Here is a 228,811-nt window from a genome sequence, read left to right as displayed (position 1 = left end):
TAATAAGACAGTAAATATCATAATGCCACTACATAAAGCCCTGGTATGCCCACACCTTGAATACTGCATGCAGTTCAGGGGCGGCTCCAGGCACCAGCACTCCAAGCATGTGCCTGGGGTGGCAAGCTGCGGGGGGGAGGGGCGCTCTGCCGGTCGCCGTGAGGGCGGCAGGCAGGCTCCCTTCTGCGGCTTGTCTGCGGAGGGTCTGCTGATCCCGCGGCTTCGGTGGACCTCCTGCAGGCATTCCTGCGAAGGGTCCGCCAAAGCCACAGGACCAGCAGATCCTCCGCAGGCACACCTGCGGGAGGTCCACTGAAGCCACAGGACCAGCGGACCCTCCGTGCCTGTGGCGGCAAAATGTCTAGAGCTGCCCCGATGCAGTTCTGGTTGCCCTATCTCAAAAAAGATATATTAGAATTGGAAAAGGTATATAGAAGGGCAACAAAAATGATTAAGGGTATGGAACAGCTTCCATATGGGGAGAGATTAAATAAGACCTGGACTTTTCAGCTTGGAAAAGAAATCACTAAGGGGGATATGAAGAGGTCTATAAAATCTGTGGAGAAAATGAATAAGGAAGTGTTATTTTCTTCTTCACATAACACAAGGACCAGGGGTCATCCAATGAAAACTCTAGGCAACAGATTAAAACGAACAATAGGAAGTACTTTTTTACACAACACACAGTCAACCTGGGGAACCTGTTGCCAGGGGATGTCATACGACCAAAACTAGAACAGGATTCAAAAAAAGAGTTAGATAAATTCAAGGAGGATAGTCTTCAATGGCTATTAGCCAAGATGATCAGGGATACAGCCTCATGCTCTGGGTGTCCCTAACCTCTGACTGCCAGAAGTTGGGATTGGCCAATAGGGGATGGCTCACTCGATGACTGCCTGTTCTGTTCATTCCCTCTGAAGAATCTGGCATTGGTGACTGTCTGAAGGCAGGATACTGGGCTAGATGCACCACTGGTCTGATCCAATATGGCCAGTCTTATGTGGGATTGTGCTGTGTCTCTGGAAAAAAATAAACAAAAAAAGTTTAATAAAAATAGACACTGAATTTTGGATAGAAGTTACAGCTTTCTTTCATCTTCATTAACTATGTTCACTTCCTCTGTTCATCAAAAGAAACTGTCGTATCTAGGAGTAAAGAAATGAAAGATGTAGACACATGAATAATGAATTTTGCATCACTGTACAGCATGAAATTATTTTCTAAAATATTATGATGTGCCAATAGATGTAGAGCATGCAAGTGTTTTTTATTCATGTAAAGAAGGAAGTGACAGTGCCATGTGTTTTGGAAGTATTTCCCGCTACTTATCCTACTGTCTTGTGTAAACTTCCTTTATTTTACTTTCAATTGTTTCTTAACTTCTTTGTGTAATCTTTAGAATTCTCAGTACTTATATGAGGAATGTGAGGACTGAAATATTCAAAAGTGACCAGAAATTTTGGGTGCCCCACTTGAAATGCTTTAAAGGGATAGTGTGCAGCATTTTCTAAAAACCAAGCTCTTTAAAGCATCTCAAGTTGGACAACCAAAAATGGAACCACCCAAAATCACTCAGTCACTTTTGAAAATGAATGTTAATGTTTAGATCTCCTTTGTTCCATTTAACTTACCTTTGACTAATTTTCCTACCTTTGTCATGACTTTGTCAACTTTTAAAAATTTTAATGTAAAAGTTATTTAAGAAAGTGGCATCTATAGAACTTTGTGGGGAAGAAGAAAGACTTTCTAAACAGAGGATCCTTAATTGCAATTTTCTTCTACTGGCGATATGGTTAAACCCAGTTTTACCACCATCTGAGCAAACAAGCCTCATCTCTTTGAGCAGGCCTTCTGCAGTGTGAGTTATGGAATCATATGGGCCACATGCTCCTAGATGGCCACTTCCTGTGAGCAGCTTGTTCTGCCTGAGGGAGGTGAGGAGATAGTATAGCTCCCTTTGGTCTTGATTCTACAAAACATTGTATTTGATGGGTGCCGGGACAAGATACTCATGGGTATGCATGTAAGGAAAAGTTGTAGCCTTGGTACTTACATTGAGCAGTGTCCAGTCCCACAAGCTACAGCTCAGAAGTGTAGAGAGTAAAAAGGGGAGAGGCTTGGGCAGAAAATGGATGTGTCTCAGAAGATATGGGCATTGAGGCAACCTATTTTCTTTATTTTGCATAGTGCACCTATCTATCCTCATAGTGTCTAGGAGTAGATTCTTATGATAATGAAACATTTAACTATGTGTTCTCCTTTTGGGCCTTACGTCTGTCACTAATCAGGAGCACAGATGGTCTCACTGAAGAATTCTCAAACAGGACTGAGTTCCTGTACATTCCTTGTTCTGCATGTTACCTTCTATCTTGTATTTCTACAGGCAATGCTCTACACTTGAGCTGTTCAGAATCAACCCCCACAGTGGGAATCTGATGTATCATTCATCAGATACACTAGATAACAAAATAACAGGTACTTTAGAAATGCATGCAATATCTAGTACTTTGGTATATTTGTTGTTTTCGGAAAACTAATACAAAATTATAAATATATATAAAAAAGAAAAGCATGCAATTAGCTGTGGTGTATACCACTGGGCAATTGTTCTGATGTTGCTTCCTGACTAATTTCCTTTACACTTCTAGGAACCTGATTGTTGTGGGAAGCAGCTGCCATTTTGTGTTCAGTTCAGTTGCAGTTTGCTATAGAAGAGACATACTCTGTGTTCTCTCAAGGAGAATTTACACGTTTTCATTCTTTCATTGTTTTTAAATTTGATTCATGTGAATTTAGTGAAAAGTGACCCAAAACTGTGCTGGTGTCTATGTGGTATAGTCTCCATCACTGGAAAGTCTAAAGTCAAGATTGGATGTTTATGTAAAAGATATGCTCTAGTTCAAATAGGAATTAATCTAATCTGAGCTCCTGTATGACACAGGCCATACAACTTCTCTGAATTATCAAACTCTTCCCTTCTGATCTTATGGATCTATGAATCTATACATCTATTTGCTTTCCCTTTTGGCCTGACAGACCCCCAATGCTCAAACCTGCAAACTTCACTCATTTAAATGTCCTTACTAAAGTAATAAGAAGTCTCACTGAGTTTCTGAGTCAACGGAACTACTCAGGTGAATATGGTTTGCAGAACTGAGCCTCAAATTGTTGACTTTCCGGACACAGAGTAAGGCCAATCTGTCTACTCAGATTTTTCTCTTTGTGGGAGCTAGCTGTGATGAAGGCAAATAATTTAATGATCAAGTTGGAGTCTATTTAATTTGACATTTGTTATTAAATTGTGCCTATTGCTTTAAATATTAAATATACACTCAGAGCCTACATGATGAGTGATGGAAAGTAAATAAATAAAATGAAGTGAGAGAACCTGGGGATACTACACAGTTCACTTCTTTGCTAAGCAAAGATTTTGGTGAAAATACTTCTCCCCATTTTAATATGATGACAGATAATTTTATCTGCTCTCTCTGTTTATTGGTCTCTGATATTTATATGGTACCAACCACTAGTATCTAGGCAAAGAACACAGAATTAGGATAAGAAAACTGAATAATAACGCTTTCTGATATCTTGATGTTCAGCTGCTTAAGCTTGATTTTAAAAAATGAACTTTTTATGATCAGTATATATTTGGACACCTCTGTGCAAAAGGGGAGTGCCTGCTTTCAGAAATCTTGACACACATTAGTGTGATAGATCAAATGATTTGTAAAGGTGAACCAGACAAGAATAATTTACTTGGCTAGACTTTGCTAATGCATATGCCTATATCCCTCGTACTTTAATAAACCTCGCACTGAGCATGTATCAAGTTTCTGAAAGGATTCAATAACTCATCAGAAAGTGTTATTGTTCTTTTTATGTATCCAGAAGTGAGATTAGAAAAGGCATTAGAAAGGTATTATAAGGAGGTGTTGATGTATCTGAAATAATATTTATATTCATTGAATCAGCTAGTTAAATCAGCTGAAAAAGGACTGCAGAAGGCCAGTAATGAAAGGGGGGTGTCAGTCAACTAGTCAGCTATCCCACAGAGCACCAAGTACAGCATCTTGAAGAAGTAAGCATTCTGCAGTCAAGGGATTGGTGGAGTGCGAAAGTACAATATAGTGCCTGATTCTTCTCGCTTACGCCCTCTCACAGTTACCTTGATTTCACTGGTTTGATTTCATTGGCACTACTCGTGGTTTGTGAGAGAAGAATCAGGCTTGTAATCTCCATGATTGGGCCTCTTAAAAGGGGCATTAACTCTACCAAACTCTAGTCTAGTGAATTCTAGTCACTTATCCTATCAGGTAAATCAGTAAAGTGCCTGAGCAAGTGGTGCTATATTTTCTTCGGGAATGCCAGAATTTTTCTTTCTTTCTAACAGCAATAAACCCTACATACAGAAATATTCTGTCATGATTCTGGAACAAACAGGCCTGCTCAAAAGTTGTACAACCAAAATAGCAAAAAAAGGGAGTGAGGAAAGAGCTACATATGAATAAAGTAATTCCCTTGTGCATACAGATGCTGTGAGGATAAATTCCTTAATTATTCTGAGGTGCTCAGATACTATAGTAATTGGGACTGTATCCCCATATATTCTTCTTTCATATAGACAGGCAGGCTTAAACTAGGAGTAACTCCACTGATTTCAAAGCTGTTAAATCAGCATAAAACTGGTGTAAGTAAAGGGAGACTCAGGCATCTACAGAGTTTTAAAATCAATATGAATTTTTTTAAAGACATGCTCAGCCCCTAGTTCAAAAGGAATTGTATCAAGGAAGCTCTATGGCCTGGATTATACAGGAAGTCAGACAAGATGATCACCATGGTCCCTTCTAGCCTTGGAATCGATGTAGATGTATAAATGCAGATTATTCATGAATCAGATTTCTGTAAAAATACCTGGAAGACCAAGGTTTGTGTGCTGAACTATCATTTGCATTTGGATTGTCTGTGTAAGATTACCAACCTGTACAACATTAGCACAGCAGGAATATGTGGCATTTAGTGTTTAACTAACGGATAGATTCACCTTTTTGCTATGTGCATAACTGGTACTGAGTCCCCTAAAATTCAGACTGCTTAAGCTGGATGAGTATGTGTAACCCACACACCTTCTGGGTATGGTGTTCTGTCCCATCTAATGGCACTGAGACGATTCAAGAGAGAGAAAATGAGTCTGCTCTACAGCCTTAGCTAAGCGGCAGTTGGCTTTTAGCTCATGCAGTAGAGGTTCATGTACTAAGCTCCAGAGGTCCCTGGTTCAATCCTTCCCGCCCACAGCTAGGGTCTGTCAGTGTTACATATGCAAATCCAAAGAGCCTCAAGCACATTAATATGGCTAGGCTTCCTGCATAGTATGGAAACTCTGTAAATGGCTGGATGACTAATGGCTTGTTTAATTAATAGTTTAAAAATCATCTTGTAAATGGCTCTGCATATTTATACATGCATCACTGGGAAATGTCTCTTTAAAAAACAAATCTTGATATTTTTATACTACCACCAATACAGTTTATGCAGGCACAACATATGTCTCATTTATAAGCGCACACACACACACACACACACACACACACACACACACACACACACACACACACACAGTCAAAAAGCTCAAACAATACATTTAAACAATGTTGTAATCCTTAGTTTACACAAAGAATGCCCATTTTGACATGTTTCTGGCACAAACCAAACTGTGGAGTAATTGTTGCCATTTTTAATGGGTCTTTTATATCCAGATATCTTATGTTCTGACAAAGACTAGGGAGTACTCTTAATTTTATTTTCACCAATGGAGCGAAGCCCAGGTGGAATAAATGTAATCAGCCCCTGAGGTGTTACACTCGCAACTACAAATACTCTTCACATGATGCTACCTGTACAAATTCATGGTTTTTGACCAGAACCAGTAAAAATTTAAATAGTAGCTACATTTCTGATTAAAATGATGGTACAGTGATAATTCTGCATGGATGGATTTCATGGATCTCATTCTCTGTTGCCTTGGAACATTTGAATCACTTACATCATTGTGAAGTGAAAGTAAAATGCTACCATTCTGAGTTGGTAGTGTTTTACACCCACTTTGCACAGGATTAATTGACTATACCAAGTGCGAGGCTGTGGAGAATCTGGTCCACTGTTTCCAGTTTTACTTGCAATATAACATAAATGTTCTAGTTAATCCCTCCTCCCATCATCATCTCCTCATCAATAACCCCCACACCCTTATTCTCGTTAACTCGTGATGTGTTTAGACTAGTAGAGCAGGAATTATGCCTTATTTATGGCCACACAGCCAAAACTCTATGCCAGCACAGAACCAAATGCAGGATCAGTACTTATGTTTGGAAAGCTGCACATGCAACTCTGTGGTGCTATAAATGCATTTTGTTACTGATATAACGATGATGGTTGTATCTACAAACTTAGAACAATTGGCTACTGTTAATATGGTGGCCTTTATTTCATCACTTTTATTCTAAAAGTCTTAAATGTCTTGAATCATATATTGTTACACCTGAAGCTGAACTGAGTAATGTCAGCAATTTACATTTCTAAGAGCCCAGATGTCAACAGTTCTTGCAGGCTGAGAGAGAGAATTTCATTAAAGGTTACAGAATAAAGGATGATCACCTCTTCTACAGTATGGTAATAGGTCAGAACACATTCTCAGATATGAATGTAGAACAGTGTTGGTTTGAATGCTTTCCCTGGAGCTTTGAATGACAAGGAGATTGAAAGAGAATCTATGAGAGATGTATAACTTGAACCACAAGCCGCAACTGATAAGGAAACCGGGGGCGTGGGGGGGGGGAATGACTCACTTGGATGTGACACTGTCGAAGATCCACATGGGGCCTTGGAAATGTTCATACATGCCAGCGATAATGCGCCAACCACACAGATGATTATGACAGTCCCAGAAATTGTAAGAGTGGTAATGAAAAATATCCAACTCAATGAACCAGTGAGAACTTAGCTGTCAAAGGTCACTATGAAAATAAAAACATGAAAAGGGAGCAAGGTGATCACTGGTCTAAAGGTTTCTCTCTTCTGGATTTATATCTCGTAGGCAAAGTCCTAAAACATGAGGTACATATCCACTCACTTAAAAAGAGCAAATCACATGTCAAATAAGAGAGGCCTTCCAAAGTAATCATATAAAGTAACTATAAAATTGTAAATATATATAAGTGTGAGAGAGACTTACATATTTTTAAATTAAATATAATCAAAATATAATCAAACCAAGAAAATTATAATGGTAATGGGTGATGAATACAACAGATTAGAGTAGACTGAATATATATTTTCAATTGTTATTCCTTTGGGAATGTCGAATGTCATATTTAAGGCCTTATCCACTCTAGAAAAATTAGGATCCAATATTCAGCACTACCGCATCCTCATCAGTGTTAGCTGCAGTGGAGTCTGTAGTGTAGATAGGGCACAGTGCTTTTGCCCCCAGTCATCTGACCCTCCTTATGGTAGGTGTGGGGAGCTGATGTAAAGAGCTTTGCAAAGGAAACCATTTGTAGTGTACGACAACAAGCTTTGAGTCCTACAACACCCAGGAACTGTGCTGCATGTTCTTGAGTGCCAGCAACTGCCACCTTATCGAGTCACTTTTGTCATATATACAGATATTAGAGCACTCTTATAACAGCAGGGTGACACAACATGGTGATAAAAATGTTTGAGTCCTGTCGACACTGCAGTTTCCATTGTTGTTATCACTGGTGGAGCTGCAATGGTGCTGAATTACAAGTCCTAAATTTTCCAGTGCAGTTGCAGCCTAGAAAGTAGAAGAGCTGGTATTTCAGAGACAGGACATGTTCAGTATCAGTATCCACTGCTTTCTCTGTGTCAATGGCAGGTTAGATTATCCAAGGGACTTTAAACTGTTTTTGCTGCAATATGTCTAACACTGTGTTTCTCAAACTGTGTATTGGGACCCCAAAGTGGGCTGCAACCCCATTTTAATGGAGTCACCAGGGCTAGCATTAGATTTGCTGGGGCCTGGGGCTGAAGCTCAGGCTCCATCCTTGCCCTGATCACTGCCCAATTTTTGTTGTCAGAAGGGGGTCATGGTGCAATGAAGTTTGAGAACCTCTGGAAGCCCTAGTCCTAGGAGGTGCTTAGTGTCTCTTTCAAGATGGTGCATGAGCACTGACCTCCTAGTGATTGAAATGGGAGTTGAAGAAGCTCAGTGTAACAGTAGCATCTATTACACTCAGAATTGCACAGGGTCAGGCATTTAGTTAGGGATTACACTGCCAGTGTAGGCATATCCTAAATGGCCCCCATTACGGTAGTATCTGAGCCCCTCACAACTGTTTACAGTATTTACCTCACAATAATCCCTGTGAGGTAGAGAGTACTATTATCCGCATTTCACAGGTGGGGCACTGGGACAGAGAGAGACTAACAGCTAGTTTTTCAAAGGTATTTAGGGTCTACGGAAGCAGATAGATATGTTGGGATTTTCAAACGTGTCTAAGGGGTTCAATTATGTTACCTGGCTGGCAGTGGTTGCCTCTTAAGTCAAGGGCTTCTACGTTGCAGCTGTTGAGAAATGAACCTGTTTCACTACTGTTGCTGATTCCCAATTAACATTCATCTGGGAATTGCCAGTTCTCAAGCATTCATTGTACCATCCTTACATGCATAGTCCCAGTGAAATTAATGAGGCAGATTAAGTTAATGCTCAATGTGTGCAGCAACATAGAAAACATGTGTGGGATCAGACATCCTTCAGATCTGGAGAATAGAGATGTAAAGTCCCAACTAGCTGTTAAGGCAACAAAATTCACCTCCTGCTTAGGGCAAGACTAATGCCACACACAGGCTTAATTTCTCCAGCATCCTTCTGATGCATATATCTCTGATGGGAAATCATAGTTGGCTCAATGCAGGTGTGTGGGAGGTGGATGAAGGTGCAGGGAGCACTTTCCTCTATCCTTTAATGCACCCGTGCAAGTATCAAGCAATATTTGGCTGCAGGGTGCTGGGAAGAACAGGAGATTAAGACCAGATAACATAATTGTCTCTAGGCAGTAGGCCTTCTCCTAGCATTCTGTAGGAGGCAGAATTTTGCCTATTGTAGTTTTTTGTTTTATTGATTATTTATTTATTGTTGAGGCAGTGTAGAGAGGTCTTTAGTCAGGAATGGGTTTGAGGCTCTTAGTCTGGAAGAAATTTCAAGGCTTTTTTCCTCATTAATCTCATTCACATTCTTATCAAGAAGTTTGCAATATTATCTGTTCCTTCTTTGTTGTACTAAAGTGAATATATAGATCATAAAGACCAGTAAATTGATAATGTCCAAGTGCTTTAAATACCTGCTATTAACATTTTTACCTTCAAAATACCTTTGGCAAAAGGAAAGAGTGAGTAGCTGAGTTAAATTGACCATGTAAATCCTGTATTTGCCTAGTCAGACTGCATTTTAAGAGGATTTTTTTTTATTAGTTTAGTAGCTTCGAAAATACATAAAATGTAGAGAAAAACCACTCAGATCTTTGTTACACAGACTTCTGGGTTACTGCATCAGTATTTCTAACACCACATATGTGTAACAAATAACATAACTGATAAACAGCTACAACAACACTGCAAATAACCAATAAAAACAGAGAACTACATTCTTTCTTGGCTTACATCCTCAGCAGCAGCTGAGTATCTGGCCAATGTACTTAAATATTTTCCAAGTGGCAGTGATGTTATTTAGATTTGTATTTTGGTGCAGATATAAAATGGAATGAGTTCAAAAGATCTAGGTGCCAGGAAGATTTTCCAGCATGAATATGAGAACTCTGGCTTTTGAAGCAGCCTCTTATGAGCCAGTATCCATGGTTTTAAAGGACTTCATAGTGTTACTGGGAACCAACTAATGTGTGTGTTAAAAACGGTTTAATAGGGGATTAAGGGAGATGCAGATACTGTAGCATAATGTCTTTTTATAGTGAGTTTTTATTGAGATAGGAAAAAAATCCCTGCAAATTACAGTAGGACTGGCATATTGAAAAGGTAATTTACACTAACATATTTGCTTGTCTCCCATTAACTATGAAGATTGCCAGCTTCAAGAGGAACAATAAGTAGAGACAGGCTTGAGAAATTCAAGTACTAATTATTACATTTATTTTGTTTTTAATGTTCATTAAGGGCAGTGTACTGAGTAGTGCTGAGTTCTGGTTTAAAGGATGAAATTACATGTACTGTGAGGTGCATCCATTTAAAATTTTTAAATAAATCTTTTTGCAGCCATTGCATCAGAATTTGAACATGTCTTTTTGTTCTTTAAAAAGAAGACAAACTTTCAGTTCTTGAACCCTCTTTGATAAATATTTGTCTAGCTTTTATACTAACTAGGTTACTTATGGGAAGAAAGACACCACTATTTGTGACTATTTGTTTATATTAAGGTAGCACTTAGAGACCCCAACTAGAGCTTAAAGGGCGCCAGGTCAAAATGGGTTGCATGCCCAGGAAATATAATTTCTAGGAGACAAACTGGGTTGCTGAGGAGTGTATAGTTTTCCTTCCCTCTCACTGGTTGCTTTCCCCACTTGCCTGCCTCCTAGGGTAGAGCAGCCGTTCAGGCCTGCTGCAGGAATCCATCAGCAACCCTTCCCACCCTCCCACCCCCCGCAATCCAACACCATTCTCACAGGAGGGAAGAGGGATGAAGGAGCTGAAAGAGCCCAGCAGCTCAGACTGGCTCCATTCCCTTCCTTCCTTGCTCCAGCAACACTTGGCTGGGGAAAGAAGAGAGGGGACCCCATTGCAGCCTGCTCCAGCCTGGGAGAGGGGGTGAAGAACTCCAGGAGCTACAGGACAAGGAGAGGGGAGGCTAGGCAGAGGGTACAGAACAGATGTGGGAGTAGAACTGATGTGAGGACAGGGGGACAGGACTGATTTGGTGTTGGGGCAGAATTAATTGCCAGGCGGGGGGGGGAGGCAGATGTGAAGGTGATGTGACTCCCATCCATTTTTTTCAGACCACTTTAAACACCTGAGATTAGAGCCCTCTTGTACCATACAAACACACAGCAAGAGGCTGGCTAAGCCCTAAGAGTTTATAAACCAAAGAAAAAAAAAGACAGACCAAAAGTGGGAGAAATGGAAAATGATTAGCCCCATTTTATAGATGGGGAACTGAAGCACAGAGAGAACAAGCAACTCCAGTGGCAGACCCAGGAAATGAACCCTGAGGCCTAATCCAGTGTTTTACCCAGAGGACCATCCTTCCTCCCACTCCCACGGCTTCATAGTTAAAATATTTGGGCTCGTTCCATCTGTGCCGTTACGTTGTTTTAGGTTATCATTTCACTATTCATTTCTGTTGCAGGCAAAGGTGGACTTTCCTTCAATTTTTGTTTCAAACCTTATTTGAAAAACAGGCAGCAAACCTTCAGTTGTTTAGATGGTCCAAGCAGGAAAAGTATCTGGCTTTTTAACCCTCAGACACTGGTGGGGGGTGTAAACAAACTTTGAAAACGCTGATGAGAATAGAGATGTCTGAATCTGCTTTGAATCAGTCAGCTCCCTGCATCCCCTTTGTTCCCATTGTGTTGGCAACTTGGCTTGGCTTCTTTCCTTTCCTCATGATTAGACTTCAGCTGACTGACACAAGTAAAACATCAGTCTGAGAACTCTACAGCCTGATTGCCACCCCCCACAGGGATCAAGCCACGCTCGTTAAGAAAAAGGGAAGAAGAAAACAGAAAACTGAGCTGTTTGCTGGGAGTGAGTCACCAATGCTGAGGGTATTTTCTTCTATTATTAATGTTCATTATTTCTATCTAAAAGTGGAAGGCCCAGCCTGAGATATTACTGGAAGAGTTTGGGTTAGGTAATATTTTATTTCTGGGGTGTTTTCTTTTGTGTTTTGTTTTTGCCACGCTAGCTGTGTCGGGGAGTGTCTTGTTTTATTAATGCCCAGCGTCTCCAGCACTTGCTGTGGTTTTATGATCAGTTAGTCATCCGCTGCTGCTGCTGCGCTTGCTACAAGTGGCTGAAGAGCCCAGAGCCAGAGCAGTGCATACGGGCCCCCTTCTATTCCAAGGCCAGCAGGGAAGGAAAAGGCTGGAAAGAGAAAGGGATAATACAGGTGGGGGTGAGTGGGGGGAGATACAGTCCTACTGGTTTTCCCTAAGTGCCTGGTGAGAGGGGGGATGTTGTATGAGTGCTTTTAGGGGAGGGGAGACTCTCTAGTTATGCATGAGGGGGAAGAGACCCCTGAATACTAGTGAGAGGCTGTGCAACTCTCCTTGAATATTAGTGATTGGAGTTTGGAGGAAGAAACCCTCCCTGAGTACCAGTGAGGTGTGTGTGTGGGGGGGAGGGGTATGTGTGTGTGAGATTCTCCCTGAGCACCAAAAGAGCAGGTGGGGGTGAAAGAGATGCTCCCTGTGTAGCAGGGAGAGTGTGTGAGTTTCTCTCTGTCCCCCAGATTATGAATGAGAAGCCGGTGTGCGACTCTTTCCCTGAGTATTAGGAGTATGTGTGTCCCTGAGTACTCTTCCTGTATTACAGTTCTTTCTTTCTTCCTTTCTCTAGGATGAGGGGGTCCTGGCAGATGTTTCCCCCTCTAGTCTTCTCCGTGCTCCTTCTCATGCTTCCTCTGAAGGACATCTCAACCTCACCTCTCTCTGGTAGAGCCCAATCAACTCTGGTCTCTGGTGGGAGTGACAATGGACACACCTGTCTTGGTATGTATTCAGGTTTTGTTTGCTTGCTTTGTTCATCCATTTGTTATTACACTGGTAAACAGAGGCTAGCAGTGCACATAATAAATCATCCTTTATCTGTTTCAACAGCTGCCGCTGCTGCAAAACACCAGTAATCTTAGCCCAAATAATAACTGTTTTAAGACTCTCAAAGCTAACATGGGGTTTGGAGCTGCTGTTTTATAGAATTATGGAGCTGCTGTTTGATAGAATTCATACCCTTGATCTGCAGGAAATATTAGCGATACTGGTTTTCACACTTGGTAGCTAAAGAACTGAAAACAGGACGTGATTGTTTAATATTTATGTGGCTGTTTTGAATGTATGTTACTCTGTTTCATTTTATTGTACAGATGAGCATCCCTTCCCCTCCCACAAGACACCCTCAAAAAACAGAAGTTTCATCTCAGTTGGTTTTGCCTGGCAAAATCTTCTTAAGAAATACATCTAGGTTTGGGACACAGAATTTTGTGAGTGCTTCTTTGGATTTGACAATACAGTATGTTCCCAGTGTTCAGGGTGAAATTCATCTGATGTGAAGGGCCTGTACAAGGCTTTTTGCACCACTTAAGCATTTGCCTGCTTTGGAGGATGTGTCTGTTCTGGTCTGAAAGGCCAGCACAGGGGGAAGCATTGAGAACTGTTAGGGAAGAAGCCTTGAGATACATGGATTCAGTGGTCCTAACTACCTACACAAGCGGCATGGAGGTTTGCAGCTCCTCTTCCAACTTGCATGCTGAACTAGTAGCCATGGAGGTTGAGATGTGGTTTAAATGGACACACCCAGGATCCATGCACTTAACCAAATATGAGTTGATTTAGGCTTTATGAGGGTGGAATGATGTTCACCCATCTGAGTTTTGACAAACACGCGCACTAGCAAACATGTCCATGGTGCTCTCCACAACATGGACTTGATCAATTTATTCCCAAGATGTAGTGAATCTCATAAAAGTACTAATGTCAGAGTCAGCATGGAGCATTTCTGGCATCTGTGGTTAAAATGCAGTAGGCTGGAGAATCAACGAAGGTACGGAGTGCAGCTTTTATTTATTCATTTATTTATAATTGACATATATTTACAAAACAAACATCAATCTGCTTTATGACCAAACAGATTTTGTTTGACTCCTTTTTGTCCCTCTCTAGATAATTCAGTTTTCACTGAATTAGTTCCCATAGGATTCACATATCCGTTTTCACACTGTTTATACAAGTTTTTTAATGTTTCTGTGTGTACAAAGAAAAATCTTTTATTTTGAGTCTAAAATTACTTTTATGATTAGGAAAGGGAGAATAATTGTAGGCTTTGTAAAACAAAGCTTTTTTAAAACGTTAGATGAGTAGAAAACTTTTCCATTAATTAAAAATGTCTAATAGAAACATTTGTTTTCCAACAAATAAATGTTACCCAGCAGTGTCTGCAACCCACTCACTGAAACATGGGGAACCTGAAAGAGGAACAAACTGTAATTAAAGCAAAATGGAATTAACTGATATTTATTGTCCAAGGAGACAGCAGTGAAAATGGTAAACAAACAATACAAACAGTGAAAAGTAAATTGTATTTTTTAAATTCCTTCAGTTTTAATAATTGAAGTTGTTAACACAGGTAAGGGATTTAGTTTGCTTACAATGTGATTTTTTTTAAAGCTTGTGTCCCTTTAATTTTTGCACAAGGCCATTATCTATCTTATCTATCTTTGAATACCACGCCCTCACCTGAATCCTAGCTGGCTGCTTAAGGCACTGATATACAAGGGAGGTAAATTCTTCCCTCATCCGATCCCCAACATCATTGACCCTCCATTTAATATCTATTCCCTCTTGGAAGAGACCCTCAAAACTCTGACCCTACACTTTGTGTATAGAGGGATAAAATCCAGAGCACTCTTCTTGATGTAGAGAAAATCATTAATTGTGCTGAAACCATCTATGTGATGCCAGAATTTGACTCATGACCAAACAAGATTGTCATGCCTCTGAAAACTCTGCGAGCTAAATTGGTGCTGTTCAGATAATTAAAAATGCATGCGCAGAGGGCCAGCAAGAGAGGCTTTGTAATTTCATACACACACAACGATTCATTATCCCGAGTGCAGTGCCTGTGGTTTAACTTCTTATTACTCGCTTTCTGTATTAATTTTGAAAAGAATGACAAGCATTTGTGTTTCTTCCCTTTAATCAACAAAAGTCTGAGGATCTGATTTTTTACACTTACACTGGTGTAAAACAGGAATAACTTCACAGAAGTGCCTGGAGTTAAACTGGTGTGAGCGAAGATTCAGTCCCTAAGTCAATAAAACTAACCTTCTTAAAAGCAAGGGAAAATAGGATTTTTTTTCTTTTTTAAGGGAAGTGTGGACATCATTTCTGTCTCCTCTTCAACAGCTGCCTCAAGCCACAGACTTATTAACTGCATCCTTTGTTTCGGACAGAAGCGAGAGAGATTGAAGAATCATCCAGGACTCCCCTTTTCATATATATCATATGCTGATATAAGATGAAGCAGTATTTTTAACAGGAAATGGCAAACTCTCTAGTGAAAATGCCCACTATAAAATATATAGGGAGATTTTCTTTCAGGAGCAGACTTTCAGGCAGGTTAGGTGTCCAACTGGTGGCTAACTTTCAAAGACCGTTACGTCCTTTGCATAAATGAATTGCGCAACTGCTCATGTGAATGGACAGTTCAGTGCACCTGTGTATGCAATTTGCCTGATTTACATGTATAATCATGGTAATAACTCGAGTTGGTTGGAAAATGAGCTTTGTGAAAAATTTCAGTGGAAACTGGGGAAAAAATAATTGTTGAAATTTTCCACTAAACAGTTTGATTTTTCAGTGAAACTGAAAATCAAAATATTTTGTTTCAGGAATGCTCCTATGGTACCCCATGGGAGTTGTAATTCAGATGTTTTATGTGTCTGGTCTGCTTTGTAGTCCAGGCTCTGAGGTCAGACTGTGTCTCCCATGATGCACTGTACTCTTCCCTCATGTTGAGGGGATGTGGTTGCATCATGGGACTCCTTGGCCACAATGCATCATGGGAGATGTAGTTTGCCTTAGAAGCCCATGGAGGAGGTCAGAGGTAGAGGAAACCAAGATGAAACTCCCATGAGGAACCAAGGCAGGATATTAAAATCAATATTTTGAGTTTCAGTCAAAATATTTGTTTTCAAATATCTGGTTTTTCAATAAAAAATCAAAATGTTCTGCAGTGTGCAGGCATTTTTCTCAAAACAATTAATTATGTTGAAAACTGAATTTTCCATCCACAATCAGTTCTGACAGTTAACTTTCATCCAGTCCTAATAATAGCACAAAAATAATGCATATCATTGTGTGTGCATTTTGCACACATAAGCACATGCCAGACTAGTTTGAAAAATTCTATTCCTCAATCTGCAGAAGGCTTTTTCGGAACAGACTTATGAAAATGAAAACTATCTTCACTATTTCAATGTAGACCTATGTAAAAGGGAACTTTATGATGCTGTCTTTTAAAATAAAGACACTACAAACAATTTAGGGATTCCCTCTGCTCTTCTTTGTGTTGTGATATTCTCCTCCATCATTTTTATAATGATAGATAAACTGCTGCCATTTTATGTATTTAAATTAAAACTGTAGGGAAACAGCTGCGTTTCCCTGTAGAGGTCCAGATCTAGGGCTCTACATGCAGGATAGGTGAGTTAGGAGCCCCTGAGTTCTGAGTCTGGCTTTGCCACTAACTTGCTGTGTGGCCTTAAAAGCCAATTAGGACGATTTGTAAACCCTTATTAACATTCATTGTACCTTTTGACAAGAGTAGCCCTTTGCTTTCACTGAGGCAACTTGTCAAGCAAGTTACTACACACACAACTTCTCTGAAAAAGGTATGAGAGTGTGGCCTTTAACCTCTTATGTCTCCGTTTCCCCATCTGCTAAAACAAGCAAAATAATGCCCATTTCACAAGGCTGTGGTGGGAAATAGTTAATATTTGCTAAATACAGTTTGAATGTCAGGTATTATTGTTGGCCATGTCTACCATCACATTCTCTCTCTCTCCTCATTTCTTCTTTTGCATCTCTGTTGAATATTTTTACATTGCTATTGATTTTTAAAATAAGCTTCTGTTCTCTCCTCAGTTGCCAGCGAGTGCTGTAGGGGATCTGTGCAAATGATCAGTGGAGTCTCTCATAATGATGTGACTGTGTGTTGCAGTTGCAGGGCACTTCTTGCTAATTGCACATTTTATTTTTTTAAAAACTTCAGACTGCACAGCCCCCTTTGCAGCTCCACTTTGGCTGCCCTTTGGAATGAGGCTATTAATCAGAGAGAGCACAATATGTTTGGGCAGCAGCTCATTTAATCTTCTCTAGCTGACTGATATTGCATGGGTCAGCAGCCACACAGGCCAATTTCAGCTTTACCAGGGCCAATGTAATTCTCCTTCATTCTTCTCATCAACTTCCCTGGACCACCTCTTGCATTCATCTGTGAGAACCTAACTTCAGGGATGTGGGGGCATGCAGTAGGCACCATATTAAAACCATGTATATTTTTAATAATAATAACAACAACTTCAGAAAAGCAGGGAAAAAACCTAACCCATAATTCCAGGCTCTCCTGTGTCATAAAGTGTTAATTTGCAGCCCTAATTTGTATGATATCCAACTTTTAAAACTGTCTAGCTGTGCTTTTTATGGCATGGATGCAGGACTGAATAATTTACTGTAGAGTATGCCGTGTAATTGTAGCCGTGTCGGTCCCAGCATATTAAAGAGATTACCTCACCCACCCTGTCTCTTACTGTTGGGTAATAAATTCCAAATCTCAGATCAATGTTGTTTGCAGTTCCTGATAATTTAATACAGTGGCACATACCTAACACAGTGAGAGGCTTTTAATAATAATGCTGAAACAAAATGGCTGTGTAGATATTGTCTAGGGAAGCAGTGTGCTATAAACATAATGTATAGACCAATGAGTGCTGTAAAATGCCATACTTTCGCATCTGTGTAAAACCACAATTCGTTTTAGGCTGACAGTCTAGGCTAGATTCTGATCTCATCTCACATAAACCAGTGTAAATGCAGAGTGAAGCCATTCACTTCATTGAAGTTACTCTTGATTTTCACAGATGAAAGTGAGCAGGATTTGGCCCATACTCAGTAGTAAATGTCAAGTGTTTGGTATATTATTGTTTTTTCCTTTGGTTGAGATATGTATATATGAATCCCAGGCATATATAGCTCTGTGGTAGTATACCATACCAGCAGTTGAATAGATATTTTCATTCTAAGCCTCTATTTTCAGAGAAATTTCAAGAAATATAAGATAACATTTTCAAAAGCACTTAAGTCTCATTTTAAAAAGTGACTTAGGCACTTAGGAATCTCCTTGAAAGACAGTGGCCATAAAGCATACACATAACAATGAGTGCTGTGAAGAAAGTATGTAGCATACTTACACACATTATGGTGCATTTTGAACATTTTACCCATCACCCTTTGGGTTGAAATTCCTTGTACTTGTTCTTAGCCCAAAGGCTAAACTTTTTTTTCCCTTGCACCTTTAGTAACATTCTTTTTTGGTACGTTTGAATGATATGATGATTAAAAGTTGTTTATGATTCCCATAATAGCTGTAACTCAGCCACCAAATGCTTATATATATATATATATATATATATATATATATATATATATATATATTTTCTCCTTATAGGGTTATTGAAAGTATTGCACATACTCAATGAACACCTTTCAGTGGTTTGGGAAGTCCTACATTTTAATCTCTTTACTTTTGTGCATATAAAATGTTAAGATTGTAAGCTCTTTGGGGAAAGGATCGTCTTTTTGGTATGTGTTTGTATATATACGGTACCTAGCACAACTGGGGCTTCTAGGTGTTACTTCATGAATAACTACTGTGGTCATTTTTTTGCATTAGACTGAGGACAAACTGGAAGTAAAGATGTGAGTAAACCATTCTGACCTCAGTTCAGGCTTCAGTGGGATTTAAGCACATGTTAAAGTTAAGCATACACTTAAGCACCTTTCTGAAGAGGGAAGCTTTCCTGAATTGGGGTGTCAGAGAAGAGAGGAATAGAGAACATCACTTCTTAGATTACACACACACGCGCACACACACAAACATTTTTATGTTAAACAATATCAAAGAGGCAAATCTATTGGAAATGCTTGTGTTATATATTTTGCTAAATGATTATCTTTCAGATACACCTTGTGTAGCACCAGGCATCTATTTTGCCAATGTGGATAGGTACCACTGACCTCTACTGGGTGGAGTCAGAACTTTCCACATCTATACCATGGTCCCTGTATGGTGTCTAGAGGAGAGAATAATAAAGAGACGTTTGTTGTTTGAGCAGTAGGATCAGAGTTCTGTCCTTGCTATTGCATGATGCTCAGAGTGACTGTGGTAAACAAGAAAAGTGACATGTGATGTTCCTAGGTTTTTGTGCCATGCCAACTACTGAGATGCAATACACTTAAAATATTAATATATTGATATTAATATTTTAAATATATGGTAATAAACTACATTATATTATGCTGCATAGCTCAAATATAATGCAAATTGAAAAATTTGGTAATATTCTAAATAAAATTTGTGTATTGCCACATATGTATTTAATATGCAAAATATGTTGCATAACACAGCAAATTTAGGGGAAAATGTATAGTCTATGCCAACATTTTTAAAAGTGAGTACTTAAAATTAGTCACATCAGTGTCTCTATCCAATGTATTTACATATTATACATATGATATGGAAAACTAAAATCTGAATTTTGTCCTTCAAAACCTCCCAAACTCAGGTCTCTTTTTACTTTTTCTTCAAAAGCCATAGGTCCTCTGGGTAGCCTGGTAGGAGAGGTTTTTGAGATGCAAGGCCCATATAAATCCATTTTACAGTGAGTGATGCAGAGTTGGAGGAATTGGGGGGGAAAATGCACATTTGGCCACTTGGAAATTCAGATGCACTGTCTTCTATAGAATAGCATGCATCTGCACGTGTGCTTATCAGGGAGCATGTATGGGGGAAAGTGAACAAGCCCTATAGAATAATAATTTATAATTGCCTTCAAGGATTTTATTGCACTCTATAAACACTGAGCCTGTTTACAGACGGTGAAACTGAGGCCTTCGGAACTGGCTTGTCCAAAGTCACACAGGAAGTCTCCGATGGAATAGACTCCAAGACTCCCAACTCCATGGGCAGATCCTCCACTGGTGTAAACTGTCACATCTCCATTGACTTCACTTTCACCTGAGGATCTATTGAGGTGCCTTAACCATTAGATCACATTTCCTCTCTTTTTTTTTGGCTTCAGGGATGATTTTAGACCAATATGTTGAAGCAAGTCAAAATACAACAAATTCTCTGCAGAAGTACAGTTCCAGAAATGTCTCAGAGCCCTCTCTGGCTATACACTCTATGTTGTATTAATCATTCCTAAGGACTCCAACTGAGATAGCCAAGACATTTTTTTATTAACTCTGTTTCCTGATTTTCCTCCATATCCTAAGGCTCCTTTTGTAATAGAGTTTTCTGAAACTTGGACAAGTATTGTATTAACTGTGAAATACAATAGATTAAGGGATATTGACTTAGAACAATGTTGTGCCTGTTGAAACCATATATTATCAGCCCCAGCTCTTAGCTAATTTACCAATCTATTCAGCTGAAGCAGATAAAAATATGTAAACATATGAGAGGTCAAGACAACCAGACTCTTCGTCCAAATGCAGGTGTATGGGAAGGCAAAGTGATAGGGGCAAGACAACTGCATGAAATGGGAGAAGTGCTAAGTGTGCTTCAGAAAATCCTCATTCTTGATATCAATAGGAAACATTTAAGATATGTACAACATTTGGGAATGGATATTCATTTTTATAAGGGTCATTCTTTCACAGACAGAAATCAGGAGGTTTTTCTGTATATTTAGATCTGTTTTTATTTTCCATTGAACTTGAACTCATTTTATGGAGGATGTTCTTTAATAACTAGGATCAGATGCTGTCTTATGTTGCAAGCAGCAAAAACAATCCTTACCCAAAGCAGAAAGCAGGAAGAATGGACTGCTACAAGCTCATGCCCACTGGAGATTGGGGATGCTGCTCCACAGGAGCTCTGCAGGGCTAGACTTAGGATCTTTGGAAGTGGAGTGGAGAAAGCAAGAAATGGAGCCAGCAATTGGTTGTTCTCTGCAGGGTGCTTCGCTCCTGACCCCATCAATTACTGAGCAAAAAATCTATCCCTTAGAGAAGAAATAGCCCTTCCCTCTGCAGCTGATTCTGAGCAACTGTGAGGGGAGTCAGCCAATGTTAGCTTGGCTCCTGAAAATTTAGTGCACCTGGATAGAAAATGGTACCTCCACACCTCAGCAGTTTAGCTTTTACAATATTAATATGGGGTTTCCTGACTCCTTCTGCAATAGCGAATGTCTTATTTAAACACAATGGAAAGAGACAACTTACTAACAAAACTGCTTTATTCCAGCTGCCTGTGTAGCAGAGACTCTCACATATAGTAAGTCTTCCTATTTGGATTTTCTCGGTAGAGTGGGAAGACAATATGTAAATGAAGTAATGAAATCCATACAAGTAGACACATGCAGTGCACACAGCAGTAGTACACACTGTTACACCTTGTACTTCTTCTAGAGGAGGGAGGACTAGGAATGATTACTCATGTTCAAGTGAAAAGGGGAAGAGTGAGAGGAGCTCATCCCATTCTCCAAACACTGCTCTATAGTCCAAGTTTCAAAAAGATACCGCTGAAGATCAAATATTGTGCCTTTCCACCAAATAGTGTTCATTATTTAGGTACTCTTCTGCACAGACTGCCCCACCCACACACACACACACAACTCAGCGGTGCTTTAGAGAGAATGCCTCCTTGTGCATCCCAGTAGCACAAGGAGCAGAGAATAATTTGCAACACCCCTTTAGGGGTACAACATTCTCTCTGCTGCACAACTGGCTGGCTCCATGGGGCTGGGAAAGCAGAGCCATAGCTTCTTCCACATCCAGCTGCCTTTTCAGCGAGTTGCTCCTAGCGGAAACAAATTAGTCACAGCCCTGATGCTCCTCTGAGCACAGGGACTTCCATTCTGGGTAGTTCCTCCATCTACACCACAGCTCGGAGCAAGCCTCCCAGCCCAAGTACAGAGACTTCTGCTAGCTCAGATCGGATGAGCTGCGTAACAGGGGAAGCATCGTTAGCTGCCTAAAAGGGGAAGATCGTTGTTTCCTCACCACTGTGTGTGTGTTTGTGAAAGGGCTAGCCACAATCTCGCCCTCAGAGTTTACGCAATGGTGGAAGCAATTTGCCTGGAAAGCCCCTCAGCCTTTCTCTCATTTCATGTCTGAACTGCACTTTTCAGAGGGGCAGTTTGCCTAACTAGGAGTTCAGTAAGGTGAATAGAGGGATGAGGAAAAACTCCATTGTCTAGAACCTAGATCAAAGTAAAGGATGGCAAGCTATTCTCATCCAGTAACATGAAGGTCTGTGGGTTCATGTAGAGTGCCAGAGAATCCATTTAATAAAGTCTTGGATTTACACAAACTTATCTGCAATCAGAAACTTGAAAACTAAAGAGGCAACTCTGTGTGCCTTGACACTTTCACAGCAGCCATAGATATAATTCTAATGATAGTTTCTTTTGTATGTTGCTGCAGAAGTGGATTAAGTTAAACAGTCTGCTCAGATTGCTAGAGGCTGCATGGCCAAGAAATGAATCTCTCTTGCTCTGGTTTTATTATAAGGATATGATTTTTTTCTAGTCCATTGGTAATGTCATTTTATTATTATACACTATTTTCAAATAGATGGGGAGAAGTGCTCCTTGCCATGTGAATTTTCAGATTACTGCTGCTGAGTAAAATGGTTATGGTTTCCTCTTATCTCCTCATAAATTAATAGCAAATGGGGCAAACTATCTCCGAAAGAGACAGGTATTTTATTAATACCAGAGTCTAGTTTCTAATGGCTAGTAGGCATTATAATACCAATGCATTTCTTCTAGAGAAAACATTCTTCAACCTGTCAAGACATTGAAACCTATTATCAAGTACCATGGAACAGTCAATTTCTCAAATCTTGTTTATAAAGAAAATCCCACACGCTACAAAATAAATGCAAGTTTTCAACTTCAATGAGGAACCAATTTAACTTGCTTCAGATGCGCCTCACACAATATGAAAAATAAATCAAATATCAGTTTGCTGAGTTAAAAACAGCTATAAACGGATATTTCTAGATCTGAAATTGGGTAACTTGCTTTTTTACTGAGCCCACGGTATTAAAAAGCTTATATACTCTCTGAAAATATTCTCTGACATCAGCAGAAATGATTAAAGCGGTGAGATTTCACCAGGTCTTCAAAGGCAGTTGACTTTTCTTTTTTTCCCCCCTCATTTCCTTTTTATCTACCTAGTGATTTTCCATTTTTAGCCAACAGAGTACAGATCATAAAAGTCTTATGAAGATTTGCTAATATTTCTGTGTGAGGAGCTGATGATTTGTCTGCTTACTGTGGAGGTTTTTTTTTGTTTTTTTTAAAAAGGCTGTAGCAAAAGTAAGCTCTGCTGATGTTGAAGTAGCAAAGAATCCTGTGGAACCTTATAGACTAACCCAGAGGTTTTGGAGCATGAGCTTTCATGAGTGAATACCCACTTCGTCGGATGCATGTAATGGAAATTTCCAGGGGCAGGTATATATATGCAGGCAAGAAGCAAGATAGAGGTAAAGAGGTTAGTTCAATCAGGGAGGATGAGGCCCTGTTCTAGCAGTTGAGGTGTGAAAACCAACTGCTAAAACAGGGCCTCATCCTCCCTGATTGAACTAACCTCGTTATCTCTAGCTTGCTTCTTGCTTGCATATATATACACCTGCCCCTGGAAATTTCCACTATGTGCATCCGACGAAGTGGGTATTCACTCATGAAAGCTCATGCTCCAAAACCTCTGGGTTAGTCTATAAGGTGCCACAGGATTCTTTGCCACTTTTACAGATCCAGACTAACACGGCTACCCCTCTGATACTCTGCTGATGTTGTTAGTATATGCCTGGAGAAAAATTGAACCTATAAATGGTGTATGATTATGATATGATCAGTGTGCACTATGGCACAGTCCCTGCCTTGAATATCTTATAATTTAAAGAGAGAATTCCAGCCTAAACTTCCCAAAAATCCACTTGGTATATATTTATAACTTTACCATATGTCATTCTCTTCTAGGGCATTGGGAAGAAAAGGATGAATTGTTATGTTGATTTGTTTTCTATCAGACTTAGTTTTACACTGAAATAAAATCTGTCTGTAATACATCGGAATGCAATCTGAACATGCATCCATCTAACAGTGTAATTAACATTCTGGCATCCATCTTATTGACATGCTGCTGCAGCTGAAATATGAAGTGAATATGATACTTAGTTCGGTTTTTGGATACTATAATACAACTATGAAGACCACAAAAGAAGTGACATGACAGAGGATGTACATCCTCCCCTTTCTGCTTGACTGCAAACATGCTATGATTACATCATATAATCACATCATCAATGGGAGTATGGTATCACACTGACTGGTTACATTAAATGGCAGCTATATGGAGCCCTAACCACAACAGCACATAGTTCCTTCCTGCCCGATAGAGTGCAAGAAGAAAGGTAGGAAGAAGAATTCCACAAGGACTGACAGGATTGTAACTATGGCTATGACTGAAACTTCTTCCCCGCTATAAATGGCTACAGTACAGGGCGTTGAAAGAAAAGCAGATGTGCGCTTTATTGCTTTGTTAACTGAGAAATGGATATATCATGAACAGGAGATACAGAGGGAATGCTATCAGGGGCTTAGGTGGTGAAACATCAGTGAAAATGCTGAGTTCTCTGTTATATAACAATGACAAATGGAACATTATTTTTCTGCCCTGCAGTCTCTGTCACCTTCAGCTGCTCAAAGTGACAGGTTGCTCAGCTTGAGGAAGTAGATGTTCAAAATCTAAATGAAAATCTCTGTAAATTTGACTTACATTATTGGTAGGGGGAGAGAACATGTCTTTTCTCTGTGAATGTGACCATGCTTGGAATTTGCCGATAGATCCTCTCACTCCCTTGTTTGAACCACTCCATCAGGTTCTCCTTGCCAGGGCATCAATTTGAACATTTTGCCCTGGATTCCAGGCTGTGCTCAGTTCTACCTGAGCCTACATTCAGCTCTTGTCTCCTCTCACATTCTCCCCTTGTGCCTTTTGCTCTGCCAACAGTGTTGACCTTGATGCCCCTAGAGTTTTCTTCTCCTGCTCCCATCTTTGCACTTTTTCCAGGCTGCCATGAATGCAATGCATAACGTTCCAAACCCACTTCTCCCAGCCAGTGTCCTGTCTTCATTCAGATCTTCCCTGAAGAGTCACTTCTTCAGTGAGGCCCACACACAACAAAAATGAAAAATAATAACTACTACTATTTAGAACTGTCAAAGCCAACTCCTGCCTCTCGTTTGGCTAGTGCATCTCATGTTTTTACTCCTGTCTTCAAGACTGTAAACTATTTAGACCAAGGGTTGTGAAAGGAAGGGTAGTCTTTTGGTTAAAGCACTGGACTGGTACTCAAGAGGCAAGTTTACTTCTTAGCATTGGCACGTATTTCCTATGTAAGCTTGAGCAAGTCATTTAATCTCTGTAAAATAGAGGCAGTAATAAGGGTTGGGAAGGTAAATTTGCTAATATTTGTAAAGTGCTCAGACATTACAGTGGTGGGGGCCCTAGGTATACAGAATAGAAGTCCCTCCTGGATATGTTCCTAGCAGGGTTTCCATGGTGGGTATAGGGATGTACAGTATGTCTGCTCTGGGCACTGATGTTGGGTCTCTGATTTTGTTTCTAACGTCTTTATTATTTGGGATATTTTCTTCATGGTGAATTTTTTTTTTGATTAAGTGCTAGTTCCTTGAAATGTGCTGCTGTCTTTCTTCCTTGGTGTCTCTTTCAATTTATTCTCTGTTTTATGTAAGTATCCATTCTAATAATTAGCATGCCTTCTAAATTACATCTCTTAAGGAGTCCTGTTGAGGGTTTTGTTTAATGAGGTTAAGTATAGTGAAGCAGGGTTTTTTTATGTCTACCATGAGATGGTGAGCTGCCTGCTATTCCCATTCGTGTCCTTGAATTACTTCCTATAAAATATAAGGTTTGCTTTTCTCTATATAGAATTATATTACCTTTTAATAAAAACTCTCCATAAAGAGACTGGGCCTAATAATTTCCAATGGTGGTATATTTTCTCCACCACTTTCCAACTCATAACCAGGTCCATGAAGAATATCGCAGCCTTATATGGGAAAATAACACCTTGTTTGGTTTATTAGCACATTGTGGCAGGGTCATCAATAGAGAATTTAACTGCCCCTTACTAGATATAGGTCTGACCAAAACCCTGAATGTTAATATCGCTGAGCTTTGGGAAAGCTTGGATCTATATCAGTATTTGAATTTTGCATCTCTGTTTTGTGTCAAACCAAAACCTGAGATCAGAATCTCCTCAGTAGTCCCTGGTGGGAGAAAAGAGTCAGGACTCAGCTGTATTGAATACAAAGGGAATTCCTTATTTGGGCTGCTGGAAACAAATAGATCTTAAAAAGAACAGGAGTACTTGTGGCACCTTAGAGTCTAACAAATTTATTTGAGCATATGCTTTCGTTGGCTACAGCCCACTTCATCGGATGCATAGAATGGAACATATAAGAAGAGTATATACATATACATACAGAGAAGATGCCATACCAGTTCCAAGAGGCTAATTAATTAATTATCAGCAGGAAAAAAACTTTTGTAGTGATAATCAAGATGGTCAGTTACAGACAGTTGACAAAAGGTGTAAGGATAGTTATCATAAGGAAACAGATTCAAGTAGTGTAATGACTCAGCCATTCCCAGTCTCTATTCAAGCCAGCGTTATGGGTATCTAATTTGCAAATCAATTCAAGCTCAGCAGTTTCTCATTGGAGTCTGTTTTTGAAGTCTTTCTGTTGCAAAATTGACACCTTGAGGTCTGTTACTGAGTGGCCAGAGAGGTTGAAGTGTTCTCCTACTGGTTTTTGAATGTTATGATTCCTGATGTCAGATTAGTGTCCGTTTATTCTTTTGCGTAGAGACTGTCTGGTTTGGCCAATGTACAGTTCTGCCCCTTGCACACAAGGAGAATGAACTGTGCTCTGTTAGGATTAAATAGAACCTCTTCCCTCATTCTCTGTCATTTCCCCTGGTGCACCAGCCTTGCTCTACTGTCTGGTTCAGTAGAGGCAAGGCTGTGTTCCCGCTTGCTCAGGGCTGGAGCAGCAATGAGCAGTCCCTGTGCTTACCAGAGCTCAGAAAATGACCCATGTATAACCACATAACGGGAGCATGGTGAATTTAGGAAATATTTCGGCCTTAGCAAATGTTTATTTTGCTGTCTCGGGGCCTTCTCTTGCAAGTCCTTTGTGTGTAGAACCTCCATTGACTCGCATGGAGATCCTGTGCAGGACTAGGCCATGTTGTCACTGGAGTGTTTTGTTTGATGTGTTATATTTGCAGTTGGTGATTTCTAATCTACAGTCATGCAGGAGTTTTTTGTCCTTCAGTTTTTGCCTATTTCTGTCCAGATGCATGCTGTGAAGATGTAACAGTTATGTGACTGTGAATCAACCATGGGCATGTGATTGCCAGCTATGTGCAGAGTGTCAAGATGCTGATTATTATACTGGCTGTTGGAATAGTGTTGGATCTCTAGAATATTTTTTTTCCTTCCTCAGTTTGTTTCTTAGGTGCAGGTGGATTCACATTAGGAACAGGAATCAAACCTAGAAAATTGTATGTTTGTATGGTGTTTCTCACCAGTGTGGCTACAGCTAGTTAAAAATTTCTAACAAAATATTTTTCTATTGGAAAATACCGTTTTGTAGAAATCTTAACTTTCTGCTGGAACATGTAGATTTTGACAAAATTTAATTCACATTTTTTTAATAAAAAAGCATTTCTACATTATCAGAATGAAACATTTTAATGTTTTATTTCATCATGTTTTTTTATAAATTTATTGTATATGCTGTTATGATATAACATACAAAAATCAAAGTTTGGAACAAAACATCTTGATTTTATTACACTGAGTTTTGTTTTCAGAAAGTTTTTGTTCCAGGAAATGTATGGTTTTCTTCTGATTCAGAATTAAAACAAATTTTGAAATGTCAGATTTGATGAGAGTCTTGACCAGATCTAAATATGGCTGTATAAAATTCAGGTTGTTTTGTGCATTCATCTACCAATTGCATCCAACCTCTGGCTTGATAAGTAGCTCTGTTTTAATAAAAGTTAGAAATATAGTGGAGTTGGGGTTTTTTCAGAAATATTATCAGCCATGGAACATCTCAAAAAACAATACACCTAATGGTTCATGTCCACTTGGCTATATAGACACTCTATTTAATCTTGTCATATGTATGAGATAGTGATCTCTTTGTTTTGCTTGTTTGCAGGATGTGTGCTTGTGGTATCAGTAATTGAACAGCTTGCAATGGTTCACAACTGTACAGCAAAAGAAGCAATAGAGAGACTCTGCAACTATCTACCTGGTAAATATCAAATACACCATATGTAATGCTGGTACCACTGTATTTCACTGTTAATTAAAAATTCACTTGAATCTGAAAATGTTTTACCCACTACTGGCATCAAGTATCAGAGGGGTAGCCGTGTTAGTCTGGACATGCGTCTGAGGAAGTGGATATTCACCCACAAAAAGTTTATGCTCCAATACATTGGTTAGTCTATAAGGTGCCACAGGACTTTTTGTTGCTTTTTACTCACTACTGTTACACCATCTACGAATAGTGTATGTGAAAGATATCAAGGGTGAAATTGTGGCTCATTAAAGTCAGTGACAACTCCCACTGACTTTAGTGGAGCCAGAATTTCACCCCAAAGATACTTGCATATAATACCCCCAGTTTGTTTACTTTGTAGATTTGTCAGCACTTAAAGAATAGTCAGTTTCACTGTATATTCAGTCAGTTTCCCTTACATTTGTGCAAGTCTTTACATAGCAACTGGGAAGATGAAAACATTTTCAGAAATAAGAAACTGTTGTAAAGTCACAGAAACTGGCAGAGGGACTGAAGGGCAGGCGTAAGACATTCACTTACTTTAAAGTAACTTTTCAAAATTGACTAGACGTATCCCATGGTGCTCGTAGGGAACAGTACCTCACTCCCTCATACAAAACATAATCCAGGGGCTGCATTGGTGCAACAGTAACACAATCTGCAGCATGCTGATGGCATATCTAGCCCTGCAAATCTGCTGCCTCGCATTGGCAGCCAAGGCCTGAATGAGATCAGGCAGGTACTGTGCTGCTGAGGGGAGAAGGGGAAGAGGTACTGTTCACAAAAGGCAGGCCGGAGAGCTACCCCTCAAGGGTCATGACAGAGTCTCCATCACTGACAATTGTTAAATCAAGATTGAATGTTTTTCTAAAAGATCTGTACCGAAGGGCAGATCAGAGGATCACAATGGTCCCCTCTGGCCTTGGAACTGATGAATCTAAAGTTGATGCTGTCTCTAACTTCATTAATTTAAAAAGGCAGTTTAGGATTTTTCATTAAAGAATTTTTTATACAGTATTTTAGTAATTCCATCTCTGAAAAACTAATGTCTTGCTCTTTAGTCCCTAGTGTCATGGAGGATGCATGTAGAATAATAATTCTATCCTTTCTAAGGTGTGGAGAAGGGTTTGCTAGAGGTCATTCACTGAGTCAAATGATGGTCAGTCAGTTCCTGTTCCATGAGACATATTTTCATTTTTGACATCGCAGGCAGATAACGATAGAGCTTCAATTATAAACCCTAATACTGCTGTTAAAGTAGGGTTTTCTTCTAAAAAAAAACAAAACCAAAAAGGCTCTGTAAAGATGACACACTATGGTTCTGGGTTTATTTTCACACGGTGAATCTATTTCAAATTTGTTCAGTATACAAGTGATGAAATTTATTTTTAACTGCCAGACCTGTAAACCTGCCCTCCACTCTGAAGGTCAAGTTGCCTTCTTTCTCGTTTATGCATCACTGCAAGTGTAAAAAATTCTACAGGCAAAATTCTGCCCTCCTCTGTATGTATATAACCCCCTCATCCCTTCAAGTTACATCTGTGAAAACTCGTTATCTTCAGTTAGACATGTGAAAGCTATTGCTATTCCTTGAGGGAAAAGTTTGACCCGGGTCTAGAAATCAGTTAAGAATTCTGTGGATGATGCATGAGCCAGAATGCAATCCAGCCCTCACTCTTCTAGATGTATAGGCTCTGCAGAGCAAACAAGAGTAAAAAGTGGTAACAACTTACTTTTATCACTCAGATCAATAGATATTTTTTTGAATGCACACAGGGAGCAGAGCTTTTGAGGAAAAAGGTACCATTTAAGCTGAAGGAGCAATTCTATTATTATATATATATATATATATATATATGCCTGAAGAGCCTCGTGTGAATAACAAAAACAAAACTAATGTACAACAATTAGGTTTTTAGAGGAACTAAAAGGAGCTTGTGGTTTCTGTTGGCCTAATCTAACTTCCTTTAAGGTCAATATTCTTCACTCTCTTAAAATACACATTTTTTTACTTGAACCTCTTTCCCCTAGCAAGGCTTGTTTCGATAAAAGAAGACTTCTGTGTATTCTTCTCTTTGTATCTGTGTGCATACAGCAAAGCAGGAGATGTGTGTAAGTACAAATACTGACTGACTCTGAGGACATAAATATAAAATATTGGTCAGAGGTTGTGGTATATTGCCTGAAGCCAAATGCTGAATGTAATACGTACAATCCAAGAAGACTATATTTACCCTAGGGCAGTTTTATGTTATTCCTATTCTCCCTGGAGCCAGCCATTATTTTTATTATGCCACTGGATATTTATATGCTGAGATTCTTACGCTCAGAAGGAATTTTGTGCATAGAAATGGCTCTAGCTAGCCATCTCCTCAATGTCTACTTTCTAGAGTTGATGGCAAGCCAAACCAACCCCTCCTCCTAGCTGCTAGCGAGGTTGAGCAAACCAGTTATCTCTTCTTGGGCAAGAGACATTGTACAAACCTGCTGGCTTGTCTCCGCAATGGGAAACATTAGAGGATGCTGTCAGCTTTTGTCCAGCATGGGAGATGTTGGGGAAGCCAGCTATTTTCTCTTATAGGACACTTCAAAGAGCCAGCTGGCTTGCTGGCTAGTTTTACCAAGGGTATTTTAATCAGTGATGAGAGCAGACACGGGACTGTTGCCATACACTGCATGTGCCATTTCAGGAGGGTAATAGCAAAATCTAATTCTGGTCAGGAGACCCATTTTAAACCAGTAGATTGATTATAAAAATCCAATCAAAAGAAATTATGTGGCAAAGGAGGCAAATAAATGAGGCTAATAACTTGATTGAAATAAAATATTTAAGCTACAGTAGCTCCTACAGCTATCAGCAACACCTTATCATGAAGAGATAGTTGGGTATTTAATTTTTGCACTCACAGCTACATTGTTAAACCTTTGGGGCCTGGTTCTCCCTGCACTTATGCAGGTTTTACACTGGTGTCACTCCGTTCACATCAATGGAGTTATTCCTGATTTACTCTGGTGGGAGTGAGAGGAGAGTCAGATCCGCTGCTGTCTTAAAACCTAGCAGTGTTTTGGAAGGAAATACTTTTTGTCTGGGGAAGAACCTCAGAATAGACCACTCCAGCTGGATGTTGGTTCTGATTAATCTGATTGGGTGAGGAAGGATAGCTACTTTGATTGGTGGATCCTAAGCCTACGTCCACACTACAGCTTTAAATCGATATTAGTAAAATCGATTTTATAAAACAGGTTTTATAAAATCGATTTTACGCGTCCACACTAGGGCACATTACTTCGGTGGTGTGCGTCCATGGTCCCAGGGTACCATCGATTTCCGGAGCAGTGCACTCTGGGTAGCTCAGTAAAAGAATAGGACCAATAACTTCGATATCCGTCCACACTAACCCTAAATCGATTTAGTAATATCGATTTTAGGGTTACTCCTTTCGTTTAGCTGGAGTACAGAAATCGATTTTAAGACCCCTTAAAATCGATTTTAAGTGCCTTGTAGTGTGGACGGTTACAGCTTTAAATCGATTTAAAGCTATTTAAATCGATTTAAAGCTCTAGTCTGGACCTGCCCTAAGTGTTTATTTGGACACATTAAGACCGACAGGAGAGAGATACATAGGCGTTTGGGGAACAGTGTTTACGGGGGAGGTAACTGGAGACTTGGACATAGCTACTTTCTGGAGTCCTAGGAGTTGTGGGCTTTATTCTTGCTTCTGTATTTTGCCACATTTACCATATAGATACCTGTGTAAATGCACCTTGATTTTAATGTCTGTCTATGAGTCATGCTTCACTGCTTATTAATAAGCAAAAACTGATATCCAGTTGTTGATTACAAGATACAGGAGACTGGTTGGCATAACAGCCCCAATTGAGTAGTACATCCCCTGTTCAGCTCTTAAGCATGTGGTTAAAATTAGGCACATGTTTAAGTGCTGTACTGAACAGAGACACATTTAACAATATGTTCAAGTGCTTTGCTGAATCAGACCTGAGTCCAATTATATGCAGGAAATACTCCCATTCCTCCACAGAACTACAAGATCGGACTCTAGTATTAGATTGTAACTGGATTCAGGGCCGGTGCAAGTAAGTTTCGCGCCCTATGCGAAAATTCCACCTTGCACCACCCCCCAGCTAACCCCGCCCCCCCATGGCAGCTAACTCAGCCCCCCACCTGGGGAGCCCCTCCCCCCCGCAGCAGCTAACCCCCTCACTGTGACAGCTAACCCCTCTCCCCCACTGCCCCAAGTCCCCCCGTGGCAGCTAACCCTGCCTGGGGAGACTTCCCACCTTCCCCCCCGCCATGGCAGCTAACTCTGCCTGGGGACACTTCCCCCCCAGCAGGTAACCCTGCCTGGGGAGACCTCCTGCAGAAGCTAATCCTGCCTGGGTAGCCCGCCTCAACTCACCCCGGCTCCGCCTCCTCCACTGAGCACGTCAGCGGTGCTCTAATTCTCCTCCCCCCCCAGGCTTGTGTCGCTGATTGGAGGAGACTTAGAGCTGGGCTGTGTGCTCAGCGGAGGAGGCAGAGTGGAGGTGATCTGGGGTGGGGAGTGGTTCCCCTGTGTGCCCCTCCCTTGTTATTGCGGGCAGCCCTCATCGTGCGCCCCCCCACCCAGCTTACCTCCATCTCCTCACCTGAGGGGGCTTTTAGGCACCCCCAACCACTAGGCGCCCTAGGCGGCCGCCTAGTTTGCCTAAATGGTTGCACCGGCCCTGACTGGATTCAAACTCAGGTTTCTCTCACAGCAGTGCGCCGGTTTTCCCTCAAGGCTAATAAGATAGTGCAACACTTGTCTTTTTCAGTAAATATGTTGCTGAAGTTTTCTTTATAAACTGTATTTCGATGTGTATCCTTATTCATTCAACTTAAAAGAATGAGGTTTTAGTCAGTATTTAGAAAGGCCATAGTAATGTAAAAGATGAAAGGAAAAAGGAACACGATAGCTATTTGCCAAAGTATAATTACTCCTTCTGTTATTCATTGTAAAATTATTTCTGTACTGAAGAGATGAGTTTTTTTGCCTGCATAAACACTTGAAGGCACTAAGTAATTGCAGCAGTAATATGAAGTCATACATCATTTTCTGCACATTGATTTATCTGTTTTGCTTTCTTTTTGAGCTACAATATAAGATAACAAGTGCTTTGTCCTTAAACTGCTTAGAAAATGCTCTATAATAAATATTATGTTAATTCTTAGCACTTACATTATGCTGTTCATCATCAATGCACTTAAACATTAATTCTCACAGTAGTTCTGTATGACTCACCTACTGACACACAAGGAGACAGAGCTTTGGTTAGAAGAATTTTCTGGTTCAGAGTCATGTGCTCAAACCACTGACTGAGCATATGCCTTTCTCTAAAATAACCTGAGATTTACCTTGATAAAGCAAATCCTGCTTTGTTTCATGAGTTTGTAAAGCTAGCTTTAATTAAGTTCCATTGTTTCAAAAATGTGTGTTTTCCAGAAATACTGAACTTGCAAGGCATCTGTTATTTGGTAGCTGAGCTTTATGGACCAGAACTAATTAAACTGTAAGTACTAATTTTTCATCTAAAGTTTGCTTGTTTTGAAGGATTGTTTTTGGTTTTTAATGTACTGATGTATTGTCAGTGTGAAGTGCAGGGGGTTCACTCTTCAAGTCCCATTAGTATGAGTGAGTATAATTCTTTTATATACATGGTGTTCCAGAGAGACACTTGCTTAGGTAGTTTTGGTAGTGTTGTAAGGACCCAGGGACTAAAATCGAGTCTGCAGAGACTGGGATGGCTGATAGTCCCACAGCACCTCTGGAGGCCAGGCAGAGGCACAGCCAGGTAGCACAATGAAGAATAGGCTCCACCGGAAGTGCCACCGAAAAAATTCAGAGTGACGATACCCTGAGGAACCTCTGATTAGCCAAGCAGTCTATTTAACCCCAGGAAAGTTGTCTGGACAACCATACAGACTTTGGCCTGCTGCAACACCAGATTTTGCTTGATCTCCTGTCTCCTAGTCTAGTCTGACTCTGACCCTGACTCTTGCTTATGGAACCTGTTTGCTTGTGCTTCCTCCAGCTCCTGCCTGGCAATTGCTGTTCCTGGTGAGCAGACCTCAGCCTGGCTGGGCCCACCAGGCCAGACCACCTATGCTCAGGTCCCATGCAGCTGTACCTGAATGAATTAATAAATGCTATTGCCAGCTGCTACTACTAAACCTTTTTATAGACCTTTACATCTGTAAATCTCAAATCAGGTCCACCTGTCTTTGTTACCTTTTGAAATTCAGTCCATTTGGGTGTGGAAGAAATTTCTTGAACCAATGGTGTGTGGAGAGGATCATAATCTCATAAGGGTCATGATATTTTAATCTCTTGCTCCCTAACTTTCTTTTTTTACCTTAGTGGGCTTTCTAACTGTCATCCTCTACTTGGTTCCAGCCCCTGACCTTGATTTGAGCACTTGGGAGACCCACAAACTAATTTAAATTCCTTTAAAAATAAAAGTAGATCATTTATTCTGCTTTGCAAATTCTCAGATTAATTAAATGAATGTTTGCTTTACTTTCTACTTCCTTAGGGTTTTTTTTTTTAATCTAGCCTGGAAACCATGCTACAGAGCTAAGTAGTTCAGTAATCAAACATCTTGATTTAATTCTCTATAAACCTGGAGGTTTGTCCCAAAAGAAGGAAACAATCTTGGTACTTGTATCTGATTAGAGGTTTGAAGGATTTCTGGTTATTTTGTTAAGTCGGGGACTGAAAATTTGTACTAGCCAAATTGCATCTGGATTAACTTTATCCTTTAAGTCTTTTTCACATGTATGGTTGCTTGAAAAGGAGTACAGTTATAATATAATTGATTGTGGGGCAGTATGTAAAGCTCAGAGCTTCTTCACCCTGGAATCTGGTTTTAAATGCTGAGTAAAATGCAGGTTTCAGAGTAGCAGCCGTGTTAGTCTGTATCTGCAAAAAGAACAGGAGTACTTGTGGCACCTTAGAGACTAACACATTTATTTCAGCATGAGCTTTCGTGAGCTATAGCTCACTTCTTCGGATGCATATAATGGAACACACAGACAGGAGATATTTATACATACAGAGAACATGAAAAGGTGGAAGTATGCATACCAACAGGAAGAGTCTAATCAATTGAGATGAGCTATCGTCAGCAGGAGAAAAAAAACTTTTGAAGTGATAACTAAGATGACCCATAGAAGGTGTGAGGAGAACAGGGATATAGATTCAATTAGTGTAATGACTCAACCATTTCCAGTCTCTGTGTAGGCCTGAGTTAATTGTGTCTAATTTGCATATTAATTCAAGTTCAGCAGTCTCTCTTTGGAGTCTGTTTTTGAAGTTTTTTTGTTGCAAAATTGCCACCTTCAAGACTGTCACTGAGTGGTTAGAGAGGTTGAAGTGTTCTCCCACTGGTTTTTGAATGTTACGATTCCTGATGTCAGATTTGTGTCCATTTATTCTTCTGCGAAGAGATTGTCCGGTTTGGCCAATGTACATGGCAGAGGGGCATTGCTGGCACATGATGGCATATATCATGTTGGTAAATGTGCAGGTGAACGAGCCCCTGATGGCGTGGCTGATGTGATTAGGTCCTATGATGGTGTCACTTGAATAGATATGTGGACAGAACTGGCATCGGGCTTTGTTGCAAGGATAGGTTCCTGGGTTAGTGTTTATGTTGTATGGTGTGCGTCTGCTGGTGAGTATTTGCTTCAGGTTGGGAGGCTGTCTATAAGCGAGGACTGGCCTATCTCCCAAGATCTGTGAGAGTGAGGGATCATCTTTAAGGATAGGTTGTAGATATTTGATATAAAATGCAATGGCAGAAAATAATGATGTTCAGGCAGCTACACTGAGCTGAGCTTAAAGACCATTATAAAATGAGTTAAGGGTCTTAGTATTCTGGATACTCACCCTTTCACTGAAGTAGTTTTTATTTCCTAATACCCAGGAGAACTTAATGATCTTTGTTGTGCACTATTTCCCTTTAGGTTAATGTATAAATTGAATGCTGATGTGGTATGCCATTCCATTAAGCTGTGTAAACAGAATGCAGGACAACCATTTTGTCATTTGTACCCTCCTCCAAAGGTAAGTTATGCTTGGATTTCTGTGCAGAGGTCTGTTAAACTTGAATTGTACAATAGAAAGAAAGAAGTTTGCAATCTTGATGCACTGAATTGCAGGCAGAAATACTTTAAATGTGGACAGTTCCAGAAAGCTTTCAGTAGAATAAAGGATATATATGTCCGATGTGTGATCCTGCTGTATGATATATACCAGATATATGGTTATCAGTCTCCATTTATCACAGTGGGAATCTTCGAGATAAATTCTCCTGCACCATTGTGTGTGAGTGCATTTGCCCTAGAATGAGTAAAATTCCTGGGTTCCATGTTATATATAAGTAAACATCCAGTTTTTCAAGTAAAAAACTAATACACGCATACACAAACCCAAACTTTCAAACTTAGATGCCCAAAGTTAGGTACTTACATGCATATTTAAGCACCTAAACAGGAATGGCTTGATTTTTCAAAGGTGCTAAGCATGCCCGTGTTCCATTGTTATCTGTGAGATATATTGGGTTGCTCAGCACATTTGAAAATCAATCCATATATTTAGGCACCTGTTTTTGAAAAAATATAGAATCTTGGACAGAATTCAGAAATCTAAATCTGAGTAAAATGTTGTGCGTGGTCTCTGATCCAATGCCCACTGAAGTCAGTCGCAGCCTTTCTATTGGCTTCAGTGGGCTTTGAATCAAATCCATAAGAAGCAAGCTGGCTATAATTCTGTTGCTGTTTAGAAGGGGGAAAATAACTGACTTCCCAATTCTCTGACTTCATTATTGCCAACCACTGAGCTCTACAATAAATTTTGCTTTATACCATGTCTGCATTGCATACATTTACTAACTTCCCCCCACCAACACATAGCAGCTACAGCAATGGCAATTCTACTAGGTGGTGTGAGAGACAGTAAACACAATAGAGGAGAGGTGGAAACCTCACTCAGCTCCGGTGCTGTGCTGCCAAGACTTTAACAAAGTGGTTCCCTCAATAATATTCTGACTCCACTGGCAACTTGTTCTTTGGGTAAAATACCCCTTCCACCTTTCCACAAACTGCATCAATCCTATACTCCTCCTGCCTTCCTCCAAAAAATCCACCAGTCCCATCCTCTTCTCCACAAATAAATCCACCATTGCTTCCACCCTGGCACCTGCCCCAGTATCTCCTGGATCACTGGGCTTTCCCCTCCCCAACGCTCACAGCAGCAATGGTGGTGTCAATAGCTGCAGGGTTAGTAATAGTGCTGCAGCAGCAGTTTGGCCCTGCTTCTTTCTTTCTTGTGTTGTCCAGGAGCAGTGGGTAGGGAGGGACTATGTGGTGCATCCTCTTTGTGCTCCGAGCAACATTGGTGGGCAGGCAGAAGGGCAGTTCCCTTTCAGAAGGCGCTGGGGCAATAGTTGATGCACTGGTAGTGGTCTAGATTTTTATCTGGATTGTGTGCCTGTACAGGGGAGGAAAGAGGAGCAAGAACTTCCATCGGACCTCTGCATGCGCAAGACTACCTTGGACCTAGGACAGCAGCAAACACCTACCCTCTGGAACAAGGGGAAAGCAGGAGTGAACTGTGCCTAAAGAGAGCTGAGAAGTGTCTCTGAAAGCACAGTGCTTCCTGGGCTAGTGCACCGTGTACCCGAGGGCTGTACCTAAAGACTGTACCTACCCCTGAGCCAGAAGCAGTTGGGTTAGTTCCAGCCTCAGGGAAGGCTAAAAATGTTCACAAACCAAGATAGCCACACTATATTTTGCCACTCCCTCCACCTAAAATAATTTATTCCTCTCCACCATTTTCACACTACTATGCAGAGTCAGCCTAAGAACTCTGGGAGTGGTTTGTGAGGTGATTTTGGGATACACCCAAATTTAACTGACTTTTTGTATAAATAAGTGTGTGGGGATGAAATCTGACCCATTGAAATCAATGACTATTGAAATCATTGACTTCAATAAGGCCAAGACTTCATCCTGTGTGTCTGCATATTTGATATTTGGTTCACCCCCACCAGTCTCCCAGCAGAAGTGGAACCCTTCTGCCTGCCTCTTCCAACCCTAGAGAGCTGTTTACATAGATTACATTTTTCAGAATAAATCATCAAACAAAATGGCTGGAAACTTTTCTCAAAAGTCAAGATGTGGCCCAACCCAGTGTTATTTTGGGGGTCATGCAAATCCTCTCCAGCTCATCATAAGTGTTTGCTTATTACTCTTTCTGACAGGCTTCATTTGTCTCTCATCCAGCCAGGCAGATCCATTAACAAAGAGGATTTTCCTCCCGAACTTTTCCCCTGAATCTTTAACTATTTGGATGCCCCAAGAAACTACCGAATGGAGGAGGGGAAGGTGTTTCATTTAGAAACCATGCTGTAATGGCTGGTAAATTGCCCCCGGTAATTCTGTGACAAGTAACACTGCTTAAAGAGGAATTGTGGGTGAAAACTTTAATATGCAGTCAGGGATCCAGATGCATAAAATCCAGTTTACCTCACATTTGCCTCTTCAGTTTGCAGTTTGATTGATCATTTCAGTTATATGAGTGTGCAAATGTTGGCTAATAAATCCACCATTGCTTCCACCCTGGCACCTGCCCCACCTAAGTGAGGTGGAGTGGAAATGAGTTACACCTGATGACTGTTTCGTTCAACTTTACTGACTTTCAGGTACATCATTTATGCATTTGGATGCACGCTTCCCCAGGGTTAATGCAATATTTGTACTGACAAAGTGAATGCAATAAATATGTACTTGCTTTTCTTTATAGGACAGCATAATTTTCTTTTTTAGTTATCTTAGTGACAACAAATATTCATGGCACTTTGATGTTTAACAGTTTTTTCAATCAGTAATTTTCATTTTTGGTCATGTTGTTTATAAATGAACATGTTGCTGTACCAAGGGCAAATGTGCTCTGCAAATAAGACTCACTGTTCTAACAAATTAACATAAATTGAATTTTGTGCTAACCTTTCTGTAGCCATTAATGCTCCCTGATTATTATAGGAGACTCAGATAATTATGATTAAAAATACAGCTCTCTTCATGAAGCGTGAAATTCACTTAGCAGAGCAGGAGCTGTAGAATGTCCCAGAACAGTGGAACCAGCTCTGTGTGGGTGGATGGCCATGGAGTGATTGTGCAGGGGGACTACCCATTCACTCTATGTAGTGGAACTAGGGGAGAGGGAAGGGGAAGGTGGCATGCTTCTCAAAGCTGCTCAAGGGATTTTGACACTGAGTGCCTATTAAAATAGGAAATGACTGTCTAAAGCCCCGTGCTGGCTTTTGGAAATCTCAGCCTATCTCCTTTTCTTAATTATATATCAGGGGTCAGCAACCTTTCAGAAGTGGTGTGCCAAGTCTTCATTTATTCACTCTAATTAAAGGTTTCGCATGCCGATAATACATTTTAACATTTTTAGAAGGTCTCTTTCTATAAGTCTTTAATATATAACTAAACTATGTTGTATGTAAAGTAAATAAGGTTTTTAAAATGTTTAAGAAGCTTCATTTAAAATTAAATAAAAATGCAGAGCCCCCCAAACTGATGGCCAGGACCTGGCCTGTGTGAGTGCCACTGAAAATCATCTTGCATGCCGCCTTTGGCACCTGTGCCATAGGTTGCCTACACCTGTTATATACTGTAAATACAAGAGGATTCCATGCCCATGCATTCATTATTGTACACTTCAGAGAATACTTTAGCAGCCCTGTAGCAAATCTGTATTGCGAGGCCTGTGAGGAGAATGGACTCTTAGGATCTGGTATCCATTATTCTCTTTTGACTTGGTGAAAGCAATGTGGATCAAAGTCGGAGGAAATACGCAAGCTGTGGTATAGACTTGTCTATACCCACTTACTGATGGGTTAGCCATTCTAAGTTCATACAACTTACATACATACCAGTTGATGGTGTAAATTAAAGCTTAGCAGTATGTTGTGAGGGACTCTTTGTCTGCTTTCCAGCACTGCTTTTAAAATGTTCCATGTCTGCATCCACTGCAGCTCAGTGTCTTTATCCAGCATAGCTTGTCAGGGTTCTTGGTCTTCGAGAATTAAGTATAAGCAATACTAGAAAAGGTTTGCCAGTTTAGCTGTACCAGAAACCTTCCTCTTGTAGATGCAGCTTATACTAGCATAAAAGTGCTCTTGATGATATAGCTAGTACCAATTCCCCCAGTGAAATAAGCTATTCTATCAAAAGCACTTTTATGCCTGTACAGTAGTATTTACACTAGGACTTTTGCCACTATAGAAACGTTGCAAAAAAAAATCACACCCCTAATTGACATTATTGTACCAACAAAAGTTTCTAGAGTAGACCTGGCCTCACACTTCTGATCTGAATACTATAATTATTACTCCTTCTCTAAGTGACACAGACTGATTTGCCAGAAATCTCAATAATATTGAAGGGAGTTAAGTGATTCTGGCTTAACAGAATTTTTTGGCAGGTGAATGAGACCAACAACATAGCCTGTCATTTGTATTGGAACGGAAACTCTGTGGCCCATTGGCATGTTGAGATGTAAGTGAAACAGGGACCTGATGCAAAGGATAGATAAGAACAAAGAAATGAATGGAAACAGGTTACTCTGCAAGCTGTAGTGTTTGATTGTTTCAGGCAACCTCAGACACTTGTGTGCACCCTGCTTCTATCTGCCAGAGAAATTCTGGATTGTACCTGATTCAGTTATCCAGACTACCCAAATCACTAGGAATACAAATCACTCACGTGGAGAGAGAACTTTTATGTGGGTATCCTAGCTTCTGGTGAGGACATTCTCACTCAGTTTGTGGCTAGTTCTCAGAGTTTCAGACTTGACATGCTAAGAGGAAATCAAATGTATATGAAAGAAACAAATATTAAACAGAGCAAAACACAAAAATGCCCCACAAAAATCTTCTTTATTCTCATCTGTCTTTGAGAACTACACTATCTCCTCAGGTGTAAGTGTAAATTGTTATAGTTAGGGGTGGGACTGATCCAAGCCCCTTGATCTCAATGTCTTTGAACTCTGAGTGAAGCCTAACAGAGAGTGCACAGTTTGAGCAGTAACTCATTTCCACTCCACCTCACTTGGCTACAACTTGTTGGAAATAAATGAAATGCAAAAACCACAAAGAACAAAGTAGTTCAGTCCCCAGGTGGTTCTCCATTTTTGTTGATACCTGTCATTACTACCATAAGTGTGGCGTTAGCAAAGAGCGCACATGAGCGCGCACACACACACACATATATGTATACATGTGTGTATATATAAATGTGTGTGTGTGTGTGTATAATATGTACACAGCAGCTTCCCTCAAGCAGAATCCCAAAGCACTTCACAAATATTGGACATCCAGTCACACTGAAGTGCAGACTCTTCTCGGGTGAGAGGGAGGTACGGAGGTACTTAGGAAGGCGACTTGCATACGGCATGCTACATAATACGGCAAAAGTGCATAGGCAAGAAAAGAAAAGGACACCATGGCAAACCTCTGCTCTTACAAAAAAGTGGCACATAACCTTTAATCCAGAGAACACAAAACCACAGTCTCCTCCAAAAGAAACTCTTGCCACCTTCATAAACATGGAGCCTATCCTCGACTCCCCCTGCTTCCCCAGCACACACAAAGCTGCAGTAACTTTCATAATCAGAGTAGACAGAGGACAACTGGATTTAGCATTTTGAGGAAAGACAGTTTTTCCCATATAAAATGAGGGTTAGGGGATTAACAGGCCGAAATCTGCTGGAAAAAATTGGGTGCATTCTAGTGGCAATATTTATTCAAGATAACTGTTGCAAATAGGACAGGCAGAATTTGGCCAATGGGAAGAAACTGGGCAACATTATCTTGGCTCCTTATTGGCACCTTTTGTGTACTTGTTATATGCTACAAACCAATATTTTTTACAGATTGTCTTAGAGTAAAAGCACCAGAGTGCTCAAGCTGTAGGCAGAATAATGTTGCATATAAAAATCTACACAAAGAACAACCTTTGCTTTGAGAGAGACTCTTCTGATAGTTATTCTTATACTTTATTATTCCTCATATAGTTTGCCTTTTATTTTTGACCCTTACATTTCTGAGTTAATTAATTTTGCTTTGATCAGTATCTACATCAAGTATAATGACAAGCTGAATTTTATCTCCACAAAAATGTTGATGGTGGTTTCTTGAAATGCAAATGTATGCTGCTTAAAAATCCAATCTGGCATTCCAGCCACTCAGTATGGCAACATCACTTGTTTTTTCTAATGTTTTAAATCTGCTGCTTGGCAAAGGATGCTTTTCCCCACACTGGATTTCTATAACTTCATTCAGATAAATATAAACTTGCATTGAACTTTTCTACTGAGCCTTCAAGCCTAGTGGATTTAAAGCTAGCAATTATGTTCTTATGGTGTATTGTAAGAGGGATTGATAGGTCATAGTCAAAAGGAGCAGTTTGTCCTGACTAACCATTATGATCAGCAGCAAAGCACTCACACAGTTGTGATCTGATAGTATAATTTTCCTTTCAGTTTGAAAACTGTTCAACATGAATTGATTTCTTAGTTCACTGATTCTTACAATTCACAGAAAGAAGGAAGGGATTCCTTCCATGGCAAGGTTAGTGGGGCATATTCTCAGCTCTTTCATTCCAAACGTGAATGACAAAGGCTGAGGGAATCAAGAGAATGTGCCCCTAACTGATATGACTGGTTATCAAAGATAGCCTAATAAAAGCAGAACAACACATGGGATTCATTGTAACTCTTGTGGAAGAGTATTATTTAAAAAGTAAGTTGTATAAAGGGTGGGTATTAAGATGTTGCTCTCATGAAAGTTCACAAATGTGTCTTAAATTCTGGGCCCTGTCCTGCAAGCAATCTGCAGAGTCAATCTCCAGAGGCACTCAGCACCTTACAAAACTGAACCCCAATTACAGAGGTCTCTGACTTCAGTGAAATGTAAACTTGGAAGATCTTTCTCACATCAATACAACTACCCTTTTCCCCTTACTGAAACTTTTTAATGTATTGACATTTTAATGGGTAAAAAAATAATATTTTCATACATAAAGGAAAGAGAGTATAAATATGTCCCAGAGTACACTGCCATTCGCTAATGGAGATACCATCTCCTCGGTATCCTCCATAAATTGGATTTATATTGTTTACAATAGAGGGGAGAACAGTTCCCCAACTGTGACATAGATTCTATTCTCAATTACATCCCAGTCAACACAATTAGTAGGGATATCCAAGTGTAACGGATTCCGCACCTCCTTGACAGTGAAGGGTCCTTTGGCAAAGGAACCAGTGTGGTTCTTCTGTACAAGGTTTGGAAAAGAATTCCCAAGGGTTGTGGAGGGCTTCACACCACAGTATGGTGCAGAGGTCTACTCCATAGTGGCTTTCTGTGCTTCAGCATTCATGCAAGGGCTGGGGACGGGGCTGAAAGATCTACTGTCTGAGGCCAGAGTATTTTTGTGCAGTGAGAGTGGCTTCTCAGCTGCTCCACTACCCACTTCCTTCTGCACTTTTCTCAGGCCAGTCTGTCTGGACTGAAGATTTTGGCGCAATGTAACCAAAATAAGAAAACGCATCTGGACAAATTCTATAAGGGAGGCACAAAATAAGTGTAAAATGAAACCGCAGGTGTAAATTAGTTGTGGTCAATAGGGCACATCAGATTTTGGAGTCTGCAAGGCTGAACAAGCAAAACAAGGGCCTGATCCAAAGATGCAATGAGCTCCCGGTGACTTTCAGTATCAAGCCCTAATATTAGGTGTAGTCTCAAGTGTACCGTCAGAGTGCAGGTTTGACAAGCCAGCTTTGCTTCACAATGTATCTTGCGGATGGCTAGTCACAGATTTCTGTGACACGCTACACACAGCAGGTGTTACAGATTAGTGAAGCTGCTGCTAAGAACCTAGACATTGATAAAAACAAGTCCCCTTGCTGTTTCCTTTTGTATCCAGACTGCCCGCTGTGTCCTAATAGTATTGCTTGAATATTTGGCAGATCCTGGCTGTGAGAGCCAGTGGTTAATGTGGATTTGACCTTCAGAGAGCATGGCACAGATTACCTCCTACTGCCATATGAGCAGGTCTCTGTATTACTGCTGTCATTCATGTTCATGGTGCCTGATGCATGTGAATTCCCTTGTGAATGGGACTGGTTGGATAGATGGCCTAGTAATATTTCTTGTTCCAAAGAGTGATACTTCCACTGCAATTGGGGTTGGCAATGTGGGTTTTGTGTGCTGCTGCCAAGTGTCAGGGATATTAGTGTACTTGAATATGACCCACTTGTACAAATGCAGAAGAGGCTTTTCTCCTTGACACGACCTCTTTTTGGCCAGTCTGTCCCTCTGCTCTGCTATACCTCCCTGTGTAAGTAAATTGACTGCCTTTTGGACACCCACAGAACATATGCAAGTGGATTGTGTCACAGGGTGACACTGGGCCTTTACAGGGACCAGGGCCGATGTACCTGTACTTTATCAGCACGTTCCAATTTGGCCAATTAAGAGGGATTTGAAGAAGGCACTTGGGCCCAGAGTAGGAAGGGCGGGGCAAGAGACCCAGAGAAGGAGAGTCTGGGTGAATCAGGCCTAAGGACGAGAGAAAGAGAGAGAGAGCAGATCTGAGACCTGAGACTCTCCCCACCTGTTCCCTGAGAATAAGAGGAGAAGTGGGAAGTTCTCTGGGAGGGGGAGGCAGAGGGAAAGGGAGGGAGACTTGGTGGAAGAGAGATCCCGTGAGCTGGAACCACAGGCTCCTGTGGAAAGCCCTGAGCCAGGGTCTGTAAGGAAAAGGGGAGAGCCAGGGGAGCCAGCCCGGGGACCCAGAGCTCTATACCAGAGTCAGGAAGGACACGGGGCATTGAGCCTAGAAACAGGTTGGGAACAGGGCCCCACGGATGTGCTAAAGAGAATCCCCAAAGGGCAGAGGGAGCTTTTTGTTTGGTGGAGACTTTTAGTCTTTTTAGAGGGGATTGTGTTTGTTGTGATTTGGCCAGAGGGCTAAGTAGGGTGACCAGATGTCCTGATTTTATAGGGACAGTCCCAATTTCGGGGGCTTTTTCAAACTTGCCCTCTGGTCACCCTAGGGCTAAGCCACATCTCCAGCACAAATTAGTGTGTGGAGAGCTGGAGAGATTGACCTCTGGGAGGGATACTGAGGCAAAGAGTACTGGCTGTGCCACATTCAACCAGAGAACAGTACAGAGCTATGACAGACGGCAAATCTGAACTGAAGTTAACCTCTTGTTTTCTGGAGACTGGGTTGTTCTTGCATCTTTACATCCTATTTCTGGCAGTCTTGAATCCAACAAATAGATTGCACTTCTGTATTAGTTGTTGAATTTTGTCCACTGTCACTAAGACAGCGTAGCTAAGATATGAATCCCAAATCTTAAACTGAGCTGGACTTCATTTAAGAAAATAAATGGTGCCCTGGAGCAAAATAAATGAACTCTTGCAACTGGAGTTTCATACGTGGTGATTAGATCATTGATTATTAGTCCAATAAAAAGTAGTGAATGATTTATTTGTAGATCCATCCTTCATTTTTGTGCCATGACTAATGACAGAAAGAGAGAAAATATTTGGGGAAAAATATGTAGGTAATGCAAAATTGATATATTTTATTTTTCTCTTGCTGTTTTAGATGGGGCTGAATAAGTCTGTAAGGAAAGCAAACAGGATTGTCAGGAATTCCAAAGTTCTGGTAAGAAATAAGGGTCAAAAGGTATTTTATGGTGTGACTGCATTTATTAGGGATAGGTGGCCTCAATTTGCATAATTTCAAAACTGTTTGAACCTCATAAATTTGAAATGCTGACTCAGACTTTAGTATTAATTGGTTCTGCACTGTGGTTAGGTGAGACTGAATACAGGAATAAAGGAGCAAAGAGAACATCTAGTGTAAAAATAGGTGGAAAATACAGCAGAATGCAAAACAAATGCAGAGAGAGAGTACTAGAAAATAAAAGATAGAACTGGCAAGACCAAAGCTGTAATGAAAAGTAAGAGTCTAGATCCTCTCAAGCTGTAAATAGGTATAGCAGATTTACACATCAGCTCTGGTGCAGTACCATACTGGCACACCGCTGGTGCTTGATTAACTCTTTGATGATTCATCCATCCTTAATACATAGCATTTTTTAAAAAAGAGGAGAGGGGGAAATAAAAAAGCTAGAATTATATGAATAAAAGCCTGCTGAGCTCTAATTAGTTTTATTAAGCCTGCCAACCTGATAATGGCCCAAAAAGCTCCCTGGACTCAGAAGCTCCCTGAACTCAGACTCAGTGCCCATATTCAGATCAGATCCTCATCTGAGTGTTTGCTGCAGCATTATGCCTCATTTTTATTTATTACTATGTTGGTTGTGTTTGTTTATGCACAACCCTGTGCTGCCAGCATCACTCGTGTTGAATAGTGCTCACTCACACAGGTAACCTTATTGAACCCTATAGGGCCTCCGTGTGTGTAAGGGTGGCAGGAATCCAGGTAATCAACACAAAACACCACGATGCTGCAATGCTTAGAAGTCATAGAATCATAGAATATCAGGGTTGGAAGGGACCTCAGGAGGTCCTCTAGTCCAACCTCCTGCTCAAAGCAGGACCAATTCCCAACTAAATCATCCCAGCCAGGGCAGGGCTTTGTCAAACCTGACCTTAAAAACCTCTAAGGAAGGAGATTCCACCACCTCCCCAGGTAACCCGTTCCAGTTCTTCACCACCGTCCTAGCAAAATTTTTTTACTAATATCCAACCTAAGCCTCCCCCACTGCAACTTGAGACCATTACTCGTTGTTGTGTCAAGTCTGCTTCAGTAGCCAGATGTCAGATGTTTTGGTTCAAATCCTATTTAGATTCTTTACAGAAGCAGAAGTTTCCAGAGCCCTTCAGTTCTGTCCAGGGCTCTTCCTCCAGCTGGGTCTCCAGATCTGCGGCTGCTCCAGCCCTGCCTAGTATCAGGGGGTAGCTGTGTTAGTCTGTATCCACAAAATCAACAAGGAGTCCAGTGGCACTTTAAAGACTAACAGATTTATTTGGGCATAAGCTTTTGTGGGTAAAACACCTCACTTCTTCAGATGCATAGAGTGAAAGTTACAGATGCAGGCATTATATAATGACACATGAAGAGAAGGAAGTTACCTCACAAGTGGAGAATCATTGTTGACAGAGCCAATTCAATCAGGATGGCTGTAGTCCACTCCCAATAATAGATGAGGAGGTCTTAATTCCAGGAGAGGCAAAGCTGCTTTTGTAATGAGCCAGCCCCTCCCAGTCCCTATTCAAGCCCAAATTAATGGTGGCAAGTTTGCAAATGAATTGTAGTTTTGCTGTTTCTCTTTGAAGTCTGTTTCTGAAGTTGTTTTGTTCAAGAATAGTTACTTTTAAATCTGTTATAGAATGTCCAGGGAGATTTGTTCACCTACTGGCTTTTGTATGTTACCATTCCTGATGTCTGATTTGTGTCCATTTATCCTTTTACGTAGGTATTGTCTGGTTTGGTCAATGTGCGTTTCAGTTACATTTTTCTTCCTAACCCACCATCACTCCAACCTTTTCTGCATGTGCAGACCTCTGGCTAGTAGAGATAGGCCTGAACCAAATCCCTGGATCTGAACACCCGTGTGTTTTGGGGTTCTTTGAGATCCAAACATGTTTATGGTGGGTTGAACCAAACAAAAGGACTGGCTCCAACCAGCCTTGAACACTGGAGTTTGAAACCTCACATTATGAGCCTTGCACCCATCTCTAATTGGTAGCCCCGAAATGAAGTGCAGCTTTTTTGCTGGTAGCTAGCTATGCCTTCAATTTTATGAGTCAAGTAAGCCATGGAGTTTACTTCCAATTTTCTTCAGGCATTTGATTACTGAACAAAAATTTTTTGCTCTTTGCAAAGAAATTATTGATTTTGTTTCTTCCTGAATCCTCACTGTGATGCTGCTCACAGGAATGAAAATTGAGATTCCTAATTAGCCATTGGGCTACTGCCAAGCTGCGATGCCAAGGAAATAAACAATACACTGTAAATAAGGGTTTCAGCTCATGTGGAGCAGCAACAACAGGGCCATGCTCATTATACTTTCAATTGAATATCATGTTATTGATGGTCAAATATTTCCTCCCAAATTGCATGAAGTTTCTATTTTTTCCCATCACTAGAGAAATATAAAACTGTATAAGGTTTGGGGTTCAGTAATGCAGAGGCCTCAGCCTGCTTAGTGTCCTGGGGAAAAAATATTTTAACCTTATATTAAAGACACAGGAGAAAAGAGTTAAAGCATTCGAAATGTAAAGTGCTAAGCAAGGCTTTCGCTTTAAGAACATCCCTTGCTCACATTCCCTTTAGCTGGAGAGAATTTTTTGACAGTCTTTTACATGATGTTAAAGAGGATGATAACTGTCCTTGCGAGGGAGATCAGGTGAAAGAGAAAATGTTAGTTTCTCTGGAACCATTGTTGCTGCAGCTGCTGTTAAAGTCCAATCCCATTGCCTATAAAACAAAACAAGACACATACACAAGAGGGGAGAGAAAAGAACAGCAATCATAGAAAACACAGTTTCTGTCTCTGGTGTTGACTCTCTCTTGCAATCTCACTGCTCGAGAAACACATGCATGGAACACAGTCGTATTAGCCACTCCAAAACCTGGCCACTTGGGCCAGGATTGGGCTGTGTAGGGCATTGTTTTTATCTGCCTCTCTGGTAACAGGCTTACAATAGCATTGTGGAATATGCAATCTTGGCAGGCTAAGCCAGACTCTTATTAGATGGAAGGATCCAGGAGAGGGATAGGAATGAGAAGAAATAAGATGAGGAAGGAAAAGGACACACTGAGGAGAAAGGGAGTGAAAAAGTCTCACCTCCCAGGTGGTTGTCAGGATTTAGCTGCAGCCAGTGGAGGTGGTGATGTCATCTGGGTCCCTCTCTCGGGCCTAGTCTGGTCAGGACTTGTCTCAGGATTAGGAAGAAGACAGCTGAGTGGTGACTGGGTCCCAGGAGACAGTGGTGTGGTGGCGGCAGCCATGATGGTAAAGCTTGCTCCTGTTGGTTCGCCCATCTCTCAGTCAGTAGCTGTTAATGGACAAATTCTTCTTCCTTTCCCCACAAAATTGACTTTTCTTTTAAGGGTGCCAAGAGGGAATGAGGGGCAGAACAGTTCACCCTCTCATTTTGTTCACCAATTAAGCCTAATTTCTGACACACCAATTTTGGTCCACTGATTTTTCGGCCCCATGTCTCTTTGTTTCCATGAGTTATACTAGTTGACCTTTTTGTTCGAATTCATTCATTCTTTCTGTCTCCTGTTTGGACCTTTTCCCATCAACATTTTGGTGTTATAGGTTATTGTGACCTTTTATGAATTTTCACTCACTTTTCACAGTTGAGCTCACAATTAGGGTAAATTTATAGGCTCATTTATCACAACAGGGCTAGGCAGATGATGGCCCTGAGACAGGATGAACAATCTTTCAGTTATTTCTCAAAATACTAGTTCTCTCATTCACTGCTTAATGAGTAATGAGCATGAATTGTTTAACACAGACAACTACATGATCCCATATAAAAATTGCATTAACATAATTTTTTTAATAAATTGGTTAGGCCCATCCTATAGTTAATCCTAGCACACTTCTAGCAATTACCTCACAGCTATCCTTATTGAAACATATTTTAAAGCTACAAATTAATTAAAATTAATATAATTTCCAAGCGTTTAATTATCTTTTTTGACTTTCCATGCAAAAAAATGCAACCATACACTTTCAGTCTGATCAAGTTTTATTTTAAATTAAGGGTAACAACAAAGAAGAAAGCAAAAGGTAAGATCACTCTTCAGAGAGCACAGTGTGTGTGTGTGGTCTCTGTAAAATGCTGCATCCAGTGTGCTTCCCAAAATGGCAGCTGACCCAGCAGACAGGCAGATTTGTCAGAAAATTGCCTGAGCAACTAAAAAAATGTCTGAATAGAAGATCATTTTCAAATCATACCCTGTTTCTTTAAGCACAGCCTTGTATAGAGAGCAGGGGGAGCCGCATTTCCCCAAAGGGAGCCAGAGAGAGTGCCCTTGTGTGCACGGGGTGTGCGTGGGCTCTAGGATGGTGCAGTCTGCTCCCCTCAATTCACCAACCCTGTACTGTGGGCCGGTGTGTGTATGTTGGGGGTGGGATTGTGGGGGTGTAGCCATCTCCTTCTACCCGCTAGGGACACAGAGATGAAAATATCCCTGTAGTCCCCTGAGTGAAAGTACTTCAGTTGTTAGCTGGCCTGCTCATGGACTATGCAAGGGGAGGATACATATTGTGTATACATAGAAGAACTAGCTATAATCTCTTTTTTGTGTCTTCAAAGTCTTCACCTCAGCTGCTTCTGCCCAAGGTGGGATGTCTGCTGTGTATGTGAAATCTTTGAAGTTAATGTGGCCTCAGTTTGAAGCTGTTTTAAAATGACAAACCAAAGGGAGGGGAGAAAAGTTTCTGTTCTACTTACAGCTAAGTTTGGACTTAAATTTGACTGTAATTTATTTAAAGCACCAGATTGTCTTTCCAAAGAGGCTTCAGATGTGGCCGTGTTAACATCAAAGGCTTTTGCACACTGCAGAACATTGTGACTTGTTTATGCTGGCACTTTACAGCACTGCAACTTTCTCACTCAGGGATGTGAAAAAACACCCCCTGAGCTCAGCAAGTTTCAGCGCTGTAAAGCGCCAGTGTAGACAGTGCACCAGCGCTGGGAGCCGCGCTCCCAGTGCTGGTAGCTACACCCCTTATGGAGGTGAGTTTAATGTTGTCCTTAGGCTGAAACTGAAAAGCTGACAGCTTGAGTGAAGCTTAAGGTGCTAAAAAATATTTTACAATCTCTGTTGCTTTTATATTCCTCATTTGGATTAGATTTACGTGATGGGGGGAGTCATTTAAAAAGTCAGATATATTTGTGCAAATTTTTTTTACAAAACTAAGTACAGTATATCCACACCTCCGCAGTTGTTTAAAAAAATTACACAAGTTAGTTGGGATGTGTGTTGTGTGTGTGTATGTAAACCTCAGCTTTGTAAGTGGTATAATGTTAAAGTATCCCTTTTTTGTGCAATATTTACACCTATTCATAGATTCCAAGCCCACAAAGGACTATTTTTGATAAGCTAGTCTGACCTCCTGCATAACACACGCAAGAGAACTTCTCCCAAATAATTCCTTGAGCATAGCTTTTAGAAAAACATCCAATCTTGATTTAAAAATTGTCAGTGAGGGAGAATCTACCATGACCCTTGGTAAATTGTTCCAATGGTTAATTATCCTCACTGTTAAAATTTTATGCCCTATGTCCATTCTGAATTTATCTAGCTTCAATTTCCTGACATTTGATTGTGCTGAAGAGCATATTATTAAATATTTATTCTTCATGTGGATACTTACAGACTATGATCAAGTCACCCCTTAATCTTCTCTTTGTTAAATAAGAACATAAGAATGGTCCTACTGGGTCAGACCAAAGGTCCATCTAGCCCAGTATCCTGTCTTCTGACAGTGGCCAGTACCAGGTGCCCCAGAGGGAATGAACAGAACAGGGAATCATCAAGTGATCCATCCCCTGTTGCTCGTTCCCAGCTACTGGCAAACAGAGGCTAGGGACACCATTCCTGCCCATCCTGGCTAATAGCCATTTATGGACTTATCCTCCATGAATTTATCTAGTTCTTTTTTGAACCCTGTTATGGTCTTGGCCTTCAGAACATCCTTTGACAAGGAGTTCCACGGGTTGACTGTGAAGAAATACTTCCCTTTATTTGTTTTAAACCTACTGCCTATTAATTTCATTTGGTGACCTCTAGTTCTTATGTTATGAGAAATAATAAACAACACTTCCTTATCTATTTTCTCTATACCAGTCATGATTTTATAGACTTCAATCATATCTCCCCTTAGCCGTCTCCTTTCCAAGCTGAAAAGTCCCAGTCTTATTAATCTCTCCTCATACAGAAGCCGTTCCGTACCCCTAATAATTTTTGTTGCCCTTTTCTGAACCTTTTCCAATTCCAATATATCTTTTTTGAGATGGGGTGACCACATCCACACACAATATTCAAGATGTGGGTGTACCATGGATTTATGTAGAGGCAACATGATATTTTCAGTCCTATTATCTATCCCTGTCTTTCTAGATGAGCTCTTCGAGTCTATCACTATAAGGCCTGTTTTCTAATACTTTAATCATTTTTGTGGCTCTTCTCTGAACCCTCTCCAATTAGCGCCTTGAAATGTTGGCACCAGAACTGGACATAGTATTCCAGCAGCTGTCACACCAGTGCCAAAAACAGAGGTTCCTACTCGAGATTCCCCTGTTTATGCATCCCAGGATTGCATTAGCTCTTATGGCCACAGCATCACAATGGGAGCTCATATTAAGCTGATTATCCACCACAACTCCTGAGTCATTACTTTCTAAGATAGAGTCCTCCATTCTGTAAATATAGGCTACATTCTTTGTTCTTGGATACATATATTTACATTTAGCCATAAAATGCATATTCATAGATTCATAGACTCTAGGACTGGAAGGGACCTCGAGAGGTCATCGAGTCCAGTCCCCTGCCCTCATGGCAGGACCAAATATTGTCTAGACAATCCCTAATAGACATTTATCTAACCTACTCTTAAATATCTCCAGAGATGGAGATTCCACAACTTCCCTAGGCAATCTATTCCAGTGTTTAACTACCCTGACAGTTAGAAACTTTTTCCTAATGTCCAACCTAAATCTCCCTTGCTGCAGTTTAAGCCCATTGCTTCTTGTTCTATCATTGGAGGCTAAGGTGAACAAGTTTTCTCCCTCCTCCTGATGACACCCTTTTAGATACCTGAAAACTGCTATCATGTCCCCTCTCAGTCTTCTCTTTTCCAAACTAAACAAACCCAATTCCTTCAGCCTTCCTTCACAGGTCATGTTCTCAAGACCTTTAATCATTCTTGTTGCTCTTCTCTGGACCCTCTCCAATTTCTCCACATCTTTCTTGAAATGCGGTGCCCAGAACTGGACACAATACTCCAGCTGAGGCCTGACCAGCGCAGAGTAAAGCGGAAGAATGACTTCTCGTGTCTTGTTTACAACACACCTGTTAATGCATCCCAGAATCACGTTTGCTTTTTTTGCAACAGTATCACACTGTTGACTCATATTAAGCTTGTGGTCTACTATGACCCCTAGATCTCTTGCTGCCATACTCCTTCCTAGACAGTCTCCTCCCATTCTGTATGCGTGAAACTGATTGTTCCTTCCTAAGTGGAGCACTTTGCATTTATCTTTATTGAACTTCATCCTGTTTACCTCAGACCATTTCTCCAATTTGTCCAGATCATTTTGAATTTTGACCCTGTCCTCCAAAGGAGTTGCAATCCCTCCCAGTTTGGTATCATCCGCAAACATAATAAGCGTACTTTCTATGCCAACATCTAAATCGTTGATGAAGATATTGAACAGAACCGGTCCCAAAGCAGACCCCATGCGGAACCCCACTGGTTATACCTTTCCAGCAGGATTGGGAGCCATTAATAACTACTCTCTGAGTACGGTTATCCAGCCAGTTATGCACCCACCTTATAGTAGCCCCATCTAAATTGTACTTTCCTAGTTTATCTATAAGAATATCATGCGAGACCATATCAAATGCCTTACTAAAGTCTAGGTATATCACATCCACTGCTTCTCCCTTATCCACAAGGCTCGTTATCCTATCAAATAACGCTATCAGTTTAGTTTGACACGATTTGTTCTTTACAAATCCATGCTGGCTATTCCTTATCACCTTACCACCTTCCAAGTGTTTGCAGATGATTTCTTTAATTACCTGCTCCATTATCTTCCCTGGCACAGAAGTTAAACTAACTGGTCTGTAGTTTCCTGAGTTGTTTTTATTTCCCTTTTTATAGATGGGCACTATATTTGCCCCCTTCCAGTCTTCTGGAATATCCTCCGTCTCCCATGATTTCCCAAAGATAATAGCTAGAGGCTCAGATACCTCTTCTATTAACTCCTTGAGTATTCTAGGATGCATTTCATCAGGCCCTGGTGACTTGCAGGCATCTAACTTTTCTAAGTGATTTTTTACGTGCTCTTTTTTTATTTTATCGTCTAAACCTACCCTCTTCCCGTAAGCATTCACTATATTAGACATTCCTTCAGACTTCTCAGTGAAGACTGAAACAAAGAAGTCATTAAGCATCTCTGCCATTTCCAAGTCTCCTGTTACTGTTTCCCCCTCCTCACTGAGCAGTGGGCCTACCCTGTCCTTGGTCTTCCTCTTGCTTCTAATGTATTGATAAAAAGTCTTCTTGTTTCCCTTTATTCCCATAGCTAGTTTGAGTTCATTTTGTGCCTTTGCCTTTCTAATCTTGCCTCTGCATTCCTGTGTTATTTGCCTGTATTCGTCCTTTGTAATCTGACCTAGTTTCCATTTTTTATATGACGCCTTTTTATTTTGTAGGTCACGCAAGATCTCGTGGTTAAGCCAAGGTGGTCTTTTGCCACATTTTCTATCTTTCCTAACCATCGGAATAGCTTGCTTTTGGGCCCTTAATAGTGTCCCTTTGAAAAACTGCCAACTCTCCTCAGTTGTTTTTCCCCTCAGTCTTGATTCCCATGGGACCTTACCTATCAGCTCTCTGAGCTTACCAAAATCTGCCTTCCTGAAATCCATTGTCTCTATTCTGCTGTACTCCCTTCTACCCTTCCTTAGAATTGCAAACTCTATGATTTCATGATCACTTTCACCCAAGCTTCCTTCTACTTTCAAATTCTCAACAAGTTCCTCCCTATTTGTTAAAATCAAGTCTAGAACAGCTTCCCCCCTAGTAGCTTTTTCAACTTTCTGAAATAAAAAGGTGTCTGCAATGCAGTCCAGGAACTTATTGGAGAGTCTGTGCCCCGCAGTGTTATTTTCCCAACATATATCTGGATAGTTGAAGTCCCCCATCACCACCAAATCTTGGTCTTTGGATGATTTTGTTAGTTGTTTGAAAAAAGCCTCATCCACCTCTTCCACCTGATTAGGTGGCCTGTAGTAGACTCCCAGCATGACATCACCCGTGCTTTTTACTCCTTTTAGCCTAACCCAGAGACTCTCAACACTTCCGTCTCCTATGTCCATCTCCACCTCAGTCCAAGTGTATACATTTTTAATATATAAGGCAACACCTCCTCCCTTTTTCCCCTGTCTATCCTTCCTGAGCAAGCTATACCCATCCACACCAACATTCCAGTCGTGTGTATTATCCCACCAAGTTTCAGTAATGCCAACAATGTCATAGTTGTATTTATTTATTAGCACTTCCAGTTCTTCCTGCTTATTACCCATACTTCTTGCATTTGTATAAAGGCATCTAAGATACTGGTTTGATCTTGCCTCCCAGGTTTGCCCTGACCCTCCTTCCTCACTGCCATTATAGCCCGTGCTCCCTCCTGTTTCCGACCCATCTCCCAGGTCTTGTTCCCCACTTAGCTGTGGGGTTTGCTCACCTGTCCCCGTCGAACCTAGTTTAAAGACCTCCTTACTAGGTTAGCCAGTCTGGGCGCAAATAAGGCCTTTCCCCTCTTCGAAAGGTGAACGCCATCTGTGCCTAGCAGTCCTTCCTCGAATAGCATCCCGTGGTCAAGGAAGCCAAAGCCCTCCTGGCGACACCATCTTCGCAGCCAGGCATTCACCTCCACAATGCATCTGTCTCTGCCCGGGCCCATACCTTCAACAGGAAGAATTGAAGAGAATACCACCTGTGCTCCAAACTCCTTAACCCGTACTCCCAGAGCCCGGTAGTCACTCTTGATCTGCTCAGTCTCACACCTCACAGTATCATTTGTGCCCACATGGATGAGTAGCATGGGGTAGTAGTCAGAAGGCCGGATAATCCTCGACAATGCCTCTGTAACATCTCGGATACGGGCCCCTGGCAGGCAGCATACCTCCCGGGATGAATGGTCAGGGCGACAGGTGGGTGTCTCCGTCCACATTGCTTGCACCCAGTTTGTCAAGTAATCCAGATCACTCTGAATCAGTGACCTGCCCTCTTCATTATTTGGCATTCCCCCAATTTTGCCATCTGCAAACTTTATCAGTGATGATTATATGTTTTCTTCCAGATCATTGATAAAAATATTAAATAGCATAGGGCACCCCCTTGGAAGGACACCCACTTGATGATGATTCCCTATTTACAATTACATTTTGAGACTTATCAGTTAGCTAGTTTTTAATCCACTTAACGTGTGCCATGTTCATTTTATATTGTTCTAGTTTTTAATCAAAATGTTGTGCAGTACCAAGTCAAATGCCTTATAGAAGTCTAAGTAAATTATGTCAATACTATTTCCTTAATCAACCAAACTTGTAATCTAATCAGAAAAAGATATCGAGTTAGTTTGACAGGACCTATTTTCCATAAACCCATGTTGATTTGCATTAATTACATTACTGTCCTCTAGTTCTTTATTAATCGAGTCTCCTATCAGCAGCTCCCATTATGTTGCTGGAATTGATGTCAGACTTAACAGGCTATAATTACCCACGTCATCCTGTTTAGCCTGTTTAAAAATTGGCATATTAGCTTTCTTCCAGCCTTCTGGAACTTCGCCAGTGCTGCAAAACTTATTGAAAAACACCATTAACAGTTCGGTGAGTTCCTCAGTCAACTCTATTAAAACTCTTGCATCCAAGTTATCTGGACTTACTGATTTAAAAATGTCTGACTTTAGCAGCTTCTGTTGAACATCCCACAGAGATACTTGTGGGATGGAAAAAGTGCTATCACCGCCTGATGAGACCATATCAGTTTTTTCTCCAAATATAGAACAGAAATATTTTATGAACACTTCTGCTTTTTCTGCATTATTATTGATAATTCTACCATTTCCATCTAGTAATGGACCAATACCATTGTCAGGATTTCTTTTTATTTCTCATATATTTAAAAAACTCCTTATTGTCCTTAACTCTGCTGGCCATAGATTTCTCCTTGTGTCCCTTATCAATTTTCTACAATTCCTAATTTCTGGTTTATATTCATTACTATCAACTTCCCATTTCTTCCATTTGATATATATACATATACATATACGTATACATATACATATACATATACATATACATATACATATACATATACTAGATGCCCCAAAAGCCATAGTCCCACATTTGAGGAAGAAGGCTGTGCTGGTAAAAAAAAAAATTGGTATAGAGGGAAAGTGAAGGCAGCTACTTATCTATCTATCTATCTATCTATATATGTATATGTATAGATATTGTGATGGGGCAAGGCCAGATGGCTACAATAAAGTAGTAAGGAACAGGTATGTTAGCCCCAGGCTAACCAAATCCCTAGTACCATGGTAACCAAATGGCAGTTGCTCCAGGTTAATCAAGACACCTGGGGCCAATTGAGATCTTTCTAGAAGGCAGTGGAGATAGCTACATTGATTGGGCCACCTGAAGCCAATCAAGGACTGGCTGGAACTAGTTAAAAGTCTCCCAGTTAGTCAGTGAGTTTGGGGTGTGAGGAGCTGGGAGCAAGAGGTGCAAGGAGCGGAGAGGGAGAGGGAGAGGGAGAGGGAGAGGGAGAGGGAGAGGGAGAGGGAGAGGGAGTGGGAGTGCTGCTGGAGGACTAAGGAGTACAAGCATTATCAGACACCAGGAGGAAGGTCCTGTGGTGAGGATAAAGAAGGTGTTTGGAGGAGGCCATGGGGAAGTAGCCCAGGGAGTTAGTTGTAGCTGTCATGCAGCTGGTACAGGAGGCACTATAGACAGCTGTAATCCACAGGGCCCTGGGCTGGAACCCAGAGTAGAGGGCGAACCTGGGTTCCCCCAAAACCTCTCAACTCCTGATCAGACACAGGAGGAGTTGACCCAGACTGTGGGTTCTGTTATATCCTTGAGGGCAGCCGGTTTAGGAAGAAATCACTTGAGGCCAGAGAGCAGATAGCTAACAAAGCTACCATTTATTTACGGACACAGAGCTCGCCTGACCAGCTGAAGCAGGCTGGGCTATCCCCTAATAATCTAATTTAGTTGCCATAGGAACAAAAACCATGACAACCAAATACACAACAGGTTTCACCAGAGGGGGAGATCACTGAGATGAGCAAATCCGCCAATAAGCGCAAGACTCACCAAGGTAGAGGAGGAACTTTGTCACAATATATAAATAGCTGCCTTCACTTCCCCTTTATACCTTTTTTTTTTTTTTTTAACCAGCACATTCTTCTTCCTCAAATGTGGGATCGTGGCTTTTGGGGCATCTAGTAAAGTATTCTTAAACAATTCCCAATCCAGTTATCTTCCTCCTACCTGATTTGGCTCATAATTGTTTTCAGCTTTGTGAAATTAGTCCTATTAAAGCATCAAGTATATATATATTACTGATCTGAACTTTATTCTGCGTGCACATTATAAATGTAACCAAGTCATGATAACTTGTACCTAAGCTATCATTAATTTTTAGGCCTGTGATCAGTTTTTCTTTAACTGCTAGGACAGATCTAATAAAGCATTCCCCTGTGTTGGCTGCAACACTTTTTGAGTTAGGAAATTGTCATCTATAATGTTCAGAAATTACAAGGATGTTTTAGTTCTGGCAGCATATGTCATTCAAATTGAAATCCACCATGATCACACAGCTTTTTTTCCTAGACATTATAGATTAAGTGTGTAAGAAGGTAGTCATCCTGTTCTCCTGTGTGATTTGATGGTGTGTAGCAGACATGAACTAATACCCAATCTTGTGCTTTATCTGTTAGGACATTGATCCACAAGCATTCAAGATCATTTTCTTCCAAGTTGTCAGTGACTTGGAAACAAGTAATACCATTTTTGACATAGAGTGTCACTCCCCCTCCCTTTTTGCCTACTTAATTTTTCTTAAATAGGTTATAACCATTGATTTTTACAGTCCAATAGTGCGAATCACCCCACAAGGTTTCAGTAATAACAGTTAGATTTAATTATCATCGTAAATAAGCAATTCCAATTTATCTCGTTTGTAACCCAGGCTCCTAGCATTGATGTATAGGCAATTCAAGAATGTATTGAATATCAGATGCTGACGGTAGTTGACCACTCTCTGTGCACCCAATACATGTGTTTATCTTCCAATCATGTGTTATTGCTTGAGCAAATCTGTTTCCTTCCATCCTAATCCCTGCCAGCAGGGTCATGTTGAGTCCTAAACACAGCAGAACTGGTGCACTGCTACAGTATTGGGAGTCAGGATGCAGGGAGCCCACACAGGAGATCTGAGTCCTCTTGTATGCTGCAGAGCACAGCCCCATGGGAACTAAGTTAGGGGTTAAAGTAGGGTGGGACTGGTGGATCTGTGACTGTGATTGCCATGCTGACCAATATTGTTTCCTTATACTCCCTCATCTGTCTGTCTGTCCATCTGTTGTCTCTTGTTTTATGCTTAGATTGTAAGTTCTTTGGGGAAGGGACAGTCTCTTTGTTCTGTACAGCACCTAGCACAAGGAGGTCCTAGTCCATGACTAGGGCTCCTAGGTACTATAGTATTGAAAATAATAATAATAATAATCATCCTCCACGGCCTGAGGAAAAGATGTTGTTCAAGCTGTTCATGCTTACACCCTACAAACCTCCTCAGCCCACAGCCAGTTACTCAGGCTGGGCACTGACAAAAGAATTTAGCCCTTCATATTTATAGTCCATTTGAATATATGGTAGGTCATACTAGCAACATGTGCATTAAATTAATGCCCCATTTACATTATGTGAGCATTTCTTTGATGTAAGCATGTACCAGTAAGTGCTACTTCGTTCTGGGATATTAGGATTACTCATTATCCTCCACATTTGGTTTGTCTCCAATGAAGGTCATGTATTGTAAAATGGATTTACCTTGGAGCATAATTTTCTACAGGTGGTGAACATGACCCTGCCCTTGGTTTTCTATGTAAGAATCCCATTAAAAACCAATGGATGTACTATGTACACATCCATCCCCTTAAATTATCCTCCTTTTGAGCCTGACCCTGCATCCCTTGCTCACCCAGAACTCACGCTCAGCATTCAGGAACAAGATTTATGTTCAATGAACACTTCTGCAATTCCTGGTAAGTATCATTGTCACTTGTTCTATTCTCATGCAAGATGCAGATGGTTTATAAAACACTGATTTTAATAAAGTGAATAATCCTGGTAAATGACTATTTTCCCCCAGGAAATTGTTCATCCCCTTTAATTTTGTGATAACCATTACACAAGCAGCTGGAAAGTACGTGAGCTATATGAACTAATGCACTGTTCTCTTTTCCTAGAAAAACACAGCCGGCTATTCAAGTATATGTGCACTTCCCATTCTGGTCAAGCTGTGTGAGAAGATTAAATAGTATGTATGATATTTCCAGTCCTAAATGGCCAACTTCATAATATTTGGGGCACTTGTTCCTTTTAATAACTAAAACAAAACAAAAAAAACCCTTCAGCTTTAAAAGGGCTTTGTTCTCCTGTAGAAGACAACATTGTTTTCCATCAGAAACATTCTTTAGAAAGTACAGCAGTTAAGGTACATATCACTCCTAGAAGAAGATGCTGGAAATGAATTTGAGTATTTTTAGTATTGAAAACAAAAGCATAATGACAGTGGTGGTAAGAGGACATGCAGGCCCTGTCACAAACTGGGGGTATCCTGGCATCTTCCCACCCAGATTCCATGTCCACAAGCCAGGTTATCATCTAGTACCACTTTTCCTCTCTGATTTCCTGTCTCCATCCAGTTGTTGTGCTTCCTGTCCCACTAGAGAGAAACATGCTCTCCTTTGATCACAGCAAGCAGCATCTATATAATTCTAAAAGGCACAAGATAAGAAGTGGACAGGGAAAATGCTCAATTACACATACATTAAAGCTAGAGTCTCAGTAAAGGAACGTAGGACTGGGCATCAACTGGGCTACTATTTTCAGAGAGCATCTGTTGGAGCAGAGAATTTATGGGTTGGAGGAGGAACACTTGAAGCATATCTAGTAAGGGATAGGAACACATGAAGTATTTTTAGGATGACCCTATTCCCCAGCCCAATTTGTTCAGTAAAATTCCACTCTTGTGAGTGAACCTCAAATATCAATAGTAGGAGTTGGGGTGATCTGTGTAGAAGATTTCTAAAGAGTCTGTAAAATCCATTAAGTCAAGGCCAGAAGTATTATGAGCAGGGAGAATAGAAGATTTAGCTCAGTGAGTCAGACAGAGATAGTTGGAGCCAAAATGTACATACACACTGTAAAATATATGCCAGATCAATGATGTTCGGTTCCCTCCCCCGACCAATATGTGGTAGAACGTTTTCCTCTTTGCACTTGTTCTGGATCTATGCCATTTCCTTTCAACTGACACTAGTCAGAGACTGAACTAGCCTAAAGCAGGCAGTACTTTCAAAGTACAGGGTGCACAGAGAACCAGGATGACAAGTCCAAATAAAAATGTGCATAACCTATCTCCATTGGTTCTCGGTGTCTGATGCTAATGTAATTTGAAACCACCTAGCCTAGGAGCAGCAGCTTAGTTTTTTTACCCTGATTCAGAAGCTCTCATGCGTCCAAGAGGTTGGAAACTCTTTGAAGGTCATATGCTTAGCCTCCCAAGGAGAGGATTCTTAGCATGTCATTCCAAGAACACCACCTGCTAAGCAATACATAAGAATGCTTGTTTCGCCACTGAAGACAGATGCTGATCTGCTTTCTCTAGCCAAGGACAGATGTCATAATGTTTGGAACTACAGGATCCATGGGGTCCAGTATGCTGTCACTTTACATAATTCAGAAAGTATTAGGCTAATTTTACTACTGATTTGATTTGCTACTTTATTTTAGGAATTTAGTGCTAGATTCTACTGTTATCCATGTGTAACTCCATTTAACTGAGAACAAAGTGACTGAAATCAATACCCTGAAATGTGGAATCAATACCCTGAAATGCAGATACTTGTGCTTGAACATGGAGTGAGAAATTAATAATATATTAACGAACAGCGTGTATATTTGCATCTCTTTACTGTATTTTTGTTTCTGACACAAAGTATTGTGGTTTTTTTTTACAGTGCCATAAGAAATAACTTACCATATGAAGACTTTGATGGAGATAAATTTAGTGCTTTCCCAGTAAGTAAAGCTTCTCTTTTGGTGGGATAATCCTCTATTGACAAGAATCTCTCTGAAGTTCCTTCTAGCTTCTACAAAACCTTTTTCTTTCATGGGAGAGCATAGGAATCGAGTGAGAGCAGTTTTTATTATAGAAGATAATTTTCTTTTGAGGGAAAGGGGAAGAAATCATTCATTTATGCCATTTTTGGCGATAGCTGCATTGTCTGCAGTAGCAAACTGCTCTGCCACTGAGTAGTATGTTTATTGACTTAATAGATGGTGAAGCAAACCCATTTAAAAATATTAAAATTGGCAGCATGTCTTATTTCTGCATCAAAATTAGCACAATGTCATTTATTAAAGCTTAGTGTTGGTAATTTGGAATGAAACCCATGTACCAGGCTTTATTCCTGCACCTTGAGTTACTCTCATTTTAGATATTTGAAATAAAAAAAAAAAGAATAAGAAGAACATCCTATTTGTGCTTCTCTTGGCTTTTAGACTTTGAGGGGCTATCACTGGAGAGGCAGAGACTGCAATGAAGGAAAAGCAACAGTGTACCCTGGTAGACGGTAATTTTGTTAATTACTTTTAGATACTCATGTTAAAAAGAAATATTTTACAATTTTTGGTCAAATCTTGAAAGAATACGCATTATTATTATTATCTATTAATTTGTATTCTGATAGAGCCTAGATGACCCAATCAAGATGGGACCCAGTGGTAGTAGGTGCTGTATAGACACACAGAGCTTCTGGTCTAAATAGAAAAGACAGACAGAGGCTGAGAGGGGAGGACAAAGAGAAGCACAGAGAGGTGAACTGATCTTAGTCAGCGTCACATGGCAAGTCAGTGGCAGAGCCAGGAATAGATCCCAGTTTCTTAAGTGCTAATCCAGTAGACCACACAGTTTCTCATCACTTCCTCCTAGACTTCACTGGTGATTGCAGGTGCTCTGCACCTCTGCAGACTAGGCCCTTTTGACCCTTTATGATCTTCAAAGCTAGCTCCAATTTACTGATTATTCACTAGAAACTGGATATACTTATATGCTGGTACAGTAAGTATTACAGAAGAGCAATTGAAACTACACAGAGTAGGGCATATTAATATCTTGATGCAAGGAGGAAACACATACACACACTGTGCAATGTTCTGCCCTCAGATGCACATGCAAGGTTCCCACTGAAATCAGTGGGAGCTGTGCAGAAGCAAAAATGGACCTACTGAAAGAAGAAACGGTCTAAGTATGAATATCATGTGTATTTGGGGATCATATTCAGCCCTCAGTCCACATGGCTGCTACTGAAGTGGGTGGAAATTCTACGTATGGATGACTGGTTAGATACAGTGCCAGATTCTAGTCTCACTGACATTGCCATACATTCAATGTAAGTGATATTTTCCCCTATATTAGGTAAATAACTCCCAGTAACATCAGTGGGACTTACATGCACATGCTGAGTGGAGAACTGTGTGTCTGTGATTAAGGCCCTCTTTGCCCCTTATCTTACCCCATGCTACAAAATCATTTAAAAAAAAAAAGGTTTCTGCTCACATGATTGCGCCACCAAGCATCAACAGGGCATAGTTCAGAACTATTTTTAAATCTTGGTAGCAGCCAAGTGCTGAATAGTTTAAAAATACAGGCTTAGCAGAATTATGTTCCACTCACACTGGGCAGCACAACTGTGTTAGGAGAAACAATTTTCTAAGCCCACAGTGAACACTGGAGGGCCACAATGTAAAGTGAGCATGAGCCAGTTGTAGGACATGATGGGCCTGATCCAAAGCTTACTGAAGTCAATGGGAGTCTTTTCATTGACTTCAATGGGGCTTTGAATCAGGCCCGCAGTGATATTTGATGAGATTTGAAATAGTGGTGAACTAGGGGTAAAAGGGGTAGGTCCAGTTAACTTCTGTGGTAGTGGGGACTGCAAACACTTGTGCTATGTCTACACTAGAGCTGAAGGGGTAATTTTCAGCTCAAGTAGACTTGTCATATCTCTGATCAAGATAACCACACTAAAAATAGCAGTGTAGCCGCGTGCCCAGAATGGGCTAGTTACTCCAAATATGTATCTGCAGTTTCAGATGGGATTGTACTTGGGGCAGCTAGAAGCACTGGAATAAATTGCCAAGGGAGGTTGTGAAATCTCCATCATTGGAGATTTTTAAGAGCAGGTTGGACAAACACCTGGTCTAGATAATTCTTAGTCCTGTCATAGGTGCAGGGGAATGGACTAGATGAGGTCCCTTCCAGTCCTATGTTTCTATGAACTTGATGCCCATGAAGTTGCAGCTACACTGCTATTTTTACCATACTACTGTGGGTATGTCTACCCAAGCTGGAGATGACCTCTCCAGTTCCAGGTAGACGTACCCTGGGTTAGCATTACTCAGCATCTTGTAGAATTGAGTTCTAAATTGTCAATGTGTTTTGGGGGGAATTTCACTTCTCTTAAATTCTGAAAAGAAAAACATATGCAAGTTGAAATTTCTAATTATTTCCTTTAAAATGCTGACTGTTTGATGACCTCCAAGGAGCACAAAGTCTGACATTATGCTCTTATAGAAAATGGACCAAGGAGGCTGGTTTCCTTGAAAAGCACAAAGCATTTTATCGTTAAACCTATTTTATCATTTTTTAATGCTATATCTCTTTTTGTAATTCTATATTAGCTCAGATAACTGGGATGTGGAAAGGGATTCTAACTGTAATGGTATATGGGTAAGTAAATTATGTTAAATCTTGAAATTTCTTCCTGATTCCCACTCCCTTCTCTTCTTCTTCTCTTCCACCCCTCTATTTTAGAATTAGTCTGTAAGCATTTAGACTAATTTCATTTGCATACCAGATTGTGATATCGCAAGTAATACCACTGAAGTCACTTGGTCTACTTGCAGAATATCCTTGTGAATAAAGGACACTACTGTGGGTGGGTGAGTGGTTGAAGAGACACATCCAGAACATTCTGAAACATGACCGTTAGGCAGGAAACCTTGCCATACTTCAGGTTTGTAACAATAAAACCCAAATATGCAAGTGTTTCCTGGTCTGGTGTTTTGTTTTGAGTTGTTGAGGGGGTATTTGTTTTGCCAAAGTTTCAGGCACCTTATGGAGGTCTGTGAGTGCAACATCCAAAAGAGAATTCACTGAAGTAATAATAGTGCTTCCACAGGCATAGCTGGAGACCATTGGGAAATTAAATTATCTACTGGTGAATATGGAAAAAAACAGTTTTTATGAGCGCAGCATTTGCAAGAGACATCAAATCCAATGTAAATCAAAACAGCATGATATTTGAGATCTCTCAAACATTATGCTATTTAGAACAGGAGTACTTGTGGCACCTTAGAGACTAACAAATGTATTTGAGCATAAGCTTTCGTGGGTTACAGCCCACTTCATCAGATGCATAGAATGGAACATAAGAAGAGTGTATATATATACACATACAGAGAAGATGCTACACGAGCTCTAAGAGGCTAAGTAATTAAGATGACCTGTTATCAGCAGGAAAAAACTTTTGTAGTGATAATCAAGATGGTCAATTACACACAGTTGATGAGGTGTAAAGATAGTTATCATAAGGAAACAGATTCAAGTAGTGTAATGACTCAGCCTGAGTCATTGACCATCTTGATTATCACTACAAAAGTTTTCCTGCTGATAACAGGTCATCTTAATTAATTAGCCTCTTAGAGCTGGTATGGCATCTTCTGTGTGTGTGTGTATATATATACACACACACGCACACACACACGCGCACACACACACACACACACGTTCCATTCTATGCATCTGATGAAGTGGGCTATAGTTCACGAAAGCTTATGCTCAAATAAATTTGTTAGTCTCTAAGGTGCCACAAGTACTCCTGTTCTTTTTATGGATACAGACTAACATGGCTGCTACTCTGAAACCTATGCTATTTAGATTTACATTGGATTTAACACAAAACTCCAGTGACATAGCAAGAACTTTAAACTTCCTTGTGATCACTGTTTAAAAAAAAGGGGCAATTCCCAGACAAAAAACTTAGTTATCAGAGAATTAAAGTCATGAATAAACATCCACTGAATTAAATCAACATTATTATGATGTGACAGTTCTGAAAAGTCAATAATCCAAATGATAGCCCTACTATTTGATTTGTGCTGCCACTTTGCAGGTATCAAATAGACTTCTTTTTCCTTTTATCCTCTAACAGGGTGTAGATCCAAAAGATGGAATTCCATATGAGAAAAAATTCTGTAAAGGTAAATCATTAAATGTAATACATGGCTAATACAATACTTATGTTACATATGTTTTTATACAAACAGTCATGATCATTGTAAATCCCGAGAAAAGATGACAGATTTCACAGCTTCTTTATAATGACAAAAATGGCAAATTCACTCTTTGCTTTAATGTGAGGAGAAAACTCACAGGACACGTACTGTTATAATATCAATTTCAGTTTAGAAAAATGATTTTAAAAGTGACTTTAGAGCTGAAAGATACCGAGCTGAGAGCATTGGAATTTGATTTTTTTATTCATAGACCAGGTCCAGTGAGGGCAGCAGCAGAAGAGACTCTTCTTCATCCTGCCAATGTGCCTCAAGCTGAACTTGTAGGCACTTCCTCTAGGAGTGAGAGGACAGTTTAGTTTCTATGCACATCCAGTCCATCGCTCTGCTGGAAATGTCAATAATGGTGCCAGTTGTAGTGATGATATTTTTCCTGGCATGGCTATCTATCCACTAGGAAATGGACTGACACTAACGACTCAGGCCATATATAGATATAGATTCACTAGTATTATAATATACTAATATTAAAAAACCATAATAACAACTTTCAAACCTACATTGACTCGCATTAAATTAGTGACTGAAAGGTGAAAAGCTTCTCTGCAAAGCTCTGTCATTTTAGACAGAAAGTACCACTCAAGTGCTAAGTAACATTAATTATTAGAAAGCCAGATTGTTCCAATGAAATTACCTTGAGAGCCCCTGACTCACAAATCTACTCTTAACATGAGTCATTACCAATTCCCTGAGTATTCTGATTTCCCTAAATGTTTGATTTTAAGTAGTTTTAGTAAATATTCCATAGGTAGAAAAAATGAATGTTAGCTTCACAGCAGAGCCTGTGTTAAAATAACAATTTGAATAAAATCTTATGGGAATCTCTCATTAAGCAAGAAGTTCTCTCTCTTATTCATACAGCATGCCTATTTGTTTTTCTTAGATTGTTGGCACATCTGTTTAGGCAGGCTTTTGATGCAGATGGAGTGAAAATCTCCCATTCTAGGATCTGAAATGAACACATTTCAAACACAAACAGTGGCCAATGCCGTATTTCCATTTTACACACTGAATCTACCAGAGCCGTGTCTTTTTATCTTAATCTTGTTGTATAAAAAACAAGATTCACTTTACAGTGTGACAAAGGCCAAGGGAATTTTAAAACTATTAATGAAATGTACTTATTAGATGCAGAGTCCAAGGGGATCATTCTGTTGGGAGATTCAGCTGGAGCTCACTTTCACATCCCTCCTGAATGGATGACAGCAGCACAGATGTCTCTGGTAAGGAATTCTGTTCTGATCCTTGAAGCAGTGCCAGCCTTGGATTGCTATTTGCTTTCTCTCTTATTATAGAGGTGCCAAGAGAGAACAGGTGCAAAATGCCCTTTGTTTTGGAAATCCATCACATTTTTGGAGGAAATCTCCATTGGAATGAATTCTGGAGCGTCTTAGGAAGGAGAAACATCCCAATCTATATCAAAACACTGCCAAGGGGTTCTTTTAAAAAAAAACATAAAAAGACACCAAATTTATGTGATAAAGGTGAAAATTCTTTGCTGCCATGACTCCTTTGACATGAGTAGAGTTAGGTCAGCAAAGAATTTGGCCCCAAAACTCCACTATTGCACAGGAGATAGAACCCTGGACATTTGGCTTTATAAACACACGCCTTGAACAAAAGGAAAATATTGTTTTGCTATCAGTGGGCCCAGTTCTGGAATCCTTTCCTACATTAAATACTATTTACTTAAGCAGACTCAACGAAGTCAGTAGGACTCGTATTCATTACACTAGTCTTAAAGGAAAGGATTGTACAGGGTACTCTATCAATACCATAATGATGGCTCTTCATTTGGAGCATATCTCAGCATGATCTCCAAGTTTTTCAAATGGAAAAAAAGCCCGAATGTACATTATGTTTAGGATGCAGATATTGCAATGCCATTCACTGAGGTGGAATAAAAAGGCCAGAGGAGTAAGTCACTTTACAAAAATTTCTGCTTGTTGGTGAAGGGGAATCCTCCAAGATGCCCCACACCTCCTCTTTATTCTTCCCTGAACAAGTTCCCTTGTGTTGCACAGATTTGACCCTCTACTTGAGAAGAGCTGTATATTAATCCCTCTGGAGTATATTGGCACTGCACTTGGGTCAGCAGCAGAGGGATTGCTCAGAAGTGACACAAGTTAGCCAAAGAGACTGAATTTTTCTGTAGCATGCTAAACTCACACTTGCCCTAGAGGAAGAGGAACATGGAAAATGTGCCATTTTTAAAGAAAATATTCAGTCCCAGTAATTACAGCATTACTGGAGGCTTGCAAATTTCAATCAGAATTGTATGTATTTTCCATCTTTCATTTGCAAAGCCAAACTGATTTAAATATTCTAGATTAGCAGTTGTTTTTCTTCGTTATGTGACAAGGTTCCTCCTCTACCTTGGCGGGTCCTGCACTTATTGGCAGATTTTCTCACCTCAGTGATCTTCCCCGCAGTCTGGATCAACTCCTCCTGTGTCTGATCAGGAGTTGGGAGGTTTGGGGGGAACCTGGGCCCGCCCTGTACTCCCGGTTCCAGCCCATGGCCCTGTGGATTGCAGCTGTCTATAGTGCCTCTTGTAACAGCTGCATGACAGCTACAACTCCCTGGGCTACTTCCCCATGGCCTCCTCCAAACACTTTCTTTAGCCTCACCACAGGACCTTCCTCCTGGTGTCTGATAACGCTTGTACTCCGTAGTCCTTCAGCAGTACACCCTCTTACTCTCAGCTCCTTGTGCCTCTTGCTCCCAGCTCCTCACACGCACTTCCTCTCCTCTGGCTCCTCCTCGCCTGACTGGAATGAGCTCCTGATTAGCCTGCCTTGATTGGCTGCAGGTGATCTAATCAGCCTGTCTGCCTTAATTGGTTCTAGCAGGTTCCTGATTACTCTAATGCAGCCCCTGCTCTGGTCACTCAGGGAACAGAAAACTACTCATCCAGTGACCAGTATATTTGCCCTCTATCAGACTCCTGTACCCCACTGGTTTGGGTCTGTCACAATTAGTAGTCTGGGAGATGATTATAGGAATTACATTGATGACAGAGCTGATGAAGAAACATAATGAATTAGTGGTAATGATAATTAAGATTATCTTCTCTAATAAATATGGTGATGATGATGATGTTGACGATGACAGTAACAATACAATAATAAAGTGATGTATTCAAGCTACAGTTTTATACTGCCAGCATTTCTATTACAAATCACTGATGTTCAGATTTTAGAATTTTTCTATAAACAGTTTCTCTAGGCTGAAACTTGGCCCATAACCTTTCATATTCAGAGCATGTTTTCTGTATGAAATGCAACAAAAATTGGTTAACAGCATCCAGGGATTTCGCAACAGCCACCCGAATTTCCCCAAAACCCCTCCCCTCCATTTTGTGAACTAGTTATATGCAATGTTGCCAATTTAGTGATTGTTTGGAAATTTGAATTGAAATTTAAACATTAATACACACTTTAAGAGCATATAAAGTGTATAATAAAATACATGTATCTGAAAAAGTATAATAGATTTGAAAAGTATGAACATAGACTAGCTTCCTTATACAGCTTTTATTTTTATGACAATAAAACATTCATTCCAGTGATGTTGGCCAACCAAATAATTTCAAATTATGATTTTTAAGCAAAGTCTAAATGAGCTCTCCCTGACAGCTAGTGATCAGCTGGGGAATGGGGGGCAAGGCTTCAGGACCAGATTGAATTTACATTCACACCTAATCTACCTAAGTATCCAACAAACAGAGCTGTGTTGCCCAAGTGATAGATTTTTGGCCTGGGTTGTATTACAAATCACTTGAATGCAGGGGGGTACTGAAATGTTGTTATTGTATGAGTAAACAGCAGTAGACCTGTATGTAGCCTGTGCTGATTGAGGGCGTCAAGAGAAAGGGTGGGAACAGGTGTTTTGCTTGATGGTCTGCCTGAGTCACCAGTACTATTTGACCTGCCCGTCTCCACTGTTTAAAGACAGAGCTGATTAGGCTCCATAGAGAGTCTTTTGTTTTGTTAAGTGGCCACTACAGCTGAAATCACTGATAATCAGGTCTAAGTGCTTAGACCTGCTATGGGACAGTGTTTCTGTGAAAGAAGCAGCCCAGTCTGTACTAGCAGCAAGGTTCCCTACTGAGAGCTCAGCTGAAATCACTGAGAGCCAGGTTGAACCTCAAGAGACCAACTTGCAGAGGTCATAGTGGCAGGTGGCAGCAGAAGGTGATGGTGCAGGGCCATTGGCAACAGAATGATGGAGTGAATGGTGGCACAATGAACAACAATGGGTAGAGCAAACAGTGAGCAGCTGGAGGAACGAGCAAGGTGCCTTCTTGCCCCCCACCTGGGAGGTGAGCTCATGTGAAAGCACCTCTGAACTCTGAGTCTCCACTGACCAAGGACAACACTGGTGAGGGTTAATGAGGCTGTTAAGAATGCTGGAGCACAACACAGTTCATACAAACAAACATGACTGTGGCATCATGCTTTCTATTTAAGCAAGAGATACCACACACTTCAAACTGGAGGCCAATGGTAAGTGCATTGTCACTTGTTCATCCTGAAGTTGCAGCAAAGAGTCCTGTGGCACCTTATAGACTAAGACGTTTTGGAGCATGAGCTTTCATGGGTGAATACCCACTTCGTCAGATGCATGTAGTGGAAATTTCCAGGGGCAGGTATATATATGCAGGCAAGCTAGAGATAATGAGGTAGTTCAATCAGGGAGGATGAAGCCCTGTTCTAGCAGTTGAGGTGTGAAAACCAAGGGAGGAGAAACTGGTTCTGTAATTGGCAAGCCATTCACAGTCTTTGTTTAATCCTGAGCTGATGGTGTCAAATTTGCAGATGAACTGAAGCTCAGCAGTTTCTCTTTGAAGTCTGGTCCTGAAGTTTTTTTGCTGCAGGATGGCCACCTTAAGGTCTGCTATAGTGTGGCCAGGGAGGTTGAAGTGTTCTCCTACAGGTTTTTGTATATTGCTACTCCTAATATCTGATTTGTGTCCTTTTATCCTTTTCCGTAGCGACTGTCCAGTTTGGCCGATGTACATAGCAGAGGGGCATTGCTGGCATATGGCGGCATATATTACATTGGTGGACAAGCAGGTGAATGAACCGGTGATGGTGTGGCTGATCTGGTTAGGTCCTGTGATGGTGTTGCTGGTGTAGATATGTGGGCAGAGTTGGCATCGAGGTTTATTGCATGAATTGGTTCCTGAGCTAGAGTTACTATGGTGCGGTGTGCAGTTACTGGTGAGAATATGTTTCAGGTTGGCAGGTTGCCTGTGGGCGAGGACTGACCTGCCACCCAAGACGTGTGAAAGTGTGGGATCATTGTCCAGGATGGGTTGTAGGTCCCTGATGATGCGTTGGAGAGGTTTTAGCTGGGGACTGTATGTGATGGCCAGTGGAGTCCTGTTGGTTTCTTTCTTGGGTTTGTCTTGCAGTAGGAGGCTTCTGGGTACACATCTGGCTCTGTTGATCTGTTTCCTTATTTCCTCATGCGGGTATTGTAGTTTTGAGAATGCTTGATGGAGATTTTGTAGGTGTTGGACTCTGTCTGAGGGGTTAGAGCAGATGCGGTTGTACCTCAGTGCTTTGCTGTAGACAATGGATTGTGTGATGTGCCCGGGATGGAAGCTGGAGGCATGAAGGTAGGCATAGAGGTCGGTAGGTTTTCGGTATAGGGTGGTGGTAATGTGACCATCACTTATTTGCACCGTGGTGTCTAGGAAGTGGACCTCCCATGTAGATTGGTCCAGGCTGAGGTTGATGGTGGGGTGGAAGCTGTTGAAATCATGGTGGAATTTTTCCAGATTAACATGGCTGCCCCTCTGATACTTGACTTCCTGAAGTTGAACACTGGTTCCAAACAAGACCAGCAAATGCTCACTATCTTTCTGCAAGAAACTCAACTGACTGGCTAGAAGCATGTGGTGCAACAGTGAAAAAAGGCTCAACAAATGAAAAAGTGAAGAACTCTCTCACATTCAAAAAATTTGCATACATGGCTGATGAATGCACCATGCAAATGGGTATCAAGTATTAAGTCATTGTGTATGTTATCTTGATGTGAGTGGTAGGCCAGGAGATGCATTTCTAGATGTTCAAGTTATAAAAGATACATTGGCTGCATCTTAGAAAAGTTAAATGCTTATCAACTGGACCCCAAACAGATGGCTGCTTGTGCATTTAATTGAGCTACAAACTTCTTTGAAAGACATGATGGAGTACAAGCTTTACTCAGAGAAAAGAGTAACCCTAATCTCTCCTATACACACTGCAGAGACATCTACTCCAACTAGCGCTAGTACAAGCTGCAGATTCTTCAAAAGACATTTAAAAAACTATAAATTTAATGTCTTCATTATGTTCTTTTTTCATCAAGAGCCCAAAAAGACTGAATATCTTGGAAAATATAGAAGATATGCTGGGACTGAAGTTCAAATTAGTCCAACCTGAGAAAATGCTCTGGCTTTTCATGAGTGATCCTTGCCTGTTGTCTTAAAATTACTCCAGCCATTATTACTGACTTTGGAAAGTATCTACCAGATGGGATGGATCTAAGTAGTGAGGCTGGTGGATTACTTTTGCTACTGCATTCAGAGAAGACTATTGCTATTCTCTCTTGTAACTCTACTGTTGAAACCACTTGGGTCATTAAACAATGCCATCCAGGCATCTGCTACAACAGTAGTAGATCTTTGTCCAGCAATAGAAGCTACATTTGGCTCAATCAGAGCTATCCATTGGAAAAGTACCGGAAGAAGTAAAGACTTCAGTACAGAAGTTGACTGATGAAGGCATTAATATTGAATCCTTAAGTGAAGCGGACAAGAAGTGTTTGTTAAGACAACTAAAAAAGTACACAGACTTGATTCTTAAAAATCTACAACTGCGACTTCTAGATTCTACTCAACCTCTACGTAGCTTTTACAGATCCCTGTCCTATAAAACACCGACAGTTGAATGGAGTGAGGCACTGCCAGCAATGGGGCTGCTGTTTGCTCAGGACAAAACAAAGAATTTGAACACAGAGTGGACTATCATATGATGAATGAAGATTTGACTTCAACTTCTTTTTTATCATCACAAGTGGCTTGACCAGATCTTTATGCTGTTTCCTGGGATGAAAGAAGTAGGAATTCATCTCTTGCTACTCCCAGTCACAACAACTACAATGATGAAAAAGAACACTCAACGGAATAGAATTTTGTATTCTGAAAGAAGCTGCCTGATCATGTGAATGAACTAATGCACATATCAGTTGAAGGAATGGAAATACTAGACACACGATGTACATGTTTAAATGAAATTCTAGTTGAATATGAATTTGTACAGGAAAACTGTTAATTTTTCTTTTATTTAAAGAAACTAGTTTTTAGTTAGGGAGAGAGTGTAGATTAAAGCCAATGAGCAACATATCCCTTATCACTTGATCACTTTGTTTGTGAAAAGATTTAAAAATTTTATTAAAGTTAATGTTTAAAATTAAATATACACGCTACATGTGAGCTTTTTCTGACAGCATAAATGAGTGGCTAAATTGGGGTAAATTTTGGTGCATATGAAAAGGAACGGCTAATAGCATTAACTTGAGCCAATGCCAATAAATTCAAGTAGTGCACATCTTTACCTACTGGGCTTTGTCGGCCAGCCTAAAATTTAACCTAAAAGTTCTCTGCTCTTCCAGTTCTTAGCCTTTCTTGAGCAGGAATTGCTAATCGCATGCGGTTTTGGGTTGTGAACACAAAGAGAGTAGGCTAGTCACATCCTAATGCTACCAAAATCATCTTTAATTGAGACCATAACAAGAACATGAATTTAGGCCTCCAGTGGGAAAAAGATTAGTGTGTTAACCTACTGCACCACTTAGCTCCTCATGTCACATAGCTACTGTTAATTTCTTACAATACACTTTGCTTTGATTCCTCCAACCCTACTGTGAATAAATACTTGGAAAAGTGAATTACTGACCAGTTTTTCCCAACATTCATTGCCTCCCAAAATGACTCAAAGACGGAAGTTCACAAAAGCAATGTTTTTCCTGGAGTATTTAAATCTTGGGGGGCATGGGAAATGAATATGCTGCCTTTTCAGATTTATTAAAGGGTGAAGTTTACAGTCTACAGCAATTCCATGCACCCTTCCGTTCATCAACACCACACCACGGGAGACTATTAAGTGATGTTTTAAAGCTAATTAGATTAGGGAAGAATTTTCCAGGAGAGACTTTGGGAGTTTAGTTAAGAGACTCTGAGGAATGTCTGTTGGGCCTTGTTATGCTGGCTGTTCCTGCTCTGCCATGCAGTGGAAGTCAGGTTGAACCAGAGGAGAATTATAGAATAAATGATCAAATCTCCTTACTTAAGAAGTTTCAGATTATCATGTTGGATAATTTAACAATCAGCAGCATAAATGAGTCCCAGACTTTCAAACGTGGGTGACTAACTTTAGGTAGATAAATCTATATTTAGGCACTTACAGAAGAGATCTGATTTTTTCCCAGAGGTTTTGAGCATCCACAGCCTCACTGAGTTCAATGCAAACGGCAGATTACTCTGCACTTCTGAAAAATCAGCCCATAGATTTCTAAATATGGATTTTAGAGACCTACAATTAGGCATCCCATTTTCAAAATTTTGACCTAGTAATATGAAAGTCAGGACAGACACTTAAACTCTCTGGCCCATATCATGCCTTTCCACAGGAAAATTCCTGGGAGAACTGAGTGCAGGTGGCAAAAAAAATCTGCAGGGATTCCAGTGTATCATGTGACAGGAAGGGACAATGGTTTGAAAACTAGAGGCAGAAGGGAGTATGACCTCTTCTCCTCCAGTCCTCCAAATGTCCACAGGTGTGATGTTGTCTAAAATATAATCATGCAAATCATTATTGCTACCACTGCTATATAATTGCGGCAAATCTTATACAAAATATAATTCATGGCCAGAAAGGGTTAAGCAGCTTGCAGGCTGGATGACCTAGAGCCAATCTTGAAAGTCATGTTAGAAAGCTATGCAGATGGTAATTAGGGCCATTCATGGTTGATAGGCTAGAACTTTGAAATGCAAACCCATATTGTTAGAAGTGATACTATATGTGTGTGTCTTAAATGCTAGCCATATAAACAGACAGTTCCTGTCTGTCACTTTAGCTACCAATTCAGAGATCAAAGGGGAATATTAACATTTAGATGAATCTTGGGTGAAATAATGTCATTGTCTATATGTCTCTTTAAAGTTTGTGATAAACTGCCAAATGGATAAATTGCCCTATGTTAATTTGTGTAACTAATTACTGGTGGTGTTCAGGAAACAGAAGGTTACATCAATAGCCTATTGTTTACCCAGGACTTTATGGTCAAGTGGAGGCTAGAAAACTGTGTAAAAGATTGTTGGGTCCTGATCCTGATATCTCAGATCTGCTTAAGCTTCATCAGGGAAAGCTTAAGCCACATGACAAGATCCCAGTAAAGCTGGTACAACCTGGATATGATATTGGACATTGGGCTATAACCTAGGAACTAAATTCTAAAGGAACTCTTTGCAACTACAAAGCTCACCATCTCTACTATGAATCTGAACCTCAGAAACTGAACTCATGTCTATATGTATATTAATCTTTTAACCATACTGTCTCCCTTTTCATTTTTAAGAATTTTTAGTTTAGATAAGAATTGGCTGTAGATGTATTTGGGTAAGATCTTGAATATTCATTAACCTGGGAGGTAATTTGTCCAATCCTTTGAGATTGGTAGAACCTTTTCTTTTAAATGATGAAATAAGATTTTCAGAAATCATCATCATATTTGGCTTGGGTACCTGGATGAAGGCCTGAGGCTAGGTTTTTTCAAGGAAACTCTGTTGTTGGCTTCTGGGCAACCACTGAGGTAATAAAAAAGCTGTTTTATGCTGGCTTGGTAAATCTAAGTCTTGGAATATCTACCAGCTTTTGGGGGCATTGTCTGCCTCATTCTTTGCAGTTCACCTTAATTGAGTAACCTCAACTGGCCCCTACTGGGGTCCTGGTCACAACAGGTAAAACCTGTCTATCCTGAGACAGTCATGGAGGATTAAGGCTTCCACTGTTCTTCCTTGATCCATTGACCTAAAACCCCCTTTCCAGCCCCCAATTCCTAATCCATGCTCTGCGGGATTTGAATACAAGGAGCAACAATATATAAGAATTGATGCTAAGAGTATTAGTGAGAAAGTCTTCATGTGTTTTACTGCAGATGAGTGGCTCTGTCCCTTATCACAACCATGAAAAACACGTCACAGACCATGAAATCTAGTCTCCCCCCCCCCGTGAAATTTGATCTTTTGTGTGCTTTTGCCCTATACTATACAGATTTCATGGGGGAGACTAGTGTTTCTCAAATTGGGGAGCCTGACCCAAAAGGGAGTTTCAGGGGGTCACAAGGTTATTTTAGGGGGTCCCAGTATTGCCACCTTTATTTCTGTGCTGCCTTCAGAGCTGGGCAGCCGGAGAGCAGTGGCTGTTGGCTGGGCATCCAGCTCTGAAGGCAGCACCCCACCAGCAGCAACGTAGAAGTAAGGGTGGCAATATCATACAATGCCATCTTTACTTCTGCACAAAGGCAGAGCTCTCGCTCTCCAGCTACCTACCTCCGAAGGCAGCACCGCTGCCAGAAACAGTGCAGAAGTAAGGGTATCAGTACCGCAATCCACACCTAAAATAACCTTTCAATATTTTACAAAGGTTCCTCCCCCACCACACACAACTCCTTTTTGAGTCAGGACCTCTACAATTACATTTCAAATTTAAATAGCTGAAATCATGAAATTTATGATTTTTAAAATCCTGTGACAGTGAAATTGACCAAAATGGACCATGAACTTGGTAGGCCCTAATTATCAGTTCAGATACACTACCCTTAAATCACCAGAGCCTCAAATATACAGAGGTCACATGGAAGATCTTTGACAGGGCAAGGAAGGTTGATACAACTCAGGTTCAGCTTCACTTCCATCAGTGTATCTTGGGTCTAGCATGTTTTGTGCTGTATTAATTCCTCTTCCCACATAAACATTCAGCATGGGTGATCTGTCTCTTTGACACTGAAATACAAAATTTATAGCATAGAGATATATGTTTTTATAGGGGTTAACCGAAGTGGAAAAGTACTGTAGATTTTTTTTTACGTGGAGGGCTTTTCTGAACAACTCATGTTTAAAAACAGACTCTCATGTCTAGCAAAGGATATTGTCCTCCTGCTGCTCTGGCTGTCTGCTTAGAATTGACTTACAAAATGCAGCACTTTCCTATTATAATGTGTCTAGGATAGGAGACTACCTCTAAATCTCGTTTGAAAGGTGATTCTTTTGAAGATAAAGGGCCTATGCCGTCCTGGTCTGAAATGCTGGTGACACTTCTTCTAGGAAGTTGAATTTTAGATAAACGTTCCTGAACTCAGTACGTTTTGATTTCATGCTGTAGCAAGAGCAAAATAAATCCTTAATCTAGCTGTGATGCAATAAATATCTGTTTACCCAAGAGCAGAGTGGCTCTGGTCTTTCAATGAAATAATTGGTTCACATTCATGTCTCACATCCCTTCTTGCAAGAATTATTTTCCTCACTTTTTAGATGCCTAGCTCATGATGAAAGCATAGTCTGAAAACTGCACTACAGGCTTGCTCCTGCATCATTGAAGTTAATGGGATCTGGCCATTTCAATGGGAGCTGGATCAGGCGCTATGTTTGCTCAAATTAAATATTGTTGGTACAGAACCATCCATGCTCTAGCTTCAGTCTCATGCCCTGCAAAGTTCTTGCTATTTTCTATAAGCAAACGTTTTGGTCCTCAGGATACTGTTTTGCTGAGAAATTGGATTTTTATTTTGCTAATTTTAAATCTGCAATGTTGCAAATTAGGACTGTCAAACAGGTAAAGAAACAGGGTCTGCAGTTTTAATAATTACTTATTTATGCTGTTAGCACAGAAACACAGGCTGAGATTTTCAAAGCTGCCAGGGGGACTTGGACACCTAGTTCCCATTAAAATCAAGCAAGCAATTCCCATTAAACTGAATGGGAACTGTGTATCCCAGACCAAATCCCTTAGTTAGCTTTGGAAATCTCAGCCATCATGTTTAGTATGGATGGGGGAAATTTTCATAGGCTCAGATGAGGATTAGGTGCCGAACTCCCCTTTGTAAAATATTCCTCCACAGCGAGGGGAGGTTCCTTGGTTTAGGTTCACTTGATTTCAGCATAGCTTGGTAACTGTGCCCACGTCCACACTACAGGTTAAAATTGGGGGTTTCAAAATCGATTTTATAAAGCAGGGTTTATAAAATCGATTTTGTGCATCCACACTACGGCTACTTACATCGATCTTGAGTGTCCATGTTCCCTGGCGTCCATCTTAACCTGGAGCGTTGCACTCTGGGTACCTATCCCACAGTTCCTGCAGGGGTCCCTGCCCATTGGAATTATGGGTTACTGCCCCAGTGCATGATGGGGCCAAAACTCCTGTCGTGGGTGGTTCTGGGTACAGCCTCACCCCCTCCCTTCCTGAAAGCGGCAGACAGTCACTTCGCGCGTTTTTTACTGGCTGCGTTTAGAAAACGCCATTTTGCATCAAGCATGGATCCTGGTCAGCTCTTTTCTTTGATCGCGGATGCTGTGAACAGTTCACGCATTCTCGTGCTATCTATGCTGCACCATGAGACAGAAATGCAAGAGAGAATGCTTCAGTGCGGGGACGACAGTGATGAGGACTTGGAGAGCGAGTTTTCTGACACTGCGGGCCCCTGCGCTTTGGAGCTCCTGACGGTTATGGGGGAGGTTCTACCCATTCCTCGCCGATTTTGAGCACGGGAAACAAGCACTGACTGGTGGGACCGCATAGTCCTGCAAGTGTGGGACGATTCACAGTGGCTGCGGAACTTTCGCATGCGTAAGAGCACTTTCCTTGAACTTTGTGACTTGCTTTCCCCTGTCCTGAAACGCCATAATACCAGGATGAGACCAGCACTCACAGTGGAGAAGCGAGTTGCAATAGCCATCTGGAAGCTTGCAATGCCAGACAGCTACCGGTCAGTCGGTAATCAATTTGGAGTGGGCAAATCCACTGTGGGGGCTGCTGTGCTGGAAGTAGCTAAGGCAATCATTAAGCTGCTGCTACGAAAGGTTGTGACTCTGGGAAACGTGCAGGTCATAGTGGATGGCTTTTCTGCAATGGGATTCCCTAACTGTGGGGGGGCCATAGATGGAACCCATATCCCTATCTTGGCACCGGAGCACCAGGGCACCCAGTACATAAACCGCAAGGGGTACTTTTCGATGGTGCTGCAAGCCCTGGTGGATCACAAGAGACGTTTCACCAACATCCACGTGGGATGGCCAAGAAGGATTCATGACGCTCGTGTCTTCAGAAGCACTACTCTGTTTAAACGGCTGCAGCAAGGGACTTACTTCCCGGACCAGAGAATAACAGTTGGAAATGTTGAAATGCCTATAGTTATCCTGGGGGACCCAGCCTACCCCTTGATGCCCTGGCTGATGAAACCATACACAGGCAGCCTGGACAGGGGTCAGGAGTTGTTTAATTACAGGCTAAGCAAGTGCAGAATGATTGTAGAATGTGCATTTGGCCGTTTGAAGGGGCGCTGGAGAACGCTACTTACTCGCTCAGATCTCAGCCAAACCAATATCCCCTATGTTATTGCTGCTTGCTGTGTGCTCCACAATCTCTGTGAGAGTAAGGGGGAGACCTTTATAGCGGGGTGGGAGGCTGAGGCAAACCACCTGGCCGCTGATTATGCGCAGCCAGACACCAGGGCGATTAGAAGATCACACCAGGATGCTGTGCACATCAGAGAAGCCCTGAAAAGTAGCTTCCTCATGGGCCAGGGTACAGTTTGAATGCTGAGTTTCTTTTCCATTTATTACCACCCTCCCCATGTATTCAGTCCTGCTGATGCAAGATAGCTTCCCTGCACCCTTCAAGAACTGCTTGCTTACGGAAAGTAAAGTTGCTGTATGTAGAAAACATTGAATTTTTTATTAAAAGACAGTCCCTGTAAGCAACGCACCCTCCCTCTTGCATTTACAAGCCTTGGAATAGAATTACATAAGTAGAGTTTTTTTGGGGGGGAGAATAATGAAGGGTTAGGGTAAGGGAGGGAGGGAGGGAGGAAGAGAAGACAAAGGCAGTTAAGGGAGCCCTGAAGGGCATCATGCACCAGGTGTGACTGCTATGTTTATGTCCCTTTTATTACCCACCTCCCCATATCTTGACTCCTGCTGCTGCAAGCGAGCTTCCATGCACCCTTCCTTAACTGCTTGCTTATTGAAAATAAATAAAGTTACTCTGATATGTTTAAAAAATTGTGTTTTTTATTAAAAATCAGTCCCTTTCAGCAACCAACCCTCATGCTTGACTTTACAAGCCTGTGAATGAAATTTCATACCTCTGGGTTATCCGGGAAAGGGAGGGAGGGAGGGAGGGAGGAAGGTAAGAAAAAGGCGCATCAGAGAAGCCCTGAGAACAGGATTTATCATGGTCCATGGTAAGGTGTGACTGCTGTGCTTATTTCCCCTTTCTTACCCACCCACCCATGTGCTGTCTCCTGATGCTGCAAGCTAGCTTCCCTGCAGCCTTCCAGAACTGCTTGCTTACTATCATTAACAACCCACCCTCACACTGCCTTCGAATACCATGTCCTGAGATTAAAAAATAAAGAAAAAATACCAAGGGAGAGGTTTGGGAGGAGTTCAGGAGAGAAGAAACATGACATAAATGGCATTTCAATCTAATGACAGCCTTCCGGTCGGACTGCCCAGGGGAGTGGAGTGGGCAGGGGCAGAAAGCCTTCCCCCACGCGTTCTTACACGCCTGGTTCTGGAAGGTGTGGGACAGGGTGAGTACCGAGGGAGGTTATACATGGGCTGCAGTGGCACTCTGTGACCCCGCAGCTCTTCCAGCATACTGCGGAGGATGTCAGTCTGATCACGAAGAAGCTCCAGCGTTGCTTCCCGCCAACGCTGATCTTCCTGCCGCCACAAATCATTTTTAGCGTCCCTCCTGTCTTCACGTTGGTCCCTCCTGTCTTCACGTTGACTGGCAGCCTCCTTGTACTTTGCGACCAAATGTTTCCAGTCGCCTTGATTAGCTCTCTCAGTACGGGTTACTGCCATTATTTCTGTGAACATATCCTCACGCGTCCGCTTTTTCCTTAGCCTTCTTATCTGACCTCCTCGTCGGACAGGAGAAGGGAGGCTGGAGAAATGTGCAGCTGTGTGGCGGGTGGCGGGGGAAAGAGTGATAGAAGAATCATAAGAGACACGTTTCACAGAACACTGGTTACATTCTTTCTCAGTGAACTGCACTATTCACCGTACCTTTCACATGTAACTGGACTACAAGGTCGCCTTAGGATTCTTTTAATAGTTATTGCTTGCAGCTGTGGACTGAGATATCAGCTCAGACGCAGGTCAAGAGAGTACAGAAACCGTGTCTGGAGAAAATGGTAAGTAATTTGGTAGTGAACCGTTCCATGTCTTTTAATTCCCTGCACCCCCTGCTATAACCAGGTATCATTCACGCTTTGGGGGCAAAGTGCTTTAAGGAAAAACACTGGATTCTTTTCTTAAGCCATGGAAAAAGTTCAGCAGAGGGCAATAGTGAATGCCCCACCCCCCACAATCTGCATCTCTGCTGTGCTGGGAGGTTGCTTTAACGCCATCGACCTCACCCCTTCCCCCCTCTGCCATGGCAATTACTAGCGATGATTCATGCTGCCCAAAGTGCTTGGAGACACCGCCCAGTAGGACTGTTTAGCATTCTACCTACCATCCCCCACAGGGCTACATGTTAAGGTTTTGCATTTACTGGGGCAATACAGCATAAACAAATGGATGGTCATCTCTGTTCCCTTACTAAACTACATTAATCTCTGACAGGTGACCATGAACTATATCAGTCTCCTAAGGATAACAGACAGAGAAAAAGAAATTATGCTTCTTGAATGCCAGCAGTCCCCAGGTCCATTTGCTGCTAGGCTGTGTCATGCAATGATACCTGTTTACGTGATCCAGGCATGGCGTGGTAAAGTTTCGTTTCATGGCGAACGGAACAAGGCAGCCCTGCCCAGAATCCTTCTGCAAAGGCTTTTGGGGTACTTCCAGGAGTGCTTCATAGAACTGTCCTTGGAGGATTTTCGCTCCATCCCCAGACATGTAAACAGACTGTTCCAGTAACTCTAATTCCAGCTACTGCATGCAAGCACTCATGGCAAATCACTCAGTAAAAAACGCTTGCTTTCCTGCTATGCTTTTAATTAAAAAACTTGTACTCACCAGAGGACGGTTCAACAGCTTCATTTTCTGGGCTACTGGCTTGAGAGAGCTGGCAGGGTACTTCTGTCAGGGTTAGGAAAAGATCCTGGCTATTAGGGGGAATGGAATGCTCGGTGATCTCTCCTGTCTCGTCGTCCTCCTGTTCCTCATCAACATCTTCGAAGTCTTCTGCAGTGGCAGAGATCACTACCCCCACCTCTGAATCTACAGACAAGGGGGGGGGTTGTCGTTGCACAGTTCCCTAATATTGCGTTCAGCTCCTCAAAGAAGCGGCATGTTTTGGGGCCAGATCCTGACCTGCCCTTTGCTGCTTTGGTCTTCTGGTACGCTTGTCTGAGCTCCTTCACTTTAACTCTGCACTGCAATGAGTCTCTTTTATGTCCTCTCTGCCGCATGGCATTAGAAATCTTTTCAAAGATTTTCTCATTTCGCCTACTGGAGCGCAGTTCTGAAAGCACTGATTCTTCTCCCCATACAGCTATCAGATCCAATAACTCATGTGTGTTCCATGCTGGAGCTCTTTTCCTATTCTCAGGAGACTGCATTGTTATCTCTGCTGCTGAGAGCTCCATGCTGGGCAAACAGGAACTGAAATTTAAAAGTTCCCGGGGCTTTTCCTGTGTACCTGGCCAGCAGTAGAGTTCCTTTCCCTGTGCAAAGCAGCCACTGGTGCACTGTGGGATACGTCCCGGAGGCCATTAACTTCGGTTTCCGTCCACACTAGCATAAAATCGATTTTACAAAATCGATTTTACAAAATCGATTTTAGGGTTACTCCTGTCGTTTAGCTGAAGTACAGAAATCGATTTTAGGGCCCCTTAAAATCGATTTTCTGTACTCTGTAGTGTGGACGGTTACAGCTTTAAATCGATTTAAAGCTGTTTAAATCGATTTAAAGCTCTAGTCTGGACCTGGCCTGTGGCACAATCACCCATTGTTTTGACTGCCCTAGATGTAACTCTTCAAGCTAGCACGTGATTTCCAAACCAGGCGAGGCTATACTACCATCCTAGGCTAAGACACTGCCAGAAAATGATTCCTAGGCTAGAATACTGCTTCATAACTAGACTTACCTGAAATAGCATTTGAGGCTAGAATACAGTTTCAAAACTAGGCTGGAACACCTTACTAATCATTTTCTGCTAAAGTCTGGTTCCTAGGATGTATCGTCATTTCTAAACCAGGCTAGTCTAGAATATGGTGTTTAAATTAGGCCATACTTGAATACCATTCTAATGTAGAATCCCTGTAGTCCAGGGCCCCCTTCTAGACTAGGACATGTTTGCATGTTAGGTTAAGCTAGAATGTATCTTTTTAGGTGAAAACATGCTTTCTAAACGACATCCCTATAGAGCTTGAGGTCCAGATTTTTAAAGGCATTTAGGCATCTAAAGATGCAGATAGGCCCTAGGTACTTTTGAGAATCCCGCTAGGCACCTGTCTGCATCTTCTGGAGCTGAAATATCGTTAAAAGTCTGACCTTAAGTACTTTGATGGATCAGGGTCTGTGCTAAACTGGAATACAGTTTTAGGTTGGAACATAGTTCTAAGCTACTACATGGTTTCCAAAGTCAGTTTTAATATGCCTAGGTACCGGCTATACTATACAGGTATTTAACCTAAATTAGCCTGAGAAGCAGTTTAAAATCATACTATAAAACTTGTTCAGTGACAATAGTTTCCAGCCCAGTGTTGGCAGGTCCTAAAGAAAGAAGTGGTTTTAGATGCTTTTGTTTTAAAATACATTTCATCATCTTTTTTAGACCTTACATGTGTATTCTGTAATTGATAAGGGATCTTAAACTTTATTTTATATTTACTGATTTTATTTTATGCATTTCACTTCCTCTTTTATAAAAAACATATTTTGGGCCAAAATTTCAAAAGTGACCAGCCAAATTGTGTGCTTAAACTCCTTCACTTGTGCAGAGTTCCCAAGTACTTGAGCATCTTCAGTAAGCGCCTCTTGCACACACAAATATAGAATTGGAAGCTGACAGATTTGAAAATTGTCCCCAGTGTTTTTCTTGAGAGTGAAATGAAGGGTTATCAAGCCAGAAATGTATTCACCTTGGTAGCTAAAGCAGATTTACTGTAAGTAGGTCAAATATGTGACTTGCAACTTCCCCTGCCCCCATCCCTGCTTCTAAGAATCAAAACCTGTAAAGATTGCAGGATTTAGCTCTTCTGTTGTTCACCTCTGGAAAGAATTATCCACATGCTGGCTGTGTATAGTTTTGAGGGTATTTAGAAAAACACAATTGCTTAAAAAGAAAATGAAGTTAATAAATTAAATGGATTACAGCAGCATGTTGGTTTCCTTACTTTATGCTTTGACCTTCCTTTGTTAACAGTTTTTCAGCATGAGCACAAAGGACTTGTGCATTTGTCTTTGAATGTGTACTTCAGATTGGTAAAAGCTGAAAATTTACTCTGTCTTCTCACAAGGATGAGATGGGGTGATTTCTCGAGGTCATTATTCTTCCCTTTTGTGATTTTTTTTAACACTTTCACAAATCGAAATGGAAAAGAATAGAGTTCCATATATTGAACGTACAATAGAGCTTTCATCTGCATAGTGTCTTTCATAGAAACTGTATCCTAAAATGCATTACAAAGATAAATAAGAACAGAGGCTAGGAACACATAAAGGCTGTATCTGTTTTCATGAAAGTTCTGTACTAGCAGCGCTTCCTGCTGCTAGGAGGGTTTATATCCTGCTCCCCACTCTCCTTCTATGCATGTGCCCTCCCTTGACTCCTTTCCCCATCAATGGAGTCTCCCCTGTAGGAGAGGGATCCCCAGTCACATCTGTCTTGCCACCGGGATGATTCCTTCCAAACTCTGTGAATAAAAAAATTAAAAATAAAAACGTTGTCTGTGGTAAAACCTGGAGGAGATTAACTGAGGCCCAGGAAACCCAGATTCACCTTGTGAAGTTTCTAAAATGGCATGTGTTTGAACCCTACCCTTCCCACAGATCCTAGGGATCAGGGAGGAAGGAAGGCTTCAGCCCTGAGCTACATGATCCCTTAGGTAGTTGTGCCTGGCCTCCCATCTCCCACATAGCATGGGCCCTTAGAAACCATGCAGCCATTGGCTACGTTGCCCACAGACATCTTGCTTTGGAAGGGTCCATGAGATGAGTGCAGAAGTTAATGCTGCAAGCTGATATCTACCATTCCATGGTGCTGTAAGTATTGTATATGCTGTAGTTTGTGAAGCACTGTGGGGCCTTCAGAATCAGAGGTGATATTACAATATATGCATTTAAACTGTTTCTACTAGTATGAAAGTGTTTATGGTTCTACTCTTCTTCTCCATGTTAGGGATAAGAAATATCTCAGAAATAAGTAGCAACTTTTTAAGTGTAACCACTGTATAAATGTACGGTATTATCACTAACTGGCTGATGCTCCAAATTGAAAATGTTTGACTCTGTGAATGGGATTTGATTTGGGAAAGCAAAACCATCTCAATTGCTTTTAAATTTCCTTTCAGAAATCATTTTCTGATCTCCCAGTGGCTCTTACCAATGAGCTTGACTGGCCCCATTTCTCAGGGACCACCGGATTTCTGAACTCCACAATTGGGTAAGCTCATAGAAGGACTAAGCCGAGTTTTAGCAAGCTTTGATGACAAAAAAATAAGAAGAAAAAGAAGAAAGATGTGGAAAGGAGAAACCAAGCAAAGATCATCGGAGAAAAATCCAGTGTTTGAATGGAAAAATAAAAGTGCCAGCATGCTCTGCCTCTGCTTTTCCTAAAATCATGATTGTCTCAAAGATTTTTCCCCACATTCTCTCTCCTCTCAAACATTTTCACTAACGTGTGTTCTCACAGATCAGCCTCACCTGCTCCTTCAACTTTGCTTGCCCTCCATGCATTCTCTAGACATATTCAATATAAATTATTTGAAAAAAAAAAGATTACATCTTCCTTTTTTCAAAACCAAAAACTTTAACATAAAGCTCTTGGTACACCGCCCCCCGCAAATTTAATTCCAAAAATTTAAAATGTGGATTTTTTTGGATTTCTACTTTTTCCTCGTCCTGTTTCCTCTTTGCCACTGAATGAATGATGTCTGTATTTTTGAAAAGTTTTTCACCATCTCATTTTTCTTTTCCCCCTTTTTTCCACTCTGCAACTTTTGCAAGTCCTCACCTTTGGAAAAGTTACAGTGAAAAGGAGACACTCACGCTGCCACTCTGTAACTTTTTCAAAGTTGGAGATGTTTGGAAAAGCAGAGTACTAAAAGAGAAAATGAAAAAATGGGGATTTGGGGGAGGGAAGCCCTTGACCTCATTCACTTTATTGCACTGAACGACAAAAAGTTAAGGACTGGGGCAACAAGAGGAAGAAAAGAAGGAAAATTCAAATGATTTAGAAAAAGTATTTCACAAAAAATTAATAAATGCAAATGAAAAAATGTTCCATTTTGATCCCTGTGAAATGGAAACAACTTCAAATCATCAACATTTTTCCTGAAATTGTTTTTCCATTTTTTTGACCAGCTCTAATAGGCTTCTATATGTGGTAATGGAGTGTATAGGGGATGGTGTAATGGACACACAGCAGCTCCACTACTGCTTCATGCCCTAGAGCAGTGGTGGGCAACCTGCGTCCCATCAGGCTAACCTACTGGCGGCCACGAGACAGTTCGTTTACATTGACCATCCACAGGCACGACTGCCCCCAGCTCCTATTGGCTGCAGTTCGCTGTTCCCAGCCAATGGGAGCTGCAGGAAGCAGCGCAGGCCGCAGGTTGCCCACTACTGCCCTAGAGCATTGGCTCTCAACCTTTCCAGACTTCTGTACCCCCAAGTTTAACTTCACTTAAAATCTACTTGCTTACAAAATCAGACAAAAATACATGTGTCCCAGCACACTATTACTGACAATGGCTTACTTTCTCATTTTCCCCATATAATTATAAAATAAATCAATTGGAATATAAATATTGTACTTACAGTACAACGTACAGTATATAGAGAACTATAAACAAGTCGTTGTCTGTATGAAATTTTAGTTTGTACTGATTTTGATAGTGCTTTTTATGCAGCCTGTGTAAAACTAGGCAAATATCTAGATGACCTGGAAGACCTCTGTATACCCCCCGCCAGGGGTACACGTATCCCTGGTTGAGAACCACTGCCCTAAAGCGGCTGCTCAGTGCGTGTGTAGTAAAGTGGTCATGATAGGGTTAATAATGCCTTAATTATTATGGGATGGAATCCTGCTCCACTCCCACACCCTCTTATTTCCTGTTTAGTCAGTATGAGGTTTTTTTTGCCACCACTTTGCTGTGGTGTAGTTAAATAAATACCAAGGTCACAGCCTGCAGTCTTGTGAGTAGAGTTATTTTTGTTGCACCGAGTGGTACCTTTACAAAACTAGGGACTTGGAGAAAAGACATAGGCCTAGGGGTTAGCATATATACGTTTGGATTCTGTGTGTCATGGTTTACTCGCATGTTTTTAATTTACATATCGACTTTAAAATAATTGGGCTAATATATATCTGGAATATGTAAAAGCAGGACTGAAGCAAAGCTAGCTAAAATCCTATGTAAACTGGGGTAGTATGCTGTTTTCTAGGAAGCATTTATGATTTATATTGATTAACTAAATACTGCATTCTTTGCTTTGCTTTCCACCTCATGCTGAAGGCTGTAGAAATTTAATGTGTTACTTGTATAGCCTCTTCCATGGTTAATGATCAGCATTATCACATTTCAAAGTAGGTAATATTTTATTTTTCATTCTTGGTTTCAAGACTTGTCATGGCTTTACATTTATCTGCATTGTGTTTGCCATCCTTTAGCCCAAATTCCTCTACATCTGAGTTCAAACACAGCTTCCACGGCCCCAGTAGGGATCAACAGATATCAAAAGGGTTCTAGAGGGTGATCTTTTTATCAGCTTTCCTTAAAGCTATTCTCCTTTATAGGGTTTTTACATTTTTCTCTGCAGTCCAAAGGAAAGGGGAAAATTAATCAAATACGATCTGTCTTTCAAATCAGTCAGTACAAGATGTAAAACACTAGGAAATGAATGTTCTGCCAATACTTCTTCACTCTTATTTACTGTTCCACAACTATAACAAGAAGCCAAAATCCCTGTATGTCAGTAGTGTTGCTTTGGTAAATGGCATCCAGCATAAAGGTTGGTGAAGCAATTATCTGAAGCATCAGTATAAACACAACTAGAAATATGGACAATTTGAAAGCTACTGTCAGCCTAGAGAAAGCTTTTGGGGGGATATCTAGATTTCCACTTAAATCGTTATATTTAAAAGAAAATTATTAACTGTAAAAAGGGGAAGCAGAAAAACAAGGGAATGTCAGGTTTGGATCTAAAATTGATTTCTGACTTTTCAAAACCATTGAGGCTCCCTGCTCTTCAGAGAATTAAATCTAAAGGATGCTAATGTCTTGTTCAGCAGTTTCAGGCTTGGGACCCTGCTGTGCCACACAGCAAAGCTTTCCTAGTCATTTATGTCAGAGAAGAGTTTAAATGAAAATCCTCAGAAATAGTCAGTGCAATTTAAACATGATAAAGGCGGTTTTACCTTTTTCTTATCTATGGGCTGCTTCCTCTGGCTACTTGGTTTTTCCTTACCCTCGTTAACCTGCCAATTGCCTTATCCTGCCTTTCTGTCCATCTTTTTAAATTGTTGTATGCATCCAGATTGCTATAGTCTGACAAATCTTCCCCAAAATGTTAATTTGAATCTCTTCCTAGAATTTTAATCAGGGCCACTCAGAGGATTCAGGGGGGCTGGGTCTTCGGCGGCAGGGGGCCCCACTTTGGCAGCAATTTGGTGGCGGGGCATCCTTCCACTCCACGACCCACTGCCGAAGTGCTCCGAAGACCCACGGTGCCCCCCCCCCCCCCGCCATCAAATTGCTGCTGAAGACCCGGAGTGGAAGAAGCTCGGGCCCCGCAAGAGTTTTCTGGGGCCCCTAGAGTGAGCGAAGGACCTCACTCCAGGGGCCCTGAAAAACTCTTGTGGGGGCCCCTATGGGGACCAGGGCCTGGGGCAAATTGCCCAACTTGCCCCGCCCTTTGGGCGGCCCTGATTTTAATAATCAAATTGTCAAAATTACCATATTTCATTGGCTTAAATTATGCCAAAATTCCAAAATTAAACTATAAGGGATGTGCTTAATGGCATGGCAAACAAAACATGCCAAATAATGCAAAATACCAGTTCAATCCAGCAAACACTTCGTAGTCCCATTGCCTTCAGTGGGACTACTTTTGATAAAAAGTACTATACTTAGTAGTAAATACTAAGCCCAGTAGTTAGTGTATACAGAATTGGGATCTAAAACTGTTCAGAGAACATACTGTATATTTTAATGTATTTTTAATATGTAATCTGCCAGCCCTTTTCTTTAACACTTTCTTTAAAGCAAAGGTTTCATTTGTACCATATGAGTTGAATGGCTTTTGTTAATGTGTTTCAGAGGCTGGACAGACTCTCTCTATCTACGTTTACGCAGAAGAAACCGCTGCAATCACAGAGACTTCCAGAATATTTCCAAAAATGGTACTATAACCTCATTTTTGCCACAGATGAAAGTTTGATTTTGATGTTGAATTAATGGGTACAGCTCAGGAACACCATTCAGAATAATGCTACATAACTGCATGCATGAATTGTGGAGAAGTAGAGAACAGGATCTGTTTAACACAATGTCATTTCTCTTTGGTTCAGTCTCTCTATTGATTCTGAATAAGAACTTATTTATGCTTGATCTCTTTCATCCACTCTATGACTAATGAATGACTTCTGCCTGACTAATAACTGATGTGTTTCACTGTAACTCTAACCTGGAATTCATTTTTCTCTGTCTAAATATTTTTTCTAAAATTAAAAAAGTTTAGCTCTTAACACTGAAGTTTGCATTGAGGTTCTGAGCCTCTAGAATTACAAACTTTAGAAATTGTGCTTGATTGGAAGTTCAAGTATTTCCTCCCTCATCTCCCATGGCCATTCTACATCAGTGATAGAATTAAAAGCCATACAAGATCAAAACTGCTTTTGTGATACAGAAAGCCGCCATATTAGGAGTCCTGGTTACAGAATGGGTAGTGCCTGACATGGTTGGAATACCATTTGGTCCTGCAGTGGAGACAGAAATGAATCATTCCTGAATTGTGCTATGACCTATGATTAGGTCCACAGTCATCCTGCCTTCTCAAGGCAGGTTGGTTCATGCATCTTATTCCTGCTCTGAAAAGAAGCAACATGCCTTCCTCCCCTATCCCTGAATGTGTGCTGCATCCCCATCATGGCATTCAGGTATGTGCTAGGAGGTATTCCTGCCCCATTGTACAGGGATGTTCAGAAGAATATATGTTCTATATGCTATACAACCCTTTATTCATGGAAGGCTGTTGTAGAGTACAGGTCAGACTTTTGTATAGTGTATACATAATAAAGCCAATTAAAGTGTCCTGGTGGCCTAGGGGATTGGCACTCACAGGTTCAGAGGGCCCAGGTTCATATTCCATTGATCCCCTGGGGCAATGAAAATTGTCAGACAAGATGATTACAATGGTCCCTTTTGGTTTTATAATCTGTGCATGTAACATCACCTCTCTATAGCAGCTTTATGTTCAATTTCCCTCTCTTTCTCTGGCCTCGCTTCTTTTTTTATACATCTTGATGATCTCTCCATCTCTCTCTCTCTTTTCATTTCACATAGATATTTTACACTCATATTGCAGAAACCTGCAGGGTATAAAATAAGGTGAGATTTTGCCAGGGTAAATTCTCTCAAGAAAACTGAGAGAAAAATTTAGGAAGACAAAACTTACAAGTGATAGAAAAGTCCCATGATGACTTCCCTTACTGTCTTCTCTTGATCATCCTCCTGACAGAGAACTGTAAAGTATTTCCTCATATGATGTAATATTTTCCCCAAACAGGAAAATTTAAATGGACACTGTCAACATTGGTAAGGCTAAAAACTGATCACTGATCTGACAGGGGTCCCGTCTGGGAGAAAATAACCTATCTGCCTAAAATAATGCTTCCTACTACTTGAAACATGAAAAGAAAGAAGATGCAAAGAAATTCAGAGTGCAGAAATCCATTTCCTCTATCATAGGACCAGTCCTGCAATGTACTGAGCTTCCTCAGCTCCCAGTGAAGCCACTGGGAAATGAAAGCACTTAGCATCTCCAGGAACCATGTGGCATTGTGCGGAATCAAACCCATAATACTTAGACAAGAGTTTTCTTATCATATACCTCATAGAAAGCTGTGTGTCATCTTTTCCTCATATTCCTAGTGTCAGTATGAAAACAAATAGAAGGAAGGGCTGCTCCAGATAAGAGCTTTCAGATGGGCCCAGACTCAGTCAATGGGAAATTAATTTTTTGACTTACTGACTTTGATGGATTTTCCTTTAAAATTCAGACTTTGGAAATTAAAAGTGAAGCAGAGAGACAAACAAAAAAAATCAGCCATTTAAAAATATGTCTATCAAAATTCAGCTGAGGAATTGTTGCATATGTGAAGTTTTAGGTGCTTAAAGGAGACTTTATTTTCTTGGTGTTGGTAGGGCTAGTGGAAAGTTTGAGGTTTTGTTTCCTATGTTTGTTCATTTTACAACACAGGAACGCCGATCACTGCAGGTTGGCAAAATCCTGTGCCCCATCTGCATAGGTGGGTGCATTGTGAGTGCCGTGGTTTTGCTGTATGGGGGTGGAAAACTGTGAGGCATCTGCAGTGCGGCACATCTCTGTGCATTCCACATGTCTGTGCACAGTGGAGAAATGTTCCACAGCAGCATCCTGGGCCACAATGCAAAGGGAGCCAGGAAAGACTGAGGATATGGCCCGTAACAGCTTTCTGAAACATTCCTATGTCCAATATCCTATAAAGCTAAAAATGGGATTTCAGTGCCATTGAGAACTGGAGGGTCCCAATTTCCCAAGGTGACCTAGTAAACATTTATATCTATGGAGAGGTCTGAGGTGATAACTGTTACATTTGTGGCAGTCTTAAGGGACAGAAAAACCCTTGTATGTTATTTGTGAAAATTTTTGTGGCTCCATCTGAGCCCTGCATGGTTGGACTCCTGGTCTCTAAGGCACTTGCTTTACAGATGGAGAGATACAAAAATAGTCACACTAGAAACTATAAAAATTCTCCAGAATACTCCTAAAATAGTTTATCTGTAACGTATGTGGTATATACAGAATACATGATGGTATGGTATAAAGGCTTTCTCCACACTCATTTGAAATGATACACATGCTCATGAGTGGCTTTCCAACATGTTTAATACATGAGCTAAGTTAATAATTCCTAACTAATCATTTTCTCTAGCAATTTCACTTCTTTCTTCAGTTTGCGAGTGATCTGTAAACAGTTTACCAATCTAATTAATTTGCTCTTCAAAATTATTTGTTGAATAACTTCTGGAAATACTTTTTGGAGCATAGCTTATTCACAATCAGTTTATCACACTTAGTCAATATCTGAAGTCCTAAACTCAAGCTGTTTTAAGTGGATTGGTAGGTCGCATGGCATATTTTTGTTTTCTGGTTGGATTAATGCAACTCTCAGGATCAGGTTTCCAGTACAGATACTCACAATTATGTGTTGGAAACTTACTTTTTGTGTATGTTCCACAATATGTGCTTAAAATCTATTGTTTTGATGAACATTTCTGCTAGTGAATTTATTTTACTAGAATATTCATAAAGATGAACATGAGAGGGACATAAACACAGTCAAAGTGGATTCCTTTAAAAATCATCTAATAGTTACAGGATTTTGATTTGCAGTATTCACCCACCTCTTTTTCACACACAGACATCATTGTGTGTGTATATTGGGGCTGTCAAGCAATTAAAAAGTTAATCACAATTAATCGCATGATTAATCATACTGTTAATAATAGAATACCATTTATTTAAATATTTTTGAGTGTTTTCTACATTGTCAAATTTATTGATTTCAGTTACAACACAGAATACAAAGTGTACAGTGCTCACTTTATATTTATTTTTGGTTACAAGTATTTGCACTGTAAAAAGAAATAGTATTTTTCAATTCACCTAATACAAGCACTGTAGTGAAATCTCTTTATCATGAAAGTTGAACTTACAAATGTAGAATTATGTACAAAAAAAACTGCATTCAAAAATAAAACAACGTAAAATTTTAGAGCCTGCAAGTTCACTCAGTCCTACATCTTGTTCAGCCAATCACTCAGACAAACAAGTTTGGTTACATTTGCAGGAGATAACACTCCCCGCTTCTTGTTTACAATATCACCTGAAAGTGAAAACAGGTTTTCTTATGATACTGTTGTAGCCGATATCACAAGATATTTATGTGCCAGATGCGCTAAAGATTCATATGTCCCTTCATGCTTCAACCACCATTCCAAGGGACATGCATCCATGCTCTTTTTAAGACTTCTGAAAGCATGCTCCACACCTCGTCCCTCTCAGGTTTTGGAAGGCACTTCAGATTCTGAAACCTTGGGTCAAGTGCTGTAGCTATCTTTAGAAATCTCACATTGGTACCTTCTTTGCATTTTGTCAAATCTACAGTGAAAGTGTTCTTAAAATGAACATGTGCTGGGTCATCATCTGAGACAGCTATAACATTGTCCTAACCTATTCCCAGATTTGGACCTTAGCGTCCAAAATATGGGGGTTAGCATGAAAACCTCCAAGCTTAGTTACCAGCTTGGACCTGGTAAAGCTGCCACCACCCAAAAAATTAGAGTGTTTTGGGGCACTCTGGTCCCCCCAAAAACCTTCCCTGGGGACCCCAAGACCCAAATCCCTTGAGTCTCACAACAAAGGGAAATAAACCTTTTCCCTTCCCCCCTCCAGGTGTTCCTGGAGAGATACACAGAAGCAAGCTCCGTGAATCTAAACAGAGGGATTCCACCCTCTCTATTTCCAGTCCTGGAAACAGAAGTACTTCCCTCTTCACCCAGAGGGTATGCAAAGTCAGGCTAGTAAATCTAACACACACAGATTTCCCCCTGACTTCTTCCTCCCACCAATTCCCTGGTGAGCACAGACTCAATTCCCTGGAGTTCCCCACTAAAGAAAAACTCCAACAGGTCTTAAAAAGAAAGCTTTATGTAAAAAGAAAAAAAAATACATAAAAATGGTCTCTCTGTATTAAGGTGACAAATACAGGGTCAATTGCTTAAAAGAAATATTGAATAAACAGCCTTATTCAAAAAGAACACAATTCAAAGCACTCCAGCAACTACACACATGTAAATACAAAATAAAAAAACATATAAATCACTGTCTTATCTTTTTTGTACTTACAACTGGGAAACAGAAGATTAGAAAGCAAGAGACAGAAATCCTCTCATAGCCGAGAGAGAGACAGGCACAAGAACAGAACAAAGGACTCAGACACAAACTTCCCTCCACCCAGATTTGAAAAAGTCTTGTTTCCTGATTGGTCCTCTGGTCAGGTGTTTCAGGTTATTTCTTACCAGGTGTAAGAGACATTAACCCTTAGCTATCTGTTTATGACAAACATGAATTTTTTTTAACAAGCATCATCACCATGGAATCATATCCTCTGGAATGGTGACCGAAGCATGGCCATGCTTAGCATATATGGCACTTAAATCCCTTGCAGTGCCGACTACAAAAGTGCCATGCAAATACCTGTTCTCACTTCCTGGTGACATTGCAAATAAGAAAAAGGGCAGCATTATCTCCTGTAAATATCAACAAACTTGTTTGTCTTAGCGATTGCTGAAGAAGAAGTAGGACTGAGTGGACTTGTAGACTCTGAAATTTTACATTGTTTTGTTTTTGAGTGCAGTACTTGTATGAAGTGAATTGAAAAATGTAAATATTTATAATCAAAAATAATATGCACTTTGATTTCAATTACAACACAGAATACAATATATATGAAAATGTAGAAAAACATCCAAAATATTTAATAAAATTTCAATTGATATTCTATTATTTAACAGTGCGATTAAAACTGCAATTAATCATGATTAATTTTTTTAATCGCAATTAATTTTTTGAGTTAATTGCATGAGTTAACTACAATTAATTGACAGCCCTAGTGTATATACATGCATTTTATAATGTATTGAGTGTAATTATGCTATAATTGTACTTTTTGTTATCAGTAATTACCACTAGAGTCATATAACTGAAAGATTAATTGCATGGCTGAGTGATTATAGTGTAAATACAATATAATTAATGTATCTGAGTTCTAAAAATACATGAACCAAGTATGAAATCAAAGGGGTGATAATAGGCAGTTTAGTAATGTAATTAAATTTCCAGAATGGGCTGATCCAAAGCCCACTTAAATCAATGGAAAGACTCCCACTGATTTCAGCGGATTTTGAATCAGGCCCTATATGAACAGGTAATACTTAGCAGTTAAAAACATAATCATGGTGTAATTACACTGTATTTGCTGTGTAACCACAGTATAATAGTCACTATGTTGTAAAGCATATATGTGTGTATACATATATATTCCGTGTAGCTTAATAACTTCACTATCTGCATACAAAAAAGACTATTTGCTTCTGAAGACATTACCCCTATATCCCTAATTGTTGTTAAGAGTTCTGAACCTGCCCTTCTTTATTAATGCTGTAATTGTTTCAGTTTTGCAAATCACCATTTATCATATATTTCATAATTATTTTGTGCTATGATTTGGTGTATTGGTTTTTTTTTGCCTTTGACCTGAAAAGCTCAAGTACTATGCCTGTTAACTTATACTCTGGCCAACTGAACATTAAAGCACCAGATATTTCACTGCAGCCTGGAATACAGTTAGAAGTTTAAAATGTTATCTTCATCTCAGTTGTCTGGGGAATATTAGTTCAACTGGATGTATTTGAAGAAACCTGGAATCTTTTTCTTTGCACCCTAACATTTTAAATTGCTTTATTGTCTTGAGGGAGCAAAAAGTTCATTAAGCAATAAGACATTTACAGCCAAGCAGCCCAGTGCTGAATGTTGGCACAACTTGGAACCTGACTCTTCCAGCACATTTCAGCAGCGTCCCTTTTCATTTCCCACATAATCTGGTGTGTACCAATCAAAATACCTATCTAATGGGTAGCCATTAGTGACCTAATTGCAATACATAAAACTAGTATACAGCAAGTTAAAAATACCCACCTCTGATATTAAAAAGAAAGCAAAGAAAATGTCACTTTATATTAAGGTTACATTTATAATTGCTTATATAGGTTTAATACATGATTAATAGAGTTTTTTAATAAATCATCAATCAATTATAGATTGTTATAGAGTCCAGCCAGTTAAAGAGAACACACAACTGAGGATACCTTTCTGAAGTGCAGGCTTTTATACATTAAATTAAAGAAAGATTTTAATGTTATTAGCTTGCTGCCATTATTGTTCTTTACCTCCAAAATAGCTGCAGTGACCATCTTGCTGTCACTACTTATGCTTTCTCCTATTGGCCATAGAGAGACAGAAATGACTTTGTCAATATGGAGTGACAGGATTGTGGACATGAGTAAGGCCTTGATTCAGTAAAGTATTTAAACACAAGCTTAGTTTTTAAGCACTTGCTTAAAGTTATTGCATGTGCTTAAGTACTTTTCAGAACAGGGATATTTTCCTGATTTAAAGTCTTAGTGAAGTCTTCACTGCAGAATGCCACAGGATGGGTCTGCTGGTTTCCCTCCCACCAGGGCAGAGGTCTGCTGCTTACCAGTTGGATGAAATGCTACTGAAATTCACAGCTGCACCGTATGTTGTGAAAGGTGCTTTTGGCATAGTCCCGTTTTTCATATGCTTGTCACTTATAAGGTTATCAAGACGTGGGCTATTCATTTTTATTAAATTGTGAGAATGAGTCACTTCTCAATTTACAGGGAAAGTTAGAAGCAGTTTGACTGTTCACAAACAAGGATGGTTGGTTTACTGGAGATGACTGTGTGGACAAAGCAGTCAAATCTAGATTCAAATCCAAATTCAAATTTACCCAAAAGTTCAGAAGTATTTTAATCTGGAGTTTTGAATCAGATCCTTCACTATTATATAAAATACCAGTGGAAGCATGTTTATAGCGTTGGTCAGTTGCTGGCACTGTTTTGTGCAGGTGGAGGAAAGGAGGTCCATGAAAAGATTTTTATTCAATAAACAGAACCCAAAAGAAAGGGCATGGAGATTGTGTGCTACATCCCTAAAAAAACCAAATTCACTCTAGAGATCTGTAATTTTAATGGTGTTACCCTATATCTCTTTCTCTCACTGTGTTTGATCATGTAGGTGGTTCTTCAAAAAATCTTCTGGAGTTAATGAAAAGGTAAGCACTAAATGGGATTTGTACTCTGGGTGCAGGTACAGTAGTTTAGTTAGAATTCTACCTTCCAAAAACCAAACCAAAACAAAAATATACTGGCTAAGATAGATTCCAAATCTAAACCATAGATTTAATGACCTCCCATTATCTGGAAAGCTGCCTATTTCTTCTGCATCATGAAGAATAAGTAATTGAAATAAAAACATTTTTGATTGAATTGCCTCATACTTAGTGTCTGGATGAAAGCTGGAAGTCAATGGGAGTCTTTCCAATGACTTCAAAGAGGTCTGGATCAGGCCCATACACCAGGTTTACACTGATGTAACTCCATTGACTTCAATTGAGTTACTCTTGATTTACATCAGCATAAATTAATTATTAAACCGGCCCTTTGCCTTACTCTGTGAATGTAATTTCTGAAGTTTAGACTGATAAAGCTGAGTGGCTGAGGATGAACAAGCAACAACCCCAAGTCTGAGCTGAATTTAGATGAGTGGTAGGTTTGGTTTGAGTTGCCACACTCAGAGTTAATAGATGGAGGTACACTGTGGCTCCCACTCCCCAGGTCAATCAAAACTGATCCTTAGGATTTTCCTGTAATAGATCCTCACTCTTTGCTCTTGTGTCTGTAATGCACAACTGGAGGAAGTGCTGAGTCACTGAAGAAACAAGTGTTTCTGAGCGGTTGGGCCACTTCACCAGCAAGAGAGACATGTCTGTCTCCTTGAGCATCCCCAGCCACCAGTGACTCAATTCCTTTCCCTCCATGAATGCGCTTAGCAGTTCCTCTTGGCTGTGGCTACTTGTCAGCACTCCTGTGTGCCTGGCAGCTGCTTTCAAGTGTAGCTTTGTCTTCTCATTGCTGATTGTAAATATTTTTTCACCTTTCTCCTTTTCTTTGGCAACTTGTTTTTAAAGAGGAAAAGGTTTGACTGTAGTAAATGAGGCTTAACCCATGCTGTGAAGTTTTGATGTATCACTTATTTCTGTGACAATCTTTCAATAGGTGCAATGCCGGTTTCTTTGCACCTAGCCTGCTCTGCCATGGGCTGGCCCGTTGCCACCCCTTTCCGGAAGGCAGAAACCTAGCAAACAGCAATGGCTCTGATTCCTAGCCACATGTGGCTGGCCCCTACACAGTTCCCCATATTTCTGCATCCAGGCAAGGCCAGCCCAGTTTAGCTTTTACTGAATAGATGGGCCTTACACTGTACCCTGAAGATGAATGAACTGTGCCTGTGTTGGATCAACAGGAAGAGGAAGTCCCAGAGTTGAGGGCCTTAAGCAACCACATTCTGCTTTCAGCTCCCAGCCGCTTCAAATATAGGGGTGATGAGCAAGAGCATTCCAGCTGATCTCGGCTATCAGTGCAGTACATAGGAAGATAAGCAGTGTCTTCTTGAACTAGGACTTAAACCATATACTTTATAGATCAATGAAAACAGAACAAGAGACTTTTGAACTGATCTTCTAATACAATGGGACATTCGTGGAAAAATGTGAATTAATGAAATGCCAAGGTTTCAGGTCCTGGGCATTGGCTAAATGCACCAATGGGGACATGTATGTTCAGTCTGAAATGACCCCTTGCTAATTAGTCACTGGAATCTGATCCTCTCTGAATTTGGGGGTGAGGTGGTTTCCAATTCAAATTCCTGGATCTGAACTTACCTCTATGGATTTCCAGGTCAGCTCCAAAGCCAGAAGGGGCCTATTTTCCAGCTCCACTTAAATTTGTGTAAGATTTTCTTCCACCCTGAATGTTGGAAATTTTTTGATAATCATGAAATTAACTGATTTAATGAGATTTCCTCCATCTTGGGTAATAGTCTTGAGAGTTTAGCTCTCAACAGATCAGCAATGTTGCTGTAGGGTGACCAGATGTTCCGATTTTATAAGGACAGTCCCGATTTTGGGGTCTTTTTCTTATATAGGCTTCTATTACCCTCCCACCCCCGTCATGATTTTTCACATTTGCTGTCTGGTCACCCTACGTTGCTGCCAAAACCATATCCTGATTCGACCTTGAACCCAAAGCCTTAGTGTAAACGTAATCATGAGTGAGACATGTCCTCCTTGTCCAATTTCTAATTAAAATGCTTTGGTCATGGTTTTACCTGAAAGGAGTGTGCTTGATTTAGATTCTGACTGATGCAAAGAAGATGGAATAACAGCTTGTAAAGAAGTGAAAATAAATATATCAGGGGAAAGGGGAATTATGAAAAAAATGAAATTACCAAAATATAAGACTGTAATAAAAACAGATTTAGAATGATTCTAACATAGCCTAAATCTAAAAGAAATACTTCACAATGTGCGTATGCTCGCACAAGCAGTGTGTGTAATTCAAATTACTATATGACAATGATCTTCAACATTAATATTGCTACTTATTTATTTTTTATATTTTTTAGCTTGGCTAGGAATCAACTGTTGGACAATGCAGCCATAGTTATCTATGCTTCAATTGGGAATGATGTCTGCAATGGGTAAGGCGTCAAGAAACTAAAATACCATTTATATTACCATATATATGGCTTGGAGGTCTTTTCACTAGCGAGACATTTCAATCTTCTTATTTTATTCAATTAAAATGTGCTTTTGTTGTTAGCAGTGCTCTTTTTTATCTGTGTGGAAAAATATTAGTCACAGTTACAGGGCTAGCTGCTACTGTGCTCCCTTTCGCATCTCTCAGAGTGCATCACCTCACAGATAGGCCTCTTGCCCTTACATATGTCTAGGTGAAATCACGAGATTCTTCCACTCTTAACCCAGACCTGGGGACACTACGCTGTGTTGTTCAATCATTAGCACTTTTCAGCTCCAACTGGACGCTTGCGTTTCTTCCTTTCAGGAGCCTCTGAACAGCATTCTTAAAACAAAGTGTTATTTAGCAGTAGGAACAAAGCATGAATGAAAATCAGATTTTAAAACAACAAGCAGTGTACAGGCATCTTACCTAAAGTCAGTACATGCTGTATTCTGAACGTATTATTCTGAAAAATCAGGTCCCAGGTATCTCAAATTCAGTGCCCAAATTACTGTATACTTTGGATCTTAATCTCTCTGTGTCTCAGTTCCACATATGTAAAATGAGGACAATAATATCTATTCATTTCACAGGGCTGTTGCGCAAATAAATTCATTAATGTCTGTGACGCACATGTAGTGTAGTGATGTGCACCATAAGGAAGCCATGAGGAAATCAATAGAGCAGGGTTTGAATAGTGTGCAATAAATAAGGCTACAGACCACAGGCTGGACACTGAAAAAAAATATTGAATAGCTGCTTATTAAGTCAACACTGCTCAACCTGTGCATTCAAAAAATGAGGCAAGAATCTGCTATATAACAGTAGAACCTAGTACTGAGCTATTAATAAGAAAATAAAGCCATTACATTACCCAGTGGCTCAGTAATATGTCTAAAGCCGTGGAACAGAAGCAGGCTATAATGAAGTTGACAGTAATAGACAAGACATGACAATGACAAATACATGCTACCTATACATGGTAATATGTAATCATAATATCATCACACAAATGAAATATCAGGGTTTATGCATCTTCATGCAACAGCTTAGACATCTATCTAATCCTGGAAATGTACAAATGCTAGTATCTGTGATGCAGATCAGACCATATGATCATACTGGTCCCTTCTGGCCTTTGAATCTATGAATTTCCTTTACTCTTCAATATTTCTTTCTCTAATTCAGGTAACCCCTCTGGTTTCCTCTGTCTCTAACATAATTTTTTATTATTTTACAAAATTATTTGTCCTCCCCAATGCAAAACTATTCTTTGCCTCCTCCATTTGTGTAGATTTTTTAAAATGCTATTTATTATTATTATTTTTAAAAAATATTTATTCCCCCCTTTGTCACATGACAGTGGTACCTTTGTGTAGTGAAATATTCTGTGCTCTCTGTTTCCCACCAAAAAAATTACTGGGATCAAAAGCACAGGGTTATAAGAATACAGTCATTCTTGTTACTCTTTCTGTGAAGGGAAGATGCTGCTGCCTTATACAGAAATTCACTGCTCCCACAAATTGAACTGAGCGGAAAGGAAACCATGGATTGGTTTCAAGAAGATGTCTCTATATACAGGGAAACTTGTTTTGAGGCATCCACAGAGGTTCTACTGAATGCAGAGCATCTACTGGGTATGACTTTAAACAAAAGTCTAGACATATAAAAATGTCTTTTAAGGCAGCTTTAAATTGCAGTAATAAAGACCTTCCAGCCTAATCCTATATTTCTCTCTTCAAAAGAGATAAATGCTGCTGTATACACTGCAGAAACAATCCTTAGCCAAAGCATGACTAAAATGCCAATATTTCCTCCCATGTGGGGAGCTGGGCAGTGAGTAATATAGGCATTTGTAGAAGAGAAAGATAACAAATTGGCAGCACATGCACTACTTTCCCTCTAGTACCCACATTGTAGTGTCCAATCATGGGGTTAGAAAAATAAAGACAGATGGAGATTATATCTCTCTGCCTGCTGAGGCGCAAAAGTGGGACACAATGAGGCTCAAAGACCCAAAATGAAAAAAAAAAGAGAAAATAAGTAGTACAAGAAGCTTAAAATGCTGTGGAATTATTAAATGTACTCATTCCGTTTTATATAACAAACCATTTCTACAACCTCTTTCACGATTCTGTATTTATGGTCTAAAGACATTACAACTGAAATGATAGCAAACTAGTGTGAAATGGAGGTAATCCACTGTCTAAAATGAAGGACAGCTGAGATGTATGATGGGAATAGATTAACATTTCATTATTACAGTGCTACCATTACTGGTTCCACTACCTTCTATCCCCAGTTCTGAAAATGCTTTATGCTCATGAGCACTCCCATAAACTTCTATGGGACTAGTCATGTGTAAATGTATTCACTTATGTAAGTGTTTACAGGACCGGGGCATCTCAGGACCAAGGGTGAAATTTACCCTGTATACAGGGCCAACCCAAGGCCTGTGAGCTGTTGACATCCCACTGAAATCTGTTTCGAGTATTTAAGTGGTACATAGGCCTTGATCTGGCCTTCTGCAGAAGGCCCAATCCTGTAGTACTCTGATGAATAAGGGCTAAAGGACCACACCCCCAGCAAGGAATTCCTTCCTGTCAGTTATCAGACAAAAACATGTTAGTATGCAAACTTTTAAACAGGGTGGGTGGGTGTGTTAGTGTTAAGATAACAATGAGAAATCTGTGTGTAGCTCCAAGGGTAATATATGGCCTTAATAATGTAAGAGACCCTTAAAATAGATTGACACGAAGTAGCATTTTATCAAACATCCACAAATTAACATTTGGATGGTCTGAATTGATACAATGTGCTGTGACAGAAATCAGTTTCTGAATATCTTAGTGTTATGGATTGCCATGATATGTAACTATTGCAGAGTACTGTATCCAAGAACTGTGATGATGTCCTTTGACGATGTGTTGACAGTGCACCCATACTTAGTGTTCTCTGACAAGCCTTGAAGCAACTGTTGCAAAGACTAAAATGGAAATGCCTGTCAGACATCTTTTTGGTTTGTTTTTGTTTCAAACATGATCATGGAAAGGAAATTACAAAAAGATACATTAAAATAGCAGCCGCCTAATATAAATGGACAAAGGTAGGCAAACTTGGAGTTAAGAATGTCACTTTATCTTCAGTTCAACCCATTGTATTTACATATTGCACAGGCCTTAGATCAGAATGGTGGTTTTGAACTGTAAGTGCTGCAATACCTGTGGGCTAAACAAGGTGACTTAAGGGCAGACCAGCAAATCTGATTGCTAAATGTCACTACTTATGTTACTTTAGTAGGTTCAAGCCTGAATGTTGTTTTTGATTTCCAGCTCACTGGATTTTTAAACACTTCAGAAACATATACCAAACAAAGATTAAGTGCAGACCAAGGAATCTTGTCTAATAATTAATTTGCATACAAAATACAGCACATGACATTATCCTAAATCCTTGCTTAAGCATATAGTTCTGTCCCGCAGGATTCCTTCCCTCCCTACGAATGCACATTTCTAATACTCCAAAACTAAAACTAGAGCCTTTTCAAAGACTCCACCTATGCAACATTCAGCTGTAAAAGAGATTGCACCTGTTTTCCACAGAGTTTGTTGTTCTTTGCAAACATTAAGGTTAGCTTTGCACTAACCTCTTGAGGTAGGGAAGTAGTATTGTCCTTACTTTACAGATGAAGAAACTGAGGCATGGAGATTTAGGGTATGTCTACGCAGCAAAGAAAAACCCACATCTGGCCCCTGCTAGCTGACTTGGGCTTGTGGGGCTCTGGCTGCAAGGCTGTTACATTGCTGTGTAGACTTCTGGGCTCAGGGGCCCTCTCACCTTGCTGGGTCCTAGAACCAGCGCTCCAGCCCAAGCCTGGAAATCTACATCACAGTGAAACAGCCCCACAGCCCAAGCCGCATGAGCCCAAGTCAGCTGGCACAGGCCAGCCATAGGTTTTTCTTTGCTATATAGGCATACCCTTAGTGACTTGCCCAAGAAGTAAGTCTGGATGGAATCCAGGTCTCCTGACTGCTAATAGTGTAACCTGCCCCCAAGCCCACAAGTTGAAAAAAGAGTACAGGAGTAATAATAATAACAGATATAGCAATACACAATGTGAGTTAGATCCCCGGGTGCTGTTAATATCTGTATAGTTGCACTTACTTCAGTGAAGCCACACCAGTTAACATCATTTAAGAACCTGACACAATATTTTTAACACTAAGGCTAAATTATAAATAGTTCTCTGCAGGTATTCAATCTTCAAGCTGTGTTTTGTTGTGATTGGTCAAACAAGTCTCATGGGATTGTGTCTGCTTCATGGCTTGAGCACTTCCAGTATGAATACTCAGGGGTACACAAAGCTCAAATTTGCTTTCCATGAATTCTTGTGCATGTGACTTTAGAATCACTTTCTGCAGACACTGATTGCATGAACGTTTGTGGAGAGCAAAAGCAAAAAGGGCACATGCATGACTGAAGTACATTCATTTTAAACTGAGAGTGAATATGAGAGGGAACTGTTTTACAGCATTAGTCAGCACTAATAGAAAGCAATAGTATTAGACTCTCATGAATGACTTTAAGACAATTTAACTCCAAATTGAGGGCAGCAGTGTAAACCTAAACTCATTCACCCCATACCAGGGCATGGCCCATTTAGTACGATTTCCCAGTAGTTTGCATTCAATAAGATTTTGTTCCATACTGTGCATGGCAGCATACACACATACACATTCTGAATTTTAACCACAGAATCTTAAATGTCCATTTCGAAAGCACTTTTGAGAGCCAAATTGCAAACACAATACTTCGTTTTTTACACTAAAAATAGGTGTATATGGTAATGTCCTCTACACAGCATCCACCTCAGATAGCCAGATCGAGTACTGGGGAGCTGAGGAGGGACTCAATGAGGCCACTCGATGGCATCTGTTTCAGCCCCATGGATACTTAAACATAAACATACTATGGGATGGGGAGATAGAGCTGAAGTGTCCATGCAGGAGGCTTCTTCCACAGATTGTTTATGACCTGTCCCCTGTGCATTTCCATGCAGGGAGCCCCACAGAGCTGGGCTCCAAGCCCTGTGGCAGGTGCATGGGTAGCCCTCTCTTGCACTGCAGAACACCACCAGTTGCACAATTTGGGGACATCTTAGCCACAGAGATGAGGACTGGATTTGCTCTGCAGAGCCATGTTCTTAAAACTGGCCTGTTATCTCTAGAGTCAGTGGAGTGTAAGTAACAGGACTGTGTACAGTAAGTGTGTGTGTGTATATCAGAAAGTTTTGTATATAATAAAACAGCTGTTTGAATAATATAAAAAAGAGGGATATTCTCCAGGCAGCCCATTTTTTAATTCAAATTTATTTTGCCATCAGGATTTTTTCTAAGCTGTTTACTGCTGAATGTAATAGGGGAAAGGTAAATCTGCTCTCACTAGCGACTGAAACTCCCGATCAATGAAAACCTAAGTCTTTGTTGCTGTGTCTCACTGACAATCCCAGTATTTTAACAATGTTCCTGTGCAATTATTCTGTGGAAGATGAAATGTCTGCTGCTCCTGCGTCTAATTTGCTACATCAGCAGTATTCCACTCTCCCTCGTAGCACTGGTAAAAGACATACAAGATTTGAAAGCCTCAACTATAGATGATGTCTGTCTGTTATACCCAGATAACAATGTATTGAATGTGAGATTTACACGGTAGTTTGGAAAATATCTGCTGTTATCCAATGCAACTGTCATAACAATATCTTAAATTTACACCACATCTTTCATCCTAAAGCTATTTATAGACTCGAAAATCATTTCATCCACTTCTGGGGTCAAACAAAGCAGCTATTTAACAAAATACAGCAAAACAGTGCAACAATTTAGAACAGTAAGTGAAGAATACTCTCTCCAAATGAAACTTCAGGGGTAACTTTAGCACAGTTGTGTGTAGAAACCCAAACTGGAATTTGACAAGTACATCACTGTACTTACTATCGCCGATTTCTTGGAAAGTGACATGGAATCTTTAATGACTACAATAGACAGGACCTTGGTTTTGTGTCTAAGACAAAAAAAATGTACATTAAGGCAGAATATTAGTGTCCGTCTCGCCATGTCTGAGTACTGGTTCAGTACTGATTTAGAGGATAAAATGCCAGGCTGAATCACAAATACCATTTCCTACAGCACTTTGATGTTCCTTGATGTTCCCCAGGAAAATTATAATCCCACTAGCATCAAGGTACTGGATGATATGATATAGATTCGTGGATTTTAAGGTCGGAAGGGTTCACTTACAATAATCTAGTCTGCCCTATAATCTTACATAAAAATTAACTCAGTTGAAATCAGTAGAGTTACCTCACAATAAAATGAATGTAAGAGAGAAGAGAATCAGGCCTGGGGTTCTTTTATATAGGGAGGCCACTCTCTGTGCTTATTAGAAAGCCTGCACTTGCTTGTATTTTATTTGTTGAGGTTTTTTTTACATGACTTGTGACTGTGGAAATAAGTGATACCAAACCAAAGAACATTGTTTTCATTCAATTTTAATCAACTATTACAAAATGGCGAAGCACTGACTAATAACACTGCTGTTTCATGCTAAACACTGTCTTTTTTTGTGTGTCCGCACATTAATCAGTAAACTATCTGACTTTTTTTCCTATTCTTTCATATATAGGAGACCTGACACAGTGGCTCACATGACTACGCCCAGCCAAATGCACTCCAATGTCATGCAGACGCTGCAGTATCTAAACTCTCAACTTCCTAAAGGCAGCCATGTGATTTTAACCGGCTTGGCAGATGGTCACTTTCTGTGGGATCAATTACATAGCAGATACCATCCTCTTGGTAAATATCTGACCTTGTCTTTAATTTCCTAGGCGTGAATCTTGAACTCTACTGATGTACATTACAAGATGGTTTTAGGAATGGTGAGCCCCTGAACTCAGTGGCATTACACCAGGGTTGGATTTGTCCTGGTCTGTCCAAAACTGCTCTCTGACTGGTCGATCATTGTTTTGGGGCGGTTGTTCATGGAGCTAAACAGAGTCATTTACGTGAACATCTATCCGCTCCCAAATTTTAGACGTTTAGATAACATTGGACCCAGATTTGAACAAGCCCATGTCTAGGTTTTGCCAAACAAACCCCAACCGATGAAATTTTGCAAAAACAAAGTCATGCCCAATAGCGCCCAGTGAAAGTGGAGCTGTGCAGCCCCAAAGTTCACAACATTAACAAGAATGTGCTTGGCTTTTTTTTAAGCATGGAATTGTAATAAGGCACTTTGGGACAGTACTCTCATTTCAGAACACATGTGAGGCTGCACCCATGACCACAGGAAGCTCTTTGGGGCCTGTATTTTTGTTCTATGTTTGTACAATGCCTAGCACAGTAGGGTCCTGGACCATGCCTGGGGCTCCTACACACTATGGTAATATTACTATTATTACTACCACTAATAATAATAATAAATGCATGCCCTGTTTATTGGCTTAATATTATGCCAAGCAAAGAAGGGGGACATTGCCATGAAGGGCTGCACATGTATGGGCTGGTAGGAAACTCCCTGGAATTCACAATTCTTTGTATGTGCAGACGAGTTATGTTGCTTGGGATGTGCTTTTTGGGGTTCACCCAAGAATACCCCCAAATACACACCTACCCAAAGTTAATAAGAAATGTAAAGGTTTTGTACAAAGAAAGAGAGTGAGACTGCAAAACTGTTTAGCATACTCTCCTCTGATGCCTGTGTAAGGAACTGTGTATGCACACAATCAGTCATCCAGGGATCAAATCTGGGACTATTTGCACCATAGGCTTAAGGCACACATGCCATCCCTGTCACTAGACCTAAAGAAATAATTGCCTTAGCTCTGAGTATAAGTGGAAGGCTGTTGTAGTCACTGGGTCCAGTCAATAGCAGAAGAATTGATCATACTACTAAACCAGTGTAATATACCTGCAACTGATTTTGACAATCTATGGGTATTAGAGCTCTTCAAAGCATCTATGATTTATCTCTCTACTGGCTTAATATTGCATTTGACGAAGTGGGTATTCACCCATGAAAGCTCATGCTCCAATACGTCTGTTAATCTATAAGGTGCCACAGGACTCTCTGCTGCTTTTACAGATCCAGACTGACACGGCTACCCCTCTGATACTCTCTCTTCTGGGTTCATCCTGTTAGCTATTGGCAATGTCATTACAGCCTGAGAAGGTTGCCCTATATAGCATGTCCTACTCTAACCTTAAAAAGAACATTTTTTCCTACCCTACCACAGAGTGAACAATCTCCTTTTCTATTCCACTTTGCCAGTATCCTAATATGCTTTCTTAAAGGGGAAATATGCTCTTTCTTAAAAAAAAAAAATTAATGCTCTCCCTTTAAGACAGAGGTGCCTGTAACATTTATCTTTTTTACTAACGTGAATGTGTTGCTTTGCCAAATGCATATTGATCCCAAAGGTGTTTGCTTGTAGCAGAGAGCTGATTGTCCGGTGTCAGGTTTAGCATTTTGGTATCAGTTTAATTAGTGAGTGGCTACCAGAGAAGTAAACAGCCAAAAAAAGCCTACAGTTCACAGAGCAAGAAGCGCCATTGTGTGACATGATGAATGTCAGAGGAAGTCTGCCTGGCGTTTAAGTTAGTGTTTGAATTCACTCACCCACACAGAGGTATACATTTCCTTCTACGACAGGCAAATTATTTCTACCTTTTAAAGATAACCTTTCTACGGTAAACGTGAAAACAGTGCGTACCCAGTCGCCTTCAATCTTCCTTTTGGGTTTGGAATGGCTAAATTGGTTTGGAGAGCGAAAGAAGCGGTAATGAATAAAGCATCAGTCATTCACCCTGGAGATTTGAACAGGCTATTATATGACTAAGCTTGCATGGAGGTTGAATTGCCTATGGAAGGAGGGAGAGGTGTAGGTATGTGGGAGAATAAAAACAGTTCCTGAACAATGCGGTTGAGATAACTGGCACTACAGAAAGTTCATGCTGCTGCTGCTGTCACTGTACCTGGGGCAAAATCCTGGGTCTTGCAGGATATGAGTAACTCTCATAGACTTTAGTGGGAATTACTTGAATCCTGAGGTGGAAAATAAGCTTCTATTCCCCTTACCAATGTTAAAGTAGTTCTACTAAGTAAGATTATTCATGCAAGTAAAGTGAGCAGGATTTGATGCCTGATCTACAAACTTTCAGTTCCTCTTAGCCTACATGGTACAAAGATTTGGTAACCGGGTAGAGTAGTGGGTTTTAAACAAGAAACATTGGACTTAAAATATGAAAAGCTAAACACTTTTTTTTTTCTTCAGGTCAGCTAAATAAAGATATCACATATGAACAAATGTATTCATTCCTAGGTTGTCTTCAGGTAAACTTACCTCTTTAAGTTTTCCTCTTTAAATATCTCTTTTTTTCCTATCTTATCTATCACTGAAACAGTATTTTGTTTGATCACACAGATCAGTCCCTGCAATGGGTGGATGTCTTCAAACGAAACCCTCCGGAACCTCACCTCAGAGGTGTGTCTAAAGAAGACAGTTTAATAATCTCTTTGGGCTTCCTCTTTTTAAAGGGGGTGGTTTTGGCTTGTGCTCCTGGTTTTCTTTGAAGATAGGGTCCCAACTGAAAGATATTAGTATTTTTATTTTCATAGAGATGGAGGCAAGCCCAGAAAATGCATATCTGAATTTCAAACCCCTCTAATGTTCAGGGCTCTTCAAACCTGGGATCTGGGATTAAATTATGGAATTCAGATTTGGATTCTAGTTCTGATCATGCCCCAGATTTATTCACATGAGACATGATTTACCATTGCACTATGACACAAATATACATATTGTAACCTTTTGTTCTTTAAGAAGAGAGCTTATTTAATAAAAAGAAAAAATGCCTGCTTGGAATCCATGTAAGTGAATGGGGCAAAGAGGACAAGTAATTGTGACTACAAAATCCAACCACATTTATTTCAGTGGGAGCAGGAGCAGGACCTAAAGGGCCAAAGTGTAAGGTCTTTACTCAGGCAAATCACACTGACTTAAGTGCCAATTTATCTGAGCAAGGAGTGCCTGAAAACTGGATTTAACCCAAAGAACCTTAATGGGCAGGGCTAGACAATGTTGCCAATGCAGGTTTCTCTATAAACTATCCTAGAAATCTGACCCTACAACTGGCAAATGAATCACCTGAGGGCCACAAAATGTTAGCCACTTTCTTTCTCTAAATGTACAAATATATTTGAGGTTGTCTCCCCTGCAGTCACGCAAAAAAAATCAATGGCTTGTCCAGAATGGCAGCTGTGGATGTATTTGTGGTAATGTTTCTATTCAGTAGACAATAATTATGGCCCCAATTTTGCAAAGACTTACACACATGCTTACCTTTATGTGCTGTGAGTAGTACCATTGACCATCAATGCATTTAGTTAAGAATACATAGAAGTCTTGGCAGAATCAAAGCCTATGCCTTTTTATAAGATAATACAAACTCTCAGTACATATCTGTTGTCCAGGAACTATACATGTGTTTCCAGGTCAACATGTTGAGCTCTTGTCTAAAAATAACTTTGTACATTCTTACCTAAACTGTGCACATTAAGTGATGAGAGTCTGATCTTCATTATGGTGGTCAAAATCACACTGGAGATACATGAGTTAGTTGGAGTCCACTGAAGTCCATGGAGTTACTCTGGATTTACTCTGCAGTAAGGGAGATCAGAATTTGGCCAGGGATATGGCATGTAGATACTGCACCAGCAGCATGGGAATGGGCAATGTACAGGGAAGGAGAGAACTTTGCCTATATAAGGAATTTCAATTCTCTGCAAACTGTAGGAGGGATGGAAAGGGCCTCCAAAATGAGGGTTCTAAAGCCATGGTCTACACTACAGAGTTAAGTCAACGTAAGGCAGCTTCTGTCACCCTATGTCAATGGACACACTATTGCCTTGCTCCCGCCAATGTAAGAGTTCCGCTACAGCGACATCATAACTCCACCTCCACGAGAGGTGTAGGGCTTATGTTGATGTAATTAGGGCGACACAGTGTTCATGTAGACACTGTGTTACTTACATCGGCTCTTGGCTGTCATTCTTGTCAATTTCACAGCTCCAAAATTGACAAGAAAGCTCAGAGCTGGTGGTGGGCTCCACCTAGAGCCCATCTGCCTCCCATCCCAGCTCCCTGCTCCAGAAGCTGAGAAGGCCGGACAACTGCTCCCCCCACATTGGTTACAAAAGCTGAACCCAAGTGAAGTGGTGTCAATGGCAGTGAAAATCTCATTAATTCCTTGTTTTTTTTCCAGAGAGCTTTACAACTTTCCAATGTCCTGAAAGAAATAGCAAGATCTGAGATGTTTGCCAATTTTGATATTTTCTACATGGATTTTCCACTGGGGAAAAGTAAGTTGCATTTTGTACTATTTAACAAGCATATAGATAAGAACGGGACAAATAGTTTTAATATGCTTCTGATTTTTAGTGCTGTACAGTGAAAATAGCAGCACAGTTATTCAACCAACATGGACCTAGTGATAGGGCTGAGCGTCACGTGAGGAGATTCTTCTTAGTTCCTCATTTCAGTTCTACTGTCTCTGTGTGATGTGTGTGTTGCACGGGTATAAAATATGAGGGCATTATGAAACTCTCAGAGGAACCTGAGAGGTCCCACACAGGGGAAATAACATTCAGCCTGCAGCATTCTAAACAGCTAGAATTACACTTAGAGTAAGCAGCACTTTTCATCCAAACATCTCAAAGTGATTTACATACAATAATAAATTAAGCCTTACAACACATCTGTGAGGTACAGCAGGCAAACAGAGGCTACTAACCATTAACTGGGTGATGAGAGAGCATTCTCTGTGAGGATCCCTCAGTCCAGGAGCAGGCTTCTACCCCAGGTCTGAAGTATTCCAAGTCTATTGACCTGCAGGCCATGCTGCAGGACACATCTGTTTTTGCAGGCTGCCACAGAGAGGAATCAAATGTGTGGAGGAGAGGGAAGTTTGGTTTTTTATAAGTGATCAAATTTTGTTATGTATGGCATTTGCATCGCAACCCTTGGATAGATGCCCATTTTTCATTTTTGTACATATCTAATAGTAATGACAGAGGTTCTTCAAGCTGAGTCTCTGCATATTTGTTGTAATAATGGAGAAACTAAGGCTCAGAGAAAGTAAGCATTTACCCAAGCTCCCAAAAGCTGTTGGAGGCCTGGACATAAATACAGGATGGAGGGAGGGAAGGAAGGAGGCATTCCTCTTCTGTTGGGATCAGGGAGAACTCGAGGGGAGCACTTAGGGTGACCAGACAACAAGTGTGAAAAATTGGGATGGGGTGGGGGTAATAGGAGCCTATATAATAAAAAGACCTAAAAATCGGGATTGTCCCTTTAAAATCAGGACATCCGGTCACCCTAGGAGCACCAGAGGGGCAAGAGGGGCAGCAGCAGCGACAAGCGTGTGTACAATTTGCTGCTTGTCCCCCTCAACTTTAAGGCCAAAATTCCTGCAGTGATTAGAGGTACTGTAAGGCTGGCAAGGAAACTGAAGTTTTCCAGCTTTCCAATCCTCTGCCCTCTCCACTGACTTTCCTTAGTTTAATATTTCTTCGCTATTGTGGTTACATATTGTAGAAATAGCATTTCTGTTTTAAAAATATCCTGATGTAATGCTTTATTAAAAACCTACACAATCATTTTTAACAAAACAAAACAAAAAAAACCTCCATGGAGTTGGCTGCTGGGCCAGATGATTCTAATAAAAAAAATTGCTGTTTATACTGTGGTACATCAGATTTTCTAGGCTGGAGTTTATCATTGTCTCTGTATGCCTGAGATTGCACAGATGGCCATCATGAATTATAAAATATTATATTGCTTGACAGGTTTTTCATTGCATTCTCTGGGATGAACAACTCAACAAAATTGTCTTTTTCAACCAGCGTTCTTCTCCTAAATAACACCGACTATACTCTCCAAAGTTAAGTGTTTTAACAAAAAGAACAGGAGTAGTTGTGGCACCTTAGAGACTAACAAATTTATTTCAGCTTAAGCTTTCGTGGGCTACAGCCCACTTCATCGGATGCATAGAATGGAACACACAGACAGGAGATATTTATACATACAGAGAACATGAAAAGGTGGAAGTACGCATACCAACTGGAAGAGTCCAATCAATTGAGATGAGCTATCATCAGCAAGAGAAAAAAAGCCTTTGAAGTGACAATCCTCTGACTCTACCATCTCCTCAGCCTGCAGGCCTCTATTTCGTGCCACCCTGCAAAGGAGGTCCTGGTGGAGGGTGGTCCAGAGTTGGGGGTGCCTGCAACCACCTGGTCAAGGGAGGACAATAAGGAGGGTAATGGGAGAACAGGGTTCTCCTGGCTTTCTTGGTTCCCAGGGGCCTCCTGTCCCAGCTCAATTTTGGGGCCAACCACACCTGTATCAGGCTTAGGAACTGGGGTTGGTTCTAGGGGAGGTAGTGCGACCGATACCTTGTCAACACCCCTAGGTTCAGATGTTGCCGAATGGGAACCTTTGGATTGGTGCCCTTCATCTGGTGGTATGCCCACGAGATCCAAAATGGCCATTGCTTTTGTCTCTGCCACTGCACAGGCTAAGGCCCTGCCCACACATCAGACCTTCCACGGCCCAACCCCGCTCTGAGTATCTAGACCCCGTCTCTGAGTTCATAGATGGGGACCACGGTGGCCAGGGTGGTGTGGGGAGCTGGGCTGGGGAGCAGTGGCATGAGGCTTGGAAGCAATGCCATGACCTGGAGTGGTACCATGAGTGGGACACGGACCAGTGCTGGGCGTGAGGATCAGTGTCGTGATCAAAAGTGCCGGTGCGACCTGGAGCAGTACCATGACTCTGAGTGGCACCGCGAGTCTGAGCAGCACCGGGACTCTGCTGGCGGGTGCTGAGGGAAGAAGCATCACTAGTTTGCCTTGCGACGGTGCCACACTTTGCGGTACTGGAGGCTTGACGCCAAGCACTGGGGATCACGGCGCCATCATAGCGATGAGGTCCCTCGTGGCCTCAAAGTATCTGGGGAGGATGGTAGTTACACCTTCTCAATGACCTGGCTCAGGGAGTCCAATGGCACCGTTCTCGGTCCCCCTTGTGGGGCCGAAGTCAACGGTGCTGGCTCCAAAGTTTTTGGCACTGGGTGCTCCTCGCTGGGATGTGCCCCATTGGCCTGCTCCAAAGGGGTGGGTCTCTGGGTTGGAGATCCACTCCTCCCCTTCTTCCAGTGCCACTTCTGTGTCTGTTAATGGGACTGGTGCCAGGTCGATCCTGTCAGTTTTGGCACCGGGGAGCGGCAGCGCTGCGGGTCTCTCCCAGAGTCCTTCCACAGTGCTGCTTCTCCCACTGCTGCTGGGGCACTGTGCACCAATGAGCTCAGTGTCAGGTCTTGCCACACCGATGTGGGTTGCGGTCTAAGTGCCGCCTCCATAAGGAGCTGCTTTAGGTGGAAGTCCTGCTCCTTTTTGGTCCTGGGGCGAAACCCTTTAAAAATCCTGCACTTGTCTGCTTGGTAAGCTTCCACCAGACACTTTAAGCAAATGTCGTGGGTGTTGCCCATTGGCATCGGCTTCTTGCAGGACTTGCAGAGTTTGAATCCTTGGGACTTAGACATACCCCAAGTCCCCAAGGGGGAATGTGGTCAGGATGGAGGGGAAACCCCCCACTCCCAACAGCTATCTGCTGTAACAACAGAAAACCACTTAAACTGAATTTAGCTAGACTAGAAATAACTGTAAACTACACTGAACTGAAAGGCGAGGGAAAAATGAGGAGAGCTTACTAAGCGAGTCACTGCAGTTCCAGCGACCATCACTGGCAGTAAGAAGGAACTGAGGTCATGCCCGGTCGGCAGGGTCATATATTGAGTGCCATGGAGGCACAACTCCAGCAGGCTACAAGGCCGACCCAATGGGTGCTGCTAAGGGAAAAACTTTCCAACGACTGTGCACGTAGCATGCACACGCCTAATTGGAATGGATATGAACAATCACTTGAAGAAGTTAAATTACTCACTGTGTAATTTATTTGGTTTAATGAAAGGAAAGATTAAAACAAAATGAACTGTACTTTATAATACTACATCAAATAAACTAGGTAAACAAAATCAGCCACAGCACATACCAATTTTATCTTGGAAATACATTTTACAAAGTGTTCTACACCCTATATGTGTACATAGTAGTATTGGCTTCCACTTGGTAAAACTGTCAATTCCCGAGTTCCCTTAAGCAGCCTGCTTCATAACAGTGATGGGCACTGACCTACTTTTTGCTTTCACTGAAGTGAGTGTGTATCCCTCCTAGAATCTTGAGACATTCAATATTTAACAATGGTTGTATAATTGTGTTGAGAACAGCCTATAACTACATAGATGGTAATGCCCAGTGTTGTTTGCTCAGCATGAAATTTGGGTGCTATTGGTTTTTCCATATTTTAATCCCCACAGTGCTACTTAAGTGGGCATGCATGTTAACTTTGGCTGAAGAATTTATTAATCTAATGCAGAGAACCATATAATTTTTTTAAAAGTGCATATAAATTGGCGCTAGCTCTTAGAAAGGCAATAGACACCCACAGATGAGACGTCTGCGTTCATCGAGCCTTTGGGCATACTCAGACAAGGCCTAGTCTATGACAGTTTTTAAAGTTAAATACATTGGACCAAATTCAGCCCTGGTGTAAATGGGTTCAAACTGTCACTGTTTCTTAATTAAGAACAGTATTATGTCTACAAAGTAAAACAAACCACACACATACACACACAAATCCTAACCTACTAAGTAGTGTGGTTGGGCCAAATTCAGGCATAAAACTAAGTCCCAGTGTTGATGATAAAACAGCATTAAAGTGTGTTAGTATTGTGACAATGTGTGGGCATGGCTACATGGCAATCACAGGGTATGGTTGCAGTACACATAGATAGACCCATGCTAACTTTAATCAAACTAGCACTGCCCCAGGAGCAGTGAAGCCGTGGCAGAGAGCACTTCCACACAGGCTACACAACCCTGGGTAATGACTCACGTGGCTAGCCTGTGCGGAAGTGCATGCTTCCACAGCTTCGTTGCCCCATTACACAAGGTAGCTGGATTTAGTCTAGCTCGAGTATGTCTAGATGAGCTACAGTCACATCTGAGGACTGCCATGTAGTCATGCCTTCAGGCCCCTTTCTCAGTCCCGGGCCACCAGTCTGAGCCATGAGGCAAGAACTGGGATTCAGGATCCACTTTTGGGTCAGATGCCAGAGGTTTTGAAACAATGAGATGGCCCTCTGTGACCGCAGAGCCAGGATATCATGGCACCTGTGGCTTAGGGGCTGTGCACGGGTTGTGAAATAGACAGATAGTGAAGTACAGCTTCCAGACACTATTGTCACTGTGGCTTTTCTGGTAGGGGCAACTATCAGTCAGAAATTGGTCTATAGGCTTATTTAAAGTAGGAGTAGAAAAAAAGTGAAGTGAAAATTATTAAGGGCTGGATTATCCTGTGGAGAGAGGCCAGACAAAATTGCCAGGAAACTCTGTGGGATGAAACTCACAGAGCTTCTCAGCTTCACAGGTCCTGGGAGTTTATGGAGGGAGCTCTGAAGGTCTGGACACACATTAATGGCATTTGTCTGAGATGCTTGTGGGGTGTGTGGCACCAACACTCCCCTGCACCATGCTAGTGCAATTCTATTTGCTCCATGAACTAATGTGCAAGGGCTCCCTGCATCCTCTCTCCCTGCTGTGCAACCTGGCAAGAGTCTGCCACTTAAACACTAGTGTAGCCTACAAAGCTTGTCCCACAGCCAGTGGTCTGTGTGTGATACAGCTGTGTGATACAGCCATGTAGCACTGCCGGGGGAGGGCAGGTGTGTGTGTGTGTGTGTGTGTGTGTGTGTGTGTGTGTGAGAGAGTGATGGTCGAACGAGTTACAAAGCCTATTGCTGCATCATTGGCTAGAGATGCTAAATGTAGCCATTAAATATATCAGAGCAGATCCTCAACTGGTGTAAATCAGCACAGCTCCATGGAGATTAGTGGCACAGCACCGGTTTATACCAGTTGAGAACCTGTCCAATAGCTTCTGAAGACATTTAAGAACACGGGATACGTGGCTGAAGCCCAATCTGTCCCCTACCCTCTTTGATGTAACTATAGATTAACTCACATCCTTGTCAAGGAAAAGAATAAAACATGTTTCTGCTCAAACACTAACTTGAATCCCAAAATTAAATGGTACCTTCAATCGAAAATCCTCACAGTATTACACTTCCTAGAATTGGTCCATGCTTATGCCTCCCAAAGGCATTTTATTAAATATCCTTAATGCATAAAAAAAGATACCAAACGGGAATACAAAGCAAAAGGCATCATCTCTTTGCATCCTTGAATTATGACCTTGCCTACTCTTTCTTGCCTATGTGAAAACCTAAAATATTGTAATTGTGACAGCTCAGTGTTGTCTTACTTTAGATCAGGGGTCGGCAATCTTTCAGAAGTGGTGTGCTGAATCTTCATTTATTCACTCTAATTTAAGGTTTCGCGTGCCAGTAATACATTTTAACATTTTTAGAAAGTCTCTCTCTGTAAGTCTATAAACTATTGTTGTATGTAAAGTAAACAAGTTTTTAAAAATGTTTAAGAAGCTTCATTTAAAATTAAATTAAAATGCAGATCTTATCAGTTTAGTGCAGTGGTTCTTAACCTGGGGTGCATGCAGCCCCTGGGGCAGGGCCAGTGCAAGGATATTTTGTGCCCTAGGCAAAACTTCCACCTTGTCCCCCTTCCCCCAATGGCACATCGGTTCATTGAGGGGCAAATCCCAACAAGCCTTTATGGACCACAGGGGCCAGCATGCCCAGGGGCCAGCAATGCCCAGGGGCTGCTCCCCAGGCCAGGTTCCCCCCTCCCTGCCCCCTGAACTCCCCTGGAGGGTGCACAGCCTCCCCAACAAGCCTCCCCCAGCCCACTCAGGTGGTCCCCGCCCTGAGTCCACTCGCTGGCTTTGCCAGGCTTGGGTCGCTACAGCAGCTCGGCAGGGAGGAGCAGGGCTGGGGCTTCCATTTATGTGACCTAGGCGGTCGCCTAGGGCTCCAGGTTTTTTAGGGGGTGGCATTTTGCCACACTCGGCGGAAATTCAGCGGCGGGGGGTCCTTCCACGCTCTGAGTCTTCGGCGGCAATTCTGCGACAGGTCCTTCACTCGCTCCAGGACCCTCCGCCAAAGTGCCCTGAAGACTGGGAGCCATAGAAGGACACCCTCGACGCAGAATTGCCGCCAACGACCAGGAGCGCGGAAGGACCCCTGCCTCGGGCACCAAAAACCCTGGTGCCGCTCCTGGGGAGGAGCCGCCTTCCGGAGACACCGGAGAGCGAGAGCATCCCGCTTGCGGCAGCAGCGAGCCCCAGCCATAGAGGAGCCGGTGCAGTGCAGGGGGGCAGCAGCCCTGCAAAGGCAACGGCGCAGCTAGCGGGGAGCAGCTATGCCCCCCCTGCCCCTCCTACCCAGGCTGCGGCCTGGCACTCCCCCCCGGGGGGCTCCTTCAGGCTGCAGTAGATGTATGCAGGTGCCAGAACCCATGCACCCTGAGGCTCCCATCTCACCTAGGGTTATCATATTTCAATAATCAAAAAAGAGGGGACAGCCCTGCCCTAGCCCCGCCCTCATCCACTTCCTCCCACTTCCCATTCTGATTGCCCTGGTCAGAGAATCGCCCTCCCCCGCTCCTTGTCCCCTGACTGCCCCCTCCTGAGACCCCCCAACCCTAACTGCCCCTCTAGGACCCTACCTCCTACCTCTCCCCTGACTGCCCCAACCCTTATCCACACCCCCACCCCCAGACAGACCCCTGGGACTCCCATGCCTCATCCAACCACTCCCTGTCCCCCAGCAGGACCCCCAGAACTCCTGACCCATCCAACTCTCCCCCTGCTTCCTGACTGCACCCTGGGACTCCCTTTACCAGGCCCATGCTGGTCAGACGCTTGCTCCACATGGAGGCAAACTTTCACATGGAGTGCTGAGGCAGTGGGAGGGGGAGCTGGGGGTGCGCCTGCCCGAGCTGCGGCCCAGTGTGCCCCCCCCCGGGGCTCCTGCAGCAGATGCATGCGGGTGGCGGTCCCCGTGCACCCCCCGGCTCCCCTCTCGCTGCACTCGGGCTCTGCGGCTCCCGGGAGTGTGAGCCACCGCCGCCGCCCCTCCCGCAGGAGGATCAGGGTCCTGCGCCCAGCAGCTCACACTCCCAGGAGCTGCAGAACCCGAGCGCAGGGAGGGAGGAACCAGGGGGTGCGCCTGCCATCGGTCTGGGGTCCTGGCCGCTGGCCCCGCTCAGCCTTCTGCCGGCCTGGGGGTCCGTTCACTCAGTCGGCTGCGGGCGCCAGGCAAAATTGTCTCAAGTGCCAAAGGTGGCACGCATGCCGTAGGTTGCCAACCCCTGCTTTAGATCAAGTGTCCTGGATTAAAGTATATAGAACTGAGGTATGTCTGAGTAATATTGTATTGCTGCTGCATCCCAGATCCCTTATGAAAATGCAGTATGTATCTCATGAGCAAATTTGTTTAAATAATATAATCGCCTAATTTAAGAAGGACTTTGAGTGCCATGATTTGTTTTATTTTTTTTGGTGTAATATATAAGGAAGATCCAGAATGAATGATGTGTTACAAATAAGCAATAGTTTTTAAAAATCTGTTTTGAATCACTTATTCTTTGTCTGTTTAAATCAATATTGTAGGTCTGATTCTACAGATAAATCAGTGTTTGAAAAATCCAAATTGGGCCCTGGGTGCAACAGCAGTGATTCTAGGGCAGATTGTTTAGCCGAAATGCTGTTTTCAAAAGGAAATGGAGCAAGAGAGCATGTTCTCTCATGATGGAATACGTACATAACAACATTAAGAATTCTCAATCCATCATTATAAAATAAATTATTGAATTAGGAGTCAGCTAAGGCCATTTGAACTGGTCCGATGCATGCTTGCCATTCAACCCTTTTCAAGAAAAGAAGCGTTTTATTCCTTTTTATTCCTTCCATGACTCTGGGGCTTACTGAACAGCATCATTTGCCTTGAATGAAATGCTTATATAATTCAGAAAGGTTATTTGTCAGAGTTGAAAAGGGCCACTCACTAGAAAAGTAACTGAAAATGACATTCTGTTCCTGAAGACATCACCCCAACTGTCTACTGGGACAATCTCTTTTTCCAGTCAGAAGTGTTTTTATTTCTGGCTTTGCTGAAGATGCTACTGAAATGTAAAATGAGGGAGTATTATATCAGTGTTTAATATTTCATAGTGTCACTCACTGCAGCAACATTCTTAGTTAGAAGGCAAAGTTAATTGTTTTACAATCATTTATGTTCAAAGAACTTCCCCGTATAAATACACTGGATAAAAAAATAAAGGCTTAAATACTACCCTACGGAAAGGGGATTGAATGCAGTATTGGCTCTGGCACTATTTCATAAATTAGCATAATCTTTATGCACGGCAGTTGTCTGCTAAAAATACTCTCTCTGATGCGGCATGAAGGGTGTGTGTGTGTTTAATCCTTTGTGATTATGTGATTTACAGTTGTTGATGAGTGGCACAAACTAGGAGGAGAAAGCTGGCAGCTGATAGAACCTGCTGATGGATTCCATCCTAGTCAGGTAAAAAAAATGTGGGAAAAGAGGGGCGAAGTTGTTTAGGTTTTCAAAGACTCATGCTTCAAATCTCAGGAGGGGCTGTCAGCCCTTCATCCTTCTAAAATGAGTACATTTGTGTTCCCTTCTGTTTGGAGGACAGATTACAAACAGGTTGGTTCTGCATTAAAGATAGCCAAAGTTTCCCTGCTTTCCTATGTAGTTCAGAGTGCCATGTGCCTGCATGATGCCCTTTAGCCCCCGAAGAGTTCCATTTCAGTTGTATGCTGTAGTTGGAAACCTTCACTGTCAATTTGCTGCTTTCCTTCACTTGTTCATCTGTATGTTGTTCATTGAGGCCCTGATCCCGCAAAGACTCGGTCTGCATACACAGCAGCTGGGAGGTGTAGAACTAGCACACTAAAAATGTGTATGGCACCACAGGCAGAGGCTCAAATTAGCCACCTGAGTACTGCTGGGTACGTACTCCGGCACCTAGCCTGAGCCATCGCCCATGCTACCGTGGCCACTGATATTTTAGTGCACTAGTTCAAGCACAGCTCATGGGTGTATGTCTACCCAAGCTAGGAATTACATCTCCCAGCTACAGTGAAGACATACCTTTACACGTCTACTTCACTACTACACACAGGCTTAAACTTAAGCACGTGCATGAGTTTTTGCAGGATCAGGCCCTAGTATGTTAAGCTACTTAGTTAGAGCCAATTTGCGCTCCACTGCCACATGGATGCACAATGTGGAGGGGGCACAAGAAGCCTTCCACCTCATTTCGTATTTGACATCCAGGGAGCTGGCCACATGGAATTGTGTTATTCCATATCCGTGAAGTGCTCCGAGAGAATGTAGTTTGGCATTTTAAAAAAATGATTTATAGCGACTTTCTCTTTGCTGATTTCTTGGCTTTCAAAAATCCACAAGAAGTAAAATATCAGCAAATATTTGCAGCATTGCCCCCAAGTAGGGCTAGCTGCCACAGTGCACAAACGCTTCCAGCGTTGCAGCTGCAACAGGCCATGGCAGGTCTCCCAGCAGTCACTACCTGGCATGAATATTAACTGTTAGCAGCCATCTCCTCTGGTTTTGGTGAATAGTTCTGAATTGCCATTTGTCAGTGGCAAGACTCCCGTTCTGTGCAGTGGCCTTAGGGTCCTTCCCTGTATGGGGCCAAGTTCTGTGGTCTTTACTTAGTTTATATTTGATCCAAATACCTCATGTCTCTATAGCAGGGGTGGGCAAACTTTTTGGCCTGAGGGCCACATCGGGGTTCCGAAACTGTATGGAGGTCTGGGTAGGGAAGGCTGTGCCTCCCCAAACAGCCTGGCCCCTGCCCCCTGTCCACTGTCTCCCACTACTCGCCCCTTGACTGCCCCCCCTCAGAACCCCTGATCCATCTAACTCCCCCCACTCCTTGTCTCCTGACTGCCCTGACCCCTATCCACACCCCCACTGCCTGACTGCCCACCAGAACCCCTTTCCCCTTAGCTACCCCCACCCCCCGCTCCCCATCCTCTTACCATGCCGCTCAGAGCACCAGAACTGGCAGCCACGCTGCCTAGCCGGAGCCAGCCATGTCAACACACAGTCTAGAGCACCAGGGAAAGCTGATGGCTCTCACATCCGTGCTGCCCAACAGGAGCTCGCAGCCCCACTGCCTACAGCCCTGGCGGCATGGCGAGCTGAGGCTGCGGGGGGGGCGGGGAGAGCAGGGGAGAGTCCAGGGGCTAGGCTGCCCAGTCGGGAGCTCAAGGACCAGACAGGAGAGTCCCACTGGCTGCAGTTTGCCCACCCCTGCTCTATAGGAATTTACTTAAATAAGGACCAACTGCCAGATTTTTAAAGGTATTTAGGTGCCTATCTTCCATGGCTTTGAATGGGAGTTAGGCACCTACTAGGAGTATTGCATAGCTACCTTTAAAAATCCGGCCCCAGGTGCAAACTGAGTAAAGGCCTCTGGATTCGTCCCATAGGTTTTGTAAAGGGATTTGGGACCCTTAAGGATGAAAGGCCATATAGATGTAAAATATTATTGTGATTATTTTATTAGACGGAATTAGGTGAAATCAAGCCATATTCCCAAGGTCCTAATGTCATCATAAAGGGGGGATTGTTTTGAGCAGTACTTTTGTCATGAGGCTCTGCTGGCTAATTACACTGTGGGCTACCACAAAGGGAGATTCAAAAACTGAACTTTGTAGGTCAGCTTATCCATTAAATCCCAGTACAAGCCCAGGCCATGACTCAGCTCAGGAGTGGATCATGCTGGAGTTATTGCCTTAGTGCATTTTAGCAGTTGGCATGGTTCAATTTCCCATGTTTTTAAAGCTTAGCTCATCTCAAATAGTGGAGCAAAAGATTATATACTTGGTTATAATTACAAGACATAAAAATGCACAGAACAAGTGAAAAGTTTATTGGGCTTCACATTAAAAATGGAATCAGCCTAGCAATTTTTTTGTCATTTAGTTTTGTGCTGAAACTCTCATATAGGTGAGGTGTGCAAGACAGCAGTAAAAGCAGTGGCTGCTATTAATCATCACATACTTTAGAGATGGATTTACAGGTTTAGAAACATTTGCACTCCTTCCTATATTAGAAACACATGCCCTTGAACTACAGGCAGATCAGCTATTGGAATGTCTGACCTATCCTCCAGACAGGTTGTGGCAGCATGTCAAATTTTGGTCACTGCCTGAAGGTTATTTTCCATGGCAGTGTTTCTGGGCCAGATAAAGTTGACTTGACACTATGGCAAAGCCACTGCTAGGAGTATGGCTTTCAAGGGCATTACTGCCTACTGTGGTGGCATTCAGTATGGTGGCCCTGGTTAACCAGAGAATATATGTGAGGTACCCTACAGGGGGTAGGGGATTTGAACACCAGTCCATCCTAGTTGTAATACAGCCCAATATTCTCAAATGTTGCCATTGGCCATGCAGTGAGGGCTGTGAGAGTGTTAAAGTAATATTAGGTATCACAGGCCTCATCTATTTTTTATAACTGTAATAGACAGCTGAGGCAATAGACAAGCATCTCTCTTTCCAAGTTAAAACCGACTCCTGCTAGACGTGAGTCTCCTTTGCAGCAGACATTCTTGCTTGGCTAACAGTACAAATAAATAGCTAGTCACATAAAAGTACCATCTCAGATCCTACTGTAGTGGGGAAAGCTTGGAATGGGCTCAGTTTTCACTGCAGGACTTTTTGAATGAAACATTTGCAAAGCTTGGTGAACTATCTGAGGTTAATAGGCCTGTTGTTTTTTAGTTGGCAACGGCACTGAAATAACGAACTACAGTCCAAATCCTTGGATCTGATTGAGCTGTGCAAAGAGCAGAACCTGGGACTTCGGGGCAGAGCAAAGGTGATATTACATCACCTTTATGCCTTCTTATCCTGAGGCTCAGCAGAGGCTGCGCCAATTTACAGATAACTTCAATGGCCGCCAAAGGGCCAATAGTAGCATCCATGGATTGCATCAGTGCTCCAGAGAGGCCCCTTTTCTCCTGCCCACACTCCATATGCTGTGGGGGAAGGAAGATGACACAGAGTGAGCTACAGGAGCTGCATACCATCAGGTGATTCTCATCTGCAAGGGGAGTTGTCAGCTGGCCACTTAGGGGACAGCTGTAAATTTGCTTTGTGCCACTGGGATGTTAGAAAGTAGATATTAATGAGGACCAGGATCTGGCCATGTGAGTTTAGACTTCTGTTTGGATTATTTCTCTCACCTCCACCATTAGCCTTTTGCAGTTCTTAAAGACTAGTGCTCCTGCTGTTAGCGTGGTGAGGAGGCGCGGCAGTGATGGAGAGTCCACAACCTCGATAGGTAACTTATTTCAGTGCTTAACCACCCTGACAGTTAGGAAGTTTTTCCTAATGTCCAATCTAAACCTCCCTTGCTGCATTTTAAGCCCATTGCTTCTTGTCCTATCCTCAGAGGTTAAGAAAAACAATTTTTTTCCTCGTCCTCCTTGTAGCAATCTTTTACATACTTGAAAACTGTTATCATGTCCCCTTTCAGTCTTCTCTTCTCCAGACTAAACAAACCCAATCTTCCCTCATAGGTCATGTTTTCTAGACCTTTAATCATTTTTGTTGCTCTTCTCTGGACTTTCTCCAATTTGTCCACATCTTTTCTGAAATGTGGCACCCAGAACAGGACAATACTCTAGTTGAGGCCTAATCAGAGCAGAATTACTTCTCATGTCTTGATTACAACACTCCTGCTAATACATCCCATAATGATGTTCGCTTTTTTTTTTTTTGCAACAGTATTACACTGTTGACTCATATTTAGGTTGTGGTCCACTACAACCTCCAGATCCCTTTCTGCAGTTCTCCTTCCTAGGCAGTCATTTCTCATTTTGTATGCGTGCAACTGATTGTTCCTTCCTAAGTGGAGTACTTTGCATTTGTCCTTATTGAATTTCATCCTAGTTACTTCAGACCATTTCTCCAGATCCTTTTGCATTTTAATCCTATCCTCCAAAGCACTTGCAACCCCTCCCAGCCTGATATTGTTCTCAAACTTCATAAGTGTACTCTGAAAACCATTATCTAAATTACTGATGAAGATATTGAACAAAATCAGACCCAGAACTGATCCCTACAGGACTCCACTTATTATGCTCTTCTAGCATGACTGTGAACTGATGCTAACTACTCTCTGGGAATGGTTTTCCAACCAGTTTTGCACCCACCTAGGTTGCATTTCCCTAGTTTGTTTATGAGAAGGTCATGCGAGACACTACCAAAACCTTTACTAAAGTTAAGATATACAATGTCTACCACTTCCCCTCATCCACAAGGCTTGTTATCCTGTCAAACAAAGCTATGAGGTTGATTTGACACAATTTGTTTTTGACGAATCCATGCAGATTGTTACTTATCACCTTATTATCTTCTAGATCAGCAGTCCCCAATCTTTTCATCTGGCGGGCACCAGATGAAGGACCGTGGCAGCAGTTGAGCATCCGCTGAAATGCCGCCAAATTTTGGCAGCATTTCGGCAGCGACGCCTCTCGATGACGCCGCTTGTCAGTGGCAAGCGGTGTCATCGAGAGGAGTCGCCGCCGAAATGCCACTGAATTTCGGCAGCATTTTGGCGGATGCTCAACCGCCGTCCAGGACGCGGGCGCATTTAGATGCCCCCGTGGGCGCCATGGCGTCCGTGGAACAGCGTTGGGGACCACTGTTCTAGATGTTTGCAAATTGCTTGCTTAATTATTTGCTCCATTATCTTTCTGGGTACAGCAGTTAAGCTGACTAGTCTGTAATTTCCTGGGTGGTGGTTATTTCCCTTTTTATAGCTGGGCACTATATTTGCCCCTTTCCAGTCTTCTGGAATCTCTCCTGTCTTCCATGACTTCTCAAAGATAATTGCTAATGGCTTGGATATTTCCTCAGTCAGCTCCTTGAGTATTCTAGGATGCATTTCATCATGCCTGGGTGACTTGAAGACATCTAATTTGTCCAAGTAATTTTTAACTTGTTCCTTCCCTATTTTAGTGTCTTTTGAGCCTACCTCATTTTTACTGGCATTCAGTACGTTAGATGTCCAATCACCCCCAACCTTCTTGGTGAAAACCAAAAGAAATCATTAAGCACCTCTCCCATGTCCACATTTTCTGTTATTCCACCCCCAACACACATACATCAATGGGTAACAGGCCTAGCCTGTCCTTGGTCTTCCTCTTGCTTCTAATGTATTTGTAGAATGTTTTCTTGTTACCCTTTATGTCACTGGCTAGTTTGAGCTTGTTTTGTCTCTACATACTTGTGTTATTTGTTTATATTCATCCTTTGCAATTTGACCTAGTTTCCAGCTTTTGTAGAATGGACCCAAGGGTCACAGTGGGGTTACAGAGAAACTGGATATGAATTGACAGTGTTCCCTTGTGGCCAAGAAGGCTAACGGCATTTTGGGCTGTGTAAGTAGGGGCATTGCCAGCAGATCGAGAGATGTGATCATTGCCCTCTATTCGACATTGGTGAGATCTCAGCTTGAGTACTGTGTCCAGTTCTGCGCCCCTCACTACAAGAAGGATGTGGAAAAATTGGAAAGAGTCCAGCGGAGGGCAACAAAAATGATTAGGGGGCTGGAGCACATGATTTATGAGGAGAGGCTGAGGGAACTGGGATTGTTTAGTCTGCAGAAGAGAAGAATGAGGGGGGATTTGATAGCTACTTTCAACTACCTGAAAGGGGTTCCAAAGAGGATGGGTCTAGATTGTTCTCAGTGATTGACAGAACAAGTAGTAATGGTTTCAAGTTGCAGTGCGGGAAGTTTAGGTTGGATAATAGGAAAAACTTTCACTACGGGGGTGGTGAAGCTCTGGAGTGGGTTACCTAGGGAGGTGGTGGAATCTCTTTCCTTAGAGGTTTTTTTGGTCAGGCTTGACAAAGCTGGAGCTGGGATGATTTAGTTGGGGAGTAGTCCTGCTTTGAGTAGGGGTTGGACTAGCTGACCTCCTGAAGTCCCTTCTAACCCTGATATTCTATGATTTTTAGGTCACTGAAGATCTCATGGCCTAACCTTGTAGGTGTCTAAATCCCCTAGGTGCCTACATTTCTGCTGGTGAAGGCCCCTAAATATCAGCCAATGGGCATGCATGAAGCCTCCTCAGCTATGATAGTACCAAGCAGCTCACCACATAACTCATGCCTAAGCTCCAGTGGCTCCCTCTAACTAGACATTCTCCCACCTCTCATGCCTGCACAGCCCAGTCTGGTAGATGTGCTCCAAGGCCACCCAATGCAAAGGAAAAAGAGGACATGGATCAGAAATAGGGCTCCCAATACTGTATGTCCTTATAATCATCATCTTTTAAACATGCCTGGCTCACTCCCCTTCAGCACTGGTGTAGCTCATGTGTCGTCTTAGGATATGGCTACTCTTGCAGCTGTACAGCCCTGGGAGTTACAGCTGTCTTCATACAGCTGTGTAGGGAAAGCGCTGCAGTGTGGCCACACTTGCAGCGTTTGCAGCGCTGTTGGGAGTGGCTGAACAGGCATTCTGATACCTCCGAATACCTCTGGAGACCAATTACAGCGCTTTTGGTGGCCACACTGGCGGAGCAGCACTGCATCACCAGCGCTGCAATCGTTATACCCCAGGCAGAGCAGGAGTACAGCCAGTGCTGCAGCCAGGGAGATGCAGCGCTGTATGTGCCTTGCAAGTGTGGATGATGAGTAAGTTGCAGCGCTGTAAACCCACCACCAGCACTGTAACTCTCCCGTGTAGCCAAGCCCTTAGACGATAAGCGCTTTGGAGCCAGAATGCTGTCTTCGTACAGCACCTAGAACAAATCAGCTGTTTAGGCAAAAGCATTCCAACCAGCTCTAACGCAAAGTCTGAAGCAGAGCTGTGGAGGGGGGAGTCACCCAGAGTTCTTAGCTCTTGGTTCTGTGTGATAGCCCCACAGTCATCCTTCTCCCACCAACCCATCCTTTCCCATAAACAACCTGGGCCCAATTTTCAAATGCAGGCACTTTAGGTCCCAATCCTGAAAACAGTTACGCATGTGTTTAGCACAGACAGTGGGTAGCTATGGCTACTGTCACACACCCTTCACCCTCCTGCATATGAGCCACTCCACCAGTCATGTACACTGCCCAGCTTGGCAGATAAAGTACCACCTCCAGTGCTGAGGTGGCTGAATCCCCAGCAGCAGGATGAGCTGGGACAATCCCCAGACCCTGGTAGCAGGAAGTGAGATGAGCCCCCGGAACCCAGGTGACCATGGCGAGTCCATCCCTCCCCAGCATCTCCAAGCAGAACCGTAATCTCTTGTACTGCTCAAGGACCCCTTGGACAGTGCAAACATTAAAAAGTTCATCACTTGTTGATGTGCACCAGCCTTTGTAATTTGAGCTGAGATTCCCCTAGTACTTCAACCAAAACCAAACAGGTTTTAGGTAAAATGTAAAACAGATTTATTAATTACCGAAAGATAGATTTAAGTGATTATAAGTAACAGGCATAGAGATCGGAGTTGGTTACCTAGGAAATAAAAAAATTCTTAGACTAAGCAAGATTTGAACCAAACTGTCTCTCATCCTAACAGCTGGTACAAGCAAGTTACAGTGCCTCAATACATCCTTCCAGCCTGCGCCCAATCTCCCTAAGTCAGTCTGTGTCTTCCAGACGATCTTCCAGATGTTGAGATGGGGGGAGGGGAGAGAGAGGCCAAGTGATGATGTCACTGCCACTTTTCTTCCAGCAACTAGAAAGAGCCCTACTGTGGCATGGGTTAGTCTGCCCACCCTCATGAACTATGTGCCTTCTCTCAAAAGTCTCAGGGATAGAGGCGTCTTCTTGATAGGCCATGAACAATGTCTGGGCCCTTCTTTGTTGCAGTCGAAAGGCTGGCTGTTGGCATTTCCCAACCTCACAACATATTTCAGTAGCACTTATAGCAATACTTCCTAACCTCACATACAATGATAGTACATACAATCCAACAGGCTATTAAGGTTCAGCAGATCAAGCCTTTAAAATGATACCTCACAAGACATGCGTTGTACCAAACATACCGTAATCAGATCATATTGGTGACTATGCGGGTTCCAGGGTGCTACTTTGAGGTACAGAGAGTTACACCCTGAAAGGGCCTAAGTGCCACTTTGAACCAAGTGTGACAATGCACACCCTAATTCAAGTGCCCAAGGTTTTGATTTGGGATCCACCTAGTATGTAAAGGCTTTATACGAGTGATTAAGTTGCTAATATATTTTCCAAATGTAAGTGGGAGCTCTAGAGGGTGAGATTGTGAGACGCACTCAGCTGGGGCCTAGCTCTGCTCCTAGTGCAGTGGGCACAGAGTCAGGCCAAGGTTAACTGGTTTTTGAAAGCCTCAACCTTAATGTTGTCCCGTAATTCATTCCTTCAGGGAAGTAACAGCAGATTGTATTTATACTGTAATTTTTTTTTTTAAACAGACAGTAAATACAATTTTCTTTTAAGCTCCTAGAATCCTCTTTTACTACAAAAATCCCACTACGAGTTATTGCAAGGCCTATGTAGCTTTAAGGGCAATGCTTGTTTTAAAAGCAGCTGATTACTTTGTACATATGACACAACCATGCATTTCAACAAGCTTCTATAAAAACAAAACCATTATTTGATTCATGCCCCTACAAAAAAAAAAAAAAAAAAATCTAAGCCCTGAGTCACAATCAGAACCTGTATGAGATGCTCTAGAGGATTCCTAATGATTATGCACAAGCAGGAAAACACAGCTTTAGGGTGATTAGAGTCTCCCTTAAGTCATGACAAAATGCATTTGTACTAGAAAGACAAAGCTGCAGTGACATGTGGACAAGTTATGTAATTAAAATTAAAGGGAAATGTACCCTGTCCCAGCTAAGAGATGCTCAACAAAAATAAGCATGCAAGGCCAGCTCCCCACTGGTGTAAACTGGCATAGCCCCCATTGAAATCAGTGTACTTTTCTAAAAAAAACACAGAGTAATGGTCTGCAAAAAGTTAGTAGCAGGTCACTGCAGTTGTAGATTCCTGCCTGACATCTGACCCTGCTGGGTCTCTGCTCATATGGCAGGTACAGGGTAGCATATGCTAAATGCAATTAGTGATCTTTTTACCCATTTAGGTACAGATGACTGCCACAAACTCCTGTAGAACTGATGATGGTGTTGGCTTTGCAGAAAGCCAAGAATGACCCAGTGCTGGAAATTCTCATCCCCAAAGTGGCCTTTTTGGTCAAAGTCGAAGCTCATTGCTACTACGATGTCAGATCAGTTGAGTGCCGCATCTTGGCCACTCACCAGACTGCAGTGAGGGGACTCACACACTCGATCCCACAAAGTCCAGTCACTGCCAGGAGTTCCCTAGGCACACTCGTGAGGTGTAGATCTTCTATCTGACATACCCTGCTGGGAGCTTAGACCACAAGGCCCACTGCCTAATCTCTGGCACCAGTTTACAGCCCTCAGACTACTACCCACCTTGACAGCTGAAACACAGCCTCACCCAAAACTCCGCCTTTAGTTGTGAACGTTCTGGTTTTACCTGCTCCAGGGGCATGGGATAAGGTAGAATCCTGTGCAAAGTCTTTATATGGCATAAGTTTAACACAATGGTTCGCAAACTTCTGTACTGGTGACCCCTTTCACATAACAAGTCTCTGAGTGTGAGCCCCTACTTAAATATAAGAAAGTGTTTTTAATGTACATCATCATAAATGCTGAAGGCAAAGCAGGGCTCAGGGTGGAGGCCGACAGCTCGCAACCCTCATTTAACCCTCAACCCCCAGTTTGAGACCCCCAGCTTTAATACACTTTTGCTCTCCTTTTAATAGCGCAAGACACCAACATTCACACAAAAATAACCTACCCTCATTGCTCTGTCTCAGTTTCCTCACCACCCCAAACCATTCAGGAGTCAGGGCCACCATCATCTGTGTTCTGAATAACTGAGCCTTCTTTTCCCAGTTTGTCTCCTTTGATCTCATCTGCTCCATCTCCTTCTCCAGCCCAAACTTCCCATGGCTCTTTAGGTGACTCAAGGAGCAGCCTTGACAGGTGATCACAAACCGCTAGCAGAGACCAAGTGTCCTTTCCCTTGATAAATCAGTGTCCTCAGTGGGAGCCAAACTGTTGCCCAGGATGGTGGATGTAGAACAGAGGACCAGCCGGGGTTCATAACCCTCTGTTGTCAGTCCTTGTACCTCTCTGAATTTCAGTCCACCGTGGAGGTGAAGAGGCAACAGTGAAAGCAACTAGCCTCTGCAGTCAAAATGAAGTTTGCAGCTTGGTAAAAACACGTAGACAGAGTTCAGTTTCACTCAGAATTCATAAATTGTACAGATTTCCCCCGGTCACTGGGCAAAGCAACATAGAGACACCCATGCTAGCCTCTGTTCACCTGATCTGTGAAAAATGGACTTCAGTCTTTTGGGCCATCATTAAAAGTACCTTTCACACATACAGAATTTTTTTCAAAAATCCTTTGGAGACTTTTGTTTTAAAAAGTTGGGATTTTGAGCATATTCTGAAACATCTGTGGTGGACAAGCACTTTGGTCCCATCATCTCACCATCATCTTTAATGCAATGGCTCTGTTAGTCCTATTTTAGTCTTGTAATTATAATCAATGCAACAGTGAGTCTTCTGAGATGACAGTAAAGCAACCATATAATCAAAATGAAGAGGTAGAAGTGTAGCTCAGAAATTACAGTTAAAAAAAAAGCATTAACTTTTGTTACAGAAGATTCAGACTGAGATAGAGCTGTTTGGGTTTTTTTGAAGTAGGTTTTTGGTTTTTTTTTTTTTGCTCTGAAGTTATACTGTTTGTCAATCACCCTCTTGCCCTTCTACAGTGTTTAAGAAGCCACTGTGGGAAGGCAGTAGCTCTGCTAATGATGGGACTAATTAAGATTATGTAACCAAGCAATGCTGTCTTCATGCAAAAGGGACTGGCTATCAACCAGCACCACTTGTGAACTAGCACTTGCAGGTTTGATTTGAACCTAGAACTAATGGGTCTCATTTTCAGAGGGGCTGAGCCCCTGCACTTCCCATTAACTTCGATGGGAGTAAGAGGGATTTGCATGAGCACCTGACAGATTCAGGCACATGAAGTTCTTTGACTTTCAACAGATTTTTGCTTTAAATCCTGGAGGTACTTTTGAAAAGCTCCTCTGAAAGTGTTCACTACCTCTGAAAAATCAGGCCGTTTGTTGGTTTGCTTTCTTGAAATAGCAGCTCATTAAGAGGCAGCAGCCCTACGAGGCTGTAGACTGCAATAGAATATGCTGCCTTGAATGCAGCAGAGTGGACTACGTAACCTAGTGAGGTCCCTTCCAGTCCTACACGTCTGCGATTCTCTGCTTGAGATTTACAGCCAATTTATCCATTTTTTCCTACCTTATAATAATCAAAGCACATCTGAAAATGAATTTTAAGTAGCTGCTGCATAGAGCTGACTGCCTGTACAAGCAGCCCAGATTACTTTCCTTCCCTGATGAGTGGCCTGAACAAAACAGTTTCATTCAAGTGTTTGTTTAATCTAAACTTACAAAAACCTGCAAAAAGAAAAGGCTACCAGCTAAATATGCTGCCAGCTTGCTTCCAATTACAAGGACCAATCACTTTCCTCAGGTCAATTGCATCTTAGATCTCATACGAGGAACAAACACTTCCATCCAGCTCCTTGCTCTGCCTAGGAGTTGGACTGAATGACCCTGCCCCAGCAGTACCATCTCTTCTGTTCTACTCCAGGTTTGCTTTACGTCCTCACAAAGAGAAAAATATTGCACCTGCTCACTAAGTGGAACTGACGCGCAAGTGTAAGGAAAGCAGGACTCTGCCCATCAAAGTGAATGCTCTTGGGGGCAGGGACTGTCTTTTTGTGCTGTTTGTACAGCACCTTGCACAATGAAGTACTGCTCCACGCTGAGTGCTCCTAGGCACTAGGGTAATACAAATAAAACCACTAAGAAACTGACCATATTTGTCTAAACTGTTTGCAGATTACTTCAGCCCTGGGGGCACACATTATCTGGCAGAAGGCACTAAGCGAATGGCCCCGTGTGCTTGGAAAGGAGAATCCCTTCAATAAACAGATTGAAGATGTTTTCAAAGATCAAGGGGGACACTGAGTTCACAGTGCCAGAGCCGTGCAGCACTGTTTATTCTTACAAGTGTCTTCCAGGCTGCAAAGAAAAGAAACAAAGCCAGCCTCTTTTGGCCAGTGCGGCAGTATAAAGCGCCAGCACCTTTATAGATGATGTAAAAGCCTCCTTTCAAAAAAGTGCTGTATCTCATCCGCAAAGCCACACACGAGTAACCTAGGTTTTAGCTTTGGTTATGTAGAGAGAGCCATGAAAATGAATCAATGGATGTTTGCCGACAAGACTATTTAACCACCTCAATTTGCAAATCCACAACAGGGCTTTCTCTGCCTCTAGTAAATTGAAGAAGCCTACCTCAGATTTCTTTGGTGATCTCCCTGTGGATGACTTCAACGAGTTTTGTTTAATCAGATTAACCATTTGATGTTGCCAATTGTATGTAATGGTTGGTGTGGTTGTGTCAATCTATTATTAAAACTGCTATTTGCTTATTCAAAATGTGCCATGGATGATTAGGAAACAGAATTTTGATTTGCCTGGCAGCACTAAGGCAATCTGATTGGGCAGAGGTGTTTCCCCTGCCTCCATTGATAGTAAGTAGGGTCCACCATGACAACCCTTTATGCATTTGGAAAAAAGATACTACTTTAAGTGTTTATTATTTACACTGTTTGTGAGTTGTCATTGGCAGTCAAGTAACACAAAAATACTGGGGCCAGCCTGCAGCCTTTACTCACATGAGAAGGCTTTTGAAGCTAAGAAGGGGTCAACTCAGGTTAGGACTCTATATATAAAGTGATGGAGGATTGGATCCATTGGTAGCAGTGACATCACTGTTACATTTACCTGCTTGCTAGCACCTGGCTTTTTAAACAAACACAGTTACAAAGTTAGACTTTGCATAAAACAGCCCTAATGATGAAGAGTTCATGCCCATTATTCCTTTCTTTATACCAATCTACACATGAGCAGTGCTAGCCAGTAGGAAAAATCTGTTAACCAAGCGGAACTATGTCCATATTATTTAGTGAAAGAGTTAAAGAATACAGCCTGTGTTCAGATTGTAAACTCTCTGGGGCAGGGACTGTCTTTTTGTTCTCTGTGTTGTACAGTGCTTGGCACAATGGGGTCCTAGTTCATAACTGAAGATCCCAGATGCTACCGCAATACAAATAGTTGGCAACATGGCCTTAGCCTGCAAGCTTCTGAGTGCACTTAACTCATATTGAAGTCAGCGTGAGGTGAGGCTGCTCAGTACTGCAGGTAAGCTGGGGGTGAGTTGTAACTACTGTGGCAGCTGCTGTTAACTGAGCTGCTAAGGCACAGAGCCCAAATTAGCTGTGGGCTCTGCACTTAGATTTCACCAAACCAAGTATCTAGTGTAAACGCCTCAGACACTAAACAGCCTAATGCAGGAGTCACAGACAGGCCCTTATCTAGCTTATCACCTAGGCAAGCCTGTCTTTATGATGGATGGTCCCTGACACCAAAAATCACCACAATATTACTTCCAGTCGCAAAGGACCAGTCACTTACCCCAGGTCAATTGCATCTTAAAACACTCGTAGCCAATCCTTGAAAACACTAGCTAAAGAGTTATTGGCTAGGAGAAGGAAATAGTTATTTACAAGGTTAAACATCTACCAGTGATTCGCAACCTATTTACCAGTGTGGGCCACAGGTTGAGACCTGCACCAGACACACTGGCCCGCCCAGCCCTGCACTGCCAGCATGCCCCTCTCTCTCAGGGGCAGGCCTGCACCACACACACACACCGACCTCCAGCACAACACCCCCACCCCGATTCCCTATGCCCAGTGCCCCCTCTACAGACCCTCCCACCACAACTGCACAGCACCCTGCACCCCATCCAGCCCTCCCATGGCCCAGAGCCCCAACACAGTGACCCCCCTCCTTGCCAACCCCACTCTCCCACACCCCACTGGAAGGTGATTGTCTGCTGGGGATCACACCAGCCCCTCAGGAAAGATGTGATCAGCCAGGTTGGTGCAGAAGCAGGGCTTGCCCAGGCCAGGCTCCCTCAGGACCCACTTACCCAGCAGGGCCCCCTACCTTGGGCTACTCAGCTCTTCCCCTGCCACAGGGGGCTGCTTCACCTTCGCTGCTGGCAGGAAAGCTCCAACAGACTGCATGCATTGGTGGATTAGCTGACAGGGCCCATGCCCAGCCCCCCTGGAAAAATGTGTGACCTAACCCACTCCCCGGCAGCAGTGCTGGGGGAAGCCCAGCACCCAAACTGCGGCTGCGGCCCTAGGACTGGATGAGCTGTCTCACTCCCGCTGCAGCCCCGGTGCCATGGCAGGGGGTGGAAACAGAGCTTCTCCGGTCTCGGGGCTGCAGCGGGGGGGTGGGGGCAGAAAGGTGCAAACAGATGGGAGGAGTGGAACAGGTCAGCACAGTGAGTGGAACAGAGGCAGGGGCCACAGGAGAAGGGGCAGAGTGAGTGGAGCCACGGACAGGGCTGTCGGCAGAAGGGGTGAGGAGCCCTCTCTCTCCCCATTTGCTGTGGCCCAGGGCCCCACAAAACCTTAATCCGCCTCTGGCTGCATGGTGCTGTCTCCCTCCCGCCCACCAGACCAGAGTGGGAAACACTGAATTTTTTGAGCACACAGCTGGGACCCCAGCAGCATGCTAATTTTCCCCCCAGTCCTCGTTACACCCACTGAGGTGCTACAGTCAGCAGTCCAGATTCAAAGTACGTGGGAACAGATTTAATTAAAATACAATAATTCTTTTTTTTTTTTTAAATTGTCACTTTCAAGTCCCTCAAATAAGCTTTTTAACCAAAAAAAACCTTATAGTTCACATTTAAGAGGATTAAAAAGACACTGAAATATAACTACTGAAAATTTAAACACCTGCTCACTGATAAACTAATGAAACATGTTTCTGCTCACTGCAATCCTACAAGACTCAATCGCTCCATCCAGGTCAGCCTGTAATACTAAAATAAATTAATGTGAGTAGAAAGGCAAAACTGCATGTTACAATTCACACACACACAAAAAGTACACATGAGAATAAGTGTTTTATCACCCAGGTTTATTGACTAATACCCTCGAGTGAGTTAGGCAGGACATTGAAACTCTGAGAAGACATTTCTCACATCAGCTTGTCATGGGATCTGAACAGACCAAGTATTTACAGACTAAAATTTAGAAATGCACTATTCTTTTATCCTTCCACTTATAAAGCTACGATCCCTTTGTACAATAAGACCTACTCTATAGATCTCAGTTTTACAAAGTTTTAAAAACACTTCCATACACATAAAATTTTGGATCCAATCTCTTGGAGTTTTACTAGAACTGGAAACTAGCTACTAGAAGGATGGGAGTCCCTGGCTTTCTGTTGGGACAAGGCATTTCCCCTGACACATGGAGAAGAAGGTTCTAGCTTTGGAGTTACAAGGTATCAAATATACCCATCGCTGTGCAGGAATTATGTTGGCAACAGAAGCTTTTTAAGCTGCTCAGGAGTTTGGACTGCTTTCAGTTCAAAATGAGATTGATCATGAACAGCATGCAAATTAAATAGTCAGAAGTTCAAAATAGAGTCCAAAGTTTTCATTTCAATAAAATTTAAATTCACGTAGACAGGCCTGATAAAAAAAAGCAGGGAGGGCAGTTTTCTGTAACTCGCATCGAATTCTGAAGTACCTACATTTCATATGTCATCAGCTCCATTACCCTCAACTTGAGAGGTCTCCCTTGACTCTGCTTTGAGCGTTGCTTATGTTTTGAGTGTGTCCATTACTGGTGGCCCAGAGACTTTCTTTGCAGTTTTCCTGGAAGCTGTTCACTTGTCAAGGAAGATAGGTGCATAAACTTGGAGACTAAAGTCCTCTATCCAGATAGAGCATAGACAGTGGAAGTACAAGCTTTATGCTGCCCTGTCAACATGCTTCAGTCCTGACCAGGTTGGACCACCACTAGGCCCCATACCCAACACTTGGTCTCTGATGAAGTTGCCAAGAGGGTAGAGGTTTGTAGCTTGATTACTTGACCACTGAACTGGAGTGAATATATCAAACAGACCAGACAATTGTCAGATCACTACAGACTTAGCACAATATGGGCCAGACCTCAACAATATACGAGTCAGTCTTCCCCACCACTGAGCACAACCCAATCCACCATCTTATATGGACTAGAAGCCCTGAAATGTTATACACTTCCTTCACAGCCACTCTTCTCCCCTCCAATCCAAAGTTTACTTCTATGACTGCAAATAACCCATTTCTGAGAAGCTTACTCAGTGTTTTTATTCTTTACATAAAGGAAATAAAATAAATCTTAATACATGAATCTGAAATATTTAAAGATCCCCCCTTCCAAAAAAACAAAAAGCTAGATTCAAGAGCGATAGTACAAAATGACAGGATGAAAAAGGTATAGGTGACAGAATTTAGTGTTTCAAGTGTGAAAATTTAACAGCCTATAGCAATTTAAAATGCTGTAGTACTTTATACTAAGCGCGGTGGAAAGCTTGTGAACATTTCATATTTGGACTTCAACTGAGTAGTTCTGCCATTTTACTGATGGCTTGAAGTAAAGAGAGTTTTACCTACACTTACAGCCAACTCTATGGTATTACTTATGGCCAGAAAAGTATTAGTTGGTATATAGCAGCTTTGTTGAGTTTTATAAAAAAACGAAACAATTTTACAATATATTTTCCTGGTGCTCAAATGCGGAATAGTGAGAATTACAGTCTGTACAAATCATGAGATTCAGGAACCATAATTAGGGCAGTTTGAAACTAAATTTATAAAACCCTAGTAAAATATTCAAGACATTTTATTTCTATGAAAATGTGCAACATACCGCATACATAATTCAACTCCTGTAAACCACATAGCGTGTGCCATGCATTTGTCCATAAGAAATGGCAGACAAGATTAAGAATGTAAGAAACAGTTATGCATGTATCTGTACATTTTTTGTTCTGACCACAAGTAGTTTCCACAAGTGAAAGTTTATACTGCGCTCTGAAAAGTGCACAAAACTGGCAACTTTTCTGCCTAAGGAAGAATTACTAACAACCTCAAAGCACTGAAGTTCTGTCCTGCTTCAGCACCCTACCTAGTAAACTGTGTGTACTCTGATGAGTCGCTGTTCCCTTAAGGAAAATGCAGTTAACTAGTAACACTTGTGGTTTACAAGAAATTTCTGATTTCCTGTGAAGTCCTGATTTAGCTGTTTCAGAATAAACTGGTATTTTAAGAGAACATACTAAGCTGTATAGATTTCCAAAAAGTGGAAGTTTATATTAATATTTAGCACAAAGAACTTAATTGCTTCCTATCACACTCATTAATGCTAGGAAAAAAAGATCAGTTAAAATTCTAACAGAGAAATACTGCATAATATAGTCCTGTATAATGAATGGCACATACTCTTCCAGATTTAAAGCATGAAGTATAATAAGTAACCCAGAGGACCTTAGACAATCCTATATATATATATATAAGGATTTATAATGTAGTTTGTGTTTGTTTTCTTGTACATAAAATCTCATGGCAATTTTCCTCATAGTTTCAAGGCTTTCCAATAGGTTTATAGCATGCGTCAGGCTGCCACATACGAAGGTCAACAAGAACTTGGTTGAGTTTTTGCATCCAAAGGTTACGCTCTTCTTTAGTATCAGCAGATAACCAGTTCCTTTAAAAAAAAAAATTAAAAAATAAATAAAGTCTGTTGCTACATCCTTCCCACTCTCCATCCAAGTCACTAAAGCCAACCACCCTTCTGAAAAAGTCCTGCTAATCCTCCAACCAATCAAGATGCAAGGCTCAGAAAAAAAACCAAACAAACAAAAAAAAAAACCTTCAGTCTGCCACATAAAACACAGCTATGCAAAGTGCTGCCAGACAAACTATAGGACACTAGTACTGCTCTCAAAATGAGAGCTGCAGTTCCTCAATCTCACAACACTGGATGTGAGCAGAATAGCAAAACAGAACTAAACAAAATGGCTCAAGATTAACCCACTCAGTGTCTTAACATAGCAGTTGATGATGGTCCTATTCAAATTCTGAAGACCAACAGCATCACAGCCTGTTAATATCAATCCTAATACTCTGCAGAAAGGTTACAGCACTTTAAAGCACAAGAAAGTCATATGTATTCACTCACTTGGTAACACAGAGAGTGTCTTTACATTGGCTGACTAGAGTCTCTTTATCATCTTCCCTCTGAGGTCGGACAGTGATTAGCTCAAAAGTGTTGGGTCGGGCACAGAACTCTCTGTTGGCTGGTTCAATCTGACGATTAGTGCAGTTAGCCAAGTTTATCCGGCCCATAGGATGCTGAAAGTTAGTGGAAGAGTCAGGTTATAGCAAACAGGATTTGTAATGCTACATAGCACTGTTAGCCAAAAAGTATCCTATTACGTGCACCCAGAACAGATTTTCCACTCATGCATGAACAGGGTTCAGTTCACCCAAAAAGTTGAAACAGCCACATCTGGAGTGGGAGACTGCAGATATTACAGTGGAATAAGCAAGACCTACCCTGCCATGTACTCCATGGCTGCAGAATTCAACACTTGCTATAGAACTATGCTCCAGCATCTATTTAAATTTTCAGAGTTGAATGACATAAGGGGGAGGAGGTAGGGGTCAGACAATTATTGAGTGACAATTGTCAGCATCACATGTCAAAATATACAAAACAAATATCCTTAAATCAAACTAAGTTCTCAAGTAGCACTTTTCTTACTTTACCTATCATCTATGCAAAAAGGTAAAGGGGTGTGTGTGTGTGTGTGTGTGCGTGCACACGCGTGCACACTGTGAAATTAACACTTAAAAATCAAATCCTTACAAACCTACTCATTAGTCACAAAGATAGCTTTGGAAGTATGAACGAAAACTGGTGCAGTGATGGTTGCCCAAATCTACTGAAAGCCTGAAACAGTAGCACTGAGATGTAAACTGCACCATTCATTTTAGTGCACAGCATGATTAGTCACAAGGAAAGTTAGTTTTATTACATTGTACAATCCCTGCACTGTTCCAGAGGCAGAGCTGTAGTCTAGGTTTGCAGCTAGGTAGCCAGGGGAACAAGGGTAGGGCTCATAAGCTGAGCAGATGAGCCTCTTAAGGCATTTCCCTTGACACATGGAAAAGAAGGTTCTGAGCTGGGCTACTGAAACAACTATGGAGATACAAAGAGCCCTGTGGCACCATATAGACTAACAGATGTATTGGAGCATAAGCTTTCGTGGGTGAATACCCACTTTGTCAGACGCATGTAATGGAAATTTCCAGAGGCAGGTATAAATATGCAGGCCAGAATCAGTCTGGGGATAACGAGGTTAGTTCAATCAGGGAGGATGAGGTCCTCTTCTAGCAGCTGAGATGCCACAGGACTCTTTGGTGCTTTTTACAGATCCAGACTAACATGGCTACCTCTCTGAAAAAGACGGTTACTCACCTTTGTAACTGTTGTTCTTCGAGATGTGTTGCTCATATCCATTCCAATTAGGTGTGCGCGTGCCGCGTGCACGTTTGTCGGAGACTTTTTACCCTAGCAACACTCAGTGGGCCAGCAGGTCGTCCCCTGGAGTGGCGCCGGTATGGCGCCTGATATATACGCCTGCTGGCCCGCCCGCTCCTCAGTTTCTTCTTGCTGGCTACTCCGACAGTGGGGAAGGAGGGCGGGTGTGGAATGGATGTGAGCAACACATCTCGAAGAACAACAGTTACAAAGGTGAGTAACCGTCTTTTCTTCTTTGAGTGCTTGCTCATATCCATTCCAATTAGGTGATTCCCAAGCCTTACGTAGGCGGTGGGGTCGGAGCGAGACGTTGCGGACTGTAAAACCGCTGCGCCAAAAGCGGCATCGTCTCTAGCTTGCTGGACCAGTGCATAGTGTGATGCAAAGGTGTGCACAGAAGACCATGTGGCCGCACGGCAGATTTCCTTTATGGGGACATGAGCCAAAAACGCGGCCGAGGAAGCCTGAGCCCTGGTAGAATGGGCGGTAAGGGGTCCCGTTGGCACACTGGCCAAGTCGTAACATGCCCTGATGCAGGACGTGACCCAGGATGCGATACGCTGGGAGGAGACTGCCATGCCTCTCATGCATTCTGCTACTGCCACAAACAATTGCGGTGAACGCCGGAAGGGTTTAGCGCTCTCAATGTAGAACGCGAGAGCTCTTCGGACATCCAAGGAGTGGAGCTGTTGCTCTCTTCGGGATGAATGCGGCTTTGGGTAAAAGACTGGCAGGAAGATGTCTTGGTTAATATGGAAGGCGGAGACGATCTTTGGGAGGAACGCCGGGTGCGGTCGCAGCTGTACCTTGTCCTTATGGAACACCGTATACGGAGGGTCCACGATCAGAGCCCGAAGCTCCGAGACTCACCGGGCCGACGTAATAGCGACTAGGAAGGCCACCTTCCAGGATAGGTACAGCAGCGAGCATGTGGCTAAGGGTTCGAAGGGGGGGCGCCATGAGCCTGGTTAGAACCAGGTTCAGGTCCCAAGTAGGGGTAGGCCGTTTGACCTGAGGGTAGAGTCGCTCCAGGCCCTTGATAAATCTTGACACCATTGGGTGAGAAAATACGGACTTGCCAGCCTCGCCTGGGTGGAAGGTGGATATAGCCGCGAGGTGGACGCGTAGAGAGGAGATCGCCAGGCCCTGCTGCTTGAGAGACCACACGTAGTCCAAGATGGTGGGGACTAGGACGGCGAGTGGGTCGTGGACGTGCTGACCGCACCAGCAGCAGAAGCGTTTCCATTTCGCTAGGTAGGTTGAACGCGTGGAGGGCTTCCTGCTGCCCAACAATACTTGTTGGACTGCATCGGAACAGCGCAACTCGGACTGGCTTAACCAGCCAGGAGCCAGGCAGACAGATGGAGGGACTGCAGATCCGGATGGTGCATCCTGCCGAAGTCCTGCGTGATCAGGTCCGGCCAAAGAGGTAGGGCAATCGGATTCGCCAGGGACAGATCGAGCAGCATGGTGTACCAAGGCTGCCGGGGCCACGCCGGAGCGATCAGGATGAGGCGGGCCTTGTCTCTCCGGACCTTGATCAGGACTTGATGGATGAGAGGGAAGGGTGGAAAGGCGTAGCAAAGACGACCCGTCCACGGTATGAGGAACGCGTCCGACAGGGAGCCCGGGGAGCGACCCTGTAGGGAGCAGAACACCTGGCATTTCCTGTTCGATCTGGAGGCGAACAGGTCTATCTGGGGAAACCCCCACCTCTGGAAAATGACATAGAGGAGGTCCAGACGGATGGACCATTCGTGGGACAGAAAGGATCTGCTCAGGTGATCCGCCAGGGTGTTCCGCACTCCTGGGAGAAAGGAGGCCACTAGATGAATAGAGTGGGCTGTGGAAAAGTCCCACAGACGTATTGCTTCCTGACACAGCGGGGAGGACTGGGTCCCTCCCTGCTTGTTGATGTAATACATGGCCGTTGTGTTGTCTGTGAATACCGCAACACAACGACCGTGCAAATGGCGTTGGAATGTCTGGCATGCTAGGCGAATGGCCCATAGCTCCCGCACATTGATGTGAAGAGTCAACTCTCTCTGTGACCACAGACCCTGTGTACGCAGGGTCCCCAGGTGCGCACCCCAGCCCAGCGATGATGCATCCGTTGTCAGGGACACTGAGGGCTGTGGGGCGTGAAACGGTAGGCCCGCACACACTTGGGAGGGCGTTGTCCACCAGCCTAGGGAGCCTAGAACATTTGGTGGAATCGTTACGATTGTGTCTATGGCATCCCTGCCTGGTCGATAGACCGACGCGAGCCAGGTCTGCAACGGGCGCATGCGGAGTCTTGCATGTCTGGTGATGAAGGTGCATGCGGCCACGTGCCCCAGGAGAGCGAGGCACGTTTGGGCAGATGTGGTTGGGAAGGCCCGCAGGCTTGTGACCATGGACACTATGGCTTGGAATCGGTGCCGGGGGAGGCTGGCCGTCACGAGGTTGGAGTCCAGCACTGCCCCTATGAATTCTATGCTCCGCGTAGGCACCAGAGAGTGGATTTGTCCGGATTGATGGTCAGGTCTAGGCTCGCAAACAGCTCCGTGATGATAGTGATGTGCCCGGTCACCTGCGCTTCCGACGTGCCTCGAATGAGCCAGTCATCGAGGTAAGGGAAGACATGGATACGACGACGTCGCAGGGCAGCAGCGACGACCGCCATACACTTGGTGAATACCCGGGGGGCCGAGGAGAGCCCAAAGGGGAGGACCGTGAACTGGTAGTGGTCTTGATTCACCACAAAGCGGAGATACCGTCTGTGCGGGGGGAAGATCGCAATGTGGAAGTACGCATCCTTCATGTCGAGAGCGGTGTACCAATCTCCGGGATCCAGGGAAGGGATGATGGTTCTTAAGGTTACCATGCGGAACTTGAACTTTTTGATGAATTTGTTCAGGCCTCGCAGGTCCAGGATGGGTCATAGGCCCCCTTTTGACTTGGGGATTAAGAAGTACCGGGAATAAAACCCCTTGCCCCTTAGCACCTCCTCTATAGCCCCAATGGACAGGAGCTTGCGGACCTCCTGGACGATAAGTTGCTCATGAGAGGGGTCCCTGAAGAGGGACGAGGAGAGAGGATGGGAGGGGGGTGGAGAAACAAACTGAAGATGGAAACCAAACTGCACCGTGCTCAGGACCCAACGATCCGAAGTCAGCTGGGACCATGACGGTAGGAAGTGGCGGAGGCGGTTGAGGAAATGAAGTGGATCCAGAGGGGATTGGTAAGCTGCTCTCGGGCGCACCTTCAGAAGTTCGCCTTGGGTCCCTGCGGTGGCTTTTCGGACCCGGAAGTGTTACCCCTTTGAGGGCCTGACTGTCGTCTACGATTTGGCCGGCCTCGCCTCCGGCTGAAATCTTGTCTGGAGCGAGGCAGGGGGTAAGTGCGCTGATGGTAGGGGCGGAATGGCCTTCTCTGAGTCTGGGGCGTGTGCATTCCCAGTGAGCGCATGATGACCCGGTTATCCTTCAGGCTCTGTAGCCTGGGATCCGTCTTTTCAGAGAAGAGGCCCAGCCCGTCGAATGGCAGGTCCTGGGTCATGTATTGTAGCTCTGGCAGTAGTCCGGAAGACTGCAGCCATGATATACGGCGCATGGCTACGCCCAACGCCAGAGTCCTCGCTGCTGAATCTGCGGCATCTAAGGACGCCTGTAGCGAGGTTCTGGCGACCCTCCTGCCCTCTTCCAGGAGAGATGAAAATTCCTGGCGTGAGTCCTGGGGGAGCAGCTCTGTAAACTTGCCGAAAGCCTCCCAGGTGTTGTGGCTGTAATGGCTCAGGAGGGCCTGCTGGTTCGCCACACGGAGCTGAAGCCCTCCAGCAGAATAAATTTTATGGCCCAGCAAGTCCATGCGCCTGGCTTCCCTGGATTTCGGTGCAGGAGCCTGTTGGCCGTGGCGTTCCCGCTCGTTGACTGACTGTACCACCAAGGAGCAGGGAGAGGGGTGTATGTAGAGGTACTCATACCCCTTGGATGGTACCATATACTTCCTTTCCATGCCGCGGGCAGTGGGTGGAATGGAGGCCGGAGACTGCCAGATGGTGTCCGCCTTTGCCTGGATCGACTTAATGAAGGGGAGGGCTACTCTGGTCGGTGCCTCTGCCGAGAGGATGCTTACTACCGGGTCCTCTACTTCCGGGACTTCCTCTACAGGAAGGTTTATGTTCTGGGCCACTCGCCTCAGCAGGTCCTGATGCGCCCGGAGATCGATCGGCGGCGGCCCTGATGAAGATGTGCCTGCTACTGCCTCATCCGGGGACGAGGACGAAGACACCCCAGGGAGGAGTGGTTCTTGCACGGAAGCCTCGTCCAGAGGGGCCTCCGTTTCCCGGGCATCCTGCTGCCCCAGGGTATCCGTGGGGTCTTCCTCCATACCTGAGGGGGGGGGGGCGACTGATTGTGGCCTCTGGTGCACAAGGCTCTGATGGGTTGGAGCGAGCTTGTCCCGAAGGTTCGCCCTGGGCTTGGTGGTATGCCCAGGGCGTCCAAAAGGACCATTGAGGTGGACCCTGGTCCGTGCGGGCGTGCACATCCGAACCCCCGTAAGAGGCGCTGTCCATATGGGAAGAAGCGGACGAGTGCCTCGAAGGCCATGGAGGAGCCGCCGAAGACTGTGGCAGGCCTCTGCGCATCCCGACGTCGCTGCGTGGTGCCGGTGAATGGTACCGGGAGTCATGGCGGTACCGTGATCTAGACCGGGACCTGCTACCGGCTCGGTGCCGGGAGGTTGACCGGTGCCGTCTACTGCCATGCCGGGATCTGCTGCGGTATGAACGTCAGTGCCACGATCTAGACCGGTGCCGAGAATAGTACGACGGCGACCGGGATCTTGAACGGTGCCGCAAGTACAACCGGTGCCGCAGGTAGTGGTCCCGGGACTGCGAACGGCGTCTAGATCTCGAGCGGCGACGCTGGGAGTGGTCCCTCTATTTGGAACGGGACCGATGCCCGGTAGTACCTGGCGAATGCGGCCGTACCATGGCGGGCTTGCCCAGCGATTGGATAACCCGCACCGGTGGTGCCGGGGGTTGGGGCAGCTCGGGCTCTGTCAATGCGATGATGTCGCGTGCCGCTGAGAAGGTCTCCGGCGTGGAGGGCGCGACAAGCTCGACCCCTGTCCTCACTGGGGAGCTGAAGGGCACCGGACTCAACGGTCTCTGAGGGGCCGGAGTCGACGGTGTGACGACGCTTGGTGCCACGGCGGATGATGGTGCCGGGCGGTCAGGTTTTGAGGCACGCTCTGACTGTGGTGCTTTTTGCTCCTCGGGGAGAGGGAGCGGTGCTGGCTAGGGTGCCGGGCCGGTGCCGAGCGGGAAGTTGGAGCCTTCGCCGGCGCCGGGTGGTCCGGAGCGGAGGCGACACTTGGTCCCGGTGCCAGAGTTGGTGCCGACGGTGGGGGAGTCAGCGCTGCCTCCATCAGGATCTGCTTCAGGCGACTGTCCCGCTCCTTCTTCGTTCAGGGCTTGAACGCCTTGCAGATCCAACACTTGTCCACAAGGTGGGACTCGCCTAGGCACCTCAGGCAGGAGTCGTGCAGATCTCCTGTTGGCATCGGCCGATGACAGGCCGCACAAGGCTTAAAGCCGGGTGAACCGGGCATGGGCCCCGGCACCGCAGGGAGGAAAAAGGGGCGAACCCCCGATCCTCAGATAACTATTTACAACTATACTTAATTAACTTTATAACTACAACTATTACTATAATAACTGAACTATATACACTAGACTGTAGAAGAGTGAAACGCTAGGGAGATGGAGAACGGCTAGGGAGGTGGACACGGGCAGTAAGAAGGAACTGAGGAGCGGGCAGGCCAGCAGGGGTATATATCAGGCGCCATACCGGCGCCACTCCAGGGGGCAACCTGCTGGCCTACCGAGTGTTGCTAGGGTAAAAAGTTTCCGACGAACGTGCACGCGGCGCGCGGACATCTAATTGGAATGGATATGAGGAAGCACTCGAAGAACAACTATGGAGATATGTTTTCTTAGACAGACCAACCTATTGTTTAAAGTAATCATTGACAAATTTTAATGTTACAGGAGCCATAGTTCTAGTGGGGAATGAATGACTTTGAGATAGAGTAAGTTAGCACTGCCACGGAATTTAGGGGTTCTTGCCATGGTATACACAAGACCTTGTGTATAGGCCAACAGGAAGAACAGTGACAACAACAGTTACAACAAAAATTACATGCTGTTAATAATGTTACCTATTACCATTGCTGCCCTGCCCACAGTTACTAGAAAGAGGCAAGGATACAACCTGGAAGATTTGATACAAGGAAGTTTGGGAAGCAATCTCAAAGCTCCTTAGACAGCAAGGTACAGAGAACTTTCCTATCCAAGCCATCTTTCAGGCTGTAAAATAGAGTATAATCTCTCCCAGGCAGCAGGGAGGAAAAGTATATGATACATTATGGCAAAGCTGGCCAGTGTACTGTCGTCTTCTGCTAACAGGGAGATGCTATATCTATGCATGTGGACTGGCATAGAAAGCCCAAGAGGTTCAGTGTTTGCCCCAGAAGTTTAAGCAGAAATTTGTGCTTTGACAATAAATTAATCTTTTAATGGTAAACTACGTAAGTGAGCCAGAAAACACCTTGAAGGGAGCCCTCGTGAATTGAAAATATTTACATACACATGTAGAACCTGACTGAGGAGCCAAGAGGGGTCCAAATCAATGAGAGATTAACCTTTTTGATTTGGGCTATTAGTTAAAGAGTAACTCAAACTGTCTACAAGATGTGTGTTTAAGCACCACACACTCAACCATATTAAGGAGCTGCAAGACTACAAGCCATAGTTGTAACATGGTTTGGTGAACTCCATAGGCAGTAAATCATGCTATACATACAGTTGGCCCCCTACTTTGGTAAAGCATACTGCTTAAAAATAGGCTTTATCGATGGGGTTTGTCAGACTAAGGATGCTATTCTTTCTGACAAACTTGTGAGGCAATCCACATAGCATTTAAATGAAACTTGCTTATTAGAGTTGTCAGGGGATGTTACATCACCTCTTTTAAATTGAACAAGACACATCAATCACACAAGATCACTAATGGAAAAAGCTTTAAATCTTGAAAATTAAATAGTGAAAATGAGGACCTCCTGCTCCACTACCATGGAAAATGCTACCAACTTCAGGATCTGACTCTCCATTTTTGTCCTGGGTTGTAAAGAACTTAATCAAATTGAGAGAAGAGTTATCTTGCACATTCTACCCTAAAAAGCTTTAAGAGCTTAGGTTTCTAAGGACTAACTCTGCATCAGTAAAAAATGAATGCAGGATTAAGGGAAAACAGATACTGTGAAATAGTGCAGATTAAGAACCCCCACATTAAGCAATATAATAGGTGGATCATAAACGACATCACCTTTCGCTTTTCATCATCTGGATATGTCCAATAAGAGATACAGTTTCCAGAAAGTACACACCAGCGCCGATGCCAAGCCCCAAATCCACTAACATCTTCAAACATTGTCTAAAAAGAAAAATTAAGTGACCTGTGTGAGTTAGACATGTTCTGCACACCTAGTTTATCCTGGTTTAAATTATGTTGGCTAATCATACAGGTATAAGCACCTCTATATCGACCACTGTTTGTTTTGCAGGGAGCATACCACTTTAATGATATTAGTATATTCAATTTGTGTATAGTCAAGGCTGTAGTAAATCAGAGGCTAGATCTTGCCTTTAGACACAGTAGGACAGATTTTCAAGAGTTCAGCACCCAGCATGCTGAGGTTTTGAAATCTAGCAGTGTCATGGCGTCCCTATGCATTTAGGAACCAAAGGATAGGATTGGCCACCACCAGCATTTAGAATTCACTATACATGTAACATTTCCTCCCCCTCCCTCCCCCCTCCCCAAATATTAAAACATGCTTTGTCTTCTCACAATACTTAATTCTCATATAGGGCTTTTCACAAGAGCCGATTCACTGCTAAGAGCTGGTATTTGTGATGACCATGATGTGACATGAGGTTGCCTTCCACGGATGTCACATCCATTAATGTAATAAGCTTTAATGTTTGAAAAAGCTCTTGATATGCAAATTGAGCTTTATTTTTTAAAAACACATCTGCAATCTAGAAGTTAATTCTAGGTTTAGAGTGCTACTACCCCCAATATTTCATAAAACAAAGTTAAGAAGTTAGTTTAAAACAAACTTTTTTATAAACATTTTATATTCTAGCACTGAATTGCAAGCATCTCAAGTGTTAGCTAGAATAGTGGTTTTCAACCTGTGGTCCGTGGACTTCTGAGGGTCTGCAGATTATGACTCAAATTAAGGGGTTCACATCTCCATTAAAAAAATTTTTAGGGGTCCACAAATGGGGGGAAAAAAAAAAAAAAGACTGAAAACCACTGACCTAGGACAGACACTGGCTGAAAAGGTTCAGCAAAATGCAACTGTAAGAGTGCAATATAGAAGTCATTAAAAACATTAACCAATCACAGTTACACAAAAATCAGAAGCTCATTTAACATATTATTATGCAGAATTTGGCCATGTTACGATAAATTGAGTGAGGAGTCAAGTAAGCTTAAATAAGAAGTTGGAGGGGGATTTGCAGATGTTACAAAATGTGGTTTGAGCTTTGGCCTGCTAAACCCAGGGTTGTGAGTTCAATCCTTGAGGGGGCCACTTAGGGATCTGGGGCAAAAATCAGTACTTGGTCCTGCTAGTGAAGGCAGGGACCTGGACTTGATAACTTTTCAATGTCCCTTCCAGTTCTAGGAGATATACCTATCTCCAATTATTATTTAAAAATTACTGAAGATAGTTAAGTCCCAGGCAGATTGCAAAGAGTTACAAAGGGATCTCACAAAACTGGGTGACTGGGCAACAAAATGGCAGATGAAATTCAATGTTGATAAATGCAAAGTAATGCACATTGGAAAACATAATCCCAACTATACATACAAAACGATAGGGCCTAAATTTGTTGTTACCACTCAAGAAAGATCTTGGAGTCATTATGGATAGTTCTCTGAAAATGTCCACTCAACATGCAAGGACAGTTAAAAAAGCTAACAATGTTGGAAATCATTAGGAAAGAGAGATAAGAAGACAGAAAATATATTGCCTCTATATAAATTCATGGTACGCTCACATCTTGAATGTTGTGTGCTGATCTGGTTGCCCTACCTCAAAAAAGATATACTGGAATTGGAAAAGGTACAAAAAATGGCAACAAAAATGATTAGGGGTATGGAACAGCTTCCATATGACGACAGATTAAGACAGGGACTTTTCAGCTTGGAAAAGAGATGACTAAGAAGGGAGGTCTATAAAATCATGACTGGTATGGAGAAATTAAATAAGGAAGTGTTATTTACTCCTCATAAACACAAGAACTAGGGGTCACCAAATGAAGTTAATAGGCAGCAGGTTTAAAACAAACAAAAGGAAATATTTTTTCCACACAACACATACAATCTATGGAACTCTTTGCCAGATGATATTATGAAGACCAAAGACTATAACAGGTTCAAAAAAGAAAAGATGGTTACTCACCTTTGTAACTGTTGTTCTTCGAGATGTGTTGCTCATATCCATTCCAGTCAGGTGTGCGCACGCCACGTGCATGTTCGTCGGAAGACTTTTTTACACCCTAGCAACACTCGGCGGGTCGGCTAGGCGCCCCCTGGAGTGGCGCCGCTATGGCACCGGATATATACCCCAGCCGACCCGGCCACCCTTCAGTTCCTTCTTGCCGGCTACTCCGACAGTGGGGGAGGAGGGTGGGTTTGGAATGGATATGAGCAACACATCTCGAAGAACAACAGTTACAAAAGTGAGTAACCGTCTTTTCTTCTTGGCGTGATTGCTCATATCCATTCCAGTCAGGTGATTCCCAAGCCTTACCTAGGCGGAGGGGTCGGAGTGAAATGTGACAGCGTGCAGAACCGCTGAGCCAAAGGCTGCATCATCTCTAGACTGTTGGACCAGAGTATAGTGCGAAGCAAAGGTGTGGACCGATGACCAGGTCGCTGCGCGACATATCTCCTGGATAGGCACATGGGCCAGGAAGGCAGCTGATGAAGCCTGAGCTCTGGTAGAATGTGCCGTGAGATGGCCCAAAGGGACATGAGCCAGGTCATAGCACGTGCGTATGCACGGCATTACCCAAGAGGAGATCCTCTGGGAGGAGATTGGTAGACCTTTCATCCGTTCAGCGACTGCCACGAACAGCTGGGGGGGGGATTTCCAGAAGGGCTTTGTCCGCTCAATATAAAAAGCGAGCACCCTACGGACATCTAAGGAGTGCAACTGCTGCTCCCGTCAATAAGAGTGAGGCTTCGGAAAGAAGACCGGGAGGAAGATGTCCTGGTTGGTATGGAAAGCCGACACTACCTTAGGGAGGAACGCCGGATGAGGTCGCAACTATACCTTGTCCTTGTGGAAGACAGTATACGGTAGGTCCACCGTAAGTGCTCGAAGTTCGGAGACCCTTCTGGCCGATGTAATGGCCACTAGGAAGACTGTCTTCCATGACAGGTACAGGAGTGAGCAAGTCGCCAATGGCTCAACAGGTGGATGCATAAGTCTGCTTAGGTCTAAGTTGAGGTCCCAGGTGGGGGCAGGGCGGCGTACTGGGGGGTAGAGGTGCTCCAGGCCCTTAAGAAATCTAGTAACTAAGGGGTGGGAAAACACGGAGTGGCCACTTTCTCCAGGATGGAATGTGGAGATAGCCGCCAAGTGCACCCTCAGAGAAGATATCGCCAGGCCCTGTTGTTTAAGAGACCAGAGGTAGTCCAAAACAGCGGGTATCGAGACCTCAGAAGGAGTAACATTCTGCGTTGTACACTAGCAGGAGAAACGTTTCCACTTGGTCAGGTACGTTGACCGAGTGGAAGGCTTTCTACTACTTAGGAGAACATGCTGTACCAGAGTGGAACAGCGGAACTCCGGTCTGTTCAGCCATGCAGGAGCCATGCCGTGAGGTGAAGGGCCTGCAGATGGCGCCCCCACAACATGAGAAATGCGTCCGTGATCATCCTGGTGAAAGATCCTGGAAGGAGCAGAACGCTTGGCATTTCCTGTTCGTGTAAGAGGCGATCAGGTCTATGAGGGGCAAACCTTACCTCTGGAAGATGGAATGAATAACGTCTGGTCTTATCGACCATTCGTGACAGAGGAAGGATCTGCTCAGCTGATCCGCCAGAGTGTTCCGAACCCCTGGGAGAAAGGACGCTACCAGGTCTATTGAGTGGGCTATGCAGAAGTCCCAGAGTCGAATGGTCTCTTGACACAGGGGAGAAGAGCGAGTCCCTCCCTGTTTGTTGATATAATACATGGCCGTTGTGTTGTCTGTAAACACTGAGACACAACGGCCGTGAAGATGTTGCTGGAACGCCTGGCACGCGAGGTGGACTGCTCTCAGCTCCCGGATGTTTATGTGGAGCGTCAGCTCCTGTGATGCCCAAAGGCCCTGGGTACGAAGGTGACCGAGGTGAGCCCCCCAACCGAGAAATGACACATCTGTCGTTAGGGACAGTGTGGGCTGTGGTGGATGGAACGGTAGCCCTGCACACACCAGGGAGGGAGTCAGCCACCAGTCGAGGGAGCGTAAGGTGCTCGGGGGAATGGTCACCAGAATGTCTATTGGGTCCCTGCCCGGGCGGTAGATCAAGTTGAGCCACGTTTGAAGGGGCCAGAGGCGGGGCCTGGCATATTTGGTAACATAAGTGCAGGCGGCCATGTGGCCTAGTAGGCCGAGACACGTGCGAGCCGAGGTGGTCGGGGAGTTCTGCAGACCTCGAATGATCGCAGTGATCGTCTGGAAACGTGGCTGAGGTAGGTAGGCCCTGGCTTGAGTGGAGTCCAGGGTTGCCCCTATGAAGTCCAGCCTTCGTGTGGGAACCAGTGTGGACTTTTCTGCATTGAGGAGCAGCCCCAACCGGGAGAATAGGTCCGTGATTATGTCCACGTGCTGTCTGACCTGAGTCTGGGAGGTTCCCTTGATGAGCCAGTCATCCAGATACGGGAATACATGTATCTGCTGTCGGCGGAGGTGGGCGGCGACGACGGCCATACACTTCGTAAACACCCTTGGGGCCGTAGAGAGGCCGAAGGGGAGGACTGTGAATTGGAAGCGATGGTGATTGGCTACAAAGCGAAGATACCTCCTGTATGGAGGGAAGATGGTGATATAGAAGTACGTGTCCTTCATATCGAGGGCGGCATGCCAGTCTCCAGGATCCAAGGACGGGATAATAGTCCCCAGGGAGACCATGTGGAACTTCAGCTTGACCATAAACTTGTTGAGGCCTCGCAGGTCTAGGATGGGCCCGAGGCCTCCCTTGGACTTGGGGATCAGAAAGTAGCGGGAGTAAAACCCTTTTCCCTTCTCGTCTGGTGGTACCTCCTCTATTGCTCCTGCAGCGAGGAGACACTGCACCTCTGGCCAGAGGACTTGCTCGTGAGAGGGGTCCCTGAAGAGGGACTGGGTTGGTGGGTGGGAAGGCGGGGCTGAAACAAATTGGAGGTGGTATCCTTGTTTCACTGCTCGTAGGACCCAGACGTCTGAGGTCAATTGGGAAGTAGGAGAGGCGGTTGGAGAAGGATCTTGTCCTGAAACTGGTACGCCGTCCTCGTGCGTACCTTCAAAAAGGTAGACTTAGGCCCTGGAGGTGCTTTTGGGGGGCCTGTGGTTTTGACCCCCTTGGGGTCCGGACTGGCGTCTACGGCCACCCCGCCCGCGCCTTCTGTTGAAGTCTTGTCTGTGCCGGGGCACAAAGTACGGCCGGTGGGGTTGGGGCCGGAAGGGTCTGCGTTGGGTCACAGGTGTATGCATGCCCAACGAGCGCATGATGACCCTGTTGTCCTTTTAACTCTGCAACCTGGGGTCGGTCTTCTCAGAGAACAGACCCTTGCCATCAAAGAGTAAGTCCTGGATGGTGTATTGTAGCTCAGGTGGCAGGTTGGAGACCTGTAGCCATGAGATACGCCTCATGGTGATACTTGAGGCCAGAGTGCTGGCTGCCGAGTCGGCTGCATCGAGAGAACCTGGAGGGAGGTTCTAGCCACCTTCTTCCCTTCTTCAAGGAATGCGGCAAATTCCTGGCAAGAGTCCGGGGGTAGAAGTTCTGTGAATCTACCCACCTCCGCCCAGGTGTTGTAGTTATAATGGCTCAGGAGAGCCTGCTGGTTGGCCACCCAGAGCTGCAGGGCACCTGCCGAATATACCTTGAGGCCCAGTAGGTCCATCCGCCTAGCCTCCTTTGATTTGGGGGCTGGCGCCTGTTGGCTGTGGCATTCCCTCTCATTGACCAATTGGACAACTAATGAGGAGGGAGGAGGATGGACATATAGGTATTCATACCTCCGAGAGGCTATCATGTATTTCCTCTCAGCTCCCTTTGCCGTAGGGGGAATGGAGGCTGGGGACTGCCATAAGGTGTCAGCAGTGGCCTGGATGGTCTTGATGAAAGGCAAAGCCACCCTAGTGGGGGTATCTGCCGACAGGATGCTGAAAATTGGGTCCTCGACCTCCAGGACTTCCTCTATGGGAAGACTGATGTTGAGCGCTACTGTCCTAAGGAGGTTCTGATGGGCTCTGAGGTCTATCGGCGGGGGCCCTGATGATGAGGTCCCTGCCACCGCCTTGTCTGGGGAGGAAGAGGATGATACGCCGGGGATGAGGGGGTCATGAATGGCCTCTTGCTCATGGGTCAGTTCCTGCTCCAGCAGTACCGGGGAACCTGGTGGATGGGTTATCTGCTCCTCTGTCTCAGCTGGAGGGGGACGGCTAATGGTGGCCTCTGAAGCTCGAGGCTCTGAGGAAGCGGAGCAGGTCTGGAGCAATGGAGCACCTTAGGCCTGACGGTACACCCAGGGTGTCCAAAAGGACCACTGGTGAGGTCCCAGGTCCTGAGACCGGACCTCCTGGAAGACCCCGGTAGGAACCTCCATCTCTCGCTCCTGGTCGTAATAACTGTCCGCGTGAGAGGACACCGACGTCTGCCAGGATGGCCATGGAGGAGAAGAGAAACCTTGCGCTGAGGTTCCGACGGACCTCGCTCCCTTCTTTAACCGGGACCGGTGCCGGTATTCGTAGCGGTACCGGGATCGAGATCGGGACCTGCGACCAGACCGGTGCTGGGAGGTCGACTGAGATCTCGAGTCTGTGGGGTGTGAACGGCTCCGAGAGGTACGGTGCCTGGATCGGCGCCGAGAATTGGAGCGGTGCCGCGGATAGTGAGGTGGAGAGCGGGTGTCTGACCGGTGCCGCGAGTCTGACCAGTGCCGTGTAGGAGAACGGTGCCAGGACTGCGAGCGTCGTCAAGAGCGGGAGCGTCGTCTCAACCTGGAGCGTCTGCGGGACCGCGATCTTGAGCGGTGCCGGTCCGCTGTGCCGACAGACGGTGGTCTAGTCAGGGTCGGCTTGCCCCGAGATTGGATTACCCGCACCGGCGGTGCCGAGATAGAGGCAGCGCCGAGTCCGTTAAGGCAATTAAGTCTCTCGCCGCCAAATACGCCTCTGGCGTGGATGGCACGGTGAGCTCTACTGCAGCACGCGCCGGGGAGCTATCAGGCGCCGGACTCGACGGCCCTTGTGGGTCCGGAATCAACGGTGCCGATTTAGTTGGTGCCGCGGCGAGTATCGGCGCCGGGCGGTCCGATCTGGGCGCACTCTCTGGCTGCGGCATGGGCGGTGCCAAAGCAGGAGTCTTGGCCTTCTTCGACCTCGGGGAGAGGGAGCGACGTGGAGTCGACTTCGGTGCCGGTGGTGGCCAGTGCCGAGAGTCTTTAGGCGTACCGGTGCGATCTGGTGCCGTAGGGGTGCCTCTGCTCACCGACTGACCGGCACTCGGTGCCGAAGGTGGTGGTGTCAAGGCCGCCTCCATGAGGAGCTGTTTCAGTCTGATGTCCCGCTCCTTTTTAGTTCGCGGCTTGAAAGCCTTGCAAACAGGGCACTTAGCTGTTAAGTGTGATTCCCCGAGGCACTTCAAACAGGAGTCGTGTGGGTCTCCTGTTGGCATCGGCCTGTGACAGGCCGAGCACGGTCTGAAACCGGGTGAGCCGGGCATGAGCTCCGGCACTGGGTGTGGGGAAGGGGCTACTCCCCGAATCCCGCTAAGTAGCACTAAACTAACTATACTATTAATGTAAGAACTTACAACTAAATCTATCTATCTATAAGAATAATAACTATGTATACGATAACGAGAAACTACGAGTAGCTAGGGAAGGTGGAGGTCAGCTCAGCCGCAATCCACTGTTCCAACGACTGACACGGGCGGTAAGAAGGAACTGAAGGGTGGCCGGGTTGGCTGGGGTATATATCCAGTGCCATAGCGGCGCCACTCCAGGGGGTGCCCAGCCGACCCGCCGAGTGTTGCTAGGGTAAAAAGTCTTCCGACGAACGTGCACGTGGTGCGCGCACACCTGACTGGAATGGATATGAGCAATCACTCGAAGAAGAACTAGATAAAGTTCATGAAGGATAGCTCCATCAATGGCTATTTAGCCAGGATGGGCGGGATGGTGTCTCTAGCCTCTGTTTACCAGAAGCTAGGAATGGGCAACAAGAGATGGATCACTTGTTCTGTTCATTCCCTCTGAAGCACCTGGCATTGGCCACTGTTAGAAGACAGGATACTGGGCTAGCCTATGCCCCTGTATTTCTTTAGTTTATACAGAGCATTTACTTCTCTTGGCAAAATTGACAGTTTCCCTGTATCACATTAGACACCCTTTTCTAGGCAAGTCAGAAGGCAACACATTTCAATAGTGCAGGAAGCCAGTGTAAAAAAGCCCACTCTAGAAGGCTTTTAAGACTATAGTGAAAACCTAAATGTTATTGTTTGTGCTTAGCACAGTATAGCAGTCCATTTAAACACATGAAAATAGAAGTTTAATGCTAACCCAAAAGAGGTTGTTAAGGAAAGCGGGGGCATAGATAACTAAGCATGCAAAAATTTGCAGCTCAAAATGATGAAGGGGATTCCAAGAGGTAGACTGTAAGCTCCAGTTTTTTTCCTACGTAGAGAGGAAAGGAAGACAGACCTTGGACTAGGAATTAATCAAATTATAGTAGACACTAGTGTTTTGCAAAGGCATTTTCGCAACACATTTAGTGCCATCTGCTGGATACAAATGTAATAATGCATTTCACTAGGCTAGAATGGCAGCTACATTTAAACAACCAAGGCCAGATTGATTAAGGTTTGGTTTTACAGATGTTGATTTTAAACAATTTGTTTCTGACACAATGAGAGTAACTTGCCTGCTATAAGCCAAAAGCTAGAAGGGAAGCATAATGAGTACATTAAAAAAGTTTTGCCTGTTCACAAAACAGAATACATTCTATTACATATGATTTGTTTTTAATAGGTCAAAAAGAGTCCAAGTTGTCAGAAAAAAAGCTTCCAGTAGCCTCTAGACTCTCACTCAATGTCACTATAGTTTACTAGCCAGATTAGCTCCTTCAAAGGGAGATTAACAGAAGGGCACGATGACAATAAAACATCTGGGCACAACCATACAAACAAAAAAAAATCAGTTTATCAAAAGGCAATATTGATACAAAGCAATTTCAGCCTAAGACAACTTTGCAGATTCAATTGGCTCTGCTGTTTAGCTAGGCAAATAAAATATCTTAAACTGGTCTTACAAACTACTTTAAATCAAAAGATTTAGGTAGAGTGGAATCATTTCAACTTGAACACTTATTAAGCCTGGTTTGGTTACTGACAAGATACATTAAGTAAAATAAGCACATTTAAATCAGAGTGATTTAGCAAACAGTGAACAAATTACCTACCAAAAATCCTTTTTCCTCCACAAAGGAGTCTACTTGACATTTTAGTTTTAGATGTATATGGCCTTCCAAAGGAGACAAAAAGGGAACCTGCAAAAAACCAAAAAACCTAACTTAGTTATTTAATTTTGATGCATCTCAACAGCTTTGTTCCCAGTACAAAACAAATCAACACCACCAAGAGATTAGCAAAGAATGGTTTTGACATCTGTCACTGGAAGAGTGGCCAGAGATCCCTAAATACCAGGGCCAACAGCCACTTGCTGTCAAAAGTGTTATTGATCTTCAGACTCCACTTATCATCTACACAAGGAACTATTCCTGATGAACTCCATGTGTGGATGCTCTTATTTGGAATAAGAGTGCCATATTCCAAATAAAATTAATCCATTCCCAAAGGCTGCACAGGAATAATCAGGAATAGCTACTCCAATTTAAATTCACAACCCACCTTAATCTGAATTAACTTCTCAGTATAGATATGCCCTTACTTTTCTAGGGTATGAGCAGGGATGCTATTTGTATAGCCATCTAGAAAGATTCAAGTTCACGGTTTGGCTATGTGCACGTAATCTACTGTCCTCAGTATTAGGAGGCACTGGGATGCCATCTGAACTCTCCTTTGCTTATTTAACCACCCACCCATGCCCCCTCGTAAAGGGGAAAACATAACCACAAGACAATATATCCACCAATAGTGTTTTTTAGCTAAACCTAAAAATCTTGGTTAGAGTATTCATTACAGTTAAGCCATGAGATAAAATAGGTTTTAACAGTTGTTTGTATAAACCTATTAAAACATTACCAAGCTAAACTAGGACATAAGTAGGTTCTGTGTAACTAAAGGGTAATTAAAACACTAAGCCTTGAAACAATTCCATGTAAACATGAAGACTCATATCTAAATTCTATCATCATCCCATATCATTAACAGGTCTCTATTTCAGGGACAGATAAATTGTTTATAACAAGACAACTGTTAAAACCTCAAATTTTGCCTTGTAGAAGCTGTTTCAGTAGGGGGAAAAAAAACTTCTTGCAATAAAAGCTAAGAGGTTCACAGAATCTCCCCAGGATTGGAATGATTTGGTAACTCAAAACCGAAGTGTGTTATTCTGAAACATAATATTGTGTTTACTAGTGTTTGGATCTCATCAATAACATGAAAAACAATGTAGCCATGCAATGTCTAAAAGCAAAAAAGCCCATGCTTCCAGCAAATATACCAATATTGAACCACCCGTGTGCTCACTACTATACAAGAGTCCCTTCTCCCCAAGATGACTTTATGTGTATATCAAGTGAAGAAACATCCAATGGAACCAATGCCATCCATCACAATTGATAGAAGTTTTGCCAGTGACTTCTATGGGAACAAGATCAGGCCCTTCATATTTACTGCTTAAGGGTATGTAAAATATCAAGGAGAAAACTTCTTAAATAAGATGACATTTTAAAACATGCTTTTATTGGTAGTCAGAAATGTTAACACTCTTTGGCCTGGTCTACACTATGCGTTTAAACCGATTTTAGCAGCGTTAAACTGATTTAACACTGCACCCGTCCACACAAGGAGGCCCTTTATATCGATATAAAGGGCTCTTTAAACTGGTTTCTGCACTCCTCCCCGACGAGAGGAGTAGCACTGAAATTGGTATTACCATATCGGATTAGGGTTAGTGTGGCTGCAAATCGACAGTATTGGCCTCCGGGCGGTATCCCACAGTGCACCACTGTGACCGCTCTGGAAAGCAATCTGAACTCGGATGCACTGGCCATGTAGACAGGAAAAGCCCCGCGAACTTTTGAATTGCATTTCCTGTTTGCCCAGCGCGGAGCTCTGATCAGCACGGGTGGCCATGCAGTCCCAAATCCAAAAAGAGCTCCAGCGTGGACCGTACAGGAGATACTGGATCTGACCGCTGTCTGGGGAGACAAATCTGTTCTATCAGAGCTCCGTTACAGAAGATGAAATGCCAAAGCATTTGAAAAAAATCTCCAGGCTACGATACAGAGTCCACAGCACAGTGCTGTGTGACAAGCGTAACGGAAAGCCAAAGAATCAAACGGATGCTCATGGAGGAAGGGAGGGGGTACTGAGCACTCCAGCTATCCCACAATCCCCAGCAGTCTCCGAAAAGTGTTTGCATTCTTGGCTGAGCTCCCAATGCCTGTAGGGTCAAACACATTGTCCAGGGTGGTACAGGGTATATCTTGTCAATTTGCTCCCCCCCCCATCCCCTTGAAAGAAACGTGAAAAAAAATCATTTGACTTTTTTCAATGTCACCGTATGTTTACTGCATGCTGCTGGTAGACACGGTGCTGGGGCAATGAACAGCAGCATCCTCTCCCCTCCCTTCCCCGGTGGCAGATGGTACAGTGCAGTAGAACTGGTAGCCGTCCTCTTCATCAGCCTGTGAGTGCTCCTGGCTGTCCTCAGGTGAGGTCAGCCGGGGGTGCCTGGGTAAAAATAGCAATGACTCCCAGTTATTCCTGGTATATGGTACAGAACGGCTGGTAACCGTCCTCATCATAGCAACTGGGGGCTGAATTCCATCAGCCCCCCCCGCTTTCATGTCTAAAGAAAAGATTCTGTACTGCCTGGACTATCATAGCAGCTGGAGGCTGCCTTCCCTTCATTTTATCTCACTAAACTCTGTGATTCTTATTCCTGCATTCTTTATTACTTCATGACACAAATGGGGGGGACCCTGCAATGGTAGCCCAGAAGGGTTGGAGGAGGAGGAAAGCAACGGGTGGGGTTGTTGCAGGGACACCCCCTAGAATGGCATGCAGCTCATCATTTCTGTGGGATCTGACATGGAGTGGCTGTGCTCTCTGGTACACTGATTCTCTAGTACACTTGCCCCATATTCTAGGCAGGACTAACTCTATTTTTAGATATAACATAAAGGAGTGTGTACTGGATGTCGCTGACAGAGGCGGTACTTCAGCGCTACACAGCAGCATTCATTTGCCTTTGCAAGGTAGCAGAGACGGTTATCATCGTTCTGTACCGTCTGCTGCTGTCATGGGTGCTCCTGGCTGACCTTCACTGAGGTCGGCTGGGGGCGCAAAGACAAAAATGGGAATGACCCGGAGGGTCATTGTCTTTGCGCCCCCAGCCGACCTCAGTGAAGGTCAGCCAGGAGCACCCATGACAGCAGCAGACGGTACAGAACGATGATAACCGTCTCTGCTACCTTGCAAAGGCAAATGAATGCTGCTGTGTAGCGCTAAAGTACCGCCTCTGTCAGCGACATCCAGTACACATACGGTGACAGTGACAAAAGGCGAAACAGGCTCCATGGTTGCCATGCTATGGCGTCTGCCAGTGCAATCCAGGGAAAAAGGGCGCGAAATGATTGTCTGCCGTTGCTTTCCTGGAGGAAGGAATGAATGACGACATTTACCCAGAATCACCTGCGACACTGTTTTTGCATCATCCTGCATTGGGATCTCAGCCCAGAATTCCAGTGGGCGGGGGAGACTGCGGTAACTATGGGATAGCTACCCACAATACAACGTTCCAGAAATCGACGCTAGCCTCGGTACATGGACGCACACCACCGAATTATTGTGCTTTGTGTGGCCGCGTGCATTTGACTTTATACAATTTGTTTTACAAAACCGGTTTATGTAAAATCGGAATAATCATGTAGTGTAGACGTACCCTTTGTATTGAAAAGCTTTTAGGTAGTAGGTATAGTTAGCCCAGATACATAAGGCACATCTGCAGAGGCAAGCAATCTGACCATTTTTAGAGTATTAGATTATCCCAGGTGAAGTGTGTTGTTTTATTCCTGCACTAGGTACTTTAAGGAACAGAGAAACCATGGCAAATGTATTTTGAGAACCAGCAGAGAGGAGGTCTTCGGGTACCAGATCAGTTTAAAAAAAGCAAGACTATTATAGATTGGAGAGAAAAAGCACTAATGCTGGATTTTTGCTTCCAACAGCAGAAGTCCCATGGCTAAACAGTTTACTGTGTGCAAAGAGAAAGTTGCTTGTATTCAAACTACAGTAAAATTCACTTTAAAAAAGTTAGTTTAAGCAAGTAGTGTCTCCCTTATTAAATTAGAAAGGGTCTCTATAGTGGCAAGAATAACATTTCCAGTGAGGATCATAGCTATCATCTACTTTGTAAATGATAGGAAAGTTATCAAATACAGCTGCATGGCAGCTAAAGAAGGCTCTTGATCATGTGACTAACAAGTTGTCATTGAGGGTATGTCTACACTACGGGATAATTCCAATTTTACATAAACCGGTTTTGTAAAACAGATTGTATAAAGTCGAGTACATGCGGCCACACTAAGCACATTAATTCAGCGGTGTGCGTCCATGGTCCGAGGCTATCGTCGATTTCTGGAGCGTTGCACTGTGGGTAGCTATTCCGTAGCTATCCCATAGTTCCCGCAGTCTCCCCCGCCCCTTGGAATTCTGGGTTGAGAGCCCAGTGCCTGATGGGGCAAAAATCATTGTCGTGCGTGGTTCTGGGTAAATGTCGTCAGTCATTCCTTCCTCCGGGAAAGCAAAGGCAGACAATCATTTCGCGCCCTTTTCCCCTGGATTGCCCTGGCAGACGCCATAGCACGGCAACCATGGAGCCCGTTCAGCTTTTTTTTTTTTTTTTTTTTTTTTTTTCCTGTCACCGTATGTGTACTGGATGCCATTGACAGAGGGGATACTGCAGCGCTACACCGCAGCATTCATTTGCCTTTGCATGACAGCAGAGACGGTTATCTGTCTTTCTGTACCTTCTGCTGCTGTCATGGGTGCCCCTGGCTGAGGTCGGCCGGAGGCGCAAAGACAAAAATGGGAATGACCCCCTGGGTCATTCCCTCCTTTATGGTATCTAAAAATAGAGTCAGTCCTGCCTAGAATATGGGGCAAGTGTACTACAGAACCAGTGTATCAGAGAACCAGAGACCACAGCCGCTCCATGACAGATCCCGCAGAAATGATGAGCTGCATGGCATTCTAGGGGGTGTCCCTGAAGCAACCCCACCTGTTGCTTCCCTCCTCCCCAAACCTTCCTGGGCTACTGTGTCCCCTCCATTTGTATCATGAAGTAATAAAGAATGCAGGAATAAGAAACATTGATTTGTTACTGAGATAAAATGGAGGGGAGGCAGCCTCCAGCTGCTATGATAGTCCAGGCAGGACATTAAGCGGTGCGGGGGAGAGGAGCCCAGCATCCCACTGCTATGATAGTCCAGGCAGTACAGAATCTTTTCTTTACACGTGAAGGGGGGGGGGGGCTGATGGAGCTCAGCCCCCAGTTGCTATGATGAGGACGGTTACCAGCCGTTCCGTACCATCTACTGGGAATGACCGGGAATCATTCCTATTTTTACCCAGGCACCCCCGGCCAGCCTCACCTGAGGCCAGCCAGGAGCACTCATGGGCTGATTATGACGACGAATAGCAGTCATATTGTACCGTCTGCCACCGGCGAGGGGAGGGGAGTGGATACTGCTCTTCAATGCCGCAGCATCGCGTCTACCAGCAGCATTCAGTAGACATAGGGTGACATTGAAAAAAGTCAAGAAACAATTTTTTTCCCTTTTCTTTCACCGGGGGGGCAGGAGTACATTGACGAGCTACACCCTGAGCCACCCCGGACAATGTGTTTGACCCTACAGGCATTGGGAGCTCAGCCAAGAATGCAAACACTTTTTGGAGACTTCTAGGGACTGTGGGATAGCTGGAGTCCTCAGTACCCCCTCCCTTCCTCCATGAGCGTCCATTTGATTCTTTGGCTTTCCATTACGCTTGTCACACAGCACTGTGCTGTGGACTCTGTATCATAGCCTGGAGATTTTTTTCAAATGCTTTGGCATTTCATCTTCTGTAACGGAGCTCTGATAGAACAGATTTGTCTCCCCAGACAGCGGTCAGATCCAGTATCTCCTGTACGGTCCACACTGAAGCTCTTTTTGGATTTGGGACTGCATGGCCACCCATGCTGATCAGAGCTCCACACTGGGCAAACAGGAAATGCAATTCAAAAGTTTGCGGGGCTTTTCCTGTCTACCTGGCCAGTGCATCCGAGTTCGGATTGCTGTCCAGAGCGGTCACAATGGTGCACTGTGGGATACCGCCCGGAGGCCAATACCGTCGATTTGCGGCCACACTAACCCTAATCCGATATGGTAATACTGATTTTAGCGCTACTCCTCTCGTTGGGGAGGAGTACAGAAACCGATTTAAAGAGCCCTTTATATCGATATAAAGGGCCTCGTTGTGTGGACGGGTACAGCGTTAAATCAGTTTAATGCTGCTAAAAATCGGTTTAAACGCATAGTGTAGACCAGGCCTGAGATTTATCAAGTGACTAAGAAGAGTTGGGGACTACTGTCAGCTATTGTGTGTGTGGGAGGGTTCTTTGAGACCTCCTCTTGTGTGGGAGAAATATGCTTCTCTTGCCAAAGTCTCCCTCAGTTTTGAAGTTTTGTTGAATGAGAGGTAGATTTGCTGGACAACTGCATAAAGAGAAAACTCTAGTCCATGATCTTTGGTTAGCTAGCCTGGGACTACCATTTATACTGATGGATTTAGAGCTGCTCTGTAGTTTATGAATACTGTATGCTGACATGGGTATTGGCATGTTGACTGTAGGAATACATTATTTTTCCTTATAGACCCTAGTAAACTAAACCAGGCAAAAAGAAAAAAAAAAAGGAGTTTCTCAAGATAAGTCACTTCTCCACAAACACTTGAGGGCTTAAGAGACAATGCCAGGACAGAAAGAAACTCCTTTCCCCATACACCTCAAAGTTGGGGAGAGCAGTTCAGGGGAACTAGACTAAGATGCAAGTACCTGCTGAGGTGTCTGAAGTTACCTAAAAGCTTGCCAATCAGGCTAAGATATATGTGGAGACTGTTTAACAGTAGGAGAAAAGTATTTAGAGAAAAAAGGATTTAAAGAAAACAATACTTTAGCTTTTAAAAAAGCTATCTGATCATTATATACACAATAGAATTTGTGGGATGCTAAGTGTTATCTAATCCCTTCTATTCTAGAAGCATAACAGTTAACCGTATCCCTTTGATGGAATTGTGTAGAAAAGTGGAAGGAGGATCACTTGACAGCACTAGTTTGTAAAGAAATAAAAAAAAGGCACATAGTTTTAAATTTGGAAACTTTGGTATTAAGTAAAAGCATTGGCGGCATTTAAACAAATTTGAGTTCTAGCATGCTGGACAGACTGACACTGCAGATTTCTTTTTAAATGATTCAGTTGTATTATATCTCACTTGTCAATTTGCTAAGTTTATAGGAGAATCTTTGTAAGTGTCCTTCTAGAAAGATTTCAACTTCTAACTACTGCAGAAGCTTAGAGCAACAGACATGAGCACCATGCACTAGGAAAAGAGTGTCTTGAGTTTTAGTCACAAGCAAGTAAACATAGCAACCTTGTCCTGGAACATAAAGTCCAGTAGCTCTCTTTCCTTCCCTCCATAATTTATCTGGGGAAAAAAAGAAACATGCTGAATGTGACTAGGTGTGAAATGAAGTTTTTTTAAAAAGCGGCATAAAACTACGTTTGAGTATGTTTCACTCCTCTCTGCATTCAGTCTTGCATTATAAGATATTAAGGGCAGAAGCAGTTGTAACACCACCCTGGTGGTCATCTAAGCCCCCAGGGGGGAAGTATAAAGCAAATTAAAAAGCAGTTCAGTGCAGTTGAGGGGCAGGACATAGATAAAGCTTTTAAAAAAGTCACATGCTTGTAAGCAGTGTCAGTTCTCCACTCTTCCTGTAAAACAATGTGCATTTATGCTATTGAGAAACTAAATAGCTTAACAGGATATTGCTACAAGGATTTCTAGGAAATCTGTATTTCCCAGCTTGGCCCATAAACTCATTCAAACACTATTAGATGATCATCATGGCTTTTATAATATACTTTTCCCATCCAAAAAAAGGAGAGTACTCACACATGAAGCACTGAGCACTAAGGTAAAACAGACACTACTTCCCCAAGAACCAGAAGACTCCAATAACTAAATCAAGTGCTTAATAATCCAAGAACAATTCCCACAAGAGGCCCAAGTCAAAAAGGAAAAAAATTATTTTTAATAAAAAGAGTTGAAGGCAGCATCAAAGGGGAACAGAGTTGGTATCTGGAGCTTGTTCGCAAATCCCTAGCCTGTCATGGTCTATAAAGATAGCTTACTCCAGAAGGGAATTGGATTAAGCCCAATCCTTCTCAACCAGACTTCAGAATGACATTTCAAAGTTTATTAGAGAGTTCTTGAAGTAACAAGAGTTAACTTGCACAAATATATTTAAAAAACCAACAGACCAGAACAGCTCTTGGCATATAGTAATAAAATTGTTTAACAGGGTATTTACACTGTGACAGGTCTGTTTTCTCTGTTATGCAGTTAGTATTTACAAATTCCAGAGTTATGCACTTATGTGGAATGTAACTGTGACAAAGCCATATTTACACAAGACAAGTTCTACAGACAACAGCTCTCCAGTTTTTAAAAATCCATCATCGTGAAGAACATGGATGCTAACCAAAGTTTTAATTAGTACCTGAATTAAATCTGCATAAGAAAATTGATACTCCTGACTATATTTACATGGTAAGAATATTTTTTGGTGGTTTTCTTTGTTTAAGTCAACTCCAAACGAAATTCAGTGCAGAGGAATTCAGATAATGTGTCTTCTGACAATAAAAGACGGTTACTCATCTTTGTAACTGTTGTTCTTCGAGATGTGTTGCTCATATCCATTCCAGTTAGGTGTGTGCGCCGCGCGTGCACATTCGTCGGAAAACTTTTACCCTAGCAACTCAGTGGGCCGGCAGGTCGCCCCCTAGAGTGGCGCCGTCATGGTGCTTGATACATACCCCTGCCGGCCCACCCGCTCCTCAGTTCCTTCTTGCCGGCTACTCCGACAGTGGGGAAGGAGGGCGGGTGTGGAATGGATATGAGCAACACATCTCGAAGAACAACCGTTACAAAGGTGAGTAACCGTCTTTTCTTCTTCGAGTGATTGCTCATATCCATTCCAGTTAGGTGAATCCCAAGCCTTACGTAGGCGGTGGGGTCGGAGTGAAATGTGGCAGAATGAAAACTGCTGAGACAGAGGCTACAGCATCTCTTGACTGTTGAACCAGGGCATACTGCGAAGCAAAGGTATGGACCGAGGACCAATGGAGCTGCGCGACAGATCTCGTGGGTAGGAACACGAGCCAGCAAGGCGGCAGATGAAGCCTGAGCCCTGGTAGAATGCGCGGTGATGTGGCTTGGGGAAATATGAGCCAAATCATAACAAGTGCGGATGTACGCCATCACCCAAGATGAGGTCCTCTGAGAGGAAAACAAGCAAGCCTTCCCTTTGGTCTGCTACCGTGACAGAGCTGGGGCACCTTACGAAATGGTTCTGTCAGCGCAATATAAATGCGAGCACTCTACAGATGTCCAGGGAGTGCAATTGTTGCGCCCATTGCGTTGAGCTGTGGGTAACGTGAAAGGCCGAAACCACCTTAGGGAGGAAAGTCGGGTGCGGTCATAACTGCACCTTGTCTTTGTGAAACCTAGTGTACGGTGGAACCACCGTAAGAGCTCTGAGCTCGGAGACTCGTCTGGCCGATGTAACAGCTACGAGGAAAGTTGTCGTCCAAGACAGGTATAGCAGAGGGCCGGTCGCGAACGGCTCGAATGGGGGAGACATAAGTCTGGTTAAAACTAGGTTGAGGTCCCAGGTTGGGGCTGGGCGGCGAACCCGAGGGTGCAAGCGCTCCAAGCCCTTGAGGGACCTCGAACCCATAGAGTGTGAGAACACGGAACGTCCACCTTAGCCTGGCTGGAAGGTAGAGATGGCTGCCGAGTGTACCCTCAGCGATGATACTGCCAGGTCCTGCCGCTGAAGGCCAGAGGCAGGCCAAACAGAGGGGATCGAGACCTCAGTAGGAGCAAGATCGAGCGTATTGCACCTGTAGAAGAAACGCTTCCACTCGGCCCGGTACGTTGACCAGGTGGAAGGCTTCCTGTCACCCCGGCTCAGTTACGCAGCAGCCACACCGTGAGGCGAAGAGGCTGCAGGTCCGGGTGACGAAGCCTGTCGTGGCCCTGAGTGATGAGGTCTGGGTGGGGTGGCAGGGTAATTGGGTCAGTTATTGAAAGGCCGAGCAACTTGGTATATCCGTGCTGCCTGGACCACGCTGGAACGATCATGATGATGCGTGCTCTGCCCCTGCGGAGTTTGAGTAGGACCTAATGAACCAGTGGGAACAGTGGGAAGGCATAAAGGAGTTGGCCTTCCCACGGCATCAGGAATGCGTCCAAGATCGATCCCGAGGAGAGACCTTGGAAGGAGCAGAACATCTGGCATTTTCTGCTCTCGCGGTGAGCGAACAGGCCTATGTGAGGAAAAATCTCCACTTCTGGAAAGCAGAACGCCTCACATGGGGAAGAGTGACCACTCGTAAGACAGGAAAGACCTGCTGAGTCAAAGCGCCAAGGCGTTCCGAACCCCTCGGAGAAAGGACGTCACCAGCTCCATCGAGTGGGCCATGCAAAAGTCCCAGAAATGGATGGCCTCCTGACAAAATGGGGGAGGACCATGTCCCTCCCTGGTTATTTATGAAGCACATGGCCGTTGTGTTGGCTGTAAACACCGAGATACCACGGCCTCGCAGCTGCCGCTGGAACCCCTGGCACGCCAGGCGGACTACTCTCATTTTTGGGGCATTGATGTGGAATGCCAGCTCCCGAGAAGACCAAAGGCCTTAAGCTTGGAGGTGACCATGAGCACTTGAGCAGAGAGATGACGTGTCCGTCGTCAGGGGCAGTGAGGGCTGGGGCGGATGGAACCACATCCCTGCCCACACCAGGGAGGGAGTTAGCCACCACTCTAGGGAGCCTAAGGTGCTCGAGGGAACGGTGACTACCATGACCATTGGCTCCCTGTCCGGGTGGTACGCCGAGGTGAGCCGGACTTGGAGAGGACGGAGGCGGAGCTTGGTGTGTTTGGTTACAAACTTGTGGGCAGCCATGGACCCAGGAGACTGAGACAAGTGCGAGCCGAGGTCGTTGGGAAAGTCTGCGGACCTCGGATGATTGTTGCCATCGCCTAAAACTGCAGTTGTGATAAGCAGGCTCCGGCTAGGTCGGAGACCAGGATAGCCCCTAGGAAGTCCAACCTCTGCGTGGGAACCAGAGTGGATTGCTCTATAGTAATCATCAGGCCTAGACCTGTGAATAAGACCGTGACGATGCCCACGTGCTGAGTGGTTTGTGTCTCGGAGTCTCCTCGGATAAGCGACTCGTCCAGATACGGAAAAACGCATATCCGACATCAGCGAAGGTAGGCAGCGACTATGGCCGTAAACCAGAAGTACTGACGGTTGGCTAGAAAGTGGAGGTATCTCCTGTGCAGAGGGAAAAGACGGTTACTCACCTTTGTAACTGTTGTTCTTCGAGATGTGTTGCTCACATCCATTCCAGTTAGGTGTGCGCGCCGCGCGTGCACGTTCGTCGGAAACTTTTTACCCTAGCAACTCCAGTGGGCCGGCAGGTCGCCCCCTGGAGTGGCGCCGCCATGGCGCCCAATATATATCCCTGCCGGCCCACCCGCTCCTCAGTTCCTTCTTGCCGGCTACTCCGACAGTGGGGAAGGAGGGCGGGTGTGGAATAGATGTGAGCAACACATCTCGAAGAACAACAGTTACAAAGGTGAGTAACCGTCTTTTCTTCTTCGAGTGATTGCTCACATCCATTCCAGTTAGGTGAATCCCAAGCCATACCTAGGCGGTGGGGTCGGAGCGAGAAGTCGCGGCATGGAGCACTGCAGATCCGAAGGCCGCGTCCTCTCTAGACTGCTGGACCAGGGCGTAGTGGGAAGCAAAGGTGTGGACCGATGACCAGGTCGCTGCCCGACAGATTTCCTGGATGGGCACACGGGCGAGGAAAGCCAGCGACGACGCCTGCGCCCTGGTAGAATGCGCAGTCACACGGCCCGTAGGGACATGGGCCAAGTCATAGCAGGTCCTGATGCAGGACGTTACCCACGAGGATAACCTCTGGGAGGAGATAGGAAGCCCTTTCATGCGGTCCGCTACTGCCACGAAAAGCTGGGGGGATTTGCGGAAGGGCTTGGTCCTCTCCACGTAGAACGCGAGAGCCCTACGGACATCAAGCGAGTGGAGCTGCTGCTCCCTGCCTGAGGAGTGAGGTTTCGGGAAAAAAACCAGAAGGAATATCTCTTGGTTGACGTGGAAGGCTGAGACCACCTTGGGGAGAAAAGCAGGGTGTGGTCTCAGCTGCACCTTGTCCTTGTGGAAGACCGTATATGGGGGGTCTACCACAAGAGCCCGGAGTTCCGACACCCGTCTAGCCGAGGTGATAGCTACTAGAAAGGCCGTCTTCCAAGAGAGGTAAAGCAGGGAGCAAGTGGCTAACGGCTCAAAGGGGGGCCCCATGAGCCGGGACAACACCAGGTTAAGATCCCAGGTTGGAGCAGGGGGACGGACGTTAGGGTATAAACGTTCCAACCCCTTAAGGAATCTAGACACCGTCGGGTGAGAAAAAACAGAGCGACCATCCGCACCCGGATGAAAGGTGGAGATAGCTGCTAGGTGGACTCGCAACGACGATATGGCCAGACCTTGCCCTTTAAGGGACCAAATGTAGTCTAAGATATCGGCTACCGAAACTTCCATAGGGCGGAGATTTCTCTCCACGCACCAACAGGAGAAGCGCTTCCATTTGGCCAAATATGTCGCTCTTGTGGACGGCTTCCTGCTGCCCAAGAGCACCTCCCTCACCGGTGAGGAACAGCGCAGCTCAGAGCCAGTCAGCCACGCAGGAGCCACGCTGCTAGGTGCAGCGACTGCAGGTCCGGGTGACAGAGGGTCCCGTGCTCCTGGGTAATCAGGTCCGGATGAAGGGGCAGGGGAACTGGGTCGGCTATAGTCAGGTCCAGCAGCATGGGGTACCAGTGTTGTCTGGGCCATGCCGGGGCTACCATGATCACGTGAGCCCTGTCCCTGCGTACCTTCAGAAGGACCCTGTGGACCAAAGGGAATGGGGGAAACGCATAGTACAGGTGGGTCGACCACTGGATGAGGAAGGCATCCGCTATCGACCCGGGCTCCCTGCCCTGAAAGGAGCAGAACGCTTGGCACTTCCTGTTCCCCTTGGACGCGAAGAGGTCTACCCGGGGATAACCCCACCTCCGGAAGATGGAGAGGGCGACGTCTGGGCGAAGGGACCACTCGTGTGACAGGAAGGATCTGCTCAATCGATCCGCCAGCGTGTTCCGTACTCCGGGGAGGAAGGAAGCCATGAGGTGAATGGAGTGGGCTACACAAAAGTCCCAGAGTCGTATCGCCTCGTGGCACAGGGAGGAGGATCTGGTGCCGCCCTGCTTGTTGATATAATACATGGTCGTCGTGTTGTCGGTGAACACCGCGACACAGCGACCCTGAAGCTGATGACAGAACGTTTGACAAGCAAGACGGACCGCTCTCAATTCCCGCATGTTGATGTGTAGCCCCACCTCCTCCTGGGACCACAGGCCCTGCGTCCTCAGGGTCCCTACGTGGGCCCCCCAGCCGAGATCTGAGGCATCCGTTGTTAGGGACACCGAGGGCTCAGATGGGTGGAAGGGGAGACCCGCACACAACACTGACTGGTCTAGCCACCAGCCGAGAGAATCTAGGACCCTCTGGGGGATTGTGATTAACATATCTAGCGGCTGTCTTGTCGGCCTGTAATGACTGATGAGCCACAACTGGAGGGGCCTCATGCGGAGCCGAGCGTAATTGGTCACAAAAGTACAAGCCGCCATGTGGCCTAACAGGGTTAGACATGTCCTCACTGACGTTAAGGGGGCTGACCGCAGCCGTTGCACGATCGCCGACAAGGCCTGGAACCGCTGCAATGGCAGCAAGGCCCTGCCCACAGTGGCGTCCAGGACGGCCCCGATGAATTCCACCCTTTGAGTGGGAACCAGGGTGGACTTGTCTGTGTTCACCAAGATGCCCAGAGTGGCGAACATGTCGGTGATCACGCGGACATGGCTGCAGACTTGTTGTTCCGACGTGCCCCGAATCAACCAATCGTCCAGATACGGAAACACGTGGATACGACTGCGCCGGAGCTGCGCCACAACAACTGCCATGCACTTCGTAAACACCCTCGGGGCCGTGGACAAGCCAAATGGGAGGACTGCAAATTGGTAATGAAGAGACCCCACAACGAAGCGAAGGAAACGTCTGTGACGTGGCCAGATAGCAATGTGAAAATACGCGTCCTGCATGTCGAGGGCGGCGTACCAGTCTCCCGGATCCAAGGATGGGATAATGGTCCCCAAGGAAACCATGCGGAACTTCAACTTCACCAGGTACTTGTTGAGCTCTCGCAGGTCGAGGATAGGCCTGAGGCCCCCCTTGGCCTTGGGGATCAGAAAGTAGCGGGAATAAAACCCCTTGCCTTTCTCGTTCTCCGGCACCGCCTCTATAGCTCCTTTGCCGAGGAGCGTCTGCACCTCCTGCCGAAGGAATTGCTCGTGAGAGGGGTCCCTGAAGAGGGACGAGGAAGGGGGGCGGGGAGGAGGAAATGAAACAAACTGCAGGCGGTAACCCGACTGCACCGTGCGTAAGACCCAGCGGTCTGATGTTATTAGGGACCACGCCGGGAGGAAAAACGAAAGGCGGTTGGAAAACGGGGGGGAAGGATCCATTGGGGAAACTGTTACTGCGCCCTCGGGCGCACCTTCAAAATGAAGGCTTAGGTCCAGGCGGGGGCTTAGAGGAGCCTTGGTTCTGCCCCCCTTGGTTCCCCGAGTGCCTGCGCCTTCCGTTCCTGCCGCGGCGCCTGTTAAGGTCCTGCCGCTGGCGGAACTGGGAATACGGCCTGCGCTGTTGTTGTTGCTGCTGCGGCCGGAAGGGTCTGCGTTGCGTCACTGGTGTGTGCATCCCAAGTGACCGCATAATGACTCGGTTGTCTTTCAGACTCTTGAGTCTGGGGTCTGTCTTATCCGAGAATAAGCCTTGGCCTTCGAAAGGAAGGTCCTGTATAGTGTGCTGGAGCTCCGGCGGAAGGCCAGAAACCTGCAGCCAGGAGAGGCGACGCATCGTTACACCCGACGCGAGGGTACGGGCAGCCGAGTCCGCAGCGTCCAAAGAGGCTTGCAAGGACGTGCGTGCGACCTTCTTGCCTTCCTCCAAAATGGCCGTAAACTCCTGACGAGCATCTTGTGGCAGCAGCTCCTTGAATTTATCCGCTGCCACCCAGGAGTTGAAGGCGTACCTGCTCAGCAGGGCCTGCTGGTTGGAGACCCTGAGCTGCAGAGCCCCAGCCGAGTACACTTTACGGCCGAGGAGATCCATCCGCCTGGCCTCCCTGGATTTGGGGGCTGGAGCTTCCTGGCCGTGACGCTCTTTATCGTTGACAGATTGGACCACCAGGGAACACGGGGTCGGGTGCACGTGGAGGTACTCGTAGCCCTTGGAAGGAGCCATGTACTTCCTCTCTACGCCCTTCGCGGTGGGAGGAATGGAGGCCGGAGACTGCCAAATGGTGTTGGCGTTGGCCTGGATGGTTCGTACGAACGGCAGGGCGACTCTGGTGGGAGCGTCTGCCGAAAGGATGGTCACAATTGGATCCTCTATCTCCGAGACCTCCTCGGCTTGCAGACTCAGATTTTGAGCTACTCGCCTGAGGAGGTCCTGGTGCGCCCTGAGGTCCAGCGGGGGGGGGGCTGTTGGAGGAGGTCCCAGCCACCGCTTCATCCGGGGAGGAGGATGAGGAGACCCCCGGCAAGAGAGTGTCTAACGGCGGGTCTCCTTCGGTCCTCGCCTCTGCCTCAGGAGCCAAAGCGGAGTCTTGATGCTTGGACCCTTCCTCCCCATCCGGGGATGGAGGGGGGCGAGACAACGAGGCTTCAGGTGCCCTGCGCTCCGCAGTCGCCGGCCTAGCAGGGAGCTGTTGGGGGCCCTGGGCCTGATGATATGCCCAGGGTGTCCAGAATCCCCATTGCTGCGGGCCTTGGTCCTGCTGTGGCGGATCGCTGAACAGCGCCGCCTGCCGGTCGGTGCCCAGCGCGTACCCACTGTCCGTCAGCGAGGATATGGACGGCTGTCTGGAGGGCCATGGCGGGGCGGACCCTGGATGGTAAGGGTCCGCGCGGGCCGGTACGGACGATCGTCTCGGTGCCGGGAGTCATATCGGTGCCTGGACCGGGACCGGGTTCTCTCACGGTGCCGGGATCTGGACCGGTACCGGGCGCCGCTTCGTTGCCGGGATCGGGACCTGCCACCAGCTCGGTGCCGGGAGGTCGACCGGGACCGGGACCTGCCACCAGCTCGGCGCCGGGAGGTCGACCGGTGCGGCGAATAAAGTCTGGATCGGCTCCTGGAATCGCGGTGCCGGTGTCGGCGGCTGGAGTCCGACCGCGATCGTCGTGATGTCGACCGGTGCCGCGAGTGCGACCGGTACCGCTGAGGGGAGCGGTGCCGGGACTGCGAGCGGCGGCGGGATCTGGAGCGACCGTGACGTCAGGACCTGGATCGAGAACGTGAGTCCCGGGACGGTGCCGACATCATAGGTTTGCCTCTAGACACGACCCGCACCGGCGGTACCGGGGGTGGTCGCTGAGTGGGCTCAGTCATGGCTATGAGGTCCCGTGCCGAGGCGAAGGTCTCTGGTGTGGATGGCACCACTATCTCAACCCCAGATGTCATGGGGGAGCTTGGCGGCACCGGACTCGACGGACCCGCCGGGCCCGGAGTCGACGGTGCCGGCGGCGCCGCGGCCGATGTTGAGGCCGGGCGCTCCAGTCGGGTCTGCCTAGCCGGAGTAATAGACTTCGACGGCCTAGGCTCTGTCCCCGGTGCCGGAGAAGGTCGGTGCCGGGGAGTCTTCTCGGTGCCGGTGCGATCCGGTGCCGGCGCCGAGATCACGGCCTGCGAAGCCGCCGGGTCAAGTGCCGCCTCCATAAGGAGAGTCCGGAGCCTTTGATCCCTCTCCTTCTTAGTCCTTGGCTTGAAAGCCTTACAGATGCGGCACTTGTCGGATCTGTGCGATTCCCCCAGGCACTTCAGGCACGCGTCGTGGGGATCGCTGGTGGGCATGGGCTTCTTGCAGGCCGCACACTGCTTGAAGCCCGGCGAACCAGGCATGAGCCTGGTGCCGGGTGCCGGGAAGGGCTAAGCCCCCGGCGAAGAACTATTTACAAACTACTTAACTTTACTACTATCTACACTTAACAATCTAATTAACAACTACAATAGTGCTAGAGATAAACGATAGAGAACAAGGAGAGCTAGGGACGTGGAGGACAGCTATGCCGCGCTCCACAGTTCCAACGACCGACACGGCGGTAAGAAGGAACTGAGGAGCGGGTGGGCCGGCAGGGATATATATTGGGCGCCATGGCGGCGCCACTCCAGGGGGCGACCTGCCGGCCCACTGGAGTTGCTAGGGTAAAAAGTTTCCGACGAACGTGCACGCGCGGCGCGCACACCTAACTGGAATGGATGTGAGCAATCACTCGAAGAAGAAGATGGCGTTGCGAAAGTACACGTCCTTCATATCGAGGGCAGCATAGTAGCCCCAGGAGGCAAGGATGGAATAATGGTTCCCAGGGATACCATACGGAACTTCAACCTTATCCTAAACTGGTTGAGTCCGCGTAGGACTAGGAAGGTCTGAGCCCCCTGTTCGAGTGGGGGACTAGGGCATAACGGGAGTAGACCCCCTTGCCCCTTTCGTCAGTCGGCGTCTGCACCTCTTGTACGAGGAATTGCTCGTGAGAGGGGTCCCTGAAGGGGGACAGGGCTGAAACAAATTAGAGGTGGTACTTATGCTCCACCGTGCGCAGGACCCAGCGATCTGAAATTAACTGGGGCCACGCCAGAAGAAAGCGGGATTGGGATCCCGGCCTGTGACTGGTACACTGCCCTCAGGCGCACCTTGGAAGGTTCGTCTTTGATCCCAGTGGTAATTGCGAGGGACCTTGACCTTGGCTCTTTAGGGGTCCTGATGTTCGTCTGCGACCACCTTGGCCTCGCCGTTTGCCAAAGTCCTGTCTCTGGCTAGGCACAGAGTATGGCGGCTGGGGACAGAAAGGCCTGCGTTTGGTCGCTGGCATATGCATGCTGAGAGAGCGCATTAGGACCCTATTGTCCATCAGGCTTCGCAGCCTGGGGCTGTCTTTGCCGCGAAGAGGCCTTTACCAAAAAAGGGTAAATCCTGAATGGCATACTGCAGCTCCGGCCGGAGGTTTGAAACCTGAAGCCATGAGATGCACCTCATGGCGACACCAAGGCCAGAGTCCTGGCTACTGAGTCTGCTGCGTCCAACAAGGCCTGGAGGGACGCTCTGGGTACCTTTTTCCCCCGTCCTCCAAGACGGCAGCGAACTCTTGGCGGGAGTTTTGAGGGAGAAACTCCATAAACTAAACTATCTTCACCCAAGTGCTATAATTATAGCAGCTAAGCAAGGCTTGTTGCTTTGCTACCCAGAGCTGCAGGGCCTCTGCAGAGTACACCTGGTGGCCAAGTAGGTTCATTCACCAAGCCTCCTTCGGTTTCGGGGCTGGCGCCCGCTGGCCATCCCAATACCTCTCCTTAACAGACTGAAAGACTAGTGAGTAGAGAGGAGAGCGGACAGACGAGTAGTCGTACCCCTTAGACGGCCCCATACCGGGTCCTCTACCTCTGGGACCTCCTCCACCTCAGGTTGTCGGGGGGCGTATCAGAATCGTGGTCCTGAGCATAAGATCTGCGCATGTGGGATGACACGGATGCGTGTCTGGATGGCCATGGAGGTACTAAAAAAAGGCATGGGCAGAGTCTCTGACTCTATCGGACCTTGCCCAACTCGGCACCGGGGACCGGCACCAGGAGGCGTACCGGTACCTGGAACGAGATCCAGACCTGCAACCAGAATGGTGCCGGGAGGTCGACTGAGATCTCGAGGCTCGGGGAGAGGCTACGGGAGTCACGGTACCTGTCGCGGTGCCGGGAGTCGGAACGGTGCCGATAGTAGCGGGTCGGCGAACGGGATACCGACTGGTGCGGCAAGTGCGACCAGTACCGATGAGGAAAACAGCACCGGGACTGCAAGTGGTGTCGGGTGTGCCGACGGGACCTGGAGCGTCTGCGGGACCGTGATCATGAACGGTGCCGCTCTGCTGTGCTGACAGAGGACAGTCATATGAAAAGACTGTATTACCCGCACCGGCGGTGCTGGGGTCAGGCAGCATCGACTCTGTCATGGCAATGAGATCCCTCGCCGTTGGTAATGTCTCCGGCGTGGAGGGGACAGCAGGCTCAACCACAGTGCATACTGGGGAGCTGTCAGGCACCGGATTCGACGGCCCTCGTGTGACCGGGATCGACGGTACCGAGGTCGTCAGAGCTTCGGTAGGTGTCGGTGCTGGGCGATCTGACTTAGACGAGCTCTCTGGCTGCGGTGCATTTGGCACGGAAGCAGCAGGAGCAGTAAGCTCAAACACGGCGTGTGCAGGGGAGCCGTCAGGCACCAGATTAGACGGCCCTTGTGGGACCGGGATCGACGGTGCCGACGTCGTCGGAGTCTCAGCAGGTGTCGGTGCCGGGCGATCTGACTTAGACAAGCTCTCTGGCTGCGGTGCAGTTGGCACAGAAGCAGCGGGAGCAGTAAGCTCTACCACGGCGCGCGCCGGGGAGCTGTCAGGCACTGGATTCAATGGCCCTGGGGGACTGGAATCGACGGTGCCGATGTCATCGGTGCCTCTGCAGGTGTTGGTGCCGGGCAATCTGACTTAGAGGAGCTCTCTGGCTGCGATGCAGGTGGCACGGAAGCAGCAGGAGCAGGGGGCTCAACCACGGCGCGTGCCGGGGAGCCGTCAGGCACCATCAGGAATTGTAGGCTCTCTCGACCTCGGAGGAAGAGAGCGGTGCCGAGTCGACTTCGGTGCCGGCGACAGCCGGTGCCGAAAGGCCTTGGCAGTACCGGCGGGGTCCGGTGCCGAGGAGGCGCTTCTGCCAGCCGCTTGATCATCACTCGGTGCCAAAGGTGGAGGGGTAAGTGAAAGTCCCGCTCCTTTTTGTTCTCGGCTTAAAAGCCTTGCAAATGGGGCACTTAGCTGTCAAGTGTGATTCCCTGAGGCACTTCAAACAGGAGTTGTGTAGATCTCCCTTCGGCATCGGCTTCTGGCAGGCCGAGCCCATTTTAAAACCCAGTGAGCCGTGCATGGGCTCCGGCACCGGGTGCGGGGAAGGGGCTACTTCCTGAACCCCGCTAACTATTACTAAACAAACTATGTTAGCAAAGAAAAAACGTATAACTATACAAATATATATATATAAAAGGATTATAACTGCATAACTATATACGAGAACTACGAGTAGCTAGGGAGGTGGAGGTCAGCTAAGCCGCGCTCCACTGTTCCAACGACCGACACGGGCGGTAAGAAGGAACTGAGGAGCGGGTGGGCCGGCAGGGGTATATATCGAGCACCATGACGGCGCCACTCTAGGGGGCGACCTGCCGGACCACTGAGTTGCTAGGGTAAAAGTTTTCCGACGAATGTGCACGCGCGGCGCACACACCTAACTGGAATGGATATGAGCAATCACTCGAAGAAGAACTGATAAGTTAAGTGGCTTATTTCTCGGGTTATAGCATATTTAAAGAATGGTCTATAAACAACCAATTCTAAAAAGATCTGCATGAATGAGCTTACTTCTGATAAATTTCATTAATCTAGAACTGATACAATGCATTGGTGGCCATATGCTACTGTATATTACATTTAGCTACAGTAACAGTGGCTCTCACTGCCAAATTAGACTTTTTTTGTATTGCAAACTTGTACTTCAGTCCTCTAAAAACTACAGGTGGTATTGTCAAAGATAAAATCATTTAAAAATCTTTAGTAGTAATATTGCCTAGAAACACTAGGCCAGGCAAAATTCCATTCTTTCAAAGCAGCACACAGATATCTTTTAAGTAGTAGAGAGAAATAGGTTCCATTACCTTGTCCAAAGTAAATTTGGAGTTCCCTATTGAAGACAGGGAAATCTTGTGAGATCCAACAAGTACAAAGTTACTAGTGCGCACGGCATTGGGGCCACTTGGACTGGCCATGACTGTGTTGAGTTAAAAAAAAATAAAAAATAAAAAAAGTTAAGACAATGTAACACATGCAAAATTATATAAAGGTGCTGCTGGGCTCATACACTACAATACTAAGCAAGAGATGGAAAGAATGAAAAGGGAAGAATTTTTTTTTTGCTTGCAACTTCTCTCCTGACTTTGCATGAATGGGCTGTGCCCCATCCCTGTGAAAGGCAGAGGCACTGGGCATTTATGCAGAGTTGGGGAGAAGCCATACTGTAGAGATGACTTCCTCAAAGATAGGAATGTAGACATGTGAGAAGCGCCAATGAAATGAACATTGATGATACTTTAAAATCCATTCTTATAATTGGTTCTCAGAGTTAGTCCCAACAAACAAGACTGTTATAAAATTATGTTATGTGATATTGCATCTGTTGAAAGTAACTGAGCCCAATATATGGATTAAAAAAAGATTAACCACCAAGTGTTAGTTTACTTAAACATACTTTTCCTGGTAAGAAATGGATGCTATAAATATTTGATGCTAGGTGTTAATTTTGGCATTGTACAGTAAAATTCAGCTACTCACAGCAATAATTTACATATAAAGATAGGGCCAGATTCTCAGCTGGTGTAAACTGATATAGCTTCATGACTCACACCAACTGAGAATTTAGCTTGGGATTAAGTACAAGACAATCCTGTTGAGAGATTATTATTGCTTTTGCTATCCTGTGTTAAAGATATTCCCCTTGGTACAAGAAGTTTAGGGTTTGCTTACCTGGCGTAAGAAGGGTGCTTTTCTGGAAAGACAGAAAGATTCATTAGGGAAAGAAAACAGCGAAATCAACGGATTTTAGAAGCTTGCTTTGTGTAAATTAAGACCGGTCTTAAGTCAAACACTGCACTTGAAATTCTAGATCTCTTAAAAATAAAGCATATGTAATAATTTCATCTTTTTTAATGTATTTAGAATTCTCAGCTAGCACATGGTTATGTGCTGAAAAGGCTTCAGAGAAAGCTAGGTAGTTTCGAGTTTCAAGCGAAAGCAGATACAAGCTGTTTGAAATGGGGAAACAATGTTGTTCAGAATGTGTGAACATGGCCTTTAGAAAAGGCAGTTTAATTTCCAGAAGTCATTAGAGTATTACACTAGTACTTACAGTAGTAATAGATGTCAATAATCTCTTTGGAGTAATAACCTATGAAAAAAAGACAGCATGAAGGCCAAGTACATTTCAGCTTGCACACTTTAGTTAAAACCAAGTATAGTTTTAATATGTGTGATAAAAATGCCATTCAAGTTTTATAGTCTAAAGCAATTCTGATTGGTGATTAATTCTTGTCCTGAGTCAGCCAGGTTTGTTTTCCTATACCCGAGACCCAAGGCTGAATAATTCCACTGAAGCATGTAATAAAATACACAGACCAAGAGGCAGAAAACACGTTTACATTTGTTGAAATGTAAAAGTATCCATTAATTAGGTCTGGATGGCAAGTGTTTTAAAACAAATATCCAAGCCTTCCATTTATGTGCAAATTTTTGGTGCATTTAGCAGCACAACTTGCATCTGTTACTCTAGTAAGTTTAGCAGTTAATTGAAATGAGAATCAAATAATGCATAATATTGTAAGTAAATGAGTGCCTAATGTTTGTGTTCTTGTATATTGACAATGTCAAGTTATAACTTATCAAATGAACATAAATATATTACCTGGGGCTTTGTTTAGTTTAAGACAAAAATACATGAACAGTAATTAAGAACAAGACAAGTGTATCCTGATGGAAAAAGATACACAACAGATAATTTGTCATCAAAAGCAGATACAGCAGACCAATCGCCAGGAGGCTGGAACTGAGAAAGTTTTCTAGATTACTTGATTCCTGCAAACTTTCACTGAGCACTGAAAAGTACCTACTGAATGGTCCTGGTTCTCCCTTCCCTAGACAACAGAAAAACTGCAATTCCAGCTAACAAGTCAATGCAGTGCTTTTAAGAAGGCTGGTTCCTGGCAAACTTTGAAGCACCCCAGAAACTATAGCACACGGGAGGGAGGTGGACCCAGGATCTCAGACTCTCAGGCTTGCATCAGGTGGAAGAGAGAGAGAGAGAGAGAAAATCAGACATTCCCTTCCACTCTTGAAGTCTGTGGCAAGTATCAAGACACTCAAATGTTTTTAATCAGTGAGTTATGAACACAATGAAAATCCTTCAACAAGCTAAGACTGATCTTAAAAAGTAAGATCTTGGTTCTGTGATGATCATTCCTCTCTCCCTGCTGCAACCAACTTCCTCAGCAGAAGTCAGAGCTAAGAAGTTGCAGCACTATCGGGTGCTTTGAATGGATGGATTAAAATGGCACGTAAAACCTTAAAATTGGAGTGAATAAATGAAGACTTGGCACACCACTCCTGAAAGGTTGCCGACCCATGCATTAGCGGGTTCAAAGCTCTCCCTCCCCATCTACCCCACCAAAAAAAAAGTTAGCCTTTTTTTAAGCTTTTTTTTTTTTAATTATTTTTTTTCCCCGTAAGTCACACAAAGTTCAGGTCTCATCTGTCCTGGAAAGTCTATAGTAATCTTTACAAATGTTTAGTCATAGAAAAACGCCACAGTTAAGGTTTCAATCTTTGTTCTATTACAGTGGTGATATACTGCCGCCCTCTTCCCAAAATAACCTTTGGTATTTTGAAAATGTGTAACTCACGGAAGTATATTTTCTCCTAAATATGAAAAGAGCAAAAAAAAATTGTTTTTTTAAATTTAAATAACACAAACAAAACAAAAAAAACTCATAGGTTTTCAGGAATGGCCAACATGTGTTTCTCTACTTACTGAAAGAATAGGGAATTTAACTAATTATTCTATTATTAAATACTGTAGCTTGTCATAGACCTGTAATTAGTGCTTGCACTCTATACTAGCTTCAATTTGCTTTAAAAAAAATGATAAACTTTTTTAAAACAGCATTTGCTTACTTTAGCCCAATGACTAGATTGGCAACATTCTTTTTCTAACTTTAGGTGCTTAATACATTTCCACTGAGCAATCTAGAGCCTTGCGCAGATACAAAATTTAGATCCACACCCATCCGCAATCCAAAAAAGGGTCCATGGATGCAGATATCTGCGGCTGTAAATTGGACATCTGCGGATTTGCAGGGCTCTACCCATCTGGCTGCAGTATAGGGCACTGGCACACAGTTTACACGTTTGGGAGCCTGAGGAGATAGAGAAGGGAATAAGCACACTAAGAATCATTACCAAAGAGGCAAAAAAGTGTCTTGTACTAGATGAAAGCTCGGAAAGCATGCCATTTTGCAAAATGCTGGAAGAGAAAAACAACGAACTTTCAGACCTGACATAGTTAAGTGCCATGTGAAGATGGCCAAGTCTCAATTCTACTCAGCTGAAGGACTCCAAATAGAAAGACATTTAGAGAGAGAGAGTACATTAAATGCACTGATCAAAAGAAAAAGGTAAAGTGATGAAAGGTAAGGATATAGACTTTCTGTGAACGAAGAAAGCTTCCCAGTAACCAAATCAGTTAGAGGAAATTGCATCTGCTTTCAATATTTTCAGAATTAAAAAACAGATTGTAGCTCAATTCTTCTCTCCTTGCTTTAAATTGCTCCTAGCGTACCTTCTTATTGAACTAGTGTATCAGTTCTTGTGTTTACCTTTGACTTATTTGTCTTTTTCCTCTTATCAGTAGTGCCTGTGCCATCTTTTCTCTGTACCTGTAAGACAAGAAAGCATTTGAGAAATGTAGAGTGCCTGGCTCCCCCAAGTGGCCTTTTAATAAAAAGACAAGTACATACCAAATGGTAAACTTCAACATTTATTTCAAAGTCATTGGACACATCTTGCCTAAAATAAAGAGGGTAAACTACAGTTAAAAGCATTAATAATGCCAGTAATGTTTTTAAAAAGTTAGTTGTCCCCTCAAAACAGAAGAATAGTTCACAGTAACTAGTTATTCTGAAAGCAACATCTACAGTAGTCAAAAGTGTTGGGTGTGAATCTAAGATAAAATGTAATAGCAGATATTCTTTATCAGTACACCATAGCACTGCCCTTCCAGGCAAGCATGGTGGTCTGTCAAGTCCTTTCCATCTCTACTATGAACCTGTTTTCAAGAAACAAAGCAAAGCATTCTAGCACATGAAATATTAGAATATTTGAGAGTAATACATTGCTATCTTGAGATAGATTCCAGATGTCAGAAGCAAAAGCAAGTGAAATACAAAAGAACCTTGATTATATGATCATTCCCCCTGCTCCCAATGGAAAAAAGATAAAGCGATATTAAAGAACAAGTTGATATCCCTTCACATTCTGAAACCTTCAGTGCATTGGAAATCTCTTTGCAGTGGTTTGAAGTACAAGAAAGTGACGCAATGCACTGTGCTGCAATTTATGCATCAGACCTTCCGTTATTTTGAGATGTTCAATTTTATGAACTCTCAATCCTCAATTAGTTCATAACATAGGGGTTTTATGTAATACATTAGGTTGTATATACTCCCTCCAAACAGTGTTCCATCTACAGCAGGACAAGAGTATGTCCAGAATGCTGATTTAGCTCTCCAGACCAAAATTTACATAGAATAGTTACCTTTACCAACCACTCAAAATAGGTTTCAGTGCCTTGCATGGCTCCTCGGTTTCCAAGGTTTAAAATTTGAGACTATAGTCATTTTTAACAGGGTTGGCAGAATTTTTATTTTATAATTTAGAAGGATATTGATATTTAAGCATTTTTTCAGTCAGTTTTCAATTTAAGGAAATTATGCAGGGGGGAAGAGATCGGACAATTATTTAATGACAGATGTTGAGATTCAAAAAGTTAAAGCTATATAACAAATTAAAAAACAAACAAATCAGCAGCATAACGTCAAAATAATATACAAAATAAATATGCTTAAATCAAACTAATAAGTTCTCAAGCAGCATATCTTTGTTGGTTTGTGCATGAATAGTGAAGACGACATTTACCAAAAATTTTTTTTATCATTCCTAGTCTACTTTTTAAAGTAGCTTATATCTCATCCTGATCATCCAACTAAACTCACATTATTTTAAAGAATGCCTTTAAGACAGCTATTCCTCTAACATTTGACAAGTATGTAGTTAAATTTTAGTCCAAAACAGCATTGTCATCAGAGACAACAAAAAACAAAACTAGCCAAGTAGAATGTCAGTCATTACAGCCAGTAGAAAAAACTCTCTCTCAGGGAGAGTAACTAAGCAGACATTGCAGGTGTCCAAGAGATAATGACAGGAGAAAAACAATCCATTGATTAACTTTTTCTTTATGGAAATAGGTTTGTTCCAAATATTTCTAGAAGAAAATAGTCATGCCACAAGATCTCTGAATGTTTGTGGAACACAATACCCTTACACATTTTTAACTAGTTTAGACAGGATTCTCAGGTACGCTCTTCTTCAAAAGCCAGCTAGTTGAGTTCTGAAAAGGTTTCTTTGTACTTACAGAGTAAACGTTGTAGTAAAAGTAAGAGCGTCTCCATTTAGGGAATTTGCAGTGCTTGCTACGGGAGTTGCTACCATGTTTTCTGCTCCCGATCTCAACAATATTATGTAGTAGTAGTTAGTTGCTTCTGTGGACAGATTTGAGATGATCACTGTAAGTAGAGTCTGTGCTCCCCTTTGAACAAGGACCCTAAATTCTACAAAGTTAGCTTATTGCATGGCCGTGAAAATACCCTTCATCCCCACCCTCCACCGACATTTCAGTCAAAAATACTTGATGAATTAAACAGTGATTAATTCTTCTCCACTATGTTCAGGCAGTCCAGCTCTCCAGGCTTCAGCAGTTAAGATATGGTCTGGGTAGTTTATCTAGGTCCTACCATGACCCACTACATGCCAGAGGATGGAGGGGAGCTTGTAGTCAAAATTCAGCAGTTCCTTATCTTAGCTCTACAGGCTTCTGCTGCTGCTCTGTTCTCTGAAAAGACTGACTACCCAAGCTGCATACTAGCTTCCTCTGCTCCATGGCTCATTAACCCCTCTTCTTCCTGCCTACATCTGTAGAACAATGAAGGCGTATATACTGTTTTCTCCTTAATTCCCCCTTGTGGGGAAAGGTACAGAGTAAGAGGCAGCTGCAGGTATATCTGAGCAGGGCAAGGAGGCAAAACAAGAATCCTGGGTATCTGGCTGCAGCAAACAAACTACAGCAAAAATGCTGAGTTGGGTGGTATCTTGGAAAAACACCAAGCTCCACAGCTGCATAGAGTCCATAGGACCCAAAATGAGATGACTGGAACAGTTCTCTCAGAGACATCGGTTCAGGCACTTAGACTCAATGTTTCACACCAGTGGTTCTCAAACTTTTGTAATGGTACCCCTTTCAAATAGCAAGCCTCTGAGTGCAACCCCCACTTATAAATATATTAAAAAGTGTTTTTAATTTAACACCATTATAAATGTTGGATTCAAAGCAGGGTTTGGGGGTGAAGGCTAACAGCTCGCAATCCCCCATGTAATAACCTCAGGACCCCCTGAGGGGTCCCGACCCCCAGTTTGAGAACTCCTATTATACACTGTTCACATTTGAGGTTCTTGTCAAACAATAGAGGCAGAACACTTCCACCAAAAAAACGAAAGCTGAGATTTCTGAAGCACAATTATGGCAAATTCTACATTTGTGCAATACGTAGTGACCTGACTGCAAATGAGATGCAAAATGAAAAATGGTTTTTGGTTAATTTACAGAATGCAGTTGACAGAATCACTAAAAAGGAAATAAAATACAGCAGCATGTTTGTAACACATGGGGATAGAAAGCAAGTATCACATTGGATACATGTGCATCCACGCCACCAAGATTCACATTGGAGAACGTTAATTGAATTTACATTTTAGATTTTATGATTCATTATATGTAAAAACAGGCTGTTTAAAGATAGTTGTATATCTCATGCAGTCAATAAGAGTTACTAAACCAAATCTTGCCCTCACAATTTAGTGCTGCAAAAAGCAGTAACACATTAGAAACCACTGAAGTTTCTGGCGGTATTACATAAATCACTGACATTGGATAAAGCGTGCTGGTTAATGCAAGCTTGCAAAGGGACAGATTTAACCACCACTGGGCACAGGAATTTCAGGTATGCAAGTGTTTGCCATGAAAATCTTCAAAAAGTTATTAAGCAGATATGATTTTAGTTAGTTTGGCTAGATGAAAAATTGCTCCTCCAGATCCAATTTTAACAAATTCAGATCTTAACTCTTCTCAACTCATTTGATTTAGACACACCAAGCAGACAGATGACTACTTCTCAGAAAGAGTATTTAATTATTTTTTAATTTGAAACATAACTCCTCCTGTTTCTCAGTAACCCTACTTTAAACATGTACTAAGCAAATTATTAAAAAAATAAAATAATAATAAAAAAGTCCCTCAAATCAACATCCACATTGATACAAGGCTAATACTAGATATTAGTCAAGAAATTCATACAGCAAGTTCAAACAGCACAGAAAGTAAAGAACTAAAATCCAAGATTTTCCCCCCAATACATCAGGGAAAACTACAGGATCAGATTTTTTTTTTTTTGACCACCAGGACTTAGAGGAAATCAGAATTTCTTGAACATTTTTAGTGAGTCATGAGGTACCTTATCAAAAGGAGGAAGTTTACTTTTACATTTCCTTGGTCTATTGATCAGAACAGTTTGAAGTCCAGAGGATTTTCACTATACTAGTTCTGGATGCGTCAATTTTAGTCTCTCTTCTCTTAATTTATACTAATTAAAGACCTAATTATTCCACATAGGCAGTCAAATTAATTTGTAGGACTGGGGCCCAAATAGGCTTATTTTCTGATATTATTCTCACCTTACTGGAAGAACACAGTGCAGGCACCAGACTAAAGAGAATCAAGGTTTTCTGAAATTCAAGTTTGACGACAGGCATTTTTGGCACATTTTTATAAACTGCTGGGGATCACCTAAATATGCAACTTCAGCCTATTGCAAAGGGCTTGACAATAGGTTTCATTCAGGATTTTCTTTGCATATGAATCATTTCCAGGCATTACCTTATCTCAAAACAACATTATTCTCTGAGAAACCACACTACGAAAGCAATCCATCCAAAGACTAGGCAGTTGGGTACTCAATAATATTGCCACTTTATTCCTATGAGAAATCAGTGTTATAGCATTTCCTTAATACTAAATCCCTGTTTTTATTATGAAGAGGGTCTGGGAATTTTTGTTCCCTGATCCTAGAAATATATTTCTCCCATAACCCCAGAAAGATAAAAAGGAGAGTTGTGGTCTTGAGATGACTCAGCAGTGGCACGTGCAGCGCAGCTAGAGCAAATCTTATGTTTCCCAAGGCCCTGATTCCTCAGTCTTTATCCCCCAGCAGAGAAGTGCCTACAACAGGACAAATACCACTTCTGAAATGTCCACTAGCATCTCCCAAATCCTCTACCTGATTGTTGAAATAGTAGTGAAAGTGCAAGCAGGAGAAGTTCTTCCATCAGCGCTGAATCCATGTTGCTAACCCCAGTTACAGGAATGTGCCGATCCAAAAATGGCTCAGTTGGATGTGTTGGTGGGTAAGAGCACTGCAGTCAAGTTCTGTGGGATGGACTGTCAAGTTCTCCCACAATACACCACGAACCAAGCCCTGGGATACATCCCCAGAATCAGGGTCTTGAATCATGCCCGCACAGGACAGTATGGATGTGCTAGCATGCGTATGAGGCTCATGTAGCAACCCAGCATTTCTTCAAGAGAAAGCTTGGAAAGAACAATCTGCAGGCATAAGTCACAGACTTGGGTTTACTATGTAGTGTAGACATCCCCATGGATGAGTATCCATGGGACATTTATTTTGGATTTTTAGTCAGTTACTTACTTTAGCTTTTAAAAATGGGTGAGAAAAGGTGATGCAATGGGAACTAAAATATCCAAAATAGGCCAGAAGTCTCATTTTTTCTCCCTACTTCAAGGTACTCAGGCTGTTTCCTGGGAGGTGCTCAGATACCATGACAGGTGCTGCTAAGAGAACTTAAAATAAAGTTTAGCTAAAACCAGGTTCGTATTAGTCACTACAGACTCCTTTTCAAATACCATGGCATTTGTGGGAAATACCAACAACCATAATGATTAAAATGCAAGCTAAGCAGGCTAAATATGTTTTCTAAATTACAGCTAAGCATCTTACCTGGTTTCTGAACTGTACTGCAGACAAAGTCTGCTTTCAGAGGTAGTCGCATTTCTGAAAGAGTAACAGATCCCCTGGACGGAGCAAATTCACGGGGCGTAGAAGCAGCTTTATTTTTTTTGCCCTGAGGTCCCTCGTTTTTCAATTTGTTGAGCTCTTCAAGCAAAGCTTTTCTCTTTTCAGCTGTAAAGAGAGATTATTGAAATTGGAGTGGGGGAAAAAGGGTAGAGAGAGGGTGTAGCTAAGTACCTTTTGCTATCAATTCCTTTATTGGGTAAGTGTACCATTATGAAGAGTTTCTGAGGACAGAGCGTCAAAATGCAAGAGGAAATTGTACAAGAGAGTATAGTGGACTGATAGAAGGATGTGAGGGAATGGAGGGGCAAGTGACCTTTACCCACGTAATCACTTCTTCCTTTCAGAAGAGAGATTATAACTAATCCCTGATAACCAGAGAGAACAATAGAGTGTCATCAGAACTGGATTTTCCTGGGCTTATCTTGAAACTTCAACCATTCAGAAATTGTTCTGTAATTTAAAGGATTAGTCTGAATATTAGCCATTCTTTAAGACATACTTGCAAGAAGGAGAAGTCTCTCTGCTTCAGCTTCTTCTTGTGACCCTTTTCCATGTTCCTCATCAATACAGCAGTTCAGAGCTTGGCTGGCCTGATGAATCACAGTCTGCTGCAAACTGATTTCATTATTCAGCTCCTAATATAGTCCCATGATAATTAAAAAAAAATAATAGTGAAGTTACAAAAGAATTTTACTCTTTGCACTAGTATCCAAGAGCAAAGCCTTTTGAAAAGTATTTTCTTTAAATGGTTTCTTCCAATGTGTAGAAACTTAGCTAGACAAACTATAAAGTTTACAGTATGAAGTTTTACTCTCACATGGGTTTCTCTTCCCTTCCACCATTGCTGACAACAGTACAGATGTGACAAGGCAACGAGTGGGGAACGTTCTAGCAGGGGTTACCACCTTCAGTAGAGCTGCTCACCAAAGTTAGGAGATACATGGAGGAGAGAGATACAGATGGATTTGTAGGCAAGGGAGGAAGGTCAGAACACAGCCTGATTAAAGCTATAGTTACAATTCCTGCATAGACCTGGAAATGGCAACATCGTAGATTAGTGAGAACAAGCAAGAGTACTCAATAGAAGAGCCATGCTCTCTCCAGACTACTGGCCCACAAGTAATGGCCTCACACAATAGCCTCTATTACATTATACAGAACCAAAGTACTTAGCATGTATCATTTGTCCTGTCTTTAATATAAAAGAGTCCTAAATTTGGACAAAAACCTTAAATTTTGCAAGTCTATGCAACATTAATTGTCTGTGGCACATACAGAACAAACAAAACAAAACAAAAAGAAACCACAAGAAAGCAGTAAGTGGGAGACTAGGTGCGTTGTTTTTTTTTAAAGTTACACATACTTGCATTTTCTGTTTAATATTAACTTGATCAGAAGTTCCATTCCTTTTTACTGCTAGTTTAGAAGCAACATCTTCTTTGCGAACGATCACTTGCTTTATTGAAGGACGATCTGTTTCTTTAAATCTTTGAGATCGATAAGCATCAATGCTTTTTAAAAGAAAAAAAAAGTGTTAGATACATTTAACATTTTAGGGTCCAGCACAGCTTTTTACATTAAAGCATTGATGTTTTGGGATTTGGCCCACACATTCTGAAGAATGCCCAAGTCAACACATTTAGATGGGAGCAATTTTATTGTGACTTCCTGTCCAGATTAAAGGTTGTGGCAATATAAAGATGACTTTAAAAAAAAATAAAATAAAGATGTAGAAGAGGCTTTTGGTGAAGGCTTAATTGCCAGCAGGGATCATCTGGGCATTTCACATTATCAGGTCACTGCCATTGCAGGTGCCTCTGGCATTGGTGGCATCTGGTTCTCTCCTGTTCTCTACCTTTGGCACACAGTTTAATTTTCCTGAGGGCAGAAATGTTTTGGTCTAACTAGAGGCTTAACAGAGAGGTATCTGGGTGAATTTAATGGCCTGCAATATTAGCCTTAAACTCTATGACAGTAAGAGAAATTCTTGATAAAGCCCTGTCACAGCTACATCACTGAAATAGTCTGTTGGGGGCCAAAAAAGATTAAAGCTTTTTCAAGCCTCTCTTTCCCCTCCCCAGGAGGTACCCAGTTTAATAAAGCCAAACATTTCCACAGTGACTTGATTTGAATGTTTAAGGTTGAGCCAAAGCCTCTGAAAATTTGTTACCTATATAAAAGGTTGTGATCTTCTGACAAAGAGCCAATACTGTCTCCAGATTCTGCACCAGGGACCCGCGTCCTTTGGAATTTGCCAGACTTTGGACTTTCATCACTTATACTGCTGCTCTCAGCAACTGACCTACTAGGGGAAACAAAAACCTGGAAAAAAAATAGAGAGTTATGGATCATAAATAACTGCCCAGTTAAATGTGGCTTATTCTGCTCCCCCACCTTTACTTCTCTCTCCACCCTTATTTACTCTTCCCATGCATTCCCTTTGAGTAAGCAACCCCTTACCTATATTTACAATTTCCATAAAAGTCAGAAGAACTACTTAAACTGTACTTTGCAAATACTCTTAGAATATACAATGACAGTTTAATTGATTGTTCCTTGCCATCCCTTTTGGTACTTTGACAGGTGGGTTGAAACTTGAACATAAAGTTAGTCTTTAAGAACACGATGCTGTCAGCTTGACATTAAGTTGAGATCCACTAGCAGGAAACACAAACCCTTAAAATATCTTAAGGGAAGATGAAGTAGTATCTTATTACATAATTAGTTCTGTTATATTTTATTCTACGAGATGGCACTGTATATAGGACCAGAAACAATTTACTAGATTCTGACTGATGGCCAAGAATGAGAATCAGCTATCCTTATGCAGCCAGTGTTCCCAATGACATTAATGGGATTTCTGGCTAAGTAAAGACTTCAAGATAGAAACATCATCTCCAAGGAAAGACAAGTATTTGACTGGTAATGTAATTTAACAATAACTTCTTGGAAGCAGTGAGTCAAAACATTCCTTTTCTAGTTGTATTTTTAAACCCTATATAAAAGAGTTTAATCTTTCTTCACATTTTTGTTCATTTTTGTTATTTAAGCAAACACCAAGCTGCAGCTATCTTGTAAGCTATAACCCCAGAATCACAGAACAGCAGGAAGATTTGCCAAAATGTTTGTTATGGTTCTTTCACCACTAGACAGTGATTTCACTAGATGAAAGTTTGAGGAAACCCAGGGTTCAGTATGAAGTGCAGATGAAAAAAGTAGATTAACATATTGGTTTGTCCCTCTGATCTGCAAAGCCCTATCACTTCTTTAGAAAACAAGAAGTAGAAACATCAATAATCTTTCGGCTGTTCCATTTCCAAAGTTGATTGTTATGAAGAAATGAAAGTTAAGAAGTGAAAGGAAAGCTTTATATTCCTGAAATGCAGCCACTTCATGCATAAAACAGCAGCTGTTAAACTGCTGAGGGGCGGCAGACAGTTGCTACAATGTTGCCAGAGTGATTTAGTTGACCCTCAGCCACACCCACACCACCACAGAAGGGCAAGTACCAGGGGAACTGCAGCTCTGACAGTCATAGGAAAAATAAAGAAGCTGGCATGCACCTCTTTCAAGCCACAGAGCACAGTTTATCATGGATGAAGTATGCTAAAATAGAAAGGGAGGGAAAGAGTTTAGGATAACTACTATTTTCCCCTTGCCTTCGCAGTATCAGCAGTGAATAGTAGGTACTGAGTTAAAAATTTCAAACTGACGCTGTTTATTTCAAGGAGATCTCAGAGTGTGGGAGTGTTAAAGCTAGGAAGCAAACCCAGTGGAAAAAAATTCTGCATCAGTGATTAGGTCATGGAATAAGTGGGGATAGTCATACTGCCCAAGGCATATGATGCTTCTCTTATGAAAAGAGGTTAAACAGGATTGCATGCTATTTTAACAGTGTTTCGGCACAGTGGCTTAAATTGGAGGGATTTTGGTGAGAATGTGGAGGACCAGAATATAAGTTTTTCACTGATTGAGCAGAAAAGTCTCACATTTTATTCATATTTGTTCAGGGACCATAATACAAAATACAAATATTTGTGAAATAGCATTATTGGTGTACAGTCAAATTGTAGATTCCTGTATTTAATATCTGTTCTTACCTCTGGACTTACAACACCAACAGACTCTGCTAACGGAGTTAGCAGGGACATTGATGAAATATTCAGTGACTCTTCCTGCTCATCATCACTCTCAGCTTCCAGGTTCATACGCATTTCTTTCTTTAGTTTTTCTATGTCTAGTCCATCCTCTTGAAGAACTTCATCAAAGATGTCATTTATTACCTTTGAGCTATTCATTTTATCATTCACACTCATCTCAATTTCACATACTGCATCTGAAAAGTCAGATCCCAAGATTACTTATGAGCATACCTGTAGTACATTTAAAGCACTGATCTTTATTAAAACAGAAGAGGAAGTACTAAATAGAAGAGGCAGTAATATTTTCCAAGTAGTTCTGTACTTGCTTATTTCTATAACTACATGAAGTATTGGCATTTGAAATCAGTTAAAGATGCACTTAGCAAACAAATCCCAACTTTGAATTAAGGTCTTAAAATTAAATGAGTGTTTCACCACTGTAGGACCAGTTATTTTTTCATTGCAATAAGTTCATAAGCAAAAGTCTTCTTATGTTCCTTTGAAGCCTGAATATCACAATATATTTCTATTGTCCAATTATGATAAAATAATTAAAGAAACCCAGGAATGTTTATATGAATTTGATCTCAAATATATGCTTTGATAGCAAAAGACACTTGCTGCACTAGAAGCCTACTTAATTTGCAGGAAATTGATGTTTTGTTGGACAAAATAATAGTGATCATGCTCATTTAGGACTAGCTAATGAAGTGTTACAAACCATTCTCATTCTCTGTAAATTGCTCAAGCTTTGAGACAGATATTACTTTTAGTGGATTCTTTAGCAACGTGGTCTTCAGGGGACTGAGTTTTTCAGTCTCTTCACATTTTGAAGCATCTAGAAAGTTTAAAAAAAAGTAAGGTAAAATTACTGCAGGTACAGTCAGAACTATGCACTGTGTCTGATTTCTAATTCTTAAGAAGTCCATAAACCTATAAGTGGAAGAAAAGAATAAACGACAAAATAGTACTGTAAGTTTCTTTTGTTTTGATTTTAAAATTTTAAAGAAGAAATATTTTGAACCTCATGGAACACTGGGGAAGACTCCCTCCCCTACTTCATGAATAGAAAGACACTTGGATGGGAACAGTACTGACAGACTTCCACTCTACTCCAAAGGAAGACATAGGAGTCACTTCACTACAAAGAAACTAGGGCAGAAGACCACCTGGCCCTCAACAGCTGTGTTTGGGTGTGCAGAGCCAGCCCAGCATCTCTACGCACAAGGGTGGTAAGGGGGACTCTGTCCCTTTTTCCTCTATGGGGCAGGGCACCTAGGTTCTCATTCCCTGACTGTTAAGTATTTGGTGGAGTGTCCTATAAGCCTCCCAGATCCTGCCAGATTCAGGGAGCCCTCTGTTATTGCTCCTCCTCCTTCCCCCTATGGTGACAGACACTTGGCTGCTTCATGATGCCTATCACACTGAAGGAAAGGGGATGGATGCTTCTCAGAAGTCAGGAAGGAAGGCTTACACCCAGTTGGGTTACTCCAGTTTTATTATTCCAGTATGGGTAGTTACAGCCCTCACACATACTGTCTCCAGTCCCTACATACACAAATATCAGATTAATATTTTACAGTCAGTTTTTATGATTTTAGTTCAAATCTGCCTGTATCAGAAATGTCATTATCTGTTGACAGTCTGTTAAAGAAGCCTAGAACTGGAAGTACAGTGATGTTACATGTCAGGATCAAGATGCATTGGCAGCACATGGGGAAGTGGTATGCCTATACATTATGCCCAGTTCTAACCTGGGCTGAGAGTCCCAAATGTTCATAATGTTAGGCCTGAATAAAGATATTGCAGACACAACCAGGTATGCCAACCTGTAACAAAAGTATGAACACAGAACCTTTTACACCAATATTAATCATATCAGTTCAAGGATTGTTCTCACCTGAAGATTCTGAGGAGAGAGATTTTACTGGTATCTCAGATGCTGTGGTCTTTTCTGCTGCTACAAGCGAAGTAGTATCTGAACTAGTGAGCTGTTTTGAACTAGCTTGAGCTTGGCTTTCCTGAAGAAGAAAAAATTACATTAAAGTCAGTCTCAGAATGTACTATAACTTGTGGCTTGAAAACTAAATGAACTAGTTGATATTTGAACATTCGAGGCACAACCTTATTACTGACTCAAAACAAATTTTATAAAAATATCAGTCTTATTTTGAAAGACTACAAGATAAAAGTTACAGCTATGAGGCTCCTACTCAGATGCAATAACACAGCAAGTCAGATTCCATGGAGAGAAGGGTTTTTTTTTTAAATAAACTATATATCCAGAAGGGCACATTTTTAACATTGCAAAATAGCACCTAGCTTGAAGGTGAGGCGAACCTACTGTTGAGATACTATTAGAATTTAAACAATAAATGAAAGTGAAGATTGAATATTTTCCTTTAAAATATTGGCAGATAGAATATACTCAAGAGCGCATACACTCTACGTTGTTTCTTTCAAGTACTTTAAAAAAGTTAAGATTTTGTAGCGTGTAAGAAAGTGCTAAATCCAAAGCATATCATCATAAAGTTGATAAGCTCATACTATCTTTTCCCCTTCCCTTTAAACAAACAGTTATGGTTCTTGGAGAAAAAGGAAAAGGAAAGGTACTCTAGTATTATATAAACTGCTTGGAATAAAGTCTTGTACAGGCCCATATATGCTTGTCTCCAAGCAAAGATTAATATAGATTATTGTACATTTACATGCTTATCTATGTGTTCTGGGTTCCCTGACAATTTATAGATGGACACATCAAAATACACTGACATATTACCATTTTAATTTCTGGATGTTTGCTTTTTGAATTTTCACCTCTCTCAGCACTCCACAGACTGCCCTTGTCAAACCGGCCACGAATACAAGCAAGTTCCTTTTCACGTTCCTAAGCATAAGAGAAATATACAAGAACATATTATTTATATATATATATATATATATATATATATATATATATATATATATATATATATATATATATATATATATATATATATATATATATATATATATATATATATATATATATATATATATATATATATATATATATATATATATATATATATGTATGTATGTATGTATGTATGTATGTATGTATGTATGTATGTATGTATGTATGTATGTATGTATGTATGTTATAAACTTTTTTCTGTTGTTGTTTTTTAATCCCTAGGGAGTTTTAGAGCATTAAGAAACATTCCTGAAGATTATAAGTAAAACTATTAAAATTTAGCAAACCATACCTGCTTGAGCTGTTGTGCTAGACTGGCAGTGGAGGATGTTTCATTCTGTTTGAAAAGTCTTTCCTGGATTGTCTTTGTGTTTGGGGTAATAATAGGTGTTCTGTATCCAGTAGTAGTTGTAGCAGGACTTTGAGTGCTATGCTCTTGAAGGCGTTCTCCAAAACGTTCCAGAAAGGGTTTGATTCCTGATCCCCCTACAAAAAACAATGGTTTTAGCTTTGTAAGAGTCACACACTTAACAATTTTTAGACCATAAACATATTAGCTGCTTTCTTGTAAAGCCTTCAATGTTTTGCATTCCATACTCCACTATCTTTTGAACATGTTCAGCATGTAATTGTTGCTCTTTCTCCAAACAGAAGAGGAATGGACATTACAGCAGTGCAAATCAAAGTTTAGAGTGAGAGATGTCTCTCAGTGCAAAGGTACATCAACTGATAGTTAAAACGGCTTGGTTCCTCACCTACTCTCTCCAGAACCAGATCTCACTTACAAGTCAGTACAAAGTGGCTGAGAAATAGAAGGTGGAGAAGCTGCTTGGCATTTACCTTACTTTAAAATAGCATTGTTGAGTATAATAGCATAGATTTGTCTTCTACTCTAAGTGAGTCTTGGAAAGAGAAACTTAGTGAAGCAAAACTGTAGAGCTACCCTTTTAAAAAAAAAAAAAAATGAAATAAAGTTCAGTTTCGCCAGTCCAGCTTAGTTCTTTGTAAGGCTGATCAACTAGGCACATGAGACTGTTTGATTACTTTCAAGTAGTCTTCCCTAATCTTCTAGCGTCACATCATTAAGAGTCACTAGAAGTGCTCTCATAAAAATCCAAACATTACACACATCTTTAGAAACTGAGAAATGGATGAAAGTTTCATGCTGTAACTCCTATGTAAGATGTCTAGCGAACACCTCTTTGGTTCATGTGCAGCAAGAACCTATAGGATTTAATAATTTGCAAATCACTTTAAATGTACCAAGTTGGTTAGTGTGACATAGCACAACCATATGCAGTATCTTTGGAGAGTATTGTATAATTGTCATAAAGTTAATATGTATAGTTGCAGGCCAGAGATTATGTTCTACTCACAGTGAACGGTTACTGCAGCTCATCCAAGAACTAGAAACAGTAGGGGTAATTCTTGCAGTGACTGGGACTATAAACAGCTCCAGAAAAGTACCATCCCTTGGGGTGGTTTGCATATACTGGTTCAGGACAGGCTCAAAAGACGCAGGAGACAAAGAAAGAATTTGGGGTATAAAAGGCCAGCTTGAACTGATTCAATTCATTATGATCCCAACAGTCAAAGGTGCTGTAAGCCTAAACCCCTGGTCAGAAGGGAAAGGGATGTTGATCCCTACCCAGAGTGGAAACTGCTAGAGACCTGAGAGAGCAGAGTATTCCTTCAGTAGACCATGGGGAGGGTTCAAAAACACCAAAATTGTGACACCTGGTTTTAAAGGGATTGAAATATTCTTTATGTATAAAGAAGTTAGTTCAGAGCTTAAAATGGTTTCAGTGAGAGCTACCAAAACTATGTTCAGAGAAAGATGGGAATATGGAAGTTATATTTATGGAAGTACTTGTTAAGATATAGATATTTACGCCTGTGTGCAAAGGCCTATACTTTAAGAATTTAGGTGTATTCTTATCACTTAGCTAGTTATTGAGGTATTTAAAAAAAAAAATCAAAAATCACTGTCCGTCTCTGTAACGGCCTTCTTTTACTTGGATAGGGTAAGGCCTTCAGCTAAGATGTAGTTAGGCAGCCATAAGCTGGGAAGTATATGGTCACATCCTCACATTCCAAACTAGTCACATTGAAATAAGGTGCTATTAGGAATACAATCCTGTCCTGATAGTCCTATCACGTCCGGAGAAAGGGAAGAGCCTAGAAGACGTAAAAGGAAACTTAGTTTAATAGCATCCTGTCTAGCAAGAATTCACTTATCAATAGACACAGCTGGAAAACCCTTATGTCTGTATAGATGTAGTTGTGAAATCCTCACTTCTGTATTGTTTTGTATGTTTAGTTGCATGGGCTCTGTCTGGTTCTGTAATTGTTTCTGTCTGCTGTATAATTAATTTTGTTGGGTGTAAACCAATGAAGGTGGTGGAATATAATTGGTTAAATAACCATGTTACAATATGTTAGGATTGGTTAGTTAAATTTCAGTAAAATGATTGGTTAAGGAATAGCTAAGCAAAATTCAGGTTTTACTATATAGTCTGCAGTCAATCAGGAAGGGGGAGTGGGAGGGAAATGGGACAGGGACTGGGGATGGGGGAATTAAAATCATGTCTTGTTAAAAGGGGAAAATAGGAAAAGGGGATGGGAACAGGAACAGGGACACAGGCAAGGCTCTGTGGTGTCAGAGCTGGGAAGGGGGACACTAAGGAAGGAAACTGGAATCATGCTTGCTGGAAGTTCACCCCAATAAACATTGAATTGTTTGTGCCTTTAGACTTCGGGTATTGTTGCTCTCCGTTCATGCAAGAAGGACCAGGGAAGTAAGACGGTGAAGGAATAAGCCCCCTAACAGTTCTCTTAAATTATTACTAGGATGCTTGATTAGAATTCTATTAGTAAAAAGTTACAAGAAATTCAAAATATGAACAGCTAACCATTACATGGTATAGACCAGCATTAGCTAAAAAGGTAGTTTTAGACCTCAAGGAAAAAAGATTAGTACATTTGTTCGAAACATTTACAATAAGTTAAATTTAAAACTGAAGGTAATGGTTAAAAAGCAACTATATCACTCACTGCTTTAAAAAATAGGTCACTTACCTGGTGTTGTAGGCTTATCCTTATGTTCAAGTTGCACATGTGTTCTTTTGATTGGCTCTTCTTTGGACTGAACTGGCTGGGCTAAGATTGGTTTTACTGTTGGCTTAAGTTCCTCTGTTTTCTGGGGGCTGCAGAGCTTCTTTAATAGTTGTGGTACCTCAGGTTCCTTAGGACTGGGACTGGTTACTCTAGAGGATTTTGCTAAGTAATTTGGTCCCTAAAGAGAAAAAGAAATATACATTTGGCGATGATCTTAATTAAATGGGAAGACCACACATTCTTCACTCACCCAGAAAAAGCTAGATGAAGAATGTGGCACATAGCACTGTTTGAAATCTGAACACTCTTATTTCCCAAGAGAACAACAGAAAAGGCAAAACAATTACACGATGCCCTTAAATCCAATATATAAGTTTTTCTATATTGGATTACATAATTTGCCACCTGTTAGACTAATATTAAAGAATATGTGTATCCTTAATTCTAAATTCAGTGGAACACTGCAAGTTCATGAACGGGATAATTTTCATAACAGATGCTACTACTTTCAGATGTCTGACTTGAATTTTATAAAAATGTTTACATTTACAGTTGAGACTTGCAATCAACCACATGAACAATTGATTTCTAAAAGCCAGACCCTCATAATTCCTGCCTGCTAAATTACTCAGGGAGCGTGCCACTCTTATAAATCCCTATTGGTGACTAAAAAGGAGTGCAATTCACATACATTTGGAAGCCATTGCTCCCTTCTCTTGCTCATATGGTCCATCTTAATTTTTGCAATGAAAAGAGAAGCTTATGATAACCTTTTAAGTGTCAGATCAATGGTATAAAGATTGAAATAATAAACAAGAAATAATTAAGGTTATTCATTTTAAAATGGTCATGATCATTTGTCACGAACATTCAGATTAGACATGTAAGGGTAACATCCATCCCACAAAAAAAAGACATCAGGTTAGTTGTTAAATTTGATCACTCACCAATATCTTAGAGGTTGCTGATTTATTTACAGATACCTCAACAGCCCTTTGAGAACAGGATGCAGCTTCCTGCTTTACACTGCCGCTATTGATTCGAGCAGATGCTTCACTTGTAGTGGACAATTTGGATAAACAAGTAGTGCCAGGCTGTTCTTGTGTATTGTTTCGCTTTGCAGATGGATGACTTAGATCATTTTCCCAGGAACCAATTGTAGCAGCAAGGTTAGCTAAACGGCCTTTTCTCCCAACTGGGGTATCACTTGCGAGAGATGGCTGTTTGGGTGGGGAAACAGCCTGTTCTTTTGACAGGAGTGGAGGTAGGGGAGAACTTTCAGATGGATCTGAAAATTAAGACAAGTAGTTAAGAGCTGCACGCACTTTTTGAAAGACACTAGAAAGAGTCCACCTTTTGTCAAAATAAAGTTCTTATGCAACTCAATTACAATTGTTAGGTTATTTTGCAAAGACAATGGCAGATTATTTCCAGGGCCGCCCAGGACTCCAGGAGCCTGGGGTCTTTGGCAGCGAGGGGCCCCCGCTTCAGCAGCAGGGGGTCCTTCCACTCCGAGACCTGCCACTGAAGTGTCCCGAAGACCTGCGGCGGGGCCCCCCCACTGCCGAATTACCGCCAAAGCGGGACCTGCCACCAAAGTGCAGCCGGGTCTTTGGTGGTAATTCGGTGGTGGGGCGCCCCCACCGCGGGTCTTCGGGGCACTTCGGTGGTGGGTCCCGGAATGGAAGGGCCCCCCGCCGCCCAATTACTGCCGAAGACCCGGTTGCACTTCGGTGGCGGGTCCCGCTTTGGCAGTAATTCGGTGGCGGGAGGGGTCCTTCAGCCTCGGAGTTGAAGGACTCCCCACCAGCGAAGACGAGCAGCAGCAGAAGCAGCTCCGGGGGCCCAGGCTCCAAGAGAGTTTTCCAGGGCCCCCGGAGAGAGCAAAGGACCCCGCTCCAGGGGCCCCAAAGAACTCTCGTGCCCCACTTTCCCCCCCAACCCCCCGGGCAACCCTGATTATTTCACTAGAACCCAAGAAATGTTAAATTTCTAAAAACTGATTACACCAAGTTAACAATGATGTAAAAATCAGACAGGGTTTGGTAGAGTGTACAGAAGATGTATTCTCAATGACTTCCCATTTTTTTGGGCACCCATTTCTTTTCCCACAGTATTCATATTACAAAAAAATATAAAAGTCAGAAATTTAAAGAAATCTTGTATCAGGAACAGTCACTGAAAAAAAAAGTTCTCTAGCGCTTACTTACACCGTCACGACAAATGGTCTAATTTTTAAATTATATGAAATGGGACATACCATTATCATCCCAGCAACGTCGTTGTTGTGCCAGTTTCTGCATACGTGTTTTGACTGTAAGGGCTACAGGTACCTCAGATTTCAAGTTCTGCTCTTCCTTCTCAACAAGCAGTGGAACAGGCTGAACTGAGGGAGCCCTGTTTTTTGCAGTTGCTTGTGGCTGTTCAGCCATCTCAGTAGGAAGATGTTTCATGGACGTTGAATTAACTGGCTGTCTATTCTCTGAACTAGAAACGGGAACCTCCATGCTGTCAGGACAGAGCCTTTTTGATGGGGACGGCTTTGTACTAGGTTTCACTGTAAAAGTTAAAAGTATTTGAACCAGTCAGTTATCAGCCATCATCTCCACAGCCTGCAGTTAAAAGCACTGAAATACTCCATCTTTCTGAAACAGCTTTTCAATTTTTAAGCCCTCCCCTATGTCTTATGTAAGTGTTCCTTTAAGGGGAGGGGGAAAAAAAAAAAAAAAGAAAGGCAGGGGGGAGAATAGTTCCCCAGTCTTTATGTCCATCATCAAATCTTGATTGTCCCTTTAAACTCTGCATTTCCAAAATGTGTTTCAGTATTACTAACTAAGGAGAGTGACTTTCATAATAGTTTAAACAAATCACTGCTAAGTGGGCACTACATTTAGTCATCTGCAAGACATTTGCTACCAGTTTACAGGCTAGTAACATTTTGGACCTAATTAAAAAGGCAGGCAACAGCATCCCTTACTGCTGATTTTAGAAAGAAGAGGGTTAAACTTTGGTGCTAAAAAGTAGCATTTTTAAGTCAAAGTAGTATGTGTCAAAAGAAGTAAATGGGCATTTTCACATAGAAACAGTGAGCCATATGATTTTTCAAGAGGTTTTTTATTTCTGTACTATGCAAGATACCTTCTTCACTGGGCAAAGGTGACTGGTTACTAGTTTCTGACAAAGGTTCTCTAGTTCTCTTTGTCTGCATCGTGGGCCTCATTCCTGCTGTGGGTCGCTCAGCCATTTTCTTCTGCAAGTTCTCTCGCCTGGCACGGGTTCGTTCAAGAAGTTTCTAAATATTTAGAAAGGCAGATTGTTACATACTTCAGTATTCTAGTGGAAATGCATTTTACTAATAAAGTATAAATTACTGAAACACTGAATTTTTACAGTAAGTTCTCAGTTACATGTTTCTCATGTCCTACGCCAGAGGCCCCCAAACTGTCAGGTGCGCCCCGCAAGGGGGCACAGAGGAACGTTCAGGGAGTGCAGCGGGACCCCATGGAAGATGCGGAGAGAGCACCACCCAGCCCCACTACGCTCGCAGCTCTGCTCTGGCCACAGCCACAGCTCCCAACACCGCCCCCAGCCTCAGCCCCTGACTGCGGCCTGGCCATGGCTCCACAATCAGCCCCGGCCTGCCCCCAGCCTCAGTCCCTGGCCACAGCTCCAGTTCTGGCCCCAGACTCACCCCTATCTATGGCCACAGCCCCCTTACGCCCGGCCACAGAATCTCCCCAGGATCCACAGACAGGTGTGGGGAGGAGATATGGACAGGAGTATGAAGAGGTGTGATGCTGAAAAGTTTGGGGACCGCTGTCCTACACAAAAAAGATTCCCACTATGGAAACAAAAGACTGTACATCTTTCAGCTGTTGTAAGCTTACTAATTACACTATCCTTCTAAATAAAGACATTCATAAGTAATGACAGTGACAAATAGTGAATTAGTGACAACTGACTTCTAAACTGCCAGGTGACAGTAGCATTGCTAAAAACAGTCAACTTTTTGGTTAGTTTGGGGTTTTTTAAACCAAGTTGCCAAAATTGGTGTACATGCCAGCTGCATTGCAGATGTACGTTCTCTACAGCAGGGGTTGGCAACCTCTGGCACACAGCTCGCCAGGGTAAGCACTCTGGCAGGCTGGGCCAGTTTATCTGCCGCGTTCGCAGTTTTGGCTGATCGCGGCTCCCACTGGCCGCGGTTTGCAGTCCCAGGCCAATGGGGGAGGCGGGAAGCGGCACGGGGGAGGGATGTGCTGGCTGCGGCTTCCCCCATTGGCCTGGGACTGCAAATCGCGGCCAGTGGGAGCCACGATCGGCCAAAACTGCCGACGCGGCAGATAAACAAACTGGTCCAGCCCGCCAGGCTGCTTACCCTGGCGAGCTGTGTGCCAGAGGTTGCCGACCCCTGCTCTACAGCAACCCTTCTAGCTGACTGAGGTGCACCATTAACAGGTTCTGAAGTGAGTATGGTCAAAGGGATGTAGGGATTAGAGGGATGAAAGAAGAGCATTTTGAAGATGTCATGGATGCAGAGGATGTCATTAAAAAGAAATCTGTACTCCCACGTTTAGATGGCAAAAAATGAAAAACCACACCATCACAATATTTATCTTTATACTGACATAAGTATTCCATTTAAAAGAAGAAAGATTTAAACAAAGATATATCAGTTACATCCCCAAATATATGGGATATTTCTTCTGATCCACTGATCTAATTGTTATAGTTCACATGCCATTTTGGGCGTACTGACCTACTCCATTACGTATAAATCACTTCAATGAAAACAGTGTTTCTCAAACTATTGTACTGGTGACCCCTTTCACATAGCAAGCCTCTGAAAGCGACCACCCTTATAAATTAAAAAACACTTGTTTATATATTTAACACCATTATAAATGCTGAAGGCAAAGCGGGGTTTGGGATGGAGGCTGACAGCTTGCAACCCCCAGTTTGAGAACTCCTGGTTTAGAAGTTGTAACAAGTGATATTTGGAGTTACTCTGTCTTCAAGTACTACTTAAGCAATAGCTAATACAAATACTTTAAGGAATACAGTACTGCGTGATTTAATCAATTTTTAAATGTGACAAACTCCTTTGCGCTAACTTAAGCACTTTGAGATTAAAAAAAAAAAGTCAGTTAAGAAAGTTCTAGTTCACTTTGAAAAGGCAGCACTTTGTGCTATCACCACAACACAGCGCTAAGCAGTTAAATTCTGTGAGCTGTGTAACCCATTATCCTCCCTGAGTCACAGCAGTCAAATATAAAATTTCAGACTTTAACTGTCTAAAACACTTCAGATTCTTAGACAAAGTTTCATCTGCTCAATGTGCAGCAGCAGTCAAAAGAGCTAGAAGAATGTTAGGAACTATTAGGAAAGAGATTGATAATAAGATAGAAAATATCATAATGCCGTTATATAAATGCATGATATGCCCACACTTTGAATACTGTGTACAGTTCTGATTGCCCTCAACTTAACAACAAAAGTGATTAGTGGTATGGAACATCTTCCATATGAGGAGAGTAAAAAGACTGGGATTTTTCATCTTGGGGGGGAAAAAAAAAAAAAAAGAGAGAGAGAGACAATTAAGGGGGGGTTAATAGAGATTCATAAAAATCAATAATAATGTTGAGAAAGTGAATAAGGAAGTGTTATTTACCCCTCCATGTAATACAAGAACCAGGGTTCACACCCAGTGAAATTAATAAGCAGCAGGTTTAAAAACAAACAAAATGAAGTACTTCTTCACTCAATGCATAGTCAACAGGGGGGATTTGATTTAAATAGTGATTTAAATCACTAGTCAGGAAGACGCGATTTAATCATGGATTGCTACATAAAAGTGCATTCTTGTTGATTGTTATAACCTTAATACATATTCTTCACAACTCAGAGATAGAGACGACCCAAACTGGGTCTCTTTTAGGGCCTACTGCCATTAAAGGTTTTCCTCTCTAGTTTGAGAATGGTATGGTAGATCTCAAATCAATGAAGGCTACACTCAGACCATGGCTACACTGGCGCTTTACAGCGCTGCAACTTTCTCACTCAGGGGTGTGAAAAAAACACTTCCCTGAGCGCTGCAAGATACAGCGCTGTAAAGCGTCATGACGATGTGGTTTACGTGTAGCGCTGGGAGAGCTCTCTCCCAGTGCTGGCGCTGCGACTACACTCACACTTCAAAGCGCTCCCGCGGCAGCGCTTTGAAGTTTCAAGTGTAGCCATACCCTCAGAAAGACTTCTGGAATATGCTGCTCAAACAGTTTCACTTTTGTTTCTACTGCCTGTCCCTCCCTTCTCACATTTACCTCCAGACTTCTTCCCCTTGTCCAGATCTATTCCACCCCCAACAATCTTCTATACTTTGAACTTTCTGAAACTCTGCAATTTTAGAGGTAAATGATTGACTCTGTGTACACAAATTTGCAGAGGAACAATAGGGTTGAGGTCTGTTATTTCTCACCTCTATATATTTATTTTAAAACATTTTTACTGTTAACAAGCATGTTATCTTTGGAGACACAAATCCACAGTTTGAGAACTGCAAACTAAGCATCTCTGATGGTATCTTCTAGACTCAGCACTAAGTCCCATTGGGTAGATAGAAAGATTAACCTAAATAATCTATACAGAAGCCCCTGGAACCTCATAAGATTGGTTCCCTAATCCATGAACTATTGGAACTCAGTTACAAAACTTCTCTTAAACATTACATGAATATATTGTCTCATACTTGGAATTAGAATGTATAATCCCTATTCTATGAGGAACTATCTTTGGACAGGTTTTTTCCTCAAAAAAGCATTTTGTAAAAAAAAAATAAAAAAAATCCTATTTAAATCAAAAAATTTCAATTTAAAATTAAAAAATCCATTTCTTTTTAAATCATTGATTTTTATCCACCCTGATAATCAACCTGAAACTTGTTGCCAGGGCAGGTTGTGAAGGCCAAAAGTATAATTAGCAAAGAATCCTGTGGCACCTTGTAGACTAACAGACGTTTTGGAGCATAGGCTTTCGTGGGTGAATACCCACTTCGTCAGATGCATGTAGTGGAAATTTCCAGGGGCAGGTATATGTATGCAAGCAAGCTAGAAATAATGAGGTTAGTTCAATCAGGAAGGATGAGGCCCTGTTCTAGCAGTTGAGGTGTGAAAACCAAGGGAGGAGAAACTGGTTCTGTAGTTGGCAAGCCATTCACAGTCTTCGTTTAATCCTGAGCTGATGGTGTCAAATTTGCAGATGAACTGAAGCTCAGCAGTTTCTCTTTGAAGTCTGGTCCTGAAGTTTTTTTGCTGCAGGATGGCCACCTTAAGGTCTGCTATAGTGTGGCCAAGGAGTTTGAAGTATTCTCTTAAAGGCTTTGTATATTGCCATTTCAAATATCTGATTTCTGTCCATTTATCCTTTTCCGTAGAGACTGTCCAGTTTGGCCGATGTACATAGCAGAGGGGCATTGCTGGCATATGATGGCGTATATTACATTGGTGGACGTGCAGGTGAATGAACCGGTGATGGCGTGGCTGATCTGGTTAGGTTCTGTGATGGTGTCGCTGGTGCAAATATGTGGGCAGAGCTGACTTGGTGGAGATTTTGTAGGTGTTGGTCTCTGTCTGAGGAGTTAGAGCAGATGCGGTTGTATCTCAGTGCTTGGCTGTAGACAGTGGATCGTGTGATGTGCCCGGGATGGAAGCTGGAGGCATGAAGGTAGGCATAGCGGTCGGTTTACAGCCAAGCACTGAGGTACAACCGCATCTGCTCTAACCCCTCAGACAGAGACCAACACCTACAAAATCTCCACCAAGCATTCTCAAAACTACAATACCCGCACGAGGAAATAAGGAAACAGATCAACAGAGCCAGACATGTACCCAGAAACCTCCTACTGCAAAACAAACCCAAGAAAGAAATCAACAGGATTCCACTGGCCATCACATACAGTCCCCAGCTAAAACCCCTCCAACGCATCATCAGGGATCTACAACCCATCCTGGACAATGATCCCACACTTTCACAGGCCTTGGGTGGCAGGCCAGTCTTCGCCCACAGACAACCTGCCAATCTGAAACATATTCTCACCAGTAACTGCACACTGCACCATAGTAACTCTAGCTCAGGAACCAATCCATGCAACAAACCTCGATGCCAACTCTGCCCACATATCTACACCAGCAACACCATCACAGGACCTAACCAGATCGCTCCAAAATGTCTGTTAGTCTATAAGGTGCCACAGGATTCTTTGCTGCTTTTACAGATCCAGACTAACACGGCTACCCCTCTGATAAAAGTATAATTGGGGTCAAAAGAAGAATTAGATAAGTTAATGGCAGATATGTCCATCGACGACCATTAGCCAAGATGGTCAGGGATGCAATGCCATGCTTAGGGTATCCCCAAGCCTCTGACTGCCAGACTGGGTGAGAGGGGATGGGGCACTTGATAACTGCCCTGTTTTCTGTTCGTTCCCTTTGAAGCACCTGGCACTGGCCAATGTCAGAAGACAGGATACTGGGCTATATGAACCACTGGTTTGACCCCGTATGGCCATTCTTATGTTCTTGTTGTATGACTAATGGAATGTCAATCTCAGCAGTTCTGTGCGAAAGCAAAACGCTGACTCTAAATTTCTGTAACTAACAAGGGAGGACTCTGGAAAACTACATGAAGCCAGGAGTGCCTATGCTGACAAACTGCATGTCAGTTTTGGACTTCTCCCTGTTCCCTTGCGCTACCCCACTTCCCCCACAAAAAAGTGAAGTGCACAGGGAACCATGCATGTGTGAGAAAGTTTTCAGATGCAGAGAGTAAGTAATAAATATGCAGCAAAGGAATAGTTAAATAGCATATGTACGGTGGGACACGCAGAGTTATTCAAATACACATCCACATTCCATTCTGTTCCGTTAGCCCAGTTTGAGTGAAGTTTCAGTTGCTGCAGCTAGGATGTCATTTTAAAGGAATGTGCAGCCCCATTGTTGAACTCAAACTTTTACTGGTTTACAGCATACTCAAGTTTTCCAAGTAATAGTCATAACTCAAATTCTGCTCTTACACACTTGATGAATAAGCCACACTTTGAAGTGTCCGTTAGAATTAGTTTTGAAGCCCACTGGCATTTGAGGAGCACGGGGGAAGAGGAGGGGGGGAGAGGGAAAGAAGATAGTCTTACCATGTTGTGATGTTGTGTAAGGGTTTTGCCAAGGGCAAGAAGTTTAATTAGAATGTTTGCAGTTTTTAGTACTTGCTATAAAAACATACTTCCTAAATATATAACAAACTAAATGTGTACATAGTCCATGCATGATCTATTATCGTATTTTAAAGGTGCATACAAGTGTAGGGCTCCAAGTCATCTCACTTCTCACCTACACAGCTAACATCGTTAAGAGCATGTCTACACTTAGAGTACTGCACAGGCGTAGCTGTGCCACTGTAGCACTTCAATGAAGACACTCTAAGCCCATGGGACAGAGGTGATAGCTATGTCAGGAGGAGCAGCTCTCCTGCCAACATTGCACTATCTAAACAGGGGGATTGGTTGTCATAACCGTGTCACTCAGTGGTGTGGATTTTTCACACCCTTGAGTGACGTACTTATATTGATATAGGTCTGTAGTGTAGACGAGACATAGTGATAAATTGTTAGCTGACATTCAGAAGTCAAGATTGTGTTAGTTTTTGTATCTTAAGGCTATGTCTACACTGCACTTTCATCAGTAAAAAACTTTTGTCGGTCAGGAGTGTAGGGGAAAAAAACAAAAACAAAAACACACCCTGGCCAACCAAAGTTTTACCGATGGAAAGCGCCAGTGTGGACAGCAATTTGTCAGTGGGAGACACTCTCCAGCCAACAAACCTACCCTCATTGGGAATGATTTTATTTTGTCAGCCGGAGAGTTGTCTCCTGCCAACAAAGAGCAGCTACACTGAGTATCTTACAGTAGCACAGCTGTGCCGCTGTAAGGTACACTGTAGACATAGCCTATGGCTTATCAAGAGATATATTATTATACAACTAATGTAACTAAAATAGTAAACAGATGGTGCTTGGTATTTAATTTTAGTTCAAGGAAAGTTGTGTTAGGCTTGAAGGCTGACCAATACTAGCATATCATACTCCTTTCCAGAAATAATGGAATCAGTTCCTCCAAAAAGTTGTTACTTGAAGGACGCTTCTCTTTTGAAGCCCTGGAGAGATACCCGTTAGTATTGTGAAATATTTGACTAAAGTTTACTCTAAGGAACAACCTAACAGCTCCAGCTTGTACTTCTCAAAATTCAATTATGAACAAGGTTGTGTGCATATTGGAATACTTCCCAGCATGCAAAACAATTTTAAACTCAGTTCAGTAGTTTGGACTTGAAAAGGAATTTAAGACAAGTCTCATCAGGTCACTCACTACCAATTAAGGAAGCAATGTTAAGTTGTTTATATATAAAAAGCGTTACATACATAGAGACTAGATGGACTCAGCTTTAACATAAACTAAAGGCAGAACTATTGTTTCTGCTCCAATTTAATTAAACGAGTGCTACTTCTTTGTGCAGGCTATCTTCAATCATTTAAATTAAATCTCCGTAAAACATTCAGATACTCTTCAACCAGTTTAAGAGTGTTGGGGGGGGGGGTGCGATAATTTAACTAAAACCAATATAGAATTCGTTTTTAAACTTCAGTTACATCAGTACACAAACTGTTTAGACCAGTCTCAGCTAAGATTTCAAATTTTATCATAGCAGAAAATCTGATAATCTGCATTCAATTTGAACTTATATATAATTGATAAGAGTGTCAAATGTTTGGGGTTAAAAAAGGGTAAATTGGACTTCTTGAGGCCATTAGTGTTCAGTACAACATATTAACAACCCACACAAGTCAGCTCCACATTGGTACCTCAGTGTCATCTCTTTGGAGTTAGGAGAACAATTCTTCAGATGTTTTATTTTCTGTAAGTAGCAAGTTTAGATCAATTGCTGCCACCTCACTCAGTTCACCTTGACTTTACATTTTGTATTTAGAAGCCACACGTCACCTAAAGAGCAGCCACGTCTAACAATCATCTTAGAAGCAGCCGCCGCCTTGACCACATGATAAAGTCAGGAAAAGGAGAAGCTCCACAAGGGTGGCTACATCTGCTAGAGGCGCTACGCGGGGGCGCCCTGCCCGATTGCCCCCAGTCTCTCCCGTGCTCCAAGCGAGAAGCCCGTCGCACCCCCCTGCACACGGGACACCGCAGCGCCGCTGAGACAGCCACGTTTTTACGGGCTGTGTAACGCGAACCCCCAGGCAGCCAAACGTGCAAGAAATGACACTTCAGCAGCAGGGGCGGAACCTTATTGTGCTTCGCCGGCTTTGGAGCTGGAACTGGAGGGGGGTTGGGGTCTCATCTTCCACCAGGCGCCCCCCATCCCCAGACGCTGCCAGGGCCACCCCCCAACAGGGCACCTCGCAGCCCAGGAGCCTGTTGAAAGAGCAACGGTTTGGGCTGGGGCCGGGGGCAGAATCGATTCACACCGAGCTCGCGTACAGCAGCGACCCCCTGCGCCCCGACCCCCCCACCCCACGGGGTCCGACATCCCAGCGCCCCGATCCCCCAGCCCACGGAGGCCGTTCCAACCCCGGTCGTTTGCTCGCTGTGGGGGAGGGGACCGGCCGCTCACCTCGGTGAAGGGGTCCATTGCTGCTACTGCCCGGCGCCCCCCGCTCGGTCCCTTCTCGCGCTGCTCCAGGAGTGGCTAAACCACCACCCCAAACCGCTCTTAGGATTTTGAATTTCAGCGCCCGCCTCCACTGCGCACGCGCCAGATGAGACAATTCCACCCTCAGGCCCGCCTGCGCGGTCACGTGATAGCCGGGGTCGGGCAGGGAAGGGAACCAGCAACTCTAGGCTCCCTCTTGCGCATGTGCACTCAAAAGTCTCAGCGCAACCTAACCCACCCATTGAATCCAGATGCTTGTTGCTTGTGCAGGGAGGAAAAGGGGCGGGATAAAAGCTGTGACGGATATGGGCACTGGCCGTTCAGCGGGCAATGAGCGCGCCCATTGGCTGTAGGGGCAAAGTGGGAGAGGGTTGCCAACTGTCTAATCATACAAACCCACTTGCCCCGCCTCTTCCCCGAGGCCCTGCCACACTCACTCCATGCCCCCCCTCCATTGCTCGCTCTCCCTACCCTCACTCACTGTCTTTCACCGGGCTAGGGCAGGAGGTTGCGGTGCGGGGGGTGGGCTCTGGGCTGGGGCCAAGGGGTTTGGAGTATGGGAGGGGCTCCAGGCCGAGCCTGGGGCAGGGAGTTGGGGTGCAAGGTGCAAGCTCTTGGAAGGAGTTTGTGTGCTGGAGGGGGCTCAGGGCTGGGGTGCAGGGAGGGTGAGGGGTGCAGGTTCTTGGAAGGAGTTTGAGTGCAGGAGTGGGCTCTGGGCTGGGGTAGGGATTGGGATGCAGGGTGGAGGCTGCGGCCCGGAGGTGCTTACTTCGGGCAGCTCCTGGTTGGTGGCACAGCAGGGCTCAGACAGGCTCCCTGCCTGCCCTGGCCCTGCGCCGCTTCCAGAAGCAGGCGACACATCCCTGCAGCCCCTGGAACCGGAGAGGAAATGGGAAGGGGGCTCTGAGCGCTGCCTCTGCCTGCAGGCACCACCCCCACACAGGACCGGCGCTAGGGGTTTTAGAGCCCTAGGCGCACAGCAATTTCGCCGCCTCGCACACTGGTCCCGTGGCTCTGGTGGAGATGCTGCAGTCGTGCCTGTGGAGCCGCATGAGCAGCCAAGTGTGCACAGGCACCACTGGGGCAGCTCCACCAGAGCCACGGACCAGCGGACCCTCCGCAGGCACAACTGCGGTAGGTCCACTGGAGCCGCCTGCCGCCCCCTCCGGCAAAATGCCGCCCACCAATAATCCTGGCGCCCTAGGTAATTGCCTAGGCCGCCTAAATGCAAGCGCCGACCCTGCCCCCACAGGAACACAGTTCCTGGCCAATGGGAGCTGCGAAGTCAGCGCTCGGGACACAAGCAGCGCATGGAGATCTCTCAGAGGGCCAGAGATACGTGCTGGCCACTTCCAGGAGCGGCATGGGGCAAGGGCAGCAGGAAGTCTGCCTTAGCCCTGCTGCGCTGCCAGACTTTTAGCAGCCCAACCTAGCTCAGATTGGCTTCCCTAACCTCCAGGAGATAGAGCCCAATTCCAGGAGACTCCTGGCGAAACAGGGAGGGTTGGCAACCCAAGCCCTAACTATGCCCTTCCCCCGTCCTGTCTAGTGATGCGGCTCACAGCAGTGTTCTGCAGAACAAAGCACAATAGCTTGACATTACCACCCTGATAGGTTGCATAGACTCTTCCCTCTCAGAGCAATTTTTTCAGGCTCTCTGCAGCCTCAGGCTGCTAGTGCTGCTGTGCTTACACGCGCTTCATGTTTTCAAACTTTTCTTCACACCCACAAGAGCTATTACTACGCTACAAAAGCTGAGATTTTGAAATACGCAGACAATAATGCTCAGGCTTTATTCCAGCTCTGCTGCCATCTTTCCCCAAAGTCACGCACAGCATTTCCTTGTTGTACTGAAATGGGAAGTCCTTTGTCACGTCAGCTGGCATGTATGGAGATGTCTTTTGTACTGTGCTATAGTTGGAGTAGAAAGTGGCCCTCCCTGCCATCTCCTCTCTTTGTCACATTGTTCCTCTCTAGATGTACCCCATCCCATGCTATGTTTCTCACAGCAGCCTCCTCTAGGTTATGGTCACTAATTTTGTATTTGATGAGAATCTGCCTTAGGCTGGCACATTTCACTGTGCTGAGCTACTCAAATAGCCTGTAAGCTTGGTACTGAGATCTGTAAGAGTTTTGCTTCTTGTTTTTGATTTCTTTTTCCAAATGAATAATATTCATTTCTGCTTCCCCACTTCTATCACTCTTTCCTACTTCCATTCCTCCAGCCCACCCTTCCTTATTCTTCCAGTCCTGTCTCCCACTTCCAATCCACAATTTCTTCTCTTTCACCCTGCCCTCTTGCTATCCCTCCTCTCCCTTCTTTTCAAATTAAAATATGTTTATTGCCCTGCCAAGCTATACTAGTGTCGCCTCAGAAACAGTGCAACACAACATGTAGCATAAGTTAAAATTCAGTATACCAAGTAATTTCCAGGCTTTTCTGGAAAGTGCACAAGAATGGAAGATTGCCATTCATTTGGACACCTTCTAACCAGCAGTCGTACTTGGGTGCTCTCATGTAATGGGGGTTGCAGCAGCTCTCAGTCCAGAGGATAGAATGTGCTCATGGAAGGTGGGCAGCATTGGTGCCCACCATAGAGACATATCACTTATACTATGCTCTGTGATCACACGAGCAATCACAACTGTAAGAAGACTTCATTTACTTCTCCCAAAGAACAAGCAGGGGTGAAAGTAAGTTACAGGGCTTACGGATACTGCTGGAGTCCTGAGGGGGGCGTGGCCTCATCTGGAAGAGGCGTGTCCTCTCAAGATTTAAAGGCCCTGGGGAACCAGCTGTGGCTGAGAGACCCAGAGCCTTTAAATCAGTCAGGGGCTCCCAGCTGCAAAGGTGGCTAGGAGTCTGCCGGGGCTCAGTGGCAAATTAAAGGGCCTGGGGCTCTGGCCACCAGAGGGAACCCTGAGATTTGCAGGGCTGGGGCAGAGATTTAAAGGGCCCAGAGCTCCTGCCGCTGAGGGAAGCCTGAAGCCCTTTAAATCCTGGCCCCAGCCAGAGCCGCGGCCAGGATTCAAAGGGCTCTGGGCTGCCCGCAGCGGTGGGGAGCTTTGAGCCCTTTAAATCCCCGCCCTAGCCCAGCCACTGGAGCCGCGGCCAGAATTCAAAGGGCTCTGGGATGCCCGCAGCAACAGGGAGCTCTGAGCCCTTTAAATCTCAGCCGCGACCGGGATTTAAAGGGCTCTGGGCTGCCCGCAGCCACGGGGAGCTTTGAGCCCTTTAAATCCCCGCCCCAGCCCAACCGCTGGAGTTGTGGCCGGGATTCAAAGGGCTATGGGCTGTCCGCAGCCATGGGGAGCTCTGAGCCCTTTAAATCCTGGCCCCAGCCCTGCCACTGAAGCTGCGGCCGGGATTGAAAGGGCTCTGGGCTGCCCGCGGCGGCAGGGAGCTCTGAGCCCTTTAAATCCCAGCTGCTGCCGGGATTTGAAGGGTTCTGGGCTGCCCACAGCCGTGGGGAGCTCTGAGCCCTTTAAATCATGGCCCCAGCCCGGTCGCCGAAGCTGTGGCCGGGATTCAAAGGGCTCTGGGCTGCCTGCAGCAGCAGGGAGCTCTGAACCCTTTAAATCTCAGCCACGGCCAGGACTGAAAGGGCTCTGGGCTGCCCTCAGCCACAGGCAGCCCAGAGCCCTTTCAATCCCTGCCGTGGAAGTCAATGCCGTCCAACACGGTGTACTGGCTCTTGCCAGTACACCGTACCTGACCACACTGGCTTACTTTCACCTCTGAGAACAAGCCACTACTTGTGGGGGTAAAAGATCAATTTCTTTAGTTGGAATATTAGAAGACTCCATCAAGGATAGAAGTATAGATAGCAGGACATCCAAAGGGAAGATGGATCATACTGTGCTGCTGTGACAAGTTGCAGAGCCCTCCCAGCTTGCACTTTCACCAGCATTCACACAGGTAGGGACACATACAGCTTCCCAGGTTAGGAACCCAGAGCAGTACTGTCTTGCCCTAGTCAAATCTGACCAGTATACGGGTTTAACATGCAGTCCACCTCTCCTTCAATGTGAAGAGAACAATGTACACTTGTGGTAACCAAGTAGAGATTTTCCTCAAGGACTCCAGTCAAAGCTCACTGGTGTAGATTAGAACATAAAATAAGTTTATTAACTACAAAAGGATAGATTTTACGTGATTAAGTGATAGCAAACAGATCAAACCAGATTATCTAGTAAATAAACAAAACCGCAACCTGAGCTTTACACACTAGATAGGTAGGATATGAATTAGCAGTTTCGTATCCTGAGTGATAAACAGGCTGGCAGATTCTTAAGGCACAAGCTGCCTTGGATCTGCAGCTTGGGTTTTCCAGGCTTTCATACTCAGGCTAGAAATTCCTCTAGCTGGAACCATCACTTCCCACGGTTCAGCCCTTGTTCCTCAGGTGTTTTTAGGTGTGCGGTTGTAGAGAGAGTGAGGTTCCTTCATCATATTTTCTTCCCACTTCCTAGGAAGCTCTTTTGCTGTGACCTGGGTCAAACACTTCCAATTGTGTAGTGCTATCTCTGAGAGGTTTCTATTGTACACAGTTCCTGGGCTAATTCTTGTGCTTGTGTGCATTTCCTCAATAAGACATTAAGGTAGTTTGGCCTTTTTACTGTTGTACCTGAAAGGCTGCTTGTGGAAATTCTCGACCTCACAACACGTTTCAGTAACACATACATAGCCAAACTTCATAACTTCACATACGTGCATGCAAAGTGCCTCCCTAGCTCTGTGGACAAACTTAGAGGACCAAGCATTACAGAGACAAATCCTAGCTGACTGACTACTTCCAAACAATAGAGGACAGTACCCTTTCTATACAACAGATACAACACACACAATTCAAAGTGAAAGCTTACACTGAAGTTATTTGCATCTAAGTATTGAGGACATTTCAAAAAGATTTCTTATAATGTTTACTTGCAGTAGAATTTTGTCTACACTAAATCATTTTTACAAAAATTCATGCCGAGTCAGCTGCTGTAGTGAGAACTCTAATATGGATGACTCTTATACTCTAGCTGCTGTTCTCAGTACTGTCAATTAAAGCTGCCATCAGTTAAACCAATTAAGAGCTAATCTAATCAGCACAGTGCTTGAAACAGCTGCTGGAACTGAAGAGCTGATATACACAAGGATTAATTCTCCACAGCATTGTACCTTGTGCCATCATTTACATCTGTGCTAACTGGGTATAAACCACTCCCATTCTGATCTGGCAGTGTTTTATATTCAGTCCAGGTGCAAGGCAGAGGAGAGTCAGGCCATTGTCTAGTGCACAGGACTGGGAGACACAATCTTCTAAATGAGCCCAGCTCTGACATTGATTCCAAAATTGGGCAAGTTACATAGCCTTTCCTAGGTCTAAACTACTGCGGTAAGTCGAGCTATGCTGTGCAACTCCAGCTACATGAATAACGTAGCTGGAGTCGACGTACCTTAAGGCGAGTTACCACAGGTCTACAACGTTGATTTACCTTACTCTTCTTTTTGGGGGTAGAGTGCAGGGGTCGACTGGAGAGCGATCTGCTGTCGATTTGGTGGATCTTCACTAGACCTGCCAAATCGACCACCGGTGGATCGACATCAGAGCTTTTATCCCCACTATAGTGTAGATGTAGCTTAAGAGGGAGGATCCTTTTGCAGAGTTTATTTGGGATTGTTCCATCAAGGTGATTATGCCATCCCTACCATCCATGGATCCTGCAGAATGCAAAGGAGACCAGGACCATCTGCATGGAAACCCTACGTCTCTGCACCAACTCTGTGTCCCCACAACCAGGGATTCCTTTGGCCACAGCTCCCACCAGGCTTTCCATATAGGGAGATTCCTTGCCACCAGACTGTAGTACCCCTCTCCTGAGAAAGCTCTGTGGTAGCTGTGAGATGACAAAGTGTGGCTTCTGCCCTGGAACACAGTTTCCTCCTGTCCAGTGCGGACAGGGTTAATTTTGAGAGATCTGTACAAACTGCAGTGTAGACTAACCCATAACACTACAAACATGACCATACCAGGGGATCACTCACAACAATGTTAATAAATGGCTCAATTTTCTAATGCAGTTGGTATCTTAACTGTATTCCCAAATCATCCGACAGTTCTGCTGTGTCCAAGCTGATAGTACACTTCTTTCATGCCATCCAAGGAATCCCCTTTCCAGAAGAAATTCCCCAGATCACCAAGTCTGCAACCTTCTGTGCCAGTGGAGTTGTTCAAAAGAGGTTGTAGCTCAAGAGAGTATAGGGTTCAGAAAAACAAAATAGGTTAAAAAAGATGGTTATACCTCAGCTATGGGGCTGAATAGTCTTCAAATAATGAAGAAAAGACAGATTATAAATCACAAAAAAATTGTATTTACAGGACATGTTTCCACATATGCTGTGCTATATGGTACCTTAACTCCCAATGCTATTGTTTTTATACACTGATCCTTTGATTTTAAATTATAATTCAAATGTATGATTTTCTTTCCCTTATTGCCCCTATTTCTCCTTTGCGTCCGTGAGTCTGTATTACCTGTATGGGAGGCTTTGCTGCCTCAGAGAGTTGCTGCACATTTCTAACAAATAGAAACTCAAAATTTCTGTTCTGCAGGAAATTTCAACATAAAAAAAATTCTGATTTCAAATGAAAAATCAAAGTTTTGAAATCTCCCATGAAACATTTGTGAAAATTTTTCATTTTGCATCAATCCAATTTTTTTTATTTTGATATTTTTATTTAATTGTATAATATAAACAAACATTTAAAAATAAAAATAATACAATCCACTCTGGTATAAAATTAAAAATAATATACAAGAAATTTCATGATGAAATATTTTGAAACAAAAACGATCTAAACAGAACATTTTTGACCTTATAAAAGTACTGTTTGTATTATTTTAAATGAAATATCAAAATTATTGCAGCTCGTGTTGACTTTTGACAAATGGATATTTTTGGACAGAAAGGCATTCTATCAGAAACATTTCAACCAGTTCTACTAACAGCCAACAGTTAGGCTAGATCTACACTTACGGCAGTGGGTAGAGTACATACACGCACGTCCCCCTAGATCAGTGGTTCCCAAACTTGTTCCACCGCTTGTGCAGGGAAAGCCCCTGGTGGGCCGGGGCAGTTTGTGTACTGCCGCGTCCGCAGGTTTGGCCAATCACGGCTCCCAGTGGCCGCAGTTCGCTGCTCCAGGCCAATGGGAGCTGTTGAAAGCGGCGCGGGCCAAGGGACATACTGGCGGCCACTGGGAGCCACGATCAGCCAGACCTGCAGGCGCAGCAGTTACACAAACCGGCCTGGCCTACCAAGGACTTTCCCTGCACAAGTGGCGGAACAAGTTTGGGAACCACTGCCCTATATATCTTACATGGCTCTCTACATGCCCAAGCAGTGCCTCCCGCATCTACATGGTTATTGCTAGCAGTGTAGTGTTCCACTGGTGGAGCCTTTCGCTGCCACAGAAAGGTTCTAGCAGCTCCTTGCTGCTAGAACCTTTCCTTACAGCCTGCCAGAGCCTTCAGCTGCTGCATATAGCTACACATTGTGGTTTGGTTGCAGTCTGCTTTTCACTGCAGTTTAGGCATGCCCTCCATGGCACCACCAGTGTCGTCAAGGCCTTATGATCTGTTCTCTCTGCAGAACCAGAGCTCATCATACATTTTCTGAATACATGTGAAAAATCATCTTGGCATTATATATTGGCAAATTTGGCAGAAAGAATATTTATTTATGACAATGGTGAGGGATGCAAATAAGTAACCTGTGGGCGTTCACGTGTTGCACGGCTTTAAATGATCTATGCTCAGAGCACAGAAGTAATTTTCATTAACCTTAGTGGGAGACATGTGATCAGCGCAACCGCAGTAAGAGAACATGAGGTCCCTAACTCTTGCAATATAAAGATTTGAAAAGACAGCATCTGTTTATTAGTCCAGCCTGATGAGTATCAAAAGAACAACATATGCTTTAAATCTGATCTTTGCAAAAAGGACAAACATATTGCATTTTCAAAATTGATAAAATGCACAGGGTTCATTTCACCCCCATCCCCAATCCCCTGGCCTCTGGCAAAGCTATCTCATCAAGTATCACTGGTTGCACCACCCATATTACACATTAGAAGCACCACATAAATGCTCACAGTCTATGTTGATGAGGGCCATATAAGGATCTAGGTAGATGAGCACTGCTATGGTTAGAGGTCAGATGCATCATCAGACACTAAGAATGGTTAGGAGAAAGTGTTGAGGAAACAGCAGTTGGAAGATAAAAACAACAGAAGGTTGTGCGGTAGGGAATAAGAGGAGATGATGAAGAATGGAGAATTGTGACTAACACTGAGGAGATAAGAAGAAGGAAGTGGAAGAACAGGAAGAGAAAAAAGGAAAAGAAGAAATCAAAAGACAAAATAGAATAAGAGAGGTAGTGTTAATGGAATGAGACTATTAGCTAGATCATCAGGGGTGCACCCCCATGCTCTGAGTGTCCCTAGCCTCTAATTTCCAGAAACTGGGAGCAGACAACAGGAGATGGATCACTCAATGACTGCCTGTTCTGTTCATTCCTTCTGAAGCATCGGGCACTGGCCGCTGTTGGAAGACAGGATACTGGACCAAATGGACATTAGTCTGACCCAGTATGGACATACTTATGTTCTTTGGGCCTTGGAATCTATTAATCTTGGTCGTGCCACTTCCTTACACCTAAATTGTCTTTCTGAAGGTTTTTCTGGAATCTAGTTGGGATTATGTTTTCCAATGTGGATTACTTTGCATTTGTCAACACTGAGTTTCATCTGCCACTTTCTTGCTCAGTCACCTAGTTTTGTGAGATCCCTTTGTAACTCTTTGCAATCAGCTTTGGATTTAATTATCTTGAGTAATATTGTATCATTTGCAAATTTTGCCGCCTCACTGTTTACCCATTTTTCCAGATCATGTATGAATATGTTGAACAGTACTGGTCGCAGTACAGATCCCTGGAGGGCCCCACTATTTATGTCTCTTTAGTCTAAAAACTGACCATTTATTCATACCCTTTGTTTCCTATCTTTTAATATGTTACTGATCCAGGAGATCAGGAGATCCCTCTTATCCCATGACGGCTTACTTTGCTTATCTTTGGTGAGAACTTGTCAAAGGCTTTCTGAAAGTCCAAGTACACTATAGCCATTGGATCACCTTTGTTGATCTCCTCAGAGAATTCTAATAGATTGGTGAGGCATGATTTCCCTTTACAAAAGCCATGTTGACTCTTCCTCAACAAATTGTGTTCCTCTGCATTTGATAATTCTGTTCTTTACTACAGTTTCAACAAATTTGCCTGGTACTGAAGTTAGGTTTACTGGCCTGTAATTGCCAAGATTGCCTCTGGAGCTTTTTAAAAAAAATTTGGTGTCATATTAACTATCCTCTAATCATCTGGTACATGAGCTGATTTAAATGACAGGTTACATGCCACAGTTAGTAAGGGGCAATTGTGGTCAACTAGTCTAACCTTCTGTACATAGCACAGGCCATAAAACTTCCCCAGAATAATTCCTGGAGCGTATCTTTTAGAAAAACATCCAATATTGACTTCAAAATTGTCAGTGAAAGAAAATTGGCAAATTTTTCCACTGGTTGACTACTCTCATCATCATAAAATTTTGCCATATTATATTATCATACACATTATAAATAGGTGTGTAAGAAGGCAGTCATCCTGTTCCCTTGTGTGATTTTGTGATCTGTAGCAGACACCAACTCATACTCCACCTTGTGCTTTATCGGTTAAGATATTGATCCATAAGCATTCGAGATCATTGTCTTCTGAGTTATCAGTGACTCAAAAACAGGTAATGCTATTTTTGACAGAGTGTCACTCCCTCTCCCCTTTTGCTACCTTGATCCTTCCTAAATAGATTATAACCATTTATTTTAGCAGTCCAATAGTATGAATCATCCCACCAAGTTTCAGCAATACCAGTTAGATCAAATTAATGCTCACAAATGAGCAATTTCAATTATTTTTGTTTGTGACCCAGACTCACAAATTTTGTGTATAAGCAATCCAAGAATTTCTTCTCTTCATGTCCTTTGACTCTAGGGTAACCAGGTGTCTTGATTTTATAGGGACAGTCCCCATATTTGGGCCTTTTTCTTAAATAGACTCCTATTACTCCCCACCCCCATCCCGATTTTTCACACTTGCTATCTGGTCACCCTATTTGAATCCCTGATTAATTTTGTTCTCAAAATCTCAATTTTGTGCTAACTGAATGCTCAGATCTTTTCTCTTTTTACCCTCCTCTTCTGATATTAGTTTAATGCCCACCCAGTTACTCTAGAGGAATAAGGGCTGAATCATTTATCCCAAGGTAAGGAAACCAAAAGATATATACTTTTCAAATTCTGTCACTGTTGGAGCACCATCCCAAATTTGTGAAATGAACTCTACATGCAACTCAACAGCAGGCTTTCAAAACTGAAATCTGCTGAAGAAAAACATTGTCAGAGCAATCCAACTTTGCATCTTTCCAGGACCACGAGCGTTAAGAAACATTTCCCTGGAATTTGAAAAACTTTGCTCCATTCTTAATCTTTTCAGTGTAATATTATATCACAAAAATCATAGAAGGTTTCCCAGGACCTCTCTGAATTGAGTCTTCTGACTTCATCATTGATGTAGAAAGGCAGAGGAGAGGGAGAAGACAAAGACCGCTTTCATTTGGTCTAATTTATTAAATATCTTCTCGTCAATCCCTTGCCATTCAATACAGCTGTGACATTTTGCTGACATAAAACTCCTGACAAAGACCAACGTCCAGATGGCAAAAATGGAAGTATTTCAATGGAATTGTGCTTATTTATGCTAACTGAAGTTCTGGCTTCAAACCTGCACAAAACAGTGGTTGCTGGTTATGTGAAATGACTCAATAATGACACAAAATCACATCATTAATTATATCCCACATAACATAACATCTTATTTTGTATTTTGGAAGGAGTTTTTGAAAAACTGAGAAAATAACTTTTTCTTTACAAGCTGGAGGATTTTATTTGAAAAGCTATTTTTAATTGAAAATTTGTTTTGATGAAAAAATTTAAACCAATTACAATCTGGTGACACAACATGGAGTAAATTCAAAAGCTAATAATTTTCAGTACTCTATTGCTGCCAAGGACTGACTCTTGTCATGTTGAATTACTGTTTGACAGTACACAACAAGCATGTGCTTAAGTATTTTGCTGAATACCAAGCACACAAGTATGAGCTTAAAACCTTTACTGAATCAGGGCCTAAAATCTGCGTCTTATGGATATAATATTGGCTTATGAACTTGCTTTCTCTACCATTTCTTTTGCATTTTGTACTCTAACAAGTTAGTGCAGTGAGCCTTGAAATCTTTTATGCAATAACAACATGTTTACACTAGAGGGCATGACTTAAACAACTAATGGCTTTTAAGATTATTTAAAACGTTTTGCAACTGGGAATCTATTTTTTACATTAAAATATATAAGCACCACTGAAATTAACAAGAGGCTATGTAAGAAGGTCAACTGCTACCACGCTGTGAGCAAATCAAATCTAACTATAATGTAGAAAATATTTTTTCACATATCTACACTGAAGAGACTTTGTTAACATAGCCATCTCTGCTGCAGTATTAAGCTATTCAGATAAACACAAGAAGGCGTTGCCAGAGATGACTAAATATCCCAAACATTTCAGTCCTGCTTTTATAAATATAATTGAGTCAATGGAAAATAGATTAACTGTAACTAAAGGGACATGAAATAAAGAGTTTGGCATTGTCATGGTATGAGCCCCCACTCTGAACCTTAGCGTCCAAAAGGTGGGGTACCAGCATGAACCCCCCTAAGCTTAATTACCAGCTTAGATCTTATAGTGCTGCCACCAACCACGATTTGCAGTGCCTGGTACACTCTGGTCCCCCCAAAACCTTCCCAAGGGACCCCAAGACCCAGAAGTCCTGGATCTTAACACAAGGAAAGTAAACCCTTTCCCCCACCGTTGCCTCTCCCAGGCTTCCCCTCCCTGGGTTACCCTGGAAGATCACTGTGATTCAAACTCCTTGAATCTTAAAACAGAGAGAAATCAGGCTTTTCCTCCCCACTTCTCTCCTTCCTCCCACCAATTCCCTGGTGAGTGCAGACTCCCTCCCCTTGGGTCTTACACAAGATAGCCAAAAATCAATCAGGTTCTTAAAAAGAAAAGCTTTTAATAAAAGAGAGAAAAAAGTAAAAGTTGTCTCTGTAAAATCAAGATGACAAATGTTACAGGGTCTTTCAGCTTATAGACACTAGAGAAAATCCTCCCCCCAGCACAAATACAAGTTTCAGCAATAGAGATACAATCCTTCCAGCAAATACACATTTGCAAATAAAGAAAACAAACAAAAAGACTAAACCGCCTTCCTAATTGGTACTTACTAAATTGAACAGAAGAGGCTGTTTCAGAAATTTGGAGATATCTGCTTACACGTCTGGTCCCTCTCAGAACCCAGAGAGAACACACAGAAAAAAAACCCAAGAAGCACAAACAAAGGCTTCCCTCCACCGAGATTTGAAAGTATCTTGTCTCCTGATTGGTCCTCTGGTCAGGTGTTCCAGGTTCACTGCTTGTAACCCTTTACAGGTAAAAGAGACATTAACCCTTAACTATCTGTTTATGACAGGCATGCACATCAATGAGGCACATAAGCAAAAACCTCTGAAAATAATACATAAAACTAATATGTAACGCAAATGTAGTGTTATATATTGTATGAGTCTAATATAAATACAGTATTATATAATGCATGGGTGTAATACAAATGCAGTCGTTTATAATCCATGGACAATGGGCAGGATCACCTCCTCCTGCAGTAAAACCCAAAGGAAGAAAACACCAAAAGGATTCCCTCAGAGGAGTCCCATCATTTTGGTGGTGCTGTTTTGGGTGAGGGGAGGAGAGGGGCTGCTTGTCCTTCTACAAGTCTGATACCAAAGCCCTGCAGATCCAAGGGGGAATCCTCAGGAGGCCAGTGTTACCTGTGTAGAGGCCCTGTAGCGCCACACTACTCCCTTGATACCAGGGCTTCCTAGTATGATAGATAGCTTCCCAACACAGGGGTGCTATAGTATGATAGTACTTTAGGCTTATATATAGGATAATATCCAGGCACTTAGGGAAGTCTACTTTCAAAAAGTGCTAGATTAGAGAGGAGTATATACGTGGAGCAGGAAACAAAGCCTGAATGGTGCACTGTCTTGGTTCTCTCTCTCCCTCTCACCTTATGCTTGAATGCTGAACACTTCCCCTTGCCACACCTGCCTCAGACCCTGTGAAAGGGGGATAACCCACCATGGAGGTCCCTCATTGAAAAAGTCAGAGCTCCCAGGCTGTACTGCCTGCCCTTGAGGAACTCCACACGACCGGTGAGGAGACAACCCTGGCCAGGCTAGACAAAGGCCACTCCATTCATGCAGATCCTGACTCTGGGGACTGGCTCTCCATAAATGAGACATCGCTGCAGAGGCAGCTGACTCTTTCTGCTATAGATGCTTGAGCAGTGGCTGCTGAAGTCAATGGCAAAGCTTCCATGGTGCCGGACCACGCTCTAGGAGAGCATTGAGATCTACATGCAAAGAAAGCTTCAGAGGCTCTTTGTGGTCATCTATTACTAAGTCCTTACCTCTTTTAAAAATCTGATTTGTTAAAAGTAGCCAAAATGGGATTTGAACTATTGCTCTCCAACAAGATTGAAGAGCACTGGAAAATCCGTATGATAAAAGGATAGAGAGTTTTTTTAGGCCCAAATACTGAAGTCTTAACACTGTTTTTACTTAATCAAAACTACCACTGCCTTCAGTGAGAGTTTTGCCTCAGAAAAGACTGAACAAAAACCAAGGAAGGACTTCAGGATTTGTCCAGAGTTGGTAAAACATACTGATCTAAGTTCAATGGGAAGGAAAAGGACATAAAGCCAAATTCTTCAATCAATTACACCTGTGCAAACCAATTAAAGTCTCTTGATGAGATCCACTCCTGCAGATGTAGGAAGATGGAATTTTGTACTAGCAATGACTGCCACATTCCAGGGATTCACAATCAGGTGGGACAGGAAGTACTTCCAGTGCCACCATCCCTCATGATTCCATCAGGAAACAGCTTTAGGTACCAGATCGCTCCCAGGCTGTTCCAGTCATTCCAGGCTGTGCTGGCTGTATGCAGTTCCTTGGCATATACCAGCACTGAATTTATTCAGGCTAACTTAGGCCCTGCTTCAGGTCTCACTCTTTCAGAAAGATCTGCACAGTACCTTCTTGCCTTAAAGGTGTAGTCCCATTGAATAGGACGGTTCGTGTAAGTAAGGCACTTTGGCCCTCTCTAAACAAGTAGCATTGTCACTGTTTACAGGGAGAACTTTAGAATCCAGTCAGTCAGACAGTGATGTCATAGAGACTTTAGGAGAAGGTTCTAGAAAAGGTGCAACAGAAGAGAGAATCAATTAGAGGCAGATTGTTAGTGAAGTTGTTTGGTCAGAAACTAGTCAAGCAGTTAGCAGAACCATTAAACAGATAATGAGGGGAAACCCTTCCATTGCAACTGCTCTGAGTTTGTGCCAGATAATGTGAACTTTTTATTTCAGCTACCCTGGATCTGTACTAATCTTTCTGAGCAGAATAGAATTTCATGGACCACAGAAATTAGCCCAAACACAGGGACCAACACAGCAAGAGGAACAAAATAAAGCAGAGATTATTAAAAAAAAAAAAAAAGCTTGTGATTTGGCACCATTACTTAAATTGATACAGAGTAGGGAACCACATAATATCTTTCTGCTTTTCTGGATCATACATGCATGGACAATAATGCTCCTGTAAGGATATTTTTCAATATGCAAGTAGGTCAAATTATATTTCTGACGAAACAAAGTGAAATGATCTCTGGAATGAATGCAATGTTGAAGTGGAGATTTTAAATCCCAGGTTCTGTTCCCATGTTAGCTTTAATTCTGTCTCTTAACAATGGGTGAATATGTTGAAATTGGGATTTAGATTTGTTTGTTTTCAGGAATCCTACTATTTAAGATAGTTTCCTATGAATATCATCTGATCCCAAACATCAGCCCCCAGAACACAAGAATTCCACACCTCTCCCCACAATAACATCCATTCTCCCAAACAGGTGCTAGCTGCACCCCCAATTTATCTAGACATGTCTTTTCTGTGGAAGTCGGGGAGCCTGCAGTATTTTACCCACTCTCCAACTGTACTGACTTTCCACAGAGAGCACAGTCTTTTTGTGGTGCTGTATCAGGTTTCAGTACATTTTTAAATACACTAAATTCTTGTTATGACTACATGAGCCAGATTTCCCTCTAGAGTGAGCTCATGTGCAGCAATGACCCCTGCTTAATAGACACTGTACAGAACGCAGTCAGTGCCTCTCCAAAGACAATCCAGGCACTTGACTAAGCACCCTGCTTCCTCACTGTTGCTTGCTATTGCTGGCAGGGAAAATGCCAAACCTTGAGCAGCCTTCTCCACTTGCCACCTCCTGTTACCAGCAGGGAAACTGGCACCGAGAACGCAGGGGCTCTCTACCTCCAGAAACCACTGGGATCCTATGTAGTCCTTAATTCTGCTTACACTGGGATGACTGAATGCAAGCAGGAGTGTGAATGTGAGAGAAATGAGGCATGAGGGAGAGGTAACCACCATGGATGGCAAGCAGCCAAAAAAGAATGGGAAGACGTCTGGTGGGGAGAGGGAGGAAGGTGAACTGAAACTATTTAATTTTTTCAAATGCTCTGGCTTCCAGTGACTTTGGGCTGTGGCCCCAAGACTCCACTGAATTAAGCTACCTTCAGGATCTATGGATCACTGAACCAATTCAGGACTCTCTCTGCATCCCCAACTTCACAGTAAAACAGAGAAAAATCAGGGAACTCTGAGTCTACATCAATCTGCAGACAATTAATTAAGTTACTTTACCAGACAGATATCCACTACTTACCACTGAGGACTTCATCTTACCATTTGCAGGATCCATGTACTTCTCCAAACTGGATCTGATTCAAGCTTAGCGAGCTTAGCATTTAGCTGACTGCATCCAGAACTCATTCATATCTCCTGAGAGTAGGCTAGATTCCTTAAAAGCAGCAAAGAGTCCTGTGGCACCTTATAGACTAACAGACGTTTTGGAGCATGAGCTTTTGTGGGTGAATACTCACTTTGTCGAATGCATGTAGTGGAATTTCCTGCTTTTACAGATCCAGACTAACATGGCTACCCCTCTGATACTAGATTCCTTAGTGGGTACACATTGTACTGGTATTTGCTGAAAATTGCACCCATGCAAGTGGGGGCTGCTGCACCCAAGGAAGTTCACCCTTGATGAAGAGAAGGCAATATCTGTTTCTCTGCTCCCCCAGGCTCTCAGGGTTCTGCAGGGGGAGGACAGCTCTTTAAATACTTCGAATGGGGCTGTGTAGGAGCTCCACCAGCAAACATCATATGAGAAATATGCTAATTTAGCATGTTACCCAAGTGCATTGATGAACACCAATCAATTTGTTATTCTCTTATTCTGATTATTTGCATTGCTTGAACTGATTTGCTGTTTTTATTATAACTGCCAGGTATCATGTGAAGTGATAACTGGCTTGTGAGCAGACTCTAACCTACCACGGATAGCTTGGTCTGTCTATATTTTAAAAATGTGTTTATTAATTTCCTATGATTTTTTTGACTTGTAGAGAAGCCTGTGGGTTCGGATACTCCACTGCTATCAAGATTTATTATAAATATACAAATTAGATCAATCTCTTTATAGGTTAAACTTAGATTTGCTTTGGACAGATTGCAAATCCTTTCTACCCCTAGAAGAATTCAAGTTAAAAAGGATCTAAAGTCTGTCAGCCTTCAACTATGTGTAGTTGTATTTCAGTACTAGCTCTCATGTTAGTATAGATTCTGAGTTTTCATACCCCGGCTTTTGAGTACATATGAAGCTGTGGTGAGGGTAACATAAAGCATAAGGCTATCTTTTTTTAAACTGTGACTGCTTGTATTGTGGTACAATCTGAAGCCTGGCTTTTAAACATCCTTTTGTATCCTATTGTTCTCCTTAGGTTCCTTGTACATAGCCTGGGAGAGTCAAGAATTTAGAAAACTACCAAAAATGGATGGGTGACACATTGCTATCTAGATTCATGGCCTGTAAACAGGGATAGAAAGAAGATACAAATCTATATGATCAGCATTATGTGGGGAGAGCCTAGTTACTCAGCCATTGTATTTTATATTTAAACATATCCGGTAGGAGGATTCATGGAGCTCCATGAAACATTTTCAGGTAGGACTCAGAGTTAGATTTTTAACTTCTGTAGTGTCGGGGTTTGGACATTCATTTTCTGTTACATCGTAATACAATCAGATGTCATGATTTTGTATTATTACGATTTAAGAAAAAAGTCCATATACGGTATGTTGTGTATTTTTGTTAAATGTTAATTCAAATACTAGACATTGTACATAATCGGAAAACAGTGACTGAAATGTCAACACAATGCTGAACAATTAGAAAATCAAAATGTATTACTGTACATAGTGTATTCCAACAGAGTCTGATTCAAAAAATATTTACTCAGTAATATTCTGAAGTCTGATGGAAAACAAAAACCTCCAAGAACAAATGTATGTTAGTTGGTCAAACAAATCTATGTGTCAAGGCAGTGTAACTAGCTGCTATTTGACATTTAGTGGGTATTTAAAATTTGTGTAACTTACATGTCAAGGGGGGGGATGGGTGTC

At 43.2% G+C, this 228,811-nt stretch overlaps 2 protein-coding genes across 9 annotated transcripts; one reads left to right on the top strand and one right to left on the bottom strand.

The window, feature by feature from the left end:
* The first annotated feature begins 11,645 nt into the window (after window positions 1–11,645).
* On the top strand, window positions 11,646–134,907 carry AOAH (acyloxyacyl hydrolase). 4 transcript variants are annotated; one of them, XM_050937722.1, is made up of 22 exons: window positions 11,646–11,792; window positions 12,586–12,737; window positions 28,295–28,390; window positions 33,904–33,970; window positions 36,426–36,525; window positions 46,146–46,205; window positions 60,806–60,876; window positions 62,582–62,642; window positions 63,126–63,196; window positions 65,307–65,355; window positions 66,839–66,887; window positions 68,109–68,203; window positions 86,785–86,876; window positions 90,754–90,836; window positions 98,579–98,615; window positions 101,027–101,101; window positions 107,824–107,996; window positions 110,474–110,532; window positions 110,624–110,683; window positions 112,464–112,560; window positions 121,747–121,823; window positions 134,308–134,907. In XM_050937722.1, the coding sequence occupies exons 2-22, from the start codon at window positions 12,587–12,589 to the stop codon at window positions 134,434–134,436; spliced, it is 1,752 nt and encodes a 583-aa protein (XP_050793679.1). In that variant the 5' UTR covers window positions 11,646–11,792; window position 12,586; the 3' UTR covers window positions 134,437–134,907. The 4 variants fall into 4 exon arrangements, with proteins under 4 accessions (XP_050793679.1, XP_050793682.1, XP_050793680.1 ...); XM_050937725.1 differs by having other exon boundaries at window positions 11,791–11,878; XM_050937723.1 differs by lacking the exon at window positions 11,646–11,792 and adding an exon at window positions 12,007–12,136.
* Window positions 134,908–137,455: 2,548 nt separating this feature from the next.
* ANLN (anillin, actin binding protein) lies at window positions 137,456–211,166 on the bottom strand. 5 transcript variants are annotated; one of them, XM_050937678.1, is made up of 26 exons: window positions 210,962–211,165; window positions 210,195–210,247; window positions 202,424–202,577; window positions 201,546–201,842; window positions 200,233–200,573; window positions 199,247–199,463; window positions 196,461–196,654; window positions 195,992–196,099; window positions 195,113–195,233; window positions 193,934–194,050; window positions 193,171–193,406; window positions 191,241–191,392; window positions 190,434–190,581; window positions 189,570–189,705; window positions 188,993–189,175; window positions 185,281–185,407; window positions 183,608–183,656; window positions 183,467–183,526; window positions 180,949–180,987; window positions 180,567–180,588; window positions 179,702–179,814; window positions 166,130–166,183; window positions 158,710–158,796; window positions 149,306–149,413; window positions 140,568–140,740; window positions 137,456–140,093 (listed from the first exon to the last, which is right to left on the bottom strand). In XM_050937678.1, the coding sequence occupies exons 3-26, from the start codon at window positions 202,527–202,529 to the stop codon at window positions 139,970–139,972; spliced, it is 3,312 nt and encodes a 1,103-aa protein (XP_050793635.1). In that variant the 5' UTR covers window positions 202,530–202,577; window positions 210,195–210,247; window positions 210,962–211,165; the 3' UTR covers window positions 137,456–139,969. The 5 variants fall into 5 exon arrangements, with proteins under 5 accessions (XP_050793635.1, XP_050793632.1, XP_050793634.1 ...); XM_050937675.1 differs by lacking the exon at window positions 210,195–210,247; XM_050937677.1 differs by lacking the exon at window positions 210,962–211,165 and having other exon boundaries at window positions 210,195–210,327.
* Window positions 211,167–228,811: the final 17,645 nt, after the last annotated feature.

Source organism: Gopherus flavomarginatus, chromosome 2, assembly GCF_025201925.1.
Source record: "Gopherus flavomarginatus isolate rGopFla2 chromosome 2, rGopFla2.mat.asm, whole genome shotgun sequence".
NCBI classification, from domain to species: domain Eukaryota; kingdom Metazoa; phylum Chordata; order Testudines; family Testudinidae; genus Gopherus; species Gopherus flavomarginatus.
Note: the sequence above shows the minus strand (reverse complement) of the source record. Positions and strands in the feature narration are given on the sequence as shown.

Excerpts from the sequence above, each read along its gene's own strand:
- AOAH (XM_050937722.1), top strand. The coding sequence starts at position 12,587 with ATGAGGGGGTCCTGGCAGATGTTTCCCCCTCTAGTCTTCTCCGTGCTC. Across the intron at positions 60,877-62,581 it reads CTGTGTGAGAAGATTAAATA|TGCCATAAGAAATAACTTAC; the intron begins GTATGTATGATA and ends TTTTTTTTACAG. Across the intron at positions 121,824-134,307 it reads ATGGATTCCATCCTAGTCAG|ATTACTTCAGCCCTGGGGGC; the intron begins GTAAAAAAAATG and ends AACTGTTTGCAG.
- ANLN (XM_050937675.1), bottom strand. Across the intron at positions 185,408-188,992 it reads CAGTACAGTTCAGAAACCAG|AAGCAACTAACTACTACTAC; the intron begins GTAAGATGCTTA and ends ATCTGTCCACAG. Across the intron at positions 180,988-183,466 it reads AAAAGACAAATAAGTCAAAG|GTTATTACTCCAAAGAGATT; the intron begins GTAAACACAAGA and ends TTTTTTTCATAG.